This window comes from Spermophilus citellus, assembly GCF_964194105.1.
Source record: "Spermophilus citellus genome assembly, chromosome: 13".
Taxonomy (NCBI): domain Eukaryota; kingdom Metazoa; phylum Chordata; class Mammalia; order Rodentia; family Sciuridae; genus Spermophilus; species Spermophilus citellus.
The window spans coordinates 60,933,778-61,222,135 of NC_138193.1; the positions used below are offsets into that span (position 1 = coordinate 60,933,778).

Below are 288,358 nucleotides of genomic sequence, written 5' to 3' on the forward strand. Positions count from 1 at the left end.
GACCAAGACATTATGAATGAATAGGAACCTACTGCAGAGAAGCCCTTGTATTGCATAAGACATAGGCAACCAAATAGAAGTTACTGTGTGGCCTCATCATCAGAGAGAGCTGAATGTCTGGCAGAAAGATGGGCAGTAGCACTAGGATGAGCCACTTTGCTGGGGGTGGTGGGGTAGTGTGTGCAGATACAGGAGAAAGAAGTGTTCTGTTTTTTTCCATTTGCTTACTTGGAGGAGGTGTGTCCATCCTCTAGACAACTGGCTCACAACCTTCTTAGGAAAACATTCCTTCCTCCTGTCTTTGATGTTCCACCCTGACTGGGAACCTGGCTCTGCTCTCTGAGCTTTGCATTGTCCCAGGATGCCCAGGAGACCAGGACTGTTGAGTTGACTAAAGAGCCTGTAACCTCTGGCCAAGAGTCATTGCAAGTCAGAAGACACAAGTTTCAACTCAACAGAAGGGATGGAGGCCAATTTAAGACAACCCCAGGGGTACTAATCCCAAGGCTCTTGCTTCAGCCTGGATCCCTTTTCCTCTTCTCTATCTGGAAACTTCCCCCTCAGTTACCCAAACCCAATTCTCCCAGCCAAAGCTGACGGCACCTTTCCCCGTGACACCAGCTCTCTCCTCCCTGGGCGGGTCAGACTGCACCTTTCCAGGAAACAGGTCCTGTGTTCATCTTTGTGTTGTGCAAACACGAGTGTTGTTAACTGACAACAACGATGATGGAAACACACTCATATAGTATGTCCTACCTGTCAGCTGTCGTCCCAAGTGACTCACATATCTTCACCCATTATTCTTCACGACAATCCTACGGGGCAGGTTCTACTCTACCACTCAGTTTATAAATGACAAAACCGAGACCCGGAATTGTCCAATAGTCCTTTAAAGGTTAGACAACACAATCACTTGTCTTCTGAATGGAGACTGCAGGTGGGCACACTCAGAATTTCGACTCGGTTTTCTCGACTGCTAGAGCACATAGCAGGGAGTCAACAAACGATTTTTTTTTTATGAACCAATGAATGGATGAAGAGGTTGTGAAGGAATCTGAAACAGGTCCCACCAAAGAAGGTTTTCAATATTTTTTTTTAATCTGTAAATACAGACATTTTTCTTCGAACTCTTGGTCGCCAGATTTCTCTCTTGATTAATAAATTTCTTAATATGAATAATCTTAGAGAAACATAAAACTAAGTGCTGTTTAGTTATATGGAATGCATTAGCAAATATAAGTGGACATATATATGTGTATAGATATTTAAAATTTGAAACATAAGGCTTTAAAGAGTCTGGAATGAAGTAATTTAAATGTAAAATCATCTGGATCCACCCTATCCCCTCTAGAAGGCATTTGTTGACAAAAATCCTATAAACTTAGTTTGAGCTCCTCCAGGGAAATACACTATCTTTCAGAACAACCCAATATTCTTCAAGTGGATCCACTCTTGAGTGTCTTCTTTATAGTGAACTGCAGTGTAATGATAGATCTCAAGTGACTCTGTTAACTTCCTGAAGTGTCTATTCACAAATCTAGTAAGGAGGCAAAATTGTGAGGCTAGAAGATTTATTTGGCCCCCTTTCCTCTATAAACATCCATATTACATGTTAACTCCTTTGTCATAAAGGAACTCATCCTTAGATCTTATTCATTGTCTTCTTGTCTTATGGCTTGACATTGCTGCGTTTTTCTCAAGTTTGGGGGACCTAGGAAAGAAGAAGGTGAGATTGCTAAATAAAGAGCAAACACAACAATGGCATGCATAAGTCACTTAGAATGGTGCTTCTTAAAGTTTAAGTTGAATGCGTACACAAATCTGGGGATCTTGTGAAAATACACAGATTCTGACCCATTTGTTCTGATAGCATCTGAGATTCCAAATTCCTATCAGACTCTAGTTGGTGCTAGTAGAGCTAGTTCAGAGGCTAGACTTTGAATAGCAAAGAACTTCCAAAGGTGTGAGACTGTCCATTTGGGCAACAATTCTCTTGTTTTGGGCATGTTACATTAACTAGCATCCGTGATTGTTTAAAAACTATAGTTGTCCACTTACCTAACAGCAGGATTTCTCAAACTTTAGTGGGTATCAAGAATCATGTGGAAAATTGCTTAAAAATTCAGATGCTTGGTCCTTTTCTGGACGTGCTGATTTCATAGGTCTAAAGTGGAGTCCAAAGATGTGGATTTTTTTTAACAAGTGGGTCTCCACATATGATTTTGATGCAGATGGTCTTTAGTTCAGGCTTGAGAAATATTGCCTGGAATGAATAATTTAAGTGGAAGCACCGGTTTTCTACATAGCTCATCATTCTTAATAATCAGAGTGAAGGATGTCGACTAAATGGTGACCATATTTAGGAGTTGGTAATGAAGACCCAGAGTCCCATTTTTGGTCAGTCTACTCCCTAACAGCCAAAAGGACATGCTCTAAAAATGCCTTCCTGACTGGAGAACACAGCACATATGTTTCTGTTGCAGGAAGACTCCAATAAATAATAATATGCAGAGAGCAAATGATGTAGTGGACATATGGATACATTTATTATTGAATTAGCTGGGCCAGGGTACCATTTATTTGGGTTTTGCCTGGTAACAAATGGCATCTTTATAAAATGCAATGATGCTACAAGGCCCATGCCAAATAAGTAGCTCTCTTGTTTTAATCTGGATAGTTAGAAAAGTCATCCAATTCCCAAAGGGCCCCAGAAGAAATGTAGCCACATTTGAAAATACCCAAAGACTATGAACCTTCAACTTTTTTCTAATATGTTTTCTTCTCAGAGGATGTTAAAGGGAACAAGTAAGCAAGGTCAGTGTTCTTAACTAATCCCTGGAAATTTAGTGTCCAGGGGTTACTAATAAGGATCAGACAGAACTGGGAAGGAAGGCTAGAGAGAGATCTGCTCTCTACATGATGAAGCTGCGACCATGGAAACTTCCACGTTGATTTCTTGAGATGTTGGAAGGTGAGCAGAATTTCTGTCATAAATATTTGTTAGGAAGCCAAAAGTCCAATTTGGTTCCTGCTCATGGAGTAGGTAAAGGAGTGAATGAAATGTGAATTTTCTTATACTGTGTGTTTACCACCAGAACTGTTGGCTCATTTGCACAGACTCACATAATTATTCCTAAATGACCTTGTTGTGTTGAAAGCTTGTTAAGGTTTTGGTGAGATGATGAAATGAAATTTATGCTGCCGACGGGGGAAACAGACATTTTAAATGTGGACTCTGTGTGCATGCATTTTTCTGTTGACTGTGTGTTGGAACAACATGACTTTTGCTATTGGGACATCTGGCAATGTGTCAGTAATATCTGAAAACAAAATGGTTAGGAAAATGATGGCAAGATGGAGATGTACATGCAGGAATCTTGGATACACCCATTCACATAGTAGCAGAGTTTGTACCCTCTCCACTCTCAGGTCCTTACAGGCTGATTGGATGTGACCATAGATGATCAAAGGGGCTTTTGGGACAGCCATCCTCTGACCTTTTCCAAAGCAGACAAACATTCAGAGTTGCATAGAGACATAACAACATACAGTGACACAGAGATTCTTGTAACAAGACACAGATGTAAGCAACCAAGAAACGTGCCCAGCTCTGCCCCCCTTGATTAGTGGTTGTGGTTTCATTCCTTTTTTTGAATTAACAGTTATTCCTGGGTCTTATGAGAATTGATAGGCTTCTTCAGAAAGGATTTCCAAATCATTGACATTCTGGGACCACATAGTCCAACTCTTAAGATTAAGATTACTAAACACTGAGGTTAAGTCAGTTTGTTCAAAAATCACATGCAGTTAGCTGATTGCAGAACCAGAAAGTTGGGAATAAGACTCCAGTTTGACACCTTCTATATAAGCACTTGTTCTGTCTGTCATCTAAGTACAAGAATAGACAGGATTTGTGTCACCTTGGTTACTTAACCTTGACATATTTATTTGTATGATGGTATTTCTGAATCGTGTATCCTAGATTCCCAATTCCTAGCTTGGAAGAAAGTAAACTAGCAAAAAACATTCTTTACAATATTTACTAAGTGAATGAACAAAAGTATAAGTGAATCTTGTCTGTTGGTTATCTTTTCAAACCACCTCACTTTCTCAAATGTACATTTGACCAGGGTATTCTTTTTTACTATCAACTGATTTTTTTTTTAACAAATATAAACTGTCTTTTGAATTTCCTTTTTTTTTTTTTTGCACATATTTGCAGTCAGCAGTGGTCTTACCAATGTTACCATCATGATTCCTCCTCCTTAACACACACAGCCTATGGTCAAAACCATTCAAATTCAATTTTGCTTTTCAAGAGTCAGATTCTCAGGAGGGCCAATCACAAATGGTAAAAATTACCCCATGGAAAATATTTATATAGAGAGCTTAGAATCCATTTTCTTCAGTGATAGTCTTGCCAATTGGATTCCTATCTGTAGTTCTAACTCCAGCTAATATCAATAACCACAATTATATAAAATCTTCTGCCCCTTCAGTTGCCTTTCTAGTGTTCCTGGTTGTTATTTGCCAGTGCCAACTGTCTCATAAGCCAGGACCTACCTCATTTTCTACTAGTGAATGAGGAAAGGTAGACCAAAAACTCATTAATATAGTTCCTCTTCCTTTGAGCTCAGAGAAGTGACACTGGGATTGTGGCCCTGAAGTAAAAGTAGATGTCTTCATTCTTTCCAGGTTGATCCAGCTCGCTCTGAATTGAACTAGAAACTCTCTGGCTGCCCCTGCTATTTCTCTTCTGCCATCCTGTTGGCTCGGAGCATGTGCACCTTCAAATTTAACAAAATAGAACTGCATGGAAAGGCACCATTGAGATCAAGATTTCTGGCTCCCTTGTTCATCCATCAGCAGCATGTGCCTTGTGTGAGAGTGTGTTTGTTTGAGGGGTGCGGTTGGAAAGCAAAAAAGAAAAAAAAAGAGGTATACTTGAGCTTTTTTTCTGTTGACATTTAATAATCCTCTTTTGGCCAGATTTGCATGATTGTTCGAAAGTAATTTTGCCTCATGAAAGCCTCTTTCACAACAGGATGTTGCTATTTACCCAATCTGAGTCAGATGCTCTACGTGATGATGTCATATGAATCCTCTGTGATGCCGAACAGAAAATCCAACGACAACCACAAAGAGCCCCCAATCCCTATAGATTCCAATCCCTGTGGATACCAAGAAAAGTAACCTAACAGACAGATTTAAAATTCTAAAACTATTTTACATTAAACGATCTAGAATCTGTACCATACAAAATAATATTATATGCATACAAGTGGGTTTGCAGCTCTGAAAATACGTGCTCATTTCTCAGTGATGTCACCTCCGTTTTTATTGATCTGTCAACAATGGAAGGTTATCAATATCCCTGTGCAGTTTCTGATACAGAAGGCCTGGTGCAGAAAGTGGGAAAACGTGGCGAGGAGCCCAGGCAGGTCCACTGTGGGTCAGATCCCTATGCAGGGGAGCTGCGGCCTGATGAAATCTGAGAGCTCTTTCTACTCAGCCGCTTTGCAGCACTTCATCTGAGACATCTCACAGTCCCTGGGCCAAAAAGGAGGTGAACTTGACTCTCACCTACTTCTGCTTCAAATAAGTAAACCTAAGGGGTTCTTGGATGGCCCAAATTTGAGAGCCCGCCTCTTGGTTTTCTTCCTTTTCTTTGATGCCAAGCATGATAACAGAAATGGGCTCTTTGTTAGGTTCACCTGCTCAGGTTGGGACAAGCAGTGCGTGAAACCCTCACCCGCCCCTCTGAAGCACCATCTCCACCCTGAGCCGTGGCCTCAGGACTGCTTCAGGTGTGCGACTTCGGCTCATTTCATTTCTGGTCTCGACTCCTGCTTTGCCCGGGGAGTATAGATGAGGCAATCGTTTTCTACCTGCCATGATGAGCCAGTGCCCTGGGGAACATTTCCTAACCCAGCTCCACCTTCCCTGAGAATGAGTTTAACTCTAGATTCCTTAAAAGGTCCCCAAGGAGTGATGAACGATGCCCGCAAGAGTGGGTTCTAGCCTGCTGATGGTGGGCCGCACAGAAGGAACAGGATGTGACAGTGACATCCTACTCTCTGGAGGCACAACTTCAAGGAATGGAATGCTTTTTAAAAATGAACACACTCTCAATACCTCTTTGTGCAGGTATTTCTCCCTTTTTTTTATATCTTACCCCACTACAACGGACTCCATTACCACCACTTCCAGGCCTATGTAGCATAATCAAATAGATCCGAATTGAAATCCTCTTGTGCCATTGGAGCTTAGACATGATATTTAACTTTGCACACCTCAGTTCCTCAGATGAGAAGAACAAACACGTGCTGGGCGCGGTGGGGCATCCCTGTAACCCCAGCAGCTCAGGAGGCTGAGGCAGGAGGATAGCAAGTTTAAAGCCAGCCTCAGCAACGGCGAAGCACTAAGCAACTCAGTGAGACCCTGTCTCTAAATGAAATACAAAATAGGGCTGGGGATGTGTCTCAGCGGTTGAGTGCCCCTGAGTTTAATTCCTAGTTACCCCCACCCCCTCGAAAAAAAAAAATAAACATGAATATACCCCTCATAAGGAAGGTTGAGGGGATTAAGGGAAGAGATGGAGTTTTATCCACAGCCTGGTGTGGATCAGTAAATTCCAACCCTTTTCCCCTCGCCAACTTCCATCTCTCCTGAATCAGTCCTAGATGCCGTCTCATAGCTGCTCATTTTGAGGGGTCTTCTCGTAGCAAAGGGTCCTTTCCTCAGATCAGGATGGACTTTGCCTTCTGGTACTGTCATGGTTGCCCTATCCCCCTCCATTTTCTCTTCCTGCACCCACAGCCAGGTTCTTAGCATGTCCTCTTCCTCTTGCACCTCAGCCTCTCCTGCTTCACTGGAAAAGCATCCAGATGAAAATGGCATCAGCCAGGAGCCAGTGCTACAGCAAGACAGCTTTCCCTCTACATCTCTGGATCATCTCAACATAATCTTTACAGATTAAAATTGAGTGCTGCACAGCGGCCTCCAGCAACGCTCGGCTGCATCGGACTTTGGGGTCCAGGGTCTGTAGTCTCTGTATGAAGATTCCTTTGACTTCAACAAATTGGAATAACACCTATTTCAAATATATTATTTGATGAAAGCAGATGTCAGCAGATACTGCCTATGTAATTGATATTTGATTTATTCAAGATTTATGCATGCTGTGCCTTAGATTTATTAATGATAATCCCCGGCTCTTGTGTTTAATATAGTGGAACCAAAACATAATTTGCTGGGATCAGTCAGAAATGCATCAAAGTGATTAACTCTACATGCAAACCATTATCCAGTGACATCCCTACTGTGCACAGTGCAAAAGGAGGCAATAATACAGTAATTGGCTTCACTTATGCAAGTTAGATATTTGCCATGATTGCTAGTAAAATTTGATCCCTTTTATCTCTGATTCTGCATCTCCACAGCCCTTGTCATCCTTTGATGCTCCTTTTTTTTTTTTATCCTGGCAGAATTCTCCTGAAATTAGCAGGCGCACATGTGCGTGTATACATACACACACCATCCTGCCCCAATCATTATGTGCTAGGAAAGGTAGGAACTCTTAATAAACACACTAGAAGGGAACTATCCTTCTCAGGAGGCTCCCCGGTGAGTGGCACTGCCTCTGGTGTAAATGAGGGGCCACCTCTCTCTCCCAGTGGAGGAAGGCAGATCATGGCCAGCAAATGGAAATCATGCACCAGCATAGCTTTCTATCCATGTCTATCACTGATTTCAGGCTGCAAAACCACCACCATCTCGGAGAGGACAATTGGAGCTATGCACAACGCCATCACTGAGGCAGATATTGGGGGAATATGCCAGTTCTTTTATTTATTTTTATTTTTTCACACAGCATTCTTGGAAGCATCATTTATATACATGTTTTTAAAGTTCTTCACTGTATGCAATACAGGGTGAGCTTATTTAATTCTTGTTATTTTGCTTTAGTTAATTAAAATTTGATTGGATGGACAACCTCTTATAAACTATGTTCTTTCTACTATTTGAAAAAAATATCTATTTTTTTTCTATCATGAACTGTTGATAGTAGAAGAGAGCAGTTCTCTTTCAAAAACTGAAAGTAAAAAGATATACAAGTGGTGACAAAACATTCAAAGTTGACAAAAATATGTGACAGAAATATAGAAGTCTCCTTTCTCTACCCTGGCCTCTATCTCTCATCCCTCTCCACCAAGGTCATCATTCTAAGAGTTTCTGAAAAATGTGAACAGTATACCTTCATATATATGCACCAAGGTTTTTTTCATTTAATATCATATCTTAGAGATGTTTTCATGTTTGCCAATAAAGAGCAACTTATTCTTTTCCATTCTATGATCATTTTTTAAAAAATTGTTTTAGTTGTAGGTGTATTTTATTTATTTTTATGTGGTGCTGAGGATTGAACCCAGTGCCTCACGTGTGCTAGGCAAGCGCTCTACTATTGAGCCACAACCCCAGCCCCTTATGATCATTTTTAACTGTTAAAAATTAAGCCTGGGAAGGAACTGGTGGCACATGCCTGTAATCCTTGCTGTTTTGGAGGCTGAGGCAGGAGGACTGTAGGTTCAAAGTCAGCCTCAGCAATATTGAGATGCTAAGCAACTCAGTTAGACCCTGAGTTGCTTAGCACAAAAAAGGGCTGGGGATGTGGCTTAGTGGTTAAGTGCCCCTTCATTCAATCCCTGGTACCCACCCCCCCAAAAAATTAAACCTGGCCTAGCAATGCTATATAACTCTATACTTAAAAATTATTTTTAACAATTCTTGTTTCTAGGCCTGGGAATTAGGGACACAATTTAGATTACAGGAGCATCTTGTCAGGATTTACAGCAAGATGGAAACACAGACTCACAGCCCACATTTTACAGCACAGCCGTATAAATGGCCCTTGATTTCTCTGTTGTCTGGAATGTGCCATCTGTCTCCAGGGTATCTAGTAGAATGTGTCAGCCCGTCAGTATGGCATCTTGATAGGTGTGGGCATTTAGGTTCCCAAGCCTATTGCCGGGTTTATAACAGAGTTTTTAGCATATTCAGGATCACATTTGTAAACCCTGCTTACACTCTCTACCTCAGAGAGCTAACATGACTCACAACTAATTTAAAATGAAGTTCCAGGATTTCTTTTTTTTATTTTTATGGTTCCTTCATGGAACAGCACCAGTCATTCTTTATCAGATCTCTTTTACTCCTCAAGCAGTATAGGAGGTATTTTGAAAATATGTAGGAACAGCTCACAAGGGACATCCTCTTGCATTTTTAATGATATTACGGAATTGCCCCAAGAATCAAACAAATATCTTTTGCATTTTCTAGTTCATCTTTTTTCCCCCCAAGTCCCGTGAACAATGCCTGGTGTTCTGAAGGGTGTTCTGCATGGACGAGGCCTGTCCATAAACATCCTGGCCTCGGTCATTAAAAGCTCTCTCTACTCAGCAAACCCTTAGAGCTGAGCCGCGGACGCAGCAGTTCACTCTCTGGACTCGTTTCTCTCAGCTGCTACAGAAGCTATTCCTGCTTCAGCAATCCAAGTGATCTATTTTTCCTGTCCTAAAAGTTAATTGATTCCTGCTTCTGAGTGCCGTGGACTATGAAGAACTGGGTCTTCACTTAGAGCCGTCTATCAGCCGAGATCCAACTGCACTCACTTGGGAAGACTGCCACAGCTCAGCAGAGCCCAAGGACCCTGGGCCTCAAGTCTGAAAGAAATTAGGACAGAGCTCAAAGAAACCTGTCTGAGGGAGTAATCTCAAAATGTGACATATGGTCACCAGTCTTTACAGTGTTAATCTTCAGACTTTGGGAGAGATGGGGACTATTGCTGTGACAGAAGGGGAGGGACAGTGGACAGTTTAGAAACAGATAACCATTACGGAAAGCTGATCTTGAATGCCAGACTCACCTGGGTGAGTGTTTAAGTCTCAATTATAAACACTTCCAACTGAGGTGCTTCATGAAGAAATCATCTTATCCCTCTGACCCTCAGTTTCCTCTTCTGGAGGAGAAAAGTTGACATTAGGTGTTACAGAGAGAATTACAGAAATGTCATTAAGAAAAATGATGTATTATTCTTGTAGGGCACCTGGAACTGATATATAATATCAATAACAGTAATGCTGATTACTATGCAACAAGATCCTCACATCCAGGAAGAGTAATTTTCTCAGAGAATGACTGAGGATTTCAAACACTTCCCTATGGTTCTGCGGGACAACTGAAGTCTACCAGGGTACTTACTGCCTACTTGCCATCTACCACCATTGTCTTTAGGCTTGCTGCATGCACCCCTGCCCTGACTTTCTTATGCCTCCTGTGAGTCAGTGGTACTGACAATCCCAAAGGGATTATTTTGCTCCTGAGGAGAAGCGTAATAAGGAGAAAATGCATGCAGACCCTGAAGCAGCAAATGCTTAATTAACTTCAAAGTAACAGGGGAGAGGCTGGCTGAGACTACTTAAATCTTGAAAAACAGCAGCTCCCCTCCCGAATCTGAGTCATTTCCTTCCACAGAGCTCTGTTGGTGTTCAAGTTATTGCAATGACACATGATGTTGCATTTGGGTCACTCAGGCTCACAAAGCATCCTTTACCTTTGAGCTGCTCTTAAACTTGAGGATGGTTTCTGATTTTTTGGAGTGTCTATAGCATTTAATGGGGTCTGCAGGATACTAGTAATATCAAGATGGAAAGACACACAAGATTCCTTGTGGCCACCAAATCACAGGTGTTTGCAGGGTAGAGTCTAAAGGAAGCTTAGAAATTCTCAAATTTAGTGGCTTGATTTTCAAACTTATTTGGGATGGGCACAGAGCAAGTTTTATCAAATAAATTCCTGTGCAGGTCACCAGTAAGTGTAACTAATGAAAGTACAGTTATGCACATGGTGGAGAAGGGAGAAGAGAATTCCTAAGTTGCCTCTGGAAAGCTCTGGGATCTGAAACACCTTTGAAAATCACATCTGTCTAATCGAATTTTCACTGAACAGGAGAGGGCAATAAGGCAGTGCTGTCATCGTTTTTATAAAATTGATGCATAATGTCCATTACTTATGGGGTGTGGCACAATGATATGATACACATAGACAAGTAATGATCAAATCAAGGATTTGATCTTCATTTCACTCCTCAAACACTTACCATTTCTCTGTGTTGAGAGCCTTTGGTCTCTTCTGATATTTTACAAAATAACTAGAAAAGGCAGCACTTTCTTAAAGCATGGTCTCCTACACACAGTTTCAGCTTAGTCCAGAAGCTTGTTAGGAACTCAAATTCTTTGGCCCACTCCAGACCTACTGGGAGCAGAGTCCAGAATTCGTGCTTAATCAGTCCCATTGCATCAATGACTCTGATGCAAGCCCACTGAAGTTTGGGAATCCACCCTCCAAGGGCCTTTCAGTGGATATTGCAGGCTCTTGCAATTCAGCTTCAAAAGATGGCAAGGAAGACCCTTTATGAACACTACAGAGGTTCTAAGGTACACACCCTCTACTGGGAATAGTCCTCTCCCATTCCATACACTCTAGTAGCATTGCAAAAAACTCTAAATCTATCAAAAATTTGGAAATAATTCAAGCTAGCCACGATGACACACACCTGTGATCCCAGTGGCTCAGGAGGCTGAGGCAGGAGAATTGCAAGTTCAAAGCCAGCCTTAGTAACTTAGTAAGGCTCTAAGCAACATAGCAAGACCCACCTCAAAATAAAATGTAAAAAGGGCTAGGGATATTGCTCAAGGGTTAAACACCCCTGGATTCAATTCCAAGTTACCTCTCCTGACCAAAAAAGAAAAGAAAAAGAAGCATTTCAAATGGTGGTTCTTCTAGACAAATGATTTACAATCAATGAAGAGATTTTGAGCCAGGCACAGTGGCACATGCCTGTAATCCCAGCAGCTCTGGAGGCTGAGGCAGGAGGATCAAGTGTTCAAAGCAACCTCAGCAACTTAGCAAGGCCCTAAGCAACTCAGTGAGACCCTGTCTCTAAATAAAATACAAAAAAGGGTTGGGGATGTGGATTGGTGGTTGAGTGCCCCTGAATTTAATCCCCAGTACCAGAGAGGGGAGAGGGAGGGAGAGATTTTGATCCCCATAATAGATTATTTTAAGGGATTTGGAAAGTAACTCAAACTATTGCAATGGGGTCAGACTCAAATAGTATACTACTCCTATGAAATTTTCAGTCATTAAAATAGAACACACCTTGAAATTAAAGTGATACTTTCAAAACACATTTTCCAGGTATTATTTCATTTGATTAATACCCCCACCATCATCCTGGCACTCTGCCACCTTATCCTTCCCAATATAAGGCATGAAAAAAATGAAGACCAGGGAGGCAAGGTGAATTTTCCTAGGTTACATACCTACAGAATTGCAGAATAAATACTAGAATCCTGTTCTCTATTAAAGTGTATTGGGCAATTTCCTAAGATGCAAATTTGCCAGCAGATCAGTTTCCTCTGTGGATCTTCATTCTTTCCTCTCCTGTTGTTCATCACTGATCGTAATGAACTTCATAAAGGCCTAACATTGTCAAGTTCCCAGCTCCATGATTAGATAGGGAGTTCCTTGCCCCTTCCCAGTTACAGGTGAGATGTGAGGTGCTGTAACTAAGGCAACTGTTCCCTTCTGATCCTATTGGTGGGCATCTGTTTCTAGTTGTAACAGGCCAAACATCCCCATTGCAGGAAAACTAATAACATCTTAACATATGGTCTTGAATCTGGGCCGCCAAATGACCTTGCATGGAGATTAATTGAAGGTGTTAATGGCATAGTTCCCAGCCAGGAATGTCAAAATACTGGCTTGGCCTCCTATGTACATGTTTTAAGAGGATTTGCTATTGATACTGAGCTGGATTAACTTTAAATATAAAGAAACATACTATAACTTCGGCAACCACCTGTGAAGCAAGTTTCTGTAGCTAAGGAATCTGGATTAGTGCTCCAAGCAGGGTGCAGGATAATGAATTTGACATCCCATTTTGACTCCCTGGGAAAAATTCCCAGGATACAATCTTCTTAAGTGGGGGTAATATGGGCAGCAGAATTCTGTTGAGGGTGAAAAATCTTTTCTATGACCTTCTAAAAGACTCTGCATGGAAAATGCCATTAGAGATTAGAGTTGATTTACGAGTATTCTGTCCTATTACCTCTCTCCCGCCCACCTCACCCCAGCAGGAGAAATAGGTCAAAGACCAGCAAAAAGAACTATATTGTGAACTATATTTATTTTCTCAAGTACTTCCATAGAGATATACCTAATTTTCAGGAAGCTTTAAGCTTAGTTATCATAATTATCTATCTGATGCCTTGATACTGGCACAATTTCTCCTTCCATTAGTTTTTATTATTATTTCTATTTTATTACCCTGATGCTTGTGTGATTGTGTATGTGTGTATGCTTATTATAATTCACCTTAAAGGCTGTTTGCAGGACATAAATTCTGAAGACACAAAAGTAAATATAGAATAATCTTCTTTCATGCATATATTTGCAAACCCATAAACTTGAAAAAGGATGAATTTGATTTTAAAAAACATGGAGAATTACTTTGGGCCTTTCTTTACCCAGTTTACTCACTATTTTGATCAAAGAGGACAAGAACTAGGTTAAAACCTGATGAGCTGGTGGCTGTACAACCTACTGTGTGTTTTCTCTGTTCTCATTAGTCCAAACAACCTGTGTTTTGTTTATATTTTAATGGCCAACATTTCCTGAAATGACTGAGAGATAACAGATATGTTTTTTTAAAAAAAAGTTTTTTAGTTGTAGATGAACACAATACTATTTATTTAGTTGTTTATTTATTTATTTTTATGTAGTGCTGAAGATTGTCAAACCCAGTGCCTCACACATGCCAGACGAGTGCTCTACCACTGAGCCACAATCCCAACCCAATAGGTATGTTTTTTTTGATGAATAACTGTGTGAGATATACAAAGGTATCAGATACCCTCCCTCTTGCAATGAAATTAGAGTAGTGCTACATACAAAATGAAGTTGATCCATTGTATTACTGACCGCATTACACATTGGTTTCACAAAAAATCACTGAAGCCAGCCAGGTAGTTTTATTTGGACCACCCAATAGCATGCATTTGTGCTTGTTGAGAAACATTTTGTAGCACACAAAAAGAACCCTCTAAAATCTTAATTAATCATTCTTACAAACTTAGCACATTTTTTTTGCTTGTGTACTTGTGCCAACAAGATTTCACATGTGCATTTTAATTTCCCCCTAAATAAAATTTTCCAAATTCATTAAAAAAAGCTTAACCCATTATGTTCAGATGAAAGAAGTCGAAAATGAAGTGGACCAGCTTTATCTAATTTTCTAAATTGAATAAAATGCAAAACAAATAAATGGATGATGAAAAGCAATGTATGTCTGATTGACTTGGCTTTCCTGTGGGTCAAAGCACTCAGGTAATTCAGCGGGGACTCCTGGAATTCTTTGCACATTTGCCTTTCAAGATCAGGCAGAATGATGTGCAATCCACAGCAAAAAAGAAGAATCACACAAACCATAAAAGGAAGGAATGCTGAGCTGAACTATCATGGCAGTGTCAGGCTCCAGTATCTGTGAACTGTGAAACACAAATAGAATTATAAAGGAATTATGCAGCCCTGGATATTGCAAATACACTCTAGACTTCTTCCGCACTAAAATGAGGCGATGGATAGATACCTTGTCGGAAAAAAGCAATTAGTAGTAGGGAACGAAGTTCCTTACTTCCCTTTTTAAATTCTCTCCCTCCCAGTCCTTTCAAATCTCCCTGGGGTCCAATTTGGAAATTCTTACAAAGGCTAAAGTCCAGCAGCTTAACAGCTATTAAACACGGCTGTAAAGTGACGATGCAGCCTGTGAGTTGGGCTCTTGGCAGCGTCAGAAGCAAACGGTGCAACTCTTTTGCTGAAATGAAATAATGGAAGAGATGAAGGGAGAGGATGTGGATAAACCAGAGTGGGAGTTTCAGATGGCGACCCATGGAGCATACTAACCCACACTGGTATTGCTATTTAGTACCTGTGAAGTCTACCATTATGCATTATTAAATTCATGTATTATTGAATCATGAATCCTTGTTCCCTGATAAGAAATGGAGATGATTTCTTAGTTTAAATTAAAGCCCTGCCTCCTTATTTGAATAAAACTGCATTACTGGCTGCCTCGCATGCTAATCAGAAAACTGCATTAAGCAGGTAGGACTGTATGAATTAAAAAATAATGAAACAAGACTTTTCAGCCAGACATTGTTCCCTCGCCTGCTTTTCATGACAGCGGATTTCCTACTTGGAGTTGATAAGACAACGGCAAATGAAGATAACAACATGAGAGGGAAATCATTCACTCTAATGGGCTCCACCTGTGCAGACTTCAGCTCATTTACATGGCTGCAGAAAAATTAGAAATCATGCGGCAATTAGTCTGTTCTAGATTATGCAGTGTGTCAACTGATACCACTCAGGAGAGCACTAGTGCTAAAATGGTTTCAGAAGATAAATCTACTCTCCTGTACAAACAGTTTTAATTACCTGGAAAACGGCATTGCCTATTGAGAAATCTCCATTGTGAACCTGGGCTGCTCTCCTGCTATTGGAATCAGATGTTGGGAAATTCCAATGTTTATGTAATTGACTCATATAGTATTTGATGACTTGTTGAAACTGAAATTGGGCCTCTTGGTCGGGTCCCCAATTGTTCATCAAAGGCCTCTTTTAATGTCTCCTTCAGACTTGGTCCAGGGAAGCTGGAGGAGGGTTAGATTTTTTTTTTTTTTTTTGAATGCTTCTGTTTACTGGTACCCTTTGCTTCTTGAGCCTTAGCATTTGTGTGTCTATACAAATTTGATAATTTATTATAATTTCAAATGTAAAATTTGAGTTGACAGATCAAGTAACTATAAGTATCTCTTTAAAAATAAAATTCAAAGAGCCAGGCGCAGTGGCGCATGCCTGTAATAATCCCAGCAACCCAGGACACTGAAGTAGTAGGATCTCGAGTTCAAAGCCAGCCTCAGCAAAAGTGAGGAACTAAGCAACTCAATGAGACCCTGTCTCTAAATAAATACAAAATAGGGCTGGGAATGTGGCTCAGTGGTCCAATACCCCTGAGTTCAGTTCCCCAGTATCCCCCCACCAAAAGAATAAAAGTCAAAGACCATTAAGGTTTGAATTGTCACTTATGACATAGGGGCAAAATTCCATTTTTAAAGTGTTTTCATTTTGGCCTTAAAATATAGTTATCAACTTCTTGAAATCCAAGGAAGTATCTAGAGAAACAATATTCATGCGAATCTAGCTTTTGCATTTATAAGGCTTATTTACAGGTTTTGCTTTGATTTGCCCATGGAAGTGCTTATGTATTCAACCTACTCCACTTATTTTATCATTGTTATTATTGTTTTTGTAATTGTTTTATTGGATTTGGGATAATGCAATAAAGTCGGGATTACTGATTAGATTTACAGCAGGAGCCACAGCTGAAAGAAGCATTATGTGAGAGAAAGCTTTGGTCCTTGGGTAGGGATTACTTCTTGGGGTGTTCTAGAATGTGAGTCTTCTGCCTATACCCTTAAGAAAATGATAAAGAGCTCTTTCAGAAAATAGCAGGTGAGCCTTTAACTTGTCCAAACCTAAATAACAGAATCTAGTTGGAAGGGGGAATGGGGTGCGCCTTAAAAGACAGGTCATGTGCACCCTCATTGACAAAACAGGGCCAGTCTCACCTACAGGGAGAAAAGCAACCTTTTAGCTTAGTGGAATTTTAGCCAATGCAATCTCTACAATCAAGAGAATTTTCCAAACTTACTGAGATTTAGTTCAAGATTTCAATCCTAACTAAAAATCCAAGGATGGTTCACATGGAACTATAGTGTATTGGTTTTCATTCTTTGTCTTGGAGCATTAGTCTGGCAAAGTATCCTTTAATGAAAGAGTTTCACAGATTAAAAATTTAGCATGCATTGCTAAAGCCCTTTTGTGAATAGCAAAATGAATCTGGCATGCTAAAGGCCCCAAGACGTCTGGAGTAAAAAAAAAACTTGTCAAACTCTGCATTATCCATATTTATCTGCACATGAATACATTTCTTTTGGTCATGAAACATTCATTCATGTACAGGGTCCAAGAGAACTTTGGGCCACACATCTGTATTGTGGGAATGAACTGCCACAATGGACTTTTCCTATGGAGGAAACACCAGAAGAACATTAGGACCACAGCTCATTGTGCTAGAGAGCACAGAAGCAGATTTCACCATCTGGCTGCATTTGGTTTATATCAAAGGCAATTTCCTCCCATCTCAACACCTACAAAACACACATACACAAAGAGGTACTCACAGATACATACAGACATTGACAGATATATACACAACCCTAGCCATGCCTGATTTATCAAAGCATTATTCAATTTTGCAACTAGGGTTCTTTACGTGAACTACTGAACACAGAGAATGTTTTGAGTGACTGTTTTCTCATTCTCCCAAGGCTGGTACTTAATCAGTGCCATCCTAGATGCCTAGAAGAAAAGTTAATTCATTCCACACAGTGAATACCTTAAGGCATGAGGACATGATTCTCTCCTGGAACCAGAGCACAGAACCACAAAATATTGCCTCAGAAATATTTAGTTCCTTGACTTCATTTGACAGGTGAGGACAGTAAGACCCAGAGGATTGATACAAATTGCTGTGGGTGACACACTGAACCAGGGATGGAAGAGGATGGCAGATGTGTTCTTCAAACCCAAAGACTAGAGTTTATTCTGCCATATATCACTATGGGGGTATGGGGAGCTAGATTCAGGGTTCCATGCTCTGTCATTACCCAGAGCCCTTCAGAAGAGGAGGGGGCAGGCTCCATTCAGAAGATTTCTAGCTATGGACATGTGAATCCATTGCCTCAAAAAAAAAAAAAGTATGTTTCTCATAGTCCTGAAATTCAGAGAGACCCTAACATCACTAAGAAGAACAAACAAGCCAGAAAGTCCTTATTAGAGGAGGGGCCAGAGTTGTAGCTCAGTGGTAGAGCACTTGCCTAGCATATGTGAGGCCCTGGGTTTGATTCTCAGCACCGCATTTAAATAGATGAATAAAATAAAGATTCATCAACATCCAAAAAAATATATTAAAAAAAAAAAGAAAGTCCTTGGAGGAATTATGCCTGTCACAGGAGAGAAGAAGAAACTGGTTGGAAAGTGAGTCAATCATTATATTGAGGAGCAGCAGCCCCTTCAAGAGGAATGAGTGCTAGGCATAGTGGCTCATGCCTATAATCCCAGCAACTTGGGAGGCTGAGGAAGGAGGATTGCAAGTTCAAAGCCAGCCTAAGCAACTTAGCAAGACTATGTCTTAAAATAAAAATAAATAAATAAATAAAATGGGCTGGGGATATTCCTTAGTGGTTAATCCTGGGTTCAACACCTGGGTAAAATATTTTTAAAAAAAAATTAAAAAGGCTTTTGTGTATATAAACTTTGTCCCTGAAGCGAGACATGCCCTTCTTCAGTGCTAACATACTATCAGTCATTCTGTTTCTGGAAGGGTTTTGATCAACTGGGTTCCAGTGGTGAGGGTGAGAATGGATCGGGTAGAGGAGTCTGCATTTAAGTTGAGGACTTCGACCAATCCCTCATATCAGAAGGACCATCCCCACAGCCAAAGAGGAAGTCACTGTTAACAAGCAGGACACCAAAAACAAAAAGGAAACTTTTGATTAATGGAATACAAAGATTATACAATTGCTAAACATAATACTAATGCTTAAGACACTAGAAGTAATTTTTGAGAACTGTTTTTAAGCTACAGAACTATGGAAGAAATTTAAAAAGAAAGTATCCATGAATTTGATTATATAAAATGTAAAATATTGGCCCATTAGAAAACATAACAAAACGCAAATTGGTAGGCTAATTTATAATCAATCTAATAGGCACATGTTCTGCTACTGTAGGGTGGAGGGACAGGTTCCTTGTGTTTGGAATAGGTAGCACTAGCTGCATCCACTCTTCATTGTCCCTATGGGAATTTGTTCTTGGCCATGGCTGTTCTTTGCTTTTTAAATCTCCTGAGGTTAGGAATGTGTCCTCTCAAAGTATCTTTGAGCCACTGTTGATTACAGTTGTTGGACAATTCCCATAGGCTGCGGTAGTATTTATAGCACATTTCCTAATATCAAAGAGCTTCTACTTTCCCCCACTAACCTTTATCTTTATTTCCTTAGCCACTTCCACAAAGGCACTTGTGACCTCAAAATTTGCAATTAATGCCCCCAAGGACAACCCGCCTTTGTTTCTTTGCTGCAGGCCCAGTGCCAATACTTACACTCCTCTGACAGTCATTATACATCAAAAGGTATGCAGAATACAATAAATGGCAGAGAGGATACAGCAGATAAAGCTGCACTGCTGCAAATACCCTTGATTTAGTGAGAATTTAGAGCAGGAGTTGGCTAAGAGAGTTTTCAGTATGGTGTCCACAGTATATGGTATAACCCTTCAGGCTTGTTTCCATTGACTAAGAACATAAGTATGGAAGGCAGATCATGGGATGAAAGTAATATGGAAGCTGTGTACTGAAATGGACTATTAGCTGTAAGCCCAGAGAGGCTCAGTTCTTTATCTTCTTCTCTATTTCTGCTCATTCCCTTGGTGATCTCATGCTGAATTGTGGGTTTAAATACTTAGAAGTATATGTCTCTAGCCCAGACCTCTCCTCTGAAAACCAGACTCATCTCTATTTGGATGTCTTATGCACATCACTGACTTTCACCTTCCAAATGGAACTCCTGATCTTTCCCATCAGTATCTCTTCTCTATCTCAGAAGATGGCAATTCCATTCTCCTGTTGCCTAGTTGCCCAGTCCTATTTTTCTCTCATTTCCACTTCTGAATGGGCAGGAAATTCTGTTAGCTTTTGCCTTCAAAAATATACTCACCATCTGACCACTGGTTCCCACTAGCATTGCAACTTCCCTGGTTAAAGTCCCCATTACCTCTCCCCTCAAGGATCGCCAGTGATCTCTTTCCCCATCTCACAGTTACCTCTGCATTTCTCACCCTGCTCTAGCCACACTGGTCTCTTTGAATCTATTTCTTATATGCTAGGCACCCTTTGCCTTGTGTATAAATTTTTGTTGTTATTTCCATGTGTGGGTCATTCTTCCTGCAGATATCTACATGGCTAACTCATTCATCTTCCAAGTCTGTTTTAACATGATACCTTCTTAGTGGAGAGTTCACAGATCACACTATTTACAATTGCAGTCCTCTCTCACTGATATCCCTTGTTCTTTCTCCTGCTTTCTTTTTCTCCACACTATTTTAATATTTTATTTGTTCTAGTTAGTTCTACATGGTAGCAGAATGCATTTCAACTCATGGTACACAACTATTTTAGTTTTTATGAAGCCCAGTTGATCATTTTTTTGTCTTTTATGGTTTATGCCTAACTCAAGTTATAAAAAGAAGTTGCCCACATTTTCTTCCAGAAGTTTTACGCCTTTTGATGTTACATTTATTAGGAACATGATCCATTTTGAGTTACTTTTTGTGTATGGTGTGAAGTCATAAGGTCAAAGTTCAGTTTTTTTGCATATGGAAATCCAATTGTTCCATAGGATTTGTTGAAAAGACGATCCATTTCTCCATTAAATTACCTTAGCTACTTCCTTAAAAATCAGATGATCTTTTATGTATGTGTCCACTACTGGAATTTCTATTTTTGTTCTCTTGTGCAAATATCTATCCTTTGAAATTTATATACTATTTTTTACTTTATAGAACTTGAAATTGCATCTTTATTTTTCCTTTTTACAATTATTTTTGATCTTCTAAGTTCCCTGCATTTCCATAAGATGATTTCAGTGTAAATTTTTAAAGTTGCACAGAAAAAAAAAGTTGCACCTGCCATAATTTTGATCAGTATTGTCTTATATCTGTAGATCAAGTTACAGAGAATCAACATCCTTATAGTATTGTTTTTCCAACTGTGATCATGACATTTTCTTTAATATCTCTCAGCAATATTTTGTAGTTTTCAGTGTACAGACTTTGCAGATATTTTATTAAATGTATCCTTAAGCATTTTATAATTTTGCTCCTTATTACAATGGTTCTTTTTAAGTTTCAGTTTCTGATTGCGCATTGTTGGTATATACAAATAAAAATTGTGGGGGTTTTTTTTGTACATTGACTTTGTTTTTGGCTACCTTTGTACACTTACTTAGTTTTCTACTGCATTTTTGTAGATTCTTCAGGATTTACTCTATTGACTATTGTGTTGCTTACATATAAAGATAATCTCACCTTTTCCTTTCTACTCTGTGTTCCTTTTAGCTTTCTTTCTTAACATACAAGTTAGGATCTTTAGCATATTTGTCAATAAAGTTGTGACAAGGAAATTTGTGCCTTGTCCCAGGTCTTAGAGGGGAGCATTTAGCTTTTGTCATGAAGCATGAAGTTAGCTGGAGGTGGCTTATTATTGTTGGCTTGGTTTTGCTTGATGATTTTTGTTTTGGTAGATAATTCTTACCAAGATTAAGAAGTTCTCTTCTGTTTCTATTTTGCTGGGAGATTGTATCATGAGTAGATGTTGAGTTTCGACAAATGTTTTTTTCTGTATCTATTGTGTTGATGATATGTTTTGTTTTTTGCAGTACACTGGGGTACTCTACCACTGGGCTACATCCCCAGCCCTTTTTATTCTTTTGTTTTCAGACAGAGCTCATTAAGTTGCTCAGCCTGGGTAGAACTTGCGATCCTCCTGCCTCAGCCTCCCAAGCAGCTGGGATTGCAGGTATGTGCCACCAATTCAGTCATCATATGGCTTTTGTTCTTCAATGTGTTGATATGGTGGATTACATTGATTGATGGTTTTCCAATGTTAGTTCTCACACTCATGACAAACTAGTCATCATGTGTTATCTTCCTTTGTATATTGCTGTATTCAATTTACCAGTATTCTGTAAAGGATATTTCCTCTATGTTCATGAGGCATATTGGTCCATGGGTTTCTTTCCTTCATCTGATTTTACTACCAGAGTAATGATGTTCCCCTAAAGTGGGTTCTAAATCACCCCCATCGACTCCTATTTCTGGGAAACTTAGTATGTAAGTGGAGTATTTCTTCCACCAGTATTAGTAGAATTCACTGGTGAAGCCACCTGTACCTTTTCTTTCTTGGAAGACTTTTCCTCATGACTTCAGATCCTTCAACTGATAAAGGACTATTAAGAAATCTGTTTCTTCTTGGGTGAGTTTTGGGAATTTGCATATTTTTTTCAGGGACTTTCTTATGTTTCATCTAAGATATCAAGTTTATGGGCATTGATTTGCTCATAGTGTCCTTTCTTTATGTATTTTCTGTGTATGTATAATGATGTTCTTTCTTTCCTTGATGATATTGGCTGACTTATATCCTCCCTTTTTTCCCTCATATTCAGTCAGGTTCAAAATTGATCAATTTTATTGATGTTTTCAAAATTAAAATTTTTGTTTCATTGATTTTCATCTATTTGTTTTTATCTGTTTTCAAATTTCATTTGTTTTTCTTTGTCTTATTATTTTCTTCCTTCCACTTGCTTTGGGTTTAATTTACTTTTATTTTTCTAGATGCCTAAGCATAAGGTTTAGGTTTCTGATTTGAGGACAGTTTTCTTTTCTAATGTCAGCATTTTTCTGGTGACATCTGTGTTTTTACTTGTCCACTTGTTTTTTTTTTTTTTTTCAGTTACTGATAATGTTAAATTTCCCAGTGTAATTGTGGATTTACCTATTTCTCTTTTGAATTCTGCTTGGTTTTGCTGTATGTATTTTAAGGTGCTATCACATTAGGCTATTCAATATTTTGTCCTATTAGTCAATTCCTTTATCATTATGACATATCCCTCTTTAGGTAATATTACTCCATTTAAAGTCTATTGGCCTCATGTTAATTTAGCTGGGTTATCATTGTTTTGTTTTGTTTTCAAAAGATATCAGTTTTTCCATTAATTTATCTCAACCTGTAGCCTCTGTGTTTAAAGTTAGTTTTTGAAGCAATCTATAATTGATTCTTGGTTTTTCATCCAAATGGACAGTCACAACCTATTATTTGATGGATTTAGATCATTTATATTTAATGTAGATACTGGTACTTTCCACTAGAATCTATCATCTTATTAGTCTTTGTGTATTTGTCCCATTTACTCTTTGCTTTTTTATACTTTCTTCATCTTTTGGATTATTTGAGCTTTGTGATTATTTGAGCTTTGTAAGCATTTCATCTTACCCATAGTGTTGGATAATTATCCATTCTTTATGGGTTTGTTCTTATTGTTGTTTCATTGGTTGCTATAGGTGTTATGATATATACCTTTAACTTATTATATTGTAACTTCAAGTAATCCTATACTTCAAGTACAAAGTTAGACTCTTATACAACATCGTCTTTCTTCTGTCTTACTCTCACTAGTTTTCATATAATGAAATATAGGATTTTTCCTACACGTATGCTAAAATCCCTCAATTCATAGTTAATAATTTTGCTTCAAATAGTGTATTATCTTTTTAAGGAGTTTAAAGTTTTTGAAAAAATACCTTTTAGACTTACTGACATATTTACCATTGCTGGAGCTTTTATCTCTTTGTGTAGATCAAAAATTTCTGTCTGGTGTCATTTTCCTTTTTCCTGAAGAACTTCCTTTGATAATTCTTGTAGTGCAGGTCTGCTGGCAATGAATAGTATCTGACTTTATTTAAACTTTGTTTTCCTTTCAATCATGAGAGAGGTTTTTACAGGGTATAAGATTCTAGGTTGATGGTTTCTTTTCTTTCAGTACTTTTCAGTGACTTTCCATTGTTTCCTGATTTTTTTTCTCTTTTACAATCTACTATCATTTTTTTTCTTTGTTCTTCTCTGTTCACATGTGTCTCTTTTTTTCTGGCTGTTTTCCTCTTGTCATTGGTTATCAGAAATTTATTATGAGGTACATTTGCCTGATGTTCTTTCTGTTCATTCTGAATGGAATAAGAATAGTTCTTGAGTTTCTGCTACCTCCTTAAAGAGAGAGAGAGAGAGAGAGAGAGAGAGAGAAAATATATATATTTTCTATTTATAAAAAGCTGCTTATGATCTTTGCTAGTTCTATCATGTCCATTATTTCTGGATCTGTTTCTATGGATTGATATTCTTCTGGGTAAAGATTATGCTTGTGTGCTTTTTTATACCTAGTAATCATTAAAGGATACACTTTGATAAGATTTGCCCTTCTATACAGCAATGTATCCATCACCTCAATTGTGATATAGAGCTTCTTGCTTACCCTGAAAAGTTGTACCCTGAGGTGAGGTACAACCTCTTTGTATTCAATCCATTTCCATAACTCCTGGTCCCTGGAAACCTCTGATCTGATTTATATTGTTGTAGTTTTGCCTGTTTTAGAATTTCCTCTAAATGAAACTTCATGTATTCTTTTGTGTCTGGCTCCCTTTATTTATCACAATGATTTTGGAATTTGTTCTTTGTTGCTACATGGATCAATACTGCCTGCCTTTTTAATTGTTGAATTCTAGTCATTATATGGATGTGCTACCCTTCTGTTTATCCCACCACCATATTGGTGGATGTTTGGATTGTCTTTTCCACTTTGAGCTACTGTGGCTAAAGTACATTGAATATCTGAATGCATGCTTTTTTGTATGGGCATAAGTTTTCATTTCTCTTGGACAAATAACTCCCAGGTAAATTTTGGTTGGTTTCCAGACATTACTGTTGCTAAATTTTGTTGGTTCTTAAAAAGCATATTGTTTTTTGTTCTTGTGTACAGATAATTCAAATCTATTTAATTATTTTTGAGGTTTGCCTCAGAACTCTTGATGGAGAAGATATGGAAGACTCTTTAATATCAAGTTGATTTAATCCTTTGCTAGAGCAATACCCTATTGCGGATTCTACTGAATACCTTGTATATGATGTGGTCTTTCCATACTTCAGTTAGATATACAAACTCTTCCCAGCTCGGTCTGAGCTTTGGGGATTGTCCTGCCTGTATTTTTCTAGTGGCTCTGTCCACAGCCTCACTTTGTTTCCTCATATACACACATGGATCAAGAGTTAGACAACATTGTGAATGGAGTGTTTTTCCTCATTTCCATTTCAGAAGTTTTGTTGCTGATATACAGAAATGCCTTTGATTTATGCGTGTTGATTTTATATCCTGCCACTTTGCTGAATTCATTTATTAGTTCTAGTAGTTTCTTTGTAGACCCTTTTGGGTCTTCTAGGTATAGAATCATGTCATCTGCAAATAGTGATAATTTAAGTTCTTCTTTTCCAATTTTTATGCCTTTAATTTCTTTCGTCTGTCTAATTGCTCTGGCCAGTGTTTCGAGAACTATATTGAATAGAAGTGGAGATAGAGGGCATCCCTGTCTTGTTCCAGATTTTAGAGGGAATGCCTTCAACTTTTGTCCATTCAGAATGATGCTAGCCTGAGGCTTAGCATAGATAGCTTTTACAATGTCAAGGTAAGTTCCTGTTATCCCTAGTTTTTCTAATGTTTTGAACATAAAGGCATGTTGTACTTTGTCGAATGCTTTCTCTGCATCTATTGAGATGATCATATGGTTCTTATCTTTAAGTCTATTGATGTGGTGAATAACATTTATTGATTTCCGTATGTTGAACCATCCTTGCATCCCAGGGATGAATCCTACTTGATCATGGTGCACTATTTTTTTGATGTGTTTTTGTATTCGATTCGCCAGAATTTTATTGAGGATTTTTGCATCTAGGTTCATTAGAGATATTGGTCTGTAGTTTTCTTTCTTTGAGGTGTCTTTGTCTGGTTTCGGGATCAGGGTGATGTTGGCCTCATAGAATGAATTTGGAAGAGCTCCCTCTTTTTCTATTTCCTGAAATAACTTGAAAAGTATTGGTATTAATTCTTCTTTAAAGGTTTTGTAAAACTCCGCTGTATACCCATCCGGTCCTGGGCTTTTCTTGGTTGGTAGTCTTTTGATGGCTTCTTCAATTTCATCTATTGATATTGGTCTGTTCAGATTGTCTATATCCTGCTGACTCAGTCTAGGCAAATCATATGACTTAAGAAATTTATCGATGTCTTCACTATCCTCTATTTTATTGGAATATAGATTTTCAAAATAATTTCCACTTGGGAATCAACCTAACAAAAGAGGTGAAAGATTTATACAATGAAAACTACAGAACCCTAAAGAGAGAAGTAGAAGAAGATCTTAGAAGATGGAAAAATATACCCTGTTCATGGATAGGCAGAACAAACATCATCAAAATGGCGATATTACCAAAAGTTCTTTATAGATTTAATGCAATGCCAATCAAAATCCCAACGGCATTTCTTGTAGAAATAGATAAAGCAATCATGAAATTCATATGGAAAAATAAAAGACCCAGAATAGCAAAAGCAATTCTAAGCAGAAAGAGTGAATCAGGCGGTATAGCGATACCAGATTTCAAACTATATTACAGAGCAATAGTGACAAAAACAGCATGGTACTGGTACCAAAACAGGCGGGTGGACCAATGGTATAAAATAGAGGACACAGAGACTAACCCACAAAGTTACAACTATCTTATATTTGATAAAGGGGCTATAAGCATGCAATGGAGGAAAGATAGCATCTTCAACAAATGGTGTTGGGAAAACTGGAAATCCATATGCAACAAAATGAAACTGAATCCCTTTCTCTCGCCATGCACAAAAGTTAACTCAAAATGGATCAAGGAGCTTGATATCAAATCAGAAACTCTGCGTCTGATAGAAGATAAAGTTGGCTCAGATCTACAGATTGTGGGGTCGGGCTCCAAATTCCTTAATAGGACACCCATAGCACAAGAGTTAACAACTAGAATCAACAAATGGGACTTAATTAAACTTAAAAGTTTTTTTTCAGCAAAAGAAACAATAAGAGAGGTAAATAGGGAGCCTACATCCTGGGAACGAATTTTTACTCCTCACACTTCAGATAGAGCCCTAATATCCAGAGTATACAAAGAACTCAAAAAACTAGACAATAAGATAACAAATAACCCAATCAACAAATGGGCCAAGGACCTGAACAGACACTTCTCAGAGGAGGATATACAATCAATCAACAAGTACATGAAAAAATGCTCTCCATCTCTAGCAGTCAGAGAAATGCAAATCAAAACCACCCTAAGATACCATCTCACTCCAGTAAGATTGGCAGCCACTATGAATTCAAACAACAACAAGTGCTGGCGAGGATGTGGAGAAAAGGGTACACTTGTACATTGCTGGTGGGACTGCAAATTGGTGTGGCCAATTTGGAAAGCAGTTTGGAGATTCATGGGAAAGCTGGGAATGGAACCACCATTTGACCCTGCTATTGCCCTTCTCGGACTATTCCCTGAAGACCTTAAAAGAGCATGCTACAGGGACACTGCCACATCGATGTTCATAGCAGCACAATTCACAATAGCTAGACTGTGGAACCAACCCAGATGCCCTTCAATAGATGAATGGATAAAAAAAATGTGGCATCTATACACAATGGAGTACTATGCAGCAATAAAAAATGACAAAATCATAGAATTTTCAGGGAAATGGATGGCATTAGAGCAGATTATGCTTAGTGAAGCTAGCCAAACCCTAAAAAACAGATACCAAATGTCTTCTTTGATATAATGAGAGCAAGTATGAACAGAGCAGGGAGGAAGAGTAGGAAGAAAAGAGTAACATTAAACAGAGACTTGAGATGGGAGGGAAAGGGAGAGAAAAGGGAAATTGCATGGAAATGAAGGGAGACACTCATTGCTAAACAAAATTACATATAAGAGGTTGTGAGGGGAATGGGAAAATAAACAAAGAGAGAAATGAATTACAGTAGATGGGGTAGAGAGAGAAGATGGGAGGGGAGGGGAGGGGGGATAGTAGGGGATAGGAAAGGTAGCAGAATACAACAGTCACTAATATGGCATTATGTAAAATTGTGGATGTGTAACTGACGTGATTCTGCAATCTGCATTTGGGGTAAAATTGGGAGTTCATAACCCATGTCAATCTAATGTATGAAATATGTCAAGAGCTTTGTAATGTTGTGAACAACCAATAAAAAAAATGTAAAAAAAAAAAAAAAAAAAAAGAGTTAGACAACAGCTGACCTGAGGGGACCCTCTGCAGATCTCCCTCTCTTCAAACCTCTCCTTTCCAGTATTCTGTGTGAAAATTCTAGATGCTTCAGTCTCTGCAAACTATGATTTCTGCCTCCTCAATTACCGGGCTGTATTTGGGTTCCTCCTTCCTATGTTAAATGAGGGAACTTGCTTATTGGGAAATGCTGCCTATTTCCCTATGTCTGAAAACCACTGTTTCATATATTTTAATTGATTTTATTATTGTTTAAAGTGGGAAGGTAGTTTTAATCCTTTTTACTCAACAGTAGCTAAAAACAGAAGTCCCTCTCCTTTTATTGACTTTTGGAGAGTTTTTATTTAAAATAATCATAAATATGGGGTTGAACTTTAATAAATGCATTTTCTGCATCAGTTGAGATACTGATGCTATTTTCTCTTTTAATCAATTAATGTATTACATTACATTGATGGAATTTTTCCTACGCTAAACATTGTCCACTTCTGAGATGAACCTACTGGATCACAATGAACTGTTTTTAATACATATTTATATTAATTGGCTAATATGTTTCTGTAGTCTTCACATACAGAGCTGGGGGTGTTGAACACTTGCCTTTCATGCATTAGGTCCTAGGCTTGATCCCCAACACTGCAAAAGAAAACAAACAAAAAGATTTCCATACATAATTTTAAGAAATGCTTTTATAATTCTCTTGTGGAACTAATATTACATTAACATCTAAAATTAGTTGGGCAGTTTTCCTTTTCTCCTTATTTTGTGAAGTAAAATTTTAAAGAGTGACACTAAAACTACCCACAGCTCTCTTTTCCTCAGTTTTGGAGTCTTATTAATTATTGGGAAAATCATTTACATCCAAGTGGAACCACGAAGAGTTAAATTTTGATAAAATATTTGGTAAAATACAAATATAAAGACATTGGGTAGATTTAAAAAAACCCTAAGTTTTCACCAATTTTTTTTAATTCTAAATCCTAACTGAATAAATCAAGAAATCCCAAACCACATCCCTGAGAAAACAGGCAGACATTAGTACCCTTCATTTTTATCTAGATATCATGATTCAATTCTAATACTAATCCAACTGTTGTTTTTAAATCCTCTCTTTTTGAACATATTTTTACTAGTTCATTATAGATATACATAATATTAGAATTCATTTTGATATAATGATACAAGTATTAAATATAATTTGCTCCAGTTTAATCCCCACTAATTCCCCCTTTTTCTCCCTACCTCCCTCTCATGTTCCCTTTCCTCTACTCTACTGATCTTTGTTATTTTATGTACATTTTTTTTTAAAACTAGCACATTATGGATACACATAATGGAGAAATTCACAGTGATATATTCATATATGTACATAGGAAAGTTTGATCAGATTCATTCCACTATTCTTCCCTTTATCTGTCCTTCCTCCCTCTCCCTCAACTCCCTTCCTCTACTCCACTCATCCTTCTTCTATTTTCATGGGATTTTTGTACACGTTTTTTCTTTCTTTCTTTTTTTCCCCACCTATTTTGATCTAGTTTCTGCCTACGAGAAAACATTCAATCGTTGACTTTCTGCATCTGGCTTATTTCACTTAGCATTATGTTTTACAGTTCCATCAATCTACCAGCAAATGCTGTAATTTCATTCTTCTTTGTGGCTGAGAAACACCCATGGTGTATACATACCACATTGTCTTTATTCATTCGTCTGTGGACAGGCACGTAGGCTGATTCCATAGCTTGGCATGTGAATAGCCCTGCTATGAACATTGATGTGGCTGTATCCCTATAATGTGCTTATTTTAGATCTTTTGGATATACACCAAGGAGTAAGATAGCTGAGTCATATGATGGTTTCATTTCTAGTTTTTTGAGGAATCACCATACTGCTTTCCAGGGTGGTTGTACTAATTTGCAATCAACAGGACTTCTAAAGTATAAAAAATGAAACCAAGAACCAATAACTGATGCAACATCAAATTTTAAAACTTCTGCACAAGAACATGAAGAAAGAGCCTATAGAATGGGAAATAATCTTTTATACCTGCTCTCTAGATAGGGGATAAATATTCAGAATAATATAAGGAACTCAAAAAACTGAACACCAAAAAGTAAATGAATGGGTAAACGCACTTCTCAAAAAAAAAAAAAAAAAAGAAATACAAAAGGTACAAAATGAATATATGAAAAAAAAGTTCAACATTTCTAGCAATCAGGGAAATGCAAATCAAAACTACACTGAAATTTCCTCTCCAGTCAGAATGGAAGTCATCAAGAATACAAATAATAGATGGTGGAATGAGATGGACATCATTACCCTAGGTACATGTGTGACTGCACATGTGGTGCAATGCTACATCATGTACAACCAGAGAAATGAAAAGTTGTGCTGCAATTGTGTACAATGAATCAAAATGATTCTACTGTCATATATGCCTAATTACAATAAATAAATAAATAGAATACAAATAATAATAAATGCTGGTGAGGATGTGAGGAAAAAGTCCTACTGGGTTCTTCATGACATAAAAATATGAACTTTCTAATTAACCCCCACAGACAAGTGTGTTTTACTCTTCTAATGTGAGTGAAAAAATGGTACATGTAACAATAATCTCTCAGTGAAAAAATAAATTATTAAAAAGTAATGATCTTACAATACTTCCAGTAAATCCAGAACTCTGAGAAGATGCAAGATAATGTCTTGGGGACACACTACATGTATGTGTCCCTGAGCATATGTGCAAAATTGTTATGAAATTACAGGATGAAATATAAGTTCAACTTGACAATTAAAACCTATCATGACCTGGCTTCTATCTACCAAGCCAGCTTCACTCTGACCACTGTCTTTCTTATATCCCACATTGTAGACATATTGAGTGACTTGTTATTCTTTATATCATCTGTCCCATTTCATACCTCTGTACCTTTGCATGGTTTCCTTTCCCTGAATTGCCCCTAGCATCAGGTAAAATCATATTCACCTTTCAGGTCTCAATTCAAAGTATTCCTTCTTCTGAAAATATCCCTCATCACCTCAGACAGAAAATAGAGTTTGTTTTCTATCCTTATTGTTCTTTATATCAAATCAATTCTGTCAATTATCTCACTGTATTTCAATAATCATTATTCATAAAATGTATTTTTAGGGGGCTAGGGTACAACTCAGTTGGTAGAGTGCTTGCTTAGCACACACAAGGCCCTGGGTTCAATCCCCAGCACCATCATAAAGTGTATTTTTTTATCTTTATTACCTACCATACCATATTCTTATTAATGTATAGATATTTGCTGAATGAGGAATTTGGAGTCCAGTCATTTAAAAGACACAGGAAATATTGCCTACACTCTTCATTTCTAAGTTTGTACTGGTATTTCCTTAGAGGAGTGAGGTCTGGGATTATGGAACTTTACACAGAATAGATACAAAAATTCTCATTCCCATCCTGCAAAATGCCCCTGAAGCTTCCCAGTCTCTGTGACTGCGTGCCCTCCCTGACCTCTCTCTTCTCTGAACTGTGAACACATGAACCTCTAAAAGAGGCTTCAAAAGCCCAATTTCCCATTGAGGAAAAACCTGGAAGTCATGAGGTGAGAGAATAAATCCTTAAAAGCTGCAACTTTACCTATTATTAAAATAAAAGTCTCTTTTGTAGGTTGGGGGAAAATGGGGATAGATAGATAACTATCCGAAATGTTGCATAAATCCAACCATAATAGTTTTTGCTCATCTGCCAGATGGTATGTCTTTTGTGCTCTGTTGAAAAATATCAGAAGATGAAGGAAGAACAGTCTGCAGGACAGATATTTAAACCTGGGGAAAGCAATGAACATGCTGTAAACTGGAGACATTTAAGCATATATATGCAAGTGAGAGTATAAGTGTGTGTGTGTGTGTGTGTGTGTGTGTGTGTGTGTGAGAGAGAGAGAGAGTACGTATGTGTGTGTGTGTGTGTGTGAGAGAGAGAGAGAGAGAGAGAGAGAGAGAGAAAGAGAGAGAGAGAGAGAGTATGTATATGTGTGTGTGTGTGTGTGTGTGTGTGTTTAATTCTAGTGTAGTTTCTTTCTGTTTTCATATTTTTAGTGGCATTGTTTTTGGAATAAGCCAAACTTAGATTTGAACCATGACTTCAACATATATTTGCTGCATAAGCATGAGCAAGTTAAGGTTGGTTACTTAAGTCCTAATGTTCTCAACTCTAAAATGTCTTCCTATCTCATCTCTAATATACCTACAAAAGTATATATACACACATACTCACACACACACACACACGATACCATTGAAATTAAGTTATTTAGAAATATACACACATGTACACATATTTTTTTTATCATGAAAATATACATTGGTATAAATACTGTCTTAAAAAATGCATATGGTAAGCCTAAGAGAAATAATTGTGCACTCTTCAAAGAAACTTAGTAGAAATTTAGCACATGGTTTATGCACTATAGACTGCAATGGGGAATGAGGTTGGAACCCACCTTTTGATCTGTGTCTCCCCCTCAAGAGTCCCCTGAAGTATATGAATAGGATACTAGAAGCTCACTATGAAAAATACTGAGCTTATCTGAGGCACTTTATTTTAATTCAGTCAACAGACTCAGCCAAGTGTAATATGTTACCTAAGGTCACAGAGAACTGACTCGAATCTGAGACTTCTGATTTCCACAGCAATGTCAGTTCCACAGCAGACAAAACTTCTGACAGAATCTCCTGATGGGCTAGACACATCAGGTAAAATTGTATTTTCCCCCCACATCCAGTCTCCACCCGTTTCCATTCTGTATTGTCCTGGGGTGGGGGAAGTGGGCTCCATCAAAAGTCTCCTTTCACTTCTGGCTTCTAGTCAGGGATGAGCACCAGCAGGAGATCTGGGGGAAGAGGAGAAGGTCCTTTCCTGGCTACATCCTTAGAGGGAAGGTCATCTGAGTCCTGTCTGAGGATTCTGTCTTCAGGGCTCTTTCTCTGGGTGCGAATGACCACACCCACCCTTTCCTTTTCCAGACTAGGGGAGATAATAGCCCCCCATTGCTCCCACCCCCTGTGCACTGCACCGCCCCTCCCAGTTTCCCTTTATCCTGCTGGAAGGAAGAGTAGAGTCCTTTTATTAAATTTTCTTCAGATTACCCAATATAAATGTGCCATTATTTCCTATGGGGACCACAACTGACACACTGGGGAGTGTTTTAAGAAGTTCATATGCCTGGGGGCTTTTAGAAGCTACCAGGTGTTTCTAATTTACATTTGTGGTTGAATCCTACACATAGGCATGAGGATGATTTTTTGTTGTTGTTGTTGTGAAGTTACTAGTAAATATGAGTGAACTAACTCACTCTCTCTCTCCCCCCCACCCCTCTCTCCTCTCTCTCTCTCTCTCTCTCTCTCTCTCTCTCTCTCTCTCTCTCTCTCTTTCTCTCTCTCTCTCTCTCTCAATGGTAGAGCTTTCACAAAATATGAGGGAGTATCATGAGCTAAGCTACCTGGATTCCAGTGATCTATGTTTTTTGAAAACTACCAGACAGGTTGACATATAGATTGATAAACGTGCAAACACTTAGAATCCAGCAGCCTTGTAAACACATTCAAAAATATTTATTTTCATGCTGTTTCCTTCTTCTCCTAACACCTAAATGTCAATTTTAATGGAAGCCACATCTCTACGTATTGATTGTTTCACCTTGATTTTATTAAGGTTCAGTTTGGCTACCCAGGAAGCTTTCCTAGTGTTTGAAACATTTATAAAAAAAAAAAAAATGTCTGTTGGGGGTGGGGGGCAGGCGGGGAGAGAGACGAAAACGTTAGAGGCAAAGAAAAAAAATTACATCTTGTCTAAAGGAAAACACCGTTTGTTGCCAAGATTTCATTAATTCGATAAATAAAAATACAAGTAAGCTCCAACTTCAACAAGCTCAAGTTTCCCTGCTAGCTGTGAAACCACAGCACCCTGATGGCTTCTAAATATGTCAACACATGACCTTCCCATCCCAAACTCACCAGTGTGGAGGACATGATTTATGAGGTTGTCTGACCATCCTTGAAAGAGGTTTTTAAATATTTTACTTTTATAATAAGTGTAGTTCCTTCATTCAGTGGTAAATGATTGTGGGTTCTTAGAGAAAAGGGTGAATTTCAGGAAAGAAAAAAACAAAAATTCTAAGCGTGGAAGTGATCTGCAAACAGCTCTGGGCCACCTTCTGGTGTGTGAGCTAATTACTGGCCCTAAGTTGCCTAGTAAACGGTCTTTGTTTGGGAAGGTTAAGTTTCATCTCTGTTCCAAAAACTCAGAGCCAGACAGGGAAGGGAAAAAATGATGGTGTTTGTGGTGAGGTTGGCAGTCCTGCCCCGCCGGCTGGTTATTTGGAAAGGTCTTAGAAGATGTGTTATGAGGCATGGTAATGTGTGTCATTTTTCATGACTGAAGTCAAAGGATTTAGCAGGTTGAGTCTGTGGACTTGGATTGGATGGTGGAAAATACCAAATAATGTGTGAGCCTTGCATCCCACCGCTGCCTGGGCTCTCACGACACCAGAGACCAAGCAAGAGGACACTGCTGCCCCAATACAGCTGAGTTCAGAGATAGGAAATGTGGCTTGCCCAACTATAAAGTCACTTTTATGTAAGAGAAAAGTGAGTTCCTGTTGTTGAAGACATCTCTTCATTTAGAAGTTGTCAATGGGGAGCATGAATGTTCTTGGAAAAGAATATAATAAACAAAGATGACATTATCTCTTACTTTGAGAAGAAGAGGTGACCCTAAGAATTGGAATACACAATGCTTCCCTTCAGATCCTCTCTTTGCTCTGTTTCTTGAACATTTGTGTTGAGGCAGAACTGAGGGTGTGACTAAGGTTTACCCTCTTAGCTAAGGTTCCTTCGTTCTTATGAAAACTAGTGCAAGCCAAAAAGGTAATAGTTCTTATTAGGACACAGGGGTATCTAATGGAACTCTTCAGGCCAAGGTGAAGTGAATCTTGGGGAAAAATTAGAACCAGGAGCCAAAAAACTACGAAAACCCAAGGCACCTGCTCCATATTCCTATCTGCCTCTCTGGCCTCCTGCTTTATCTTCTCACTACATTCTGCACCTCTCATCTTGTCCTTGATGACAGGCTTCTTCATCTTATCCAAGTCCATGGTTGTACATGATCATTCCACAGTGACTGACATCTTCAATTCTTAAATCTACCGCCCTTTCACTCAAGTGACCAGCCAAGATCACAGATTAGTTAATTCTGAACACATACCACATTCCAGACTCTAAGCAATTTACATGTTCTATTATCTCATTTAATCCTAGCATCTAACCTATAAGGTCATCTCCACTTTGTAAATAACAAAATGGAGGCAGAGAAGTTAAGTGACTTGTTCAAATTCACATAGCAAAGGAGGAATAACATGAGTTTCAAACCCAGGCATCCTAACAATGGCTGTTTTGCTTGATGAATCCCCCATGCCATTCCCCAGAAGAAAGAATACAGTGATCCTCTCTTGGAGTGGGTAGACATCCCACTCTAATTGGCCTTCCCTTCAGTGGTGGTGGGCTGCAGTGAGGATTACAGAAAGGGAATTGGACAGACAGCCCAAAATCATCCACAGTAGTTAACAAAAATGCTCATATTCTCAAAGCCAAGCAAGTCATGGGATAGCACAGCAATAGAGTATCAAAGGTCATTAAAATTTGTGAAGCAGAGAGGATTTTCCTGTACATGATTATTTTCACAGAGGCAACTCCATATGTGAATGGGTGTTTTCCTTTTTCTAGAATTCTCTGGAGATGAAGATTTAAAATTTCCCACATGGCAATTTAGCCAGGTTCTTGGACTCTGGGAGCTTGAAACTGATTTCTTTGTCTTTCTTTCAGGGTAAACTGTGTACCACAACAAGGAACACGTGAGAATATTCTGAAGTAATTCTGCTCTTTGGCTGAGTGTCACACTGACTTAATTAGAAAATTTTATCAAAGGACTAATAACAAAGGCATAAAAATTCCTGAAATCATGTGTCTGGAAAGAGTTTCATTAATTTATGTTTATATCTATATAAATAAGTACATAAGTGAGGAAAGCAGTCCAAATCTGAAAAAAAAAAAAAAGTTGGCTTCATAAGAGAAATGATGAGGAAGACAAAACTGTGAACTAAGAAATCAGCCTTTTTGGGTCCACGTTTCTGACCCTCACCCCATGTATGCCCTAATGCATGAGGCATGGGGGGGGGCGAGGGGGGGGCAGAAATGGTGCTGCATTCGACACTTTCCTGAGACCAAATTCCATTGGATGTATATAATATCCAACCACAGCAAATGACTAAAGAAAAAAAAAAAAAGAAAGAAAAATCAAATAAGATATGCTCATTCTGTTCTAAATTATCCAAAGACATTTTCAGCTCACACTCTCCATCTGATTTGGCCAGATTTTGCTGCTGATAATTGTCTCACCTTTTGAAGGCCTCAAATCTTTAAAGCAGTTCTCTTCTCTCTTCTATTGCAGCCAAAACAAATTAGCCAGTGATTTATCCCAACTTCTATCCCTGCCCCGACCTTCAACCCCCAAACCCACACACTCCTGGTCTGCTCCTTCTTCACCTCGTAATCTTGTTTTGGGTCTCTTCTACTCCAGGCACAACTTGTAATTGTAACAAGAAGACTCTTGGGCATCCTTGGCCATTTTTTTTAACTCCCAGAAAACAGCAATGGCTGTCAGCTGCTAGAGGTAGCACTTGAATTTTGTCTTTTATTACGGTTTCTCATTATCTTATAGAACCAAGGAAAGTTACAGCTCAGTGGCCTTCAAGTTGTCCTAACTAGGAATCTCTACTTGATTTCACTCCTGTTCACCTGAGTGACTTGCTTTTCCTTCCAGTTGCTCTTGAGAATCCCATCTGACCTTGAAGCAATACTTACCAGACTCCGTTCAAATAGATGTGCTATGAATGAACCCTCTGTTCTACTCAAGGTAAGCTAAGTCTTCAACAGGGGTAAATCCACAGAGGGCTAAGTACTGGTTCCAGATCCAGTCTACTCCATACTTCCTAGGGTTAGAGCTTATTTCATTGGTACTAAACCCTTGGTCAAGTATCCTAGAGACCATTCAAGGCTTTAACCATGGAGAAGGCTGCATAAGTACACACCGTAACTATTTGATTCATTCATTCAACAAATATTTATTGAGCTCATGTGCCAGCCATTGGCCTAGCACTTGGGATTCTTTTTCTTTCTTCCAACTCTCTGGAGGAAATTGCTAAAGACATTGGCAGGAATTGGGGATTGGAGGATTTAAGGGGTATTAAACAAGAGGCTACAACTAACCTTTGGTAGAGCAGGCTCAGTGGTTCTGACCCTGTTCTCTGGCCCAAGAATGCTCCTAGTGTTGTCTGATGCTAGTGGTTTCTTTCGGATGCCTCTATCACTGATGCATTTAGCTCTAGCTTCTCTGTTATCCAATGCCTCTCCCCCAACCTATCTTTCTCCTGATCCTCACTAATGCAAATGGTTCTGCCTGACCTCAGTCTCTTCCATTCATAAGGAAAGTTCATTGGACCTATCAAACTGAAAGTTCTAACCTTCCAAGAAATTTTTCACAAAACACGATGTTTGAAGGAGACAATATTTCATGCATAAGAATAATTTGCTATTGATCAGTTTACTTTTGCTGAGGATAGAGAGTTTGAGCTATGAGGTAATCTCTGGTTGAAGGCTGCCTTCCGGAAGAGGAAACAATGAAGGCGGGTGACCACACTGGCCTTGACTTTCCTGGCAGCAGATGCCACGGTGCGGTATGAGTGGGGTTTGGCTGGACAGCTGGTTCCATTCCGTGTATGGGGCTGGTGGGTTTGTGACAGACACACTTTCTAGGAATGTAGGGGAGGACTTTACAGAGTAGAGGTCTCTCAGGCCAGCTGTATGGAGTGGTGAGTACAAAGCAGAGGATGGGAATCCGAAAGTGTGGGTTTCCGTCTCGCTCTGCTCTTTCTGGGGCTGACCTTGCCAAAGCATTTCCTTTTTCTGTGTCTCAGGTTGCTCCTCTGGGGTTGCAGTATCCCAAACTCTTAGGTTTTCCTGTAAGCTCCTAGATTCTGGGATTCCTTGGATTTTGCTCTTAATCCAGTCTTTATGACTCTGGTTTCACTAGAAACTCTTTGTGGGGAACGAGTCCCAGCTGTGGGATGCATCAGTGAGAAATACCAAGTCAGACCTAGGATATGGGACACAGGGTTGTACTGTGCCACCAGGGCTCATGATTTTCAAAACTTGAGAGACTTTGCAAGGAACACCTGATGTGTGACATTGATCAATCTAGGACAACAGGAAATGAGGCTCGTGTAAGCTGGAGAGGGCACACCCCACTTAAAGGCACTCAAATTGCTATCTGTTAAGCACAGTGCCTATCACACAAAAGGCATCTGTGAGCTGGGTTACACTCAAGAGCAACGAGTTTGAGATACAACACCATCTCCAGAAGGAGAGTAAACACCTTTTCTTAGGACAACCAACTTGACTGTCAGCAGGCCAAACACTATTCTTCTAGAAGCTTCCAGTCCATGGGTTCCCTTTCAATTGGATGTTTCCCATGGCATCCAAAAGCAGAGAGACAGACAGGGTGGAACAGGAAGGAAGGAGCCTAAAAGTTCGCAATCCACCTGAATCACAACTAGACCCCAAGCATTGACCCTGAGTTTGAATCTGCTGCTGACCCCAAGTTTGATTCCGCTTCTCTGCAGCTAAAACGATCCCCAACTGCCTTGTGAACTGTGCAGTCTCCAGGAGCTGGGGAGAGTCACACAGGACTGTGGCTTTTCAAATGAGAGAACAGCAGGCAAGAAATGGAGACTTCTTGCTAAGCCCCATTAACGTTTTAATAGAGCTGAAAGCAACGGTCCTCTTTGAAACTGCTTTATTCATAATTGACCAATTGTCAATAGATATAGTTACACTCCATGGCATCTTATTAGAAGGAGCTTTTGAACCCCCTCCCCAAGCATTCACAGTAAATTCCTAACAGATGATGTCATAACAGGCCGTTACAATCCACAACATGTAGATACCATTAAAGCAATGTGTGTTGCCTTTTTTGATACTGAAACATCTAACTTTATTATGAAGTTTGCTATAAAACCTGCTATGATGTGTTTAATAATATTAAAGCATTTATTTTTCAATATTGAAGTCACGCTGCCACTGTGAAGCCCATTACTTTTGCCACAAATGAGAATTGCCAAATCTATCATTTGACTTTTAAACACTTCCTTAAGAGAGATTTCTTTCTTCTTTCCTCTTCTTTATCACTCTCTCTCTCTCTTTTTTTTTTTTTTTGCTATGAAAAAGCAGATGTTCTAAAGCTATTAAGTAACTGAAAACCAGCAATATAGGCTCAAAGGCTGAAACCTAATATTTACAATAAGCTGATCCAATGAGAAATGTCTCCACGATGACCCTGGTCATGAAGCAGGAACCTGTGTGGCCATCAGCAGGAGCTGAGGACGTTTTACTCTGTGCATTATGATCCTCCATTAGGATCTTTCCTGATACAGCACCTCTTCACTTACTTGGTACAAAAGGCAAAATAAATATAAAAATCCATCCCTACTGCCTCACGTTCTAATGACTTTACATTTTTCATATAGGGTAATGATTCTGTGATTTATGAGGATTCTGTATTTGTGCAGGGAGATTTGGATTTGGGGGTGGTGGCCCTACTTTAGTTCTCTATCATGATAGCAAACATTAAATTTTCTTTTAAACCTTTCTGATGGGAATCATTGTCTGAAATATGTATTTCTATTTTTTTTTAATTCCAGAGATTCAACCTTGGGGGGGAACTTTACCACTGAGTCATATCACTAGCCTTGCTTTTTGCTTTGTTTCTATTTTGAGGCAAGGTCTCACCTAGTTACTCTGGGCCTCATTAATTTCCATGGCTAACCTTGAATTTGCAATCCTCCTGCCTCAGCCTCCTGAGTCACTGGGGTTACAGGTGTGCACCACCATGCCTTGCCCATATTTCTGATTTTTAAGAAGAGAGCTATAGGTATTTTTAAGCAGATCAATGGCAAAAATAAAAGGAAAACTGTTCTTCCCTGAAAGTCACAAAATTCAGATTATGGCACAGACATAAATAATGTGAGGTAACAAAGTGAAACCCTTTAATTTCTGGAGAATGAGTACATATTAGAAAGAAATGAGAGCTTCCTTGAAGACCTTTTGATACAAACAGGCTCTGCATATTCTGTCAGTTTAAAATGTTATATATATAAAATCCTCATTTAAAATTTGAACATTCCTTAGAAGGATTAAGCCTATGGAATATTTGATTTTTGGCATACCTTTTTTACTTTCATAATTTTTAGAAGGTTATCTTTAATTCGAGTACAAAATATTTTAATGAACACCTATTAGGAGTAAAATAGAGAACTGTGTCCATTTGGAGGTTATATGAACAAATGTTGTTCTGCCTCCCTTTGTAGCTTCTCAGGGTATAGGCTGCAGATTCCCTGCAAGAACTTTCTTCAAGTGCTTTTGGTAACAGGCTTTGTGCTGCTACCCCTTGCTCTCCAGAGTCCTCTAAATCTCCCTTACTGTTGCTGTGACATGTACCCATAGTGACATTGAATGTCCAGTTTCATTCCCAAGACTGTCTTCCCATCTGGAATCGCTCTGTCTCTTCTAGAACCCCACCGGGATCTAAACCTTTGGCTTCTGTTTGCAGGAGGGGATTTCAGTTGGCACAGACTGTACTTCAGTAGCTGCAGTTCCATGAGGGCTGTATGTTGTGGGAAGGAGCACTTACTTACTCATGTCCCACTCTAGTAAATCCACAGGGCAGCATTTCTCCTCACAGACCAACCCCTGAGGTTTTCCACCACCCCTCACTCAACTGACCACTCCTTAACCAACCTTGGACAAATGGTGGGTGAGCTAACCATGAGTTTGGAAAAAAAAATGGGTGTGTGTTTCTCAGGCCCTCCCTCTCTCCTTCATTTCACCCGCCTGCCCACAGAAAGATGTGTCTGTCCGTGGTATGTATAAGGGGCCTGTTCTTGGGGACAAGGCCTGTGGTCCAGTGGGGGAGGTCAGACTCAGTGCAGCAGAGCATTAGGAAGCCCATTTGGCCCCACCTCCAGGCCACATTCTTTAATACAGCTTTAATCAGGAAAAGCTTATAGTTGGATCTCTACTTGTCTGACTTCTGTGCCTACTTCTTCCCTGATTCTGAATTTAGACAAGAAAGAAGGCTGTCATTCATTAAGGTGCCTAAAAAAACAAGCACTCTGAAAATTCCCAATCTATATAGGTGGTACCCACTCCACCCTTCCAACCTGCGCTCCAGGTATTCTATAACATTTACTTTGAGGCACGTTACCTAAAAATGGGTATAGAATTGCTCCATTACTCTAAAAGTTCTGGAGCATATAATTGAGGGAAAATGTTTTCACCTGCACTGGAGATAGAAAGATTGAATTTTTAGGACCCAGGCAGGTAACACAATTGGTAAAGGTTTTTGAGTATTAGATAATCATTTGCTTAAGTGTAATAACTGGTATGATTGCCCGGGATATTAAGAAAAATGGTAATAAGAAAAACAGTAGAATGTATCAGATATGACTTTCATATGTTTATACATGAATACTCGAATAGTGAAACTCCACATCATGTACAATCACAAGAATGGGATCCTAATCAGAATAAATTATACTCCATGTATGTATAAAACATCCAAATACACAATATTGTCATGCATACCTAAAAAGAACAAATAAAACCAAAAAGATGTCATAAAGAGTAGAAGGGACTCAGGCAAACCTGGCATTGTGTCCACATAGCTTTGGCCATTTCAAAAGAAGAAGATAAGCTATGTACAAGAAACAGCCTCTACTCAATGCCAGAATATCATCATCATATAGGATAGGGACCAGTATTAATAAATGTTTTGCATTTTCAAGGAAAACAATTTAGATATATAGATTTTCATGCAAAAATGCACCTCCCCTTCAATGTCAGCAACTAACTCATTCAGAAAACAAGATCAAACAAGAACAAATCCATGTGGGCTATTACTTGCAGGAAGTATGGAGCTGTCCTCTGGCCCAGGCTAGCCAAATGGATGGCATTGTTTGCCCCTCTGATCATCACTGAATCTGATCTTCCCTCTGGCCCTTCCTATGCACTAGTTAAAATTGGGCTTTCTTAATTCTAAGTTTTGTAATCACCAGTGAAAACTTTCACAGAGATGATGAAGACTCATTTTCAATACCCTGAGCTCTCAGTTACCTGAGAAAGTCTTGTCTTTCAGCCAGAAATAGCTTCAGCAACCCCCTTTTCAGGCACAACTTAACCAGTGACTTCCAATGTCACTATTTTTAAAAGCTAAATTATATCAGAGGGGAAAATGATGGAATTTTTATAAAATTCAGGCTTTTTATTCTTTATTAGTTCTTTTTAATTCCACATCACATTAGGATTCATTCTGACTTCATTATGAAAGAAATTCAAGTTTTTTGAAAGCCCACAAGTTTCTACCATCAACTCTAACATCTTCAAAGCTTAAAACACCTAAAAGTCTCTAGGAGTCTGGATGTAAATTAGAGTCTCTGCCAGCCTCCCAGTGTCCACCCCTCAGCCTCCCTCAAGTATCCACCTTGAAAATTAACAACTTTATCTCCTGACAACTGTTCATTCCTCCAAGCTGAAATAGATTCAATAGCATGGTCCTCTCTTTAGAATGTTCATATTAACAATAATAAAAATTTTTTTTAAAGATAAATTCCTCCTCCATTGGGTACCTGACACCACGGCATTTGGCCCTCTGAGTTTCATCTGGAAAATCACAGGAAATGCAGTGTCTAAAAACTGTTGAGAATGGTCCACATGTATAGAGCTGAAAGCAGGTAAGCCTCTTTCTGGATCTCACCCGGGCCCTGGTGATGTTTGCACAAGAGGTGAGCCAGCCCCACAGTATGTGGGTGTGGGTGTGCGTGTGTGGTGGTTGGTGGGTCTCTACAGCAGAATATGTACTGGGGGCCAATTAAACAGAATCAGAGGACAATGATGACTTGACTTCCCACCACTTCCTCCTCCAACTCCATATCAGAAGGGAGAACTTTGTAGGATCCTCAAATACATCTAATTTATGGAGACAAAACAAGCAGTTGGGGGTTAAAAAATCAAATCAGTTGGAATCAGGGCCAGGAAAAGGGGTCAAATGCCTAAGCATTTATTGACTTTTCTTGCCCTTCAGAATCTAAGTTGTTTGGCCCAATGCAAACACATATTGCTGTTCAGCTGTTAATTAACACAATTCAGCTCTTGTGAAGAGCTGTCAATTTTTAAAATGTTCAATTTTTCAGATGCATCTGTTTATTTCAGAAATTAGTTTCCAGGTACAGATGCCATGACATTCTGATAAGCCAGCATTGATTCTTTCTGGATCGGTTCTTTGCAGCCTTCCACAAAGGAAGTTTGAGTCTACAACCAGAATATATATGGGTAGAAAAACATCTGAAAACCCACAAACATGAGACAGAACTTGGTGGGGTGGGGAGGGAGTTAAGAGATATTCAATTCTGCTTAACAAAGAATTATTCAGAGGTTCTTATCCCAAAGAAGTTGACAGCTCAGAAAACAGACATGAAGCAATGGATATTGAACTTGGTTGTTACTTAGAGCAAACAGGTAGCGCAGCTTGCCTGGAATATCTTGGTTTACTCTTCTTGTTCCAATGTACTCAGTGCTCAAAAAAGGTGTCCCTGTTTGAACAGTAAGTGATATGGTCACCAGACGTGAAGATAAAAAAGGAGAGAAGGATTTCCATTTTTCTTTGGCTATGATTGCTGTCCACCCCCCGCCACCAAGCAAGTGCAATGGGAATATTGTTGATGGCTCCAAGAAATATCTTCAATGCCCTTTAGAAGTGGTTTCAGTATTCCAGCTATGTCGGGTCCACCTACAGAATAGCACTGCTCCACACAGGTAAACATGCTCCCCCGGTTTCCCCTGCAGACATCAGAGTTGTATTGTAAGATTTTATAAATAAAAACACAGGATGCCCAATTAAATTTGAATATCAGATAAATAATAAATAGGGTTTTTGTTGTTGTTGTTGTTTCCTAGAATAAAAGATGCTATTCCCAGACCAGAGTGAACCTGTGTGTCAAGGGCTAAGCTTCACGGTCACCCTGTCCTACCCATGGGCTGCCCTCTGGCAGGCATTTCTTCACCAAACTTGCTGCTGAGCACCTGATTCAGAGGAGCTCTAGGGGTGACCCTGCCACCTCTCTTCTTCCCAGAGTTGAAATGTCCTAGGTGGAAGGTAAAGCGCTGCTGAGCCAGGCCTGCTCCTGTAGGCTGACCCAGGGGCAGATATTTTTCTGGGAGAAGAAGAAATGCAACCTGTTCAAGGAATGAGCAGCTTCTTGGAGGCTGCAGTTTTACTGGGCACTCTTGATGCTTTGACCTTGTAATTCTGCTCTCTAGCATTCAACAAGGGGAATGTGGAAGCCCTGGGAGGATGGACTGATGGACAAGAGCCACGTGTTCCTTTTCCAGAGGGGTTTAGAGAGCAGAGCAGTGGAAGCAGGTCCCACTCCTCATCTTCATATGCCCCCAGGCACTGTGGTCTGAGTCTGGGCATGTGGCTGTGTGCTGAAGCCTGCCAATGTCAACTTTAAATTGTGCCAGCTTCTACCAGAGGGAAGATTCCGGGGTCTAGAGGCTATCAGGTTGAAACACACATGGAAACAGACACACACACACACACACACACACACACACACACACACACTTACTCATAAAGCACATTCCATGCCTTAGGTAAAATTAGGAGGAGGACACATGAGAAAGGGATGGAGGGAGGAAGGGAGGAAGGAAAGAAGGGCAGATGAGACCCAAAATAGCTTCAATTGACCTCTTTCTCCATTCAAGCATCCTGTGATTTATTCATGTTTTTGATTCACTTAAGTTATCTTTCTCTGAAACCAGATTCTGAGTGGGCAAATTAGCTCTACTTTATTCTGAGAAGATGAATATTCAAAGCTTAAATAGTGAAACCAGGAAGGATGAGACTGTGACTTGTCTCAGGTTCCTGACCCCAGATGGACATGCAATTCTTAGTCTTCTCAAGCCTGGGAAAGTGGGACAGAGAAGGGACTGAGTATCACATGTGTCGACTGTAATATGCCACTGTTCTCAAATGAAGGTTCAACAAGGGGAATGTAGACCCAAGGAAGTTTGGGTGCCACCAGTTAGTGGAATTCTCATCTAGTTACACTACAAGGAGAAGAGACAAAGCATGGCTTTCTGGGGTTCAGAAACGAACCCATCCACCAGGAAAATTGAAGTTGGGGCTATATGGATGCAGGCACCTCCAGAAGCAGCGGGGTGAGACCAGGAGGGACTGTTCTGAATTTGGTCCACCTTCACCAACTCCAGAAAGTTCCACCTCTCAGCCTGTCCCAAGGAAAAACTCTATGTGAAATGGGTCTGGGAGACTGGAAAGAGTGGGCATTCAGGCATCCCCAGGCTGCAACCTAACAGAATGTGAATCCCACATATATGGACTCATGTGTTACATTCTCATGGACAAAGGTATGTCCCAGACGTGGTGGCACAGCCCTCCTACCCCATCACACATTTTTATTCTTTTCACCAAAGTGAATTGCTAAATGCGTCACTTGGTGAAATCGGGTTATTATTGCTTTATAAGATTTTGCCAATGGGAAAGTCCACCAATCAAAGAAAATGCTATCAGAGAGAATCCATGTGCTGAAATAACTGCTTTGCAAAGTTTCCTCACCAGATCCAGAAACTAGAAGTAGGACCTACCTCAGGCAAAATTATGACCTAAGTAAAATTTTCCTTCCAAGTCATCAGCTCGGCCTCTTCTTCCTCCTTCCCCCGTGGCACAGCTCCCCGCCATCCTGACCCCAAAGTTCCCACAACATCAGGCTCCTTGCACAGTATCCATAGGAGTCATGAGTCTCCTGCTTGGTGTTGAACTTGAAGGTTGGCTGTTAGGCCTTATTTCTAACAATGCAAGGAAACTTCTCTATGGAGAACAGTAGTAGAAAAAACACAGGGTGAGGAGATACGCATGATTATGAGAAGTCATGACCCAGGGTACGTATTCATTTTATCCCTGACTGGGAAGGTCCCAAGAACCCTTGCTGAAGGCAAATGAATTTGAACTGAGAACTGTTAACTGGAAATGGAGGGCAATTCTTTGTTCCGATTTTAGTGTTGGAGTGTTATGAGGAACCTCCCCTCAGCCCCCACCCCAGACTCTTAGTTTCTGACTGTGACTTGGTTGCCACTAAGAAGTGAAGAGGGTTATCTGTGAGAGGTGCTCATTCTGTTCTTTGCAACTCCAAGGCAGCTCCACGTGATACCAAGATGGAGGATGTAGCATGTGTCCAAAGTAACAGGTGAGTATCTTTTGACCACCCGTGTCTCCTGCTTACAACTCCATAATCTAAGGTGGTTTCAGGGAAAGTGACAGAAGAATGGAACTGTCCCCAGAATGAGGACATCAGAGAGGACTTAAGGTGCAAACACATCTGCACCAGCTTCTACTCATGTGCTTCCTCCACTGTGCCCCAGGCTGGCCACAGAGTTTGGCCAACATTCATTGACTGCAGGAAAGGCAGATCACCATCTCAGGAATCTGTGCATCCTCTGAGCATCCATCAGACACCTTTATCACTTCAAGCCAGTTTCAGGGTTATGGCCCTTCCCAGGGCGATGCTGCAGGCTGGCTCTCCAACAGGTTGAACTGCTTGGCCTGAAATCATTCTCCTTTTGGCACTGCTAGCTGGAGATGTATTCAAAGGAAGCCAGAGCAGATGGGAATGGGATTCCATTATTTCATAAATGCCAGAATGGCATTTCTTTTTAATGTGACTTGAGAATTTTAACAGGTTTAAAAATTTCCCTATCCTAATAATAAGCCCTGTTTTTATTCAAGGTGCACACACCTCCCTCGTAGCTGGGGAAGTTTTGGCTCCGAGGTTGGTGGCTGCATGAGAATTCCATCCTGGGCACTGTTTAGATCTGTTAGTAACCGGCTTAGCACTTGCCAGTTTCCCTCCGTGGGTAATGACAGAGATGCTAACACAATAGCAAAGCTGTTAATCCCAAACATGTTACTAATAAGGCAAGCTGCTTTGCTAGAGGTTGTGGGAAGGAAGAGAATGGTAATGTGCAAGCTTGTGCTGTCTCTCTCATGCCCACGGATTTGCAGTTAATGAGGAATGTACTGCTTTTCTCAAAATGTCACCACGCTTAATCAACTTGGAGCTCCCTCACTAATCGCAAGCTGTAGACTGATGTTTGGTATTTGAGAGATGGGGAAGGTGAACGGTAAATGTGGATGTGTTGGCTCTGTGGACAGCACTAGAAAGATTCTTGCTGGATTCTTGCTGGATTCAACTTCCTTTATCATGTTTGATATACTTCTCTGTGATTTATTGGCCTTTTGGACACATGGTGGACTCCACAGCTATTTAGCTGTGAAAAGAAAATCAATAAATATGTGACAGAAAGCAAATTCACCTCCATCTGGGCTACAGTCTCAGAAAAGATCAAAATCAGAGGCCGGATATTATGTGATGTGGGTCAACTGTAGTTTTGGAAGCACGGTGTGAAGAAGCTCAAGAACTCGGACGAAGTGGAAGAGGAAAGAAATCGGGGAAAATGAATTATGTCCTTTCCTCCCAGAATGGGTACAGGAAGCTGCGGAGAAACTATACAGACTCCAGCTTTGATTTGGAAATAAAAATTGAACTGTGGTAGAAGGGTGGCCACTGGCCAAACTAATGCATCTTGCCTGACATGTCAGGTAGTTCTGGAAAGCCATAAGTAATTCCTCAATTTGAGCATAAATCAGATCAACTCCAAGAGGCTTAAAATGCTAGGGTGTCCTCAGTTTCACCTCAATCAGTTTAGTGCAGACTCTCAAGAACTATAATTTTCAAAGCTTTCCAGGTGATTCCAGGGCTTCATGTTTGAGACGATGAATTTCTATGTTTGCCAACTTTGGTATTTCACAGATGAAGTAATTTTTTTTAATGGAGATTTCTTTTTATATTTTCCTTTGGCAGAGTACAGAAGAAGGAACTGTCACATACTGCCTTCATCTACTTGGGGGCTGTAAAAAGACCATAAACCAGTGCTATGGTTGAGATATGGTTTGAGTGTGTCCCCCAGTGGTTGCTGTGTTGAGTACTGGGTGCTCAGTGCAGCCATGTTAAGAGAGGGAACCTTGTGAGAGGCCTTGAGATCATCGGGGTGAGCCCTCAGAAGGGAATAAGATACTTCTTGCAGGATCCCTGAGTTAGTTCTCATGAAAAGGTTGTTACAGGAGCAAGCCTGGTCCCTCCCTACTCTTTGGCTTCCTATCTGGTGAAGTGTCCCCCTCCTTGTACATACATTTCTGCCATGATGCAAGCTGCCATAACGTGATACAGCCAAGAAAGGCTTTATCAGAACTGAACCAACGAAGGCACCACACCTTCAACCCCTTGAAACTGGGAGATAAATAAACTTCTCTTCTTAATGAAGTTATCCAGCCTCAGATATTCTGTTCTAGTAACAAAAAGCTGATAAATACAATTAGGTAGTTTGTAAACAGCAGAGCTTGACTGCCTGTGGTTTTGGAGCCTGAGAAGTCCAAGATCAAGAGGTTGGCAGATATGGTGTCTGATGAGGATCTGTTCCTCATAGATGCTGCCTTTCATCTGTGCCTTATATGGTGGAAGAAACAAACAATCTCTATGGGCCTCTTTTATGAGGGTTCTGCTTTCATGACCTATCACCTCCTAAATGTCCTACCTTTTAGTACTATTCCACTGGGGATTAGATTTTAACATATCAATTTGTAGGAGACACAAACATTGAGGATATAGCACTCCCTTATCAAAATCCTTTCCTAAAGCAAAGAGCTGATCAACACCAAGGTAAGAACTATAGAAAACATCTCTTTGAACACATTTGGCTTCATAAAAATTCACCATGCTGCCGTTCCATGTTCATAGAAGCATTATTCACAATACCCCAAAGGTGGAAGCAACACATTGCCAATGAAATAGGCAAACGAAGTGTGGTACATACATAAAATACAGTATTATCCAATACAACATTGCAAAACATAGACAAAGCTGAGTGAACCGAGCCACTCACAGAAGTCCAAGCAATGCAGGAGTCCACTTATTAGAGGTCACTAGAGTAAGCAGTTCACAAAGATGGAAAGAATGGTGGTTGCATCTCTAACAATCAGAGAATTGCAAATTAAAACTACATTGAGGTTCCATTTCACTCTAGTCAGAATGGCAATTATCAAGAATACAAGTAACAATAAATGTTGACAAGGGTGTGGGGGAAGATGTTCACTCATACATTGTTGGTACGACGGCAAATTGGTACAATCACTCTGGAAAACAGTATGGAGATTCCTTAGAAAACTTGGAATGGAACCACCATTTGATCCAGTTATTCTACTCTTCAGCATATACCCAAAGAACTTAAAATCAGCATACTACAGTGATACAGCCACATCAACGTTTATAGCAGCTCAATTCACAATAGCCAAGCTATGAAAGCAATTTAGATGCCTCTCAACAGAAGAATGGATAAAGAAAATGCAGTATATACACACAATGGGCTATTACTCGCCATAAAGGAGATTGGAATTATGGCATTTGCCAGTAAATGGATGGATCTGGAGACTATCATGCTAGTCCCCAAAAGCCAAAGGCTGAATGTTCTTACTGATATGTGGATACTAACCCACAATAAGGGAGGGTAGGGAGGGAAAGAATAGAAGTTCAGTGGATTAGATAAAGGGAAATGAAGGGGAAGGGAGGGAGGATGGGAATAGGAAAGATAGTAGAATGAATTAGACGTAACTTTCCTTTGCTTATATAGGAACACATGACCAGTGTAACTCCACATCATGTACAACAATAAGAATGAAATCTTAATTCGAATGGGTTGAACTCCATGTATGTATAATATGTCAAAATATATTCTACTATCATGTATAGATTAAAACAAAAAAGAATGAAGGCCACCAAGGCAAGAAAAGAATAGGGAGTTAGTATGTAATGGTGTAGAGTTTCAGCATGGGATGATGTAAAAGTTCTGGCAAAGCATAATAGTGATGGTCATAAAACAATGTGAATATAATTCACTGGTAATTACCAGTGAAATGTATACCTACAAATGGTAAAAGCAGCAAATTTCATGACATGTGTATTTTATCCCAATTTAAAAATTATGACATTGTTGCTTTTTTTTCTCATTATGTTAGCCTTTGAAAGCTTCTTAGGACAAAGTCATCTCCACTGGCTTAGAGAAGAGAGGGAGCCAGGTCTGGGGATGCAGTCCCAGTGGCCACACCCAGTTACCCAATGCTGCTCACCATCAGAAAGCCTCTAAGCTGACTCCAGAGAGGCTGCAAGAACTCAGTCTAGGTTTGGGGATGGAGATGCATTTCCAGACTATAAAAAACAAAACAAAACATTAACCATGCCCCTGGAGAAACCAGACCACTCACTCAAACCTAGAGTACCCAAGGCCAAGGATCAACTCGTACTTAAAAGTGCTTGATATTTTTTTGTGAACAGAGATATATGGGGGGATAACTCACCCAAGAAAGTTTTTTAAGAAGCCAGGGATTGGCCCTCAGATTTATAGGAGCAGGCAACAGCAGCGGTGGCACTTGTTTCTTTAACTTCACAGAGCCATAGAGCAAAGTAAAAAAGAACTGCACAGAGGTTAAAAGCAAAGCAATTTGGTACCGGCAGGAAGCCATTTACAGACAAGATGTTCTCTGGGGCAGAGTTACTCGGTGAAATTACAGGCTTCCACTAAGGCAATGCCATTCTTCAGTAGAGTAGTTGCTTCTTGTTAATAGACACGTATGTTATATACATGTGTGTGTTTACATAGGTTCACACGTATTAGATGGAGATTTATGATGATGAGTTAGTAAGTTTTTCAATTCAGAGTCATTTGTTCTTAGCCACACAGAGACTGATGTCCCACTAGGCAGGCCACATATCTGGAATTTATAATCATGGAATTTTTGTACCACATTAAGAATCTCTGTGGGTGATAACAGAGTACTAAAATAGCTAGCATTGCAGCGATGTTTCTCACCCTCTACATTTGTTTAATTCCTTTGCCAGAGACACATACTTAACTGTTCTTGGTAGATTTTTTTGTAATGTGTCTTTCAAATGGAAAAACTCTATTCAGGCATTCCAGTTTTATCAAGTAGCAAAAACACCCAGGCTGTTGGCCAGAATTCGCATGTTTGTTACTGCATTTCATACCCAGAGAGTGCAGGGCTGAAGAAGAACAACAATTTTCCAAACTGTTATTGGATCTATATCTCTGGCAGCAGGTTAATTCACTTAGCCACTTGCATGAGAGCAATAAGTATTGGCACATAATCTTAGGAATCATCATGCATAGTGGTAATCAATTCCAGTTTAGATGGACTTTTTAGTTCAACAAATGCTTGTTAAATACCTACTATGCGTAACAGTCTGTAATCTCTTATCTTTGTCCAGCCTTTCACAGTAATAAAAGTCATGGTCATGGTCTCATGCAATTCTGCCAGAACCTGGTAAGGAAGATAAGCATGTTAACAGAAAAGGAAACATGCATGGAGAGATTCGATGCCTTGCTCCAGATCTTGAAGACAGTAAATGATGGAGTCACATATAAAACCCAGGTTTTCTCAAGCCCCACCCCATTCTTCTCTGCACCATCCTATCCAACCATCCTCGTTGTCACCACTTATTGCTGATGTCTATCTTAAATTGCTCTGGATTAGTTCCCTGAATAATTTTCTGGCCAATATTTTTCTTTCATTTTGGAAGGCTTTATAATCTCATTAGACAACATGACTATGAATCAAAAGGTCTGCATATTCTCAGCAAAAGTGGCTACCAGTATTTGCCATTCAATTATTTAGTTTTGCTCACCACTGATGTTAGCTTTGCATGTCTCTTTCTTTCAGGGAAATGTAGTGTAGGCTGTGTAATATGCAGAAGAATCTAAGAAGCAGGAGACCTGAGTTCTCACCTTGGTTCTTCCATTGTCTAGATGTGAAATGTTGGACAAGTTGTTATACCATCATAGCTCTTAGTTTCCTATCAAACAGAACCTGCAATGCCTTTCTGACCTCAGAGGGTGATGCTAACAAAAACTATGTGAAAGGTTTGAAAATAACTAAATCCTAAACATTGGCAAGTCTTTTTAGAATTCCTGCTAACATTAAATGAATCTATATGGGGTGGGAGGATGAATAAAGAAACTTCCAAGATACTGACCTGGATCAAGCTGATTTGAATGATATCTCTACACATCTCCAAGAATATGCATTATAGTTCTCTATGCCTATGGCATAGAGAGTGTAGTTGGAAATGTGGAGGAGAAAGGCTATTGCCTTTTATTTCAGAGACCTGCTACCTTTATAACACATATCTACACCCAATTCTCTAAGGGCTACTATTTACCCAGTTTTGGGTACCAGAATCAAGCAGGGTTTCTCCATTTCTGGTATCTGCAGAAAAACAAAAATATCTTGATTGCTAGCTTAACATGAATCTCAGTAAAGTTTAAAGTATATAATAATCTACCTCAAAGCACATATCAGAAAGGGAAAAACATGTGACTACGACAATATCAAATGTTGACAAATGTGGAGCAACAAGAACTCTGAGTCGTGTGCTGGTGGGAATGCAAAATGGCACGGCCACTTTGGAAGACAGTTTTGACAGTTTCTTAAAAAAATGGGTAAACTGGGGCTGGGGTTGTGGCTATTGCCTTTTATTTCAGAGACCTGCTAACCTTATAACACATACGCAGTAGAGCGCTTATCTTGCATGGGTGGGGCCCTGGGTTCCATCTTCAGCACCATATAAAAATAAATAAATGAAATAGAGGTATTGTGTCCAACTATGACTAAAAAATAAATATTTAATTTTTTAAAAATGGATCTAATAATCTCACTCCTGGGTGATCACCCAAAGGAGTTGCAAGTGTCCATACAAAAAGCAGCACATAGATGTTAATATCTGCTTTATTTATGATTGCAGAAACTTGGGAAAAATCAAGATATCTCTCATCTTCAGGTTGATGAATAAATGGTGGTACATCTGGACAAGGAATTCACTGTTGAAAAATTCACTTTTCAAGCCATGAAAAGAGTAGAGGAGATTTCAATGCCTTTAACTAAGTTAAAGAAGCTGATCCAAAAGCTTACACATTATACGATTCCAACTAAATGGCATACTGAAAATAACAAAACTATAGAGAGAGTAAAATGATCAGTGGTTGCCAAGAATTGGAGATTAGGAGTGATATGAATAGGTGGAACTCAAAGGATTTTAGGGACAGTGGAAATATTCTGTATGACACAATAATGATAGATACATGTCATATTACATTTGCCTAAACCCAAAAATTGTACAATACCAAGAGTGAGCCCTAAGGTAAATTATGGACTTCTGGTGATTATGACATATCAATGCAGACTCATCAGTTGTAATAAACGTATCATTTTGGTGGGGGATATTGATAAATGGGAAGACTGTGCCTATGGGAAAGCAGGGGGCATATGGAAAGTCTATGTACCTTCCTATCAATTTTGCTGTGAACCTAAAAGTGCTTTTAAAAAAGTCTTCAAAAATAAAATAAAATCAGGTGAGAATAATTCAATAATACTCAGTGATGAGAAAATTACATAAATATTTATATAGAATGAGCTAAAAAGTATCCTGAATCTAATCTCGATTTCCTCCTCACTAAGGAACTGGTGATAACTTTTAATGATGATGACTTAAAGATTCACCTGTTAGCCTCTTCTCTATCCCCCAGATCTTCTTGTTTCAAGCCATCTAAAGCTATTCAGTTAGTCATTGAGGTGACTAATATTTTTACTACTGGTCTTTCCCTAATCACAGACAATAATGGTCTATCAGCACTTGCTACTTTTTAAGAACAAAACTTTACCAATTCACACGTTTGAAAAACTCAACTTCTTTCCAATATGCTCTGCAAATGATTAGTTACAGCTTGACTTCTTGTTAGTAAATATGGCGGCATGATACTTTGGCTCTGTGCCTCTCAAACCCCAGCTTTTACATCTGTTTGCTTTCTCCCTTAATCAGTGTCTTCTCTGCTATGCAATATTGGGAGAAATATTGCAAGTCTCTTAAGAAAAGAAGACTTTGCTTCTTGAAGGTCCAGCTGAAGATCTATCATTGCTTTGCACTATATCTCCTCCCATGTAACACTGTTAAACTCAGTCTTGGCACCTGTCCCTCAGAAGTAGTGCAGGGATATAACTATTTAATTACCTCATGTTCAATATCAGGAAGGTTCTGCTATTCATCTCAACATAATTCTGCACCCCAAGGAAAATGCTCTTTGATGGCCTGGCATTTTCTTGGATTAAGAATTATGCACAATAGTAGCCAAGATGTTTCCTCTCTGGTTCTCCCTTCTTTGCATAGCTCACTTTGGAAAATGTACTGCTTTTGCCTCAGGGCTGATGTGATTTCTCTCTAGTATTTGGATTATGAACAGGCTAATTATCTGCAACTTATTGCACTTGTCTTTGTGAATGTCCACTGGAAATACGAGCACTGCTTTTTGTTTGTTCATTGGACCCATGACAGAAGAGTTGTTCAATAACTCATCCTTTCTGGTCACTTCCAAACAAAGGATTCTCTCAAGAAGAAAAATTCCTAAACAATATCTACCTCAAAAAAAATCAAGATCTTCTTATTTGAACTCTGGGTCTAATGTTCAAAGTTGAGTGACTCTAGTAAAGGCAGCCATGAGCAGGTCTCTTCAAGAGCAGCATGGTCCACGATGTCATTGACAAGGCCTATATGCCATTGGCTGTGTCCTTCCTTAAGTTGACACATAAAATGTGGGAGTAATGGTCAAAATATAAAAAGTCTGATAATTTTCTAGGATATCCTTCTTTGGAATCCTTGTGTCCTTTGGAGGCGGATGCCCCCGGCTCAAGAAAATGGAAAACAACTTAGAATGAGCAACAATGGGATTGTGATAATCTAGTCCTTAGACGACCTATTGTATTGTCTATGTAGAAAGTTGATCACAATGACTTTATCCTCATTGTTCTGGAGCTGTGGGTCTTAAAGATTGTTAGGCCATGGATAGAACTGTGCCAGAGGAATTTGAAGATGGACCCAATATCTGATATAGATCAGGCCATTACTTGAAGTTTCAGAAATTCCCATCATATCAGATAGTCAAGTGATTTTAAGAATCCTCTGTCAGGTTGCACTTATTAGACACAGAATATAAATCAAACTCTTTTTGCAAAGAAGTTGTCATGGAAATTAAGTTCCTCTGGGAGGAAAAGAGGTTGGTGCTTCAGGATGCTAAAGAGAGAGTGACTACATGTTTTGCTTTTCCATGTATGCTTGAAGTTTGCACCTGTTGCAATGACTCAATAATGCTTCCCCTTTCATGTCCAAAAGTGCTCCAGTTTGAGAGAGGAATGATGTGGTCACCCCTGCTATATGATATTTGGATATTATACTCCAAACACACTGTGTTCACTGACCTAGCACATGGTCTTCCAGGCAAACCAGGTGCTCAGGTTAGGACAGCCTAGGGGAAGCCCTCTATTAGGCAACACAGGATACAAAATACAATTCTTACATAGCTAACTGGACTCCAAAACACGAAGCCCTCCCTAAGGGAATATGTGCCAAATGTTTCTGAAACAGAGTTTTCTCAATTCACATTTCTCTTCACTTTATAACATAAACATGGAGCCAGAGAATTCTGATCAAAGGGACAACAGAAAAGCCATTCATTACCTTGTCTGTAAATAAAGAGCAATATATAATGAAGAATATATTGGAAGGTTTGGGAATTTGGAGATGAATAAAACAAGAAATTCTGTTGTTTGAATAACCAGATCCATAATCATCATGCCCGTGCTATTTTAAACCAAATTAATGAATGCAATACCACTGTATGCCATGTGCAATCTCCTATTCCCACATCCCTCCCTCTAGAACTTTCACCAGTGCACAAAAAAATAAAGGTCTTATAACAGAACTCTTTTCTTCATCCAATTATGTTTATATCTGAAGATGATGGACATCAGCCAAGATTTTCTTATTCCAAAATATACTTTGAGTCAATGCATTATAAAATTTTAACACTGAGCTACAATTCTCCTTTTATTGGTTATTATACTGATATTATCAATAACAGTATTATTACATAAAAGAATATAACTTAACTTTTAAATATGAATTTTTTGTAAGACTGGCTCTAAAAAAATTTCAGGAAGAGGAGTAGTGAATGTCCTACAGCAAGAAATTAAAATTGGTACAATGATGTTTTAAAAAAAGTTTTATTAACTTTAGATTAAATAGACATCAGGTATTCAATTAAAATGATTTCTGAGGTTTTAAAACCATCATGTTCTGTGATTAATATAGTAAATGTATGTTTGATTGAAATATTAAGCAGAAGGGAAATAAATAACAGAGTTTTAAAAAATATATTCTCATTAGTAATTCAGGGATGAAGTAAAAAGTCCAGTAAAAATATGGCCTGCTTCTAGGAGATGAATAATATTATTTACGGAACTCTTTTGAACAAGTCAGGATGTTCTCATTTGCATGTGTAGCCTGATTGGTGAATTATGTCCCAGGATTCCAAATCATTGTTCTTTAAACTGGAGCCCAGAAATATTCCTTATGGCCCAACCTCCTTTCTCCTGCCTGTTTCTCTCACTCTCTTTGACATGATGTAATATAGACTTGGGGTAGGAGAGGAACAACTGGATGGAGCAGTCAGTGCATCTCTATCATGTTAAAGCAACTGAATGAAAAGAAAAAGAACTGGTCAAACTGAGAATTAGGTGTTATTTTTTAAAAAAGAAAGAAAGCACCTTGTTTAAATGGATTTAACCCATCAACCTACTTGAGGTTTTCCTTTGAAATCAAAGATGGCAACAATTTAAGTGAAAACAGAAATTAATATAGGTAAAGCATGAAGAGGAAAATCAAAAGCCCATTTCAAGATGGGAGTAGAGGGCAAGTGCAGTAACCAATTTTAGCTATAAACTTATTTTCGACTAGACCACAAAATCTTTAAAGAATATATAATATAATATTAACTATTATTATTGTAACTATGTATTATTATATTGTATTTTTATTAATTATATAATTTGTATATCATTATATTTTATTATATTGTTATTAATTGTATATTGTTATAATTATTAATAATATATAAATGCACTTGTGACTTTAAATATTCTTTTCTGACAATAAGCAGGAATTTGGCTTTGGACACATCCAAATGATCTCTTCAATCTTTGATGATTTTGATGATCCACAAAATAAGGGCATTCACTTACTGTTCACTCAACCAATATTTTCCAAGTACTCTCATATGTCAGGAAATGTAAGAGGCCCTAAGACTTCAATGGTAAGCAAAAAATTGACACAGCCCTGTCTTAATGGAGAACAGCCCTATCCTACAGAAGAAAATATGGATTGTTGTGAAATAACCACACAAACCAATGCAAAACTGGCAACCCATATAGGAGCTACTACACAGAAACAGATGCTGTGAGAGTCTATAATGAGGGAGTGACCCAGTCAGGGAGGTCAGGAAGAGGTGTGGAGGTGAGATCTGAAGGCTCTACTAGGTGTTGTGGAGATGGGGGAAGTAAATTGCAAAAGAGAAAACGGCACGTGCAAAGGCCCAGTGAGGCTCTCCAAAGAAGCCAGTGTGACTAAAGCTCAGAGAGTAAAGCTGAGTAGGATGGTGAAGAGGCTGAGAAGGTCAAGTAGGGGTCAGGCCATACAGTTTTGAGGATCACATGACAGTTTCAGTTTTCCTTAGAGATATTAGAAGGTTATTGAGAGGTTTTAAAGGAAAGGGTGTCATGATCAGAATTGAAAAGGTCCCTGTGTCAGATCTCAATTAAAAAATGAAATATGTATTACCCCAGCTACTGGGAATACTGCCAGAAGACAACCCTTCCTGTCAAATTCCTTTGGGAATTACCTGATCTGTAGAGCACCAAGCAATGTGGGGGCATTATGTCCTGACCTGCTATTCCCACCTTGGGACAACTCTGCAGGGTCACCCCAGCTTCAGAAGTCCCCCAGCACTGGCTGAGCCTTTGGTCAACTTGATGGAAGCTCAGCTTCTCCTATACCCAAAGCCTACTTCCATTCCTTCTCATAAAAACATTCCTAATAAACTTCTGGCATGCAAATCTCCATATTGAACCTGCTTCCTAGGAAACCCAACCTGTTACAACCTAGAAGTAAGGTGGAGAATGATCTGGAGAGGGGTCATGGTAGTTGGTAGAGGTGTCCCAGGTGAGTGGCTCCCTGGAGGTAAGCCAGGGGTAGTGGTAGTTAGGTCTAGGGTGACAGGGAGAGACTTCACTTCTTGGAAGACATTTAGGAAGTGAAAAATTATAGGATTTTGGTGATGAAATGGATATGGGAAAGAGTGATGATGAGTAAGGAGATATCAGGAATGATTACCCACTCTCTGGGATGCACAGCTGGGAACACTGGAAAGGGTCAGGTATGAGGGAAAGATCCAGTTCCCTCTCTGCACTTGTTGAATTTACACATCAAAGAAAGCATTGGCTATAGAATCTAGACCATGTTTCTAGGTCATCAAAAGAGCCATGTCTGTGGATGGAATCAATTAGGAGTTGAGAACAAACTGAGAAGAGAAAGGGGCCTAGGTTGGTCCCCAAAGGGACTCATCTTGATGCTCTTCCCAGTTCTGATCTTACATATTTCCATACCTTCATGAGCTCTAGAAGCAGAATTCACAACCTCTAAAAAATAATTATTCTTTAACAATAAGAGGGAAACTGGGGCATTTTTGTTCATATGTACAGCTGTGCATAATATCAGAGGCCTCTCACCTCTAAACTAATCCTTAGACACCTTAGTGATGCACAGTCTGCAGGTCATCAACTCCTCTACAGGGAGTCTCTGCTTTTGTGATCTTATTTTGTAGCTTTTACACATACACAATCTACTCACAGAAACTTCTGTGGGTCTAATACATACAAATCAATGCTTGCAGGGAGTTAGAAAAGGGAGCTTACGTTGCAATTAGGCACAATTTTGAATTCAATAGTAGACACTCTCATTCTTAAAACCCACTCTGACCATTTTCCAGGAGGAATTTTCATTAGTTCTTCATCTCACAAAGTGCTCAAGTTCCTACCCTATCCTCTTCCTTCTGCTGCTCTTCTCTACCATCGACTCTCTTCTTGCTTCTTCCTCTAAGGAACAAAACACAGGGAGAAAATGAAGAGGGAAAGTTTCTGGAGGTGTAGGATGTGGATTAGACAAATTCCATTGCAAGAAGATGAGGCAAGAGGGCTGTCAGGGAAACAGAGGTAGAGTACCTACAAAGGGATGGGAGACTAGGGGAAGAAAATATGTCTGTGCAGGACTGTGTTTTAGGTTTTGCAGGAGTATACTTGAGACCTCTCATAGAGCACACATTCAAAAAGACAGAGAATAATACACTTTGATGTGGCAATAACTATCAAGGAAATCTGTGACTCCCTCTTAATGAATGCATGTCACTCTCAGCTTCTCTGGGAGCCTGCTTTTGCTCTGCCCTGCCTGGGGATGGGGGACCAGATGATGAAGACTGGAATGTAATTGATTACTGAGGCCATAAACTGTGCAACTCTAATGACGCACCAATTAGGGTGCAGAGGGCTGGGAGAGAGGGTGGAGGCCATTTTTTGTTGTTTTCTGGAGCCTGTTTTGGAATTTTCCCATCCTCCTATATATATAACAATAGACATTAGCATTTTCATATGTCTTGAAAGTTAAAGCAAGATGTGGGAAATTCAATTGTTGAAGAGCAGAGTTCTCTAATTGCACTCTTCAGAGATTTCCAGTACTTTTGGAAAATGTGCATTGACAAAGAGCTTAATTTAATTATAGGGGGGTGTTTCATTTCCAGGGATGGCCTGATTTCCAATCCACACTCCCACCCCAATGAATCTGCTCTGCTACAAAAGCTTCCACTGATTTCAAAGGGCATAGAAAGTAGAGCAGAGATGCTGAACAGTGGAGTCGGATATGATTCTTGCTGACATCTTTTTATCATCTAATTTAAATCTGGTCATCACTGTAGAAAGCAAGTTGCTTTTGGGTAATTGGTACATCAAGAATTATTCAAAAGAGCTAGAGCTAGATCCAAAATGTTGAATGGAAGGGGTATTTCATAACTAAACATGGTGCCCAGTAAAATATCATCTATTTTCTGAGACGCTACTGACTCCCACTCACATGGGTGTTATTTCAGATTTGCAAGCCCTACTTGGCCACCTCTTCAACACCAAACGAAACACATGAGTTAGCAGTTTGGCTGAAACAAACAAACCAAAAAACCACATTCACTCTTACCACAATTATATGTCAAAATTCATATCTTCTCCATTATTATCAAGCATGATTTGGGAAAGCTTTTATTTTCTAAGCATTAAATGTCTTTGCTCTGACTCTGGTTTCCACATACAGCAATGCCTTTCAGCGTGGCCCAATATACCATGCTCTCTCATGGATCCCAGACTTAAGCAAAGTAGATGGAATGTAGGAAAATGCCCAGGGGTGGCCAGGCCTTTAATGATGAAACCATGCCAATAACTAAATGACCAGAAAACCAAAAGTTCACTTATTTTCATGAAGATTTTCTCAGACATTCAGCAGAGAATCTGTCATGAGAGTAGGGAATGAATTGAAGAAATAGGGACTATGATCCCCAGACTGGGGTCCCTATCTGAGGTCAGCCAGAGCTTATTGGCCTGATACATTCAAATTGACCATTAACTAAGATGTCAGGAGGGCTTCAATTTTATGGAGCAACTGGCATGATGCTAGATGAAAATCAATACATATAATCTAAATGTTGTATTTGGTGCGTTGTCAGTTGATGTTTGATTTCTGTTTCTCTTTCTTGGACTGATTTTCTTTCTGCAATCAGCATGATGAAAAAGAAAATAATGCTTATAAATGAAGTCAGCATATAGTACTGGCTGAGCTGGAGGAAGTTGGCAGCTGCAGAAATTCTGTTTTCACTTTACATTAAGTGGCATTAATTACACTGCTATGTAACTAAGTATAACCACACAGTCATGGAGCAATATTCTACTTTTATTTCAGGGGTGCTGGGATACAATTATTTGACTTTAGGCTGGGGGTCTAGGCCCTCTGGATCACCTCTCAGAAAGGACTGTATCATTTAGGCCAGGACCTCATTCTAAGCCAGAAATTATCAATTACCTTCTCTTGGCCAAGCCTAGCAACCTTGAGACAGCTGGTCTACCAGGTAAGCCAAAAATCTCTTCCCCTTTAGTCCAAAAAGTGAGATATATGAAATAGATCTAAGCAATAAACCTTTGACTGCAGGCCTTAGCGCTGGCTTTGAAAATGAAATCACTCCCAAATTCAGATTTTCAGATTTCCCATCAAAGCTTGGAGTATTATAGACCCAATGCAACCTTGAACAAGAATGGCCTATATCTGGTTCCACTTGTGAATAAGGTGATGCAGCCTTTAGTAACTTCCATCCAGATAACGGGAATTTCTCAATATATTCAAGGTTGATACTCTTTCCTACTAACCAAGGGATCATGACAGAGAAAAAAACAGTGCTCCAGCTTTCTGTCTTCCATTAACCAGATACAAGGTCTTGGAAGAGATAAACTATTAACATCCTGACCCGCTGTGGGTTATCTATAAAGTGGAGATAACAGCATAGCTCGCTAGGACTCTTAATTTCTTTGCAACTCAAAGCTCTAGGGTTCAAGGTATATTTTTCATGTTTCCTGGGGATAGAGATCTTGGTTTTATTTCAGTAAACTCAGTGCTTGTTACATGCTAGGGAGTCATTTCTACTGCTTTGAATTGATACTTAAATAAGTATAATAATTCCTCCTAAAAATATTTTCTTGCAAATAACCTACACTGCAGCAACCAATACCAGGTTTTTGTTTCCTTTTGCATTTTTGGCAAAGAATGAGATTCAGCCACATCATTCTGCATACCAAAGGAACCAGACAAGAGCAGAAGTTCCAGAAATAATGAGAAAAAGGACACATGGGGACACTCCTAACTTTCAAAGGGCTTGGGTGCCTGAAAACAGGAGCAGATAGTCAATTACTCCCCGGTAAGTAGGGCTGTCTTGTTTGTGCAGATTGGCAAAAACTTAAAGCTTTCACTTCCTAGGCTGTATTCCTTGGTATTAGGGTAAATTTCAGCCTGGTTTCCATTTGCCCAGTCATTTTTGCTGGGCATGTGGTTCCTAGTAAGGTACCTCTGCTAAGCTACTCATCCTTGGAACTGTACCTACCCAGAGAGAATTTTTCCCAAATTTATCAAGTCAGGGGGATTTTTGCTGATTCTCCACTTCCTCCTCCCCAGACCCATTCATTGTCTCTGCCCTGCTCTGTGCTCCAGAGGATGGCCTCTACATAATGAATGTGAGGATCCCTTTTCTTCTGGCTTCCAGTTGGGTTTGGCCAAGTAGAATCACCAGCAGGAGATGAGAAAGGTAAAGAAAAAACAAGCCAGGTTATTTATTTCCTCCATCACCTCTCTTCTTTCACCCAACTCCTGTGCCCTGGGTTCTCTCCTTTCCTCTCTACAATTCTGACAGTGACTGTAGTTCTGTTGCACTGCCCCTCCACAGCTCTAGCTGTCACTCAACTCCAGTTATACTGTTCCCTCTTCTCTTCTTTCAGACTTAGGGGTAAGTAATGGCTTTCACTATTGCTAGTCCCTATGTGCCTGCTCATCTTTGTGGGTTCCCTGTTTCCTGGCTACACTTCTGCAAATGGTCCTCAATAATTCTGTTAAATTAAGCCCTTTTGACTCTCATCTCTTTCTTGTTGGGTCACTAGCACATATAGAGAGTCTTTTTTCTAATCTGTCATGAAACTTTTTCTCATCTGTAGAGACCCCAGGTGCAGGTGACACTTTAAAACTTAGAACAAATATTTTCCATGTCACTGATGGATCTCTGAGATTTCAGGACTGGCTCACTAATAAAATCATGAATATTTACAAAGTCTGCATTGCAGTCATCTGCCTTCAGGGCTTTGGGGGGCCACGTCAGTGTTTCACCCCTTTTCTTGCTCTAATCTGTCTGCTCACTCCTCTTGTAATCATTTTTTGTGTGCTATTCCTCTACCTGATGGCACTTTCCCTCTTTCTGGAGATGCTACATGATAGAGAATCAGATCTTGTGCACTGAAGTCCAACAGATTTAGATTAGACACCAGCCCTGCCATTTATTACAAATGGGATTGACTTGATGATCCCAATACAGCATTCTCTTGCAACAGAAAGATACATCCAGACTGCTGCAGTCTGGCTGGGCACAAATCACGAGCCACTGAAGCAGGAACAAACTTCATTTCCGAACTTCACCAGCACACTCCACCCACGCTCTCTGGGAACTCTCCCGAATGCCACGCGGCTTCTCCAGGAACCACCAACCGGAAATCCCTCCTCCGGCACTTCCCCAACCAATGCGAACTCTTCAGGAATCCCCGCGAGAGCTCAACTGGAACTCAACTGGAATTCAAGGGGAACTCCGCAAGAACTCAAAAGTCATCATCTTAATGGCTCACTGGCGTCACCTCTCAACCACTACTTCTGGCAAAAATGCCATGCGTCATCCCGACTTGGCTGTGGCCCTCAACACCAGACCCTTGTTATGATCTTATGGTAGGTAACATAAACTTCCTCACTCCTTGACTGTGGAGTCAGTCATGTGTCTGATATTAGCATATGTGACAAGAACTATACTGAAATGTGCTTGCTTGCATGTTTTAACTTGTCCATTTGTGCTCTTATGATGCACCATTAGAAGAATGTGTGCTAGGGCTGGGGATATAGCTCAGCTGATACAGTGCTTGCCTTGCATGCACAAAGTCCTGGGTTCAATCCCCAACACCACGGGAAAAAAAAAGAATGTGTGCTAGTTAATTGTGGTCCCTTCAGCCTCAGTTCCAGGAGCCATACAGAATAAGCCATGTAGCCACTGGTACAAGGAGGATATGGCAGCTTTGCAGCTGAAGCTGAGAGGGCCCAGAACCTGGAGATTAGCCTAGGCCAGCTGAGTTACACCCAATCTGCAGACCCAGGAGCATAAAAATATATAATTTTTATTTAAGCCACTGAGTTTGGGTTTGGTTTGTTTTACAGCTTTATTGTGGCATTATGTAACCTCTATAAGTTTGAAATGATAATTTAACTTCCCAAAGCTCTCTTATTTAAGTCATAGAGCTCATCAAGATTAGCTGGTGCTTTATGAATGCTAGCACAGTATTGATCAAAATCCAGCAGTCCCCAGTGTCAGAGGATCTTCTCTGTAAAATAGTGGTAATTATAAAATAGTTACTTTATGGGTTTACTGTGAAGATTAAACAAGACGTGTAGTGGTCTCCATAGTACCTGGTACAAAATAAGTGTTCAATAATCAGGAGCTATTTTTCTTAGCTTGCCACCATTGGAATTTCCATGGAGGCTTTACGTTAATTTAGCTCTTCCTTCATGCAAGGAGTGTTTGAAGAGCACCACAATAAAGTGACTGCCTTTCTCTGAATTCCATCCTACTGATTGTTTGTATAATTGGGTTGGCTTTATATCTTTTCACCTACTGTTTTTGAATATTTACTATATGCAAGGTATACAATTCTAGGTATCTTTTCCTTCTATCAATGTAGGTATAGGGATGGTGAATGATAATTATTGAATATACATGGCTTGCTGAGTACTATTAGGCACTGTTCATGCCATTTAAATTTCTTAACAATTCTATGAACTAAATACTGTTATCTGACAAAATGCCCAAGTCCCTTGGCCAACAAATGCTAGGCTTGGCATTTAGACAGGTATTTTTGTTCTATAAAGCACCACTAACCCTTCAGCATATTAGAACTACGACACAAACCAAATAATTGTAAGCCAGCTATATGCCCTTACATTCAAGAAAACTGTGTTCTAGAGATGACAGGACTCCCTGCCAGGTGTTTATCCAATATCTTTAAAAGATAGTTGCTAGGCCCTGGGACATGAAGATGAACATAACCAAACCTTGTCTTTGGGGAGCTAGACTCTGAAAACTAAGTCATACCTAAGAAAAGTTCATTTTAACATATCTGGAAACTACTGAAACTATGAGCTTTAGATTTAACTAAAACTTCCGGGAGGGAAGATGTTTTGAGCTACATCTTGAAGGGTGATTCAAGTTAGTTGACTGAAGAAATAGGGGAATTCTTTCCAAGCCCAGAGAATAACATGAACTCACGTTCTATCTATATAGTTCCATAGGATTGGTCATCCATGCACAGATAATTGATGTGTTGTTATCATTCATAACCTGAGGACAAAAGCCATGTCTCCTTTCAACCCTGCCAATACACCCTACTCAACACAGTACTGAGGACATATGAGGAACTCAACAGATTTCTCTGTTGATTGAATGAATGCATCCTAGTCTCTGCTGAGAGAAACAAAAGGAATAAGGGATACCCTGTCTCCCTGATATCAAGGTCAATCCCAAGTTGCTGTCCAGTCAGCAGAGCCGAAGCATTGAGCCAAAAGCAGGTGACTTATTTAAGTCATAGAGTTCATCAAGATTGGCTGGTGCTTTATGAATGCTAGCACAGTATTGCTCAAAATCCAGTAGTCCCTGGTGTCAGAGGATCTCCCAATGCTGACTTCAACACGTTGAGGAGGCAATTTCAACACAACATATGAAGGACACAAAAGCACTCCCTTAACTTCAACAGGAGCAAACCAAAAACATGTGGAAAAACATCTTGTCCAGATAGCTGATTCATAAATCTTCTTTCCTCTCTGAACATATTCGAAGTCATCCTAGCCTTTGCTCGCTGGGGTATTAAATAAACCTCAGTTATCTACATAGCAGAAATTATCTGTAAATTGGACTTGAATTTTTCTGTGACATCATTTTATAATGTGCATTGTTCTTGTTGCTGATGCTTTAACTGCTGAAAACCACGCCTCAGAGATGAGTCAGTAAGTTACCCCCATAGCCAAGCAAAACTGAAGTCCAAATCAGCTGTGAGAAGATAATTCAATTTGCCTATAAATGACATCTCCAGAATGGCTTATATTATCTATCAAAACTATTTTTAAAATCTGAGCGAAGATACTTCGAGAACTCTTATGTGTAATGTGCATCTAATTTGCAGTTCTGCGAATTGAAGCTATTTTCTAATGTTGTTTATTCTTTAACTAAAGTACTAAGTGTCTCATTCAAGTGGCACTAGGTGGTTAATCCTCTGTAAAAGTTCTTGGATGTATTCCTTGTAAATGCTAATTATGAAGAAGAAAATGTTATAGGGCTTCTTAGGAAATCAATACTTTATTATGCAATAATTACATCTGCAAGTTTAATATTCTCCATGAGGCCCAGCAGAATGAGGGAGGTCACTGGGTGAGATGGTGCAAATGGTCCTTGCCTGACCTGGAAAAATCTTCTAGAATTTTAGGGCTAGTAAAGAGCCGAGATGTCATTAAAATATTTTCACAAGTACAACATTTATTATGGAAACCAAATTGCAAGAACATCTGTCTGGTTGACACTTTGGCCCAAAGTTGGATCTAAACCTGGTAACAGTTATAATTGAGACTGTGGCTTCATTTTTCTCCCAAGATCTTTGATTTTTTTTTTTTCCTCTGCCTCATGGAGCAATTTATTTCTCAAAGCTACAGCAGTTAACTTTTGTTTTCCTAAATCTTCCTTGGCGAAAATCCCAGCTCTTCCAGCTTTTTACCAAGGAATCATGGAGAGGAGGAAGGAAAGGAAGGAGCCCTTAAGGAGATAGAAGGGAGCTCAAAACTCACTCTTCCAAGAATTTCTGGGTCACTGTCTAATTGATATGCCTATTGGCAGGCCTTGGATTTAAGCCTCTTCTGAGTTCACAAGCAGTTCTTATTCTGCACCCAGCCAAGTGTGAAGACTTGAGGCATTGAACACGGAACCTCTCCCACCCACCCCCCCAAAATCCAGCCAGCTCTACTTAATGCACTCAGGCTGGGGAACTGTACCATAGCAAAATACCCCAAACAGTTGTTTTTCCATTATGATCCTCAGCTTGGCATTTATTATCATTTTTTATTGCACACTTTTAAACGCAATGGTCCATTTTACTTAGATCATTAATTTGCAAAAATCATGAGATATGAGCAGAGATGGTGTTTTTTATGGGCCATGCTGCACCTCTATAGGACCCCAAAGGAAATGAGGTGTGGGTCTCAGCACATTATAGCAAGAGGCCCTGGGACCATGAGCTCCATATTCTTCCATAAATAGAAAAGACCAAAGTACTTTCAAAGGAATAATACAGCTAAATCAATGGAAAGATGCATGAATAACTGATAGTGTGAATAACTGAATGGACAAAGAATGGAGTGAAATTCAGATCAGCAGTCGGGTACAGTAGAAAGACCCCTGGATGAGGCATTTGGAGATCTTGAGTCCACTTACGCCCTGTCACTAACTAACTGGACAACTGCTGCCACTGAACCTCTCTGAATGTATGCCATCTCTGTTTCTGTAAATCAGTAACAATGATACCTAGTTAATAAGATTGGTAGGCAGCAGAACCTGGGGAGCTGAATCAGAGGGTGCAGAACCACATTTGCCTAAGTTGAAATCTGAATCTTTCTCCCTTGTTCGTTGGGTGACCATAGGCATCTTATCATCCCTACATTTGCATTTACTTATCTATAAAATGAGGATAATGCTAACAAATTCCTAAGGATGGAGGTGTGGATTAGTTAAACCAATACATGTAGAGTGCTAGGAAGACTACCTGGTATATAGTAGGCTAGATACATTACAATAATATTACTATAATTGTGAATACGTAATAATATAAAATATGCTATAATGTTTGCTATTATTATTATTATTATTATTATTACTAAGATTGTATAAGTTATGTCTCTTAATTCGAATCAAGAGTCAAATCTGGATAACTTTATCAGAAATGGACATTAAAGGATACTAAGACGATCATAGGTTCTCCAGGACAATCAGAGTCCCAGGCCAGAAGCATCCAGGAATCGCAGACAAGCACACCCCAGGACTGTACAATGAAGTGCCACTGCCCTGCTCTTGGTATTGGCCACCCTGGAGACTAGACTATAAGAGTTTTGCCACTGCTGCCTCAGAAGTAGCTTCTTACCCTCAAAACACTCAATTTCTCTTTGCATATTTGCTTCCTCCTCTTCCTCCAAGTCACAAATGGGATGGTTCTGACAGGTAGAATCAAGCCTATTTGCCCAACTTTTACATCGACAAAATGATAATTATCTACCTGACGTGCTTTAAAAATTGTCTTAACATAGATGAGTTCAGAGAGTCATGGAATCACAGAATTTGTTTCCTGCTACTAATGCATCCACAAACTTCTGCATCTTAGTTCAACTTTCCAGACCTCTTTCAAAGTTCTCAAGTTCTATTATTCTGTACTTTGATGTAAGAATTCATGTACTTAAATATTTCTTATCAACAGAAAAAAAACTATTCTTTTTAAGTGTGACAATCATAAGTGTGGCCCCAAAGAAAACAGAAAATGAAGTGCCATACAATCATGGTTTTTCTAGATTAATGAAAAACACACCAATTATGATCAAGGCAAAAAAAAAAAAGGTAAGCTTGATCATCTTCACTACCAGTGAATTTATTTTGTCAGTAAATTAATTTCAGTCAGTGAAATTTATTTTGATCTTCCAGAAGTTTTTCACTTGCTTTTCTGCAATCAAGCCAGTGAACGGTGGCTACTTGAAACTGCAGACCCTTTGTCTCTTATTTCATGTTGAATAAGCTTAAATCATATCCCATGCACGTATCAAGAAAACTATCAGAGCAAATGAACCTTTCAAAAGTTCTTGTTTTCGAGAGAGTCACAAGACACAATGTATAACTTTATCTGTATGGCTAAATCTTTAGAGCATATTTAATTTTACAAATAAAAAGTAAACTGTAGCCAACTTCTTGGTTATCTCAAATGCTACAATAAGTATCCATGTGAAAGCCATAAAAGGAGATTAAATTGTTGGACAGAATAAAAAATTATCATCTTTTAAAATTTTTATAATTTTTCTGCCTATATAAACAGCAGGAGACTCTACTGAAAATGATTAAATAGAATTTAGTTGTAATTTCTTTTAAAACTGTAATCAAAATCAATGCTTTTACAAAATAAACAAATTTTATATATGTTAGCAATAATCATGGAGAGAAAAAAATGGGGAAAATGAGCACCCTCAAATAAGCACAAAATATAGGACACCTAAAAATAATCTTAAAAAGAAATATTTATGCCATGTATAAAGAAAAGTGAGGCTCTTGATCAAAACGAATGGAAGACTTGGGTGAGTGGTAAAGCAAACCATGTACTTTGTTAGAAAGTTTCAATATTGCAAAAATTAATTGGTAAACTTCTTACAATTCAACTTGAAAATCCCAACAGTATTTAAGGGAACCAAAAATCAAAATGCACCTGAAGGAAAAAACATGCCAAAGATAAAATATTTCTGCCCATTCGGACGAGAATACTATACAGACAAGTTGAGTCCTACTTCCAATACTTAGAGTTTGGAGGCCTAATGCAAAACACTTCTTTTTCCTTTATGGCTTCTTCATTCCACTTGTGAAAAGGAATCATCATCATTCTAATGATCATGAGCCTTGTATCCTACAGTATTCCCCAAAACTCTAAAGAGAAACAAGAGCTACTGTTATGGTTTAGATATTAGGTATCCCCCCGTCAAAGCTCATGTGTAAAACAATGCAAGAAAGTTTAGAGGTGAAATGCTTAGATTATAAGAATTGTAACCAGCGGCCCACCAGCGTGGTAGACACATAGCCCCGGTTGGGGGAGGGGCAGAGCCGCCGCCTGCGCCTGCAAGATAGGCAAACCTGCTACTGACCTGCAGAACAGGCCCAGTGGCCTGCCGGCATGGTAGGCACATTGCCCCAATTGGAGGAGGGGCAGAGCCGCCGCCCGAACCTGCGAGGGAGACTTTGCAACTATACAAGAACAATATAAATATATAGGGGGAAAATTCAATAACACAACAGTTTCACCAAGCAGAAAGAAACGCGAAGAGTATAAAAAGATAAGGAAAGAAAGGACCACAAGCAATGCAGGTCAACTCAAAGTTAGAAGAGGTAATATCTGCAGCAGATGGAATGTCAGATAAAGAATTCAGGATATACATGCTTCAGATGATCTGGAGTCTCAAGGAAGACATTAGACAGCAAAATCAGACAATGAAAGATCACTTCGACAATGAATTACATAAACAAATCCAAGAAGCAAAAGATCAACTATACAGGGAGATAGAGGTTATAAAAAACAAACAAACAAAAATCCTAGAAATGCAGGAAGCAATAAACCAACTTAAAAACTCAATTGAGAATACTACCAGCAGAGTAGAACACTTAGAAGATAGAACATCAGACAATGAAGACAAAGTATTTCAACTTGAAAAGAACATAGACAGCTCAGCAAGACTGTTAAGAAACCATGAGCAGAACATCCAAGAAATATGGGATAACATTAAAAGACCAAACTTAAGAGTCATTGGGATACAGGAAGGTATAGAGGTACAAACCAAAGGAATGAGAAATCTATTCAATGAAATAATACGAGAAAACTTCCCAGACTTGAAGAATGAGACAGAATCCCAAATCCTAGAAGCCTACAGGACGCCGAATGTGCAAAATCATAAGAGATCCACACCTAGACAATCGAAACAAAAGAAACAATTGAAAAAATTGACAGTAGAGGATAGGAAAAGTAGCAGAATACAACAATTACTAATAGGGCATTATGTAAAATTGTGGATGTGTAACCGAAGTGATTCTGCAATCTGCATTTGGGGTAAAATTGGGGGTTCATAACCCACTTCAATCTAATGTATGAAGTATGATATGTCAAGAGCTTTGTAAAGTTGTGAACAACCAATAAAAAAAAATAAATAAAAAAAGAAAAAAAGAAAAAATTGACAAAACTAAAAGTTGGTTCTTTGAATAAATAAATAAAATCGACAGACCCTTAGCCATGCTAACGAAGAGAAGAAGAGAGAGAACTCAAATTACTAGCATATGGGATGAAAAAGGCAATATCACAACAGACACTTCAGAAATACAGAAGATAATCAGAAATTATTTTGAATCCTTATACTCCAATAAAATAGAAGATAGTGAAGGCATCGAGAAATTTCTTAAGTCATATGATCTGTCCAGATTGAATCAGGAGGATATAGACAACCTAAACGACCAATATCAATTGAGGAAATAGAAGAAACCATCAAAAGACTACCAACTAAGAAAAGCCCAGGACCGGATGGGTATACAGCAGAGTTTTACAAAACCTTTTAAAGAGGAACTAATACTAATACTTTTCAAGCTATTTCAGGAAATAGAAAAAGAGGGAGAACTTCCAAATTCATTCTACGAGGCCAACATCACCCTGATTCCTAAACCAGATAAAGACACTTCAAAGAAAGAAAACTACAGACCTACATCTCTAATAAACCTAGATGCAAAAATCCTCAATAAAATTCTGGCGAATCGAATACAAAAACATATCAAAAAAATTGTGCACCATGATCAAGTAGGATTCATCCCTGGGATGCAAGGATAGTTCAATATACGGAAATCAATAAATGTTATTCACCACATCAATAGACTTAAAAATAAGAACCATATGATCATCTCGATAGATGCAGAAAAAGCATTCGACAAAGTACAGCATCCCTTTATGTACAAAACTCTAGAAAAACAAGGGATAACAGGATCATACCTCAATATTGTAAAAGCAATCTATGCTAAGCCTCAGGCTAGCATCATTCTGAATGGAGAAAAATTGAAGGCATTCCCTCTAAAATCTGGAACAAGACAGGGATGCCCTCTCTCACCACTTCTGTTCAACATAGTTCTCGAAACACTGGCCAGAGCAATTAGACAGACGAAAGAAATTAAAGGCATAAAAATAGGAAAAGAAGAACTTAAATTATCACTATTTGCAGATGACATGATTCTATACCTAACAGACCCAAAAGGGTGTACAAAGAAACTATTAGAGCTAATAAATGAATTCAGCAAAGTGGCAGGATATAAAATCAGCACGCATAAATCAAAGGAATTCCTGTATATCAGCGACAAATCCTCTGAAATGGAAATGAGGACAAGCACTCCATTCACAATATCCTCAAAAAATAAAATAAAATAAAATACTTGGGAATCAACCTAACAAAAGAGGTGAAAGACTTATACAATGAAAACTACAGAACCCTAAAGAGAGAAATAGAAGAAGATCTTAGAAGATGGAAAAATATACCTGTTCATGGATAGGCAGAACTAACATCATCAAAATGGCAATATTACCAAAAGTTCTCTATAGGTTTAATGCAATGCCAATCAAAATCCCAATGGCATTTCTTGTAGAAATAGATAAAGCAATCATGAAATTCATATGGAAAAATAAGAGACCCAGAATAGCAAAAACAATGCTAAGCAGGAAGTGTGAATCAGGCGGTATAGCGATACCAGACCTCAAACTATACTACAGAGCAATAGTAACAAAAACAGCATGGTACTGGTACCAAAACAGGCAGGTGGACCAATGGTACAGAACAGAGGACACAGAAACCAATCCACAAAACTACAACTATCTTATGTTTGATAAAGGGGCTAAAAGCATGCAATGGAGGAAGGATAGCATCTTCAACAAAGGGTGCTGGGAAAACTGGAAATCCATATGCAACAAAATGAAACTGAATCCCTTTCTCTCGCCATGCACAAAAGTTAACTCAAAATGGATCAAGGAGCTTGATATCAAATCAGAGACACGGCGTCTGATAGAAGAAAAAGTTGGCTACGATCTACATACTGTGGGGTTGGGCTCCAAATTCCTCAATAGGACACCCATAGCACAAGAGTTAATAACTAGAATCAACAAATGTGACTTACTCAAACTAAAAAGTTTTTTTCTCAGCAAGAGAAACAATAAGAGAGGTAAATAGGGAGCCTACATCCTGGGAACAAATTTTTACTCCTCACACTTCAGATAGAGCCCTAATATCCAGAGTATACAAAGAACTCAAAAAATTAGACAATAAGATAACAAATAACCCAATCAACAAATGGGCCAAGGACCTGAACAGACACTTCTCAGAGGAGGATATACAATCAATCAACAAGTACATGAAAAAATGCTCTCCATCTCTAGCAGTCAGAGAAATGCAAATCAAAACCACCCTAAGATACCATCTCACTCCAGTAAGATTGGCAGCCACTATGAAGTCAAACAACAACAAGTGCTGGCGAGGATGTAGAGAAAAGGGTACACTTGTACATTGCTGGTGGGACTGCAAATTGGTGCGGCCAATTTGGAAAGCAGTATGGAGATTCCTGGGAAAGCTGGGAATGGAACCACCATTTGACCCTGCTATTGCCCTTCTTGGACTATTCCCTGAAGACCTTAAAAGAGCATGCTACAGGGATACTGCCACATCTATGTTCATAGCAGCACAATTCACAATAGCAAGACTGTGGAACCAACCCAGATGCCCTTCAATAGATGAATGGATAAAAAAAAATGTGGCATCTATACACAATGGAGTACTATGCAGCAATAAAAAATGACAAAATCATAGAATTTGCAGGGAAATGGATGGCACTAGAGCAGATTATGCTTAGTGAAGCTAGACAATCCCTAAAAAACAAATACCGAATGACTTCTTTGATATAATGAGAGCAACTATGAACAGAGCAGGGAGGAAGAGCAGGAAGAAAAGATTAACATTAAACAGAGACATGAGATGGGAGGGAAAGGGAGAGAAAAGGGAAATTGCATGGAAATGAAGGGAGACCCTCATTGCTATACAAAATTACATATAAGAGGTTGTGAGGGGAATGGGAAAATAAACAAGGAGAGAAATGAATTACAGTAGATGGGGTAGAGAGAGAAGATGTGAGGGAAAGGGAGGGGGGATAGTAGGGGATAGGAAAGGTAGCAGAATACAACAATCACTAATAGGGCATTATGTAAAATTGTGGATGTGTAACAGACATGATTCTGCAATCTGCATTTGGGGTAAAATTGGGAGTTCATAACCCACTTAAATCTAATGTATGAAATATGATATGTCAAGAGCTTTGTAATGTTGTGAACAACCAATAAAAAAATTAAATTAAAAAAATTAAAAAATTTAAAAAATAAAAAAAATGGGCTGGGGATGTGGCTCTCTGGTGAAGAATCTCTGGGTTCAATCCCTAGTGGGGGCAGGGGAAGCATTCTAAGGGGCAGGAAACGGAAGGTGCCAGGCCAATGTTAGGCTATACATGAAACTGAAATTGTGTTAGTCTTCTGTTATTGTAAAGAAACACCTGAGATAATAAACTTAAAAGAACAGTTAAAAAAAAAAAAAAGAAAACGAATAACCCAATCAACAAATGGACCAAGGACCTGAACAGACACTTCTCAGAGGAGGACATACAATCAATCAATAAGTACATGAAAAAATGCTCACCATCTCTAGAAGTCAGAGAAATGCAAATCAAAACCACCCTAGGATACCATCTCACTCCAGTAAGATTGGCAGTCAAACAACAACAAGTGCTGGCGAGGATGTGGAGAAAAGGGTACACTTGTACATTGCTGGTGGGACTGCAAATTGGTGCAGCCAATTTGGAAAGCAGTATGGAGATTTCTTGGAAAGCTGGGAATGGAACCACCATTTGACCCAGCTATTCCCCTTCTAGGTCTAATCCCTAAAGACCTAAAAAGAGCATGCTACAGAGACACTGCTACATCGATGTTCATAGCAGCACAATTCACAATAGCAAGACTGTGGAACCAACCTAGATGCCCTTCAATAGACGAATGGATAAAAAAAAAATGTGGCATTTATACACAATGGAGTATTACTCTGCATTAAAAAATGACAAAATCATAGAATTTGCAGGGAAATGGATGGCATTAGAACAGATTATGCTAAGTGAAGCTAGCCAATCCCTAAAAAACAAATGCCAAATGTTTTCTTTGATATAAGGAGAGTAACTAAGAACGGAGTTGGGAGGAAGAGCATAAGAAGATTAACATTAAACAGGGGTGAGAGGTGGGAGGGAAAAGGAAAGAGAAGGGAAATTGCATGGAAATAGAAGGAGACCCTCATGGTTATACAAAATTACATACAAGAGGAAGTGAGGGGAAAGGGGAAAAAAAACAAGGGGGAGAAATGAATTACAGTAGATGGGGTAGAGAGAGAAGATGGGAGGGGAGGGGATGGGGAATAATAGAGGATAGGAAAGGCAGCAGAATACAACAGACACTAGTATAGCAATATGTAAAACAGTGGATGTGTAACCGATGTGATGCTGCAATCTGTATACGGGGCAAAAATGGGAGTTCATAACCCACTTGAATCAAAATGTGAAATATGATATGTCAAGAACTATGTAATGTTTTGAACAACCAACAATAAAAATTAAAGAAAAAAACCTTACCAAATAGACACTAAAAAAAAAGATATAATTCACAATAACATAAAGAGATACTATAGGTCTACTGATAATCTAAGGGATGAGTGTGAGAACTCTGTGGTTAAAACTATAACATATTACTGAGAGAAATTTAAAAGTACCTCATTTAAAATACCAAATTAACTATTGCCATAGTGTACCATCTGTATGGATTGGAATACTCAGTGTTGCAAAGAAATTCTTGCCAATTCAATCTATACACTTAATATATCCCAACTTTAAAATACAAAATAAACCCAGCATTTGTAGAAATTACAGCATGTTTTCAAAATTTATATCAATCCAAATATTCATCATGTTGAGTTAGACCCTGACTTCCTTATTAACAAGACTCCTGAAGCGCAAGAAGTAAAACCAAGAATTAATGAATGGGATGGGTTCAAACTAAAAAGATTCTTCTCAGCCAAAGAAACAGTCAACAAGGTGAAGAGAGAGCCTACATTTTAGAAGCAAATTCTTGCCACATGCACATAAGATAGAGCACTAATCTCCAGGATATATAAAGAACTCCAAAAACTTAACACCAAAAAACCAAACAATCCAATCAATACATGAGCTGAGGAGCTGAAAAGACACTTCTCAGAAGAAGATATATAATCAATTAACAAATACATGAAGTGCTTGCTTCGGCAGCACATATACTAAAATTGGAACGATACAGAGAAGATTACCATGGCCCCTGCGCAAGGATGACACGCAAATTCGTGAAGTGTTCCATATTTTTTAGTGTGAATCAGGCGGTATAGCGATACCAGATTTCAAACTATATTACAGAGCAATAGTGACAAAAACAGCATGGTACTGGTACCAAATCAGGCGGGTGGACCAATGGTATAAAATAGAGGACACAGAGACTAATCCACAAAGTTACAACTATCTTATATTTGATAAAGGGGCGATAAGCATGCAATGGAGGAAGGATAGCATCTTCAACAAATGGTGTTGGGAAAACTGGAAATCCATATGCAACAAAATGAAACTGAATCCCTTTCTCTCGCCATGCACAAAAGTTAACTCAAAATGGATCAAGGAGCTTGATATCAAATCAGAAACTCTGGCTCCGATCTATAGATTGTGGGGTCGGGCTCCAAATTCCTTAATAGGACACCCATAGCACAAGAGTTAACAACTAGAATCAACAAATGTGACTTACTCAAACTAAAAAGTTTTTTCTCAGCAAGAGAAACAATAAGAGAGGTAAATAGGGAGCCTACATCCTGGGAACAAATTTTTTACTCCTCACACTTCAGATAGAGCCCTAATATCCAGAGTATACAAAGAACTCAAAAAATTAGACAATAAGATAACAAATAACCCAATCAACAAATGGGCCAAGGACCTGAACAGACACTTCTCAGAGGAGGATATACAATCAATCAACAAGTACATGAAAAAATGCTCTCCATCTCTAGCAGTCAGAGAAATGCAAATCAAAACCACCCTAAGATACCATCTCACTCCAGTAAGATTGGCAGCCACTATGAAGTCAAACAACAACAAGTGCTGGCGAGGATGTAGAGAAAAGGGTACACTTGTACATTGCTGGTGGGACTGCAAATTGGTGCGGCCAATTTGGAAAGCAGTATGGAGATTCCTGGGAAAGCTGGGAATGGAACCACCATTTGACCCTGCTATTGCCCTTCTTGGACTATTCCCTGAAGACCTTAAAAGAGCATGCTACAGGGATACTGCCACATCTATGTTCATAGCAGCACAATTCACAATAGCTAGACTGTGGAACCAACCCAGATGCCCTTCAATAGATGAATGGATAAAAAAAAATGTGGCATCTATACACAATGGAGTACTATGCAGCAATAAAAAATGACAAAATCATAGAATTTGCAGGGAAATGGATGGCACTAGAGCAGATTATGCTTAGTGAAGCTAGACAATCCCTAAAAAACAAATACCGAATGACTTCTTTGATATAATGAGAGCAACTATGAACAGAGCAGGGAGGAAGAGCAGGAAGAAAAGATTAACATTAAACAGAGACATGAGATGGGAGGGAAAGGGAGAGAAAAGGGAAATTGCATGGAAATGAAGGGAGACCCTCATTGCTATACAAAATTACATATAAGAGGTTGTGAGGGGAATGGGAAAATAAACAAGGAGAGAAATGAATTACAGTAGATGGGGTAGAGAGAGAAGTTGGGTGGGGAGGGGAGGGGCGATAGTAGGGGATAGGAAAGGTAGCAGAATACAACAATTACTAATAGGGCATTATGTAAAATTGTGGATGTGTAATCGACGTGATTCTGCAATCTGCATTTGGGGTAAAATTGGGGGTTCATAACCCACTTCAATCTAATGTATGAAATATGATATGTCAAGAGCTTTGTAATGTTGTGAACAACCAATAAAAAAAAAAGAGCACAAAAAAACAAATACATGAAAAAAACTTCAACATCTCTAATAATTAGAGAAATGCAAATCAAAACTAAGATTTCATCTCACTCCAGTCAGAATGGCAGGTATCAAGAATACAAACAACAATAATTGTTGGTGAGGATGTGGGGTAAAAGGCACATTCACACATTGCTGGTGGGACTGCAAATTGGTGCAACCCCTATGGAAAGCAGTATGGAGATTCCTTGGAAAACGGGGGGGAATGGAACCACCATTTGACCCAGCTATCCCTCTCCTTGATCTATAGGCAAAGGACTTAAAAACAGCCTAGTACAGAGACATAGCCAAATGTTTAAAGCAGCTCAATTCACAATAGCTAAACTGTGAAAGCAACCTAGACGCCCTTCAATAGATGAATGGATAAAGAAACTATGGTATATATACACAATGGAATATTACTTAGCATTAAAAGAGAATAAAATTATGGCATTAGCAGGCAGATGGATAGAGCTGGAAAATGTCACGCTAAGCAAAGTAAGCCAATCCAAAAAAAAACAAAGGCTGAATGTTTTCTCTGATAAGTGGATGCTGATCCATAATGGAGGGAGACATTGGAAAAATGAAGGAACTTTGATTGGGCAAAGGGGAGAAAAGAAAGGGGAGGGGGGTATGGGGGCAAGAAAGATGGTGGAACGAGATAGACATTATTACCCTAAGTACATGTGTGACTGCACATATGGTGCAATGCTATATCATGTACAACCAAAGAAATGAAAAGTTGTGCTTCAGTTGTGTACAATGAATCAAAATGCATTCTGCTATCATAAATACCTAATTAAAATAAATAAATAAATAAATAAAAATTTAAAATATTTATAGTAAGTTCAAATGGACAAAAATAATTGAAAAAAAATTTAAGAAGAAAATAAATAAAGGATATATATGATTCAATATAAATTTTTTTTAAAAAAGAATTGTAACCTAGTCAGTGCATTAACCCCCTGATAAAGATTAACTGGGTGGTAATCGCAGGCAGAGGGTATAGCTGGAGGAAGTGGATCCTTGAAGGCATGGCTTTAGAGTATGTATTTTGTTCTTGGTGAGAGGAGAACTGCCTCTCTCTTATCTATCTATCTATCTGTCTATCTATCTATCTATCAATCTATCTATCTATCTACCTACTTATCTATCTATCTATCCATCCATCCATCCATCCCTTCCCTGGTGTGATGTCCTGTGATGCTTTCCTCTGCCACACCCTCCACCCTGATGTTCTGCTTACCTGGAGCCCTGAGAAATGGAACTGGCTGTCTATGGACAGAGACCTCTGAAACTCTGAGCTCCAAAATAAACTTTAAACTCCTCTAAAATTGTTCTTGTCAAGTCCTTGGGTCACAGATGCAAAAAAAAAAAAAAAAAAAAAAAAAACTTGACTAAAACATTCTTACCCAAAATTAGACTAACAAAACAAAGAATAAGACCCTGAGGTCAGAGGCTCTACAAACATGCGCAGGTGCTCAAAAGATCAGACACCATACAATCAAGCAAATAGAGAACCGGACTTGTTCATGGAAGCAAAGGGTTCTCAGGAATAATAAGAGGCTATCAAGGTGTGTCAATAAGCCATATTTGTTTTACAAATATAGCTTGAAATGAAGATAATAAAAATCATACCTTATTTTTATTTTTTAAACATTATTTTTTTGTTGTAGTTGGACACAACACTTTTATTTATTTATTTATTTATTTATTTATTTATTTTTGTGTGTGCTGCTAAGGATCAAACACAGGACCTTGAACATGCTAGGCAAGCACTCTACTGCTGAGCCACAACCCCAACCCCTTATTTTGTAAAAAATAAAATAAAATTATACTTTACTGAACACTCACTATGTACTAAACTTAGCAGAAGAACTATTTTATCTAATTCTCATGGTGACTATGAAATCACTGCCATTAGTTTTCTTTTAGAGGTGAGGATTTATAGGTAACATTGGAAGATTTAGAATGAAAAATCAGATTTCTCTTTCATTCCAAAACGTGTGATAAACTGCTTCCCAACTACCATCAGCTATTCCTAACTAGAACTTCAATCTTTGCAATGCACTTTCCTGTTTCCTTGTTTGAGGTAGTCATCAACCCTGGGTAGGTGGACCAGCTCTTAGGTTAATTTTCTAGGTGGTAAAACAACACATCAGGAGATGAGCCCAGAAGTCCCTAGAGCAGGTGGCATGATAGAATCCCCAGTGGAACTTTGTAAAGCTAGAGATCCCTAGGCCTTCCTCCAAAGCCTGTTCAACCAAAATATCTAGGAATGGGCCTTGTAATCTTCATTTTTCAATTTAGTTGATTCACACAGAACCCTAAATCAATGGTTCTCAAAGTGTGGGCTCTCCACAGGCAGCATGAGCTAACAAGTGGTGCTTATCAGAAATGCAGATTCTCAGTCCCCACACCAAACCTATTGAGTCAGAATGTCTGAGGGTAATCGAGGTTGCAACAAGCCCTCCAGAGACCCTGATGCAGGCTAAAGTTTTGTAAACCTCTGCTCTAGAGTAAATGAGGTGAGAGTGTGGTGAGTAGAACAGACACCTCTCAAGCCTGTGACCTACATGCAAATCCCACCAACTCTTCCATTTCCTTTCTGTGCAAATCCCAACTCTTCCATTTCTCACTATGCAACCTAAGTTAATTGCTAGTTTCTGTGGTCTTGGTTTATACTTGCAAAATGGTGGTGACTGTTTTCCCCCTGAAGGGTTATCAGAAGAAAACAAAATGACTTAGAATTAGTAGAGAACTAATAACAGTGGAGTAAGAGCTTAAATAGAAATTAAAGTTCTTGCCAAGGATTAAAATGAATGAAAGGAAAAAGAGTAAAGAAGACTCTCAGACATCAAAATCCTTGGGTTTGAAGCATCCAAAACCCCCAAATTGTTGTGGAGAATCAGCAATTCTCACTTCTTTTAAATGAACATTGGAGAAAATAAAAAGAACTACTCAAACAAGCAACCCACCAGGCATGCTTGTGAAACATACCCTCAATTTTAGGATTTCTGAGGAAAGTGCTGGATTGTGTTAACTGTGTGGCCTCAGGCAAGTCACTCAGCCCCTCTGGGCCTTAATTCTCTCATTCAAATAATTAAGATAATAATAATGACCTGACTTCCTCCACAGGATTGTTATGAGAATCAAGTGGAGCTATTAGCTGTCATTATAGTTTTAAAAGTGAAAAGACTTAAGCAGGTGTTCAGGATTATTACCTTATAATCCCCTCTCTAGTATAAGCATCTCTGGACTTTGCATTAACACGTTCCAGGCTGGAACACTAAGACAGTTCAGGGAATGGAGACAGAGACCCTGCCTTGCAGACTTTTGTACTGAAACGTCTGTTGCCTCCCAACCCCAGAACTGCTCAGTAAGCAGTGGGCCAGGTGAGGGGTATTTACCTGGACTAGCTGGTCATCCCAGGATGTGGATCAAAGTACGGTACACTCCAGATACAGTTCTAGAATCATCATAAGCTAGGTAAGTGGTCATTGTGGCTCCAAGGGAAGCCTCATCTGTGAATATCTAGAAACCTTTAACAATATCAGCCCAAGTCCTGAGAATGTATAAGAGCTTATATAGTCTTTTGACCCACAACTGGCTGTGTGACTTCTGGGAAGGAGCAGCAGTACAAGGCCCTGATAGAACAGTAGCTGCCACAAATCTGCAATCCTGGTAAAGAGGATGGATGGCCTGGGATGTCAGAGAGCTTCCTGGGCCTCTCCCCACTCTCAGAGGAGGCTGCCCCTGCCGTGCTTCCTTCTTGTCCTTAATCAGCCTCTCAAACTCACATGGGGGCAGATCCAAAATGGCTATAGTTAGACTCCCTCACCAAGGCTTCCAGCGGGCTATGTTACATGTAATGTTTTTAGTATGTAGCCAAGGCCACGAACTGTCCATGTTGTGGTTAGCATGTAGCCAAGGTCATGAACACTCCGATTCAGCATACATACTTGAGGTCACGAACACTGGCTTGTGAGCGTGTGCCTACTTATGTAACCTACTGGCAGTGTGCTGTCTTTGTTTGCATTTATAAAGGGTCTCTGCAAAAGACTGGAGGCTAAATGGAACTGACTGGGGCAAAATGGAACCAGCTGGGGGGTAACGCTGAAGCTGGGGGCTGGAGGCTGCTGCCACCTCTGAATAAAGTATGTCTACTATCCTAACTGCATCTTCTACCTTCTTCCACCTGTAGGGGTCCCAAATCTGTTTCCTGAGTCTGAGCCCCTACAAGACAGGCACCAGCATTTCTGTTTTGTTTTAACTCAACCATAGACTGATCTTTCTGCTCAGATGACTCCGTGCTCTGGAGAGCTTGATAATAGTTACTCATCACCAGAGACAGCTGGCTCCTTCCCAGGCCAACTCCAGGAGCTCAGGAGAGGGAAGCACCTGCTGCCACATGGCTCCTCCATTCCTTCAGGGCCTTGCCTGCTTGGCTTCTGGCCCAGGACTGGAACGTTTGTTTCCTCTTCACTGATCTGCAGGGCCTGTGCCCATTGGGCATCCACCAGTCAGTCCTCAGCTGGGCAAAGAGCATGGCACTCTGGGGAAGCAGGCCCTACTACAAGTTGACACTTGTATCAACACCCAACCTGCATCGGGTTTCAGCATCCTCCTCCAGTACTGTTTCCTAGTTTGTGTCTTTATCCAGGGACCAAGCAAAAGTCCCAGCTTCCAGAGGAAGCCAGGTCCTTCTGTCTGTTCCTCCACTCTAAGTCTCAAATATGTTGCCAGGCAAATTGTCCAGGAATGTAGTCTGATTGGATTGATTCACCCACTGAAAATCTCTTTCAAAGTCTGAAATGGTCATTAAATGTCTGGGATCATGGAAACCCATAAGTGGCTGATAGTAATGGCAGGCCTGCCCAGCTCCCACCCAAACCATAGGACTCCCCCCCTCTTTAAAGCCACTGACCCCACTCTCGTAGGCTCAGCTGCACAAAACCCAAAAGAAAATTCTGATCTTGGAAATATAGAATTTAAGCAATTCTAACTCAAGTCTCTGATTACCCACAAGTCACTTGATCCTATCTAGCGATTTTCCTGTTTTGTCAAGGTAGAGCATTTTTCTTGCTCCAGAAAAGTTGTTGTCTAAATCAGGTAACTGGGCCTCTGCCTTGATACTAATGCCCAAGCCTCACCTGAGACTCAAGTTGTTTCCCAGGCCTTTTAGGCCCTAGCCCCCACCCCCCATGGGTTTCTCTTCTTCCTCTCAGGGAAGATCCTGATCCTAAATCTGAGTCCACAGCTGAGGTGGTACTAGCAGACATCTCAGCCCTGTGGTGCCTCCTTCAGCTAACACCTTCCATAGTGGTCACAATCCTTTGTCACCTTGTTTTTCTGATGTCATGTTTTACCCACCAATCAGGGGATCCTAGCATTTGGCCCATCCTAATACACAGAATAAAGCTCAGTCCTGGCCTCTTGAACTCTTCCTTTATCTTGTTGCAATCACACATGGCCATGCCTTAGAGATGACAGTTGATCATGGGCTTGAATGGGTATCCCCTGAGCAATCTCATACAGAGCTTCATTTTGAAGACATTTTCTATAACAAAAAGCAGGCATTAAAGAAATATTGTTGGAATACATTAATAAATGGTGCTGGTCTTCCCATCAGAAGCTCCAGCAAAGGAAGAAAGCAAAAGGTATTTCTTCGTGTGCCAGAAGGACTCCTTCAACTTGAATTATACAGATGGGAATGGCCCAGATTAAAGGCAGGACTTGTGGCACTCAGAATCCATGATGGTCAATTCCTAGTCATGGTGTCAACTTGATGAGGACAAGGAAGGGAAAAATTATTCTATTTTTCCTTGAACTCATGCATACATCTTTTCCTGACTTCAGACATTAGAGCTCATAGTTGTTGGGCCTTAAGCCTTGGAGTAGGAGTTATGTTATTTGCTCTCCTGGTTCTTGGGCCTTTGAACTTGAAATGAATTATACCACCATCCCTGAGGCTCTCCAGTTGTTAGTGATGTATCAAAGAACTTCTTAGTTTCAATAATCAATTCCTATAATAAATCTCTTCTCTCTCTCTCTCTCTCTCTGTGTATTTATGTGTACACACACACACACACACACACACACACACACACACTTCCTACAGCTTATCTCTTACATCTCTCTCTATATATCCTATTGGTTCTGTTTCTCTGGAGAATCTGGACTAACACAGGGTCCTCAATCAACCTTGGAATCCCAGACATCCTTGGAGATGGCCCAACTAACAGGAAAAGACAAATTCATCCTGGAAATGGGCTCAGACGTGAAGACAAAGATGAACTCATAAGGAGATGGGGAAAAAAGACAAATACACACCAACCCAAAGACCTATTACATTGAGTTGGAAAAACAGATTCTTAAAAAAAACAATTCACTACAAGGCAGCCAGTGCCTTACCCCTGGTGTCAGCAAGTCTTTCCTCCAGCTCCTCTTGCTCTTCCTGTTCTTACACTGTTGGGCTTCAGAATCATGGGAATAGAGTAAGGCCCAAGAGCAAGCAGAGAAATTTCCATAAGTGTCTAGAGGACTCCACACCATGGGAGAGGGAGATCTAGAAGAATCTAATACTGCCAGACCGCTGGTAGTTAACCCTGATGATAAGCAAACTTATGAGGATTCCAAGAGCTGTTCTACTTTCAACTCTGGCCTGAGAAAAGGGTACATAGCAGAGGAAAGGGAAACTGGGTTCCTTCTTCTCTCTGGCCAGAGGAAACTCTGCTTAGGCATTCTGAGTGAGCCATGAGTTGAAAAATAAAATCAAGCCCAGTGTGATAGCAAATGAGGCAGTGTTTCCTCACTGTCTATACTCAGGTTCTGAGAGAGCGCCCAAAGCTTAGAGTTGCCAGATACATTATAATACACTTAGTTAAATTTGAACTTCAGGCAAACAATGCATAATTTCTACAGTGTAAGTCTATCCCATAAAATATTTGGGATAGACTTACACTTAAAATTCATGTTATTGACCCAGAATTTAAATTTCACTGGGCTCCCTGTATTTTAATGTGCTGAATTTGTCAAACTTACCCACAAACAGACAGTGCATACAGTCCTAGAGGCATCTGAAGATGTGACCAGCACAGAGAAGAACTATTCTGGCCTATGAAGGGGTACGAAATCGTGAACATTTCTTCTAAACTCACATATTAGAACATGCTAACCTCTCCTCTCCACTAACCTACTCCTCACCATCCCTCATTCCCCAGCTCATATCCTACCCTCTCTGATCACTCCTCCCACAGAAAGCTACCTACCCCATCTCCCTTGGGATTAGATGTTGACTTGTAATTTTCTCCAACGATACGTGTTCATATTTTGATTTTTCAGTTCTCAAAGACAGGGAGGAACTCTTCCTTCTCTTTCTACTCCCTTCTACACTCACCACGCTTACTCTCCACTCATGCATCTCATACCACAAAGTTTAGGCTCATAGTGAGGGGAAAATTATAAATCTGAGGGCATGCAAAAGTAATCTTGGAAATCACATCCCGTCTCACTCCCTGAGTCTGCTAATAGGGAGATGACAGAGATCCAGAGATCCAAAGGAACAAACCCAGGAAAAGAGCTTGTAAGAGAACAAGGCACATAATTCTGATTTCCTGGCTCCATTCCAGAATTCTCTATTATTATTATACCTGGTAAATACAGTTGTTCTCAGTAAATATTTGAGCAAATAAAGAAACTAATGAAATCAATGCCTTAAGACTCATCTTGCTGATTATATAGTGGCTCTGTACTGGGGAAGCTTTTTGGCCCTTGAAATGTCAAACGTTAGCAATGAACTCCAGCCATCTGGTTCCAGCATGCATGACACAGGGAGTGTGTGGCAGGAGTGCCATTTTCCCCCACAGGAGGAGTTTGGGGAAGTCTGACCTGAGTACTAATAAAAACAGGCTTAATACTGGCCCAAAAGCTACCCTAAATTGTGGCATGCATATGTATAGGAACTCAAAGAAAAAATATATATTTTAAAATATATAGCTGGCTATGTGATCTTTAACAAGGTAATGACTGTTCCACTCTTTGGATTTCTCATCTTTAAAAAAATACATTTAAAAATGGTTATCAGGGGAAAAAATATTATTTCATGGTGCCAGGCGTTTTTTCCTAATACAATGAATGTCTACTTGGTTCTTTTCTCAGAGTACCCAGTCTTCTTAGTCAATCGGTATTTTTTATTTTAAGAAAAAATTTAGTTGTACAAATGTATGAAGTACTGTTTCATAATTCAGTACACATATACAGAGTATAATGATCAAGTCAGAGTAGTTAACATCGTTATTTCCTTAGACAGTTTTTGCTAAAATTTTTGATTAGTGTAGTGATTGTGCGGATTGATGCAGTCCAGTGTGATATTTCAATGCACGTATACAATATATACTGATCAAATCAGAGTAATTAATGTTTCTATCTCTGTTATGGTTTCGATATGAGGAGTCCCCCAAAAAGCTCATAGGTGAGACAATGCAAGAACATTCAATGGCAAAATGATAGGGTTATGAAAGCCTAATCACTGGATTACTCCAATGATCTGAATTAACTGGGTGGTAACTACAGGTAGGTAGGGTGTGACCGGAAGAGGTGGGTCCCTGGGGGGGGGCATACCTTTGGGGTTTATATTTGGTCCCTGGTGATAGAAGCTCTCTCTGCTTCCTGGCCTTCATGTTCTGAGAGGCTTTCCTCCACCACACCCTTCTGCCATAATGTTCTGCCTCGCCTTTGACCCAGAGGTATGGAGTCAGCCAATTGTGAAACAAACTCTAAAACCATGAACCTCAAATAAATATTTCCTCTTCCAATTATTCTTGTTAGGTCTTTTGATCACAGCTATGCATAGCTGACGAAAACCATCTCCTTATCATTATATTTAAGTTTGGAGGCTTCAACCTCCTCTCTGTAGTTATTCATACAATATACAATAGATTAATCCCCTGCTCCCCACTGGGCTATAAACCACTACAATTTATTGCTTCTACTAACTGTGTTTTGGTAAACTATTCAACCCTCTCTATACCCCTCCCTCCCTTCTTAGCCTCTAGAAGTCTCTATTATATACTCCAACATTTTTCTTAAGATATGTAATCAACCTAGATGCCCATCAGCATATTGAATGGGTAAAGAAAAGATATTCACAATGGACTATTATTAAATCACAAAAAACAATGATATCCTATCATTTGCAGCAAAATGGATGGAATTGAAAGGCATTGTGTTAAGTGAAACAAATCAGACACAGAAAGACAAAGACTGTGTGTTCTCTCTAATATGCAGATATTAACCAGCAGATTTTTAAAAGAGGTAAGATTTTCTTTTACTAGGCTGTGGGTTCTGTGATGCAGCAGCATCACCTGGGAACTTGTTAGATATATAAACCCTTGGGCCACATCCTGGACCTGTTGAATGAGTGGTACTGGGGTATAGACCCAGTAATATGCTTTAAAAAACCAGATGTAGTCCTGATATAGCTTAGGTTTGAGAACCACTGCTAGGCTGAGGCTTCCAAAAATGTAGGCCATATACCACACACATCAAAACCACTCCGGTTCTTGTTAAAATTGTCAATTTCTGGGCTCTACCTCTGACTCACTAAGTCAAAACCTTTTTTGGTAGGGAGATGAAGATCTCATTTTGTAACATTCTACCTTGACATAGGAGCATTGGGATGGCAGCAGACCAGAATTTCCGCTTCCTTTTTTTTGTGACCCAAGAGACATGGCAGGGGTAAAGTTGCATAGGTACTGCCAGCTGACTCTAATGGAGTATCTTTAAATGGCTGTGTGGTCACCCTGTCACCTTGGGGGAAACATATTTGTTGGTGTTCCCCGGGAACATGTCACACTGCCTGATCTTCTATCTCAACCAGGCATGGATCAGACCCAGCCACCCTGTTTCTAGTGGCAAAATCCAACTTGGACTAACAGATGAGTGGCTTTTAAAAAACACTCACATACATCAAAACAGTATCCTAAAGACATTTCTCTTGTTTATATACATCCTCATGTTATCTGGTGAAAGATGGTCATGAGAAATCCATGTGTTAATTCAACTGAAATTACTCTTTTCTTGGAGCCTGGAACATTGGGTGGTAAGACAAAACATTTTTAACAGATTTCTGTCCTTTTGGGGAACTCATCATTAAACCATCTTTTCTTTTTTTTTTTCCTTTCCAATTGTACATCGTCTTGTGGCAGAGTATTAATTCAGGTAGGTTCCTATTTATAAATTATCTAATCCAATGACAGAATAACAAATTTAGCACAAGCAAGATGCTTTTCCAGGTTCAATATGATGCAAACAGAAGTTCTTTAAGGCATTTTTTTGTGAAATTCTTTAAACAATTAACAAAATTACTACCTAGGAGACTTTCAATATTGTATGAATATCGAAAGTAGATTCCTCACTCTGTCTTCAAAAATGTAGAGTCTACAAGATCAATCACAGTGCCAATTCCAACCAAGGACAAATGGGCCCATGGTGAAATCTATTTATGAGCAAGAAATTCCCCCAACCATCAATCCATGGTGGTAATACTCTAAATGGTAAGATTTCTCTTAACACAGAACATCCAAACCAAACAAAACACCTACTACAACAGTTCATTGAGGCAGCTATAAAATACTGAGTCTTGCAAGAACAAATAGGGTTTTGAATTAGGTTTTCATCACTGTGACCAAAACACCTGACAGGAACAACTTAGAGGAGAAAAAGTTTATTTTAGGCTCGTGGTTTCAGAGGTTTGGTGTATGGTTGGCCAGTTTCATTGCTCTGGGCCAAAGGTGAAGCAGGACATCATGGTGGAAAGGGGTGGTGGAGGAGAGCTGCTCCATTCATGGAGGCCAGGAAGCAGAGAGAGCAAGGGGAAGGGGCCACAGGAAGATGAACCTTTCCAGGACATGGCCCCAGTGACTCAGCTCCTCTAGCCACATCCTACCTGCCTATGTCACCACCCAGTCAGACCACTTAAACTAGGACGGGCTGATTGGGTTACATGCAGCTCTCACTATCCAATCATTTCAGCTCTGAACGTTCCTGTATTCATGCAAGAGCTTTTGGCAGACACCTCATACCCAAACCATAGTGAGTCTCTTCATTGCTTTTGCATGTCCCCTTCCATAGATGACATTCTGAGCAGTAGGAAGCACCCCTCTACTTTCATTTAAACACCACCTTCTACTGGGGGCCATGGTGGGTACTAACTTCTGAGTCTGTGCTAGCTCTTATAAAATAAAGTGATAGAATGAATGACTTAGGCTTTCCATAATCCCTAGCACAGACTCAGAAGTCAGGACCCACTTGATATCCTCCTGCTGTCAAGCACAGCACCTGGAACTCACTTGCATTTGTTTGGTTTGGTCTTGATCTTTGTTTTTTTAGCAGTCTGTGGAGGGGTTTCATTTGTTCGTGAAAATTCAAGGTGGAAACAAGGTCAACCAGAGAAAGAAGACCCTTGAAGCTCTTGCAGTTTTCTGAGCAAGTCCATCATGAATGGTACTTTGGGAATGAGGAATGACATCAACACCAACATCAGTAATAGCAACCACAGTACTAATTAGTCACTTGGAGCATTTGGTGACTAGTGTAGATGCCAAGGATAAATCACTGGTCATGATGCTTTACTTTTAGGACAATCCATAAATTAGGTATTATTACCACTCTGTAGGTGACGAGAAAAGTCTCAAGAAAGATAAGTAACCTCTCAAGTTAACGTAGGCACAGATGTGGGATTTGGGCCCCAATGCTATTGATACACCTTTGATTCACAATACTGCCACTCATATTTTTTTTTTGCGCTGGGTATTAAACTCAGGGGCACTTAACCACTGAGCCACATCCCCACCCCTTTTATTTTATTATTTTTTAAGACAGGATCTTGCTTTGTTTAGGATCTCACTAAGTAGTTGCTGAGGGTGGCCTCAAACTGTGATCCTCCTGACTCAGCCTCTCAAGTCATGGGCATTACAGGCGTGTGCCACTCCACATGGTCTTTTTATTTATTTTTTTTTTTTTGACTATCTAATGCTGTAACATGGTGAAGGATTTGCTAATCCCATTTTTCAGATCTATTCTCTGTTGATTCCAAGGTCAGGATATCCACTCACTCTCTGGACTCATTCATGTTGCCTAAGTACATTGGCTTAGGATGAGCCTAAAGTCGCTCTCATGATTCCACCTCCAAATCTATACAACTATTGCTGTGAATTGCTGGTTTGGGGGTTTTCAATTACATGTTGTATAACTGAGTAACTACATCAAAAAATTTCTTATTTACATATAAACACCCAGCACACAAATATAACTAGTTACTAGATCCTTAATTCTTTGCTGCTGGAGGAAAAAATATAAAAAATAAATAAACCAAACCAAACCAAAACAGCAATAAAACAAATTCCTTCTTGTTCAGAGTGGGGGAAAAGGATAAATACCCATGAAAATCAAGGGTCATCTAAGCTGAATTTGTCCAGTTATTCTTTCCTACATTCAACCCAATAAATTGTAACAGGATCTAAGTGTCTTTTTCTCTTTCGACAGACTCCTGAATGAAGTCATTGAAAAATAGGTTCATTTTAGTGGAAGTAAGAACATTATATCTTGAAAGTGTGAAAGGCATTTCATATTTTTAAATGGAAAACCAATTGCTAAACCCAAGCTAACCTCCATTTTTACAACTGGTCTCTGAATCACCAAGGGCAAAAACGTTCTGTTCCTGGTTTTCTACGTCTCACCTACTGTCCACCAAGAAACATCAGAGCGACCTTCCTCTGACTCACCATGGAACACCCACAAAACTTAGATCCAGCAAACCCCATTGAGTAGAGGAAGGAGTGAGACAACTTTTAAAAACATAGAGGAGCACAGGGACATGTTAAGAAAAATAAATAAACAAATAACAACTCCAGAGACCTGCTTTCCTTTCTTTCTAGAAAATTCCAAAACCGAAGTAAAAAAAAAAAAAATAGTCTTGTTGGATGCTAACGCCAAAGGAGAGGGAAGGATGCTTTCCCCTTTTCTTGTTGTGGTCAGTGTCTGTGGGCAAGGATTGTATGGCAACAGGAAATGGAGAAGTAGTCCACTTTTATCTCTCCTAATTGATTCACAGCAACATCTTTGCTCTTTTTTATGTTTATATCCTCCCACCAGGACTCTCAGATGGCTGGTGCTGAGGGTTGCCTGGGTGACATGGCTGCTCAATAGAAACAGAGGTGAGTAAGAGCCTCCTCCCTGAGGCTCAGCCCCCCACCCCCCACCCCAGTTTCGCAGCCAGGTCCCCACCTGCTGCTTCCTCCTCTCCCCGCTCTCTCCACACCCATAGTGAGTCACAAAGGGCTTGACCGGGGAAGAACATTTACAGATCTTGTCGTTTTAGTTTTAGTTTGAAAAAAAAAAAGTTCCCCAGGTGATTGTGATGACCTACTGTCCTAACATTCCCATGGAAGAGCCATGGGCATCATTTCTACTTACCACCCCCACCCCGACCCCCAGAACAGGAAAGCAAACTTGCCCAAGTTCACCCAGAATAGGTCCAGGGTGGCTGGAACCCAGGATCTCTGATTCCTAGTCCTGTGCTCTTTCTGCCACGATAGTCCTCCCTTTGCAAGACAAGGGCTCGTAAATAAGGCCAAATATGAAATCAAAGAGTAGAAAGAGATGGTTCCAAGAAAAGAAAACAAAGAAGATTAAAGATTAGATTCAGCTTTCCCTTGCCACTAGGACCACAGTAGTTCCCTATAAAGACTTGCAGATCGTAAGCGCTGGAACTATGGGAAGAGTGTGACCTAAGCATCCTCCTCTGGACAAAGAGATGAACAGAGCCCAAAGCTCTCAGAGAAGCAGCTGGGCTATCAGGAAGCAGGATCTGCTGGTCCTGAACCTCAGCCAATCCTCCCAAAGTCTTGACCCGCTTCCTGCTCCCTCCACACTGAGGGTCTACAATGTGGGCTTTCCCACTGGAAAGAAAAGTATCAAAATGTGAAGAAGCAGAACTAGAGATGTTCTTGCTGTTTTAAGATATAATACTTATATTTCCAGATTTTCTTCCATGAACAGATATTCCTTTTATCATCAGAAAAAAAAAAAATATTAAGAACTCTTCCAAAAAAGAAGGCAATGGCTCTTAGCCTGGTTCTTTATGAAAGGAAACACTCTCCAGCCCCCAACATTTCCCTGAGCTCTTCCTGCACTGGACAATGTGCTAAGTGAGCAAGTGATACCTTGTTGTACCTGAAGTGAAGGAGCAACAGGGCTGTGGACAGGTCTAAAGGGACAAAAAGACACGGACGGTCTACTCTTGCTAACCTGCTCTCTTTCTAGAAGATATTCTTGGATTATCTATCTGTCCATCCATCCTCTCCCTTCCTTCCCTGCTCTAACCTCTCTCTCTCCTCCTCCTTGGTGTTGAAACCCGTTGACCTGTTCAAAACTGCTAGGTTGACTTCTGGTTTTTGTTCTTTGTTGTTTTTTTTTTTTTAAATGTGGAGGGTAGAGTAGGTGTATACATTCACCTAAGGATTCAGATTGCCACAGCCGAAGACTGGCCCCTCCTTGCAACTCAGCCCTTGGAGCAATTTTAATCCTCCCTTTTGCAAAACTAAAAGCTGAAATGAAGAGACATAAACACCCAAGGAGGTGAAAGCTTAGTAGCTATTTTCAATCCAAGTTATTTGTTCCTTGAGATTCTGCAAGTCATTTATGCCATCTCTAAGCACATACAACTGCCACTTGGCCCCCCAGGAGCAGAGATGGATCTGATTACGTGGAGGGGGTAGCTTTTGCTGTGTGCGTGTTCCCTCCTGGAGCCCCACAGGATGCTCTTTCTCTGGGATGCCTGGCCCAGCCTGCGGCACAGTCAGACACGGGGAAACAGCAAGGACTCGGCAGTCCCCACCCAGATCTGCAGAAGAGCCTCTAAAGGGCTGCACCTGTGTCCCTTGTATGCTGAGAACAGCATCTGGCCCTGGAACAAGAAAAAGCAAGGAGGGTTCAGTGTGAAGTCACTTTGAACAGAGCCCACTTTGGCACTGGTCTCCATATGCCCTTATGTAAAGGGCCTAGCTATTTGTATGCCTTGCCTGATTCAGAAGAAGAGATAATGGGCTGGTAGCTTTTGATTTGATACTGCTTGGTGGGGGGGGGTAGAGTAAGGGTAGCAGTTCTAGGGTTTAGGAGAATAAATCAATCATGAAATAAATAGAAATAAGAATAAACTGTCATAAAGGCAGGAGGCTTGGGGCATAAATTCCTTTGTTTTGTCCTGACAGACCCAGCCTACATGTAGCAGAATATGTTCCCTCCTGGGGAATCTGCCCTAATTTAAATATCTGAATTGCCCGTCAATGAAATACCATGAGTTTTTTTTTTTTTTTAATTATATTCCCCAGGGACAGCCTCAGAACTAATGAGCACCAGTTTTCTAGCTGAGTCCACACAGTGTGCCAGGAATTCCTGTGATAGATGAGGTCATTATCTATTCTTTGGATACAGGCTTAGTCCCACTTTACAGATGGCAAAGCAGAGACCTCCGTCGGTAAAGGATCCTCACACAACTATTAGCTGCAGAGCTCCGGCTCTTTTAATTGATCTGGCCTGCCTCATTCTCACAGCCCTCCAATTGGCTGCTGGTTTCCATCAGAGCTTGTGGAAGGAATCCTGTTTTAACGATCACGGGTCCAGAGCCCCTGTGCAGGGCACTCATCATTTATCCCCAGCAAAACTTGACTACAGTTCCTGCTCTCCTGAACACCGTGCATTTCCAGAGCCGCCTCCTCCAACCATTCTCATCTGAACAAGCACATTGGAGTGGCCAGCTGAAGCCTGACAAGGAACCAGTAGAGAATGGACAGAAGCAAAGTGCCACTCTCTTGAATGGTTAAGTGGTTAATATAATGAGTATATTTGCTCAGAGAGGGCTTTACTATGTTTCTGAGATCTACCCTTCTACCCAGATTGTTTTTAAGTGTAAATTCTGATTAGTTTTGTGCTTTCTTCTCTCTCTTTCTCTCCCTCTGTTCCTTCTTTGTTTCCAAAAAAAAGAACAAGTTTTGCTGGGGATAAATGATGAGTGTCCTGCACAGGGGCTTTGGACCCCTGATCATTAAAACAGGATTCTTCTTTGCCCACCCACCCCTGCCATTTCTTCTCTTCATTAAAAGCACCATAGATAAAATTGCACTTCTCTCTCTCCATGTATCTTAATTTTTTTTTCACTATGTCTTCTGTTTAAAATGATTGGAAATGATGAAGGAGTCGGTGGACGGTACAGTCTCCAACTCCCTAAGCTGGGAAGACACATCACCACCTGTGTTCCAGGTTTGGCACGTGCTTGGCAGCAAATTTTGCAAGACCTGGAGGGTCATAATCAGGAAAACAGAAACACATTACATTTTAATAATCACCTACCTTCTCAATAGCTTTGAGCTTTTGAATGTCACCTCCAGTTACAGGGAACAAAAATCAACCTCCCAGCCCTCTCCCTTTCCACTCAGCAGAAAGAACAGCAGACAACTGGTGGCAATTGTCAGAAGGAAAGGACCAATAAATATGAGCTCCGCACTAGAAGCAATCCAGCAAAATCAAGCTCATCAACTTCCCAGCATGGATTTTATTTTATTCCAAATCAGATACTCATTAATGGGACCACTCTTTGAATTATCATTTTATTTACCCTAGATAAATGCAAGACACATTGCCTGGCGAGGGAATGGAGCCGCTCTCTGGCTGTAGGTATTTCCTCCTGCAACCTTCTGAATTTTCATGCTAATGGAAAACACCCAGGTCAGATGCTCACTAGTAACAAGTTGAAATGGCATTGGAAAGTGTACGATTTTCTTTGATTTTTAAGAACAAAATAAGAATAAGAAAAACTAACAGATGACAGGCAAAAAGTGAAAAAAAATCTTACCTGCCTTAACATCAGAATCAAGCCACACAGATTAGGCTACTTAAGGAGGGCCACTGAGCAGCTCCCTTTGGGGTTTCCTTCCGGCTGAGTCAAATCATCCCTGCCTTATTATCATCCTACTGGGAAATATACCCCTGGGGCTATATGAACATCTATTGAGCACCTAGTATGAGCGGATCTCCCATCACAGAGATCCGCACATACTAAGTGCTCAATAGATGTTCATGGTGTGAATAAACATTTGCATTCTGGAAGGTGCCCTTGTCTTTATTAAGTGTTAATAATGTTTGGACTCAGTTATAATTGATACCAGTTTTAGCCTGGGAGGAAAAACACCACCATCTAAAGCTCCCTCTATTCCTACTCTTATTTCTAATTTGGATACCAAGTCAAGTGATGTCTTTCCCATCTGTTAGCTATATTATTCATCTTCTCTAGTTTTTTCTGTGTAGAAACCTCAGCACTGCAGGTGCTAGCTATGTTTGGCTATTCACATTTAGGGAAAGTCTTTCCCATTTTCAAGGCCCAAGGGGATGCTCCTCCAAGGATGGTAGAAGGTTACACACTATGCAATAAATGCCAGATACATTGTTTGTTCTTAGCAAGTTTAATTTTTAAGATAATAGAAACACTTAGGATTGGTGCCTATCTATGTCAGTTTTCTGTTACTATAACAAATTACCTGAGATAATCAACCTGTAAAGTGTAAAGGTTTATCCCTGAGTTTTAGAGTTTTAGACCAGGTTATTTGGCCCTCTTGCTTTGGGCTATGATGCAATACAGTCCATCATGGCAGATGCACATGGTGGAGGAGGCGTGTTTCCCTCATGATCGCTAGAAAGCAAAGAGAGAAAAGGAAGAGGCTGAGGTCTCAATATCCCCTTCAGGGTCACAATCCCAATGTCCTAACTTCCTCCTACTGGGTCCCAACTCTTGAGAGAATGTGGTGTTTCAGGGTTTTGAATCACCTCTCTTAATCATAAGCTATATTTTACAGCATTTTCTATTTCATGCAATGTTAAAGAGTTATGTTACCCCAACATCAATTCATAAGGTAGGTATTATTAGCATCCTTCCAGATGAGGAAACTTATTTAAAACCATTTCCTTTCTCAATAATAAGTGACTTTTCCCACAGCATCATGGCGTTCTCAGAGATACCCTTGACCACTGATTAGAGGCTCCCTGGTCTCACGACTCCAGGGCTTCTCTCCCTTGTGCTTTCTCTTCTTAGACAAGACACCTTCTTGTTGGGTGGGCCCCTTTTTGTTTTTCTTGAGTGACACCTTGAGCTAATCATAGAAAATTCTGAATCTCTAGGAATAAGTGAATATCTGATGAAAAGGGGGTGGGGAGGAACAGAAGTGGAAGAGAAATATTTCGGAACTTGACAGTTTTGGAGAACAACCCATGTACAGATGGTGTTTAATGTTCTCTAAACACCAAATGCCGTTTTTCCTGCCTGGCTTCTTGTTGCTATTTCCTGGTCACTTTGAACTGACTTATCAAATTGAATAGATTCCTCACTACATATGTTGGTATTTTAAGTCCTGGTGGGAACAAGGCCTCCCATTTGTTTCAAGTTTTACTCTTAAGAAATGTTTACAAAAACCGGCCTTAGGAAAGGAATCTCAGTCGAAACCCACGACGACTCTGGTCTTCACCGATTTCAAGGATGGATGCCAACCACCAGGTTTCTTATTAAGAACGACTGCAGCTGGCTCCATTCTCCACAGGGAAGTCGGTTTAGATCCATGCAGGTGCTAGCAGACAGACTGCTTGTGATATACATTCTAGAAAGTAGGATATTGACACCTGGAATGTGAGGGCCTCTGAAAAATAATATTTCTCTTCCTCACAAAGCCCTGAACCAAGTGAGAAAAGAAAACCCTGTTAACATATTGAGCTGGAACCTACCATTCTTAACATTGTTAAAACCCAAGGGAAGACCCAGGTTAGGCTAAGAAGCAGGCACACTTGACAACTTCCTGCATGGTCCTTTCTCTCTGTGACCTAGACCTTGCCATGGTTGGCTCTATCCACACGACTGAACTGTATTGATCCAGGTACACAGAAAAGAAGCTCCATCCAGCCATGAAAAAGAACCAGTGCCTGTTGCCGACTCATCCTGAGCTCATCCTGTTGCCGACTCACCCACCTCTGTGTGGGAAAATCACTTGACCTTTATGGACCTCCGTGTCCTCAGCTTTAAACGGATGGATGAGGTTGGGCTGGGGGAACAGCTGGGATCCCACCTCGCTCTAAAATTCTACCGTTTGCCCAGTGGTGACCCTGAGGAGGCCCAAGCCAAGCTGTGTTTTCTCCCTGGAGGCATTAGTTCCTTTTGCTAAAGTTCATGGTCAAAGATCACACCCACGAGACTCACCAATCATCTCCAAATGATGGTGATGGTGAGGGTGACTCAGTGTATGTCTATCTGACCACCAGAGAAATCACTCCAAGTGCACAGGTCAGAAGAGGCATCTTAGACCACGAAGAGCACTTCATCATCAGCCCTGGTTCCTGGGCCCATCTGGACCTGCCTATCTCCTAATGTTTCCAAGATAATACTCAAGAACAGCTTTATGAGCTTCTGTGGCAGCCTGGTGGTAGAGAATAATGAAGAAAACAAGGGTTGGGGTCTGGGTGTTGGGCCCCGGCTTCTAACTCTGGCTTAGCACTAATAAGCCCTTGCAACTGTGACATCTCTGGGCCTCTGTGCTCATTTACAAGGTGATGACATCTGCTGTTTTCACACTTAGCTCCCCTCTTTGAAAACATAAAACCTTCCATGGAATCTCAATACATAATATGAATTAAAATACAACTGCTCTGACTCAAGTCTCAGACCCATCTTACCTACTTTTGTCCTCCCCTCTGGATATTGTCCCCACCCCTGTCCAAGACAGACCCTGGCATCTCCTGGATCACTTGCCTGGGAAGATTTTCTTCCATGCCAGGCTGAGTTTGGGGACAAGGTGGCATTCTGATGTCATGCTCATTTGCCAGCCCACCCAAATTTCTGAAGCTACATCCCTGATATTTCTGAGAAACTATTAGAGAAATCTAAACTGTGTGTCTGAAAGTGATGTGGGCCAATTATTATCAGAGTTAGAAGATTAAAAAAAAATCCCATAAAGTACACTTGAGTTTTTATTTCAAGACTTTTATCTCAAAGAGAGCAAGGGGGGGGGGGAGAGAAGCGTAGAGCATTTAAAAAAATAGCACTATTATAAAATTTCCTCAAAGGGGTATTTTTGTTGCTGCTCCGTGAAGCAGTCCAGACATGTGGTGTATGATTTTTACCATGAGTGGTATGAGAAGAGTGAGTTCCCCAACTGAGAGAAGGCCTCTCTCACAAGAAGTAGAAGCCTTTGGAAGGGTTGGCCCCACCCTCTGGTCACTCAACCCCCTGGTATATATCCTCGGCATGTGTTAATTCTTTTGAAGGAGATGGGAGTTCTTTGCATGGAAGATATATGCAGCTTCATGGCGGGAAGTGAGATCCTAATTATCTGTAGCTGACAACCTTTCAGGGCCCATTATAAAAGAAACGTCTGCACCAGGCCCTCAGAGCCCTATATCCCAGCTCCAGGGAGTTTGAGGGAGCAACAAGGAGTGATTCCGAGAGCCTGATTTATCAGGGAAGATTAGAAGAGTTACATCTATAGTCTGGTGAAACAATGACAGAGGGGGAGCAGGCTAATGGTTGACAAAGGGGCAGAAGAAAGAGAAGAGATTTATGTAGCCTGGTACGAGGGTGAGCAATCAGAGGCATGGAATGAAATGGAGACAGGAAAGAAAGTCCTGAGTAAATATCGGGGAAACTTTCTGCACTGATTTATTGGACAGATGAGCAAATCTTCTAAATGAAGCTTCATTCTCACTCCGAGAGAGAGAGTGAGCCTACATAAATGTGTCATGGTCATTTGTCTCTGTCACTATGGGACGGGTTGTGATACCCAGCTTGGCTTTCCATCTTTCTCCTGAAGAGTGTCCTTAAAAGTCAGAATCACCCTTTTCTGAAATCCCTATGGGATTCTGGGAGGCTTTAAAAGGTCATGTGGCTCATGTCTGCAATTTTAGGCATAGCTGCTTGCTAACCAGCAGCACCAAAGCTTATTATTTACTTCACAATTTTTGGAAGAGACAGAGTGCACTTGTCCATGGTACCCAGCCCAGAATCTCCCCGGAGATGGAGAGAGAGACTAGTGCTTGGGAGAAAAGTCAGGAGGACAATTCAGGATTCCACTGCTGTGCTGTCAGCAGAAGTACAGGGAAACATTCGGGTTGATCTTACCACCTGCTCAGTGTCTCTGATTTTCTGACCTGGAGAGGGAACTTCTTATGTGCTACTTCAGATTCCTTCAGACTCTCCTTGTTCCAGGAACCACAGTAGCAACCACTTCTGCAGGGACATCAGCTAACATTCCATAAGCTATACCTATCCAGCCTCCAGGCTGCCCTGACACTACAGAGAAGCAGGATGCTGACGAGCCACCAAGCACATGCCCATATGCAATTTGGAAATGATGAGGAGCTGTCACACAGTGGAGGAAACTTTTGACCCATGAGAGCTTAGAACAAATGGGTGAATTTTTCTCTCTTCTCCTCCAAGATGAACTGTCTACTTACACAATGTCTATGGTTTTCTGAGAGGGAGGGTCCTGCAAAGAATAAGCAAGGGGTCAGCCAAGCTTCATACTCGCTCTGCCTCCTTCCCTGCCTCACTCTCCTTTCCTCCTCCTTCTACCCGCTAAGATAGGACCTCTTCTCAGAAGAATAGCAAGAAAAGCTTTGCTATAAGTAAGTTCTGCTTACTAGGAGATCCCAGGTAAAGCATAATCAATGAAGTGAGGGAGAAGCATTATTAAAGGGTCTTGATAAAGGCATTAATGTCTTTGATCATTAGTCCTGGGCATCGGGGCCAGACATTCTTCCTAGCTGTTGTATTAACTTGTCTCCTTCCAACCTCAGCCCTCCAATGGGGGACCCTGACTGCCCTCAGGAATGTCTTGACATTATAAGGGCCTTTTCAGGGACCCCATCTTATATTTCAACGTCTCCACTGGCTTACTCTCCTGGAGAACTTGAGCCCAGCCAAGTCAGTGTTTACTACTCTGCCCCCCTTAGGGGCTGAGATGTAACACACAAGACAAGCCAGGCCCTGGGGAATTAGAATCAACCCTAGGAGGTAACTGGAGAGGTCATTGCCTGGTCTGTAACCCTTCCATCCAGGTGTGAGGTCTCCCTTTGATCCTATTCTTTGTATTACAGTCCTTGCCATTCCAGTCAAACCCAGCTAAATGCAGATCCTAAAAATGATCACTCTCTATTACCAATAAACCAATTTCTCTTCAACGCTCCAGAGAGAAACTCTGCAATTCTATATCATCAGCAAATACTAAGGGCTTTATTTTTCATTTTGTTTATTTTCTTGATTTGTTTTGTCCTAAGTGTGTTTTAAGTTCAACTGTTTTTTATGTCCACCCCCCCCCCCCGACACACACACATACAAAATTCTTCAGTAACCCATTACGGGTTAGTGAATTCCCAAACCGTTCAAAAATACTTTAAAGTTCTTTTGGGACATAGCCAGATACTTAATATTGTATTACATTTTATAGTTGTCACTTAATCAAGCTATTTAATATTATAGTACATTTTAAAACTGTCACTTAATCACATTTTCTTGACCCTTTTATGGGAATTAAAGATCACTGTAGATAAAAAATGGCATGCTTTAGTTTAAATAGATTCAGTATGTCCAGTTTGACAGTTACTTCTGAGACATTAAAAGAATTTTCTGTGATTAATGTGACCCACACACGTTAAATGGTGTAATGTTCCATTTCTTCAGCCATTAGCGGAAACAGCATCAGACAGAAGGAGGCAAAATGTAGCCAACTGTATGCAAAGCCGGGTGATGGGGGGGTGGAAAGGGGGAGTCTAAAGATAATATAGAGCCAGGCGGGCTGAGATAAGAGGGAGATTTCTACTGATTTAATATTTGCTTTCTCTGGGCATCTTGAGAGTGAAGTCGGAGAAACAGAAAGGTCAGGCCCTGGTAATGGAGTGGGTGCCAGCCCGGCAACATAAGCACTCTGCAGGGAGCACTCCTCGCAAGGGGGGATGCGTCTCGGGCAGGCAAGTGCAGTTATTCGGTGCTTATTATAAATGATTGATGAACATTGCTTCTAAATTTAGAAAAGCTCTCTAAATGGACATTTACTCACAAGGAAGAAAAAAAAAAAAACGGACTGAAAGGTCCGTCCCTAGAATGGTTTTGTTTATGGCATCGAGATAGTTCTGGGCAATTAATCCCAGAATCGCGTCACCCAAAGATTTTATTTTCTTAAGTGTTCACTCATGTAGTTAAAGTAAATTATGTCCTTTTCCAAACATGTTTCAAAGAATTGTACTGGGTTTTAAAAAATCCTGGTCCCTAAATCCTACTTGTTTGTTTAATTAATCTGAAAATAACTGCTCCTGCTTTGTTTCTTAATCACAGATCAGATTCACTGTATTTGTTAGCAGCTTCCAATGAAAGCGTGTCCCAGTGTGTTTTTCTTGATTGTTTAATAAGAGTTGAATAATACCCTATTTAATCCATCAAGTAGGACATTACAATAACATTGATCTTTTGTTTGACAGCAAATTTGTTTGATAACAGAATAGGATATAATGTAACCAAATGAGTGTCAGAAAATGCATTGCAGAGGGTCCAATTAAAAACACCAGCTCACATGCCAGACACCCAGCAGCAGGGCAAAGAAACCATGCACAGCAAGACATGCTGGAGAGGAGGGTAAGAAGGGAAAAACCTGGCCTTGCAAAACGCCCAGATCTTACCCAGAAAACACAAATCAAGTACTTCGTGTGTGGACTCTGTGCCCTAGGAATGCACCCATTTAGTTGATGAGGGTCAAGCTGCTCTCAGGTCAAAATAGACAGACCAGTGACCCCCAGATGGAGTCCCATTCTGTTCCTCCTTTGTTGGTTCAAATGCTGTGATTCTCGAGGTCATTTAGCTCCCTCCTTTCCCTCCTGCCACCATAGAGCAAGAGGATGCTATTGTTCACATCCCCCATAACCTTGTTCAATTTCCAAACCTGTATATAGAAGACCCTTTCTTTCTAGCATCCTTCATATCTAGGGAGGAATAGGATCATGCAAGACCCAATATTTAGGGACTTAATTGAAGAGGTCACATATCATCCCTGCAATTTATTCACACATTTATAGATTTTTTTTTCAGTTGCACCCTTACTTTGCCTTCAAAACCTAGCACAGAGGTATAACAAAATCTCTCTCTAGGTACCAAAGCCAGATAACGCTGCAAAGAGGAGGAAAAAAACATGAATAGCAACAAACAAACAAACAAATCCTCTAAGTGCTCTCTTTGGAGTCATGTCTTGTCCCCAAAGTTGAGTTGGCTGTGTTTCACATAAAACTGCCCATAACATGCACCCACGCACGCATGCATGCACACATCCCACATATATCTTAAAAAAAGAATTGCTGAGAACATCCAGTAGTGTACAGAGTAGGCAATTGCTTAAGCAAATTAAACCTTTTCTTTCTCCAAGATGCTTTATATGCAGACATTGACTAGATTCAGTGTGTTGTTCCTCTCATAGAAAATGTACAAGTACAGAAACTCCATAAATAGTGGGGGACATGCAAAGATTGATTCTCTTTATGTCATGTTGGTGAGTGTTGCATGTGAATATACCCCTAAGAAAACAGCCACTGGAAACAGTTGACTCTCTTTAGGAGCTTTTTTATCAATTTAATAGAGATGCTGCAGACGTCCCCTCTGTTGAAGGCAGGAGGAGAGATCACAAAGGTAGGTTCAATCCTTCTGTGGTGAATAGAAACTGAGCAAGCAGAAGAATAAGTATTATCAAATTTCCCAAATCAACTCAAATGCTTTGCTGATAGTGCTCTGCTATCCCAGATTGCTGGAGAAATTTAATTGTTACTTTTTTTTTTTTAACTTGCATCTGGAACCTGAATTTCCCGGCCGCTCTTGCTTGGTCTTTCTCCTCACAGAGTGGGAATATCCAGGTTGATCTCAGGATCTTAGAAGAGGAGCCTTTGTTTTAATTCCCCCTTAGTTTTTACCGCTACTCTCCCCAATCCTACATTATTATAATTCCTCTCTGGATTTCCATTTGCTGCCTTCTTCCTTATTCTTTTGTTCTCTGACTAATCTCCCCTTTTGTATTAATGAAGTCCTTTGTAGTTTCTCTTCAAATCTTCCAGTGGATTCCTTTGTGACTTCTGTTTTTTTTTTTTTTAACCTGATAGGGTTTTTTAAAAAACGGTGAAAATTATTAATACTTCCCTCCTTCTGGCACGGTACCACAGGCCTTAAAACGTTCTATTACATTTCTGATATGAAACGGCTTTCTCTTGACCCAGAAGCATTGGCAAATTACAGACCCCAAGCCAATCTTTTATGGAGAAGGTCTGAGAGCAAGTGGTAGCCTTTCAAGTGCTTAACCATAGAGTCATAATCTTTATGACAAATAGCCTCTTGCTTTGCAGTTACGGCTAGTTTACTATGCATATGGCTAAGCAAGGGCCCCTTAAAGTGGTCAGGGACTTTTTCCCAAGCCCCCTCCCAGGTGTCACATCACTCCTTTTTACTGGTCTTGTTAGAGGGGCAGCATTAGCCCCACAGATCACTCGAGCTTCCTGACCAGCTGCCAGGCTGTAAAACACGTGGAGCTGGGGTGGTCGATCCAAAGACATCAACTTGTCACTCTTGATGATCATTCATCTGCAACAGAAATAGCCCATGGTGCCTCAGAGATCGATGTGGAGACCACCGCTCTTCAACATTATTGCCACTAATTATTAAGATGAATGCGGTGATTAATGGGAGCGATGCTTTTTCACTTTATGCAAATGGCGAGCTCATGCATATACATGGTGGAGGGGGCTCACCAACCTGGTGCCCGGAACATTGCCGCTCAGCCCCCTTATTCAGCTGTCACTGTGACCCAGGTGCAACGACTTAGAGCGATTTAAAAAGAAATGCTAAAAATGAATTGTTGATCAGCAGCCTCAGGCAGCTTTTTGGAAATTCCCTTCTACGAGGGCTGTGCTTTGATTAGGGAAAGCTAAATCAAGGCAATAACCAGGGTTATTAAGGATGCTGTGTTAGCCTGTGGTCCTCTGAGTTAGTGTTGTCTGGAGGAGGGCGTGGGTGAGGAAGGAGAAAACGCAACTTGTGTTGTGATGATACGGTAAACTGAGGCCAGCCAACCTTTCTGTGTCTTAGAGGGGAGAGTTCCATTGAACACTATAAAACCCCTTTTAACCTTAAAAACCATAGGAGTCAGGGTAACTGAGATATGAGCACGTGGCCTTTTGTTTTCTATCCAAAAGGAACATTTTATGACATGAGGACTCCTAATATAACAGATCTTTCATTATTTTGTTATATTTCTCATGCATATACTTCATTCATTTAGCAAAGATTTCATGCATGATACAAAACTCTCTCCCCTTTTCGCACCATAAGTATTCTCACATATAATACTTAGCACAGTCTCCACTTACTTGCTTGTGTCTACGATGTAAGCTCTCCAATGACTGGCACTGAAATTCATTGTACTTTATAAGTGCAGTGTTTGACCTGCTAAGTATTGGGGGGAAATAATTACAGAAGAATTGAAGAAACAGGTCCTGCTCTGAAGTCCCTTCCAGTCTATGTAGAACCAAAACCTACACTCAGGAAAACAGCTAAGTAGCCAAGAAAATGTCCCAATGAATGAGGCACGCATGTGTAGCCACTGTGATTCCTAAACAACAATTATCATGTTGAGAAATGTGTAGGAAGAGGAAACTTTACTAAGAATTTCAGAACACAACAGGCAATTTCTTTTTTTTTTTTTAACTGTCTCAAAGGCTTTTATTATTTTTTATTTTTATTTTTACAATCCTTCCCCCACAGTTAGGTAATGTTATTAAATAATCCAATTCATTCCCAAAATGGCTCTCTGCATCTGCTCTGGTGTCTTCTGCCATATCATTGCATATTTATGCATGACTGAGATAAGAGTTCAATAACCTGAAGCTGTTCAGTTACCTTTGGGCTCTCATCCTCTCCTATTTATACAATGAAGCTCAAGGCAAATAGGATGAAGCTCAGTATCGGCTCCTCCCACCATAACTCTCACTTCCTCCAGGACCATAATTTCCTCTACCACGTAGTCGCCCCATGTTTCTGCTACCCAAGTTTCCACTCTTCATTAGACTATATTTAGAAGGCTGCTGGTTATAATTTCCAAAATCATTATAACTTCCACTTCCATAATTTCCTCCTCCATAGTTGTCATAACCACCTCCATAGCCCCCACCCCGGTTTCCATATCCACGTCCTCTACCACCATAGCCTCCTCTTCCTCCTCCATAACCAGGGCTACCTCTAAAATTGCCACGTCCAGCTCCTCTTCTATATCCATTAGAGCCATCCCCAAATCCACGTCCGCTTCCATATCCATCAGATCTTCCTCTAAAGTTGCCTCCTCTTCCACTCCTGGAACTTTGGACTTTCTGCATTTCTTGTCTAGACAAAGCCTTTCTCACTTCTGCATTATGACCATTGATGGTGTGGTATTTTTGCAATACAATCTTGTCCACAGGATCATGGTCGTCAAAAGTCACAAAACCAAAGCCTCTTTTCTTTCCAGACTGCCTATCCGTAATTATCTCAATGGTGTCAATTTTTCCATATCCTGCAAAGTAATCTCTAAGGTGGTGTTCCTCGGTATCTTCTTTAATCCCGCCAACAAACAGCTTCTTCACAGTCACACGGGCCCCTGGTTTTCCAGATTCCTCTCTTGCTACAGCTCGTTTTGGCTCAACCACTCTCCCATCAATGGAATGAGGTCTTGCAGCCATGGCAGCATCAACCTCAGCCATGGATGAGAAAGTTACAAAACCAAATCCTCTTGATCTTTTGCTTGCAGGATCCCTCATAACCACACAGTCTGTGAGTTTTCCCCATTGCCCGTAGTAGTTTCTTAAACTGTCCTCCGTGATTTCAAAACTTAAGCCACCAATAAAGAGTTTACGGAACTGTATCTTTTCTCTCTCCATCTTGGACTCAGTGGTTTCAGCCCGATTTCCCGCAGGCAAGTGAGATAAGAGAGATCTCCGAAGATAAACACAAACCGGACTCATCCTAGCGCCGTAGTGAGAACTGCCGCTGAAGAGCACCTCCACAAGGTCAGGCTGCTGCTGCTGCTGCTGCTGCTGCTGCTGCTGCTGCTGCTGCTGCTGCTGCTGCTTTTCTAGAACCTTCCTCTAGGACTAACTCCAATTTATTTCTCCCTGCTCCTCCCTAATCTCTCCCCTCCCTAATCTCAGGGAAATGGGATTACCTTTTTCCCCCATTTTAGGCAGATTTATCTGTCCTTGAGTTCACACCCACCATAGGAATGAAGTAATCCAGGCTTTGGGGAGGGTATCAGAAGATCACAGAAAGGACTCTTTCCCAAATTAACAAGTGAATTATAACTCCAGTCAGAAAACCAGTGGAATGTAGCCTTTTGAATCACCTCTTTAAAAGTCCCGTTCCTGCTGATGGGCAGAATCACAGCCTTTAGGACAGGTGTCCCCTGTGTTTCTCCTTTACTAGCAAAAGCAAAAACCACCTCTTTTTCCTTTTTTCTCAAAACCATGTCCTCATTATTGATTGGCATCAGGGACAAGGACCAAGCTTTTAGCAACAAAAGGAAGCTTGCCGCTGTGTTTTGGGCATGTCCCTGGCATGTTCTCAGCCCACAGGCAGAGTCAACTTTCCTTTGCTCAGCCAGTTTCATGGCAAATTGGTTGTGCAAAGGAGCTGAGTACAAAGTATCATGCTTCAGTTTGTGTCCACTTGGCCTGTTGTGTATATTTTCTAGAAAATGCTGGGGTGGTATGACTGTACATTTTGAAGAAGAGTAAGTGGGGGGCTAGGACAGTGGCCCACGCCTGTAATCCCATCGGCTCAGGAGGTTGAGATAGGAGAACTGTGAGTTCAAATCCAGCTTCAGCAGAAGTGAGACACTAAGGAACTCAGTGAGATGCTGTCTCTAGCCTGCACAAGGCCCAGGGTTCAATCCCTAGCACTCTTTTTTTCTGACTCCCTCTGCCATTTTCCCCTCCGTTCACGTGAATGTACACACTGGCCACAGCATCTGGAAAAATTGTGGTAATTCAGCAGTTTGGTAACAGAACAGCAGGATTTGGGCAAGGTATGATGAGTAAGTATACTTTCAACCCGGAATATCCTACATGGTTGGAAAAATTACTACCTCTGCACTGAGATTGCTCCAGACTGCAGAGGCACACAGCTGTAGGGACTCAGATGAACTAAGAACCCATTGTGGAAGCTCAGTTGTGTTTTGGCACACATAATCAGGAGTCTCTCTGTTTATCCAGGCAATTTCTTTTGATAAGACATTCTTGAACCAGAAGGGAACTTGAGTGCCTAATACCTAGCCTTCAGGCCCCAAACCAAACATGATACCCGTCTTAGTCCATTCACTGTTGCTGTATCTGAATTCCACAGAGTGGATGATTTATAAAGAACTGAGGTTTATTTAGTTCACTGTTCTGGAGGCTGAGAAGCCCAAGAGCATGGTGCTGGCATTCACTTAGCATTTGGTGAGGGCAAAGGGCATCAAATGGCAAGATAGAGCAGGCACATCAACAAGAGTTTGCTTCTGTAACAAAATCACTCTGTCGATAACCCATTAATCCATGAATTAATCCATTCATGAGGGTACACCCCAGAGTTTCCCAGAGTTTCAACCCTCAACTATCTTTACCATATGAATTTGGGGATTACAGTACCAACATATGAAATTTAGGGGACATATTCAGACCAGGACAGAATTTTATCCCTTCTTAAGGTGGGGAATCCACATGCTTTGCTGGCTATTTTTAATAGCCCTCAACCAACGAACTCTTCTGCCCATCCATATGAAGCCCCTTCTTCCACACTGACTGAATCTATGTGGGTTATGGCTACTGTTTCTCTGCTGTCTGAAGTTGTACATACTGAGAGCCCAGCATGCACAGTTGTTTGGGTTACCCACTTTAGAACTGATGGTACCACTCAGACTCATAACCTGGTCAGCACCACCCTTAAAAACAGGCTCCCTGGAGAACTGAATCACAATCACAAGTGACCAAGCAGCCATTTCATACCTGTCTCAGATACCCCATAGGGGAAATTTCTCGTCCTCCATTAGGACCCTGGGCTGGGGGAAGCTAGATCTTTTCCTCTGAAGGAATTCCAAACCCAGGATTGGATGACAGCATCCATCCACCGTTGGGTAAGTGCCCCCGTCAGGTCAAGTCTGCGTCCTAGGTCTGCCCCTTCCTGCCTATGTGAGAAGCCTTTGGTCTTCTCCCCTTCCAGATGGAGAATGACTGTGTATTCCTTATAGAGTTATTATGAAGAATGAGGGAGATAAAGCAGGGAAGGAGCCAGCACGTGGAAAGTATGAGATAAATGAAACCCAAGTACAATTTTCCCCTCTGTCTGCAATGGTTGGCTTAAGGAACGCAGGCAAATGCTTAAATCATCATTCTCATAGGGACCAGAAGATATCCAAGTTCTGCTTTGCCTTTTCAGCAGGCAGGATAGTCTCCTTATTGTGGTCACAATGACACATAATGACTGCCACAGTGGATCCAGCTCAGGGGTGTGTGTTTTCATTTTATCAACATTTTGTTCTAACTTCGACATTTCTGAATGGACAGGCTAATTTAGTAGGACATCAGCATAAACGCTACTGGAACATGTTGCGCAAAGACTTGCAATTCAGATGATACCATCCCAGCCTCTGCTGCCTCCCTTTGCTTAAACCTGCTTGCCTCCCCCTGCCTGGATCCCAGGGCGCTCTGGCCAACTCCTAATGCTGATGAGGAGGACCGGTGAGAAGGCTGGAAGCCACTATTAGTTGAATGTTTAAACAGTGTCGATTTGGCAAACCCTGAAAGAGGAATAGAGAATTATTCACTGTCAGAATGGCCGTGATGGACAAAGTGAGAAGCGGGCTGAATTTCAGTCAGCTTTGGTCTCTACAGACATCTTGCCTCCCAGTGGACAGAGACGCTCAGTTATTACTCTCCACACTGTACAACAGGAGGCCTATCCAAGCTCCATTGTCTACATACATTAACATGCATTTTCCATTATTTAAAGGTAGCTTTTAAGGAAGTATTTGTGGGGATGATGGATGCCTCTCAAAGGACCTCCTTCTGTATTCCTCCTGTAGGCAAACCCCCCTGCTGGCCACATCTGCATTTGTCATGAGAAAGCCTGCTTTCACCAGCTTCTCCAGCTCATTTCAATTCTTGATACAGTGGATGCTTCTCAAAAGACGGAGTCTCCCAGGACTCAGCTGGAGAACTGAGTTAAGTCCTCAATCCCTTGCTTGGCTTCACTTCTGGTAGCCTGACTTAACCATATTGCTAAACCTTGGCTGCTGTACGTGATGTTTGACAAGGGGCCTTCTCGCTAATGGTGTTCAGGGCAAGACACAGAAAAATAATCAGGATCCCCCACCCCAGCTTCTCTATAAAAATTTGGAGTGTGAAACGAAAACTTTAAATGTATTGCTGCTTCAAAGGGTCAATCAAAATTGTGGAGGAGACCATGAAGACCTCTAGCCCATCACCTCACTCCAGACCTGAGCACAGAGAGGCTCAGAGAGGGGGTCCTAGGATGGCCAATGGTGGAGCCGAGAGGAGTTAGATGACCCTCTCTATTTCCTATACTCCACACACAGTCTCAGAGTAGAGAGAGAGCAATCCATGGCCATTTCCTTCCATCCCTACTTTCTCTCTCTCTCTCTCTCTCTCTCTTTGAGGAGGAGGAGGAGGAAGAAGAAAGGAATCATGGATGGAGTATGTTATATATGTTATATAAAGGAGGAAACATCCAAAAGTTTTACACATTTGTATTGAAAGTGTGCTTGTTCAAGACAGAGGCTTTCTTTTCTTTTCTCTTTTGACTAAGGCATAGCACACTCTGGGCAGGACCATACAGTCACGTAGCACTGTGGTGTGTATGTGACCTTCTTGAGGGATCATGTCTAACTCTGAGCCTATGGAGTTGCAAAGCCAGTGGAATGACCATCCAGGTGATCATGAGTATATTGCATGTAAGAAAGAACCTCCAACTGCCTCCCTCCTGGCCCTCCTGGGATGGACTTTAACTCTACCACAGGGCTTTCCATTTTGAACAGAAGAAGAAGTTGAGGCATAAAAAGAAGGATTCAAAGAACAAAGGGAGTAGAAAACGAAAGAAGAGAGAGAAGTGGAAGGAACACAAGGGAAAAGAAATACCCAGTTGCCTGTTAATCTCAGTTCATTTAAAAAATTATTCCCAGAAAAAGCACCAACAAGGGATAGCAGGGCAAAGGGATTCTGGGTTGGAGAGGAATGCTGTGGAAATGCACAGCCCTCAAACATGTGTGAAGTAGAACTCAAGCCACTTGAATGAGTGTGTGGCCCTGCCAGCTTCAAGAGCGCCTAGTGAGTGCTGAAGAGAGGCTTCCCAATCAAAGCTTGAGATTTTCAAGTCTTTATTTTCACCCAGAGACAACCTCACTGCGCACACACTTCTTTATGAATAGGTCATATGGCTTATTATTATAATATGGTTGTAGATAATTGTTGGATTCAAAGTGAAATGAGCTGGTAAATGCATTAAGGAGTTCAGCATATTTTCCTTTTTAACAAAAGTTGCTTTCAAAAGACACAGGAACTCTAGCTCTACCAGATGAAATCACAGAAAAACTCAGAGGCTGAGTAAAGTCCTCCTTCTGATTAGAGTGGCAGCTTTACCTGTGCATCCTCCCACATTTAAGGAGGTTAATATTCAGTAGGATGGAGCAATGGTCAAGGAGGACAAGTGGGGCCACCAAAAGGGTCCTCATCCCTCAACAGGGTTATGAGGTACACAGGAGTACTGGCCAAGTGATCCAGCTTTGCTGCACAGAAACTGCAGGTCTGGAAAGGAATTTTTATGATTGGCAGGAAAGATGTGAAGCAAAGATCCCTTCAATGAACAGGAGCTAATGATAGATGAATGAGTATAAGTGAGCCTGGGTGCCCAATTAAGACATCCTGAAGAAAGGAGGAGAAACGCAAGAAGAATTTGAAATGGTTGCCACATTTGAAACCTTCAAAAAAGACAACAATATAAAAAACAATGTAGAAAAATTTTAGGGGCTACTTGTCTTGAGGTTGGAGGTTCTTTCTCACATGCAATATACTCATGATCACCTGGATCTGCCCTTTACTGCATGTGGGACTAAAGATTTAAACACACTATTCAACACAGAATTATGTAGTTGCAAATAGAGAATGTTTCCCTCAGTATATTTTGTGATCATATTCTTGACATTATATAGAAAACAAAAAGTATTTTCTGATAAAGCTAGAAAAGAGATTCTCCCTGTTCCCCCAAGGAAAAGAAATTGATATATATTGTCCCTTCTGAGTCCAAATTTGATCTCTTTAAAATGCCAGTGCTTGTCCTGATCCTCCATTATAAACAGAAGCTAGGGCAGGAGGAGTTTGTTAACAGCATAAATATTAAAACAGCACTGGGCTTCTGCATGTCAACAGCACACACAGTACAACCTAAGAATTAGGCAAAGCACATCTTGCAAGTCTACACAGATGTGCAAGGGTATGTAAACTACTTTCTCTATTTCTGGATTCTAAAGAAATCTCATTTGTAAAAACAGTTTATCCTTCCTCCCTTTTCCTTAGCACACCCTCTCCCAAACTTCAACTACACAGTTCCTAGGACCACAGATATAATACTTCTCCTTAATATTTCTTTCCTGCTGCAAAATGCCAAATTTATCTCACCTTCTTTGCACTTGATGAACAAGTTGTCTTCTTTTTAAAACTGAAGGTCCAGTTAAATAAGTAAGATATTTCTATTTTCCCTTGATATAGTTGTTAAACAATTCCCGCACATTGGCCACATTTTTGGGAAAACTGTCATTGGAATCACAAAAAGTAATTTGGGGAAAGACCTCTGGACAGTACTCAAGAAAACTGTCTCAATTTCGTGCCTGGAGAGGATATGCACAGTACAATAGACACCCCACTATGTACCTGCCTTCCATCAGAAGTTGAGCAAGTTCATGAACACTGAGTGGTTGAGTCTGATGACTAGTTGTGATTTATTGGGAGCTCCTGTTCTCCTTTACTTCTTAGCTGACCTTCCCCTTCCCATTTTTACCTCAGGTTCAAAAAGCATTTTTGAGAGACTACTGTAGATGGTAAGTACTGTTCAGGAACTTTCCTTTGGTCTCTTTCAAAAGTCTTCAGATTCTGAAAGTCGCGTCTCTTTCCATGATACACAGCTTTGGTCATAAAAACTGAAATTTAGGACTAAAATGAGGCTTTAGAATTAATTTGTATCTTCTGTTCAGCTATAATGGAGAAATAGAAGGAAGTTATATTTGTTCACTTAATAGATGGAAGGTTCTCTGCAGAGATAATTATCCATGACCAGTCATTTTTAAAAGATTTTTTTTTAAGCAGACATGCTTCTGAGAAGCCTTTTATAACTGCTACGCTCCACAAATTCATGATCATATATGGATGAAACCAACTCTAAAATATATGGGAAAGGAACTAAGAGACAATGTTGGAAAAAGTTTTAAAATAGCTTACAACTAAACTATAGCTTATTGGTTTCCATAAATTAAGAATAAACATGAAGTAGGAAAGGCAGTGGAATGATATGGACATCATTACTCTAAGTACATGTATGAAGTCGCAAATGGTGAGACTCTACGTTGTGTACAACCAGAGATATGAAAATTTGTGCTATATATGTGTACTATGAATTGAAATGCACTCTGTTGTCATATGTAACAAATTTGAATAACTTTTTTAAAAAGAATAAACAAGAAAATCTCAGAACTAGACATTTTCTAAGGTCCTTGGAAGCTCAGACCAATCATGATCCCATAAGATCAAGACTTATATTTGGCTTATACATATTGGTTAATAAAATGTTGAAATACTTCCATATTATTCCAGTTATTGGACAGTGGCTGTCTTGAGCCCACTGATCTCCCCACCACCCTGTCCTGACATGGTAGGAGACTCTCTGCTCCTGTGCTATGGCTGGTATCCAGATCCAATGTCTATTAAATGCTTTTAATTTCACCCTTATATAAGATATGGGTCACACATCTACCCTGATTCAAAATTTTGGAGTGCTTGACTATCCTTTCAATCATCAACATCATCAGTGTCATACTACAAACCTACAAAAATTTTAGTACTTTTCAGTGAAGGGACAGCCATTTATGCATTCGTAGTCCAAAATACAACTTATACATTTGAAAGACACTTCCTAAAGTGAGTTAATTGCTTTCCTGCAGACCCTTTTCAGTGTTTTAGCCATTGGGATAAAATTTGGAGATGGCTTCATAGCTGTGGCAGCAGAATTTTTAAAAATCTATCTAATGGCATGGAACTATGAATTAAGGAAGAGTTCATCCCATCCCACTGCATCACTTTCTTAAAGTTTCCCTGGGTACCAAGGTAGAAATTATAGTTTTTGATTGCTTGATGATTCAAGAGGTATAGATGTAGATTGTACAGCTAGACTTGTTTCCTTTTCTAAACTTACAATATAGTTATATGCATGTGCATGCACACACACATATACATATATACATATACATTTGCCCCTTAAAAAGCACAGGATGCACTTCCATGGTGGCCTTGCTATAGTTGGCTGGCTATTGCAACTATCGACATGGCCCTGGTTTCCAGGGAGGTATCTCAGCAGAAGACACAGGGATATTACCCAACCAGTCAGTAAATATTTACTTTTAGATTATCTGATTTGTGCCAAGTACTTTTCCAGAATAGGATCCCTGCCCTTAACCAGTTTACATTCTAGAAACTAAAATATAAATAAATCAATAAGCAAAATAATGTTAGGCCCTGGAAAGTTCTATGCAGAAGACATATTAGGCAAAGGTAAGACAAAGTAACTAAGATTGGTCAGGGAAGAATCTGAGGGTAGAACATGAGCTCAGACTGGTGATAAAGTGCAACTATGTGAAGAATTGGAGGAAAGAGTCTTTTAAGGAAAACAAATGACAGGTGAAAAGACTCTGAGATAGCTGTGAGGTTTTAATGTGTGTTAATTATAGAAAAAAAGGCCACTATGGCTGGAGAGGAGTGAAGAAGGTAAAACTAAGGGAAATTAGGTCATAGAGCTAGGTAGGGGGGTTTGCTTCCAGCAGCATGGCAGATAAGCTACTCTGAAAATCCGCCTGCTGCAGAACCCCTAGTGCAGAATCAATTACAGCATATTTTAATGCCCTACTGAAATTGCATGAAAATAAGGTAGATCCACATGGGTGAAGAGCTGCCTGGTGAACTGAACCAGAGTGGTGAGCTAATGGAGAATATGGGTCTGCCCTGGGGCAAATGCTATTAGGCATCTAGAACCCTGGGGATTAACGGTCACATGGGGGAATGGGAGACTAGATATGCAAGATGGGAAGGTGATCACTAGGCCCCCCAAGCTCAAGGAAACAACAGAAAAAACAGTCACAATGGAAACTCTTTCTAAGCAGCACTGTGAATTGGAAAAAGATATGTCCAGGGGTCCAGTGTATTCCATATTGGATAATAAGGAAACTTCACCTGAAAAATAAAATTAAATGGCCCTATGTGTGCCCCACTGCATGCCAGTAAAATGAAACACGAATTTCCTTATAGGGATACACCTTCTATCCAAGTCCCTCAGGATCCTACCTCAATAAAATAGGTGCTCGTAATTAAAAATTACCAAATTACAAGAGACACCAGAAAGAATAAACCAACCATCAGACTTCCAAGAACTTCAGGTGATGGAGTTTCCAGATATAGAAAAAACAATAAAATATTTAAAGAAGTTAAAAATGGAACAGAAAAAAAATAAACAAAGAACAGTATTTCAAAGAATCCATTTAAAAACCATAGAATTTGCTGGGCACAATGCCTATAATCACAGTGGCTTGGGAGGCTGTGGCAGGAGGATCACAAGTTCAAAGCCAACCTTAGCCAACTTAGCAAGGCCCTGTCTCAAAATAAAAAAAAAATTTTAAAAGGACTGGGAAATGTAGCTCAGTGGTTAAGCACCTGTGGGTTTAATTCCTGGTACCACCCCCCAAAAGAATTCTGGAAAAGTAACACAGTTCATATTAAAAACTCAATGGATGATTCCCATTGACAAGCAACCTGGAAAATTCAAAAAGGGTCAGTATTAGGGGAAAAAAAAAGTAGAAGGAGAGGGAATTATTTTAGATTTTTAAAAGTCTAGAAATGACATGATAACCCAATGCAATTTGTGAACCTTGATTGGATCATGGTTTTTAAAAAGTGTTACAAAAGACATTTTCTGGATAATTAAGGAAACAGGAATAAAGACTATAAATTACAATATTAAATTATTCTAAATGTTCTTATTAGAAAGTTGTAACCAGTAAGATGTTATAACCAACTGTATAATTCTGAACTGTGAATGTGCACGTGCGTTCGTGTGTGTGTGTGTGTGTGTGTGTGTGTGTGTGTGTGTGTGATTGTAAGTTTCAGGAACCCAGCAAGCAGGAGGAGATGAGATTTGCTTTTGGATAGAGACTTCATTCTTTTTTTCTTTTTTTTCTCACAATTTTTCATTGGTGCATTGTAGTTGTGCACAATGATGAGTCACATATTCACAATATAACAATATAATTTGACCAACATGGCTCCCCACACTTTTCCCCCTCACTCCCTACCTTCTACCTCTTGCTCCCCCTTCCTCTACTGATCTCCCTTTGATTTTCATGAGATGTGCCCCATATTTCTTTACCTTTCTCCTCTCTAGCTTCTCTATATGAGAGGAAAACATACAATCCTTGACCTTCTGAGTTTGACTTATTTCCCTTATCATAATCCATTTTGCTGCAAAAGACATAATTGCATCTTTCTTTATGGCTGAATAAAATCCCAAGGTATGTATGATCACATTTTCTTTACCCGTTATCTGTTAATGAACACCTAGGCTGGTTCCACAGTTTGTCTATTGTGAATTGTGCTGCTAAAAAGCGTGTCACTGTAGTAAGATGATTGTAATTCTTCAGGATAATTACCGAAGGAGGGTATAGCTGGGTCATAGGGTGGTGCTATGCCTACTCTTTTTTGTTCGTTTGTTTTTGTTGTTCTCTTTAGTTATATGTGACAGCAGAATGTATTTTGACACATCATATATACATGGAGTATAACTTCTCATTCTTGTGATTGGACATGTTGTGGAGTTACACTGGTTGTGCATTCATATATGAACATAGGAATGGTATGTACAACTCATTCTACTGTCTTTTCTATTCCCATCTCTCCTTCCTTCCTCCACTGTCTGTCCAGTCTGGGGAACCTCCACTCCTCCTCCCGACCCCGTGAGTCAACATCCACATATCAGAGAGAATATTCAGCCTTTGTTTTGGGGAATTGGTTTATTTCACTTAGCATGATAGAGATTTCATTCTCTACCTCCAACAGAGGTGATAGAGAGAAGACATCAGGAATTTAGCTGAGCTGTGCACCTTGTCAATTTTATGTATTTTTTCTACCAGGCAGGACTCTACATAAGATTTATTTGCAAAATGCATTCCACTTTAAAATAAACTCTAAAACCTCTTGACATCATAATCTCTGAGGTTTTAAAAAGCAATCATTATCAATTATTTATATTAATTTATAAGTATATCTTATAAGATAACCCCCTTTTTAAAGATTTTTTTAAGTGGTGGATGGACACATTACCTTTATTTTGTTTGTTTGTTTTTATGTGGTGCAGGGATCGAAGCCAGTGCCTCATGCATGCTAGGCAAGTGCTCTACCACTGAGCCACAACCCCAGCTCCCAGATAACCCCCTCTTAACTTGTTTCTTCATAGTTTTTTTAACCCCCTCTTAACTTAAGGCAAGTTTAACAGTCATATTCCAAATAAAGTGTTAAGAGATGTCAGGTGCCCATTACTCCAGATCTTGGAGAAAACCTAAAGGTTTTGGGAGACTGACTGCTGTCAGATTGGGATTGTTGAAGTCAGTGTCTTGCAAGTGTTTGCAAGCAAGCACTTTTCTCTCTAACTGCAACCATGCCCCTTCTCCACTCAATGTGACTCTTTTCTGTAACTCTGAGACCTCCCCCAAATCTTAGGATTCTGGGGAACACAGTTGGCAAAACACTTATTATTTAACAGTTTTTACCACAGAGACAGTTCTAGTGTCAGCTGGGGTGAACACTTTCTGTAGGGCCTATTTTTGGAAGTTGTATAGAACATATAAGTGGATGCCAGAACCCTAACTTCTACTTCTATAAAATGGGGTAGTGATCTCATGAGACTCCAGTGAGAGACCCTAACATAAAATCACTGACTTTGTCTGATAACACAATAAATGTCGAGGTTGTTGGGTTGTATTCCCTGTTGTTTTCACCTCCAATCTAAGATCCCAAGAATCTCCAGATGCCATTGATTTAAGTAAATGTTTTATCTCATTAGCTAATATTAATATATATTTATGATAACACAACACTTTCTAATTTAGTGTCACAATTTGAGTACAAACTTTCTTTGTACAAGGAATGAAAGACCCTCTCTTGGCCATATACAGCCATGCTTAGCATCGCAAAGATGGAGGATTTTATAACCAGGGTTCATGATGATGATCTCTGCATCTGGGATTTGACATGATTTGGAGGCATGCCAAATGAAACCAGAATTTCATCTGGGTTTTGGCCAGGGTAAATGCATCATTTTGATATCTCACAGAACATGAAATAGCATCTCAAGAATGTAGTTAGAATGCTTTCTATGGAGAGAGGATCGCCACCAGGCTGAGATCCCTGCTTATGCACAAATCAGCTAATTGGCCTCTCCAGACTTTGAGAAGTCTGTGATATCTTCTAAGACAACGTGGCGATTTCTTCTGATTTTGGCTGCCTGGAAATGTGCACAAGAATGAATTCATTTGGTATTCTGCAATTGTGGAGCTATTTCAACACAGGGTGGTTCTCAAAGTTTGCTGCATGGTAGGATCATCTGGGGAGAACAAGTGCATCAAAAGCCAAGGTGTGGGGCCCAGGCTCCTACATCATTTGGAGTCTAAATAAATTCCGTGTGGAGCCAACTGTTTTATGGAAATATTAGTGAACAAATATAAAATTTAGCCCCATGTGTTGCCACCAGTATAAATAACTGAAGTGAAAAATGGATGAACAAATGCTACACAGCCCACTCGTTTTACACGTCTTCAGACAACAACCCATATGTCACAATTTACCCTACCGTTTAGTAGCTATAAAATATTTTGATAGGATGGCCACATGCCCATTTCAGAAAAGCTAAAATGTGAAGAAACATGTAGATCAGAACTCTGAAGACACGGTATTATTATTATTATTATTGGTGACTAGAAGGTAAGTGTTCCTTTGCTGTTTCACCCACAAGTTCTCCATTTTTACTTAAAATTGGAATTCTGACCTCAAGGTCTCCACACTCTGAGGACCAGCAGCTTTGCGTCACCTGAGAGCTGTCAGAAACGCAGAGTAGCACATACCCCAGACTAGCTCACTCAGCATCTGTGCCTATAACAGCACCCCAGGTGACTCATATACACGTTTAAATTTAAGAGGCACGTTGTAAGACTCCACAGGGAGAAGAAAAGATGGGCAAACAAAACCAAGTGCTAAAATTTAACAACTCGAGGCTTAGCTATTTTATACACTCCCTAATCAGACCCTTTAAGCAGAGTGCTTGGATTACATGGAAAACTTTGAGGACAATCATGTCAAGCACCAAGTGGAAGCCAGGCTGATGTGCAGTGTCTTTACATTATACATTTTTTTCCCCTATAGATTCAGTTACCAAGAATGTTGACAAGGTTGAAGGTTCTTCGTCACAAGTTCACCAGCTCCTCTGATTGCTTACTCACCTGAAGTTACTGTGCTTGTCTTGTGACATCACGATTGTTGCCATAGCAATCAATTACAATTTCATAAACTGAGAATTGAGATCACAGATGAAGGATATGCAACAAGAGTTGATATGTCCCTAAGCAGCCAAGTTTCTGTGTTCACACAAATGTCTCTGTAAACAGGAAAACACAAACACTAAACAGTACATGCCTGTACACACTGGGAATGGTGGGTACCAGGAGAAAGAGTTTGAGATGGTCACTAGTTAACAGTTGTGTTTTTTTTTTTCTTCACACTGTAAATGTTCTTTAATGCTTCAAGACTTGCAAAATTTCTGAAACAATGGGGAAACCTGTCAACCTACTTTTGCACGTGACTGTAACAAACTCTACCTTTTGCCTTCTCTAGGTTTGGAGAACTACAGTATTTTGAGCCAAAGACATATAATTGTAGGGGCTTCCAAATGAAACAGGCTAACTTGCCAGAAGGACTGGTTTCTCTCAGTACTCTGGAACAGATGGAAAATACCAACCTCTTCACTGACCAAAAAACACACGCATGATTGTGCCTTTTTATAGGACATCTAAATATCAGCATGTTTTGTTCAATTCAATGTATATTCTGACACCTGCTATGTGAAAGGTCCTCTGCAGCACCCTTCAGGGAGTATCCAGATATGTCATAAACACACCCACTGATGTCTCACAGGGCACGTCATTTACATGGTACCTGACACATTCAGTACAATCCTTCTCACTTCAAAAGCAAACTGTGGCAAAGAAAGTAATGATAATGATAGTAGCAGGTAATATATATCAAAGGAATACCTTCCAAGTGTTTTTGAATTTGACCATATGACTTATTCTTAACCTCTGTTTTCATCTCCTAATTTTATAAGTTCCTTTTTAAAGATGAGGAAGCTGAAGTACATAGAGATTAAATGACTCTCCCAAGGAATCATCAAGAGAGAAATTGCCAGAATTGGGACTGTTATGGTTTAGATGTGAGGTGTCCCCCAAAAGCTCATGCATGAGACAATGCAAGAACGTTCAGAGGTGAAATGATTGGGTTATGAGTGCCTTAACACAATCAGTTAATCTCCTGATAGGCATTAACTGAATGGCAACTGAAGGCAGGTAGGATGTGGCTGGAGGAAATAGGTCACTGGGGGTGTGACTTTGGGGTTTATATTTTATCCCTGGTGAGCAGAGATCTCTCTGCTTCCTGACTCCCATATCCTGAGCTGCTTTCCTCTGCCATATCTTCTGCCACAGTGTTCTGCCTCACTTTGGGCCCAGAACTATGGAGTCAGTCATCTACGGACTGAGATCTCTGGAGCTATGAGCTAAATAAATGTTTCCTCTTCTAATTGTTCTTGTCAGACCTTTTGGTCACAGCAACAAGAACAAAAACTGACTAAAACAGGGATCCAGCTCCAATCCCCAATCCCCAAGTCTGTCAGCCTTAGATTTTATAATTCAGTGAATGACCATAAAGTCTAAAAACATTAATAATGTGATTTTTTCATCTATCAATCTAACATCAATAAACCATTTATAATTTATTTACCTGCCACCCTCCAGTGTGTATGTGGGGGGTGGGGGGTAGATAGCAGTGGTAGACTATTTTTTCAGGAGACCTTCTCCTGAGAGCAAGAAGCAAGGTAGAGTATAAAGAGCACCCACTCCTATATAATCTTCACAAAGTTGCTAGAACAGAATATCAGACAGGGAAACTTAAACAATGGAAATTTATTTTCTCACACTTCTGGAGGCTAGAAGTTTAAGATGAAGGCTGGCAGGTCGAGCAGATCTGTTTTTTTCCCAAGGCCTCTCTCCTTGGCCTGCATGGTCTTCTTTCTGTGCACTCGTACCCCTAGGGTGTCTTATAAACTCTCAGGGAGGTGGTTAGACAGGGCCAGGAACTCTGTTCAGCTCATCTTCTCCTGGGAACCCCACCAGACAGTAGGCACAAACCTGTAACCTTACATGGTTATAGGTTATTTGTGTGTGCGTGCGTGCATGCATGCACACACGTTTACAGGAACATACAAGCCCTGCATTAATTACTTAAAAGGGGGAGAATGCAAAGGAATAAGGAAAACACAAGTTAGGAAAGTAGTTTCATTAGCTAAAAGTGGAGGACACCCAGAGGACTTTTATTTCTTGGTCTTCACGGTAGAGATGCAGTTGTGAATTTCATCGATCTCTACGCTGCTCTGTTAGTCAACCTTCCATCGCTATAATTATCCCTAAGATAATTAACATATGCAGAGAAAAAGGTGGATTTTGGCTCAAAGTTTTGAAAGTTCCAGTCCAGGATGAGGTGGACTCGTTGCTTTGGGGCTCTGCGGGGGTGTGCCAGATGGCAACGATGGGGAGCCAGTGACAGAGCCAATTTCACTTTATAGCCAGGGTGAAGAGAGAAAGAAGGGGCTGGGACCCACAATCCCCTTTGGGAATATGTCCTCAGTGACCTAAGAACTTCCCACAAGGCCCCTCCTCAAGGCCCTCAGCACCTCCCAACAGCACCACCCTGAGGACCAAGTAACCAAGGATCAAATAACATGGCACAAAGAGACTAAGCCATGTATCTACACATCAGCTGCCCTCTTGCTAGATTGTGTACACAAAGTATTGGCAGCTTCTAATTTCAAGGGAAATCTCTTTTGTTTTCTGGAACCTGGTCTTCATACATGTGAAACAATTAACAACAATTCCTCTCATTACATTAATACCATTGGTTGGTCACTTACTGTGTGCCAGATGCATGCTAAGCAGTTTTCATGTATTATATCACTTGACCCTCTAACAGCTCTATGAAGTAAGCAATGTCATCAGCAGCATTGTTTTTGCCAATGAGGATCCTGAGGCTAAGGTAGGTAAATAATTTCTCCAAAAATCATATGGTTAGTAAACAGGAGATTTAGTCCTCAACCCTAAAACTGTTTTATGTCAAAATCTTTGTTCTTAAGGTTGATGAATCATCCCCTTGTAGGCACGGAACCTCAAATTCTTCTTGAGGCCAGGTAGGTATGCAAGGGGAGAGAGCCCACGAGGCAGCTGGGAGCAGCAAATACACTGGTGAGCTATCAACTCATGTCTGTCTCAGGGCATAAAAGTTCACATTTTTCTAAAACAGTAGGCCAGCCAAATAAAATATATCCTAGGGCCATATTTGGCTAGCAAGACCCAGGTTCAAAGTTGAAGCATCATATGTTAAATTAAATTAATGTCACAACCACAGGAATCTTTAATAATCTTGTGCAGTTTGGTTTTCATCCAAGATTCATAGTTAAAGTAGTGGTTTCTCATGATGGATGAGACAGTGAGAATAAAAAAATGACTAAGACTTCATTTTTATTTTCTGTTTTTTTTTTTTCTTCTTCTTTTTGCAGCATTGGGGATTGAACCGTGGGCCTTGGCCATGCTAGGCAAGCACTGAGCGCACTATAGCCCGGCTAAGACTTCATTATTTATTCACTCAACAAATACTAGTGAGAGCCTTCTTTTGCTATGATGTGGGGTTAAATAATGAACATAACAGACATGTCTCATGCCTTCTTGAAGCTAGTTAGCAAGTGTTGCATGGATACGTTTCAAGAGAGACATGTGCAATTTTTCTCAAACTTAATTCCAGTAGTTTGTAAGACCCAAGTATTCCAAGGAACCATTTGGGGAGTGGTATAAACCAGGAGATATAAGATAACAATGCATTAGCTGAACAGACATGCCTTGTTTAACTCTCACAGTGATTAATTAACTAGGGAGACAAACCCACAGGGAGTAAAATGTGGCCTCCAATCCACACCAATCTTGTACCCCAATCTTGAGGTACATTCAAAATGGGACTCCTTAAGAATAGAATTACCAGATAAAATATAAAATTTACAGTTAAATTTGGATTTCTAAGAAACAAGGAATGCTTTGTACCATAAGTATGTCTCAAATATTGTTTAGGATATACTTACACTAAGAAATTTTTCTTTACCTGAAATTCAAATTTGGGAATAGAATCAATGGTTTGGTACCTTGCCAGTCATTTAGTCCCCCTCCCTGAAGGAATCTTAGACAAATGGCCAAATTTAATTGGCTATTACAAATTTTAATTTACTAAATCTGGCAAACTTACTCTAGGGACAACTAGCCAGTGGCCTGGTAGCAACTTATAAGTTTTGTTCTTTTTTGTTTGTTTCTAATGCAGAGAAAAGGAATTGGTAGTCATCTCCCAACTTTTTAGATTCTCCATCAGCAGAATAGTGATGACAGTAAAGACTATGTGATTCCTCAACTATCAGAGATGAATGGAAGAGCCGGGAGCAGTGGCACATGCTTCTAAACCCAGTGGCTCAGGAGGCTGAGGCAGGGTTATGGAGGATTCAAAGCCAGCCTCAGCAAAAGCAAGGTGCTAAGCAATTCAGTGAGATCCTGGCTCTAAGTAAAATACAAAAATAGGTCTGAGGTGTGGCTCAGTGGTCGAGTGCTCCTTAGTTTCATCCCCAGTACCAAAAGAAGAAGAAAAAAAAGCATGGAGGCTGAAAAACTATTTGGGAATAGAATCAATGGTTTGGTACCTTGCAAGTCATTTATTCCCCCTTCTTGCAAGTCATTTATTCCCCCTTCCTGGTGGAATATTATACAAATGGCCAAAGAAGTGGCTTAATAGACACCAGATTGGAAAAAAAAAATGCTTCTCAGGGACTGGACATAGGTCCTTCAATATCTATCTTGCCTCTAGATAAAGCAGAATAATCTAGAGGCTTGCTCTACAGAACAGCCATCCAAATATTGGCCAAAAGTCAGAGAGAAAAGAAAAAAGAATGAAAACCATCAGGTCACTTTTTTATTGATTTTTTTTATTATTACTATTATTTTACCATAGCCAATATTTACTATGGTTTATAGGTGCTAGAAAAAAAGAAAAAAAGAAAAAGTTTTACTATGATTTTACCAAATATTTATGTATTTCCAAAGGCACAATCCTGGTGATTTCTCAGACTCAGGGTTTCTTCCTTGGAAAACCTAGGGATTGGAATGTGGACCACTGCTGCCCTTTAACACCTAGTTGGGCCTCTCTGACGAGACTCTCATTGTGGTGATCCATCCCCCTTCAGGACAATCACAAGCAGAAGGGGGTAGTATGTGCAAAGCTTTCTGACCTGCACATCTTGATATTTGAGCTGCAACATTAAAAAAAAAAATCAGTCTTTACCTTAGGAAATTCCAACAGGAAAGAGCAAAGTTGAGGAGAGTTTCCAGAGCCAATTTTTCAGTTTTTCTTAAATCCAGACAGAAAACGTTTGAGACATAGGGAGCTGTGCATCTCTGATTTCCTTTCTTCACTGACAGATCCTTTGTCCTGAGGCTCATTTGCCCTCTTACTTGGATGTGCTCATGGCACCTAGGGATGGATGTGTTTGCATGTGAGCACATGTGTGTGCACATGTGTGTGTCTGTATATACACAGATGTGTGATGAATGCATTTGGTTCTACCATCACCCATGATGTGGCAAATTCTTTCTTTGTACCTTGTTTTTTTATCTTTCAGGGAAATATATATATATATATATATATATATATATATATATATATATATATATATATATAACTTTATGCATCTACTTGGCTAGGCCACAGTACCCAAGTACCCAGATGTTTGCTCCAACACCAGTCTAGCTATTGCCATGAAGGCATTTTTTTTGGGGGGGGGGAGTGGAATTAACATTTAAATCAGTAGACTTTGAGTAAAGCAGATTACCCTCCATAATATGAGAGGGCCACATGCCATCAGCTGAAGGTCTTTCTTAAAAGAAAAAAGACTAGAGCTTCCCAAAGAAGACGGAATTCTGCTAGCATCTGCCTTCAGACTCGAGCTACAGCATGCACTCTTTCCTGAATCTCCAGGCTTCAATTTCAAACTTGCCAGCCTTGAAGATTGCGTGAGCCAATCCTTAAAAATAAATTAATACCCACCCCCTTCACACACACACACACACACACCCTCCCTCTTGGTTCTGTTTCCCTGGAAAACCCCAACTAATATAGGTCTTTTTACCAAAATTCAATCAAATAAGATAGTCAAATCCCTATTTTTCTACTTTTCATTATGTAACCAGGTCCTGAAATCCTCTTGGAATCCTCTCTTGAGTTCTCTATGGTTTTCTGGGCTCTCTGTCTTGAATTAGTTAGTGGAGGCCTGGGAAGCCTGCATCTACATGCAGCCTGAGCCAGAGAGCCCGAGGAGAGCCCCCTTCTTCTCTTCTGCCACTTCACTCCGGAAGGGCGACTCCACCTGTAAACATGCCTTCTTGCCTACCGCCTGGAGCTTGGGTTTCAGTATCAGAGACAGGACAGGGAGTTTATTTGAAAAACTAGCCAAGAGGCTGCTACTCTCACTGTATGTGTGAAATTTTTGCACAGCTGCAGGCTTCAAGTGTGACTCAGTGTGAGGAAGAGGAGCTGCAGGCCGGATCCCAAGCTCTTCAGAAACTTGGGAGACTGGAATCAAAATTCAGCTCTTCATGCTGAGTAGAAGAACCTCCAGGAGGATCTATGGACTCAGGCTATGGGATGAATAGGCGTCTGTGACAGGCGTTGGCGGATGATGTTGTTGTCAACCAGATGGCATAAAACAGGCTGGGCTTCAAGGGGTCGCTGAATCACATGTGCCCAGGGTGTGTTAAAATGCAGAAGTGAGGTTAGCCCGAATGCTCACGTTTGGCCTTCCTATGCATGCATGAGTTTCAAAGTGAGTTGCAGGCCCCTCAACACCATAATCCATTATCAAAAACTAAAAGCAGCTGGTTGGATTTTTAAACCTTCTACACAAAGAAACGCATCTGGTCCCAGTTTACTGCAAAGAAATCAGTTTTCCCTAAGCCAGCTACAAAAAGCACTGGGAACAGCCTGGCTCCCAAAATGAGGGCCCAGCATGCTGGTCTCAGGGCTTCATTCATGCTGAAGAATTTGCAGTCATCTTCACTCCTGCTGGTGCCACTCTACCTCCAGCTGGGGAGCTGCAGCTAAGCAGGGAGCCTGAAATCCCATCAGTTCGCCTGAGGCTGGGAATTAGCCAGGTAGTTCTGGCCCCTCATAGAAATCTCTGGGCAGATCATGTGTATGAAGGGGGAAAAAAAAAATCAGTTGTAATGGATTGTCTCAGAACCAATATTTTAGGATTATATAAAGTTGAAGTATCAACTAACTTTCCATTCATTTCAAAGGCAGAGTTGGGCCATAATTTATCTCTTTGATTCCACTGACCATCAGCAGTTGTGGCCATTTTCTGCCTGGCTGCGGAGAACAGTTAAATGATGATGTCCGTACCCCCCTGGACTTCCCTTCCAGCCTATTTCAGCAGTCTCACCAGGCACTTCCTGTCTCCCCAGCTCTACTGTCTGGCACTTATTTCAGACAAGTCAATATGTTTAAATTATATCTGAACTCAAGGTAATTAATCATAAAGCTTTATGCTTTGTAATGTGTTTTTTTTTTTTCCTTCTCTCCTGCTGTTTTTTTCCCCCTCCTAGTTGGCATTCCATTGCATCACAATTAAAAAGAAAAGGCTATCTGTGATGTCTTGTGAATATCACTGATACATTCAGACTGGGCGTCCTTCCTGGACAAGGCTGCACAAGGAGCACATTGAGAACCTCCGCCCTTTCGGGGATCCAAATAAGAGCGTCAAGATGGCATTTTGAGAAATGTTAAGCAGATCAAAGAAAAGACCCATATGATCTGGCAGGGTCCCCGGTATACAGAGACAATCGAACTTGAAAACATTTAAAAAATCAGGTGATGAGTTGTCTCTTGAATACATTTTGCAAACATAGCAGAGGCTTTGAAGCCCACTGCATAATTATGTCATGGGACCATACTGGATACATGTTTCTGAAGATTGATAGGTGCTTCCATTAAATGGATTGTGGTCTCCTCCAGGTTTAATGGCAGATTTATATCACATAACCTTAGTTTCATCATTCCTATGAAGTCCAAGGCTCAAACCCATAGGACATAATGATTCCTGCCTCTCTCAAAGGTAGATTGGTGTTCGGGTTCCCAGCTCAGTGAAAAATTCCACATCGAGGAAATAAGTCCTACCTATTATGGTCTGTTCCACCCTACCCACAGAACACTTCTGACACCAAATGCATGGGGGTTTTTACCCATACCAACCACTGTTCTGACATCAGCTGGAGTCCTGAAAGTTAATTCAATTTGATTCTGATACTATCTACCTGGAGTTAGTGTCAGATCCTACATGTTAAAGACTCAGTCCCACAGCCTGCCCCCATGTTAGACACAATTGCAAGACCCAGGACCCCAAGTTTCTAACCAACTGGCTATATATGGCAGAGCAGGAAAGGGTCTGCCACATATAGCCAGTGGATTTTGTTTTTTACAATGGCTCGAAGAATTCAGAAATAGTTTATATACATTTACTGACTTATTATAAAGGATACACACATCTTAAGAGCAGTCAATGGAAGAGATGTATAGGGCAAGATATGGGGAGTTTATGGTACTCCCAGGCCCTCTGTGGGCACACCACCTTTTCATACTTGGATTCGTTCATCAATCCAACTTTCTAAACCCCTTCATTTGGGACTTCTATGTAGGTTACATCATGTAGACATGATTGAATCATGATTAAATCATTGGTCATTGGTGATTTATTCCATCTCTAGCCCTTCTCCTCTCCTGGAGACCCAAGGATGGGGCTGAAATTTCCAACCATCTAATCACATGATAGGAGCAACCAGTCCTCATCCTGAAACTACCTAGGGGGTCACCAAGTATCACCTCATTAGCATAAACACAGGTGTTGGTGAAAGACATTACTGCGGATAACATAAGATACATAACTCGCCCCTATCATTCAGTAAATTCCAGGGGTTTGAGAAGAAACAGAGATGGAGACCAAATAAATATTTCTTGCTGAATCACCATGTCACACCAACCAAGACACTTCAGAAAGGATGGGGGAAGAGGCACACTTGGGGTTTATAAAAATGGAGTTTTAGGCTCATTTAGAGATTCAACCTTCTGAAAGAGATGACTAGTTTGGACACATTTCAGAATTTATAAAAATTGGCATCTACAATTTTACATAATGCCCTATTAGTAATGGATGTGTAACCGACGTGATTCTGCAATCTGCATTTGGGGTAAAATTGGGGGTTCATAACCCACTTCAATCTAATGTATGAAATATGATATGTCAAGAGCTTTGTAATGTTGTGAACAACCAATAAAAAAAAACAAAAAAAAATTGGCATCTGTCAGGATTCAGTGTAGGAAAAAGATATTCTAAGTATTTTAAGCAGATGATCAGGCACTTACATAATCATCAGAAAGGCTGAAGGAGCAGGTCTCTGGGGTGAGCCTTTGGAATGACCCCAAGAACCACATGCCACTGATGGGGAGTAATGAAGACACACAATAGTGCCCACCGTGGAGAAGTTACCCATCTATTTAGAGCAGCCTGAAGGAGGATTAGTCTTACTAGGCCAAGTGCAGATATTGTCGAGAAGTGAACAGTGCAAATTTATCTGAGCACACTCCAAAGGAGACAAATTTAAAATCGTTGGCATCTGCATTATAAGCACAGTGCTGTAGTGAGAGAGTATTAGCTAGACTATTTTTTTGCATTGTTGAACAAATTCTGAAACACGAGGGAGTCATTTTAACTATTCCAGGACAGGTGTAGGCCAACTACCACTCCACCTATTTGTGTCAATAAAATTTTCCTGGGACACAGTTATGTCTATTTGTCCACTTCTTGTTAATGGATTCTTTTGCATTCTTTTGACAGAATTAAATCATTGCAAAAGCCACTACAGCCCATAAAATCTAAATTATTTCTTATCAACCCCCTTTAGAGAAAAATTTCCAGTCTCTGTCTTAGGATAACTGGAACCACAAATAAGGTTTGTAGATGCCAGTCCCAAACATCACTACAGATTGGAATATGCTAGTTGTTACCATACCACTCAAATGTTGAGTAACAGTGGAGAATCATGTTTTCTGCAAGAAAAAGCTACTTGATACTGTCCTGACAATAAACTTTCATTTTTCCATTATCTCTTGGATGAAACAGAAAGGACAGTTGTTCAAAATACTGGCTAGCCATGTTGACGTATATAGCAGCACAATTCACAATAGCCACGTTATAGAAGCAGCCCAGGGGCCCATCAATAAATGAACGAATTGATAAAACGTGGTATACATATCACAAGGAGTTGTGCTTAGCCATGATGAAATTATGGCATTTACTGATAAATGGATGGAACTGGAGAACATCATGCTAAGTGAAGTAAGCCAGACTCACAAAGTCAAGGGTTAAATGTCTTCTCTCATATGTGGAAGCTAGGGCAAAATAAGGAAAAAAAATTGGAAGAGAGGGTTGGATATCATAAAGAAATAGGGAAGTTTAATGGAATAGAAGAAGGAAATTGAGAGGGAGGGAGGAGGGATGTGAAAGGGAAGGAAATGCAAGATGAATTTGACATAATTACCCTAGCTGTCTATATAAACATACCCCAGGGAACTGATTCCACCTTTATGTATATCTATAAAGCACTAATTAAAAATAAATAAGTAAATGAATGAAAGAAAGACCAGTACAGTAAAAGAAGGGGAACAAGGTGAGGGAAAAGAGGGGAAAAAAGCAAGAGGCACCACCAGGGACTGACTTGGGGTAAATCAAATTCTTTGCATGTATGATTTTCTTAAAATGAACCAAATTATTATGTGTAACTATAATGCACAGTAAAAAAAAAAAGAAAGAAAGAAAAGAAAAAAACAAAAGCAGGTGAAGTAAGTTAAATCTAGAGGGGCTTATTCCTACTGTTTTTTTTTTTTGTTTGTTTGTTTGTTTGTTTGTTTGTTTTAAAATTCTGGCTAGCAAAGGAAATCAGTTTCTCAAAAATTCTAGATGAAAAGAGCATAGGTGTTTTCTAGATTAGAGCTGTCCAATGATAGGAAGATTCTGTTTCTGTGTTGTCCAATTTTCTTGGACTGAATTTTAAATTTTGATTTTAATTAATTTAAATTTTAATAGTAACATCTTTCTAGAGGTCATCATATTGTATGGTACAATTCTAAATCACAACCTTAATTCCTAGGTTTTTCTAGTTACGGCAGTCACTAAAACCTTGTTTAAAGATTTCAATGTAAGTGATAGAGATATAGGCAGACTCAACAAATCAGTAAAGATTTACAAAAAAGCATTTGAATATATTTATATAAGAAATGGAAAAATGCCCTCTTATTAGCAGCACATAATATCTAAATTGTGAAGGCAGAAAAATGCAGTAGAATAAAGGGATGCTGTGAGACCTCAAATGTTGAAAACTCTTTCAACCTTTGGCATACCCTGGTATCTGTACCTGTGATTCTCTTTTTGCCTGAACTAGATTTGAAGCCTTTAAATTAACTCACAAAGAAATCTGTTAAATCAGTGATCAATTTTAAATATTCAGATTTACTGTCCTCGTTTCCCTTTCTGGCTCACTTTATATTTATTCATTAGGTTTTTGTTTTTCATATTAAACTGAAATACCATTTCTCATTTGGACAGTAAATGATTTTGGAAAAATCTACCTTTTTTGGGGGGGCCATCGATCCTCACCCCAATAGAAAACATCTAGGGTTTTTTTTATTAGAATAATAATCACAAACAAGCAAATACTTCATTTCTCCTTTTCTCTATTGTATCTTTCTGAGTGTGAAAGAAGCAGATTGGAAACTCCCAACGTACCCACTTACGATCAACTCGAAGGAACATGAGGAGCAAGGTTATTCAGCTGCCAGCTTTCCCTGTCGAGGACTCAGATGTCTTTCAGATTAACAGGATACGGGCCACATTTCTCCTGCTAGACATCTGGGCTTTGCAGCTGCTACAAGGACCCCATGTGGCTGGGAATGTCAGCTTAAATCTGAGACTGAGTCAAGGAGAGGAGAAATGGCAGGACTCTGTGTGGTACCTGTACCACCTATGTGACTCCTACAGTGTTCCTCTGCCAAATCTCAAAGGATGTATGACATACACTAGAGCTATAACTTCTTCATCACAAAATGCCAAAATCGTGTTGGAGGTTAAAAAAAAAAAATCAACAAGTTGCCCCTGTGGCACTGGGCAAGTTGGTTCTGTGGCTACATCCAAGTTTAAGGCCATTTGTTCACTGTTAAATTTTAAAATCTAAGAAGAGAAAAGTGACTTTAGGTCTGTTTGATTGTGCCTGGCACCCTTTCTTCCTCCATGGAGGGACCCTGACAGGATGGGCTAGACTGAACGTGGCAGAGCTCAATGATGCAGTCTCTCAAACTTCAGTTGAAAATTTTTATAGCATTTTCCTTCCAAGATGAAAAGGTCCTCTCAGGGAAAACTTTTGTATTTAATGGAAAAATCCAGAAAGCTCTAGAAAGGATCAGAAGAGTCCTTGACAGCAGCACTGTCTATCCCCCGTGGTAATATAAAGGAGGTTCATTTGTCCACCACTGCAGTTAGAAATCTCAAAGATGCCTACCAAGCTGGTCATTCAAAGACTAAGCCTCCAAAGGATGATTTCACTCCATAACAGGCTGAAACTCTGGACTTAGGTATAATGATAACTGCAGAAAGTTAAAACCACCAATTCATTCAGGTTCCAATAAAAAAAAAAAAAAGGATGTGTTATGGATACAATTTCTGACTGTGACTTTTCCTACATTCACCATGGCAGTGCAAATTTCCAGAATTATTGTGGCTGGAATTTTGGTCTAAACTGATCAGTCATGGTCTCCAAAGTCACTGTAATCAGAGTAACCAATACTCCTGTGTTTCTGCCAATTGTGCTACTGTGCAGACAAACCATGAATGATAAGATTGGCTTAGTCACAATTGGAATGGTCTCCAGCGGGCTAAACTGCCACATGCAAAAGGCCTTGTAGTATCTGTCAAAGGCAAGATGTCTGCTGAATCTCAGGGCTGCTGTATCTGAACACATTTCCTGGACTCACTGGGAAGTCCCTCTGTGAGGGCCAGATTGGTAGAATTCACACGTCTCTTTGTACCTCCATCTCTTTATTTGTAAAACAGGCTCCTGAAATGCTATTTTACATCTTGTTTTAGGAATAAAAAGAGATAACATAAATGTCCCTGTTAAATGGTGAGCAATTAAAGTGTTAACTGTAAAACTAAGAAGTGCCTTGATTTTATAACTGAATTGGAAATAGTTACATGATGCTAACAATGTTGACACTGAAACCAAATGTTTTCTACTTTGCTGCTTTCTGCAGGTATAATTTCCTAGAAGCAACTAAAATTTCTTAAGCCATACAAGCAATGCTTTTTGTGGCTGTGCCTGTTTAAAGGGTGTTTATAAAGTGAGTCTTCATACTCTGAATGCAGGGATGGAGTTTATTTCTAGGGCTTGCTAGAAACTTATTTTCCTGCTATCATTGCAGTAACTTCATTTTTCCCAAAGGGGTAATGATATAAAAGAAGTCACTATGTAGCAAAATCAGCCCACAGTGAACACAAAATCCCCAGATGAGCACTCAAATTTCAATCCATTATATCATCAATTTAGTCAGCATCGTACCCACTGCCCTGTGTCAGGGGTTGAGTTGCCCATTAAATTTACATGTAGGAGTCCTAACTCCTGATACCTAAGAATGTGAACTTACTTAGAGGTAAAATCTTTACAAAGATTATCAATTTAAAATAAAGTCAATAAGGTAGGGCCTAATCCATTACGGTTGTTGTCCTTATAAAAAAAAGGGAAATTTGGAGCCAGAGACACAGGGAGAATCCATGTGAAGAGGAAGGCAGAGATCAGGGTGACGTCTCTAGAAGTCAAGGAACAGCAAAGACTGTCAGCAAGCCACCAGAAGCTGGGGGAGAGGCCTAGAAAAGATTCTCCCTCTAAGCTCTCAAGAACCAACACTGCCAACACCTTGACCTTGGACTTCCAGCCTCCCTAACTGTAAGACAATAAATCTGACATTTAAGACACTCAGCTTGTGATTCTTTGTTATAGTAGCCCACACAAACTAATACACCCCAGAAGGTTTATCATCTAAAGAGAGCAATGTGTTCTACTATAGGAATGAGGGGGGAAACTAATATTTCTTAAATGCACACTTCATTTCAAGAGTTTTACATTGCTGTCATCTCATTCTCGTCAAAACTTACAAAGCCAAGTATCACCTCCACTTTGCAGATAAAGCAACTAAAGCTCAGAAATTTAAGTAACTTTTCCCCACATTTTGAAGATAGCAAATAGCAAATTAAGCTGTTTCCAGGTCTGGTTCTCAAGACCCACACTGTCCACACTTCTTCCCTGGGCCATCTGACCCTTAGAATGGGGTCTTAACATCATCTCTAGACATTCTGGAATTTCTTTTCTCTTGCATTGGTCTGATAGAAATTCAAGTTCTTGATCAACCTATCAACCCAACTATAACAAAAAAGTCAATATTTTAGATTTGGCATTATCTTTTAGTTTCATGATCACTTTCCAGTGATCTGAATTGCAAGGTTGAGTGCTTTCTAATTTTTCTCAGAGTGTGAGATGCAGCAGGAGAGATTGTTGGTGCAATGGTACAAAGGTTGAGCCATAGAAGAGAGCTGACATCAGATTCTAATTGGCTGGAGTGGCCCAATGAACCCTAGATATCATTTCTATTAACCCTTGTGTGTGTGAGAAATTACCCAGTCTCCACCCAGAACTTCAGCACGTTTTGTACTAACCATCCAAGCAACCCAGGTGATATGTTCCTGCTCTCATTCTTATGTCTTAACTTTTCTGGTGGGTGCCAGAGGGGAGACATTTATTAGTTCTGTTTCTCATATACATGATGTGAGTTCTATAGAGGCCTGTTGGGAGTCAATCCATGGTAAATGTATAGCATGACGACTCCTCTCTACCATTTGAAGTTTGTGAAATTTTGATTGCTTGGGCAACATCAGTTTTTATCAGTATAGAAAACATGGAGGAATACATTGGAAGCTACAGAGACAACTGTCCTCGACTCTTTCATTGGCTTTCCAAGTGGTGGAGCTGTTCTGGGGAGCTGCATAGAAAATGAGGTGGATGTTAAAGTGCTTAAGAACATGGGTTTTGGGATCAAACTGGTTCAAATCCAAGTTCTTTTTTGTCTGCAGGAAAAAAAAAAACACTTAACCTCACCAAATTTAATTGCCTAGATTTTTAAAAGAAAATCATGGGAGGATGGGAAGGGTTCTTAATTAGAACTCCACAGGACTGCCAAAAATAATAATTTGAATGACACCATCTGTGCAAATGACATGTCATAAGGTGCTCAAAAATGGTAGTTCTTATGACGAGATTAGAGTGTGTTCCTTGGCTTCCTCCCAGGTCTGAGCCAAGGTAGATAAGTCAAACTCTCTGCACCATGTATCCCGACTGGAAGATGCAGCCAACACTTTCCTTGTTTATTGTTGTTAGTCAGCTTTTCGTTGCTATGACCAAAATACCTGACATGAACAACTTAGAGGAAGAAAAGTTTATTTGGGGCTCATGGTTTCATTCAGTTCATGGTCAGTTGACTCCATCTCTTTGGGCCCAAGGTGAGTTAGAACATCGTGGCAAAAGGGCAGTCATGGAGGAAAGTACCTCATGGCAGCCAGGAAGCAGAGAAAACAAGGGAAAGAGATCACCAGAAAGATGAACCCTTAAGGGCATGGCCCCAGTGACCTACCTCCTCCAGCTCCACCCTGTCTGCCTACAGTTACCATCCAGTTAGTCTTTTCAAATGATTAACCCGTTTGATGGATTAATCCACCTATTAGGTTATAGCTTTCCTAATCTAAGCATTTCACTTTCGCCATTCACACAGGCAATTTTTGGGGGAACGCCTCATATCCAAACCATAACCCTTATTTAAACGATGTTCACTAAATATGCTACATTTTAGGAGGAATCCTAGGTACTTTTAGTCTTTGTAATCTCTTTTCTGTGCAAGTTACACACACTACACAATTATACTGCATTGGAACCTGGTTGGAAGCTGCATGAGTCAGCTTTCCATTGCTATAACAAACCCTGGAGATAAATCAACATAAAAGAAGGAATGCACAGATCCAGAGGCTTTAGTCCATGGTCTCCTAGCGCCCACTGCCTTTGGATTTGTGGCAAGGCAGTGAATCATGGAAGGAGCACGCGGCCAGGGACACTTCTCATCCATGGCAGCCAAGAAGCAAAGAATGAGGAGATGTGGAGGTCCCAATATCTCCTTCCAGGGAACACATTCAATAACTTCACTTCCTTCCATGAGGCCCAACTTCCTAAAGGTTGCACCACATCCTAATAGTGCCATAGACTAGTGACCAAGCCTTTACCACAAAAGTGTTTGGGGGCAACTTTCTAAACTACAGAGGATCCCTGCTAGCATCAACATAAGCTGGAGCTAGACCCCAGCCTTCATGACACTCAACCAGCTACTGTAGTCTGCCTTTCTCTCACCATGTGCAACTATTTAGAATGACCTCTTTCCTCCATGTCCTACCCTCTCCCAGGAGCACCATCTAGAAGTCCAGGAACATCATTAGCCTCCCAAGAGGGCAAACTCAGAAGGTCCAGAGTTCCAGGTTGTTGGCCCAGAACCATAAAGCAAGATGTTGAAAGAGTTGGAAAATGGAGCTCACATCAGTGCCTAAAACTTCCCAAAAGATCACCCTTCAGCATGCCTCCAGCCCTGAGCAGAATTCCCTAAGACTAACTGCACCAGACTCTTCCCAGGTTTCCTAAGGCTGTTAGTGTCTTCAAGGAGAATGGACTGGAGGCTGCCCCCGCTGAGCGCTGCCAAGGATGTGCCTGCATCTCCACAGCACAGAAGGAAGAAAATGTTCACCTGGTACATGGTGAATGGGATTCATTCACACAGCCAACAAAACAAAGAAAATAATAATGACAACTCAACTGGAATGGTATGGCTTGGTTTCTAAATTGAGATGATTTTTAAAAATTCCAATGACCCAGCATTCATTTATTCCATCAATATTTTTTTGTACTTCAACTATGCCAAGCCCTATGCTAGGCACTAGAAATATAAAGGTGAATAATAGAGTTACATCTTTGATCCCATAAAAACTGCAACCTGGGAGATAAGACAGACAAGTGCGACATTAGGAAAGGAGAAAGTTACATGTATTATTTATTTTGATTTCCCCAGTAGAAATTGCTTGGCAATGGGCACAGAGCAAGAACTCAATAAATAATGTATGAATTGATGGTTGGAAACTACTAACACTCATGGAGCGTATACTATGCACCAGGCACTATTACAAGCAAATAAATATATTAACTCATACGTGCAATATACTTAATGAATGGGTACATGATTAAATATATTTAATTCACTCACTTAGGAAATAATAGCAATGAGTGAACAAAAAGATGCCCACTCAGCCCCCAAAGCATTCATCCTGAACATGTTTTGAATCTGTACAAGAAAAGATAAGAAAAAAAAAACAATGCAGATGAACTTGGGCTTAAGCATCAAGAGATTTATATAAACATGGGAAGAAAATGATCTTTGCAGTTGCCAGAAGAGTAACCTGAATTCAAATGCTAACTTCACCTTACACCTGAGTGAGACTACACAAGTAGTTTCACCTCTCAGGCTCCTGATTCCTAATCTATAAAATGGATTTAATGGACCCACCTCACAAGGCTATTGTGAAACAGGCATCAGTTTCTATTTGAAAAAGTGCATCCTCAAAACAGTAGTTGCTATGACTTAGGTCCCATTAAGCAGCAGCAGAACCCAGTGGCAGTCGGGAGTCTCTGGCTCTAAATCTGGGTTCTATTAGCCAGTTGAAATATGTAAATAGAGGGATTAATTGAGATGATGTGAGTTAAGCTGCCTTAGTACAGCTACTGTTGTCTAATGGGAGGGGACAAAAGGCAAGCCCTCCTGCGGCAATGAGTCACCAGAAGCTTTCTAAGAGCCTCTCCATAATCTTTCTGAGTTAGTTTAAGTAAACCATAAGAATTGGGTGAACGCCCGGGGCCCTCCCCTCCTGGGAGCCGAGGACTATCCCAGGTGGGTGTGAGGATCCTGTGACTGAATTGGCTGCCCAAGGATGAGCAAGAGCCACCTGTGTCTGGATTCCTGGGGCTCAAAGAGGAATGACTGTAGACAAGGCAGAGGGCAAGGGGCAGAGGACAAGGGGCAGTGGCCCCATCTCATTCCCAAAACCATGGTGGTCCCAGGTCCAGGGTGCATATGGGGGAGTCCTATGAAAGAAACAACTGTCCATTTGCACAACGATTCTGAACTACTTGTGGGGGTGGAATTAACAAAATGTTCCAGCTGTAACATGTAGTATCTGCCTTGAATAAATCTGTAAGAGGCATGGTGTGGTGAATTGAAAGCTCATGAACTGCACTTTGTAGGCTTCCCAGTAAGTTCTTACTTTATTGCTTTGGCCCCACTGAACATGTCATACCTTTTATACATATTATTTCTAGTTTAAAAAGAAATGATCACTAGGCTAGGCATGGTGGCACACGCCTGTAATCCCAATGACTCAGAAGGTTGAGGCAGGAGGATGGCAAGTTCGAGAATAGCCTCAGCAATTTAACAGGGCCCTAAAGCAACTTAGCAAGACCCTGACTCAAAAAATAAATAAATAAATAAAGAAGTTAAGTCCCTAGTACCAAAAAAAAAAAAAAAAATTAAAGTCATCATTAAGCCCTCAAATGAACTAACTGCATGAGTTAATTAGGTATGTTTGACCTTACATCTGTGGTTGAGTTTTAAATTAATTCATTAAGACCCTGGTTGAAAAAAAGCTAATTGATGTCAAAGCAATCTCTTTAGACTCTAAGCTGCTTTTAAAAACAGATTTGATAGCACAAAAATTTCAAGTTAGGGTTTTAAACTCTAAGTCTGCTATCTTAACTGTGAACAAAAAATAAAATGCCATTTTGAAATATAAATCTGTACAAGCAGGCTGTGATTTTGATCCACACAGCTGAATTTATGACTCCTTGGGTTAAATGTTAGTGAAGTTATAACAAACTGGAAAATATGTGTAGCAAGTATTTGATTTACTGGGAAAATTGTAATGGGACCCACTTGCCTGATGTTTTAGAAAGCTGTTTCATTTTTTTATTTTTATAGTTTTGGTCTGTGAGCCCCAATCCTACTGTCCTGATCATATGAGAAGAGTCCTTAGAACCATGCTTATGCAATTAATGTAATGAATCACCTGAGGTTGACTTTCAGACTACGCACACTAAAATTCAATCCAAAGACACAACTGCAGAAGTTGCAAGACACCTCTGTCTGCCACACAGCCTTTCATCACTTATCCTGATGTTCTGTGCTACAAATTTTATCTAATCATCTGCCATATTAAGGAGTGGAGAATTCAACAAGCCTAACAATGTGGTGCCAATTTAGTTTCCCCCTCCCTTTCACACACAAAAAACGGTCTTCTATTTGGCCCCCACCCGGGTCAAGATATTTCCCTAATTTGCAAGTCATTAAAAAGATATTTTTATACCCAGCCTGTAATATTATACTCTTCAGTGATTATGATAGTTCCCAATAGAATTCCACACTTGAAAATGAAGGCTAGGAAGCCAAACTGCAATTATGATACTTTAAATAATTCCACAAAAGTAGAACCCCTATTAAATAATTTATGGTCTTTGATCTCGTCACAGATCTACTGAAATCTTCACATCACTCAAGTTAAATATTTTCAAACAGAGGTGAGAGTTACTCTTCTCCATCCCAGTCTGGAGATATAGAAGTAAAGTTTCCAGATGTTTGTCTTCTTAAGAGATCAGACCCCAGCAAGGACATTTCTGTTGGCCTGGGGTGACCTACCAGGAGAAAACACTGCGTGTGTGGCATTGGACTCTACTTCTTTGATTTGTGTATCTCTAAAAGTAGAATGAGAAAAGGGGAGAGGAGGAGTAACTTTTGATTACATTTATCGGAATTTTTGCATGAACCAGACCTAAGGCTTGCAGACTTCGTCAGGCATCTGCATCACCTGCAGGTTCTTCACAGTGCAAAAACCAGAACCCCTGGAGGTTTTGATCCAGGAGGTCTGGGATAGCCTGAGAATTTTCTTTCAAATAAGTTCCCAGGGGATGCTGATGCTGATGGTCCACCCACTGCATTTAGAGAACTCAATGTGTGACTTCTGTTTCCTTAGACATAGTTATATCGTGACCTGAAGGGCTTTGAGTACTTTGATATCATCTGAGCTCTCACGGGAAGTAAGCACGAAGGTCTCTTCAGGCCAAAGCTAGAGTTCATTTAAAGAAAGCAATCTCATTAGAGGAGACTCTTGCCTTGGCAGTGAGCTCCAATGCCCATGGTGAAGGACAGGATTAGTATTCAACTAGGAGAAGAAGAAACCAGGGAACTCAGAAGTTGACGTGCCTAAGAACTAAAAGTACCAAACTATTAAAGTTGCCAGATCTGTGGAGGAAAAAAAATTCTCATCTCATTAGAAGAAGAGGGGTGACAGGAGGGTATGAAAAGAGCTCAAGATGGTTCAATCTCTTTCTGTAACTACGTCTTTTATCCTGAAACAACTCCTTCATTGTCATATATCTCAGCCACTTAACTTTTACAAAGAGAATTTTAAAAATGGGATTTCCAGATTCAGTTTGGGTTGTCTTCCTTTACAAACAGAAGCCAGACCTTGCTTGGTAATTTACATGCCAGCAACGGGTGCATGGAAATTGTTAGTTAGATTTTCTTTCTTTACCAAAAAAAAAAAAAAAAAAATGTTTGGAGATGGAGATGGGGGCCAAAGAGATTATCGAAGCATTATTTAGCTTTAGAAACAAAGAGAGCTCAAACCCCATGGGATTTGGCAGGCCCTCTGCTGATGTGTTTGCAAAGTCTGCACCCAGGCATCCTAGAGAAGGGTTAGGTGATGAGGATACCACTGCTCCCCAATAATCCTTCATCAGTCATCATCCCCATTTTCGCCTCAGGGACCAGAGAACTTGGGCTTAAGGAAGTAGGTTGTTTTGCAATAACTTTTCAGATAACTGCAGCTGAAAGGAATCTGGACAGAATAAACAAAATCCTATTAGAACAGAAAACGTTGAAGGCTGTTTGAAGGACCTGAAAATTATTACAGTTGTTAACTTCTAAGCAATCTCTTCTAAGAAATTGACATCGGCATTATAGGTCTTTACAGTTCAGCCTCTGCCTAGAATGAACAAAAATGAATTATTTGGGGCCTGTTTTGATTCTGAAGGAAATGTTAAATTTTAGCATTTTCAAATTAAAGGAAACTACTGGGAGACTTCTGAAGACTGTGAAGCAGGCTGGTAATATCAAACATTTACTGAGCACATGCTTTGATCTTCACAGTAATCCCTCGAGGAAGCACAGGCCCAGAGAGATTGGGTGACAAGCCCAGATCTCATGGTAAGTAGGAGGGCCGGCTACCTATGTCTCTCCAAGGCTCTTCTAGGCAGAGAGCAGTTCAGAATTTGCAAAATAAAGAAATTGGTTTTCCATAAAGTGTTGCTGCTGTTTGGGAGGAAAACGGAAAGAATGCGTATAGAATATTCTTTCCTTCTACAGTTATGTGGACAGGTGGAAGCTACATAAGAGCCTCAGTCACCACGGAGAGATCAAGTGTCAGTGATCAGGAGCAGGGGAGCTATACCCACAGACTCAAATCTCAGAGCCCACTGCCCGCTCCTTTACTATTTGCTCTCATTATAGTGGTCATTGCCTATACTTCTTTCCTGGGTCACCCAATTTGCTGAAGGAACCAAGTACTCTGCAAACCATCTACTAAGCATTTCATCTTCCTTATGATCTTACCAAACCTCTTTCCCAGGCCTGGGTAACCCAAGGTACACCGCCTCAATTATCAAAACTCTAAACAAAATAAGGAAAAATTTTAAAAATCTAAAAAAAGGAAAACTCAGTAATTATTCATTTATTTATTTATTTGGGGGATGGGACCTGGGGGGCGCTTAACTACTTAGCCACATCCCCAGCCCATTGTTTTTTGTTTGTTTGTTTGTTTTGTTTTTTGTTTTTTTTAATTTCTTGAGACAGGGTCTTGCTAAATTGCTCACGGCCTTTCTAAATTGCTGAGACTGGCTTTGAACTTCCAATCCTCCTGCTTCAGCCTCCCAAGCCACTAGGATCACAGGTGTGCACCACTGCACCCAGGTTAGCTTAGTAATTTTGATCCTTCTTCTGAAAATATATTCAGCATATTATAAGTAGCCAAAGTTCCTAAATTCCCCTCCATACCTGCTCTTCCCTGCATGTCCCATCTCGGCATGTGGCACCTCTCAGCTTCTCAGGTCATAAACAAGAGCCATCCTGTCTCTTCCTTGGATCACTCCTCCTCTTCATCTAACCACCAGTCACTCCTAAAGGCTTCCTTCAGATTGTATCTCAATTCTTCTCCCTCTTCTCATCTCTACTGTGACCTCCCAAGTCCAGGGGACCTCACCTTTCACCTGAATAGGTCTAATCACCTTCTACAAGGTCTTCACACAGCATCCAGGACACTGTTCTCCACCCACCCTTCAAAACATTCTTTTTATCTTTAATTATACATGAGCATAAGCTGAAAATGCCCCCCACCCCAAATATTCATGTCTTAACTCCTGGGCCCGTAAACATGACTTAATGTGGTTTCATTTTGCAGGTATGATTAAGGATCTTATGTTGGGGAAAAGATCCTGGATAATCTAGGTGGGCCTAAAATGCCCATACTAGAGTCCTTGGGAGAGGGGGATATTACAGTTAGAGATATTACAGAGGAGATCAGAGTGATGCTGACACACGTCAAGGAAGGCCAGCAGCCACAAGAAGCTGGAAGAAGCAAGGGACCCATTCTCCCCAGGGACACACCTCTGCCAACACCTTCATTTCAACTCCAAGAAACTGATTTCAAGCTTCTCACCTCCAAAGCCATGAGAAACAAACATGTTGTCTTAATCCAACCAGGTGTGGTAATTTGTTACAGCAGCCACAGGAAGCTGATACATGCATCACCTATTGCCCATCCATCCTCCCTCCTCCTGATTCCATTCCCCTCCTCTGAGACACCCATTGTCCTAAGTTCTGAGTTTTTATCAGTTCAGTTATTTTTCTATGAATTCATATGCATGGATGTATTCAGGAAAGAGTACATTTATTTTAGTTTTAGGTTTTAATGAACCCAAATTACTTCCCCAGAATGGTTCGATGCTATCTGCTTTTGAACTTTACATAAATGGACTAAAGCTGTATCTTATTTATGTGGCAAGTCTTTCACTATGTATTATGTATCTGAGATTCATCCACATCATTATAAGTATAGGCTTATCATTCATTTTCTCTACTGTAGTGTATTCCACTTTATGAATATACTATCATTTGTGTATTTGCACCTAGATTGATTTTAGGAAAGGGTAAATTCCATCACAACATCCCCTGGCCAGGGCCCACCTCTGCTTCCTCTTGCAGTTAAAGTTAGACTCTTCCCTGTGGCTCACCCTTGCCCCTTCATCCTGCTTCATCCTACTCTCCCCAATTCCTGGCTTTCTTTTGGTTCCTAGAACACATCAAACTCACTCCCACCCTTGGACACTCACTGGTACCTCTCCCTGAACCACTGGATTCCCAGATATTTGCATACCTGGCTCTTTGTTTTTATTCAAATCTTCTTAAATCTCACCTCCCCTCTGCAGCCTTCCCTGATCACCCAACCCAAATTAGCCCCATGCTGTCAGTCTTTCCAACAACTCTTCCTATTTTCTCCAGCATCTGTGTTTGCCTCCTTGTATATTGTCTCCCTTTCTCAACCACAGGTCTGTGAGAACACGAACCCATCTTATCCACCACTCTATCCCTGGCAGCTGGAACAGCATCTGGCATGGAGTGGATGGTGAGCATATATTTATTGGATGGATAAATGAATGAATGGTGAATGAAACCATAAGGAAATAAATATCTCAAGATTAGATTAGAGCTAACCAAAATTCAATTGCTCATTCATTCCTCGAACAGATTTTATCAAGTGCTTATTTTATGAAAGACCCTGAATTGGTACAGGCGATAAGAAGATAGGGTTTGCTGGATACAATGATTTCTTGTTCAACAGATTTGGTGAGTGAGGGCTATCCCTTGGAATGTGGGGCGCTACTGTGGCATTTATGGAAACAGGGTTTAACTTTATCTCTAATTGCGTGCTTTTTTAGCAGGGTGGAGTGTGTGCTTCCAAGGGTGACTAAGCCACTAGACTATTAGTGAAACAGCAATGCTGGTTACCACACCAACCCCACCTCTCCTTAGCAGTAAGTTTCTACTCTAGCCTGTCTAGTGATCTGGGCAGAACCTGAACTAGCAGAGAGGCTGTCCCCAAACTAGATCTGCCTCCAAGAGAACAGAGCTTCACGGTGATACCAAAGACCAATCGGAGGCTCAGAAATAAAATAAGAAATAGTTTGCCCTTACCATTCACTTCCCAAACTTTCAGAGCCTCTTATTACACTCCAAAAGTGTGATTTCAAAATTTATCTAGTTCACTGTAGCACTGGTAATTTCTTCTGGACAATCCATTTTCTAAACTTTAATTATTCCTTCATTCTGTATAGCTAGAAAATACAATCACAGAAACGTGTGCCGGAGAAAATTATGGCCCATCGTTTAGCAGATCTCTCATGTTCTCCTCCTCAGCAGTGATTTCTCCCTTGCTTAAAAAAAATAAAATAAAAAATGTTCTCAACTATTAGCCTTCATCTCTTTCAATATTAACTTCAAAACCCCAAACCAAATTAATACGACAAAGAAGGGCAAAGAGGAACGGATGGTTATAAAATGTACTAACCTTGGGAGGCCTGGGGGAGAGGATGGCTTAGGAGGTTGGGCCTGGGTAGCAAAATCTCTCCTGTATAAACTGTGAGTTCAAGGCCAGATCTCAGTGAGCAGCAGACCCTAGGGTTGAGTGTACCAGGTAGGTGAAGAGCCTCCAAGTGGGACAGTCGCATTGGGGATAAAGAAAGGCCAGGCTCCAGTCTCTTCAGCAAAATCTCCACCATGCGGAACAAAAAGAGCAGTGACGAGTAGCAAAGTCACCTTTACCAAACAAGTCACCTGGGTCTTAGGGCAGCAAAGGCAAACACCCCTGGCACCAGAAGGAACTTCCATGAGTCAAGTAGGCCCTGTTAAACCATGCTGATTTGGAAACCTGATATTTGCCCAGAGAAAATGGGGCCACCAAGACCATCCCTGTTTTGCAGGGCTGTTAGAATTTCTAAAAATTACAGATTTTTTTCCAAAAAAAATCTCTAGTTGTAAACTTTGGCAAAACACTTAAACATTTATCAGAATATTCTGCACACCACCCCAAACTATGAGCTGGATTTGTCTTGGAGCTATCAGCAATCTCTCACCTGAAAGTGGCACTATTAATCTGGTCTTTCACATGCATAGTGTCCCCTTTTTTATAATCAATATTTAGAAACATATTCTTTTCCATCCTAAGATAAAGTTGACAGATAATATAACCTACCTATAGATCTAATTCAAAGGTTTAAATATAATGTCCTAGCTACAATGTCAAGGAGAAATAAGTTGGATGATTTATATTTAAAATATTTGTATTCCAGTGTCTCAGCTACCCCAGAAGACACAAGGAAGTCCTCAGATCCTGGGCCCTTTGAGAAAATTTCCAAGAATGGAAAAGCTACAAATGTAGGTGACGAAAGGATATCAGTTAGTGATGCAGATGTAATCACCAGCAAGGGTTTCCTGTACCCTGCACGAATGTCCGGGGGATATTTATAAGCCACAAAGTATGCAGGACAGTGTCCTGGAGCACAAGACTGTCCCACAGAACTTCACATTCCAGGCTATTTCCACCCACTGATCACTGTGACATCCAAAGGGTGTCCCTGCAAAATTCTAAATGTCCCTTGTAAGGTGGTGCCACCCATGTTAGGAACCATTGACACAGCCTGACTCAACAAGAGACCAGCACATTTTAGTTTTCAACTGGTTAGATGACCTTGGGTGATCTGCTTGATCTCCCTGAGTTTTCTACTCTGTAAAATGAGGAAATTGTAGTACTTACTTCAAGGCTATTTTTATGAATATTAGATACATTAATAATTGCATATGTTTGTTAATCAGGTGCACACAAATATTACCTTTGTGTATTATTATTGGGTTGATATGAAATGGTAGTTGCTCCAAGCCATTGTTTCTCCAACTGAAGCTCTTGGTAATTCAGAATATTATTTTCTACAGTTTGCTACAGAAGCATGGGCAAAGAGGCAAGTCCCATAGAGAGGCAAAGCCTCATTCACACTTCTCTATTGTGTCCAGGCTTTTTGTCCACTCTGTTCTACTTAGATGAAAGCCACAAAGACATTACCATCTCAATTTTTTTCCCAAGATGTTTCACTCAGGACTTTCTGTTTTAGCCATATAAGAAAATATGGCTGGACGCAGTGGCATGTACCTGTCATCCCAGCAACTCAGGAGGCTGAGGCAGGAAGATCACAAATTTGAGACCAGCCTGGGCAACTTAGTGAGACTCTGCCTGAAAATAAAAAATAAAAAGGGCTGCAGATGTAACTCAGTGGTAGAGTATTCTTAGGTTCAATCACCAGGACCACACAAAAAAAAAATTAAATAAAGTGGTATTTCTACCACATTACACGTGATCAATCAATTTTCTCAACATGGCTTGAGGTTTCTTCAGGAAAGAGTTTGATGTTATATGTTTTGGTATCACTGCATGATACTTAACATGGGACTGAGGATTCTGCACAAACCTGTGGCAGTCACATACTGGTGGAAGTGATCTGTCTCGATCTATATACACACACACACACACACACACACACACACACACACAGCTCAAGATTCTCGTCTTCCCAAAGATATCTGCACATTCCCTGGGATTTTCTTGAGCGTGCCTGACCTGAGTGCCTGCTCCTACAGGCAGATCATCCTCTGTCTCATATCAGCTTCAAATCTATAGCTGTCCCCTTTCCTACACTTTACATCGAATCCATATTTGATTGCCACAAAACTAAAACAAATACCCCACTCACAAAGAACTCATGTGTATTACAGATTTTACTGCAGATCTGTGGTGATGCAGCACAGCAATATAAATAATGTTCACTTTAATGTTAGACCCCTATTTCTGTTTCAATTTTTGACCACACTACCACATTGCTCGACTCTCCTCTCTCCTCCGGAATCTCTGATGTACAGCCTCCACCCATAAAATCCTTCCATTTCCCTTTGAGGATACTTCCCCTCTCTCCAGCCCCTGCTCTTCAGCTGGCCTCTGGCCCCTCTCAAAGCCTCTTGCAACAACGGCTCCAGGCCTCACCTTTTCTGTCTTCCCATTGTAGTTCAGATCCAAGATGTCCCCCCAAAGGCTCATATGTGGAAGGCTGGATCCCCAAGGCCACAAGGTTCAGAGGTGGGACCTTTGAGAATTGGATCATGAGGGGAAGTAATTGGATCATCTCTGATCTCATCAACAGATTCATCCATTGATGGATTCATAATCCAATGACATTATTGGGAGGTGACGGAAACTATAGAAGGTGGGGCATAGTTGGAATAAGTAGGTTACTGGAGACATGCCCTTGGAAAGGTATATCTTGCCACCCACCCCTTCCTCTCTGCGCCCCCCCCCCCCGCCATGAGATGATCAGCTTTCTCTAAATGCCCTTTTGCCATGATGTTCTGCCTCACTACAGGCCCCCCAAAATGGAGCCAGCTGACCACAAACTGAAACCATGAGCTGAAATAAATTCTTTACTCCTTTAATTTGTTTTTTCTCAACATTTCTCACAGTAACGGAAAGTTGACGAACACACCTCCTTTTAGGTTCATCTAGGGGACAAAGACAGCATCAACAATCCTGGCCCAACTGATAATAAATTATGCCACCTCTCTCAAAAGATGGATGAGGCTGCAGCCAGTTTTAGCTTTAAATAATAATTTTTCTTTCCATTTCAGAGGACATTTGTCCTTGGGGGCTCAATGACTTGAATTCAGATGGTGAGACTTTTCATGACTTCACTTAATATGGGATACTTCTCTAGAAGGTACTGGGGGCCCAACATAAGCAACTGTCTCTCAGCTATTTGCTCCAGATAAAACCTCCATGCTGGATATATGGACAGAATTTGTCCACTTGATGCTGTTGACGCCTGAGGAAGGTAGCCCAACCCAGTCAATCTGGGATTACAGACCATCCTCGGGTGAAATGCAGAGAAAGATGGAGAGGCACTAAGTGTGTTCAACCAGTATCGCCAAAAATAAAGTCATTTCTTTCAGGATATAGTAAACTAAAAGTGTTTTATAACTCCACATGCATATTTTCAACATTCCAGTTGTTTCTTATGAGGGTCTTAAATCTATCAAACTAAAGACATAAAATTAGGATAAAATGCAGCAAACACAAATATTACCATTTTCAGTGAAGTCATCAACTGAGATCTTTCCTCCCCTAAATTTAGGCCTTGTGCGATGCACTGGTTTAGTAGGAATTTGACTTATATATTTTTTCTCACATTATTGAGCCGGAAAAATCTGAAACAACAAAATGCTCTTTGAGCTACCCCTAAAACAAGTCAGTAGTTCATACAGTTCAACTCGCGGATTTTCATGTTAAGAACAACCACCACCAAAAACTAAGAAAGCCAAAAAACATCTTTCTGACATTAAAATATTTCTCCTCTTTAGAATAAAATAAATATCCACATTTTCCCCCCCTCCCTTAAATTCTGTCATCTAGTGATTAAAGAGCCAAAACAGAATAATTTCCCTATTCTACAAATGGTTGATGAATAATAACTCAAGTTTTTTTTTTTTTGCTTTTCCCTTCTCATCCCTCACCCCTGCAAAAAGGGGAAAGAAAGATAACAACTTTAAAAATAACTCAGATATAAGGTCTACAGATTTTTAAAAAAATAATTTAAGATGAAAAACACTCAAGATAAATGGACATAATTTTAAGATCTAGTTAGAATATAGCAAGAAATCTCTTCCAGCCCAGTGTTCATTTTTAGTAGCACAAGAGATACTTTATATTTTCTTGGCCATGTTGAAGCCATTCAAACACTACTGCTATAGCGTTTTCTTGGCACTTCATAACCTTTATTTCACAGTTTCAACTTTTTGAAGAACTTTATTCATCACCCCAGCTCAAAAAACTAGTAGCCACATTTTAAGTATGCTGCCACCAAGTGGCAGTCCTACTACAGTCCCCTGATCCAAATCTTAAAACCTTTGGCTTTGCCTGCCAGTCACAAGTAGATCTCTACTAATACCTTTTTTCTTTATAGACTTATTAGGCCTTTTTTACCAATTTATTTTCCCACTGTCGACACATCAAAAACAGTTATATGTGCAGTTACCTAATAATATATTTCCTTGTCCTCTAGTATAAATTCCTTCAGAATGAAAATTCTAAGTAGAAACAGAATTGCCTTCCATATGTGAGACACTTAGCCATGTTTAAATAGATAAACTCAAAGATGACATTCTAGATCAACTTTTAAGGAAATGAACGTTTAAGGTACGTACAACTAAGTACCTTTTTTAATTAATTCTAAGCTTTTCTTTAAATTGTCTTATCTCAATTACTAAGCTTGGCATCAAAATCCCTTCTCAGCAATTTCTCCAAAACTCCTGAGTTCCCTCCCATTCAAGTAACCCTCTGGGTTTCACGTTAACATCCATACATTATCATCCTGTCTCACTAACAGATATTCTAGGCACTTCATCTAGGAATGAATTCAGGGTTCAATGCTTGTTTCTTGTCCTTCATGTGACAGCATGAAGCCTTTTCTATTTCTCTACAAACTAGATGCTGCTTAATCTCTACTTTATTCATTTCTGTCCCAACTTCCCTAATCCCTAATCAGCTATTTCAAGCATCTGGCAGAACTGGTTAAAACACATTTCTATAGAGGATTTAATCAGTTACACCAAGCTCTCAACTACCTTATAAAATGCTCAGAACTCTCAGCCTTGGGAATTATCTCTGATACATTAAGAACACGAAAGCTTCAAAAATTGTAGCTTTGGAATCCGCTCCCTTATACAGAGCAAATATCTTCTATTGAAAGAAGTTATGTAACTTTTTTTTTATGGCTTACATTGTTTCATGACAGGGGAGTTTTCCATAATGCTTTTGGGGCATATTTTACAATCCATTCAAACTCAAAACAACTATACGTACAGCTTCTATAAGACAGGAGCATGGGATGGTTTAAAAAGTAATATTAATAAATCAGTCCCAGAGGTGCTCTTCCAACACAAAATGCCTAAACCCCTCTTTTCCTCTTCTTTTGAATTCTCTGCCCACTTCCTGCCCTTTCCTCCATGTCCCACCAGCCTCTCCTTCCTTCATCATTTTCTTGATGTCTGAGTTTGCTGCTGCTAAGTGGGCTCTCTGCCCAGCCTCCTGCCTGTCATACTCCCAGGAGGGATTCACATTCAGCACCTCTGTCTGTGTCAGCTTACCATTGCTGTAACAAAATACCTGAGAAAATCAACTTAAAGGAGGAAAGGCTTGTTTGGGCTCATAATTTCAGAGGTTTTAGTCCATGGTCACTTAGCTATGTTGCTTTGGGCCTGTGGCCACTGTACATCAAGGCAGAAGCATGTGTCAAAGGAGGCCTAGTCACATGAAATCCAGAAACAACGACAGAGAGAGAAAAAAGGAGAGAGGAAAGGTCTTGATTCTCCTTCAGGGAGACACCCCCAGTGCCCTAACTTCCTTCAACTAGGCCCCACCTCCTGAAAGTTTCACCAGCACCCTCCGCACCACCGCAGGCTGAGGACCAAGCCTTTTCCACATGTGCCTTTGGGGCACATTTCAGACCCAAACCATAACCATCTAAAACCTCTACCTGTGCGGAGCAATTCTAGCCACACCCATTGACAGTCTTGCTCCATGAGAAAAAAAAGGTAATCAAGGCACAAATGGGATTTTTCATTACAGAAGAATAGAGATTTGATTTATCCCCAAATGTTTAAAGTACTTATATATTTTCTCTCCCTCTTTCATTACCATGTCTATGGATCTAAAAGCCAGGAAGACTGACTCTGATGCAAACTCAACCGCTCAAGTTTTTTTGGCCTGTAAATTTAGGGAATTGGATTAGTCAAACCATAAGGCATCTTTCAGCTTACAATTAACGGATACCTCCCTAACAAAGCAAATTCAACTCATGTCTGATTAAAGAATAATAACACTTAACAGGGCACCATTTTTTAACTGTTTCCCATACACGAGACACTACATACACTGTATAATCACAGCCACAGAATCTCTTGTGTGCTTGCCACTTGGAGAGCACTTTGTGTACATTTTGTCACCTGTCCCCCCCTTGATGATATCACGAAATATGTGCTTTTTCAAATAGAAAATCAAGGCAATTGGAAAACTGGCACTCTGAATCAGTTCCCATGGAATACCATCAAGTTATCCAATAGGATCACGAACAGATTCTCTCGTGGTTGGTTCTTACAAATAGAGAGCACTGTGTCCATGTGCAAATTTATATCCAAATAGAAAAACGTTCAGAGAAATGGAATGGCTTTAAGCAAGCGTTCTATCAACAGAATGCTTTATATAAATTAGTCCCTTACAATAGAAATGACATAAAAACATGCTAATGTTGTAACATTAAATATAAAAATGGCTATTAGAATATTATTAATTTTTTTATTTCTAGAAATTCTTTTCCTCAATTTGCTTGCTCTTCACCCATATTTACACTGTGTTATAAAATATGTTATTCTGCATTCTGCATTCTATAGCCAGTTTTTTCCAAAATCTGAACTGAAGGTTTTAAAAAATCTTTTTACTGGTGCATAAAAACTATATTTAACATTGGGATTCACTGAGGCATATTTATGCATGCACATAAAATAATTTGATCAAATTCATTCCTCAGTACTTCCTTTTTCTCTCCCCTCCTCCTGGTCCCCTTCCTCTATCCTACTGGTCTCCCTTCTATTTTTATGAGATTCCTTTTACTCCCTTATTTCTCTCTAGCTTCCACATATGAGAGAGAACCTACAACCCTTGACTTTCAGAGTCTGAATTATTTCACTTACCATGATGTGCTCAAATTCTGTTCATTTTCTTGAAAATGACATGATTTAATTCTTCTTCGTGCTAGTATACAACTCTATTGTGTATATATACTATGTTTTCTTCATCAATTTATCTGTTGACAGACACCTAGGCTGGTTCCAGAATTCAGCTATTGTGAGTCATGCTGCTATCAACATAGGTATGCACATATCACTATAGTATGCTGATTTTAGTTCTTTGTGGTAGATATTGAGGAGTGGTATAACTGGATCCTACGCTGGTTCCATTCCTAGTCTGGTGAGGACCTCCACCGCACTTGTACTAATTGACAATCCCAACAATAGTATATAAATGTTCCTTTTTCCCACATTCTTTTCAGCATTTATTCATATTTGCATTTTTGATGATTGCCATTCTAACTGAAGGGAGCTGACATCTCAGTGTGTCTTCATTTGTAGTTCCCTATGGCAAAAGATGTTAGACAGCTTTTCATATAATTGCTGGCCATTCGTACTTTTTCTTTTGAGAAGTGTCTTTTTTACTTAATTTGCCCATTTATTGATTGGGTTACTTACTCATTTATTTATTTACTTATTTATTTGGCTTTAAGTTTTTTGAGTTCTTTATAAATTCTGGCTATTAATCCTCTGTCAGAAGAGTGGCTGACAAAGATTTTCTCCCATTGAAAGTCTCTCCCTTAACACTATTAATGATTTCCTTTGCTGCAAAGATGCTTTATAATTTGATGCCATCCTATTTATGGGTTCTTGGTATTATTTCCAGATCACTAGGAATCCTTTTGGGGAAGTCACTGCCTGTATATATATGTTGGAGTGTTTTCCCTGTATTTCCTTTTAGTAGTTGCAAAGTTTCTGGTCTAATTCCTAAGTCTTCGATTCCTTTTAGGTTGGCTTTTGTGCCAGGTGAGAGACAGGGATGTAGTTTCAATCTTCTACATACGAATATTCAGTTTCCTAGCACCATTTGTGGAAAAGGCTGTCTTTCCTCCAATGTGTGTGCTTGGTACTTTTGTCAAGGATCAGATGACTGTATCTGTGTGGGTTTGTCTCTGTCTCTTCTATTGTATTGCATTGGTCTATGTGTCTGTTTTTATGCCAGTACCATGCAGCTTTAGTTACTAGTATAATTTGAAATTAGGGATTGTGATGGCCTCCAGCATTGTTCTTTATGCTTAAAATCGTCTTGGCAAAATCTGGAGGTTTTTTAATGTCTTATTTTGTGATCTTTTTTTTTTTTTTTTAATGCAGGCTCTTGCTAATGGCACTTTTTTTTCTGTGCAAAAGCCTAATTGCTATTGACTTTTTTTTTTTTTACTGTAAAAAACTAATCTCAGAATTTTACTTGTAGAAAATCTTTGAGGCCTAAGGGAAGATGGATCTCACAAATAATGATTTTTGTTTGGTCTATCAGTGAATGGAAATATTATTGATATTAAATTTTTTTAAAATTCTATCAATTTGAGAGTCTTCAGTTCACCTAGATGGTATCAATTTGATCTACAAAGCTTCAAGACATGGCACATGGTCACTAGTTTTCAAGGAATATTTTTCCTCCTTATTTCTGAACAAGGGTTTGAGACAGTATTCCTCAAAGTCCCCAGAATGGACAGGTTTCTAGGTTTATTTGTAGTCTCTTCTATTAAATTTCCTACTCCAGGTGGGCCATGAGCTTTGTCTTCCAAACCTACAAGACCTCAACAACGAAAGCAATGTTTCATCCAGAAAATCCCCTCATGGTGGTAGCTGGACTCCACCTGTCTCCCACCTTCACTCACTTCTAGGCACAACTAGATTTTATGCCTTGAAAGCTCATTAACAAATTCTAAAAATTTTCCTAAAATATTTTTATGCATATTTGTTTTCAGTGGAGGGTCAGTCCAGGCACCTTGGTTACCATCTGGGCAAGTTATTTTATATTATGGATGAAACACAAGTTCCATATCTATGATGAATTCAATGTTAGCAACAATATTCAATCTATAGCTTGTTACTAAGAGTGAATGAGATCACTATGTGAAATGCACTTTGAACATTGGGTGTTACAGAAACATTAGCCATGCATTTACTTGTTTCTTTATTCATTCATGGATATTGTAAAAATGCCTACTGTGTACACATTCTAGGTACAAAGGATATGGTAACAATAGAGAAAAGGTGTGAGGAAAAGAGAGTGAAGGATAGGTCTGGTAGAAGGTTACAATGTATGTCAACCCATTACAGTTTCTGAGCCCTCATTACATGGGGGAAGCCAGAACTGCATATTCTGATTCAACTCCTTTGGCCTGCATTGGCCATATAGGACTTGGATTAGACAGTCTGAGACTGTCTGTGAGATCCTGGATGCTTTGTGAATTAGCAAGTATCACATCAAGGTCAAAGGAACTTCTATGGCAGAGACGGAGGGTGTAGGGTGAGAGAATGTTGCTTCTCATCACAGTTCTTATGAATGATCTGACTTATTACCATGTGTATATATTGCTTTATGAAATATAATAACAAGAAAAAATCTTAGAATTATGCCATTGGCTAATGAATTCTAATGCATAACACGCACATAGGCAGGAAGGCCTGGGGCCTCTACTAAACAACACCTCCTAAACCGAGATAAACCTAGAAGACCACCTATATTTGCAAGTGAGTGAGATGAGTGACTAGATGAATGAATGGAATGGGAAGTCATATTTTAAAAAGCAGCACAGGTAGCATTAAGACTAGAACACGGAGGGTCCACAGATCCCCTGCATGAGAATTCCAGAAATCCTGGGGCATACATACCCCTACCAGGGTAGAGACTTGGTGAACTGGGCTTGGGGTGAATTTTAGCTCCCACAAGCCTCTTGGCTGGGCCTCTTTATGAAGCAAAAAGCCTGTACCACTGGGTAAGAATTCCCTGAGCGAAGAGCACAGGCTTGGACCCAGAACCTGAGTTCTAATCTTCCCTCCTCTTCTTACTAACAATCTGGCCAGGTATTAAACTTCCAGGTTTCTCATAAGTAAAGTGGAAATAAAGTACCTGTCCAAACATGTTGTGAAGCTCTGGTGAGTGAAGGCAGATAACACTGACACTGAGAATATAGCTTTTACACAGTACCTCTCAGTCAATGTTTGCTGTCTTCCACATCCTTGCCTTGCTCACTGTGGGCACATTTGCAAAAAAGTATTTCCTTTTTTACAATAACTGAACTATAGTATCTGCATAGATTTCATCTTCCAGGAGACACAGCACTGAATGGTGGACAGTGAAACCCCTTTCCAAGTGACACCTCTGACACATGTCAACTCGAAAATAAGGAACCCAGAGCAGTTCACTTCACCTTGAGTGTCAAGTTTCTTTGGCTCTATATTGAAACATTAATACTGTATAACCCTGACCTAGTGTTTAAATGAGATAGTATACACGGGAGTGTTTTATTTGGAAAGCACTCACCAATCAGAACATGCCAAAGTAACTGAAGATCATAAAGCACAAGGCCATTTCTGTTCTTTTCTTGAATCTATAAACAAAGAAGCATTCGCTAAATACTTTTGAATTAATATATAAACAAATTTGTCAGCAAAGGAGAGTTTAACAGTGTTTTCAAAATAAATGAGACATTATCAAACTAAAAACCTTCTTCATAGCAAAGGAAACCATCAAGAGCATGAAAAGAGAGCCTACAGAATGGGAGAAAATCTTTGCCACCTGCACCTCAGATAGAGCATTAATCTCCAGGATGTACAAAGAACTCAAAAAACTTACCACCAACACAACAAATAACCCAATCAATAAATGAGCAAAGGAACTAAACAGGCACTTCACAGGAGAAGAAATACAAATGGTCAAAAAAAATGAAAAAAATGTTCAGCATCTCTAGCAGTCAGAGAAATACAAATTAAAACTACACAGAGATTTCCATCTCACTCCAGTGAGAAGGGCAATTATGAAAAATGCAAGCAACAATAAATGTTGGTAACGATGTGGGAGAAGAGATACACTCATACATTGCTGGTGGGACAGAAAATTGGTGCAGCCACTCTGGAAAGCAGTATGGAGATTCCTCAGAAAACAAGGAATGGAACCACCAATTGACCTGGATATACCACTCCACAGTATATATCCAAAGGAGTTAAAATCAGTATACTATAGTGACACATTCACATCAATGTTTATAGGAGCTCAACTCATAATAGCTAAGCTATGGTGTCAACCTAGGTGCCCCTCAAACGAATAAAGAAACCATGGTATATATACACAATGGAATATTACTCAGCCATAAAAAAAGAATGACTTTATGACTTTTGTTGGTAAATGCAAGGATCTGGAGACAATCATGCTAAGTGAAATAAGTCAATCCCTCAAAATCAAAGGTCAAATGTTCTCTCTGATATGCAGATGCTAATGCACCTCAAGATTGGGGAAGGGGAAGAATAGAAGTTCTGTGGATTACACAAAGGGGAATGAAGGAGAGGGAGAGGGAATAGGAAAGATAGTGGCATGAATCAGACATAACTTTCCTATGTTCATATATGAATGCCTGATCAGTTAAAATCCACATCATGTACAACCACAAGAATGGGATTCTAATTAGAATAAGTTATACCCCACGTTTGTATAATATGTCAAAATACTCTCTACTATCATGTTCTAAAAAGAACAAATTTAAAAAAAATAATAATCAGAGAAAGCAGGTCTTCACCTCCACTGCACACTGCTCAAACTGAGGAGCTTTAAAAATACTGCTACCTGTGTCCCACCCCTACACCACTAGAGTAGAATTTGTCTAGGGTGTGGCCCATATTCCTAGATTTGTAAAGCTCCCGTAATAGATTCCAGTACGCAGCCATGGTTGAGAACTCTGCTTCATTTCATGAGCCTGAGCAGTAACACAGATGCTAATACCTGGCCTTTCTGACCCCCCTCCCCCTTGCCATGACCTTCCATGAAGGATGGAAGGAGAAATGACTCATTTTCTCAACCTCCATTAAATTTAGGGATGACGGTGCCCAGGGCTGGACTAAGGGACAGCCTGATGGGCAGGAAGAAGTGACTTCCTTAATGCTTTCACCATTCTGATGAGAAGAGAAAAATGCACCTTGTGCATCTCCTCGCCCTTGACCTTCCCACCTTGAACACCATGTGTGGCTGGACCTGCCATGGACCATCAGAGAAAGGCCAACCAAGGGGAGCTCAGAGGCATCATCCTTGAACTGCAGAGCCTCTGCATCAACCTTCGCAATCACCCATCTCCAACCTTCTAGTTACATAAGAAAAACAAACTCCCAATTTGTTTAAGCCCCTGAAACCCAGCTTTCGGTTACATGCAGCTGAACACAATCCTAACTGACAGGAGAAGATCCCGTCTGGTTTCTTTTTCCCAATCTCCAAGAACGACGCCTATAGATGAAACACGTTTATGTAAAAGTGAATACAGGTTTATTTACAGAGTGATAAGTTTGCTTTAGAAGAAATGAGAAGAGCAGCTTATTTTAAGGTGTGGCCTCCTATAATTAAAAGAAAAAAAATGCTCCAAAATTGTTCTGGCTCTAGAAACTCCCATGGGGAAAGCATGAGAAGGGGCTTTCACTGATTATGTCCTGGAAATTTTTCTTCCTTGATTGTTTCTTTACAAAAGTGCATGACTTATTAAAGACCTGCATGAGAGGAAAAAGTATCCTGCATTCCCAGCCCACTCACTGTTCCCTCCCAAACATGGGTGACTGCTTAAGGAGCAATAGATAGGATCACCCCTGGATGACTCTGGGGGCTCTTTCTGCATTGCCTGGCAATGAGCTCACTAATCTGGTGACTTTCCCAACAGTTTTGCCTTTCCAGTGACTCTCCTGGTGCTATTCGCACTGGTAGATGATTATTAGCACACCTTGGAGCAACTAGCTTTGCTGGCAAGATGAGTGTCCTCTCTAGCAGGGCAACCTCACGAGATCAAAGGACTCCATTCTCACACTATTGGTAAGAGGCCCTCCACTTTCAAAATCCCTGTAAACAGGAGAGAAGCAAGACAGGAGAGGTCATCTTCTGGAGATCGACCCAAGGAGCGTACAACCATGTCCAGCTCCCTGTAGGTCATGGAAGAGTTGAAGAAACAGCTGTGCTTATCCACGGCCGATCCCTGCCTATCAGCTCCAGCCTGCACCTTGCAGTTGAACTCTTCATTACACACTAAAGCAGAAGGTTTCCTGCACTGATGTGAGCTCATCCAAGTCTCTTTCTCCTATTTCCCACTCCTCATTTGGGGTCTCCACCAGATAAGCTAGATAGTCAAAAGCTAGAAATTCCTGTTGCAAAATAACATATTATCTTGGCTTTACTCTGCCAAAAATAAAAAGCAAGCATAAAGACACTCTTCTGCTCCCACAGTTCAATACCTATGAATTGGCATGGAAGGTCCGCCATATTGTAAGCCCCAACAACTAGTCTGGTGGCATTGTTGTGGTCCCCATCGCACCCAAGTGAAGCCTTGGCACCATACTGCTTTACTTTCTGCTCCCCAAATGCAATTTCATGATTCAAAAAGCCCAACAAGAATTACCTAGCTAGTTATTTAAAATAAAGTTCCCCAGAATTTGCTTCAAGAAAACATGATCCTTTAGCTCTGGGACAGGACTTGATTTCACAAATATAAAATGTGATTTTTAATGACTCAACAAGTTTGAGAAAAAATGATGAATAGTAAAGAGGGATAAACACCATTGTCATATTTTGATTTTGTTTAAAACATGCCAGTCCCTCAAAGCCTCACTCAAATCTCTCATCTCTCAGGCTCTGGGACCATTCCAATCCCTGGTTCCCTCACCTTCACTTGGCACCAGGCAGTCTGTCCTATGGCCCATGTTACATTTAACCCATGGGCCCTAAACAGAGGTGTGCATCAGAATTACTTGGGGTTGGTGCTCTTAAAGTACACAAGTCAAGGTGCCTTTCCTTCTGTTGACTTCTTTATCCAGAAGAAACGGGGTGAGTCTGAGGTTGATATATTTTGAAAACAACTCTCCGAATGCCCATCCTCTTTTACCCCTACCTCACACCACATTTTTTTGGACATTCCTACACTGATGATACTATTAAATATTCAAGGACAAAAACTGTCTGACACTTGTTTCTAGTTTCCACATGGTTTATTGCATCATCATGAGTTTGACAGGATGAATGTTCCATCAAGATATGTGAATAGCTTGTAAGATTTATCAATAATTGATTGGAAACTACAAAACAATGGCCTCTATAGCGATCAATAATTAATTTTAATCCAGCTTTCATTCCTCACCCATACATTCCCACTATGCCTGTTTGTTTCAAATTCTAAAATATCTGAGGAATCTATTTCCCATGTGGTAATGCTGCTCTACTGATACTCAAAGCTAGTAATAGGTGCCATGTGCATTAGGAGCGCTGCCTCAGTCAGCAAGGTCTTTAGAGTGGATATGTTCAAAATCTGCCTGGAGGGCTGGAAATCAGCACAATCCCAGCCCTAGTTCATGTTTTAACAAAACCCAGAATTCTCTGTGAATTCTGACTTCCATGTCAAAGCAGAATCCTTTGTGTTCTACTATATTTATGTGGTCATATTGGGCCTTTCCCAAAGGGAGACAGAGTAAGCTAAGAATTCTGCAATTGTAGAAACTTAAGAGCCTCTGAGGGCAATATCTAGATTTTTCCAGAAAAAATTTCCTTGGTAATGAGAAAGGAGTGAGTTTTTTAAAAAATTATTTTCTTTGCTAATCTCTATATTTAATTTCTACAACTGTGCTTTTAATTATTAATTCATTTTATAAATTTATGGGGTTCCATGTGACAATTTGATACAAATGTACAGTGTTTAATAATTAAGTCAGTGTAGTTAACATTTCTATCTCCTTAAACATTTGAAAAGTTTTGTTAACATGTAATAATTATACACATTTATGGGTTATTACCTGTGATAGCTCAATGTATGTACATAATGCTGCACTAACCAACCAGAGATACACTGATTTGTCTGTGGAATATTTTCTTTTTGACTAAACTTTAGAGAAAACTGTGATAGCCATAGAGAGGCCATGTGAGACTTCCTTCTGGAATCCTAGAAAAAAGATGACCCTGATAACTTTTTCAAGGTGAAATTAGACACAACTAGACCCAACTGACAGAGTACAAGTTGGAACTCACCTCAAGGCTATTTATCCTAAAGGCCACTGTTCTGTTCTTCCAGAGCTCATCCTTAATGGAAGGAATGGAAGCCCACCTTAGAAATCACCCCAGCGTCCTTTGCAGTGAGAACCTCCTGTGCTTCAGGCTCCTAGAAAATAAGACTTTAGGGTCAGGCCAGCACAAAGAAAGCTAGATACTCTAAGCTTCATCCAAAGGGCAAAGCCTAAATAGGACATTTCCATGGTGACCCTCATGTCCACCTTATGCTAGTGGACAACCCCTTGCCCTCAATCAGTAGCAGTTAAAAAATGTACATACCCACCATTTGACCTGCATTTGCTCAACCCCAGAGCAGGAGATTCTGTAGAACTGGTCTGGTGAAGTTGTCAAGTAGGGAAGTTCATTCCATCAACACTAAATGGTTCATGAAAACCACTCAGGACTAGCAGGGGTGGGCGGCAAAGGCACACAGTAAAAGAACGTGATTTGGACTGAACTTCAAGGACGGGAACAGATGCCATATTTCTCAATGATGAGAAAGGGATGAAGTTGGAATCTCACTGGGTGGGGAAGTATAAAGTGGGGAAAACAGAGCACAAGGCCAAGAGTTCTAGGAAAGCTGGTATAAGGACGTCCACCTTAAAAGTGACTTTTCTTACCTGAAGTGCAGATCTAAACCAGCTAGAGTTCAGAGCCTGACTGCAGAGTCTCTCTATGGGAGTGTACAAAGGGGAGATAAGTCAGAAGTGACAATTTTGGAAGAGTTCAAGAAAACGACAGTCAGTATCTCTTAATATGTATTATTGCTATGTTTTAATCTCTCTGACCATATTAAAAATTAAAATTAAGAATTTTTAACTTAGAGCAGATTTATAAGCTAATTGGCTAAATCTCTGCCTCCCTGTGTGCAGTTTCAACCTCATTTACCCATGAAAAATTAAGACCCTGTATAAGCTAAAGATGCATGGTCACACCTACAGTTAACAATGAGTAGCAGAGGGATGAAAGGTACTAGGGGTTTATGTCTCATAAGGGCACCTAAGTCCTAAAGATGACTTGGAATCATGCTGTTAATCACCCTAAAGGAATTAGTGTCAGCTTAGTTCTTCTGGGAGATAGCCTGGATCAGTGCTTCTCAAACTTGAGTGTGCATGAGAGTCTCCCGGGGAACCTGTAAAAACATAAATGGCTCAGCTCCAATCCCAGAAATTCTGACTCAGATCTGGAGAGGGCTCAAGAATGCCTTTCTAACAAGTTCCTGGGTGATTCTGATGCTGCAGATCTGGGACTGGTCCATATCATTTCTGGGGGTCTGAATTTTGTGACTGGTAATCTGGTCCCATCCAAATTATTCTACCCTACATCCCACATGTTGAGGAATGTGGTTTCCATCTGTGGCTAGTAGAATGATGAAGTGATGCAGTAAGAAATTCAATTCAAATATGAGAGCAAAAGCTGGGAAAGTGATGCATACATTTATCTGTTTCTCAGAACTCCAAAAATATACAAAGAAGCTTTGCCTCAACCCATGTTGAACTCAAGATTTGAGGCCTAGGGGAAATACTATTCATATCTTTGAAATAATACATCATTTCTACAAATACCTGTTCCTTCCTTCCTTTATTCCTTCTTTCTTTCCTTCCTTCCATCTTTCTATTTTTCCTTCCTCCCTTTCTTCCCTTCCTAGTTTTCTACCATCTTTCCTTCTAGAATCACTGAATCAAAAAATGTTAAACAAACTAAATAAAATTGACCAAGTACAAGCTGGCACTGGCCTCCAGGCTATGTAGCTGAAGGCCGCCATTTTGTTTTTCTGGAGCTCCTCCCTAGCGGGAGGGATGAACGCCACCCACCTTGGAAATCTCCCCACCATCCTTTGCAGTGGTGAGTTCCTGTGGCTCAGGTTCCTACTCCATCATCAGAAGTAAGACTTTAGAATCTGGCCAGTACAAAGACATGGATGGCCATCAAAGTCATCCATCTCACTGTCAATGGCATGCATCACTCTGATGCTTCAAGCCCTATAGACACACATCATTTTGTGTGATTTATGGTCCTAATTAGATCCCAGTGGCAGTATTCCATCAGCTAACAATGCATATCCTAATCACCTTTTCTTCATACAAATGATTTCCTTAACTTTGCATGCATAACTTAACAGCCTTTATTTTAAAAACTCATGTTAACAGCTTTCCTGTGGTAACCAGTAGGGGTGCTATGATAAGAATCTAATTTGCTGTAAAAATGACTCATTTGTCAAATAAGCATTAAAATAATTGTTCCCCTTTTGACTGTTACCCTGCTGTTTCCAGTCATTTTCCAAAACTAAATTATTTACTCATTTGAAAGTTCAGCTGTGCATATTTTAATTGATATTCCCTCATAGGACTCATATTGTTAATGACAATAATTAACCCGAAAAGGCTGCTAAATAATTATGCTGGAAAGATATGAAGTATTTGCACAGAAAGTAAAATCAGCATTTGAAAAACTATCAAAATGTAAAACTTTCATATTTTATGGCAAACCATGGTAATAGTTCATAATCAAATTAAAGAGAGAAAGGGAGAATGTAGATCATATGATTTGATGCAGAATACTTTATGTTTTCAATATAGAAAAGTAGTCTAGCTAACAAGATTACTCTGTCATCTCAGTAAGCTCCCAATATTACTATTCTAGCTGGCAATATAAATTGTTCTCTGGCACTTTACATGGCTTGGAACTGGAGCCAACTAGCTCTTAATAATAATATTTAACCCATATTCACTTCCTCTCTGCTACATAAATCTCTCCTGTGATGGGCTTAACAAGCTCCACACACATCTAACAGAGAACCAACAACAGACAGATTGTACCCTTTTCCCAAGAAAGGCAGCCATCTCTCAACTTGTTGATAAGAAATGACATTCTGTGGGGCCCAATAAGAGCAGAACTCAGAAGGAGCTCTTGTCTCTGAAATTTGTCAAATTAGAAAGACAAAGAAAGGATCACAGAGGGTCTTAGACTCACTGAGGTATGTTCTTCCCTGGACAGTTTACCAGGATTCTATTACCTAAAATCCACAAGTTTATATACCCACGTATATGGCTGAAGACCATTTATCAAGTGGACTTATAGGATTGCTACATTCACAGGCATCTTCAAGTGGGTAGCAGAACCTTGCTGTGAGTTCCATGAATGCTTTTGAGTTAAGTCAAGAAGCAATCTTTAAAAGCACAGAAGTACTAGAATATTGGTTAAGGTCTACATTGGTATATTGATCCATGTCTCCCCTCAAGAACAGTCAATTGGACATCAAATAATCTCTGTCATTGCTTCGGTTTCTTCTATTTTTATCTTACAGGTGATACCACTGGTGGCATAATAATGTTGTAATAAAAGTGATGATAATACTTTGTATTTATATCATCTATTTTTTGCTCACAGGTGCAAAGACTAAATGCTAATGGGGAGCAGAAGAATAACTTATGAATATGTGACCATGCCTTACTTCCACAAATACCTCCTGAAAGCACTAAATCCATGAAATAACTGATACCTAGAGTAAATGGTGAGTATGATCCTAATTACACTTGTCATCAAATAAAATTGCACCATGCATAAATAAGATTTAATTTTAATATATATTTAGATTGCTCATTATTATCTGTATTATTTCTTCAAAAGTTACTCTGTGCTTAGCACTGGCAAAATAGAGACAAACAGGATAGACTCGGTTCTAAAAAACTCAAATAATTCAGTAACTCAATGTTGTAATAGAAGTGATGATAACACTTTGTATTTATATCATCTATTTTTTTCACAGCAAGTTTCTGCTACCCACTTCAATTCAGTAAAAATTCAAATAATTCAGTCTGAGTTCCTAACATTCTGGCAATTAAGCCAGGGAGTATATAAGTAATCTTATTTCTAGTTAAGATGGTACAGAGTGAGGACACTTTGCTGCAATCCCTCTCTCCAAATCTTCAGAAATAATACAAAGACATAATTGGTCTTGATAGTAAAGTTTCTTGGATCAGAAATACAAAGTGGTGAGGTTGGCTGGAGCCACTGGTCAACTGGGCTCCAGCATTGAAAGCAAGCACTGGAGCTAATAATCAGTTCCACATAAAACGAGAGTTTGAAGTTGGAAACTAAGCAAAACTGATAAAAAATTGAAAATAGATGTCTACGTATCAACAAAGGAAAAATTAACTTACTAAATATATCAACTCCTCAACCACTGGCAAGGCAAACATCTACATCTGTGTCTTCTTTAAAGACTTCAAGTAAAATTTCATAATAATTTTTGGAAAGTTTTTTCTGTGCATTATTATAATCTTTTTACAATTATATTTTAAAATTATATTTTGCTTTTTTTTACTAAAAAAATAGACTTTGGAACACTAGAAAGTTACTGAATTATGTGAGTTTTTTAGATTTTTTTTTCAGTAGGTTATCTCAGAAATATTCTATGTAAGAAAATAAAGTTTCTGTGATTAAGGGGAAAAAATTGAGAGTAGAGATTGGAAACTACGGCCATATTTTGTTTGACACTACTGCTGTCAACCTATTACACAAGGTAAAGAGGTGATGAGCTTTATAAAGAACTGAGTTAAGCCATTCATTGACTCAGTGCCTGAATCTCTCACATTCCTACTATTATCTTGAAGAAGAATTAAGAATACTATTATTATGAGATCTGAGCCACACTCAGGGTAGAAGGAGGAAAGGATAAGGTAGCGGTAACCACAAAACAAAAGACAAGACAAGGTGCTCACTGAGGGATAGAAATAAGAGTGGAGCGTTCAAAATTTCACAAAATTATGAAACACATGGGATGATCTAATGCTGAGAGAAATAGCTGAAAATTAAGACTAGAAATATGAATTCATGCCATGGATAATTAATTTTTAGAACAAAATATGACCAAGTCGGTATATAAGTGTATTTAAGGTAATTGATTAAAATTGAAATCGCAGTCTTTGTTTAAATGAGACAAGAAATTTTGAAACAAGAACAGGTAGAAATAATATAAGATCATGAATGCCTGAAAAAAAATCAATTAGGAATCTTAAATATAAAAATATGGTCATTGAAATTATGAAAGGAACTTAATAGATAAGTTAAAATTGAGACTGGATAAGATCAAGAGCAGCAATTGGATTTGTTTGCCTCTGGAAAACAAATGTGAGGATAATTAAAAGATACAGGTTCTAGACAGAGATGCTCTAACGCAGGGGCAGTAAGCTAAGCCCAGCCATGGCCCATATCCAGTCTTCTGCCTGTTTTTATACAGACTATGAACCAAGAGTGGTATTTACAGCTATTAAGAGTTGAGAAAAAAATATATATCAATAATATTTTGTGACATATGAAAATCCAATTTTCAGTATCCATACATAAAGCTCTATAAGAACACAGGCACATTGGTTGGCTTATGTTTTATAACTACTCTCAGCCATGGTGGAATTGAGCAAGGAGAACTGAGTGCCCCCACTCCCCAGGCTGCTATAGTCACAATCTGGCTCTTTACAGAAGTTTCCAGACTCCCACCCTAACATCCCAGTTACAGTAAAAACACAGGAAATGGCATAGAAACTATATGTGAGAAGACAATAACTAAGAATTTTCCAGAATTAAGAAAAAAACCCACTAGTGACAGTGATTTTTAATACTTTGCTTCTTAAGTGTTCTTTATTTTGTGAATATTGATGGGGGCTTTGTCAGGCCATCATTGAGGTTTGCAATCCAAGGTCCATGGTCACTTATATAGTTACAATGAATTGACCAATTAAGTAGATAACTCATCAATCCAGTCAACCATCTGTTGTTGGCTCATTGAAATGTTTGTTTATTTCTACTCAATAGCGTTTAGAAACTTAAATCCTACCCATCTCAAAAGTTCTTAAGGCTTCTCCATCTATCCACCTCACCAAATCCCTGCCTTCTCCTGAGGCCTTGTCCGATGAACTATCTAGCTCACTCAATTCCTTCAGCCAGATGTGCCTTTTGCATCTTTCCTGACACTATCTTTTAAGTTTCAATTTTTCAAGATTTAGTGACTACATTTTCTTATTCCTTTAGTTTTAATTCTGCAAATATGTATTGCCTTCCAAGTGTTCCTTGAACATTTGAAAGCATAAAGGAGACCAAAGTGAACAAGAAACTTCTCCTGCCTTCAAGGATCTTACTGTACCTACAGAGAAGCAGGCAATTAAAATGCATAATAATAAGTGCCCAAATCAAGGGAACATCTGAAGACACATGATAGTTGGGACCAGAGTGTAGTCAGGGGAGGTTTCTTGGGAAAGGAAGATCTTAATTGAAACACCAATGTGAGTAGGAGTAGCTGGGAAAGGGTGGTGAGGAAGATAACAGAATTCTAGTTAGAAAGATCAGCAGGTAAGAGTGTGCATAGAATTTCAGAAAGTGTGCACCTTGGAAAGTAGAGGCTGAGGTACAGGCAGTGGGTGAGTCATAAATGAAACTGGAAAGGCAAACAGGAGACAGATCATGAAAAACCACTTGAATGCTTACCAAGAAAATTGGAAATTTCTCACAGGCAGAAGGGAAGGTTTTAAATAGCACTGGGCAGAGGGCAATACAATCACATTTGAACTTTGCAAAGATAGAAAGTTATCTCAGCAGGGAATATTGTATGGTGAGGGAAGGTGAGCAGAGATACAAGCAGAGAAAGGTGATCTGGTTGCAGGAAGCGGAAGAAGTTCTCTGTTATGCCTTCTATCTTTTCTGTGAAGCGAGACACAATGTCATCTCATAAGGGATATGAAAAGATGTAGGACACGTAAAGAGAGGAGATGTTTGACTCATGATGTCACAGCTGTCATAAAAAATAGGATAAAGAGACAAAGAGTTGATTAGCAGAATAAAAAGGACTGCCAAGAACATCTAGATGGAGACCTTGGATTTTCAGCAGCCCCATCCACTCAGCAGCCTGGCACAGAGAAGACAGAGAGAGGAGCAAGAACCCACAACTGGGAGTTTGACTTGGCATGTGTGACAGAAAAATAAGGAGCCTGAGGAGCTGAAGAGCCTTTTAAAAGAGTGATTTAAAATGAACCATGGGACCAGGATGAGTAGGGAAGAAGATACAAGAAACCAGAGATCTGTAGGACTGGAAAATGTTAAGTGACCTGAATATCAATGATGCTGAGACCCCAGAGGGACAGGAAGACAAGGTGGGATTGTAAAATAGCAGTGACTTCATCAGCAAAGCAGTGACTGGTGACACCATCGTCTGGAGGATAGCCATGGGAGCAAAGAGATGGAGGCTAAAATTAGGAACTGGAGTGAAGAAGAAGCTGGGTGGTCAGTGTGTCAGCAGATCATCACATGGATGATGTTTTAACCCTGGGTGATGGATGATCTTGGCTTGAGGACAGAGAGACGGACTGAGGAAGTCTCCATTGGAAAAGAAGATATCATGCAGAAAGTGAACAATTACAAGAGGCAGAGGACAGTATCATCGAATAATATGAAGGGCTGGGGATGTCGCTTAGTGGTAAATGCTTTGCATGAGGCCCTACCACTGTAAACAATTTAGAGAATAAATATAGATAAATAACTGAATGGTAGGTCTCAAAGGAGAAAAGGCAACTATACATAAATGATGAGGAGGGCAGCGTTATTATCATCCAGGTAACTCCCAGGCCAGAATCTTGTAATATGAAGGTGATGGAAACCAGTACAGAAGAAATCATGTCCCTAGGACAAAGCCAGACTAGAAAATGGACGACATATTAGGGAAGAGATTAAAAATACATGTGAAGATGTGAAATTGGTGTCAACATACCTTATATATAATCAGAGATATGATAAATTGTGGTATAAACGTGTATTAAGAATTGTAATGCAAAAATAAATAAATTTTTAAAAAACCATGTGAAATAAATGATCCTCAAAGGCAGGCTCTAGGAGGCAAAGTGGAAGGACTTGGAACAGAAGGAGCTCCAGAGACGTTGGGTCAGTTCAAGTTATATCCTCCATCCATCCATTCAACAAATGGTTATTACAAGTGCCTTCCCAGGATCACGCCATGGGCCCAGTCCTGAGGAAGTACAGATGGAGACGAGTCCTCTTTCCCCAAGGCACTCTTCATCCATTCATTACAAGTTACACAGAAACTCCTGATCAGTCTCTCCATGACATCATGGTGAAAGCAAAGACTGGTGGGAGATTTTGTAGAGGATATTATAATGTGTTTTCCAAGAAGATATGACACAGTCAAAACACTGACCTCCTACAGTAGTTCTGATGCAAACTGAGAAGTAGGCAGCACAGGCCACTTCCAGCTCTGTGCAAAACACACAAGGAGGGGAACCCAACCAGGTTCCCTGGGTTCTAGTTCGCCAAACCAGTCTTCAAGTGCCAGCATGGAAAATGAATGAGAATAACACACAGACTTTACCATCACTGTGTGACTGTCCCTTTAGCAGACTTAAAGCTCTCAGAAATAGGAGTCCTCCCTTGATTTTTAATATATTTTTAAAATTTTTTCGAAATTTATTTATTTATTATTTTGTAACACTGTTCATAGCACAGTGTCTGGCACACAGTGGATGTGCGATAACATTTGTGGCGCTGAACTGAACTGAACCAAATAACTGACATTTGTATGATATTTAACAGTTGACCAAATAGCTTCACATCAATTATCCACGGGTTATAAAAACTGTGCAAGGTAATCATTTGCATCGGTCCATTCTCTGGAATGCTCTCCACCAGGTAGAATCAGCATAATTATTCCCCTCACTTTACCTATGAGAAAAGTGAGATTCAAAAGTTATGTGACTTGCCCCCGACTGTATAAAATCAGTCACTGGTGGAGACAGGATCAGAACCCATCAAATCCTAGACAGTTCCTACCCCAAAAGGCCACAGCCAGAAGGAAGTTAATTTCTTGGTGGTCAGTGAGTGTGAGAAAGAAGAAAAATTATGATAGTGATATTATATAGTTGAATAGCATTCGTAGTGCAGTAACGATATTAATAATAGCAATCACTTACTGTCCCTCTGTTCTGTGCTAGGCTTTACCTACCCAAACAGAAAAGCCTGTAGGATACCTGACATTGTTCTATTTTATAAATGAAGAAACTAAGAATCAGAGAAGTTAGCTAATTTGCTTGAGGTTACAGAGCAAGCGACATATTGCCTCTCCAACCCCATGTTCCTACCATCCTGTTCTCCCTCATAAATCAGCCCCTGGTTGCTCTCTTGCATAAATCTTTAACCCGAAGTGTTGTGAAATTCATGGCCAGAAAGAATTTGGGCTGTCTTATGATGTGATTGTTTTGTGATGTGAGTTCTGAGACTCAACCACACCTCCTGGCCATTATTCTCTAATATTGAGGGGAGAAGGGTAGGGAACACGGAAGTGAACAAAAAAGAACAGCAAATTAAGAAAGAGAGAGAGAGAGAAAAAAAACATACATTCATTCATTCAATATTTAGTGAGTCTCACTATGCTCTGGCCTTGACCTTGACTGGGAATGAAGAAAAGTGTGAAGCAGACAAAATCTACAGAACTCCAGCTCGAGGTCCCTAATCTTGTTCCAGGCACGGCTACCCCCACCCCCACCCTCCAGCTATTCCCACCTCCACAAACGACACTAAAGTTCTGTCCCCAAGTGCTGAGTGCAGACAGGTTGCCTTGTAATCAGAACATACACACAGATATCCAGGAACTCAATTTTTTGGAAAACTGTCCCCTTACGGCCATTTGCGAGAACTCCCAGCCATCATTAGCATTAGTCAGAGGTTACACGCAGCGAGGAGAAGAAAGCAGATGGAGCGAGCTTCGAGACACCAGCGCTGAACGACGCATGCGCAGAAGGTGAGTTGCTCCACCCACCTCCGCTGAGCCCACCACGTGCTGAAGCTAAAGGGCTGCGGGGAAGGGTTACCTTTCCACTTGGGCCTTCAGACATGGTTGTTTCCTTTTAAAGGGCTTTTGCAATGCTGCCCGCCCCTCCTCCCACAGGGCAGAGCTCCTGCTCCTGGTTGCCAAGCCTATTTTTATGGTCTGTCTCCAAAACAAGTGCAAAATAGTGTTGGCCTCAGAGCGTCCTCCCTCTCTCTGGCCACTGGAACACCATCTGCGAGTTGAGTGGGAACAGTAAACACCGCAGGTTAAGTAATTCATTACTAATATTTTCCTTGAGCTCTGAAACTTTTTAAACAAACAACAACAACAATTGTATCATAATAACCTTCCAGAGGTTAACAGCCAGCAGGTGGCCGGGCTCAGTGGAAATGCAAACCAGACAGCTGTTTGATTATAAACTGTTGATTCTTAGGGCGATCTGGGGGAAACTTCTTGCCGAAAAAGGGTCTTCTCTTAAAACTCCCTAATGAAACAACACATAAATGTCAAAATGACAAAAATAAGGAAGTGTGTCATAGACTAAGCATTTTAATGTCCTTTCTGGCTTCCTCCTGAGTGTACTCTGGACCTAGCCACATTTAATGGCACCGATTCTTAAAGAGGCGGTGCACAGCATGAATTTTTATGACCCAAATAAAACTTGAAGAGAGTCACTTTCTCTGCCATAGTCAGTGTCCTCAGCAGATGTGTGGGAGGTTCAGGTTTCACACCAGTCACCAGAGCCAGCATTTTACCTGGAGCCAGAGGCTGAGCAGAGTGTGTAGATGAGAGGAAGGAAAGAAACCCTGAGAGGGGTCCTGTTATCCTGTCTGTGTCTAAGCCATGAAGACATGGTGGAGATTCCCTCCGGAAGCCTCAGCAAAGTGCGAGAAAATTCCGAGGGCTGATAAAATGTTGGAGGAGGATGGTGGATGAAAAGCTTCTAATCAAAACCTTACGTTGACACCACGCGGCCCCACGGATGGATGGCTATGACTGTTTTCGTCCCCGGATGATGAAATGAGACAAAAGAAAATCACTCCCAAAATCAGTATTTAATTACTGGTCTATTATGTTACAATCAAAAACATTTCAGAAAGTTCATAAAAGAAAAAAAAAGTTTAAGCTTTTTTACATGGAAATAGGCGGCAAGTGGTAAAATATAAAAATCTTGGGGCTTCAAGGGAAAAAAAAAAGCTATGCAATGGCAGTCGCCTATTTTTTTTTTTTTTAAATAAAGGAGAAATAAAGAACAAAAATGAAAAGTGTAAAATGGAGAACTTCACAGATCCTAGCTTCATTGTAATAAATTAGTAGGAAGGTGAGATTCCAGAGTGTGAGAAAAGGTATTTTTTTGGTTTGACACTTGTTCAGTGGGGTTTTCTGACCTAACCCTATAAGCAAGAGGTGGCAATGAGGCACAGCTTCAGAGATAAGATGGGCAGGAAAAGAAGGAAGCACCCATCATGTTTAGGAGCCCCCAAGGCTTTCTGCTAGTGTCACAGAAGAACCAAGACTGGGGAGTAAAGTGATAAAAACAGATTTTTATTTTTTAAAAAGTATGGCAATAGGGAAAAAAGAGACTTCAGTATAGAACTAGGCTTCATTCCAAAAACAGGGAGGAAAAGTGGGAATTTAGAGCCCAGAAGTGGGAGGAAGGGAGGAGCTCATGGATGGGAAATGTCTAAGAGCAAAGATCAGGGTGAGGGGAGACTCTGGCTGATGGGGCTCTTGCTGAATTCAGGCCAAAGTGCTCACATCCACAGGGAGTGGAGGACGAGGAACCCGATCAGACACCAGGGTGCTCAGACATTAAGTTGAGGGGATTCTGGCTAAATGAACTGGGCAGGATCTGTGCTAAAACTGGACAAGACAGAGATGAATATGGAAAGCCAAAAGTCAAGGCCTAGCTGGGAAAAAGATTCAGAGGAGTCTGACTAAAGTTTAGTCAAAGAGAAAATCTTTGTCAGTAGTTTAAAGAAAGAGAGGTATGAGGGTGGCAGTGCCTCATCCTGATGACATAAAATCTAGCACTTTTGAGGGCATTTTAAATCACACCAAAACCAGGTCGTGGCTGCTTTTTAATTCCTAAAGTCTCTGGAAGTGCAATAAAATGTAATTTAACAAATACATATTCATGGTCAACATACAATATGCACTCTGCTAGGCAGTATAGAGCTACAAACATCAAGACAGCTCAAGACCTCCAAGAGTTTTCAATCTCCAAAAAGGGGAAAATGCATGAAAAATAACTAAAAGATAAAACATAAAACTGTGAAGACTTTCTCTGTGCTTCACACTCAGATTTTTTTTTTTTTTTTGGAGTTATTATTCAGGGACCTTCCAGGAATGCTCTATGGGGGGTGGGAGACTGAGCTAGAACTGAAATTTGGGAAAGATTTCCATCATGATAAATGGATAAAGAAAATGTGACACACACACACACCATATATATATATATATATATATATATATATATATATATATATATATATATAATTTTTTTTTTATGTAGTTGTTGAGGGCCACAACCAAGTTAAGATGGCGACTGGCACCTTGCCAGGAGGAGTGGTTTGTGAAGTAACGCCTGCGAGCCATTAAGATGGTGAGGATTCCTTAATGACTGACTGCTGTATCTAGATGATGTTAATTAAGTTAAGCTGTGTGTAATTATTTGGGTATATATACCTCTACTGTCCCATAATAAAGCGGCTTCCACTGTTTCAACCTTCACAAGTTGCTTGTCACCCCCTGGTTATTTTGCCCAGCGAGACTGCGGCATGCAGTGACATATATATATATGTAGTGATACACACACACACACATGGAATATTATTCAGCCATAAAGAAAAATGAAATTATGGCATTTGCCAGTAAATGGATGGAACTGGAGAATATCATGCTAAATGACATAAGCCAATCCCAAAAAACCAAAGGCCAAATGTTTTTTCTCTAATATGCAGATGCTAACTCACAATGGTGGTGGGGAGGTAGAGAAAAGCAGAAGTACTTTGAATTAGACAAAGGGGAACGAAGGGAAGGAAGGTAGAATGGGAATAGGAAAGACAGTAGAATGAATCAGACATTACTTTTATATGTGTATGTATGAATACACGACCAATGCAACTCTACATCATGTACAACCAGAAGAAGTTATACTCCATGTATGTATAATATGTCAACATACATTCTACTATCATATAACTAATAAGAACAAATAAAAATAATAATTAAAAAATATTTCCATCATGAAGCTTGGTTTTTTTGTTTTGTTTTGTTTTTTTCCATCCTGAAGTTTAAGTCCAGAGGCAGGGAAGACTAAGACACATGAGGTAAGTGCAGACAGTGAAAACTGATCCCAAATTCCCCTCATCAGTACATACTTCTTCCTAGATGGTGCCTGTTCCTTTTAAAACTCTAAATATATAATAACAAAAGCCTTGTGTATTTCTTATTTTAGACACTTTTTAAACAAATTTTTAAACATAGTTATGCAGCTTTCTCTCTGAGGTAGTTGTCCACCTGGTAGTAAGTTACTGCAGTCATGTTAGCTAGCTGCAGTCACTGACGGTGTAGCCACCGCCCCATGTCCACAGGTTATGCCAGCAAGTCCCATCCTATACATTGGTGTGCAGAGGTGATATTCACATTGGTGGCATTGCCTGTCAATAATTGGTCCATGGAGTCTGGTGAGCACCAGGGCACCACCATACTACCCTGCTCCTCTGCTTTTGCTTTTGCCCTTTCTTTCCCATCCTGACTGCCTTCTAGATCCTCCCACACTTCTTGTTGAGAATCATAATTATTGTGTTGTTGTTGTTCTTCTTCTTTAAATTATACATGATAGTAGAGTCTGTTTTGACATATGTGTAAAAACATGCAGTTTATCTTATTCAATGATTAAGATCCCAGTCTTGTGGATGTACTTGATGATGAGCTTCACTGTGGTATATTCTTGAGGCCCATAAGGCTTTGAGGAAAGTACTACTCCTGGTTTCACTTGTGTTAGTTTGCCAGGTCTGCCATAACAAAGTACAGCAGACTGGGTGGCTTCAACCACAGAAATTTACTTTCTCACAATTCTAGATTCCAGAAGTCCATGATCAAGGTGCTGATGGGGTTGGTTGGCTATGAGAGCTCCCTCTGTGACTTGTACATAGTTGTCTTTTCTCTCTATCTTCGCATGGCTTTCTCTCTGTATATCCATATCCAAATCTTCTCTTCTTATGAGTGTATAATTCATATTTTGGTTATCTCTTTAAAGGCCTATCTCCAAATACAGTCATATTCTGAGATACCAGATGTTACAACTGAAGCTATGAATTTAAGAAAACATAATTCAACCCATTATGATACCTACATCACCAAAATTCTTTGATTATCTGTTTCTCTCTGGAAAAAAAAAAAAAGCTTTGGAGAAGGTCCTAGGTACTTTCTAGTTCTCTAAAACCAAGAATTGACAGTGGCTTGTTCCCTACCCCTTCTATGAGAATCCCCAGTTGCTCTCAGAGTCTTAGGTCATTATCAAGTGGAAAACAACAAAGGAGTTGAGATTCAGAATAGCTTAGTGATTTGATAATACTCTTCTCAGTTAGTTGAAAGAGGAGGGTTTTTACAGGGAATTATCTTGTATAAACTTAGGTGAAAATAAGTTAATATGTCATTCCTAGGGTTTTGAAAATCAATTTTAACATTAGTATTCTAGATATAGATAATACCAAAAGAATAACCCTCAGTGTGATAATTTTAACAGAAGTGCTGGTATTACTGAGTGGGCATTTATCTTCATGGTATTTTCAAGATGGTCAGGAAGGCTCTACTGCTCAAATCCTTAACTCTCTTCCTGCTGTAAGATGGATGGGATTTCACCCTTAGAACACATTAAGCTTTAATCTAGTGCTCTGTTTCGTTTAGTTTTATTACTTTTGATTATGGAAATTCTCAAACAAATACATCAGGAAAGAGCGTGTATCATGAAGCACCATGCACCCATCATCCAAGTTCAACAATTACCAATATGAGGTCAATCTTGTTTCATCTTTATGGAACCAATGCCTTCTTTGGATAATTTTGAAGCAACTCTCTGTATATCCATATCCAAATCTTCTCTTCTTATGAGTGTATCAATTATTTGGTTATGTGAGGCACAGAACATGTTGTGTATAAGTGTGTGTGTGTGTGTGTGTGTGTGTGTGTGTGTGTGTGTTTTAAAATTCAGGCACTGATGATTGTTATCTATATTAGGGGTCTGCAAACTACCACCTCTGGGTAGCATCCAGCTATTGAATCCTGTTATTGTGAATAAAGTTTTTGTTTGTTTGTTTTTTAGGGGGAAACTAGGGTTGAACTCAGGGGCACTCGACCACTGAGCCACATCTCCAGCCCTATTTTGTATTTTATTAGAGTCAGGGTCTCACTGAGTTGCTTAGCACCTTGCTTTTGCTGAGGCTGGCTTTGACCTCACAATCCTCCTGCCTCCACCTTCCGAGCCACTGGGATTACAGGTGTGCGCCACCGCACCTGGCTGGGTGAATAAAGTTTTGTTGTAACATAATCATGTTCATGTGCTTCCCTGAGAGAGTGCCATAGCTGCTCTCACATTTCACAGTCAGACTTGAGTAGTTGTGAGAGAGATTGTATATCTCATAAAGCCCAAGATATTTATTGTCTGATCCTTTACAGAAAAAGTCTCTCGTCTTCAGATCAATCAAAATAGGATCTTTTTCATTTTATTCTTTTTTATTACCAAAATATTCCTCTAAAGAAAACTTCTCAATTATTTGGTTATGTGAGGTACAGAACATGTTGGAAAATCAGGAAACGTGCTAGGTAGTTACCCACTTCTTACCAGTTTTTTACATAAGGTCAATTCCTGATATTATCCAAAAGTGACCAATAAGGTATTGTGATTTTTTTTTTTTTGGTTTTACCATTTTTGTTCATCTTGTTTTAAAGTATTATTATAAATATGTTCAAAGTCATTGCCTTCCATTTTCATTAACACTCAGTCTCTCCTTTTTCTAGGTAGAAACTTATTTATCTTCTAAATCCTTCTGAAATAATCCCATATAATTGGGAACTTTATTACAAGATGTTCTAAAGCTATCTTGTACATTTCTTTCCCCACACACAAAATTACCCATTTTTCCAAGGAGCTGTGGACCATTGCTGGAAAGTGATATTTAGTAAACAAAGTACAGAAAACCAAGTACACATTAATATAGGAGTGGTCATCTTAAAGTTTTTTGGAGAGCAGAATCAAAATAAATTTATTTTGATTCTTCCAATGCAAATTCAGGACTATAGAATTTTTATTTTTCTTATTGATATTTCATTATTACTTCTTTAAACCTGTGTAAAAAACCTTAATTCTGAGCAAACCAAAATAATCCTCACTTGAAATATCATTTATACACACAACTGTAGCACAACAATATTAGTACTATCACCAATAATTTGACACAAAGATACTGACTTCAAATACTGAAAATAGTCTCCTCCTTCCTTCTCTTTCTCCTCTTCTTTCTTTTTCTTCCTAGTCAGTCCTTTTGCTATTTGAGTATTTCCCACTGGGGATATCTAGTCAAATCAGTCTATTATAAAGTTAAGTAATGTTTTTGATGATGAGACATTCTGACATGATCATTTCAAAACAAATCAAATTGTTGAAGCATTATATTTATTACCAAGGAATTATTTGCAACAGAAACCACAATCCCCACCCAATCTCTGAACCACACCCTAGATGAGGTGAGGCTCAGAAATGAGGTGTGTCCCTTGTATACATTAAAAATAATATTTCTAAGGAGGAAATATCATGTTCTGACATTTTATTTTCTTTCTAAATTGAAAATTCCCCTTGGAGGAATAACAATTAAAGCTATTACTGGTAATTTTACCCTTTAGTATTAATGAGCTCTTATAGGAATAAGGAAAGGAGTTTGAAGCCATTTACCAGCCAACAGAAAGGGAGTCGAAGAACATGAAACAGAAAGAGCAGAGCTAAAGATCCTCAGACTGCAACTTCAAATTTGCCCTTCATCCTACTTTTCCTAAGAGTAATCTCTTATTAGGCTAGGATAGAGGAGTGGGAGAGATTTCATAGTCAACCTCTTTAAGTCTCCTTTAAATCACCAAAAATTGCTTTTGAGAGGCATGACTTTGCATAGATATTTTTGTTTCCTCTGTTTTTTTCCAAATCCCTTTGTTGCCCTCTCTTCCCTATGCCCTGTGTCAGGGTTTGGGAAGTCACAGCCACACCCAACTGCCCCCATTTTTTTGTGAGTAAAGTTTCACTGGAACACAGCCAGGGACAATCATTTGTGTATTATCTAGGGTAGCTTTTGCACGTCAGTGGTGGAGTTGAGTAGTTAGGAAAAAGACTGTAGGAACCACAAAGCCTAAAGTATTTATTATTTGGCTCTTTACACAAAACGTTTGCCAACATCTGCTCTAAGCTATGGGTTGATCCTAATATCTGCTTCCCAAGGTATGGCTTGGTCTTTCTGAACTTGGATGATTGCTGAACCTTAACTGAAGCTTGCCAAGGCAAGTATGCTCACTATCTAAATAGGACAGAACATGGGTTCTAGACATTGTACTAACCTCAAGCTCAAGATCAGTGTCTGCAAAGAATGATCTGAAGTCCAAAGGTTTAGCTTGCGATTTTTTTGAGAATTCTGAAATGAGCTTAAAATTCTCACTTAGGCAGAATCCAACCACTAATATCAAAATGTTTCAACTGGGTATAATAATGATCACTATTACTGCATACTTCTTTGTGGGCTAGGCACTGTATTGTATGCTTCACAAATAATTATTATCTTCTTTAATTCTTATATCAATTCTAGGTGATGGGTAATGATCACTATGATCATTCACATTTTAGAGCTGAGGAAAGAGATTGGAAATAATAAGAAATTACCTAAGGTCACAATGTTGAGTAGCCACGTGGCTGGAACACACACCCAAGCCCTCTCAAATAAAGTCCATGCTTTAAATCCATTAGCTAATGATGTTTCAAGCCAGGACACTGGTGTTTACCATAACCCCGAGAATAGCATCTGAAGGGCTCCTGGGAAAGGTCTGACTCTTCTTGTTCAGAGTTCAGTCTTCTCAGAATGAGGAGAACTATTGCAAACAATGTGAGAAGGAGAGGAGTCTGTCACCCAAACTGGGAGGTAACTTCTTTGATTACAGAAACTTCTAGTTAAATATGGCAGCCTAACTACAGGTATTGATCCTTTCTCCAGGTAGGCCCACTAAACTGATAATAAAGGAATTAAAAAAAAAGATAGAAGAAATAAAGAACGAGGACAGGAAGCTTCAGCAGATAAGAAATTTAATACACCTATAAAAAGAAAAAAGATCAAGAAGGACTAGTGGAGACCAATCTAATTGTTCAGGGAAAGTTTGAAGCAAAAGTCCCTGAAGAGGAAGACACCAATAGGAAGAGAGGTTGACCTCCGAGGCTTGGGAACTGAAAGTGCTGGCTATTGCCAAGGCAGGGGTCATCCTCAAGTCTAAAACAGGGTTGGGGGAGGGGTGATAAAGTCTGCATATAAAGTCTGCATCCCTAAATCTCTTCCCTCATATAACATGGTTCCCCTGCAAAGAGCTATAGGGATGTCCCTTCCAAAAAGAATAAACTGGAAAGTCTGGTCCAAGCACATCAATGAAAAGGGAACATACCAAGAGGTCAAAACTGGAAGATTAAGGAGGCTTGGTGGGCCTGCCTGCCAGCCTGGTTGTCCTTTCCCCAGAACTCCTACACCCTTAGGGTTTCCATTCTCAAATCTGGAGACATGGAACAGACTGAGTCTATTCTATGTGACTTGTGGGACATTGTTGCAATGGAGATGCCACTCTCCTATGCCCGGTGATGTTACAGTGAAGTGCTGAGAGCCATAGCCAAGTAGGAATGACGCATGGCAATTTCCTTGTCAGCCTACCCAATGTTGCTTAGAGGGAGGACTCTCCATTGTGGAAATGGGCTTGCCTTGGACCCAGGTCATTTGCAGTGACATTGCATGTAAGGTGACCTTGCTCAGGGATTAGGGCAGATCCGGGTTTAGGGCAGATCTGGGTTTAGGGCGGATCTGGGTTTAGGGCGGTTCCAGGTTTAAGGTGGATCCTACTGGGAATAGGGCATATCCTGCTGCCTCAGGCGCCCGCTCCTTGAGTTCCCGTTGAGTTCTCCTGGGATTCAGAGAGTATTTTGGGATGCAGAGCCCAGTGGAGGTAGTGTATTTTCCCCAGAATGTGTGTGTAAAGTGCCGATGAGAGTTCGGGAATAAAGAATTGCTGTTTGAATCTACAAGGCTGTGACTGGCTCGTGATTTTGTGCCCAGCCAGACTGTGGCAGTGAAGCCCATCAGTTAGCATACCCACAAAGTTTTCAAAAATCTCAGTCTCAAATAAGGACAGATCTTCAAAGATTACTAGACTTGAGGAAAGCCTCCAGAATCAAAGAGAAGAAAATAAAGCAATAAAGGGGTTCCATATGAAATAGAGATAATTAGGAATTACAAAAGATTTTGCAAAAATATAATTAACATTCTCAGAGAGATAAAAGGATAACATCCATAAAAGAAGAATTGAATGCCATTGAGGAAAAACCATCCGAAAAAAAAAAGAGTCCTTGAAAACTAAATTTATGATACGTAAAACATTCTATCATAAAAAAAAATCAGTAGATTTGGAAGACAAAAGTACATAAGCCTCCTAAAATAAATCAGAAGATAGATAAATAAGAAATAGTAAAGAAACAGACATAGAAGATCAAACTAGACATTCCAGCATTTAATTTATGAAAGTTCCATAAAATAAAAATAAAAATTTTAAATGGTGAGATGGAAATTATCAAACATAAAACACCAAAAATATTTTTCTAAGCTAAAATTATGAATCTTCTGATGCTCCCACAGCTTTACAATTCCAATGAATGCTGAATTTTCCACACACACACAAAAAGGATGTATACTAAGTTACATGATTGTGAAATTTCAGAATAACTTTAGCATGATTTCACTGAGAAGATACAGGTCATATGCAAAAATGTAACAATCAGAGTGGCAAAAGACTTCTCAGTAACAGTAACTTGCTGGATGGCAATAGAATAATGCCTTCAGAATTCTTGGCGAGCAGTGATTTCCAACACAGGATTCTTTACCCAGCCAAACTGAAAATTAGATGGGCATAAGGGAAAGGGACTGCTATGAACTCAGATATGGCTTCCTTGAATCTTATACCTCTCTATACTCATTCTTAGGAAGCTACTGTAATGGTACCACATGGATGGAAAGTAATACACTAAGAAGGAAAAAAAATTAAAGATCTGGGAAGCAAGGGATCCAACCCCAAAACCATGGCAAAGAGAATCCTTCTTTTTTTTTTCCTTTAATTTTTATTGTTGGTTGTTCAAAACATTACATAGTTCTTGACATATCATATTTCACACTTTGGGTTATGAACTCCCATTTTTACTCCATATACAGATTGCAGCATTGCATCAGTTACACATCCACTGTATTACATATTGCTATACTAGTGTCTGTTGTATTCTGCTGCCTTTCCTATCCTCTACTATCCCCCATCCCCTCCCCTCCCATCTTCTCTCTCTACCCCATCTACTGTAATTTATTTCTCCCCCTTGTTTTTTTCCCCTTTCCCCTCACTTCCTCTTGTATGTAATTTTATATAACCATGAGGGTCTTCTTCCATTTCCATGCAATTTCCCTTCTCTTTCCTTTTCCCTCCCACCTCTCACCCCTGTTTAAAGTTAATCTTCTTCTCATGCTCTTCCTCCCAACTCTGTTCTTAGTTATTCTCCGTATATCAAAGAAAACATTTGGCATTTGTTTTTTAGGGATTGGCTAGCTTCACTTAGCATAATCTGTTCTAATGCCATCCATTGCCCTGCAAATTCTATGATTTTGTCATTTTTTAATGCAGAGTAGTACTCCATTGTGTATAAATGCCACATTTTTTTATCCATTCGTCTATTGAAGGGCATCTGGGTTGGTTCCACAGTCTTGCTATTGTGAATTGTGCTGCTATGAACATCGATGTAGCAGTGTCCCTGTAGCATGCTCTTTTTAGGTCTTTAGGGAATAGACCGAGAAGGGGAATAGCTGGGTCAAATGGTGGTTCCATTCCCAGCTTTCCAAGAAATCTCCATACTGCTTTCCAAATTGGTTGCACCAATTTGCAGTCCCACCAACAATGAACAAGTGTACCCTTTTCCTCACATCCTCGCCAGCACTTGTTGTTGTTTGACTTCATAATGGCTGCCAATCTTACTGGAGTGAGATGGTATCTTAGGGTGGTTTTGATTTGCATTTCTCTGACTGCTAGAGATGGTGAGCATTTTTTCATGTACTTGTTGATTGATTGTATGTCCTCCTCTGAGAAGTGTCTGTTCAGGTCCTTGGCCCATTTGTTGATTGGGTTATTCATTTTCTTATTGTTTAATTTTTTGAGTTCTTTGTATACTCTGGATATTAGGGCTATATCTGAAGTGTGAGGAGTAAAGATTTGTTCCCAGGATGTAGGCTCCCTATTTACCTCTCTTATTGTTTCTTTTGCTGAGAAAAAACTTTTTAGTTTGAGTAAGTCCCATTTGTTGATTCTAGTTATTAACTCTTTTGCTATGGGCATCCTATTGAGGAATTTGGAGCCTGACCCCACAGTATGTAGATCGTAGCCAACTTTTTCTTCTATCAGACGCCGTGTCTCTGATTTGATATCAAGCTCCTTGATCCATTTTGAGTTTCTTGTTTCTTTTGTTTCGATTTCATTAATTTCAGATCTGATTTTAATTATTTCTTGCCTTCTACTTCTTTTGCTGTTGTTTTGCTCTTCTTTTTCTAGGATTTTGAGATGAAGTATGAGATCATTTATTTGTTGGTTTTTTCTTTTTTTAAGGAATGAACTCCAAGCAATGAATTTTCCTCTTAGAACTGCTTTCAATGTGTCCCATAGATTCTGATATGTTGTGTCTGTGTTTTCATTTATCTCTAAGAATTTTTTAATTTCCTCCTTGATGTCTTCTATAACCCATTGATCATTCAGTAACCTATTGTTCATTCTCCAAGTGATGCATGATTTTTCCTTCCTTCTTTTATCGTTGATTTTCAGTTTCATTCCATTATGATCAGATAAGATGCATGGTATTATCTCTACTCCTTTATATTGTCTAAGAGTTGCCCTGTGACATAATATATGATCTATTTTTGAGAAGGATCCAGGTGCTGCTGAGAAAAAAGTGTAACTGCTTGATGTTGGGTGGTATATTTTATATATGTCAAATAAGTCTAGGTTATTAATTGTGCTATTGAGTTCTATAGTTTCCTTATTCAACTTTTGTTTGGAAGATCTGTCCAGTGGTGAGAGAGGTGTGTTGAAGTCTCCCATGATTATTGTATGGTGGTCTATTAGACTCTTGAACTTGAGAAGAGTTTGCTTGATGAACATAGCTGCACCATTGTTTGGGGCATATATATTTATGATTGTTATGTCTTGTTGGTGTATGGTTCCCTTGAGCAGTATGTAGTGTCCCTCTTTATCCCTTTTGATTAACTTTGGCTTGAAATCTATTTTATTTGATATGAGTATGGACACTCCTGCTTGTTTCCGAAGTCCATATGAGTGATATGATTTTTCCCAACCTTTCACCTTCAGTCTATGTATGTCTTTTCCTATCAAATGCGTCTCCTGTAGGCAGCATATTGTTGGGTCTTGTTTTGTGATCCATTCTACTAGCCTGTGTCTCTTAATTGGTGAGGTTAAGCCATTAACATTTAGGGTTATTATTGAGATATGGGTTGTTCTTCCAGCCATATTTGTTTATTTATGTTACTAAACATGGTTTGTTTTCCTCTTGATTATTTCCCCGCCTTTACTGTACTACCTCCCACTGTTGGTTTTCATTGTTATTTTCCATTTCCTCTTCCTGTAATGTTTTGCTGAGGATTTTTTGAAGACATGGTTTTCTAGCTGCAAATTCTTTTAACTTTTGTTTATCGTGGAAGGTTTTAATTTCATCTTCCATCCTGAAGCTTTATTTCGCTGGATACACGATTCTTGGTTGGAACCCACTTTCTTTCAGTGTTTGAAATATGTTATTCCAGGATCTTCTAGCTTTCAAAGTCTGTGTTGAGAGATCAGCTGTTATCCTGATTGGTTTACCCCTAAATGTAATCTGCTTCCTTTCTCTTGTAGCTTTTAAAGTTCTCTCCTTATTCTTTATGTTGGGCATCTTCATTATAATGTGTCTAGGTGTGGATCTCTTATGATTTTGCACATTCGGCTTCCTGTAGGCTTCTAGGATTTGGGATTCTGTCTCATTCTTCAAGTCTGGGAAGTTTTCTCGTACTATTTCATTGAATAGATTGCTCATTCCTTTGGTTTGGACCTCTATACCTTCCTGTATCCCAATGACTCTTAAGTTTGGTCTCTTTATGTTATCCCATATTTCTTGGATGTTCTGCTCATGGTTTCTTAACAGTCTTGCTGAGCTGTCTATGTTCTTTTCAAGTTGAAATACTTTGTCTTCATTGTCTGATGTTCTATCTTCTAAGTGTTCTATTCTGCTGGTAGTATTCTCAATTGAGTTTTTAAGTTGGTTTATTGCTTCCTGCATTTCTAGGATTTCTGTTTGTTTGTTTTTTATAACCTCTATCTCCCTGTATAGTTGATCTTTTGCTTCTTGGATTTGTTTATGTAATTCATTGTCGAAGTGATCTTTCATTGTCTGATTTTGCTGTCTAATGTCTTCCTTGAGACTCCAGATCATCTGAAGCATGTATATCCTGAATTCTTTATCTGACATTCCATCTGCTGCAGATATTACCTCTTCTAACGTTGAGTTGAACTGCATTGCTTGTAGTCCTTTCTTTCCTTGTCTTTTCATACTCTTCGCGTTTCTTTCTGCTTGGTGAAACTGTTGTGTTATTGAATTTTCCCCCTATATATTTATATTGCTCTTGTATAGTTGCAAAGTCTCCCTCGCAGGTGCGGGTGGCGGATCTGCCCCTCCTCCAATTGGGGCAATGTGCCTACCACACCAGCAGGCTGCTGGGCCTGTTCTGCCGGTCGGTAGCAGGTCCGCCTACCTTGCAGGCGCGGGCAGCGGCTCTGCCCCTCAGCAGGCCGCTGGGCCTGTTCTGCCGGTGGGTCGCAGTTCCGCCTACCTTGCAGGTGCAGGCCGCTGGGCATGTTCTGTCTGTCGGTTGCAGGTCTGTCTACCTTGTAGGCGCGGGCGGCGGCTCTGCCCCTTCCCCAATCGGGAAGATGTGTCTACCATGCTGGCGGGCCGCTGGGCCTGTTCTGCTGGTGGGTTACAGGTCTGCCTACCTTGCAGGCGCGGGGGGCAGCTCTGCCCCTCTGCGGGCCGCTGGGCCTGTTCTGCCCAAGAGAATCCTTCTTTACGGCAATTGTACAGGAGGTAGACAGAAGACTTCCAGGATATTTTTTTTTTCTGTTTGTTCTCAATGGCATTGATTAAATGATAAACTCAAACATTTGGTGGAAAACAGAGAACTAAGAGATATATAATAGATCTGATAGGTGAATTAGGAAAGATTAAGAGAAGGTTCAATAGTTCTCTTAAATACTCTCCACCAAATTTTTTACTCTTGCATTTCGTGGTAGAATTGTTCTTTGTGGACACCTCATGGATGGTGGAGCCATTTAACCAGTTCTAATCAAGAACTTGTAAACAAAAGTGTGTCCATCACTTTTGGGTCAGAGCTTTAAATGCTGGTTTGTTGCCTTCTAGAACATCTTCCTTTCTAGCATGGAGCCCAACCAGGTTCAAGATCACGGCTACTCTAAGTACTACAGTAGACATGCACTCCCTCTACCTGTGTCAACCCACCTTGGGTATGTACTGTGAGCAAGACACAATCCTCTGTAGTTTTGAGCCACTAAGATGTTGAAGCTGTTTTTTAACAAAACTTAGTCCAATTTGACAAGTACCTAGGAATCCATGAATAAATAGGACAATACTTGCTGATTTTATACTGATAATATTTATGTTATCATCATGGTGGAAATTCTGATGATTAATTAAAATTTTTGATATGACTATATTGAGAGGTTGAGCGGGGAATGTCAGGATGGTGGTAATTTAAAAGAGCTTAGTCATTATTACAGAAAGGAATCAACAGATAATATCTAAAATTAATAAATCATAAAATAGTAGTTGCTATTTTAACCATATGGAGACAAACACTGGAAGAAACAGTTCTGAGTACTGAAAGAGATTGCTTCTGAGTCATAGAACTTGGTAGTGATGAGAACAGGAGCCAGGAACCACTCTCTTTAGCTATGTTATCTAGTCCCACTTTATTTTAACCATGTACATGTATCATTTAGCTCAAAGGAATCTCAATAGTGATTCTAAATACCTAATTTTATTTGATAATTCTATCTTAAAAGAGTTGTATTTTTCTCCCCATATCATTGAATCCATGCCCTTGAAGGCAAAGCTATATTGGTTCTCACCGAACCTATGCCTTGAAGCTTCGCCTTGGCTACCTTGTTATTCCCAAAGCCCAGGAGGCTGCATGTCAGGACTGGGCAAAGACATTCAGATTCCCCTGAGAGCTCTCCAATGTCACCAGGTCTGACTCATCTGAAACATAAAACCTTGGCATAGCCCAGCCAGGAGAGCTACTGGGGAGAAGGTGGAAGAAGCCATACACTTTTCTGGATAAATTATTTTTCTGACAACTTATCTGAAATTAACTCCTGGACTGAGAGTTCCATCTTTGTTTATAAATAAAAAGCCAGTCAAGCCAGGGCTCCAAAAAGACCCATCCTTTCAGTGCCCTGCATCTCCAGTGAGGTAAAGCCCCAAGATCCAAACAGTTGGATGTAGTTGCAAGATGCCAAGACCTTCCCACAAACCAAGCTGCCTCCTGGGCTAAAGTGAGTTGTTCTAGGAGAAGAAAAGCAGGTAGAAATGGCAAGGCTCAACAAGCCATACAAATAAATGGCTGGAAACACTCCAAGGATTATAGATGGTTAGAATGAATATTATTTTTTTTTCAGTAATAACTGAAATAGAAAAACAGCCTTGCTATGTGTACTAGGTACTGTTCTAAGTGCTTTGTGTATCACCTCATGGATCAGTATTGTCATGATCTCCATTTTACTAATAAAAAACTGAGGCACTGAGAGGTGAAAAATCATACCCAGGTTTCAGTTTGAATCCAGCTATCTGGCTGGTCCCAGAGATGTCAGTCAATTGGTCTCAGGGTTTGGAATAAGTATCATTTTCTCAAAATCAGCATCAAAGTTCTGCGCCAGATAGAGGGGGGCTACTTCTCAAAGATGCCCTTGCTACTAACAAATGCACAAAGCATGGATGTATGTGAAACAATCATTCCCTGACTGCATAGGTCTACTATTTATATGAAGCTATTTAACTTAATTACAAATAATTTAGGCTACAGATGGGAGCAAAGCAACATTAAGGATCTTGATTTTGAAACCGTTCTAAAATAGCTTTTAAAATCTAGGAGGCAAATTGTCTTTCCAAATGGAAATGAACACGTGACGCCATGAAGTCTTAAAGTTATTAGCATCTTTTGCTGATCCCTCGTCTATTGCCTTTGTCATTTATGCGATGTACAGTCTTTAATTTCAGCTCCATGATCAAAGGGATGAAACTCGAGAAGCTCCCTGTTAAAATCAATGGCTGTGTTTGGCGTGAGGAATGGCAGCCACGTGATGACGGCTTCTCACCTAAGAGAGCCTGGGGACAGGGTTCCAGGCAGTAAGGGAGGAATCTGAAGTCACACACACACACACACACACACACACACACACACACTTGAAGAGGGGCAGACGCACCCATCCCCATTCTACCGTACCTGCGAGGCACTATTGCTGAAGGCAGTGCCAGGAAACATGTTTTTAGGAATTCAAAGTATCGCGTTTCATAATTTGATTTAAATCAATTATCCCATCCCTCCCTGGAACAGGCACAAGCTCCAAAAATACAAAATGTAAATGGAACCAGCTGCAGCAAAGGCCTTCTGCCAGGACGGATTTCAGTCAACGTAATCAGCCTCCTTTCGAAGTACATTATTATTGAGACCCAGAGATTGTGTGAAACACTTCCAGTGCCCTTGGAGGGTCCAGGAAGGTAACCAATTATGGAAGAGGAGAAAGAGAAGGAGTTAATCTTCTCTGTCCTGGCTTGCCTTTGCCCCGAACTCTTAAAAGAATTAATTCACTCCTCTGGGGGATACTGGGAAACTGAGGTCGTTATTGGCAGCCTTCAAACACTGCCCTTAATTTATGGATATTTACTAAACCACATAATCACCCTGAGTTATCCCATTACAGGGCTCAACAGAGCTGAGGTCTGCAGTCCTGGGTGTGAAGATCAATTGTGAGAGGTTTTGTGTGTGAGTATTTATTAAAGAGGGCATGAGTGTACCCAGCAGTCACACGTATCATTTGGGCTCCCAACACTCTGCCCAACAAATGGATCCCATGCATAGGATTTGGCATCCTTCCATTGAAATCCTTTCCTTTAATTGATTTAAAATGATAATTCAATTAAAATAATTATTCTAATAAAACTTCATATCTTTTTGGCAGGTTCCACAGGGGCCTCTGCCCTCAATGTTATTTTAGTATTTTCTTTATTTGTTTTCTCACCAAGTTGACTTTGGCTCTCTGAATCTTTTGGAAAAGTTTATGTCATTGGGCAATCACTGCACCCTTCTGGAGCTTTCCACTTCTGAAACAGGGAACAAGGAAAATAAAATATCCTAGAGAGATGTTATACTTTGAACTTTGACCAGTGAGAGCCAAGAAATAACTGAGAATGCTGTATGGTCAGAGTCACCCATCCGTTCACCCATAATGGGGACCTTCAGCTAGGCCGTGTTAAAGCTGTAAACTGAGGATGAATGATAGTCTTCTTCTGCTTATTCCTGTCTTTTACAAATTTTTGCTCACTCTTCTTTTAAAGGGTTGTTGTACTCATTTTCTTCCCACATTTTCCACTGGTGCATTATAGCTGTACATACTGATGGGATCTGTTGTTGCATATTCATACATGCATACAATATGACAATATAATTTGACCAATACCACTCTTCAGCACTTCTCTCCTCCCTCCCAGAATGGCTGTTAGACTCTTGAAATCTGTAACATTTATGTCAGATCTCAGGAATTCTCATATAATTCTTCCAATTTTTGAAATATCATCACGACAGTTATCTTATTTCTTCAATGCAACAGTGTTGTACGCTTGGAGTAGATCTTCTCAGCCTCTTCTGAAAGAGGAAGACCAAACAACATGGAGAGGGTAGGTAGCTGTACCAGTACTGCACAGCTAATATTGAGGGGCTCACAGACTCTTGCCAATTAGAGTATCATAGAGAAATGTGAAGAAGTGAAAAACAAACTGCATTTACGTTGTAATTTTTAGAATGTGTCGAAAAGACATTGGGCCAGTATGACTTGTATAATGGCCAATATTTGCTTTAAAAAAGTGTTTCTGTCTGTCCTGGGGGTGGGGAAGCAAAGACACAGGTGCATTGCTGTCCCAGGGATGTCATCCTCTCAACCTGAATCATGGATGCCTGGGAACCCAGATGTGGTCTCTTCCACCCCTCACCACTCATGAGCATACTAAAAAGATCTGCCACAGAAAAGATGAGCCCCTTTCTGGTGCTATTCTGAGGCGAACACTGGACCAGAAGCCTGGAGACTCAGTGCACCAGCTGTGCCATGGTTGGCTGAATGGCTTTAGAAAATCTTTTTTATCTTCTATGGCTTCAGTTGTACCCATTAGACCAGATGATCTATAAAATTAAATTCAGATTCTAGTATCTGCTTTTAGCCACAAGAATCTCAATGTTTGAGACTGCAATATTAATCCCATTTGAAAAATATCTGTAAGAGAAAAAATTGGGCTTGAACAGGCAACAAGCCAGGCTTGATTATACCTTCCTGGCAGAAATTCAAACTTCTATTTATCAGTGTATTGTAAGTACAGGTATAAAAAAGATGAACTTGTAGTATCACTGAAGATGCTTTGGTAGAATGTAAATACAATCATTTTACAGTTGGTAAAATACATACCTGAAGAGATATCATGAGCAAGTCCTCAGGCACCTGAACACAAAGCAGAGTCTGCAAATCAGGTAGAGGAAGGAATGTGGCCTATAGAACCAGAGTGGGAAAGACAAGAAGGAACCCATTGCAAAGATTCATTTCTTTGGACACTTCTTATGGTGCCTCTCTATAAATTCTATTCTGGACAGGGCAGCTCTTAGGATTTACATTAAAATCCTTATGGGAGCCGGGCACAGGGGTACACTCCTATAATCCCAGTGGCTCAGAAGGTTGAGGTAGGAGGATCTAAAGTTCAAAGCCAGCCTCAGCAATTTAGCAAGGCCCTAAGCATCTTAGTGAGATCCTATCTCTAAATAAAACACACACCAAAAAAAAAAAAAAAGGCTGGGAATGTGAATCAGTGCTGAAGTATCCCTGGGTTGAATACCCGGTGCCAAAAAAAAAAAAAAAAAAAAAAAATCCATATGGCAAACCTCAAGGGCTATGAGAAAGAAAGATTATTGAAGCATCATTAAAAAGGAAATCAGTACAGATGGATAGTTTCTTCCAACCTTGTTCTTTTCCAAATCACTTCTATGCAGCACTTCCCATTTTAGGTGAGCTAGCTACCAAAGGGAATCCTTTACATATATATATTATCTACTGCAATTGTATCAGGCTAAAAGTTGAAAACAATTGTGATGTATAGAAAAACTATATATATAGTTACATATATACATATGTATATACATAAATTGTTATATATACTATATATAAATTGTTTTCATTCATATATATATATATATATATATATATATATATATATATATATGGATCAGGCCAAATTGCAAGTGCAAGAAGATTGATATTTTTTAAAAAATGCATTATTCCTTTATTTTATTCCTTTTAAATGTCATTTTAAATGTCCAGAAAGATGAGAAGTAACAAAGGAAAAGAAAGGCCTTATAAGAAAGTAACCAAAGGGATGGAATTCAATTATTTTCTAAGACCTTTTGGAATGTAAAAAGTTCATTTGATGAACTATTGCTACTATAGGAAAACATTTGACCAGCTGGTGCACCAGATTCAAGGGTGTAAGTATTAGCTGAGGAATGCATACAGAGTCCTGGGCTGTCCCACGGGTATTCTGATTTATTCCTTCTGAGGATAAGACCAGGAATATGTATTTTAAATAAAATGCCACTTCTGGTGGCATGTGGCCTCCCCGACTAGATTCCCAGAATCACTACCTTAATATATCAGTAATTCATATGTTTATTTGTAATTTCTGTTGGTTACCATTATTTTTTGGTGAAGACTCTAATAGAATCACAGAGGAAAAGCACTGGGCTAAGAGCCAGGAAGACTGGACTATACTCTCAGATCATCCACTAAAAACCTAGATGACCTCATCCCTCCCACAGTAAAGTGGGTTAATAAGTGCAATTATTATTAGGGAGGTGATGAACATCAGAGCAACAAAGTCCAGATTTCTTTTCTCTAAGCCAAGATCAGCAGCAGGTATTTCAATAATCCTGGCTTGATGCTTTGGTGCTTTCTGACACTACTTTGGTTCACCTATTACATATTGGGAGGAAATATTCAACTCAGTTGAATGCAAATGGTACCTGTCAAATACCCATTCTGGGTCAAACCAGAACCCAAGCAATGAATGTAAGAAATAAGATATTTCAGTCAGCTTTTTCACTGCTGTGACTAAAAGAACAATTTTAGGAGAGGAAAAATTTATTTGGGTGTCAGTCCATAGACAGCAGGCTCCATTCCTTGGGGCTTGAGGTGAGATGTAATATCATGGTAGAAGAGTGTGGCAGAGAGAATTGGCTCACGTTGATGATCAAGAAGAGAGAGAGAGACTCCACTTGCCAGATACAAAACACATAGCCCAAAGGCATGACCTTGAAGTCCTACCTACTCTAGCCACACCCTACTAGCCACTGTCAGTTACTACTCAATTAATCCCATCAGGAGATTAATTCCCTGATTGAATTAAGGCTCTCACAACCCAATCATTTCACCTCTAGACCTTCTTGTATTGTTTCACACCTGGGCATTGGGGGAGACCTCACAATCAAACCCTGACATAAGACATGACACCCTCCCCTCTCCTGGAGAGTTCCTGTGTAACTCACCGAATTTCTTCTTTCTTAGGATTCATTAGAATTAACATCATTCCATGTTGAAATTACATGAAGCGCATGCAGAAGGGCTGAGAGAAAGCAAAGAAGGAGATGCTTCTTGGAAGGAGGAAGATTGGGAGACCTTGGTGGAGAAACTGGAGGGGTGGGTAAGGCTTACCAAGTCATGAGCTTTGAGTTCTTTGGAAGGACGAGGGTCCTGAATCCTGACTGTCACTGCACTGAGAGCATCTGGGACCATGGGACATAGCAATATGTCCCTCCTTAACTGGAGGAGTTTTTCTTCTTTTCCAGTTTAAGGTTCAAAACTAGACTGATGCCAGGTATAAACATGCACACGTACAAAAGTACAGCCATCATTCATTCTCTCAGTCTCTCATTCTTCATATCGAGAAGGGCTGTGCTTTTCATGGGATGCAAATAGGTGGAAACCATGGTCCTGCTCTCAGAAGCTAGAGGAGAACCACTTGGTCCATCACAGAGAACTGCTAATCATCGTCCTGGTGAGCTGGAACCCATGAAGCTCCCCTCTCCTTTACACTTCTCTTTTGGAGGATTAGTTCTTTCTGCCCAGTGGAATAGTAATCAGAGAGACAATACCACATTTTGATTCAGGGCATGGATTCTGGATGCTGTCTGGTGTGGATACTGGCTCTAAGTAAATTATAAGTCTTTTCCAGTCGAGTGACCCAGACAAATTAAAGAACATCTCCAGGTCTCCATTCCTCATCTGTAAAATGGGTACTGTTAAGGCTTGGATCTTAAATGTTCCCCAAAGGCCTATGTGTTGAAAGTTTGGTCCCCAGCTGATGCCACGGTTGGGAGATGGTGACCTAGTGGAAGGAAGTTAAGTCATTGGGGGTATGACTTGAAGAGGATGTTGGCACCCTGGCCCTTGCCTCTCTGGCTACCATGAGGTGAGCAGCCTCCTCTACCACATGCTTCCATCCTGATATGCTGCCTCAACCCTGGCCTGAAGTGATGGGGACAACCAACCACAGACTGACATTTCTAAAACTGTGAGGCCTAAATTATATTCCCTCCTTTAAAGTTGATTATCTCAGGTATTTTTCACAGCAACGGTAAACTAACTAGCACAGCTACAATAAGGTAACATCAAGCATGGAACAGTTCCCTACAAACTCCACATGGGCCTTCTGCAGGCATCCACTACTAAGAAGGTGCCTCCCACACACCAGTTGTCAGCTGTTTGGAATCAGGGAATTTTTAGCACTCACTCTCCATCACAGATTGGTATTCCTCACACAAGATCGTCTAGAATATGCCAGACACTTGGTATCTGTATGTCACATTGCCTGGGAGCTCTTATTTAAGCAAACCTGCATTCCTTCTGGCCTGGTCAGAGATGGCTCCTGAGCACCTTTTCCACCACAATGTCCCTAGCACCTGATGAGTCTCTTAGGTGATCCATCAGCTCCTCTTAATCCATTCTTCACATTGCTACATACAGAACACCCACATATACACCAAGCCTTTAATCATCTTCCTTCATTCATTTCTCTGTGTTGTCCAGGGGAGCTCCAGATAGGACAAGCACCTGCCAGTCTCCAAATCACTTTCCCCAGTGTTCAGTTCTGACAAATGTGTCGTGCATGTAGACAGATACTTCTAAAAGCTAGATTCCATATACTTTCTTACTATTTTCTTTGCCTTGACCTAATGGATCCAGAGGTCTCCAGTAGAAAAGAGCTGAATGTGCTCCAAACTGAGAAAAGATGTCAGCTGATAAATTTCCCTAATCATGGGGTCCTACCTCAGAGCTGAAAAATAGGCTTCTTTCCTATGTCACCTCCAGTCCAGCCCAGCAAGAGTTCTGTGAAGGAGGATTCTAACCTCAAAAAGAAAATTCACTTTGATCAAATATTAGTGTGTGCCATGGGCTCAGAGGCTGAAAACAGTTTGAGGTATTTGCTAGACCAATCTAGATCCTTCTGTCAGTCTGTAAACCAACCTGTTCAAAGCTTTAAAACAGGGTGCTATGGTAGCAGCCTATAATCAAAGGTGGTAAGGCCTTCAGGTAAAATATTTTCTCAACTATTTCCTTTTGCCACTAATCAATTTTAGGACTAAAGAGCTTCAACAAAAATCTCAATGATCCTTAAAATGTGTTTCTTGGGAAGAATGACCTAATCTAATACTAGGTCTCTATGGGAAGGAGTACCAGGACAGGTAAGTTTCAAATTGAGGAGATAAAAAAGAAAGGAGTTTGTAGAACTTTTCCCCAAACACACACACACACACACACACACACACACACACACACACACACACACATTGGATTCCGTAGTATAGCCTGGACAGTCACTAGAGGGTGACTGTCCACACAGTGTTGGGGAGCAGAATAACTGGGCTGCATTGGATTCAGCAAGATGGAGATGTCTGAAAAGCATACACCATCTGCTGAACACATTTGCTCATTCTGGGATTAAGAGACAAGTCTAACTTTCCAAAGTACATAGGAGACTTAGAGAAGGCAGAGGCACGTCTAATCACCAACCAGATGAGGTATGGCCATTAAGACAATCCCAAGGAAGGGCTAGGCTTGCCACTTATTGTTTTTGGATGAAGAGCAGGTTGTCCCCCTGTCTTTTTATAATTCGAAGATGCATTTTACTGTGCTTGACCTTTTCTAAGTCTCTTAACCTACTAACATATCTAAACTCAGAAAGAACCTTACAATCAGTGGCATATTATAGTTTAACAGGAACATTTCCCCCTTCCTTAGAGGAACATATAATAATGGGATATAATACATCAGAAACACCTTAGGTGTGATTAAACATGGCTTATGAGGAGTGGGTTATACAAGGTCATAGGATGATCCTTTGTTATCTCTTCTTTGGGGCTCAGCACCATTAGCACAGTGCTCCGAGTCCCTGTCTTGAGTCCGTCAAGGATGGAGTCCTCAAGACTCTCGGGCACAATCATTGAGCCTGTGTGGCTACATGAAAAATCTTGTCAGGAGGGGGATAAGGCCAGGTGGCCCTAGTTATTTTAATTGGCCTTCAGATATTTTAAAGGGTTTTCTCTTCTTTCAATGTTGGGGGTCTTTCTACGAGTTTGGAAGAGTGCCCCCCTCCTTCAATTCCCCAAACGCACCAGATAGACTTGAAAGCTGAAGAGTTTTCTCTACAGTCCTCTGGTTCTGTTAGATCAGGGAGCAGCCGCAGAGGAAGAAGGGAATGCTTTCAGAGTGTCACTTACACCCCAGAGGCTCTGTACCACCCACGGTCTTCCCTCCCTGCCTCTCAAATGAATCAGAACAACATTAAATATCAAAACGCACCCCGACACTCCCAGATTCTCCAGGCCTTCAGTCCAGCCTTTGCCACCTGGTAAGGAACACAGCAGAGCCGAGCTCTGGGAATAGGAAATGAGTTGCTATTGGTGCCTTGTCAATCAACATCCAATCCCACGCAAAGGCAGAACATGCAACCATGTGCCGGCCACATGTAAAACGTTACTCAGCAACCTCAGAGAGAGGGAACCAGTCCCCCCAAGGAACCTCTTACAGCCTAGACGTTTGACTCAGGGATCCAAGTGGGAAAAAAGAGCAGAGAAGGATGAGGAATGAATTCACTATAGGCCTTAACCTCCCAATCTAGACCATCCAGCTCTGCAGGGAGAAGAGGTAAGAAGACAGAGAATGAAAACATGGAAAGGAGAAAAGATGTTCTCTAAAAACATGGCAAGGAGATAAAAGAGAGAGCATCCTCTAAAAGGGGTAAATTTTGAAGAAAAAAAAAAATATATATATATATATTCTTAAGGTAAAATGTGCACATTACAATTGTTAAAAAATAAATGGTGAAAAGGCAGAAGACTACAAAGTGAACATAAGGAGAAGCTAGGAGGCATCTGTGTGAGAAAACCTGGAAGGCAAGAGTAGGTTTTTCTCTTCATAAATAATGCCACGTGGCAGTCACCACGCCGCTAAGGAGAAACTGGCTCAGTAAGGAGCCAAGAGATGGAGATAAGAGGAACCCACACTAAGAGCCATCCAGACTTTCCAGTTCAGCCTCGGGGAGTTTATGCTCTGCTACAGAGAAAAATCCTGTTAACTGATTAACTATGTTAACTGTCTAATGGCAAAAATACACATGTGGTATGTGCTTGCCTTCCACTGAATCTAATCCAGATCTTTCTCTGCCTTCCTTCCTTCCTCTCTCCCTCCCCCACCACACCGCCTCTCTCTGTTGACCTGAATCATTGTCAGCTAGGAAACCCCAAAGAAGGATGACACCTTCCCCAACTCCTGCCTTCCCATGTTATTTCCCTTCGAATCACATTTGCTCTTGTCTAGGGTATTAAGACCGTCATTGATTTATCAAAGGCACTCACAGCAATGAAACAATCCTCAAACTGAGACTTTAACAGAATTGACAGATCCAGTAGGTCCCCATAGACCTGGCTAAGACACACGGAGGAACCTGAATATCACTGTCCTAAATTATCCGAAATAAATTGCCCGAATTTCCACATTTGTAGCACACAAACACGTTTCTTTCTCTGGGGATCATGTGGGAGGCAAGCACACCTTTATTTGTCTGAGCTGCTCCTTTGAGATTTTAAGTGGGGGAGAAAAAGGTATTCTCATCAAAAGGAGTATTTTTTTTTTCTCTAACATATGCTTAGACTTGCACAGTGTCCCAAGTACTCTCAGATCTGTAGTCACATTTGATAAAGCCCATCAATCCATCAATGTGTTTATAGTCATCTTAACACTACCAAGCTGACTCTATTTCTCTAAATGTTATACACCAGTTGCTTATAGCCTTGAATGATCTTTCTCTTCCTCCAGAGCCTCACTCCTTCCTCTTCCCTAAAAGCTTCATTCCTCTCCAGTTCAATTTTGCCTCTCTCACAACTTTTATTACTGCCGTCGTTACTATAGCTACAGGTGTTTGCATTTCCATCACCTCTGAGAATCTTTATTCATAAAGTGAGGTATCTCGACTATTTTCCCTTTTAAATTTCTTTCTGTTTATTCTCTTTTTGTACTCCAGTAACCCTGATCAAATTATGCCCACATATTTCACAAGATATTTTGCTTTGTCATCTCTTTACAATCCCCTTTTCTTGGCTATACTCTTTAGTACCTGCATTGAATTTCCTTGTGATTTGTGTATGGAGCATCTCCCAGGCCCTCCTTGCCCTGATTCTATTTATGTGGCTCCAAAGATAAGTTGATGTTAGTCTTCAAGACCATCAACTTCAAAATGAAATTACTTATTTAGGTGAAGAATCCTTCCAAAATTTTTCTTCTCACAAACTCAACCTTTATTTTTCACCCCCAGGACAGGACCACAAAGTTAAAAGAAACCTATAAAATCTAATCCAACCAGCTCAGTTAAAGATGAGTAAACAGGGATCCAAACCTAGGTCTCAGGTATTTGGTCTTTGCAATATATTTTGATATTTAACTGGTCACATCTCCTGACTTTCATATTTATAAATTACTTGGTGCTGTCACCTGGTGACCCAGAAGTATTTAGAACTTATTCAGTTTTCATAACTGAATTCCTCACCTTCACCAACTTCTTCTCTCACCACAAAACCTGCTGGTTCTGCCTGGCGAATATACCACCATACACCTTGATCTGAGGTCATTCTGATTCCTCTCCTTTCTCACCCTCACACCCTGTTCATCTCTTGATCTGTCTCCTTCCCTTGAACTTCACTATCACTATCACCACCAACTCTTCCTTGAATTTCCACAATAGCTTTCAAAGTGCTCTGTTTCTCCTGTTGTTCACCTCCAATTGCAATCATCTCTCCATTCAGCTCTAAAATTAAAAAATTTGATCATTTTAACTAGCCTACTGAAAACTCTCAATGAGTCCTCATTGTCCTTAGAATGGAGTCTGAGCAGGACTTACAAGGCTGTCCACGTGTCGGCCCCTTCTTATCTTCAGGCTCCTCTTTGACTGCTTTGACATCATATTCCAAACCGAATTATTTCAGTTGCTCAGATAAATCATGCTCTATCCTATCATTGACGCTTTGCACAAAACATTCCCTCTGTCCCCAAGATTTTCCTCTTCTATTTTATTTGTCTGAACAGCAAATTTTATTCCCACTCAAGTATCTGGTTTAGATATTGCTGCCCCTAGTTCTTTGCACAGCCTGGGCCTCAATTCCTCCAGTTCTTTGCTCAAATGTCATCTTTTCAGAGGTCCTGCTAGCAGCAGCATTCCTTGCACACTCACTCCTCACCCCTGGTCTCCATCTTTCTTCTCTGATTCACTCTTGTTCATGGCACAGGGCACAACTGTACAGATTATATACTCATTTGCTGATCATTGTCTCTGCCCCCCCCACCCCCTCACCATCACATGAAACTTTAAGGGCCACGAGAACAGAACCTATTGCTTGTCTTTGTCACTGATGAATCTTTAGGGCCTAGTAATATTTGTTAAATGAATGAGTATGCCCAGTGTTTAGTGTAATGCTTTGTTTATAGTAGTCATTTGATAAATATTTGATAGTGGAAGGAAGGAAGGGAAGGACAAATGCTGAAACTTGGGAGTTGAGAATAGCTTCCACCTTTCTTTAAAGGTTGTTACAGCTTCTTTTATTGTGTTTGTTGCTTTGTCTTTCTCCCATGACCCATCAAAAATAATTGCCAAAATTGCTGGTAAATGGATGGACTCAGAGGCTATCATGCTAAGTGAAATAAGACAATCCCCAAACACCAAAGACTGAATATCCTCTCTGATATGTGGATGCTAACACACAATAAGGTGGGGAGACAATAAAGTTCATTGGATCAGACAAGAGAATGAACAGAAGAGAGGATGGGTGGGAATAAGAAAGACAGCAGAATGAATCGGACATCTCTTTCCTGTGTTCATATGTGAATACATGACCAGTGTCACTCCACAGTATGTACAACCACAAGAATGGGATCCTAATTAGAATAAGTTATGTTCCATGTATGTAGAATATGTCAAAATACACTCTACTGTCATGTATATCTAAAAAGAATGATGTAAAAAAAATTTATTTAGAATCCCTTGACCCTCCAGGTAGCCTATCCAAAACATCTCCCACATCCTACATCCTGGCCAAAATGCCCCCTTGGCCCTCATCTTGAGTAAGGGAGACCCCTGGCTTTAATAAAATACAGAGGCACAGAGTCTTTAAAAAAGAAGAAGAAGAACTGCTAAGAAATGGATCAGACAATCATCAGCCTCAACAGAGTCCTGCGGATCACAAGGCCCTCAGTCATGGGGGCACTTCTGGACTTCTCCAACTCATTCTTACCCTTAGACTCCTGATTCACTTCAGCCATTTCTGCATCTTCCCTGAAAACAACTACATCTGGAACTGCTTCTTTATTCCACTTCTCTCATCACCATCCCCTAGGTTACCTCCAGGTGTGTGTGGGTGGCACTGTAGCACTTCCTTGGTCTTCTCTCATGCTTTGTCACCTGCACAACATCAACAAGTGACTCTCATTTGCTTTCTGACATGCACTATCCCTACCCCTTCATTCACCTTTATTTGCTTCCTATTCTGGGCTTCCTCAGAACCTCTCCTGTAATAATTGACTTGAGAATCTTGCTCACCAGACTTCAGCATAAAGGCCTCACCTTTCTTTCCTTTTTGCAACAGGGAACTGTGCCTGCCCATCTCCCATCCGCTGGCCCCCCTCACATCTCCTCCACTGTTGGACCAGGGTCACTGGCAGACCTGCCTTCTCAGAAATGTGTCTGCTCCAGCCAGCAATTAGAATTCATCCCAAACAGGGAGGTCCCTGGGTCTGTTCATTTGCACTGGGCCACAGTTCCTTCCTACTCATGAAACATGATTTCTTCTTCCCTTTGCAGCCCCAGCATCGTTCCCTTTGGCAGAAAAGGTGACTGAAAACCAGCAGCATTGACAAGAGTTTGCACTGCACCCATCGTTCATCAACAGTGCCACCAAGCACACAGCCAAAGGGTTGCTTTTCTTCTAATTCCATGCTTAGTTTTAAATTTTTTTCCCCCATAGTAAGCATTTTGGAACCCGTGGTTCACTTTAGACTTTAGCTTTCTGATCTTAAACTTTTACCTTTTATTATCTTTTTTTAAAAAATGCTAGACATTCCCTTTCTGACATCTCTGAATTAGAGCTTATTCTCCGAAATATTGGTACATCTTTAAAAATCCAAGTTCATTCAAGAGGGAGCTGAGAGGCCAACCCTATTTTATGATTTCTTTTCTTTTTTTTTTCCTCAGTTAAGTTCATCCCTCTAAAGTCATGAGAATAGCTTGAGAGTGAAATTGGAATTAACCTTGCATAAAACTTTTTCATTTACTTTCGTGTTTTCATTGCAACTTGATTCATAGCACATTGCAACAAATACAGAATATCGAAAAGAAAAACACTGAATTTATCCAAAATCTGGCCAAAGAGAAATAATCATGATCAATATTTGGGAGTGTAAACTTACATGGTTTTATTTTTTCTCCTCTGCACTTGCAAAAATATGGGATAATTTGTGCACTGCATTTTATTGCTTACTAAGTTCCCTGAACATTCTACTATGCACATATTTCTGTTACTAAATATTGTTCTACAACATCATTTAAAAAGCATATGTAGTATTTCATATGGTAGATGATAAGCTATTATTTAAACAACAAGTGCCGATTGTCAGACTTAGGTTGTTTCCAATATTTTGTGTCAAAAAAATAATTGCACAGTGGACATCATTATAGGAAAATCTTTGAGTATATCAATGATTGTTTATTTAGGACTCATTCCTAGAAATGAAACTGCTTGATCAAAGGATATGAATGGAATTTTGGAATATAGATCACATATTCACTTTCCATATGAGCTTCACACTCTCTAAATTTATCAGTTTAGATTCTCTGGATTGAGCATGTGTACATTCAAAAGTCAGGACCATTGTAGGCATTACAATAAAAAAAATCCAATTTGATAAGTGATAAATGTTATCATTTGTTACTTTTAATAATCTCATTTAATTACTAGTAGGTAATAATATTTTCCAAATATTTATTGACTTTCGTTTCTGCTTTTGTGAATTATCTGCTCAAATATTTTATAGACTTTATTTCTTTGGTGATTGTCTTTTTTTTTAATCATAGGAGTCTTTTATACCTTAATAATGGTAGTAGACGTGTTCTTACAAATAACTTACTTCTAGTTCCTCACTGGCTTTAAATTCCCATTATGTTTATTAATGAACAGTCTTTTATTTATAATACTATTTTATTTAATTATACTATTCTTTTCTTGTGTACAATCTGGCTTGGCTATGCCTTAAATGTCTTCTCCAATAAATGATGATTTTTTTAGACAAGCATCTGTATTTTCTTCTAGTATTTTTATTGATTCTTTTTTATATTTAAACAGTGAGTTCACAGGGAACTTAATTTGGTAAATGTTGTGAACTAGAAAATCTCATTTTTGCTCCAAATGGCTAGCCATTTGTTTCAAAACCACCCATTAAATATTCCTTCTTTTCCTCAGTGCTTTTAACTACCATACTTTGTCTTATTAAACATCTTATATATAGTTGAGTCCTTCTTGGGATATTCTATCCTGTTAATTTGAAAAGAATTGACATTTTTACTATTAAGTCTTCCTACTCAGACATGAAGTAACAACTTCATTTATATATTGATGTTTCTTCTTTCAATAAGTTATTAATGTTTCTTAATAAAGACTTGTTGTTTCCCAAATAAGTTCTTAGTTTCTAATTAAATTCAGTTAACATGAACACATTTTATATTTCCAGCTGGTATCATTAATGGATTGTCTTCCCCATTATATTGATTACTGGGGTATTTCAATATGCACTGTGAAATGCACCTCAGACCCTCACTGTGGGCTTAGGCAGGCATTTCCTCAGCTGCTGGGTATTAATGGACAACAGAGTTGAGTCTCTCTCTGCCCTTAGCAGAGGACAGCTACCTTACCCAAAGGTTCACTTCTCCCCACATACCTCATACCCAGTGACTAGTAAGTTGCAGGTGTCAAGATCCAAACCCCTTGCTTCAAGGCCAGGAAATGCTAAGGAACCCACCCAGCTCCGGGACTCCCACTTCCAGGAAGTAGACAAGGTTCTTACAATAGCTACATCACCCTTCACCCCTCCCTCTACTCCCCCAAAGCTACTGATCCTAAGAACACCTATCAATCCATGTCCTGCATGAAATTCTCCATCTTAGAGTCTATTTTCCTGAGAACCAGTCTTAAGGCAATTGTTGCTGAGGGTGATGGGAGGAAAAAGACTGAACTGAAGAGCAATTTTGAAACTGGATCACCAGCCACCGAGCTGGCAATGAGAACCCCATCCCCCATGGCAGGTGGGTCACTGAAAACTCTAGGCAGGCAGTAGCAGAACTTTTTATCAGTGACATCCCGGGACAGGATGCTCTTGGAAGAAAATGCACTGGCAGGCACTGCAGCGTAAGTGTTAGGTTCTGAGACAGCACTAATTACAAGAACAATGAAATCCAGTGGTTGCTGAGTGGTATTGACACTGTGGGGAAAGACGAGAAAAGGCTAAGGGTAATTAATCACTAATTGAGAGCTAAGTGTGAAAACCAGAGGACCTCCTTGGCAACATACAGAGGTTCTGATCTTCTCAACTCCTCGGGGAGGAGGGGGTCTAAGGATCAAGCCCAAGACTTAATTACGAGAGTAGCAAAACTCCAGAGAAAGCTGAGCTCTCAGCCTCAATAAGTCTGTTCTTCCAGGGTCAGGACCCCAATTGGGAAGGAGTGGCCTGAGACTTGAGACAGATTTTTGGGTAAATGCACTCAAACATCTTTACTCTCCAGATCCACCTGAGCTTTGGGGGGGCCTACAGCAGTGTCTGACTGCTTCATGTTAGTCACTACTCCCTTGCTTAAAGGTGATGAAGAGGCCTCTGTTCTATAAGGCAACAGCTTTTCCACCCCTACCCCTGCTGGTCAAGAAAACAAGAAGGAGGATCAAGTTACAATGTAATTTGGCTGATCATGTACTGCGTTTGCAAAGAGATTAGATAAACTATAGTCCCCCTATTAAAATAAAGTTCAGGGTCTGGGGTTTTGGCTCAGCAGTAGAGTGCTCATCTGGAATGTGCAAGGCACTGGGTTCGATCCTCAGCACCACATACAAATAAATAAATAAATATTCAATTACAACTAAAAAGATATATATGCCACTAGTCAAAATGGAGTTGCTGATCACTGTGGCAGTGATACTTAATTGTCAGAGGCAAGAAAGCCACTCTCTTTGTCATGGCTATTATTAAAAAGATGCTATAAAGTGGGTGATGCTATAAACTGGGTGATTTAAGCAACAAACATTTATTTCTCGTGTTATAGAGGTAGAGAGACCAAGATCAAGATGTCAAAATATTCTGTGTCTGGAGAGGGCCCATTTCCTAGTTCATACACAACTGTCTTACTTCTGTATCCTCACATGGTAGAAAGAGGCAAAGGAACTCTCTGAGATCCCTTTTATAAGGGCACCAATTTAATTCATGAGGCATCCACCTTCATGACCTAATTAATTATCACTTACAGACCATCACATTAGGGGTTAGGATTTCAACACCTATGTTTTGAGGGGACACAACACTCAGTCCATTGCAGGCCCAATGACCCTAATGAACTACAAGTCAAAAGTGGCATTCAGGAGTACCTGAAGGAGTACCTGACTCAGGAAGAGCTGCGTAGATGGTTAACGGAACATGGCAAGCTAGAGGCAAAACAGATAGGCAGCCAATGAGGGCAGTGCTCAATCTAAACAATTAAAGAAATCACAGGTAGATGATTGGGGAAGCCAAGGGGGAAATTCTAATAAAACAGTGTAATCCCTTGTATAGTTTCTGAACCTGAGCCAGTTTTGTTTGTTGGGTTAGGTCACAACCCACCAAATGAAGGAGAAGCTTGGTGCTGGTAAGAAAGGACATTGCAACACCAAAGCAAGTATGCACAAGAATAATTTTGCCAATCTGTTTCCAGAGGCACCTCACACCACTTACTGTGGTAATAGTACACTGGGGTAAATGGAATACATCAATCTTTCATTGAGAATTGAACACAGGGGCTGAGTAATCAGTGGAGACCCGGACATAACCTTGCTCACAATAGGCCCACTAGATCCATAGAAACATGCAATGAAAATTTCCTTGGACCCCAAATGTACAATTGAAGTGGACATATCTGCTAGTTGGCAAAATTCTTACTTGGGCCCCTTCCTCTTTGTAGTTAAGAGTAACTATTTGGGGAGAGGTCAAAGGGAAGCCTCTGAACCCATGCCTTCCCAAATAAGAAATATAAATAAAGGGTTTGGGGTATAGATCTGTGGTAGAGTTTGTGCTTAGCATGAATGAGGTTCTGGGTTCAATCCCTAGCAACACCAAAAAATGTAAATAAAATATACTGTCATATCCTGAGGATAATAATAAAGATTATTTCTACCTCTAAAAACCCATCATAAACTAGGTTGCAGGGGTGGTGGATCCCATTATATTCCTATTTAATTCATTAATCTGGCCTCTACAAAAACCTGATAGATCCTGGAGGACGTCAACAGATAACACCAAACTTAGCTCTAATTGCAGTTTCTATGTCATATGTGTTACCTTTTCTAGAGTAGAGCAGCGTGACCTTAAGTACATGGTATGTGGCAACTGAGCTGGTGAGTGTGGTATCTCCCATCCATATCAGAAAGTAAGATTGAAAACAAGCAGGTGGATCTCAGTGTGGATCCTACCAAGTAAGTTACCTAGACCAAAAGAGTTGTTAGACAAGGGTAAAGGGGATCTAGAATACATGACAGAAGAGAAAGATAATGAGTATCGGTTTCAATCTTGAGACCAGCTGAAATAAATAATAATAATCCATTCCACTTCCTCTTCCCTCCTTTTTCATTAAAATATTTTCTATTTATTGGTTTCTCTATTATGCTTTTTATTTTTTGAAATAAATGCTTGACTTGTTTATTTTAGTCTTCCTTCTGTATTAATTAAAACATTTATGCTTATAAATTTTTCTTTTATTATGGCTTTTAGCCATATCTCTGTGTGTGGTGTACTCATTTCATACATGACAACTATACACTATAGAGTTTCAAATTTTATATTTTATTTGAACTAAGATTCAAGTGTGCTTAATTTCATTTTTTTAAATTGAAAAAAAAAATCTCTTTTAACAAAGTTTGGTTTGTTTGGTATTTTTTATAGAGTCTCTTTCCCAAATGTTTACATAAATCCAGTAATCCAACCTCCTTGCTTTCCACAACCAAAACATTTGACTTAATGACACATTACGAAGCACAAATGATTTCTTGCATCTCATTTTTACCTTTTAGATCATCCTCATTCCAACACCCTTCTCTACCCTACTCTAAATTAAGAAGGGGGGGAAAAAAAGAAGCAGTTCTTAGCAGGTAGTAGAAACCATCCTCCAACTCGCCACAGCCCAACTCCCCACTTATATTGCCAAGTTCAAACCTCAAACCACGCTGCTTTACTGGAACTGTGACCACAAGTAAATCCCTCCTAAACAAAGTCACAGTGTTTTCTATACTTGCCCTTTCATTCATGAGTAGAATGAACAGAGCCCCAGAACCTGAGCTGCCCTATTAAAGCCCAACATGTTCGTCCAGCGTTCTTTCTCTTCTTATACAACCTCCACACCATATCCAATGCTTCTGTGGCATTGAACTCCAAGCCTGAAGAAATGCAGCATGCTATAAATAGCACCCTTTCACTGAATCCATCACCAGGTTTCCACCACTGAATTGTCTCTTTCTGAATAGTTGATCTTTGCCTCAAAAGGGAGACCCAAGAGTCAGGTCCACTGTGTGTCCCAAAGGTTTATGATTCTTTTGCTTTTTCCCTCCCCAGAAACTACACAAATTCTCTTATGCTCTGAAAATTCAGAAAAACCAGGATTACCTTCATGTTTTACTTTCTTCTTCTGTCCTTCCCAGTTTGCACCATGATACCATCTTAGAACATTTGTCTTCAAAGACCCAATATGTATGGCTACCAGAACTCCCTTAATGTTATAACAACAAATAAACAAAACAAAAAAAGAAACAGATGATGCTTTTAAAATCCCAGATTAGAAGAACAAGTTGAGAAGTTAAATCCAGTTCAGGCCCCGGTCAGGAGATAGCTGCCACAAATATAATATAAGGCACCCCACCATGGTAAGCCTGGAGAAGACCCCTGGAAGGAACCTTTGGAACCACACTGAGAGCCTTGTGAAAATGTCCAGGCCAGAGCACAGAAGCGGAGCCAGTGGCCACATAAACTGGATTAGAATAGGGGCAAATGGAGCAAGACTATCCACCAATGACACTGGATACTCCTGCTTCCCTTGGTGATAAGTGAAAGTATGGCACGTGTAGATGGTGAGTTGACTTCAGTATTATTGATGCAAACATCTACAATCTTCTGATAGCAGTTATCCATTTTTATGCCATCTTCTGCATATCTTATTCCTACATGCTGCTTCTCCAGTCACTTCCATTTCTTATACCTTCAATACCTACCACTGAGGCAGCTCCTCATTTTTCACTCACACACTTAGAAGTTCCCTTGGCTAGCTTCATCTCAATGTGCATCACTCCTTCATAAGTGAAGCTTATTTTTATCCTTACAAGTGCCTATCTTATAGATGGGGAAACTGAGGCAATAAAAGATTAAGTGTTATCTATTAAGTAAATCAATGGCAAAGCAGCATCTGGGCTAGAATTGGGAGCTTCTAAATTCTGTTCCAATTGCAGTTTGGACTTATGCTGAAGGGTGTAGGTAGGACTGTATTCACCCCCAATGGGTAACTTCAGAAAGAAAGCAGTACATAGTGAGAAGATGGCACAGGAACAAACTCAAAACAAACTCTCAAAATTAGTCACGTGTATTCTGTGGCAATGCATCCTCAAGTCACCAATGCATACCCTTATGACTCTGAGTAAGTGTCCTTACTTTTATGCTGTTTTCCTTTCAACCAACTGTATACCCCAGTCCTATAACCTGTGCCTGATTTCATTCTCAGTAAATTTTCTAGTCTAAATATTTAATGTATAAAGTTCTATAAATCTTTGAGATGAGAAACAGTTACTAGATCCCCTAGGAATAGCAGTCTTCTTCTCTTCTCTATGTTCAACCATGCAGGTCCCTAATCACCCCCAATATTAACTTGGTGAGCTCCATGGTCCTGTGTAATAGGAAGCAACTCCATTCAGAAAGGGGAGAAGTTGTTTCTAAAGCCAAAGATTTAAGGAGGAGGAGAAAAATCAAGCTTTCAGGTTGATTCCTCTTGTGCTTCAGTAACGTTTTTTTTTTTCTTTTTCTTTTTTTTCCAGTATCATTTTATAACTCTGCCTACACACAGCCCAAAAGCCTTAGCAGGACTACCCTGTAAATGTCAAGTGCTATATCTTTCTGCATGCAGTAGAAGTCTCTGAAGCAGACATTTCTTGGTATGTCAGACCATTTAGATTCATTCTGCCATGGCACTGTTTCTGGCCTTGGGAATACATGGATGCCTTATAAATAACACTTATGACTTTTGTTTATATCTTCTGACACACATCTACTTACTTTCTGGCAATTCTTCTGGAGAATTCAAGCATCAAAGTGGGTACCAGCTTTGAAAGCTTCTTGGGAGAATCCATTCCAGACAGTCCACCTGAACCATTGATCCTAGGTTCACCTGCTAAGCTTCCATGAAGAGGAAGTAATACAAGAATTCTTTCATTCAAAAAAATGTCCACCCTCCAGGAATTTATGAATAACACAGCAAATCAGGATGGAGACATGTGAATACTATGCATTGCAAGACAGCTTGAAGAAAACATGTTTTCGCATGTACTCACAAACACATACATATGTATGTGTACAGGGAGGCTCCCTTCTCCAAAAAATCTATATACAATTATATATCCAAGACACTTCTCAATCTCATATCTTCATACAGTAAGTTACAGCAAACCCTTCTGCCTAGAGAACAGAAGTGGCAAATTCCTGGCCAGAGGGCTGCAGTGTTGTATTCTCCTCCCAAGTCCTATCATTTGAATTCTTACCTTAGTAAAAGTCCAACCTTAGTCCAACACTCCTAAAAGTCAGTGCTGCAGACAACCACAACTATTAGATCTTAATTGGCAAGGGAGTAGATATGGGCTCGCCCTACCTAGTTCAAATTAAATGCTCATATTTTGCTTTCATTCACCCCTGAGGCTTTGTTCTTTATTTACCATTAATATATTAATTGATTCATGCATTAATTCCACATTTGTAGAGCTCCCTATTATATACCAAGCACTAGGCTTCATACTGAGAATAAAGAGATAAGCAGATGTCACTCTCAACATGTCTAGCTTATCTAGCTCCACGAGCAAGAACCAAATAAAGACATTTAAGAAGACTTCCTTGCTTGCCCCCATTTCTCTTGGACTGCTACTACAGCGTGACCCCCTAGAATCTTTCTTACAGCTTCTTGCATATGATTTCTCATTTCAGGTATCATGCTCTCAATTTCCTGCCTGTTTATCTTGTTTCTCTAACTCTATTACAAGCAGTGGCTGCACCTTCTACTTTCTTTTACCTTCTTATTGCCTTGGACAGCGATGTGTACAGAATAAGAACTATGTCCTTGACAAAATGACTTATGAATCCACCGCCTACCAACAAGTTAAGAAATTACACTTGCATTCTCAAATCAACAGCTTATTTATTTAATTATCCTCATTCGGCATCTTTAACATTTGAAAATCATGGTGTTAAAACAAATAAGCAGGCAAAGAATCAGATAAAGACAGGCAACCATTATTCATTTCTAAAACAGATCTCATCAGTTTGCTGACTCTTAATGAATATGATCCTGCTGATGAATTAAGTACATGACAGTGTACATTATTATGAGATAAAAATTAGAATATCCATTAGAATTAAGTAATTCTCTGAAAAGAATTGAGTTAGCTGAGTATTTTTTTTTGTCTAAAATGTACCTACTATGTCCCAGACATTATGGCTAAGTGCCAACTATGCTATTAATTAAGGAGACATAGTAGTTCACAATTTAATTGGAAATACAGAAATGCAAACATGCCTTACTTTGGAGTAAACAGTATTTCTAAAATAGAAGTACTGTATGATACAGTAATGATACAAAAAGAGAGAGAAAGCAACTCTACCTGAAAAGAGAATTGAACAGGTTGGCAGAGGGAGGAAATACCACAGGATGTTTGAAAAACTGCAAATAGTTTTATATAACTGAAGAGCAGAATGTGAGAAGGTACGTGACTAGAGATTAACTGAGAAAATCCAGTTCTTGAATATCTTGTATGACTGGCTAAAGCACTGGATTTTGTCTCAAGACCATAGGAGCCATTAAAGGGTTACATGAGGAAGATAGCATGAACTTTATATGGATCAAGTTTGTTTCCCTCATCACTGTATAATTTGGTGACTTGAATATAGCAGGTGCCCAATAGTAAGAATGGAACAAATAATTTACCTATTGTGTGCTGGAGGGTGACCAATTGGTACAGAGTGAATAATGGGTATGGGGGGAACAAAAGGGAAGCCAAGGAGCCAAGGTAGGAGGCCATTCCAGGTGAAGTTGGAAGGGAGGGATGGGTTCAGTTGGAGAGTGAGGCACAGGTGGATCATCAGGACAATAATGAGTACCAGGTTGTGCATATGTTGTTAGAAATTTTTTCATGATGAGAATCAGAAGAGATACCTATTGGGTGTTTAGATAACAAGGAGAAAGATGTGGGCTCAATCTTTGGATTTGGGAGTCATAAGAGAAATTGTGTGAACTAAGAAGACTGCTAAGATCAGACCAGACTATGAGGGTGGAGGACCATCAGGCGAGGAGGGCACGGAGGAAGTCACAGAGAAGTAGATGAAGAACTCAAATATCCTGGGCTCAGGGCCCCTAAAGGAGCAGAGGTTTCTCTTTTTAGAAGATATGAAACAAAACATTTTTATTCCAATTTATAAATTCTCTGGATAAAATAATCCAAAATATTTATTTCAGGTGTACCTGGAAGGAATAACAAATTTTATAAGAGTCTGTCCTGACGACCATAGAGAGGCATGCATGTCAATGGATATGAGATGCAAGCGTCTTATTTCTCACCAACAGTGAGTAATGACCATGAGTTTATTGCAAACAAATCATCTGAATTAATGGTAGAAATGAACAAAACACTGGCTATGGATTTGCATAGATATTAATCCCTTTAGCCTTTAAATATGTGTGTGGTTCTAACCCTTTAGCAGGATGTGAAGTCAAAAGGGGTGTTACCTCCTTGAAAGCATGCACTGAGGTTTGAGTTTCCAGACTGTGGTCAGGACCAAGTGGAGTATTTACCCAAGGCAGCCGAATGCAATATAACTGGAAGGACAGTCTCATTTGTGGTCAAAGAGGGTGCAAAGAGCCAGCTAGAGCAGCAGCACCCAGCAATTAGGCCAGAAGAAGGAAACCTAATCATGAGTTCAGAAACCAGAATAAAGGCAAACAGGTGGGAATGCAGCATGTACAGTGGGCCAGAGTGAGGGTTCAGAAAGGAAGCAGGAAGGTCAGAGATGGCTGAGTTTGGAGGCAGGTTCATGGTTCAGGAATATGCCCTGCAGCCCAAAGGATTGGCAGGCTCACATCAAAGGACTGAAACACAGCAGCCCCTACAAAGTCTCCACCAAAGGAGACTGGCAGCAGCCCTTCCTGCTGAGTGGCAGCATTCCGTTTCCTCCTTTGGCTTGTCACACTGACCTGTGATTGCTACCAGTTGTGGCCAGGGTGGCCTTGTTTTCCTTTGTCTCCTGAGCTGTAATCACTGTCAAAAATTGGGTGTTGATGATATATTTGTATATGTCTAACAGAATGTCCGAGGATAGGCATTTCTCAATGTAATTAGGTAAATGAATGAAATAAGCCAACATTTAAAATGGCAGCTGAAAATCGAGGTCATTTGGAAATGTTTCTTATTAAAAGCAAGGGTATAGAAGAGTCTCCATGGTCTTTCCCTTCTTTTCTTTTCATTTACCTTTAATTTTTTTTTCCTCTCAGGTTAAAGCTGACTCCACATCCTAAGGGACCAACACAAGCCATCAAGTTAAATGATATCCCTGATAGCTCTGTGGATCAATAGTTATATAGGCCTATTCCTCATCTGAGCTCTGTCAGGGCCCAAATTATACACTGTACATGAAAACCACCTCCTGGATTTACTGCCCTTGCACCCCCCAGCCATGGCAGGTGGCTTATTGCTCTGCTTTTATTTCTTTTAAGCTTTAACTAAGCCTTTGCTACTGATTTTTTCAACATTTCTAAAGTGGCAGAGCGGCAATTAGCCAAGTTCTCTTCCCTTCCACAAAACAGTAATGATTTCCTTGGCTTCCAAAGAAACCCTTTAACCTCCTGTTTCTCTCACTGAAAAAAAAAATATATTCATGTGAAAATATACACAACTGGCAAAGAGATTAAAAAAATAATGTGAAGAAACAGATAAGTCCTGGACCACTGATGGGTCTTGATGACTCCAGGAAAATTCACAAGAATCTGGACCATCATCATTTATGGAAGAGTGACTGGTGAACTGAAAATTCTAGTTCTTCTGATAACTGGGTGCTGGGTGAATCAATTCACCTCTCTGTGCCTTGGCTCATCTCTCTCATCAGTGGGAATTATTCCACTTCCCTGCATTAGTTAATGGAGAGGATATCAACCTAAATCAAAAAGAGTCTACGGGAAAACATTTCATACTCTTAGGAGTGAAGATACCCTATAAATTCTAGGTTCTATTATTATTTCATATTTCTATACCTCAGATTGATCTGGCCTCATGAATCACTTTAGAACAAAGTGAACATGAGCTATATGGAACTGTTTTTGAGTTTCCCAATCTCTCAATTGTGTCAGATGTCTAGAATTATAGCCCTCTGAATTACTCTGTGAAACATAGCTATAGGTATAGAAACAGACTCTTAACCATAGTTAAGAGACAACATCACATAGTTCTCTAATCAGTGCCGAGGCCCATGGGGGTCAGGTGGGTGACCATATTGATGGGCTGCCTTACTTCCATGAACTTCGATCTTCAAGTTTGACCCACCTTTCTTCTTCTGCATGTTCTTGATGTTTCTGCTTACTAACTAACCATAATAACTCCTATTTTATCATTTAAAAAATGAATAAAGAGACCTTGTGTTCTGTTGATCCAAACATGTAAGTATGGTTTCAACATGCAGTCTGTCCATGACTTGTGTTATCAAAAAGTATTGTTTCATAGTCCAGTGCCCTATTACCCTCTTACCCAGTTAAACTCTCTTGGGAACAGCTTTCGCTGTATGCAATAAGAAAAAGTAATGTGCCCCTCAAACTCAAGAATAATCCCCACTAGCTTCTGCATGCCTGCGCCCAAATATATTAACCCAACATTTTTCACACTATGCCGGGCTGAGCTCTTACAACTTTGTTGTGAGCTATCATGTTTAGTTCACCTTAACCAACAATCATTTAGCTAATTGAAAGCATTTGAGCACCTGCTCTAAACTATAAAATTGTGGGGAAATGGTCAGTGTTACTTTTGTATTTATAGTTACAGACTCTTAGAGTCATGTGTACAGGTCAATTTCTAAGAGTTTGAATTTAATCACAATTTTGCAATCTATGCAGAAAACAAATTGCAGACTTTTTTTTTTTCAGAGAACAGAGGTTCCTTTCCACTGTTACTCACAGAGAGTCAGCTCAGGTCATTTTCTCAGAACTCACTGGAACTGTCTGGGGACCCCAAGGTCTGAACCATTTGGCCTCTTCTGTACTCCCCAGTGAGTATCAGAACACAGGATGGCCTACATTTTGTGGCTTACTTATGTTGAAAATATCTCCTTCTTTCATCTACCTCTCTGAACTGTTTTGAAATAGTAGAATAATAACTAACATACAGAACTTTAGAGAACGTAAGGCGTATATCATGTAAAAGAACTTTGATGTTTTTTTTTTAAGAGAGAGGAGGGGGGGAGAGAGAGAGAGAATTTATTTATTTACTTTAGTTTTTTCCGGCGGACACAACATCTCTGTACGTGGTGCTGAGGATCGAACCCGGGCCGCACACATGCAAGGCGAGCGCGCTACCGCTTAAGCCACATTCCCAGCCCGAACTTTGATGTTTTAATTTTGTTGTTCATAATGATAACAATAAAGGAATATTTTATTCAGTTATTTCTGAGGGGTCAGTTCTTCTAAAACATTGGTATCCCAGATGTTGAGTTCCCCATTTTCCCTCTGAACTCAAAAGATTTCAATTTCCTTGCCATGACCCACAGCCGTCAGGATGGAGTTTCATTTGGTCGTTTGAACTGACTTGCATTCATTGATAACCCACTCAGTTGTAGATCATCTCTATGTTTCTTATTCTGCTTAATAGCTATATGATTGTGCTTTGCAGTTGGCAGAAAGCTCAAAGTTACTCATGCACACCAAATAGCTTATGAAGTGATATTGGTCCTGATGCCTGATCTTAAACCCAAAGTCAGTGCTATTTAGTTTTGCTTCTTATGGATTCATCCACTTGCAGCATTAGAATAGAACAAGAAATTATCCCTGAAACAGTCACTGTTTTAGGAGTACAGCCTTTAATTTCAAGGTACTTTCCCCAGATGAAAGCTGTAATAATGGTTCATTCCAATTTGGCAACAAAACAAAGAAGTGGAGGATTTATAAACTGACAGATCCTCTAATAAGTGTAAGAGATCAAATTTGCATTCTTTATATGACTGGGTGACACATCTCATCACCTATTCTGACTTCAGGGCCTTATTAACAGCCAATTTGCACACAAGAAATTGGCATGATGACCCAAATCAATCATAACCATGATGAAAAATGTTCCACAGAACAATGACAAAACCCATTGACACCCAGTTGTACAGACAGGGCGAGGTGTGAAGATAACCTAACCTGGACAGGCTACTTCCAAACTTCTGAAAGTTGATCAGAAGCTAACTGTTCCCTCCATTGCCTTACAAATATCTCTCCCTTAGCAGCCTGGTCAATGAAGGGAATCATTTTCCTTAATAGAGAAACTAGATCAAAAGGAAAAAAAATTCAGGGATGTTTCTGGATAGCTTAAAAGTACTCATGGAAGTGCCAGGCTGTTAAAGCAATTTCCAAAAGGAATATGCATCAAGCCAGCTAGATCATGTGTGGTTGGTAGACATGGACTTCAATCCTTGTGCTGACATGCAGGGAGATGTCCCCTAGAGTAATACTCTTAGTCTTGTGGGCCACCCCTTACTCACAAAGAGTCTGCAGATGGAAGGTGAAAAGGATCAGTCACACTTCTGAGTTATGAAAGAACTGTGAATGCAGTTCTCCCCTTTTCCTTAGATCAGAATAACACTGCAAACCTACACCAGTGTATTTGCTTTAAAAATGCCCATTGCAGGATCCAGACTGGACCTAGGAATCAAAGCACATTAACAAACCCATTAGCCCTTTAGCTGCGTGTCTAAGAGTTAAAGTCAATTATTTGGTTTTCATTTGGCCCCAGTGATGATCTTTCAAATGGCTCAGAATTCAGGATTCAAACAAGGAAGAATGGGGTATTACTTATTGAGCTTCCTCAAATCCAAACATCTTTTTTAGGCAGCCATGTAACCTAAAGTAACATTAGCTGATGTGACAAATTCCCAAGTTGCATTGGCTTGGAACAATAAACTCATATAACAGATTTATTAAACATTCCTGGCTGGGTAGCTATCCTCCAAGGAGTGGATCCAGGCTCCTTCCATGTTCAGTGTCAGTTATTTTCAATATGTGGCTTCCAAAGTCAGCATGAAACTCAATGTTATCCTAGAAAGCTAAAAGGAGAAGGGAACTTGGAAGATACAGGTAGGAGAATTTAATGGATCAGGCCTGGAGGTAGTATACACCACTTCTTCCCATATTCTTCTTTCTCAAAAACTGTTAGTTACATGGCTACAACAGAAACTCTGGAAAATGTATTTCCATAAGAAGAGTAAATAGGTTTGGTGAGCACCTTGCGATCTCTGCTACAGTGGCAGTCTAGGAAAAACAATTAATTAAATTAAAATGGAGACAACTCCAGACTGAAGAGCATAAGCATCCTCCAAATCATCTCCTCTATATAGTAAATGCTGTTATTAGGCAGCCCATTGAATGGTATAAAGTCTCACTAAAAGAAAACTTGGGGACTTGCATCATCTACCATAATCATGAACTCCAAGCCAGCCAATTGCATGCCACCATCACTGAACATGCACATGATCTTAGCACCTCGGCCTTCTTTCTGGACTCTCCTTCCTTGTACTCCATGCTCACAACCTCTTACTTCACCTCCTGTCCATGTGGTTACCCCTAGGTCTCCCTTTGACCCTGACCCTGATACTTTTCTTTCTGTCCATCACCTCACCCTAATGACTGTACTCACTCCTCAGACTAAGACTCTGGCTACTGTGGATAACAATTCAGTTAATTTCTGCTCTGAATCACTGATTCTAGCTTCAACACCAGCCCACCCATCTGCACAGATTTTCCCTCTCTTGACAGAAAAATCATGCACGCAAACTTTAGGAAAATGTATTGTACAATGATCTACAAAATTCTCCATCCAGTCAGATTTTGAATTGTAGCTATCAAAAAAAAATTCTACATACATTTTTCTTCTTTTTTTCATGTTTTATTCTAATCCAATCTAAATTCATAATAACCCAAAGATGTTAGCACCATTGTCGCTCCCATCTCAACCAAGTTTCTAGGTGATATCTATGGGGTTGTTCTTGTCCCAGACTGTATGTGTTTTTCCCAAAAGAGATAGCCATTCAAGAGTAGTGTTATAGGTGAATCCATAACATGGACATGGGATCCCATCATATTTAAAGAACCTCAATCACACTGCCAAATGGTTTTGATTGGCTTCCCTGGCAGTGACCCATTTGGGGATCTGATTGCTACCTCCTTTTCCAAATTATAACATCTTTCCTGTTTATTACTCATGACTTGATTTTTTCTGACAATATGAGGAAATCTCGGCCCCAAATGTCTGACAATGATTTGTGGATGGCAGGTAAGCCTATTAGCAGGTTATATTTAACACAATTTGAAATTTCATTGTTTTTTTAGTGAAAGGCAGCTGTTTCCAGATGTCACAAATCAACCTTTATGTCTGGCTGCTGTGGTGTTTGCAGGAAACATCTTGCAGTACTGCCATGTGCTAGTGGGAGCTTCTTAGACTAGATTACTTGCAAGTCAGAACCTACAGCTTTCTGGTGAATTATTATTTGGATTGCTTCAGTAACCTCCTCTTCAGAAATGACAATGAATCGACAATTCCTTGGTTCATCTGGCCCATTTGGTTCTCTTGCAACCACAATGCTGCAGCCATTAGGTAGTAGGAAATTTGTAAACATTTGCCAACAATTCAATCGCACATCATATTTGAGGAATACTTTCAGTGAGAGCTAATTGGTGCTATTGTCAAATCCAAGAACATTTCATTTGGTTTTCCTGGAATTACTTATCTTAATTCTCCAAATCCTAAATTTCCTTCTATTTCTGTAGTGTTTTAAATACTGACTTAATTTTTGTGTGCATCTGTCAATTATTCCCATCAACTTATCTTCACATAACTCACTCAATGTAAGATATTAATTAGCTGAGCAATTTTATTGTTTAGTCTGTAAGATTTGTGGTTATTTTTATACCACATAAGCCTTCCCAGGCATTTGGCGGCTTTGCCAAATTTCTGTCCCTTTGTTTTACTACATTTCACCCTATTCACCCATTTATTGCTCTAATGTGTGTTAACTGAAGTCATTTTTCCTACTGCTGTAACAATCCAATAGTAAATGCTTTATGCATATTATTTTAGACTTGACATGTTGATTGGCTATTGAGGTAATGCAGATTATTATAATAGCATAATTATTGTAGAATAGGAAATTTGGAGAGTATGATGTCTTTTATTAGGTCAGAGAATGAAACCACAATGAGAATAATTCTTGCAAACATTTGTTGAGTACCTGATTTTCAAAAGCAATCAGTTCTGTTAATATTTTTTTTTAAATCTTTCCTTCCATTTTGCAAGCTCTCCACCCTTCTCCAAGTTTCCATTCATTGCTCCTAGATGTGAGGTCTCACATCTGGTGGCCTATCTTTTTCCAATTCAATAGCTAGGCTTCTCTTTACCATGACCAGCTTCAGAGTCACCACATTTTATTCACTTAGCCTGGCTGTCAGTTCAAGATATTTGGTAATAAAAAGTGGCCACCTTGCAGGTCTGCGCATTGTCACCTCAATTCCCAGTAGAGAGGTCTCCACATAACTGTGCATTTACTGGGTCTTCCTTTCATGCCCTCTTAGCAATCCAGCTCCAATGGATGACTGACTCTGTCAACCAGAACACGTCGGACAGTCACAGCTCACTGGGCTTGGGTGCTTCTTAAATCTCTGGTTCCAGACCATCAGGTCTAAACAGCCACTTGCAACTCTTCTCGGAGTATAAGGCCATTCTTGAGTGAAAGGACCATCAGTCTCCTCACGGACTCACCTCTAATTCTCCTTTTCCCCTGACAGAGTGACTACTGGCCCAGGGAGAAGCTTCTAAGGCCTTTATTGGTTAGCAAAGCCCTAAGAAGCGACTGTGACACAGATTGCCTCTCATGCACAAGGACACTGAGCTGGGTTTTGAGATGCTTGTAATTAGTATAATTACTTTATTTTGATTGCTGAGGTTAACAACATGGGCAATGCCCAAGTATATTATCATCATCAATTGACGAGTTAGAGTTTTAAAAAATCTGATTACATGACATGTGTTCACCCTCTGCATTGCTGTTGGGGAATAACTAATGCTTTATTCCTTAAAAAGCTTCAATAATTTTGCCCATGATACTTTTCCAGGTGTAAGTAAATTGAAAGATATAAACTTCTCAAATACTTTGCTCTTTGAGTTTATTTCTATTTGCATGAGTACCTATTTTAAAATGGTACCCAAGAGAGCAGGAAGGAAGTACATCATTCAGATGATAATGAATATGTCAGCAAAGTTCAAAATATCTTTGGAATACAAGCCACCCCTCACTAGGTCAATACCCAGATATGAGTATATATATGATAAATATAGATATATATACTTTATGTATCTATATTTATCATATATATATTTATTTATCACATATATATTTATCATATATATCACTATATACATAGGAAAGAATGGTCTGTCTCCTGAACATAAACAAAGGGTTCTCAACTGGGGTTCTTTGTCAACATCAAAATGTGGCAAAATTTTGATAAATATGTTTGATTTCCTAATTTGTGGGTGGGGAAATGTATACAACTGGCATCTAATGGGTAAAGATCAGGGATGCTGCTAAACATCATATAGTGCTTAGCATATCCCCCCCATCCCGCCATGAAGAATTTGTCTCAACATAACAATAGTGGCAAAGTTAAGAAACCTTGAACTTAACCAAAAAATAAGACTTAATAAGACTTAACAGATGTGCAGAGGATTATGCACAAAATATCAAAGCTCAAACATCCTGCCCCTTTGAAAATAGTCAAGGATTACAAAAACTTCAAAATAGCAAGCCTCATTTGTTGGAGCATCTTAAAAATTGAAAGATTTACCTTGGCTTTTCAAAGTTCAACCTTTTCGCCATGTTGACTGAAAATTGCCTGAAATTAGGATTTAAGCTCAAAATGAATGCTCTATCTTTATTCTCATACCTTTCCTCATAAGGAAAGATAGATGATAAAATTGCACACTGGCCATTTCACACATACCAGAATTCCCTCATGAAACCATACTATGTACAAGAGATAATAGGTATATCTTCATCTAAAGATACCCATTTTTTTTTACAGTTAAAGAACACAGTCCCTACCCCGGGAGGTCAGATACAGAGGGGCAAACTTATATTGCACATAGACATTGCACCTGCATTATGCTTTAAGTTCTGTCAAATTGATTTTGTGGCCTAAATTCTGACTCTTCCCAAAATTACTCCTTTGCTTATGGACTTATATTTCTTAAACCATTTAAAATCTAAACACTACTTGGAGGGGTGGACATCCAATCACTCAGATCTTAGAATGAAGTAGTTATCAAAGTTTGTTGGTTTTCTTTCATCTATTTCAGATGAGTGTGAAGAAGACAAAAAAAAAAAGCTATAGATGAATAAATTAAGAGATTTATTTTTGTCAAGGAGGCCTAGGAACCCCAGAATCCTGATTCCAGCTAGCTGTTTTCACCTTGTGAGTGGTCCAGAAATCTATGCATACAAAAGACAATGATAAGAACATTTGTCCTTTACTAGCAACTCAGATTTCCCCCCAAACTCCAAGGCCTAACAGGAGTCCTCTAGAGCTCTGCTGTCCACCAGAATCCTCTTGGATGGACAAGGAAAGGTACTTTTTTGAAGCCACTCTCCTTTTCCTGTACCTTACTCTAATTTTCACTTAGCTTTTCAAGGGAGTAGGAAAGAGTCACCTCTTCCACGGTGGAGAGGGATACCTCTTACTTTTGACCTCCTGAAGGGCAGAGCACCTGAAGACAGAATGGGCGATACAGGGAGACAGAAAAGGAGACAGATTTACCAAGCCTTCTTCCAGCATAGCCAAGCATAGCCAAGTCTCCACACAGCCCTGCCTTACCTCTCTAGGCCCTTGGAAGGAGAAGTATTCAGAAATACAAGCAAGTGGTTGCTATGAAATGGGCTCACCCATCCTCATTCTAGATACGGCTCTTTGTCTCAGAAAATAAGACTCAATTAACTCTGTCAAGCCTGAGCAATCCATGCATATCCAAACTCCTCCTCCCTGGAGGTGGGATCAAAGTAGGGTTGGGGGTATTGGGAACTTCCATGGGACACAATCAACTGAAATTATCCACCAAGGCTTCAATGGAAGTATGGAGGAAGTAGGAATCAAGTAATTCTAGACTTGTCGGCTATAAGAACAAATTGGCCAAATGGAAACATAGCATAACCAGGAGGCAACACAAAAGCTCAGGACATCAGGAGAACAAGATCAAGGAGCCACAAAGAAGCACGGAAAGTGGCCATGAGAGAGTCGAAGACTCACTGCAAACTCTTGCTTAGACTAGCCTGATGTATGAAAGTCTTTCCACATTGATTGCTCTGTCTTCATGGCTGATACCCTTCTTTCTAGGAACAACCCTCTACCCAACCAGCTTTCTTCCAAAGATGTCCACGCACACCCAGAGACTTTACACCAAGTACTAACAGTCCAAGTTGCTGCTCAGGCCAATGGAAATGATGGCTTTTGAATATCTTCGCTCTAAGCTACACATATCAGAGATTGCTGAGAAGATCTGAAGTCAACTCAGAAGACAACTGTGGATTTTGACCCAAGCTTCAGGTAGTAAGACTGGTAGTTTGAACAGGTCGACAGCTTCTGAAAAAAATCAGAACTATTATTTAAGATCAATGGTAGAATATATCATCTAGGCTAAAGGTGGTGGGGCATCCACATTAACTTAATATTCCCCACATTGTCATGCTAGGTTAGATGGTATAAGAAGGACTCTGTAGATCAAGCTCAGCTTTTTTATCCACCAAAAATTTATTCCTAGCTATTCTTGTTTGGTCCCAAAGTTGTGAAAGATCCCAGTTTGGGATTGATTTGAGAGTCGTGAGCCAGAGCAATTATCAGGAATATGAAAAACAGGAGCTTAGAAAAATCCCCACTAGAGTATATGTGGCAAACACTACATCTCTGTTTTTATTCTTGAAGATTTTTGCCTCAAATTAGCTTAATTGGGCCAATGGACCTTTCTTGAATGCCGTTGGAGGAAGACAGTCATAGAGAACAGGTTAGCCGAAAGTAAACCAGAAAGACCAAAAGTACTGCATCCAGGCTATAAACAGTTCATTCAAAATACTTTAGGTTAAAGAGTCACACACCTGAAATCCCAGCCACTTGAGAAGCTGAGGCAGGAGGATCACAAGTTTGAGGCCAGCCTCAGCAACTTATTGAGATCCTGTCTAGAAACAAAATAAGGGCTGGGAGTGTGGCTCAGTGGTAGAGAGCCTCTGGGTTCAATCCCTAGTACTAGGGAGAAAATGTTTGATTTAAGAACAGTAGTTCAGGAAGAAGTTTCCAGAGTAAATTTGCCCTTGGCGTGCGGATACAAAAGGCTGACAGGGAAATAGCTTCAGATTTCCTCACCATTTCTTCAAATGGAGGTCGATGCTTGGGATGTGTCCACTGGTCCAAAGATAAACAGTAGTGACTCCAACTGAATGGGACAGTCTGCTGGCAAAGCAACTTTCCATCTAGCAGAGCTTGTTTCTGGATTTCAGAACCTGCCTATATCCTCTGGCCCTCTTGCCCATCCTGATTCTGTATCATCGTAGTTCCTTTTCCTCTTCCTCTTTTTTTTTTTTTTTTTTTCTGTGATCAGGGCCCTTCCCTGTGGGGTGGATCTGACAAGAGCAGCCAAGCTTCAGCTCCCTCATTTGTTTCCCTTGGAATTTTCCATTTGAAAGCTTTCAGAGTTTGGTCTCACATTACAGTTCTGATTAAGTGGCTCCTGCTTGGCCTCCTTCTAGGCTTATTATAAGGACAGAAGATTGTTGGGTTCCTCGTGTCTGTAATGGGCCCAGAACTCCCCAGAGAGAAGTTTTATATTTAAGACAACAAAAATAACTCTCATTACAATTAATAAAAGAAAAATGAGGCTCCCTGTGTAGAATCTAAATAAGTCTCCAGTATATTAAACATTCAGGAAAAGGATTTGCTGGAGAGTCAGTTTGTCATGACCCAGGAGGGGCACCATTGTTCACAGGGACAGGAGGCAGGTGACACTGGGTGATGCTCAGGGATGCCAGTTGCCACAGCAACTTGTAATATCTCCAGGAAGGTTTCTTATGCCTGTGCTAAAGAACCACCTTCTCAAAGCAGAAGGGGAGCCTCTGACGACCCTTCTGTGATACACCATCCCTCCCTGCATGTGAAGTTTGGGAAGGCATTTATAATACTTGCTGAATCCTAAGCGAGCTCCAATACAGGTGTTTTCTCCAAACAAGAACGTATCTTTGAAACAAGATGGACCTTGGTTTGAATTCAGAGTCTGCTGTTTTATTTTAGTGATTCTAGCCCAACTACTTGACTTCTTTGAACCTCAGATTCCACACTTGGAAGTTAGGATTGTGTGTTTATTTTTTGCTGCATAACAAATAATCTCAGTTTCTTAAAAAATAAATTAATCTCTTGTTTGCAGGTTGGCCAGTAGTTGTAGGTCCATGGAGATCAGCCGGGGTTAGCAGGGTTTGGTTCCAAGCTGTGGTTTGGTTCATGTTTCCTTATTCTCTTTGGACCAGTGGCAACCCAGTGAAAGTTCTCCTTATGGTGAGCCACAGAGACACAAAGGAGCAAACCAAACTATGAATGTCTATCTAAAGACCATGAGATGCCATCAGATACTTAATCACAAAACCAAATCTAAAGTCAAGGGGGCAGGAAGTGCATTCTTTTACCATGAAGCCTTTGTAAGCCCCTGTAAAGAACTGAGATCCAATCTACCACCATCAAAATAACTATTTTACAAGAATGTTGTAAAGATTAAATGAGACCAAAATATGTATAACCCAGGACTGAGTAGGAGCTAAATAAGTGATAGCTATCACTATGAGTTAACAAATAATTTTCCCTGATGTCTATGCCTAGCTCCACAAAAGTTTTAAGATGAGACAGTTAGGCACAACTTTATTACCCCTTAATGAATTTTATTAACTGTAATTACTAAATCATAGCCTCAGGCTTCTTTGCCTCTTGCCTCTTTGCAAATCTGATGATGCAAGGAAGCCCAGGAAAGCTACCAGGACATTCTACACATGCTCATAAGCTGAAGAGGTTCATCCTTGAACCCCAGGGTCTCTGTTCTGAGCAGCTCCCTCTAAGGGCTCTGGTCTTCTTTAACACAGCAAAAATCTCCTAGCAGACCTAAGTCTGTGCCTTAATTAGCAATTATCAGGACCTCTGGAAAATTGATGCCCCCTTCTCTTTTCCACATAGGGCCAATGAGAGAGCAAGTACAATGATACGGTGATTAGTTGTTTAGTTTCTTCTCACATAACCCTTTTTTCTTGCATTTCCAGTATGGAAGGACCTTTCTGTGTGCAGGGTTGTGGGGGTGTTTTTGCTTTTCATGATGACTTCATGGACCCTTCTCCTAGGTCCACAGACCCACTTTTCTTCCTTAGTTTACATATACCCTTCCCATCCATCCTTCATATCACCTAAAACAACAGTGAATCACAGACCATTCAAGTATTGGGGGTCATGAGGGGTTTCAGAACATCTTAAATACCCTAGGAGAGCTGAGGTTTTGAACCTGAAAAGACATTCTTGGGTGAAATATCCACTCCCTTGCCTTTTAGCAAGACCCAGAGTATATTATTTTAACTCTTTAGGGCACCTTTTTGGCAAGCATAAAATGAAAAAATTAAAAACTCCCTCTTTGAAATATTGCTGATAGGATCAAATGAGCTCATTTACTGCAGAGAAAATATTTATGGGTGCTTGCGTGTGCCAGGTCCTGAGGAGAGAAGACAAGGCTACTGCCCTTCAGGGTTTACAGGGTGGTCTCAGGCACAGAATGAGAGCTCAGTAAGCCATCACTATTATTTCATTTGTATTGATCTGGTGGTAATGTGTGTGATATTTAACAAGTGGCACAGTCCAAGAACCCATCTACAGGAGCAAACAGCTGTTTTAGAGTGGTAATAGAAAGCTAGAAGTCACCTACCAAACCAGGATCACGGGGACATCCTGGGGTCCTGGGGGTAATGAATAGGGAGGTCACAGTAGCATTGCAAACACAGGAAAACACAAGGCAGCTGCTTCATCACCCAGCAGAGAAGTGTTTCAACGTTCTAACAACTGGTTTGGCATTCCTCGTGATGTAAGTGTGCTTTAAATGATAAATCTGCACTTATCATTTAAAGGCATGTCCTGCATTGTGGTAATTTGTTATTTCTCTTTTCTACCTAAATGCTATAATGAAAGAAGAACACTGTCCCACATATGTTGCTTCTACTGGCCAATGGTGCAAGGACATTATTCTGAGTGAAATGGATTTTCTGTTCTGGCTTTGAATTGCACTCAGTATAGCCAAGGAGAAGCCATTCTGCTGTGCATCAAAGATCCCTTTCCAACCACCATATGAACAGAATCGAATGACTCCAAGATCAAAGTTGAAGGAAGCATTACTATGGTAGCTGTGAGGAATTGCGGGTGAGTCAGATTGGGTGTTTTGCCCACCCAGGAGCTTCTTGGAGGGCCCTCTAAGAGGACTCCCTTCCTAGAGCTGTCTGGAGTTTCCCTGAAGTCCTCCAGTTAATACACAACAGAAAGGCAAGAGGGGCCTGCTCTAGGAGGGAAATAACAAGTACAAGAGATCTATCAAAGAACGAGAAGAAGCCTCATGATTCCAATCCCCCCAAAATAAAGCAATGGCTGGAGCCTTCTGCCAAGAGCCCTCTCCCCAACACCGAAGTAAACAAAGTAACACTTTGGCAAATGAGGAATACAAATGAAGAATATTCTAGTCGATGAAAGAGGGAAGAAGCAGAAAGTTCCCATGCATGATGGAGAACATTCTTACAAGAATCACATCAAGTAATGACACATTCTTATCTAATTCTGGGTTAGGGTTGTGTCAGAGTTTATAGAAATCATCTGGTTCATTTTACCTGGAAAACTAAAAGCCAGTAAGGTAGCGTGTCCTGTTCCACGTGGAGGACTCCTGATCCTCAACCCAGAGGCTGGTTTACATCGTGCTAACATTTCTCTCTCTCAGCTGTGGAAAAGAAGCACACGCACATAAAAAGGAAGACACGGAGGACTAATCAATGCATCATGAGACAGGCATTCTTGGAAAAGACTTGTGATAAAATATTCTCCAAAGAATATACAAACACAGACATTTAGACTATTTTTCTAGTTGCCAAGACAACAAAAGAACAAAATCAAAGAAAAGAACCAAGAAATCAGCCCCGGAGTCCTATACCCAAAGCACACTGATACTAGGGGTCAGAGCCCTCTCACCTGGGGATTATCAGCCCAAGGAACGTACCTGGAACCAAAACATATGTCTCTGATCACAGAAACCCTGGCTGCTCACACCCATGGAAGTGCTACAGAGCAGAAGTATTCAACAACAGTGTGCTGCAGGCCAGCGTGATCTGAGAACTAATTCCATTCACATGTGCCTAGAAGATTCGTTTAGGGAGAAGCAATCCAAAGGCCAACTGCAGAGTTCATTTTAATAGCACTGAGGTTGTGTGCATGTCTAATCATGAGATCAGTAAATTACATGCCTAGTACACGGACCATATGACCTTTGTGGGATTGTGGAACAATTGAGTGCATTTGGGAGAAACACCAAGAATGGAAAATTCACCGAGCAGGAGGCCAAGTTGCAAAGCTCTTGCCCAGGGCAGATGAGCAGCAGGGATGAGCTTTGTGTTATTGAGCATCTCCTAAGCCTAGGGCACTGAACTAGGCACTGGGGGAGAATTAATTCCCCCCCCCAAAGTCACTATAGAGGAAAGTGCAGTAACTCCTTTAATGAATGGGCAGCCCTCAAAGGAGACTGCAAATGCTGTCATCACCAGGCAGCCAGAGATTGCAGAGGGAAGCAGATCAGAAAAGAATCTTCTTTCACCCCCTATCTGCGTGGTTGTGCTACCTCCAGACTCTCAGAACTCATGGAATAAAAGAAGAATAAAAACAACAACAACAACAACAAAAAACAACAACCTGGAGGACCTTAGATGTTTAAAGGCACTAGTAATAAACTAATACCAATGATTTAAACAGGCAAAGCATGAGCAGGGTCACTGATGGCAAGTTAAGAAAGGAAGAGCTAAGTTACCCATCTTCCCACCCTCTCTTTGATCTTGCTCTGGTTTCCACACCTGTCTCCCTACACTCGTCATCTCCACACGTGAATATTGTGTACAAATACACACACAAACACACACACACACACACACAATTACCAATCTGCGGTAGCAAAAAGTCTTGGGCAAGACTAAGTTCTACAATGGGCTCAGCTGAGAGATGTTGGAGGTGTCAGGAAGTTAAGAAGACTGTTTTCTGTCTGCATAAGCCATCACCTGAATCATAGAAATGTTAGCAAATCCTTTTTCCCAAGAGAATCCTCTAGAACTTTAAACCTCCAACATGTAGGAATCTCTCCTCCTCTTAGTGCTTCTCAAGGATACAATTTTTGCTAAGGACTAATTGCAGAGCATGTAAGAAGCAGGTTTTATGAGTTTGCTAAGATTCTGAGTCCCTCAAAGGTACAGGTGACATTTCTGTCTTTGTACATCTGCAGCCAGCACATACTAGTTCTTGCTAGATGCCTACTGTTGTCGAATTGCTTGCCCACTCCACATGCCCACTTGACAAAGAGCTACTCAGTCCCCCAGTGCATACTTCTGCCCTGAAGTATGAGATTAAATAAGCTCAGTAAACCATCACTATGCTCCTCTACATTGATCCAGTGGCAATGAGATACTTAACAAGTGTCACAGCACAAGGACCCACTTACAGGAATGACCAGTGGCCTTAGAGCTATTGCAGGGTGCCAAAGTCCATCTACTATATACCGGTATCATTCATCCATCCACTCAACAAATATTTATTGGACAGTTACATATATAAGGCACAGTTCCTGGTACTAGGAATGCAACCCATCCCTGGTCTTCTTGGAACTGTCTCCAGCCAGTCCCACTTTTGGGCAATTAATGAATAAGCATTGATCCAAAGGTCACCCACCATGTGCTAGAGTATGTCCTAAGCACTTCAATGAATGTGAAGTAATAAATGCTGACTATGCCCTCAAGAACCTAACAGCCTAGTGGAGTAGTGGCAATTACCTACAGAAAAGGAGAACTGGGCAAACCTGGCAGGATGCAGCGACCCTCAGTGAGAGGAGCAGTCATCAAAAGTCTTAGTTTGCAGAGGAGGAAAGCTACTACTCCTCCACTGGTGTGGCCTGTCAGACCTGGGCCAAGTCAGAGTTGGTTCTCTGGAGACAGAGAGATTTAGAACATCAGTAATTTAGTCAGCTTTTTCATTGCTGTGACTAAAAAGTCTGACCAGAACAATTTTAGGGGAAGAAAAATTTATTTGAGGGTTCACAGTTTCGGAGGTCTTAGTCTATAGAAGGCCAGCTCCATTCCTTGGGGCTCCAGGTGAGGCAGAACATCATGGCAGAAGAGTGGGGCAGATGGAAGTGGCTCACATGGTGATCAGAAAGCAGAGAGAGACTTCTCTCATCAGATACAAAATATATACCCCATAGCCACACCCCCAGTGAACCTCTTCCTCCAGCCACACCCCACCAGCCTCTAGCTACTGCTCACTTAATCCCATCAGAGATTAATTCACTGATTAGGTTGAAGCTATCACCCAATCATTTCTTCTCCAAACCTTCTTGCATTATCTCACATCTTTTGAGGGATACCACATTTAACCCATAACAATCAGTAAGGTAAAAAATGTGAAGAAGGGAAAGGGAAACTAGCATCAATTGACATGGTGAGGAATCTTGATAGCCATCACTTCATGCAACTCACTGGCCAGATCTTTCGTCATGGAATTTCGTCATGTTAGGCTGCTCAATATCCGAGCCTTCTTCCCTTATGGGCAAGTCTCCATCAACTGGTCCAATGAGGTGTGTAACCTCAAAGCAGGCTTTGAATGGAGGACAAGTAACAGCAAGGAATGGACTGGTGGGCCAAGAAGTATCTATCAGTTAGGCTGTTGTACAGAGATGTATCCAGAAATGGCAATGTTCTGACTGGACTGTCCCTTTGGCCCAACTTTAACTAAGGTTCTGAATACTGCGCTTCCCTTGGTTTCTGCCTTCTCTTCAGTTCTGTGACTTATTTGACATCTTTCCAATGAATTACCTTTCTGCTTAAGTTAATTAGAGTTATTCTAGCCAGAATGCTAATATTCTACAATATGGACACCATTCATTGCCTGTTCCAGATATGGAAATCAGAGCTCACAGCTGAGGAGTGAGAGGGGGAAGGGAGTAAGTTCACATCTTCTGACCTCGAAACCAAAGACATTTTCCCTCAGAGTTCCATTCATTATGTCACCTCTGGTTGCAAACGACAGAAAAAAAAATAGCTGAAACCGAGTTAAGTAAAAAGAAATGTACCATTGAAGGGTTGAGATGGAGAAAACTCTGTTCCCCCCAAATGGCAAGTCCATTCATCCACTCAGTCCCATGCCTGCTCTCACATATGTGGACTTCACTCCCAGGAATACCTTCCATGATGGTGGCCTGTTTCAGATTTACTCTCAGGACCACAGGTGAGTAGAAAAGGGGGAATTATTTTTCACAAAAAGTTTAAATGAAGTTTGAGTCAAGTCTTGGGCTTGACTCTTCCTGAACCATCTCAGTGGCCAGGGATAGCATGTGTTACAGGCCAAGCCTGACTTACATGTGCCCCCCAAAATCTGCAATGGAGTTGACACCACTCAAACTTTATAGACCCAAGTTGGAGGAGCAATAGTTGCTAAAGGGGGAATCAGATTACCTTTACCAGAGGAAAGGGAAGTGGATAACAGACACCTGTTCACTAGCTTCTTCTGTCTCTACTCTGGGTAGTGCTCATCTTTCCAGCCCTCTACTATGTTGCAGTAGAGCCTTTCTCTAAAACTGAATCCAATCTCCTACCCACCAGACACATGTCTTCTTTTCTTCCTCTCAACCCAAAGTTTCTTTCAGATTCTTTTGTACACCCATACATAATAGAACAATTACCCCATCCATGGGCCTTTGCATTTTTAACTCAAACCAACAAATAATCCTGGGGCCATGTGACCATTGTAGGTTAAAGGGGGAAATATGGAGATAGAAAGCACGGATGGTCTCATGGTGGCTTCTCCCTGGAATCGTATCACAGTGACCAGCCACTCCAGGTCTAAGTCACGGTGATGCTTTGTGACAGACCTGTGATGCCAAAGCAGAGGATAAAACACTGAAATATGTCCAAGGGATGAGAACCTACAAATCATGGCCACACCATTTACAACAAAAGAACGCTCTGAAGTGGGTTTACAGATCTGGAACTTGCAGGCCAGAGGCCACAGGTGTTTAGGGAAGATGAAACCAAGGAAGATTGAGAGCGACAGAGACCAGGCTGAGATGACAGGAGGGCTCAGCAGAAATGCGAGTGTGCCCTGTGTCATGCAGTGAGGTGGACTGGCTTGGCATCAGGGACCAGAATGAACAAAAATTTGACCTCCATAGAAGGCCAGCTCCAGAGCCTTGTCCACCTGGCTCTTTGGCTCTAGATTGGTCCTCCCTTCCCTGACCCTAAACTTTTTCCTATAACTAAGCCTGTCCCCCACAAATTGATATTTATAAAACTTCAATATTTACCAAACACTAAGAGGTTGCTAAGCCCCTGAACTAGGTGTTGTGTGTTACAGAGAAGAAAAAGGTGAGATTTTCATCCTGGCAAAATTTAGTGAGAGTAGGAGAAGCAGCTGAGTTAAAAACAAACCAAAAAAAAAAAATGATGATAATAAAATATGAGTTCCATAATGAGATTTATACAAGGTTACCATAGGAACTCATAAGAAGAGCCATTAACCTAAGTGCCCCTTAAGGTTGTGAGAGGGAATAGTGGGTAATGAAGATGGAAGGGAAAGTTGGACCTGATTCTCCATGAACTGGCACAGGTTGAAAGAGGAGAACCAATAGGAATTAAGTGTTGGATCCAAATGCAGTCCACACAGGATCTTAAGTTCTTCCTAGAGCGCATACCCTTGACTTGGAATGTCCAGTATTGGCACAAGACTTTCTACCTGGGGGAAGAGAGGTCAGTAGGTGTTTGTGAATTAAACAAATGAGCCCTGATTGCCTTTAGAACAGAAGGCAGACCTGCAAGTCCACGGGACATCACTTCCTAAAATATTATCACAGCCTTTAATTTCTCATTATGACTCTCTGGGCAGTTTAATTAATAATTGCTGTGGGAAAAGAAGAGCAAAGTGATAACTAATAACTATTGGCCAGAGCTTTTGTTGAATTAAGAATCCAATTATGGAACAAATAAGCAACACCCAGAAAAGGAGCATGAATTTCAGTTGCAAGGAAAAACCAGGGGTACCGAGGACATGGGGCACAGGGGGATTCCTAATCTAAGCAGCTATTGGGGAAGGTTGGCTCCAAACAGAAAGATGGAGACATGATGAATTTGAGCATGGTCAGGAAATGACTCTGTCACCATAATCTGCACTTCCTAGAAGGGCAAACATTGACACTGGGCTCATTTTCCTCCAAACGAGCAAAACAGTAAAATTGGAACAAGAGAAACAAAGACTAGAGCCAGCTAATCAGGGTACCATATGCTTGGGGTACATCCCACAGCCCCAGGGCCTCCCAGCACTTCTGAGGTTAACAAATCCCCATAACTTAATGATTCTTTGAGTTTTCCTACAAAAGGAAGTGTTTTCATAAAGATAGAGACTACATAAAGTCTCCAAAACACCTGTTGAAGTTCTGAGTGATTGGCAATTCCATTGATCCCAGAGTTTACCTGTGTATGTGTTCCTCTTGTCTCCACCAGGGACCCTCCTGAGCTGTTACTCCTTGCACACTCACTTTCCCATACCAGCTGGCTCTTTTCCACAATCCATCTCTTCCCCACAACTTAAGACTTCAATTTTCAGTCTCTGAAAATTCATTACACCTAAACCATTGATGCAGCTGATGCTTATACTTTCTTTTCTGAAAGAACTTTCTATGGAACAGGATCCTCAGAATTAAGTACTTAAGAACTTCTAAACTTGAATGAATTGGGCTGTAGGTTAAATAGAATTTAAATACAAAAGTTCAGAGGCCTTTAAGTGGAGATGTATAATTCATAAAGCTTTGTACTAAAGGAGAAATTAAGAAAAGCTGGCACACAATCCCTTGAAGAACCACAAATAATAGTATCTGGTGAAAGTGGCAGAAGGAAGGGAATTTTCTAAATGCCAATGGCTGGTATAGCTTGGGAACTGCTTTGCTGCATCACAGGTTTGGATAATTCGGCTCTTTTGAAGGAGCTCCTTTAAGAAAATGCCTCCTATTCTCCTCCTAGGAAATTCTTTCATGCTGAGAAGTGGGTGGTGTAAAGGTGACATTCTGTGGCTGAGCCAGGAATTGCAATGGTTCAATCCAACCACCCTGCGCTCCCTACCTACCTTTCCCATTTAAAGCTTTGCTAACTTGTAAAGTGGAAAGTCAAGGTTAACCTAACAAGCTGTTCGTGAACTTCAACAGGTATTTGAGTGGGAGCCTCTTTGATTCCTTTGCAGGTTAAACTCCTTGCATCTATAGTTTCAATCAGTAATCTCTCCCTCACCGGAGACAGTGAATATAGCAGAAAGAGAGAGAGGGTTGACCTCAGAAGACTGAGGTTCAAGTCCCTCCTCTATCTTCCTATCTGTTCTCATACACTCTCTGGGGCTCTCTTTGCTCATGTGTGGCCATACCACCAGCTCCAGCCCATGGAAAGGGGTGTTATGTGTTGGGTGAGGAAAGCATGACCTGTAATGGAAACTGCTTTACCAAGATGGAATGTTCTCCACTTCTGAATGGAAAAACAGCCTCTCTGAGGTGCAGAACTTAATTCATTTGAGGTCAGCATATCTGCCAGGTTGACAGACGACAAAGCACCTTCTCCTTGTGCCCTGTAACAGGACTCTCCAATTCTATTGCCTCCATTACAGACCTGAGTTACTAGACGAATCATAATAATAGTATCTTCCATTAGAAGTACGATGCAAATTGACTGTCCAGTCCATCTCCGGAGGCACTGGTTTTCAGGATCAACATGTGAACACATCAGTGGATGTCAGACCAAGAGCATGGAACTCAAATCCAGATTCCTGAATGCAAGAGACTGATTTCCCACAAATTCATATTCCAAGCTGTATCCTCAATATCTGATCCTTTTTCTTTTCCAAGGCCAGGAATGATCAAAGGTCCTCTTGGCTAAGCATTTTCCAGACTGTAGAGGATTGCCTACTTCTCCAGCTGGTTTGTCATGACAGGCAGAAATTTCATTTTGCAGATGCTCTGTGGGAACTTAGGATTTTTTCTTTTGCTTCTCTGAAGCAAACCCTAAAACCATCAATGGATTGAAACTCTACATAGATGAACTCCCAACAGTTAACCTACATCAAATTCATCTTTGTATTGCCATCAGTGTCCTTGTCCCTATTCTACTTTTTGCTTTATTTGAATTTCTACCTTCCTACCTACAAGGGAAGGGTTAGAAAAGAACAAAATAAAGTAGAACAAAAGTGGATAAATCAAAATTAATACAGCTTTACTATTTATCAGCTGTGAGCAGAAATACAGTGAAAAAGAGAACTTATTTAAAATAGCAAACAAAACTATACTTAGGAACAGACTTTTAAAAAATAATTATGACACTTTAAAATGAGAGATGCTATGTTCCTAGTTGGGACAACTGAAAATTGTAATAAAAGTTCTTTAAAATTTAATCTTTTGAAATTCCAAAAGACTGATATATATGTCTACATAAAAAAATGTAAAACTTGTATGTTCCATGGAAGCCACTATAGACTGTAGAGAAAATTATAAGTCTCCTCTGTAATGATTAAAGTATTTAAGATAAAAGATGCTCCTATTAATCCATTAGCAAACTGTAACTCAGTGAGAAACAGAAAAAATATATAAATAAATATAAAACAAAAAATATTGTCTTGCTGGGCATGGTGATGGTACACCTGTCATCCCAGAAGTGCTGGAAGCCGAGGCTGGAGGATGGAGAGTTCTGGGCCAGCCTAAGCAACTTGGTGAGCCACTAAGCAACTGTCTCAAAATGAAACAAAAGGGACTGGGGATGTGGCTTGGTGGTTGGGTATTCCTGCGTTCAATCCCTGGTACAAATATATATATATAGTCTCTAGTGAATGTAAATTAAAATACTTTCAAATTGTATAACTTAAACAAGAAATTTATAGAGAGTATTTGTAAAGGGTGAATCATGTGCAGAAAATGGCCACTATCTTCAAAGGCATGTTAATTAGAGGGCCTTTTTGAAAGGGTAGTTGGCATCAAAATTTAAAATGTACATATTCAATTAATCCAGAGCTTAAAAGAATACTAATGTATACTCAGATATACCATATGTGGAAGTTTCTGTATTAAAAAACAATAAGTAGTAGAATATTGTGATTTTAAAATGCAAATAAGTGGTGTTATGTTCCAGGTATTTCTGCATCTTCTTATATATTGCTTCAGAAACTTGTCTATATTGTTGCATGAACAGCTGTTTTTCACTTTTACATTTCATCCTATGAAGAATAAACTAATCCATATTTCTGTTGATGGATAAGAGAGGAGTTAGGCTGGCCATAGGAAGACAGTGAACATAGGTAACACTCTTTGCATAACACTCTTTGCTGACATGAAAGGCAGCTCATCATGAAAAGGTAAAGATGACACAGAAGACACTGTACTGGATGGTGAAGCACCTGGGGAGGGTTACTTTCAGTGTCTAGAATGCATGCTGGCATGACATCAGAGTGCACTTACTGATGACATTTTTGACAAGAAGGGGACCTGCCATATCCATAGTCACAGTGGCTAGAGCTTTGGCTTGCAGTCTTTTCTAGAGTGTGGTATGGCATGTGCCTTCAAACCATAGTTTCATAGATTAACTCATTTTAATTTCCAGGCATTAACTTTCTTTGAGCATTCTAGAAGCTCAGGTTCAGAAGCAACTTTCAAAATAGTGGAGGGGTTCTTTTGTGGTGAAATAAGACAAATCCCTTAAATTAAAGGTAAGGTAATTTTCTGGAGGAGTGCTGGAAGAGACATCCCTGTGTACAACCATGTATACACATGAGCACCAGAGGCTACCAGATCTGAGCTGCACTTTTATTTTCAATGCAATGAAAATATACCTGTGGTCATGAGGGCTTTACAATTTGACTATAAAATGTAGATAATCGCAATTATATAAATCCTATTTTGAATGATACATTTTACTTTCAAAGCAAGCTCATTACTATCATCTTATCTGATTTGCATGGTAAGTGTGGGGAGTAGGTAGGGCCTACCTGCTTATATTAAAGGGAAATCCTACACAGAGAAGGCAAATGATTTGTCTGAGATCTCACAGATTCATCCTGGGTCCTCAGTCCTACACCAATAGATTCTCTCTTATTTCTTGCAAAGTACAGAAAATTGATTCATCTCATTGTCAAGATCACACCTCATCTCCATATCAATTTCTTACTGCTTTATGTAGCCTTTTGAAATATTTATTAAGTGCTGACCTTGTAATTTGCCACCTAAGGACCTGTTTTCCTTTCCAATCTGTATATGAATGGGAGTCTGAACTGGTTCTACCAGCTCTAAAATACCTCAATTGGGTCCCCATGACAATTATGCGCTGTCACATATACAAAGAAACAAGGTGAATTGTTCACTCTTCAGTTCCCAAACCCACCCCCCACCCCCCACTAGATGAACTCTCCTTACTTTGGGGCCGGGAGCAGGGAAGGTAGTGTCATATCTCAGTGCAGCATCTCAGTGGAGAAATACAAAGGGGACAGAGAAACCCCAGCAGGTAATAAGAATAGACAAGCCAGGTTTTGAGGTTCACGCCACACCTCAGAGAACAGCTGAGCCCATCCATGACGACTTCCTAGAAAACATAACTGGCTTGGGAGCAGCCCCCCTGTTCCTGGGCCTCCTCACCCAGAGCCTGCCTAACTAGCTGAGGCCCTGCTCTGCACATTCTTATCCACTGCCTTTTGTTTTCATGTTGGTCCAACCAGCCCAATAAAGCCAGCTTTTTGCATACTAAAACTTAATTTGTTTAAGGACAAACAGTTGGAGGCCTGCTTCTCAGGAGCCAGAGTGACAGATCGCAGGAGGGGCACATCAGCCTTGGGGGCTGCCGAATTGGCAGGTCCCCCGTCTCTCCTGTGAGACAAGCGCATGAGCTGCTCACTGTCAGGATTCCAAAAGGCATTACCCTGAGCTCCAAGGTGGAGCTGTTTACCAATACCATGATCTCTCCCCAGATGCAGTTGCTACTGCAGCTAATTAAGAGAACAATTAAGACTAAGGCAATCAGTCAAGTACACAGACCTCAGTCATCTTCCCAGCTCTCAGATGCAGCACGGCTCCCAGAGGGCTGAGCCATATTCAGTCATTCAGAAAATGACAGGAAGAAGCTATTAAATATCTGAAAACCATAAAAACACAATCATACTGTTCTTCAGCTGAGCCGTCCACCAGAGATCAATGCCCAGCAACTTTAGAAACTTAGCAGTCCTCTTGAATTCACATACTCACAAACAAGATTAATCAAAAGCAGCTCAAATCAAAATTTAATTATAAGGTGGGGAAGGAAGAGGCTGTACTGGCCATTCTCCTCTTTTTTTTTTTTTTTTTTGTTTATGACTGATCAATATCCCTTGTATCACCAAATGCATGACAAAGTCCACAGGGTGTCTTTGGAAAGGAAGTAACAGATTAAATGTTGAACTAAACAATTTAATCTTCTTCAGGAAGGATTTTCAAATATTCGTAAAGGTAAATCCTATTGGGGGGATCAGTCTCCACATGCTGATTATATAGCCTTGCTAGGAGGAGTTCATAAACACAGGTACACAAGCCACTAAAACAAAACTCCTCTAAATAGCATAGCAGATCAAGGAAGGAAAACAAATTGCCCTTATAAAGAAAATCAAATATATGCATGTGTTAATCACTCTACATTTAGTTTAGTAAATGTAGTGCAGAGTGCTCCAGGATTTCTCCTATTGAGCATTGGCTTTACCTCTGCGTAGGCAGCTATACTCTTTGAATCTGTGCACAAGAGAAATAGAATTTTCTCATGACCTAGAGCTAAGAAGTGAGGCTGAACATCTCAGGAAAAAACACCATAAACAATGTTACTAAATATTTTTATTAAACACTTACTGTATGATTTCCAAGAGATACAGAAGGAATAGATAAAAAGTGTTGAAACTTAGGAGTCAGTCTTGAGTTCAAATTCCAACTCCCCCTATACTATCTTTATGACATAAGGCAAGTGGCCCAACTGCTATTTGTATTTCCTTGTCTGTTAAATGGAGCTAATGCTCTTCTAATCTCAGGGAGTTGTTCCAGGTTTAAATGAGATTAAGTTTATAAAGTGCTTAAAATCGGATCAACACACAGTCAGTATTCAAGAAAGCCATGATGATGGTGATAATGATTTCTAATAGATGCCACTTATCGAAGGCTGGACCAGCTGTGACTTCTCTGTGCAATCTTACTGAATACTTACTGCAACTTTATGCAGTGAGCAATCCTATTATTATTAAAGCCATTTTACAAATGAAGAATCAGAAATTATAAGGCAAGGCTTCTCATAGCATTGGCTAGAAGCACCAGTTTGATCCAGGCTCAAATTAAAATTTTATTTTATTTATTTATTTGTACTGAGGATTTAACCCAGGGACATTTTACCACAGAGCTACATCCCCAGTCCTTCTTATTTTTTTTTTTTTAATTTTGAAACAGGGTCTTACTAGGTTGCTGAGGCTGCCCTCAAACTTGCAATCCTCCCACCTTAGCCTTCTGAGTTGCTGGGATTACATTCGTGTGCCGATACCCTCAGTGCTGAATTGAAATTTTAGGTTTTTGTTTTTATCTCCAAACGAACTGATGCCATCAAAGAAAGAAACCAAGGCTTGAAAGTAAACAACATGACCTTTTTGTCTTATTAAAGTCTAAGAGCACACATCTTTTAGTGTACTCTGAATTAATATTTTTTCTAAACTTTAAAATTATCTGTGAAGTGGCTGAGGCTATGGCTCAGCAGTAGAACATTGCCTGGCATGCATGAGGCACTGTGTATAAATAAACAAAATAAATATATAACAAAACTAAATAAATATTTTTTAAAAGTAAATTCATTAAAAAATTATCTGTGAAGAGCACAATCATGGTACATTGTATTATGTGTTTAAAAATGAGCATTTGTATACAGTCAGGCATACCTATAATCCCAGATACTCAAAAGACTGAGGCATGAGGATTTCAAGTTCAAGGTCAACCTGAGCAACTGAGAAAACACCTGTCTCAAAGTAAAAACTAAAAGGAGCTGGAAATGTAGCTCAGTTGTAGAGCACCCCTGATTTAATCTTCAGGAACCCCTCATACACACACACTCAAACACACAGTGTGTGTGTGTGTGTGTGTGTGTGTGTAATCACACATAAGATATACAATGCATATTAAATATATATTCATTATTAATAAATATATTCCCTCTAAATAAATATTTGAAATATATATCGTGATTTTTAAACCTATTGTGGCCTTTCATCTTTTTGTTAATATATCAGAAGTTTCTAAAAAAAGGAGATGTCCTGGGTCTCTGTTTACTTGAAGTCGGGTTACCAAATAGTCACAGTACTGGGAAGAGATGCACAATACACAACATCTTACGGTTCTCTCACATACAGACACAATAACTGCAAGGAATTGCAAAAGCATGGACTGTCATAAAATGTGGTGAATTAATTAGGAAGGGATGAGCTTAGAGGGCTTATTACCTTTTTAATACAATTTATTTAATTAGAAGTTTATCTGAGTTAAGTTTTTAATAATGTCTGTGTTGAACAACTATCTTGCAAAAAATCTAACAGTAGGCTCCGGTGATCCAATCGGGCTAGCCCCAACACATCATCGATTCCATAGACAAGGCTTCATGTGTGAAAACATGAACCTTTCAGCAAGTGTGTATATGGATACAGTGACACACCCAGAAAGGCACTTCCAAACAGTTACACATGCTCAGAAGCAGACGACCAGGTGGATTTAATTAAATATCTAAGTCTAGGTACCTTACACCCAATCATGGTGATTTCTCTGTAGACATTGCCCTCTCAACTTCTCCAACAGACAGTCCATGGGCACAAACTCTGCTGCTGTCTACTGAAAGTCTTTGTTGGGAATGGCCGTCAATGCATATGTAGCTGTGGGAATAGCAGGGCTTCAGTCTATTAGCTCTTGCCAAACCCAATCCAATGTCAGGGATGAGTTGGTGACCTCCAGGTGGCTATTGCTGAGCTACCTCCTTTTCATTTGGTGGCAGAGATCCAAATGCTCCCCCAGTCTTATTTAATAAGATATATTCTGAAATCAAATGACCACCATTCACTCAGATCAGGGGTTTTCATTTGTTTTACGTGACTACACATTCACTCACAGGCACATACATGCTCACACATACACACATTTGCTCTCAAGAAAGCTCACGTTTGAGGCTAAACATGGTACTACTTTTCTGAAATGTATAAAACCTGTAGCACAATAAGGTGTAGTGGTTTCCTAATGTAGAATGAAAGCCCCAAATACATTCTTTTATGAACTAAATTCTGTGCCTAGCTACATTTCTGCTATAAAACTTTAGTGCACCCATGTTTACCATTAAAATTTTTTAAACTACCACCTCGAATATCCTTACAGCCAAACTACTACTATTTCAAAAGGAATTTGCCCAATTATTATTGCCTTTCTTTTCCTTAGAGATAGAAAAACAACCAATCCAAAAAAATCAATTGCTCAGATCTCCACTGTGGCCAGGGGAAGCAAGTTCAAAACCTTTTCATTAATACTGCAAATTTGAAAAATGTCCACAGTGGACAAAACTATAGAAATTCAGGGGAGGGAAATAGAAGGCAATGGTTTTCAAACTCTGCATTTTCCCTGAGTAATCCAAAATGATTTTATAATGAATTTTTCCAGGCCATTAGCCCAAAATGTTGTCTGATACTTGTGACTCTTTTGAAAAGGTAAAATAAATTAAGCAGGAAACAGCTACTGAATTTAGAAAGATACTTTTGCCTTTATATTGCAGCCTTTTCATCTCTGCCCACATTGTAAATAGATTTTTTTTTTAATATCAGAAGAACCACTGGTCCCTACTTTTAAGGTACAATCTTCCTGGATGGGATTTTTACACACACACACACAAAAAAAAAAATCAATCAATCTCTTGACTCAAATATAATCAACTCACCACCAAGATTCTTCGGGAATCATCTCTACCTACCATTCAAAGAAATGTCGAATAAAAAGGGCAAAAGAATATCTTCTACAACAAAAGAAAGCATTTTATAATGGACAACAATGTACCTTCCTCTCCAGGGTGACAGACTCATTCACTTATATTTTTAAATGGGTTCTTTAGAAAGTGGACAGAAATGTCAAGTGAAGCCAAAGTAGTGAGCTTCCATGAAGACCAAAATATTCCAACAATACTTGAATAGCAGAGAGAAGAAAAGAAAATTTCCCATACTTCTTCACTATTCTCCATTTTGCCAAAATACAGACTCTGATTTCTAGTCTTCATATCTCTCTCTCTCTCTCACACACACACACACACACACACACACACACACACACATGCACGCACACACACACATACACCAATTCAAAAGGGAAACTTGTGAATCCAGACTACATTTAGGCAAACTTATTGTCTCTTTTACTAAGCAATTACAAACGACTGGAGTCATCCAGTTGTTTTCAAAATAGTTGTTCAATTGAAATGCAATTTTTCATACTTTTTTTCAACATTTAGAAATCCAAAGAATTTTGAATTTTGGGGCATAATTTTTTGCAAAACAACAATTCACTTTGGAGAGTACTACCTAGTGTTATGGTTTAAACATGAGGAGGAGTCCCCCAAAAGCTCATGGATGAAACCATGCAAGAAAGTTTAGAGGTGAAACAATGAGGTTATGAGAGTATTAGCCCATCGTGCATTAATCTCCTGAGAGGGATTAACTGGATGGAAAAATGGGGGAGGGAGGGTATGGGTGGAAGAGGTGGGTCCCTGGGGGTGCACCTTTAGAGTATACATTTTGTCCTTGTGAAGGAGATGGCTCTCTGCTTCCTGGTGCTATGTTCCTAGCTGCTTTCCTCTGCCATGATAGTGTACCTCTTCTCACACCTCTGAAACTGTGAACCCCAATAAATTTTTCTTCTTCCAATTGTTCTTTGTCAGGTCTTTTTGTCACAGGAGCGAAAAAGCTGACTAAAACACCTGAATATTGATGGAAAAAGAAATGTTTTGATATGTAGTTTGTAGTATCAGTTTTAACTGACCTCAAAGATGAATCCAAGGAAGTTCCAAATGAAAGAGACAGAAATTTCTGAGAAGAATTCGTCATAAAAACCTCTGGTTTCAGAGTCTAATAAGTTGTAAGCAAATACTAGTTATCAAAAAGCCAATGTGTGAGGCTGGGGTTGTGGCTCAGTGGTAGAGCACTTGCCTAGCACGTGTGAGGCACTGGGTTCCATCCTCAACACCACATAAAAATAAATAAAGGTATTGTATCTATCTACAACTTAAAAAAATTATTAAAACAAAAAAGGTCAATGTGTAGGAAAGACAGTAGAATGAATCAGACATACCTTTACTGTGTTCATATATGAATACAGGACCAGTGAAACTCCACATCATGTACAACTGCAAGAATGGAATTTCAATTAGAAAAAGTTTTATTCTATATATGTATAGTGTCAAAACACACTCTACTCTCATGTACACCTAAAAAGTGTAAATAATTTTTTTAAAAAAGCCAATGTGTATTTTTCATCAATATTTATTAGCTAATCCATCACATATTCTCTCAAAATAACAAAATGCAGAGTGGTAAAGATTATGTGCTCAGCCATAGGCATGTTATATGACTCTCATTCTATTTCACAAGTCAAAACTCCCAGGTTTCAGGCTCCCATGGTGTTTATGTAGGGGGAAAAATCAAAGAGAAATTGAGAGTTCATAATTGGCCCAGGGGTTCAAAGATGTTTCCCACCTAAATTATGATCAAGACAAACTGAGAGACTTTATCAAGATCATTGTATTTGCTGAGAAATGGTTCTCTGTTCCACTTTCACAAATGAGAAACTTTGAAGTCTTCCCCAAAACTCCCCTCTCTGCTGCCCTGGCTCCTGTTCCACATCTTAGCATTACCAGTTCCAGTCCTTCCTCAAGTGCAATATCTGCGTAAGCACACCTGAGCCACTAAGACAACTTACATCAGTTTTCCTTTGGCACCAGGCTCTACCACACCAATCCAGCAGGCACACCATGTTTATACCAAATCCTAAAACCTGGCTGTTCTCAAATCATTTGGTTGGCAGAATCAATAAAGATCTCAATTCCCCTGTCCTACTTCCATGTTCTTCCAGCCTCTCCAGCTGTGGGAGATCTGAGAAGATATTTCCCAAGGTTCATTGTCTTCTTCCTTTGACAATAGAACCCCCAATGATAGCTGGGTGCATTGCTACCTGAATAAACAAAAATCTTTCCAGATTCCTTTGCAATGAATTGTGCCCCTGAAATTAAGTCCTGGACAATATGATTTGAACAGAACATGTGTGACCTCTAGGATGTACTCTCAAAAGGAAAGAATATGGGTATTCCTCCTCTGCTATTCAGATTAACTAGGACTAGATGTGAGATGTGAGAGATGGACCAGGAGTAGCCACTTTAGGCACAGAAATGGACATCACACATAAAGGATAGTAAATATATTCTATCAGGCCTGCTAGCTCTCTGCTTTCAGATGATCAAAGAGAAAGAAGTAAATGGACCTCTTGGTTCATCCATTGTAGAGTTGTGTTTCTGGGACAATAACCAAACCCATACCCTATTACTACACCAGAATATATTATATCCTCAGTTGTTTTATGAAATTCAGCAGTTTTCATTTCACATATATCTAATTTTAGGTATAGAAAATCATGAAACTCCACATCATGTGCAACTACAAAATGGGATCCTAATCAGAATAACTTATACACTGTGTATATATAATATGTCAAAATACACTCTATTGTCATCTATATCTAAAAAGAACAAATTTCAAAAAAGAAAGAAAAATCATAGCAAATGGGAAAATGACCTGAATTTTTCACTCAGGATCACATTCATTTCTGCCACACAACTTAACCTACACTGGCAACATGGCAATATGCGAATAGCTCCACACCATTTTGTGTGTGTGTGTGTGTGTGTGTGTGTGTTAAATCTGCAGTTAAGATACAAACATTTTATTTCACATATTTCATTTCAGATATTTCATTTGTTATGAAGAGTTCCTAATGCAATGATGATCTGTCCCCTCCAGTGGATGAGGGGTGTGTGGCTGACCCTGGGCAGAAACTGAGTTGCCCATCAGAGTTCTACCTGCACATATTAGCTCCGAGTCCCAGTAATCGGGTTCACTCCCTTTTCACTGTCCCCACGAACCATGAACTCAAGGTGGAAATATAAAGATGGCAGCCAGCTAAGACACTCTCAGAAAAGCCATAAAATGTACTTAGCATCCTAACATCTTATTTGCTAATGTATACATGCTCCATTCTTACAGCCTTAAGGGTCCAGACATTTCTTTTGTCAACAGCCACCACAGAAAACCTGTATGTGCTTGCCTGGACTATGATAACCATCTCCTGATGGTTAACCATCTCTCAGTCTTAACCCTAGGCTCTGTTCTCACTATGACCAGACCCCGCCACACCTGCAAAGTATTATTTAAAGCAGTATTCACTTCAGAAGTTCTAAGCTCTGAAAAGGGTTGTCCTAAAACCCTTTTCCAAGACAGCTGGCATCCTTCATTCCCTGGTTACTTCCACCTTCTCAAGAACCCTTTCCCTTCCTGCCCTTGCAGAACAAGCTGCAGGGATCACCCGTTATTCGTGGCCCATCTCCCCTTTCCGTTTAGCAGAAACCAATCCTTAGTCATCTTGATAAGCTAAGAAACTGACATGGTGTCTGATTTATTGTCAGGGCTCTATAAGGGCTTGATACAGTGAATGAGCATAGCTGAAGACATCCTTCCACCGAAGAGCTGGAGTATTCAAAATTGAGACTGCCATATTTGTTCTCAAGTCTCTGGTGACAGTGAGATGCACCAGTTCCCAGGTTAGAGTCCTCGGGTAGAGAAGCATTCATGTCTTGACGTCCAGAGCCTTAACTTTGGTGCCCCAATCACAATCACCTAAGCACCAGGTGACTGGAACCCTGACATTTCATTTAACAACGTGGGTGAGAAGGATGAGCCTAAGTGAACAGCCACCTCGATTGAGAATCCATTCAGATGCTGATATAAAAATGATTGGACAGCAAAGCCTGGTTTTAGCACTTTCTCTACAGTGATACACAAGAGGCATTTGTGGGCCCACAACAATTTCAGAAGCATAGTTCTAGGGAATAGTGCTATGCAATCATAAAATTACACTGGAGATAAGATTTAATTATCATTTTCACCTTTCTAACACCTTCCACAAAGTAATGCTTAAAAGCTTTGTGAGAAAGAATATCACCCTTAAAGCAATAACGTGCAACACAGAGAGCTCAAGAAAGACCAACCAGCAGGCTAGGCTTGTAGGGGAGCTTAGGTTCAGAGGTGTTATTCAAAAATTATTACAGGTGACCGCCATCTCAGGGGGATTATAGATTGACTTCAGAAGGAAAGCCATTGGGAAAATAAATGGACCCTGTTTCCTAAAAGAGATCTTTTCATTTCTCCTTACAGGGTGCTGATGGAAGCTGTTAAATACCATGGTAAGCAGACACTGATCACAAAATTCTCAGTATCATTCTGTTTCCACCATAAATCACAACATGTTCAGCATTATCACTAATAAACATGTGCAAGGTAGAGAGAGGAAAGAAGGAAAGTCCCTGACTTGTCCTCAAAGGATGGGACCCAGAGGATGACAAGAGCTACTTGAAAATAAACTTTATGTACCCTGGCAGAATAGAAGTTTATATAGTGTCCTAATTGCATACGTTAACTCTCAGCTAATTTTAAAATTTGGGGGCATATGCCATGGTCATGAAAAATAAGAAAAATCTGAGAAACTGTCAGATTAGAAGAGACTATGGAGGTATGTTCAGGCCTGGACAGTCAACATACCTCCATAGTCCTCCTCCCACTGCCCGCACTAAATCCATGTGTTGGAACCTGATACCCATTGTGATAGTTTTAAAAGATAGGGCCTTCAGGAAGTGATTAAATCTTAATAAGGTTCTACTCTCATGAATGGGATTAGTGTTCTTATAAAAGATGCTCTAGGGAATTCCTTTGCTCCTTCCACCAAGTGATGATACAACAAAAAGGCTCCATCTTTGAAGCAGAGACCAAAGACTCATTAGACAATAAATCTACTAGTTGCCTTCATCTTGGAATTCCCAGTCTCCAGAACTGTAAAGAAGGTCTGTAGTTTATAAATTACTTAGTCTCGGGTATTTTGTTATAGCAGATCAAACGATTAAAAAAATGACCAAATACAACCTGGTATCCTATATCCACAATAGATATTAGTGGGAAATTAATGAGATCCAAATAAAGTCTAGAGTTCAGTTAATAGTGATATGCTCATTTTAATTTCTTAGTCTTAAAACTGTTGTGGTTATATAAGATGTTAATGCTAGAGGAAACTGGTTAAAAGATATGTGGGAACCCTCTGTATACTGTTTTGTACTTTTTTCCCCTATAAATATAAAATCATCCAAAAATAAAAAGTTTATTTTTAAGACAAGGAATAAGTGAAGTCTACTGGGTATCCCAATAGCCAAATACTTATTTCTACTTTTCTACTTTCCAAAGTGGAAGATGTGGGTCCATCTATAACATGAAATAAGGAATGAATAGGGCGGTCATTGATTCATAGAGTGGCCCTTAAGGTTGAAAGGAGAATCTGACACTATTGTTAAGTGTTGAGGGATGCAGTTAAGCTGCTGAGACTCCCTGACACATTTAGCTCACCCTGAAAGGACTCCTGATGGACCTCCTATTTTTGCTGATCGATTCAAACCACATCTATCAGGGATTCATTTTGAGATGAGACCAACACGTTTCTTAACTCATTTGCATTTGTGTATATGCACAATTTAATGTAGATAATTTGTACTACAAGTTTGTATGCTCACCTTTCTTTCTTAGAATGCCAGGAAGCAAACTGTTCAGGAGGCATGCCCCAAGGTTTGATATAGGAAAGGATGCATTCTGGCTTTAGGCTTAGAGGGGAAGATTGCATTCAGGTCCTTGCCAGAAACATTTGATATTGTTGATTTTGTGAGTTTAATAAAAGGATTGCTTTCAAACGTATGGATGAGATTTTTTTAAAAAACCAGGAAGGCATAGCCAGCATCCTGGGGTCAGCAGTTGTGATTAATTGTTCCTACCTTTATACCTAAGGAACAAAAGAGGGAAACTGGAGACTGGGTGGACCTATGGAGCTACTTGGAGAATATCCCACCAGAGCAAGCCAAGACCTCACTCTACCTCTGAATCCCTATGGGGGATTCCCATTATCTGACCCACTTTTTTCTTTCTAGATCATTTTTCCCTTAGCTGTATTTCCAAATTCCATTCCTGGGCTCCATTCCTTTGGCCTTGCTGACCAAAACCAACTAAAAGCAGAGCACAGGTGCTCACTGCTACCCCTACACGGTACAGCCTTCAGAAGGCTCAGATCAGGATGGAGAGAGGGATAGAAAGTGAATCTTGAGTCACAGTGGTAGCAGCCTCTTCACTCTGTGGCCGCCTTCGTCCTGAAATCTCATTGCTTTTTTGGCACCTGTTCAATAACAATGCTAATCTCTTCATTGCTCAGTAGCAGAATTTTTTTCTGAATCCAATATGGCCAAGCAATTTTGCATTTTGTAAACTCTTTGATGGGGGTCAAGCCACACTCTGACAAGATGCCCTCCCTTCTGAAAGAAAGGACATTATTTGCCAAACAGCTGAGGCTGGCCAAAGGCAGTAGCTGCTGTGTGTTTTCAGAGACAGGGTGGAACCAGAAAGGACAGTCTCCAAATGTCCTGAGAGCCTCACCTGGCTTTAAATAACAGCCTTCTTTCCTCTTTCAAGTCTGTGCTTTATATCCTCTTCATCTGTGAAACCCTTTAAAGAAGCCAGCAGCAAAGACTTCTCTCTAGAGACAAAGAGGAGCGATGGGGCAGAGGAGTTCTGAAAAATATGGCCAGGGCACAAAAGAAAGAAGTGCCAGTGACTGCAGACTTCTGGCACTTAGAGATTCACCAGGGTTTGAATTATTTATCTTTCTTTCATCCTATTTGGATCTTTAGTCATGCCTAACAAAAACCCCCAAATTTTAGAAGTAGAAGAGGGACAGCTAAGGGAAATATGGTCTAGGAAGAAAAAAGTGGGTCAGATCAAGGGAGAGAAGATTGGGATGGGGGCGGGTACAATCATGTGCTGGAGATGGGGCGATCAGAGCTCACCTATGGGGCCATGAGGCACAAGAAGAGGTTGCCGATGAGCTGGCCCAGCAGTTCGGCTGGGGTTTCCAGTGTGTACATGGAAAAGCCATGCAATGAGTATGCCCCACTTCAACAGCTTTGATAACAAAGGCACATGGCTTTTCTGTCTAATCACAATGGCTCTGAGGCTCTACCCACTCAAATTAGCAGTGCTTAGAGATAACACAAATCAGACTGCTCCATCCATAGTGTTCATCTTTTTTGTTTTTAATTTCACAACAGAATCTGTATCCATATCACTCCCTCCTTCAGTAAGCCAATAAATATTTATTAAGTAACTTTTTATACATCGGTTACTACTGTAAATATTGTGGACACGGCAGAGAAAAGGGAAACAAGGGGTCTCGTTCTCAGGGTCCTTATGTTCTAGTGGGGTGAGGTAGACAAGCAGCAAATGAAATGAACATGATAAGCTCACAGAGGTATTAAACCATTCGAGAAATAAAGTAAGATGGACTTTTAAAGAGGGCCCACTAGCAAAAATGAGGTTGGAATGAGTGTTGTGAAAGATTCCCCTCCCAAGCAGGAGGCATTTGGCCCAACTCCTAGATGACAGAAAGGAATCAGCATTGTGAGTGTGAATATTTGAGGTTTATTCCTGAAAAAAAAAAAAAAAACAAGTGCAAAGTCACTTTGAAAGAATGAATTTGGCTACTAATCTTACAAGGTGTCAAGGTCAGGAAAGGTTCAAACCTTGGCTGCAGAGTTAGCCCTTCCTAAAGACAACCTGGGTCCTGATGTAATAAATCTGCATCAGGATCCATATTTTTGCAGATGTCCTCACCCCCAAAAGTCTCTGACCTATTCCCATTAGGACACGAATTTGAATTGACACATGAGGGTCACTTAAGAGCAAAATATCACAGAATTCTTGCAAAGAAAATGTTCCATCTTCTCCTAGAAGCAGCAGGGTTGGAGAGATTCCACTTTGGGGTAAAGAATTTTATTTTGAAGTCTTTTTTTTTTTTTTAAGAAACAATGGGTTGTGGGGTTTTTTTTTTTTTTTGGTATGAAGTTTTTTGAGTTCTTTATATATCCTGAAACTAGTGCTCTATCTGACATACGTGTGGCAAAAATTTGTTCCCCAAAATGTAGGCTATCTCTTCACCTCATTGATTATTTCTTTTGCTGAGAAGAAGCGTTTTAGTTTGCATCCATCACATTTATTGATTCTTGATTTTATTTCTTGATTTATTTAGGATTCTTGTTAAGGAAATCGGGGCCTAATCCAACATGATGAAAATTTGGGCCTACTTTTTCCTCTATTAACCCAATCAATACATGGGCTAAGGAGCTCAACAGACACTTCTCAGAAGAAGATATACAACCAACCAATAAATATATGAAAAAATGTTCAAAATCTCTACTAATTAGAGAAATGTAAATCAAAAGCACTCTAAAATTTCATCTCACACCAGTCAGAATGTCAGTAATCAAGAATACAAACAACAATAAGTGTTGGCAAGGATGTGGGGGAAAAGGCACAATCACACATTGCTAGAGGGACTGCAAATTAGTGCAACCAATCTGGAAAGCAATATGGAGATTCCCTAGAAAACTTGGAAGGGAAGCACCATTTGACCCAGTATTCCACTCCTCAGTCTATACCCAAAGGACTTAAAAACAACATACTATAGTAACATAGTCACATCAATGTTTATAGCAGCTCAATTCACAATAGCTAAACTGTGGAACCAACCTAGATGCCCTTCTATAGAGGAATGGATAAAGAAACTGTGGTATTTATATACAATGGAATATTACTCAGCACTAAAAGAGAATAAAATTTTGGTCTTTGCCAGTAAATGGATGGAGTTGGTGATTGGGCTGAGGGGAGGGGGGGCATGAGGGCAGGAAAGATGGTGGAATGAGATGGACATCATTGCCCTAGGTACATGTATGACTACACTTTCAGTATGAAGCTACATCGTGTACAACCATAGAAATGAAAAGTTGTGCTGCAATTGTGTGCAATGAATCAAATTGCATGCTGCTGTCATATATACCTAATTAGAATACAGAAACAAACAAACAATAAGAGCTGATTACAAAGTTAATTGACATGCTCCGTCACTAAAAACCAAATCTCATGTTAGCCAAAATAGATTTGCCTGTCAGGAGAGCCTGGTGTCCGGTTCAGGCAAGGAAGAGCAAAACATGTAAAAATTAACTACAGTTCTTGAATGGAAGCATTACATCCAGCAGAAGTGACAAGACTTTGCAGTACAAATAAGAAATATACATTCCAAAGTAAAGCAAGTCATCAACAGCAATGGGATATTTTTTAAGTTGTCCACAAATTCTTTGACAATCCTAACTTCAAACACAGGAGACTAACTTCTGTTTTCCTGAAGAGAAGTTGTACTAGTGATCAGATGAATAGAATGTGGTATAAGTAGGACAGTGTGTCCTTCAGTATAAGGGTGTAAAGGCTTCCTCCTTGCATCCTCTTCGATTACTCACTCTGGAAGAATCCAGCTGCCAAGTCATGGGGACACTCAAGTAGCCATGTGGAGACACGTGGGACAAGAAACAAAGGCCTCCTGCCAACAGCCCTGTGAGTCAGTCATTTTAGAAGATGATCCTCTTCCCCCAGTCAAGTTCTCAGATGACTGTTCCCCACTTAACATCTGAATTACAATCTCATAAGATACCCAGAGTCAGTCAGCCAGCTGCGCCACTCCCAAATTCCTAACACAAAAACTGCATTTTCTGGGATAAAAAGTGATGTTTTTACCCACGACATTCAGGCAATTTGTTATACAGAAGCACAAGAAGTGAGGCCAGGAAGTGTGTATGTGGGACTCTACAGGAAAGCACCAGGCTTTGGAATCATTGATATGCTAGTTTATGGTACTCAGTTTCTGACTTCAGGCTAGACATAGCTATTGGCCCCGGGACGCAGCTATTTTGTAGAAAAGCAAGGCAAAACCTATTTAGAGTTATCAAGTCTATCTCAAATAAAGAAATACCACTTGCTCCTGTTGGGAATTATTAATAATCATACTGTTCTTAAATTGCTATCATGTTTTATATTTTCACATAGTGCTAAGAAAATGACTTCATAGACTTCTGATAGGTACAAGAAAATATTCTGCCTCAAGACTGGAAGCAGGTGAATGTAAGAAATTGAACCCAGAGTAAAAGGTATCAACCCAGTGGCAGAGTTTCAGTACCTGCAATTCAGGTTCATTAGATGGGTGGCAGGTAGAACCCTGCCATCTTTAATCATCCAATTTACTAAGCCCTACATTGAGAGTATCCCCCCCTGTGCCAATATCGCTCCGCAGGTTAAGAAGTTAAAAGGATGCAAACAAGCAATATTATTTTGGAACCAAGAGATGTTGTTCTCAAGCTTAAACTTCTTCACCCTCATCACATCTGCTTCCCAAAATATCAAAAATATTGAAAATCAGGAACTGTCAAAGGCAAATCAACTCAGATGGTGCCTATTCTGAGACTAGCATGTCAATAGTGTTTATACCCCTTCTTACACCACATAGTCTAATTACCTCTGATTATATATTTAAGGAAACTTTCATGCACTGTAAACACTGCAAAAATATATCCCTTCAGGTTCCTATTTTCTCCATCTGGCAGAGACTAGGAGTCCCCAGTCAGTTAAAGTCCTTGACTAGGACACTTCACCTATGGTTTAAGGGATAGGGAATAAATGACAGCAACTATCACTCATGAGCAGTGACATATTTCTCTTTTACTGCCCATCTCACCATCCTCTATAAACCTCAAGTGGAGGAGAAGGTGTTTATATGGCAAATTGAAAACCCAGATGGCATCTACACTACCAAACATGACCTCCACACAAACTGATTTGGGGCCAAAGGTAACACAATTCTTTGCTAGGTTGAGGAACAGCTACCCAAAGTAAAAAAAAAAAAAAAAACCTATAGGCAAAAATAAATAAGTGAGCAGAGCCTGACCCCAATATGGCTTTTTGTAAAGAATTGTTCATTTATTGTTGTTGTTGTTGTTGTTTCCTCTCCCCATCCTCTCTTAGGTAGCTTTCCAGCGAGACCTGGGAAATTCTCACAATTCAGATCCTCATCTATTTTCCCCTGGGCTCCTGTCACCATAGTCTTAGAGTCAAGTAGTTTAAATTCCCACTGGCAAACTCAAAGCATTTCAGTTTGGATTTCTATTCCCAGAATACACAAGGCTTCAAAATCACCCAGCAAACAAAGGCAGTGTTCTTGGAGGGCTTCTCCCACGGGAGAATTCCTGATTCAAACTGAAGCCTTTGGGGAGAGCCTGGGGTCTCAGAAGTGCAAGGAAGAGGCAAAATATCTTCAGAAGCTTGTTATATAGTTTTACACAGAGACAGACATACCTCTCCAACAGAGCAGAGAAAAAAATGATTGTCATTTTTCTAATTTTTAAATGATGACTATGATAAGCCCGGCAGTGAATTTAGTATTTCAAGAGCACAATAAAAAGCAGATAACTGACACTGGTTCCCAAGATGTTTTAAAATTTCACTCTGTAAGAATGAATTATCAAGTCGTATACCCAGGTGTCTGTACCTTTATTCACTTATTAAACATGTTTTTACATACAAGGCACCATGCTAGGTGTTGAGAGAGCATTGTGGAGCAAAGACAAACACATAATTCTTGAATCCGTGAAGTTTTTAGTATAGAGATAAAACAAAAGAAACTAACCCATTAAGTTCCAAGTTTTCAATTCTGTGAATATTTCAATGAAATTGACAGAGGGGCATTAAAATAATTTGGAAATCATCATCTGAAGCCTATATATCCTTTATATGTATTTTCATGTACATATGTGTATATTTTTTTAAAGAGAGAGAGAGAGAGAGAGAGAGAGAAAGAGATAATTTTTTAATATTTATTTTTTAGTTTTTGGCAGACACAACATCTTTGTATGTGGTGCTGAGGATCGAACCCGGGCCGCATGCATGCCAGGCGAACGCACTACCACTTGAGCCACATCCTCAGCCCATATGTGTATATTTTCAAAGGCTCTAATCATTCACCCTTTACTTTTCTCAGAAGAATAAAACTCTAAAAATACAATATTTATTTCAAAAGTTACCATAAGTGATGTATTTGTTGCTCAATTTCAGTTTTTACATGTGTCCCACATCTGTGATGATGGGACTTAAAGGGTTAGATGTGTGTATCTGTTATGTGGTGTGTGTGTGTGTGTGTGTGTGTGTGTGTGTGTGTGTGTTACGTTAGGGGAGAAACACACAGAACTGAATTAGTGTTATGGCTTATATGTTACATGGCCCCAGAAGTTCATGTGTGAGATAATACAAGAAAGTTTAGAGGTGAAATGTTTAGGCTATGACAGTCTTAACCTAATCGGTACATTAATCCCCTGATAAGGATTAACTGGGTGGTAATTGTAGATAGGTAGGTGTGGCTGGAAGAGGTGGTCACTGGGATGCACCTTTGGGTTATCTTTTTTTGTCACTGGAAAGTGAAGTTGACTCTCTGCTTTCTGGTTGCCATTTTTCTGAACCACTTTCCTCCACTGCTGTCTTCTGCCATGATGTTCTGTCACACCTGAGCACAGAGTAATGGAGTCTCTGCCATCTAAGGACTAAGACCTCTGAAACAAACCATAAGTGCCAAACAAACTTTTCCTCCTCTAAGATTGTTCTTGTTGGATCTTTTGGTCAAACAATGAAATAGCTGACTGAAACAGAAATTGGTATCAAGAAGTGGAGTTGTTGCTGTGACCGACCTTACCATGGGATTCAGAAGCTTTGGGAGCTTTCTGGAATTTGTCTGAGGAATTTTGAAAAGTCTAGAGATGCAAGCTGGAAAAGTTTTGGAATACTATAAGCATAGGTTAATGAGTGATTCTGGTGGGTGATCAAAAGACCAGAATGTTTATAGGACTGTAGACAGTGAAGACTGGGCTCATAAGGTTTTGGAGAATAAGGAGCACTCTATTGGAAATTGGACTAGAGATCAACTAGACTGGGAAGTTATCTACATTTTTCTTGTGATCTGAGACTTTCTGTGACACTGAACTTAAAGGTGATAGTCTTCTTAATCTGATGGAAGAAATCTCTAGGCAGCATAATATTCAGGCAGTGGTATGAATATTGCTGGTAGCTGGTAGCCACATTTATTATGATAATCAGGAGCAGAAAGCAAAGCAGGAAGATTTAAAAAAAAAATCTGCCAGAATATTTTGAGTAAAACCCAGGCTAAGGAAAGTGCAGTTCTTAAAGAGATTATAGCCACTAAAGACACTGCTGAGTGCTTTATCCAGAAACAGTCGAAAAGATGGCTTGAGGGCATCACAGGAATTGGCAAGACGACACCCATTTCATCCTTAAAGGTGTAAAAGTAAATATTCCTTTGAGAAGAGATCATGGGGCACCCTGCTTGCACAGGGGGCCTAGGAAGTTCTTTCACCATGCCTAGTCACCAAGGCACTCAGAGACTACTGCAGTCATTGTCCCTTGGAGGCTCGGCTACTGTTGGAGGTGGAGGCAGACCTTGGCATCAATCATGTGGTGTTTGCTCTGCAGGACTGCAGGATGCTAAAGCTAAGGAGTCATGGAGGCTTCCACCAAGATTTCAAAAGAAGGCCTGGGAGGCCAGACAATGTGCACAAGGGCATCCCTGGGAGTCCCTGAAGGCAGCTCCTGAGAGGTTGACATGTAGAAGTGTGAGATGGAAAGCAAGGCTACAGAGGAAATCCCCCAAGATTAAGAAATGCCTATAATGTAGGATGTCTGCCAAGGAAAGCTGTAGGAATTGAGCAGAAACAAGTCAAAGAGGAGGCCATGTGGGTTGCAACCAGCAAATCCATAAGGGCAGAGCTACACATGCACTTTGGAGAGAATATCATGATGCCACATGTCCCAGATGCTGAACATGGAGCTACAGAGCTCATTTGCCCAGGTGGATTTCAGTCTTGCTTTGGTCCCATCCCTTATTTCTATGCCCCTATTTCTCCCTTGTGGAATGAAAATATTTTTTCTGTGCCTTTATATGTTATATATATGTAACTTTCTTTTCATTCTTACAGAAGCTTACACTGAGATTTTGCCTTAAGTTTTGGTAGAGACTTTGAACTGGTACTTTTGGGAAATCCTGGGGCTATGAACACCATGGGGACTCTTGAAAATGGACAAAATGTACTTGGCATTGTGAAATGGGCATGAGTTTTTGAAGGCCAGGAGAAGAATGTTATGATTTAGATACCAAGTGTCCCCAAAAGCTCATCTGCAAGATAATAAGAAAGATGATATTTGAAATGACTGAGTTATAAGAGCCTTAACTAATCAGTGCATTAATCCCATATCAGGGATTAAGTGGGTGGTAACTGTAGGCAGGTAGGGTGTGGCTGGAGGAGGTGGGTCACTGGGGGCATGCCTTTGAGATATATTCCTAGAGAGTGGAGTTGACATTCTTTGCCATGTCCTGAGCCACTTTCCTCTATCATGCTCTTCTGTCATGGTATTCTGCTACATCTGGAGCACAGAATAATGGAGTGAGCCCTCTATGGACTGAGACCTCTGAAGCTGTGAATGCCAAATATACATTTCCTCCTTCCTGTCAGGTATTTTAGTCACAGTAACAAAATAGCTGACTAAAACAATTGGTTAATAACTAGAGATGTTTATACTAAAATGGTGAAAATGACCCATTCAAGGAGGCCGAGAAAGCTTCTATAAGGGAAGTTTATTGAACTGAATTCTGAATAAAAAAATGTCTGTGTTATCATACAAAGAGAGGAATATTTCCAAAGAACATTTACAAAGAAGAAAAGAAGAATAGCACACTCGAGAAACAGAAAGATTATTATAGCTGCACTGCAAAGATAAAAAAGAAGTCTAGTGTCAGAAGAAGCTATCAAGGTGAATAGGGCCAGGACAAACAGGGCCTCCTAGTCCATGTATGCAAAAGAGTGGGTTTTACCTAATGTCAGTGGGAAACTTTGTGGAGGTTTTAGCTAAGTGACACAATTTAGATTTTTTTCTAAAGGGAACTTTCTAACTATATTATGGAGTACAGAAGGAAGACCAGAAGGGATTTAAAGAGACCAGTTGGGGCTACTACAGTCGTTTATGTGAGAGATGTATGCCTGTTTCAAAGTGATTCTGTGGGCCCAGATACCTACTGTTGCCCTGTTGCCTCTCTGACACACACCCATCTCTATACATTCTGCTTTATTCTACTGGGCTGGGAGTCTGTGAACTATATTTCCCAGTTTGCTCTGTCTACTATCTTTCTGTTAGGCTCTTCCAACATGAGGCACTGGCAGAAGTGCAGAGAGTAAAAAAAAAAAAAAAAAGAAGAAGAAGAAGAAAAAAGAAAATATCCCCACTTCTATCTCTGGTAGTTGCCCTCAGTTGTAGGTGGTTGCTGTTGAAGCAGCCCAAGTAGGACAACTCTGAACTGCAGCAGTCTGGGCAGGTTCAGGCATGGCTCATGCAGTTCCTCTTCTTCACATCTGGGTTGTATTGCAAAATGCTTCCAACCAAGCTACAGAAAATACAGCTCTATGGACTTTGCAATAGAACACTAGCAGCTTCTTAAATCTGTGGGTTATGCCTTCTTCTTCCTTTAATCTCTTTCAGACCTCTTCTGTCTCCCGTGTGTTCTTCCAGCCATTCTTACAAATTTACAACCAATTCCCTGAATTTAATTCCTTTTTTGGAATACCTTGAGAGTTTTCCTTTTCCCTGACTAATTTTTAGACTAAAACAGCCCAGGAATTTAAAATTGGAACAAATGCACTAAATCCAGCCTCGTATCATTAAATCATTCTTTATAACAAAACGTACCTATTTGAGACTGGAAAAAAACAGGGATAGAAAAACACATTACTCAGTAGCCCACTGATGGTAATCTCCACTACTAAAGCCTTCCTAAGAATAACTCAAATTCTGCCCATCCACTCATACAGCAAAAACAGAGAGAATTAACAGAAAGTCTATGGTTATCACACCTACAAGGGTCTTAAACTATGACACTCTAGGATGTGGGCAAACCAATGCTATGCCCCTAAAAAAGCCCATGCATAAGAGTGAAAGAGAAATCCATCCCAAAAGATGGATAAAACCCAACCCAGAAATACAAGAACTATGAAAAAATGAGGTAACACAATATCTCCTAAAATTCATGACTCACCAGCAACTGACTCCAAAGATTTTGAATAGGTCAAAATATCAGATAAAGAACTCAAAATAATGACTACAAAAATGATCAATGAATTCTAAAAGAACACAGAAAAACGACTGAATGAATTAAGGAAGTCAATACAGGATATGAATTAAAAAATTCAATATGTAGATTGAGATATTTTAAAAGAAACAAACAGAGACCTTGGAAATGAAAGACACAATAAATCAAATAAAATTTTCATTTAAAAGTCTTTCTACTAGAGTAAACCATGCTAAGCACAGAATCTCAGAGCTGGAAGACAAAGAGGCCAGCCTAGAACATTCAAACAGCATTAAAGAAAAGAAAAGCATGATCATGACTAAAATATTCAAGTACGCTGAGACATTAAGAGACCAAATTTAAGAATCATTGGAACTGAATAGAATAATATCATGGATAATCTCTTTGGGGGAAATAATATCAGAAAAATTTCCAGACTTTTACAATGAGATAAACACCCAGATACACAAAATATTCAAAACTCCAAACAGACAGGATCAAAAAAAGAACCTCTCCATGACACATTATAATTAAAATGCCTAATATACATAACAAGGATAGAGTTTTTAAAGTCTCAAGAAAAAAACATCACATCACACTTACAGGCAAGCCAATGAGAATAATTTCTGATTTCTCAGCACATATCCAAGAAGGCCTAGAATAATGTGTCCCAAAATCTAAAAGAAAATGTCAACCAAAACTGGGAAATCCAGCAAAGCTATCCTTTATAATTAAAGAAAAAGTGAAAACCTTTCAAGAAAAGCAGAAACTAAAAGAACTAATGACTACTAAGCTGGTATGACACGAAATGCTCTAAAAAATGCTTCACATGGAATAAATCCAAAGCCACAGAGTCACAAATAAACAAATCTCATTTGAAGGGAAATTAAGCAAATGAGATACAGGACCAAATTAAACATCATAAATAAATCAAAATGGCAAAAATTAATAGATATCTATGATAACTTTAAATATATATGGTCTCAAGTCTTCCAATTAAAAGGCATAGGCTAACAAAATTACAACTATCTTATATTTGATAAAGGGGCTAAAAGCATGCAATGGAGGAAGGATAGCATCTTCAACAAATGGTGTTGGGAAAACTGGAAATCCATATGCAACAAAATGAAACTGAATCCCTTTCTCTCGCCATGCACAAAAGTTAACTCAAAATGGATCAAGGAGCTTGATATCAAATCAGAAACTCTGCATCTGATAGAAGAAAAAGTTGGCTCCGATCTACAGATTGTGGGGTCGGGCTCCAAATTCCTTAATAGGACACCCATAGCACAAGAGTTAATAACAAGAATCAACAAATGGGACTTAATTAAACTTAAAAGTTTTTTCTCAGCAAAAGAAACAATAAGAGAGGTAAATAGGGAGCCTACATCCTGGGAACAAATTTTTACTCCCCACACTTCAGATAGAGCCCTAATATCCAGAGTATACAAAGAACTCAAAAAATTAAACAATAAGATAACAAATAACCCAATCAACAAATGGGCCAAGGACCTGAACAGACACTTCTCAGAGGAGGATATACAATCAATCAAAAAGTACATGAAAAAATGCTCTCCATCTCTAGCAGTCAGAGAAATGCAAATCAAAACCACCCTAAGATACCATCTCACTCCAGTAAGATTGGCAGCCACTATGAAGTCAAACAACAACAAGTGCTGGCGAGGATGTGGAGAAAAGGGTACACTTGTACATTGCTGGTGGGACTGCAAATTGGTGCGGCCAATTTGGAAAGCAGTTTGGAGATTCCTGGGAAAGCTGGGAATGGAACCACCATTTGACCCTGCTATTGCCCTTCTCAGACTATTCCCTGAAGACCTTAAAAGAGCATGCTACAGGGATACTGCCACATCGATGTTCATAGCAGCACAATTCACAATAGCTAGACTGTGGAACCAACCCAGATGCCCTTCAATAGATGAATGGATAAAAAAATGTGGCATCTATACACAATAGAGTACTATGCAGCAATAAAAGATGACAAAATCATAGAATTTGCAGGGAAATGGATGGCACTAGAGCAGATTATGCTTAGTGAAGCTAGCCAATCCCTAAAAAACAAATACCAAATGTCTTCTTTGATATAATGAGAGTAACTATGAACAGAGCAGGGAGGAAGAGTAGGAAGAAAAGATTAACATTAAACAGAGTCATGAGATGGGAGGGAAAGGGAGAGAAAAGGGAAATTGCATGGAAATGAAGGGAGACCCTCATTGCTATACAAAATTACATATAAGAGGTTGTGAGGGGAATGGGAAAATAAACAAGGAGAGAAATGAATTACAGTACATGGGGTAGAGAGAGAAGTTGGGAGGGGAGGGGAGGGGGGATAGTAGGGGATAGGAAAGGTAGCAGAATACAACAATTACTAATAGGGCATTATGTAAAATTGTGGATGTGTAACCGACGTGATTCTGCAATCTGCATTTGGGGTAAAATTGGGGGTTCATAACCCACTTCAATCTAATGTATGAAATATGATATGTCAAGAGCTTTGTAATGTTATGAACAACCAATAAAAATAAATAAATAAAATAAATAAAAGGCATAGGCTAACAGAATGGATTAAAACTCAGGACTCAACTATATGTTGTTTGCAAAAGACTCACATCATAGGCAAATACAGCCACAGATTGAATGTGAAAGATGGAAATTGATATACCATACAAATGGAGCCTGAAAAGAAGCAGGAGTGGCTACTCTCAAATCCAACAAAGCATACTTCAAGCCAAAATTAATCAGAAGAGACATAGTCACTTTATACTGGCAAAGAGGGCAAACAATCCAACCAGAAGATATAACAATAGTAAATATTTATGATCCAAACATTAGTGCACAGACACTACTCAAATGAAAAACTCAGCTAGACTACAGTACAACAATACTGCATAATTTCAACACACTGCTCTCACACATAGATAGGTCATTCAGACATAATACTCAGTAAAGACTGTTTGGACCTACAAGTATGATGTATCAAATGGACTTCACAAATATCTATAGAATATTTCATCCAACAACAGCCAAATATATTTTCTTTCCAACTGTCCATGGAATCTTCTCCAAAATAGACCTCACATTAGACCACAAAGAAACTCTTACAAAATACAAAAAAAAATCTATAATTCCTTGCATCATATCTGATCATAATTAAATTAAATTAGAAATCAACAACAAAAGGACTGAAAATTGGTGCAACCATTATGGGAGCAGTATGGAGATTTCTCAGAAAACTTGAAATGAAACCACCATTTAACCCTGTTATCCAACTCCTTGCTATATACATGTAGGACTCAAAATCAGCATACTACAGTGACACAGCCACACCAAAGTTTATAGCAGCTCAATACATGATAACTAAGCTATGGAACCAACCTGTGTGCCCTTCAACAGATGAGTGGAAAAAGAAAATATGGTACATAAAAACAGATTATTACTCAGCCATAAGAAGAATGACCTTATGACTTTTGCTGGTAAATGGATAAATCTGGAGACTACCATGCTAAATTAAATAAGACAACCCCAAAACAACAAAGTCTGAATATTCTCTCTGATATGTGGATGCTAGAACACAATAAGGGGGTGTAGTGCAGAGAAGAGAAGTTTATTGAATTAGACAAAGGGAAATGAAGGGAAGGGCAGAGGATGGGAATAGGAAAGACAGTAGAATGAATCAGTCATAACTTTCCTATGTTTATTATAAATACAGAACCAGTGATCTCCACATCATGTACAACCACAAGAATGGGATCCTAATTAGAATAAGTTATACTCCATGTATGAATAATATGTCAAAATGTACTCTACTGTCATATGTAGCTAAAGAAAACAATTTTTTAAAGTGAAAAAGGAGAGAAGTCAACACCAAAAAACTTTACATAAACTATATAAGCACATGGAGATTGAATAATACACATTTGAATGATGAATAGTGATGAAAGAAATTATAGGAAAAATTTAAAAATTTTTAGAATAAAATGAGAATATCGATATAACATACCAGAATCTCTGAGACACTAGAAAGGCAGTTCTTGGGAGAAAGTTTATAGCTATGAGTACCTACATAAGAAGATCAGGGGGCTAGGGTTGTTGCTCAGTGGCAGAGTGCTTGCCTAGCATGTGTGAGGCACTGGGTTTGATCCTTGGCACCACATATAAATAAATAAAAAATAAAGGTACATCAACAACTAAAAAAATATTTTAAAAAGAAAGAAAATCAGAAAGATCACAAATAAACAACCCAATGATACACTACAAGGCCCTTGAAAAAGAAAAACAAACCAATTCCAAAACTAGTAGATGGAAGGAAATATTGAAGATCAGAGCCACAATCAATGAAATTGAAAATTTTAAAAAAACAATGAAACAACATCTCAGTGCTTTAAAAATATAAACAAAACTGATAAGCCCTTAGCCAAACTAATGAAAAGAAAACAGAGAGAAGACCCCAATTAATAAAATTTGGAGTACAAAAGGATAAATCACCAGACGTCACAGAAATCCAGGGGATCATTAGGGACTGGTTTAAAAACATACTTCAATAAATTTGAAAACCTAGAAGAAATGGATACATTTCTAAACACATATTACCTGCTAAAACTGAATCAAGAAGACATAGGAACTCTAAACAGATAAATAATTAGCAATGAGATAGAAATAGAAATAAAACACCTTCCACCAAAGAAAAACAGGAGAAGAGATAGTTGCTCAGCTGATTTTTATCAGACTTTTAAAGAACTAATTCCAATGCTCCTCACATTATTCCATGAAATATAAAAGGATGAAACATCTCCAAATTCATTCTATGAAGCCAGTATCACACTCAAACCAAAACTAGATAAGGACACACCAAGGAAAGAAAAACAATTTCCTAATGAACCACATTTTCTTTTTCCATTCATCTGTTGAAGAGCACCTAGGTTGGTTCCATAGCTTAGCTATTGTGCATTGAGCTAACATTGATGTGGCCATATCACTATAGTATGCTGAATTTAAGTCCTAGGGTATATACCAAGGAGTGAGATAACAGGGTCAAATGGAGGTTTCATTCCATGTTTTCTTTCACCTTCAATCTGTGAATGTCTTTTCCTATGAGATGAGTCTCTTGAAGGCAACATATTGTTGGATCTTTTTTTTTAATCCAGTCTATGTCTTTTAATTGATAAGTTTAGGCCACAAATATTCAGAGTTATTATTGAGACATGGTTTGTATTCCCAGACATTTTGGTTTATTTTTTTGTTTTTAACTTGAGTTGGTTTCTCCTTTGATTGGATTTTCCCTATTCTATTAGTCTTCATGTCTGTTTTGGTGCCAATAAGGTCTGGTATTGAGATGCTTCCTGCTTTCTTCTTGCTAAGGATTGCTTTGGCTATTTGGGGGCTCTTATTTTTCCAAATGAATTCCATGACTGCTTTTTCTATTTTTATGAAGAACATCATTGGAATTTTGATGGGAATTGCATTAAATCTGTATAGTGCTCTTGGTAGTATGGCCATTTTGGCAATATTTATTCTGCCAATCCAAGAACATGGGAGATCTTTCCACATTATAAGATCTTCTTCAATTTATTTCTTTAATGTTTTGTAGTTTTCATTGTAGAGATCTTTCACCTCTTTAGTAAGATTGATTCCCAAGTATTTATTTTTGTGAGGGCTGCTATAAATGGGATATTTTTCCTGATTTCTCTTTCAGCTAATTCATCATTGGTGTCTAGGAGCACAATTGACTTATGGGTGTTAATTTTGTATCCTGCTGAATTCATTTATGAGTTCTAGAAGTTTTCTGGTGGAGTTTTTTTTTTTTTTTTTTTTGGTGGGGGGAAGATATATGCTATATTGATAGTATTCTAGTCAACTAAACCAATATAGAAACAATAGTAAAAGTAATGGAAACTTTGAGTTGTTACAAAAGAGGCTAATATTTCCAATGAAAGGCACTCACAAGATCTCCTTGAGAATTTAGATTTGGTCAGCAAGGTGGGTTATTGAATGACTGCGCATCTATCAAGCCTTGGATAAGCTAAATTATTTGGAAATCTTTATTTTATAATGAAAGATGAAAATATATTTATCTGCCAAAGTTTGCTTGTATTCACACTTTGTGTGAAGTGGCTGCTGCTTTCACACAAAGGGAACTTTGAAAGAAAGTATGCTACCAGCAAAGACACCCCCACCCTCAGTGGAGAAGCTGCCAAAGCAAGCAGTAGAATTTTCTGTACATCACGGTCCTTGGTGTCTCCTCATGGGGCTTCAGTTGGTACAACAGCAATGTTCTGGGGGGAAAAGACTGTGTTGCCAGCCTCTTTGTTAAGCATGATTGATCACAGACAGAATCAGCAACTTTCCTTTGTGACAGCCTGCTTTCTTCTACCCTATTTCCTTTCACCCTTTCTTTGCTTTTCTCTTCTCTCCAAGATCCTTGCTTCTGGCCTCCCTAACAAATACCTTTTCCTAGACAAGGCAACGCCACTCAAACAGAACTCCTTAATATCTCCTGGCCTGCCAGGTGTCAAGCTGATGACTCTGTTTGCTAGCAAAAGCATCCTCTGAGCTAGAACTCAGGTTAAAAATAAATACAAAATAAAATTCTATTGAAAATTAATCCCCTAGTCCCCTTTCAATCTCATAGAAGATTCTCATTCTCATTCTCACAGCCTGAATTCCATGCTTGACTTTCAAACCACTTGCCCACCTTCAGTCTCATTTCTTTAGCATCATATCCTGTTTTCCAAGTCCAATCTGAAAAACACCATCCTAAGACCAATGCAAGAATTTATCTTCTCTGTGCCCATATATAGCACAGCTAGGAATATGAAAGGCACTACAAATTCTCATCCCAGTTACAAAGGGGCCAAAGTGCCAACATCCAGTTCTTCTCCTTGTCCTGGGTCATCCCCCTTCCACTTGGTCAACTTCTGGCCCCATTCATCTCAGTGCCTGTGCCAAAACTAGTTCTCCCTCTGCTGTCTCTCTACTATCCTTCACCACCAACGTGACACCTTCTACACACCCTGAGTTCTAAAGCAGACTGGATTTTCTTCAGCATGGAAATCAGATCAGCAAACATAACTTCCTGAGCCTGTAACCCCCAACATCTACAATTTTACTAATCTCTTCTTTGCTCATTGTGGGTCAACCACAATGACTTTTCTGTTCCTTGAACAAGAAAAGCCCAAACCCAACTTGGGGACTTTGTTCTGACTATTCCCTCTGCTTGAAATGTTATTCTAAATTTCATTTTCTGACTCCTTCTTGATATTCAGATATTTGTTTAAATGTCTTCATAGCAAGGTTTTCCCAAAGCAATCCATATGAAGAAGTCAGCCAAGCCCTCTGTCAATTCACCCAAATCCCCTGTGCAACTCTTAGTATTAGACGATACTTACTTGTGTATCAACTGTTCCCTACTCTATCTCCTGGGTCTATCACTGTTTCAGACATAAATGGATCCTGATTGAATCCCAGTTACATGAATCTGAGGCATGGTCTTGTGTTGTTCTCCCACTTTCTCTGTTGTTGGGTGTAAGTACCAAGCAGACAGATGGTCATAAGCATGGTAGGCTTTTCTCCAGATTAATATTATAGAATTAAGATGCCAGGAATTCAAGATCTTTGCAAGAGAGTGCTTTAAATGTTGGATCATGGAATCTGTGCTGGAAAAGAAGTAGTTAGGACAATGGTGGGGGGCGGAGATGGTGAAAAGTGATAGGAACAAATAGATTGTAATGAAGAGCTGAAAGGTTGAGAGGTGTTGCCCTCAGAATGGGGGCATTTGAAGTATAGCTTTCAGGAAAGCTGCAATTCTTATATAAAAAGAGAGAAAAGAGCCAGGCCATGTTCCAGCCAGATAGTAGAGTATCCTCAAGCCATTCAAGCTCTTTACCTGGCCACCACGGACCACCCCTCAGCACACTCCTATGCATTTTTATGCCCAAGGAACATTTGGCCTTATGTTATAACACCAAAGTTTCCTTCCATCTGTCTAATTTTTGGAACATGTCAGGTCTCACCTAAGGAACAAGGAGATAGGAAGAAAAAGAAGCCATATCCTATCTGATATCCATTAAGATGTAGTTATTTGTCACCTTCTCAAGGAAGCTTCCCCCAGCCCCCTGCTCCTCTCACTTAAGAGGATTAGAAGACTCCCCTTCTCCATCGGAAAGCTCCAGACATTTCTCCACAGTGCTTTGCTGCACAGTTTCAAAGCATGTCCACCTGGGACTGTTTTCCAGACTAAACTTAGAAAGACAAATGAAAATGGGAAAATATTTTACTCATCTTTATTTCTAAGCACCAAAGTTTCAGCACAGAGTAGGTAGTCATTAACATTTTTGGAACAATTTGAATGAATGCACTAGGGCATAAAATATGGCATGGAACAGCAGACTGGTACCACATACCAGGAAGGCTCCCAGGTCATTAGTCACCTGTAGGGACACACAGTCACAATGACTTCTACTTCACCCTTGCCCCAAAGCACCCACCCTACACACCACTCAGAGTGTCAGAGATGTTCTGAACAAATCCCACTAACTCAGTTTTTACATCGAACATGGACACAGAGGCCATCTCAGAATACTTTGGATCCTTTCATATAAACCATCTTTTTATTACAGGTTTTATTGATGAACTGATATTTGCCCAGTTCATAAAGGTCCTGGGGGAAAATAAACTCTGGGAAAATTCAAAGCACAATTATCTCAATAGGAGCCAGCCCTATTTGTTTCTGTAGAAGTAGGTCTCCTGCTCGACTTGAAGTTTGACTTATAATTGCCAAATCATTACTTCCAGTTATGAGCATTTATTGTTAAAACTAATGAGGTGCTTCCAAAAAAATATTTTTACAACTTGCTTTTGAACATTCTGAAAAGTTCTTTCTTGGAAGCTACAAATGGGGTCTTTGTAAGAGAAGTCACCTCCTGCCCTGGACCAGGTGGGCCGGTCCAGCTCCAGGCTGTCAGGAACGTTGTCCACTCTGACAAAGGGGGTTTGGGGACAGGCTGGCTGCCTTCCACCAAGGGATTCCTGCTTCTTTCCAGGCCTGAAATGAGTCACCCAAAGGGCAAAGCTCAAAAGCAACCCCTTGACTTAGAGACAGGAGAACTGCCTCACTGCTCTCAGGAAATTCAGCCACTTTCAATGATTCCCAGGATGAGGACCAGTGGCCCTGCCACCTGGCCAGGCTGTAGTTTTATAGCATTTCACCAACTGATAATGGTTCTAGGCATGCTCAGGATGCCTTTTGTGAAGGCATGTGAAAGCCTGATCCAAAATGAAATGGAAATGGGGGCCTGGAGTTGTGGCTCAGCAGGGGAGCACTTGCCTAGCATGTGTGGAGCCTTCAGTTCGATCCTCGGCACTGCATAAAAATAAATAAAATACAGGTATGGTGTCCATCTACAACTAAAACCTAAAACAACTAAAAAACCCAGCAGAAAGAAAGAAAGTGGAAATGAGTATCATACCTACTGTTTCTCAACCTGGAGATAGAAATATTAGCAAAGCTAGATTTCCTCGACAGCCCCTTCCCCCAGGTTCCAACACACCCTCTTTTCACGCTGAAACCTGTGAATGTTCGGTTATGTTTCTGCTATATTTGTCCTGCTGATACTAAGAGTCAAATAAGGGCATTTTCAATTATGTTAAAGTTCCCAGTGTACCAGGAAACTGTCACCAGGACAGTCTCTAACTTAACTACTCTATTAAGAAGTTAGAGATGACAAGAAGGTCAGATCCATGAGTCAGCTGTGGTGGTTGGCAGTGGCTGCCATGAATTGAGAAAGATTCTGGGGACCATGTCCAAATACGACAAGGAAAAAAAAATGCCAGGACTGATTAGGACTGATTACTGACTTGTGCCACAGGTTAGAGCGTGGATAGAGATGGTGCACGTGCCACCTACAGTGTTTGCCTGAACAGCCAAGATCCTGTGCAAAGCCAGAAACTAGGCTCAGACTCCAGGCTCTCTGCATGCCAAGTAAAATCCTTTCCATAAAACCAGAAACCAGTTCTGGTTGTACATTTGCATTTATTTAAGGATGCAGTGGGCAGGGCTGGGATGAAATTAAAAGAGGAAGTTGGGCCACGTGTTTCCTAGAAACAGAGCCCAAAATACAAAGCAGAAAATATCCTTCCAGAGACCAAAGGAAAAAAAGGAGGCTTCCTAGAAGAAACACAGCTAGGATGCACGGGAGAATGCTAGCAAAATGATGCCTGCCAGTTCACAGTATTTTCTTTGCATTGCTCAAGGGTAAAGTGAAAGATAACACTGTTTTGAACATGTTTAGATGTTTTGTTACCAGAGGGAGCTCCGGAAAGCCTGAATTCTCCAACTGAAATGGAAAAGAAAGAACAAAAAGGCACGTGTGTGCGTTTTGCTTACTGTCTGTTACTTTTAAGCTTTTCTTAAACACCTGAGGCATGATGTGGTGGGGAGCAGTGAGTGGATTTTATTTTCAATGAAGGCAGTTTTTAGTTTAGTTTTTTTTTAATGCCTTTGTATAAAGGTGATTCGGGACGTCCCAAGGTCAATGATACACATTGGTCCTCCAAGGCTTCAGCTCATCTTCTGAGGTGACTGGATTGAAAGGAACTATGAGTACACTCACATTTACTGAGGTGGGCACTTCTGAGGACCCGTTCTGTCCATCTCCCTGCTTAGCACTCTGCTCTGTAAGTTTATCCCCCTCTGGCATCTCTCTTGGGTCTGATCTGTGGCAGTGGGGAAAGATAGTTGTACTAAGGTGAGCTAACTAGAGACCCAGCTCTGCACATACTACCTAATCATTGAGCTGTCTCTGTCTCAAGTTCATCATCTGAAAACAAGAATAGCATCTCTTTCACAGGGTTTGCAGGAGGCCTGAATGCCATGTTCATGCACTTTGTGTCTTACAAAGCAAATGCAAAGTGTCCAGTGCTGAACAGCTTTCTATTGACTATGACCTCAGCTCAGATGTCACCTCCTTAGAAGAGGGCTTCCCTGTCCATGCTTTGAAAGTTATCACTCCTCACCCTCTTCATTGCTTTTCTCCGATTATTTTCACACAAGTTATGTGTCCTTGACATTATGTTTTATCTACTCACTTGGTTATCTGTTTATTACCTGTTTCTCCTACCAGAAATCTATGGACATGGACTTCTCTGTCAATTCTAGGGCTTAGAACTGTGTCTGAGCAGCAGGAAGTACTCAGTAAGTATTTGTGAGTTAACTAATGGATCTTTCCATACTCTTCCACCTAGTTAAAAGGACAAAGGCAAATATCTCTTCTTGATGGATCAAGAGAAAAAATAGACAAAGACAGGGACAATGTCTCCATTCAACACCAATGTGTCTGGGACATTTTCACATCACAAAGAGACACGATCAAATATTCCACTAAACAATTCCTAAAATGCATTTTATAGCATAGAATTGATTTTAGTGTGCCGAGAAGTTCTACGTTCAACAACTATAAAAATCAAAGGAATTTCTCCCTAGAAAGAAAGAGGGAAACTTTTTACAAGATTTTTTTTTTTTTTTGCAAAAGGAAAAATTTACTAAAAACAAAAGAAGCCTAACTCAGACCCAGCTCAATTTGAAGACTAGTTGAACTCTTTTCTATAATGTATGATTGAAGTTGGCTTCAATTGGTCCTCATAGAAGTGAGCCTCATAGAAAAAGTACTCCAGAAACTAGAAATCATGACATCAAGGAGCTGCTAATCACTCACTGATGTCGACGGCTTCTCATTCATGCCTAGGAAATAACCCCGCTTATAACAGCAAGGCCACAAAAAGTCTTCCTAAATGCCCTATCAGCCATTTTAAGAGTTTGTAATTAAATTTTAAAAACTTGGCATGGAAAGCAAATGGATTTTAGTTAGGTTCTCTAGAAGGCAAAATAGTATAAATAACAAGGAAGGGCAGTCATCTTTAGGAATCCTATGTTGAAAGTTACCTTCTAACTGGGCTGCCAGACATGAAAAGAAAAACAAAGCATTCGATCAATTTTTCTACAAAACTCCCAAACTGTTTCCTGTATTGCAAAGAGAAAGAACTATGGCTTCACATTTCTTATTTTAAATAAGTGATTCAGGATTTGAAAGAATCTCTTTGAATTGCTCCTGAAATATTTACCAAGCTTGAACACAATTCTTAAAGAAGGGCCCATCCTTGAGTATTGATCCTGGCAAGTATAAGAACAGAAATTTTGGAGAGGATGAGCACAAGTGTCCTATTTGTACTGGTTGGGAGGGAATGAGGAAGCTGAAAGCCCCTCTTGGGGTTAGCTGTTCGTCCTATCATGCTGATTGCCCTTTAATTGGATCTTAATTTACCCTGATGTCTCCTTGAATCCACCCCTTCCCACACCTCACTATCACCATGTGAGAAGCCCACGTGCCACAGCTCTGCATTTCCATTTCCAGACCTCTCTCACCACGTACTCACTTACCAACACATTTCCTCATGAAGTCCACCCCTCCTATTTATACCAAACTAGCTTTGTTCTGGTGTCATTGCCTACTGACTCCCAGGGCATCCTGCTTGGATGCTGTCAACTTTTGACTTGTGGTTGTTCTTACAAAACTGCACAAGCTTTGGTGAGACCTGTGTTCGTAGCCTGACTCTACATGTCCTATCTGGAAAACCTTGGGCCACCTTGCAAAGCTTCCGATTCTTCATCTCTAAACAGGATGCAATATTACCTATCAATAGAGTTATTGTGAGGATCAAATGATATACAAGATGTGGGGGAATAAAATTGGCACACTGCCCAGCATACAGCAGGCTCTTGATAAATAGAAGTTTCTTTCTTTTGTGCCCCTGCCTTTAATGGGTGAGTTCAGAATCCACATTAGGGATCCCTTTTAGCACTAACATACCACCTCCAGATGCATGGAATTCCAAAACCCCCATTTCCATTCTGTTTTAATACCTCCTGAGCCAGACCCAGGATATCACAAATTACCTCAGCTAAAAAGTCCAAAGCCATGAAATTCCCATCTCTGAATAGTCCTTCCTTCCCCACAGGCTCACTTCCTCTCAACATATCATATGCCCTTATTGCAACTGTCCACCATTCCCCCACTTGCTTGGATCTTAATTCCTCTTAGATTACCTTTCCAGGTCCATGCATCCCCCCACCCAGGCAAGTCGCAGGCCAAGCCTTTTAGCCTCTTCCCTTGTGACCCCCCATGGTATCCTTCAACTCCTTCATTTACTGAAACTACCTTGCCGCTCTCCTGTTCCTGGAGACACTATCTACTTTAATCTAACAAAATTTTATTAAGAAATTTTCTTGAACTATGCTGATTTGAATTAATTCACTCTTAATGCTGTTTTCCTCACTGGCGGACTCTTCTGAGCTTCCACTTGAAGCCATATTCTCTTCTGTCACCCCTCTAAGCCCCAACGGTGGCACTGCCTCCCAGCTGTGGAGACATTCCGGTTAATATGCCAGGAGCCATCACAGGATCTCTCTATGTGGACCCACTCACTCACTTAAATGTCTCTAGTGACTTCTAATAGCCACACCCGCAACCACTTCCCAGCACTTGATCTGAGTGCTCACCACTTTCTTCTGGAAACTTGCTCTTTGTATGTCATTCATTACACTGTACTTAATTCTGGTTTTTTTTTTTTTTTGTGTGGGGGGCGGGGTGGGGTGGGACTGGGGATTGAACTCAGGGGCACTCAACCACTGAGCCACATCCCCAGCCCTATTTTGTATTTTCTTTAGAGACAGAGTCTCACTGAGTTGCTTAAAGCCTCACTTTTGCTGAGACTAGATTTGAACTCGCAATCTTCCTGCCTCAGCCTCCTGAGCCACTGGGACTACAAGCAGGCACCACCTTGCCCAGCTACACTGTACTTAATCCTTTAGTCTCTCTCCTCATTGGTTCACCTTCCTCTCTAAGCCCTGAAAGTGTAAATTCCCACAATTCTGGACCACAGCCTTTGATCCTCGACTATCTATACTCTCCCAGGAAATTTCATCCATCCCCATCATTTTTACCATGTGTCCAAAGAAGTTGCTTCCAATTCCTCGCTTCCAATTCTACCCAACACTCCAATGGATTCCATTAGGATATTCCACAGACAACTCAAACAGAACACTTTTAAACTTTATCTTGCTCTCTTGCCTCACTCTATTTCTGTTTCTGTGACACCACTACCAATCTACCATTTGGTCAATCATTCTCGACTTCCCTTCTTCCATACTCAGCAATCCAGTCATGCCAGATCATAGGAATTCTAACTCTCAAATCCATTGCTGCCTCCTGTTCCCATTTGTGCATCCCTGATTCAGGCCTTCAGAACCCTCATTTGAAATATAATAAGAGCTTTATATCTGCTTTTCCTTCATCCTATGTCCCAGGGTCCCCACCACCAAATTAAGCAGCTAACAAATTAAATCTAAATCACAGTTTAGCTTGGAAGTCCACACCCTCCTTGATGGGGCCACAACCTGACCTTCCATCTCACTCATTCTCTACTCTCCTCAATGAGCCTGATGCCAGTCTATAGCCATTTAATAGTTCACTGTTGCTCAAACCTGTGCTACATTTCCTGTCTACACACTTCTGTTCTCATCATTCATCTCATTCCATTTTGCTCTCATTACATCATTTCCCCCAATTTTTTGTTGGACAAAATTCTTGTGCACTCTTATAGGCTCACCTAAATGTCACACATACCTGAAGTCATTTCTTAGCCACCATCACACACCATCTCACCTCTTTCTGAGCAGACACAGCACTTTACCTTTTACCTTTGTAGGATTTAAAGCATTCAGTATGACTTCCTAATGTCTCTTGCTTACAAAATTGTCTGTTCCCCACAATGGGCTCCCCCTTTCCCTTCCTGCCAAGCTCTCCTGCCCTCTTGAATTATCCCCTCTAAACTACTGACCTGAACGATACCCTGCTCCTTCCTCTTCCTCCCTTTGCTTTGCTATTTCTCTGCAGCCAAAGACTCCAGCCTCCAGTGTCACCATCTGTTCCCTGTAATCAGAAGTGAAGTCCCTTCTGACCCATGCAGGCCTAGCACCCCCAAATTCTATCCATACTGACCCTGAAATATGCCTGAAAGTCAAAAGCATGCAGGCTAAACCATGAACTTGCATGGCAGTTCTGTTTTCAGAAAGCTAAAAATAATCTTAGAAAATTCCTCACTAGATTTTGGCCTTTTGTGGATTTTCTAACAATCTATTTCTATCATATCGTGTGTCTTATCGTTTTCTTCTCTTCCTCCACAAGTGAACACACTCATGTGCCTGACTTAACAGGCTGAAAGAGGCCAGAATCTTCATTTACCATGTACCAAAATTAAGTCAGCCTGTCTTATTTATGTTCACTTGACCAAACACATACTTTGAATCACCACTTTGATATTTTCATCCTCTTGTCTTTTGACTCTTTTGAATGATCAGGGAGATAAATCAAAATATCCTATTGGCTATTGTAAGAAAGCCCACATTTGGTGCTTTAAGCAGATAATTAAGCAAAAGTGAAGGGTGTGTGAAAGTTGGGACCTACTGATATTCTTAGCCCAACATTCAGGATCATGTCTGACACCTTGGTAGTGCCACTTCAGATTGAAGTGGGCAAAGGAAATGCTCAGAATCCCACACGTGGTAGTTATGGGTTTGAACAGAACTGGGAAATAATGCTGAAAATGCTTTCCAATTGTATTGTTCCAACTACATAAGGAGTTAACAGGGCTTTTGTTGTCTTGCCTAGGATTATGATAGTATTTTGTAAATGATAAAGTGTTATATAATTGCAATGTGTTAGAACCTTGTTTATGCAGAAAAAAAAATTCCAAATTCCAATGTCTTTAAAATACATTTTAAAGTGTGTTTCATTGGAAGTTCCTAGAAGGCAGGGCTCATTTCTTATTTATCTTTGTATCCCATCTCTTATAATATTTTTGATATAAATGCTCAGAAGTTCATATCATAAGCAAGACAAAATGAATTGATATAAAGGAAGGAAAGCTGAATTCACCAAAAAAGAAGCCCCGCAAAATGCAATCACTTGGCATTGCAGAAACCCCCCTAAGTTACTTCAAATGGGACTATTTAAATCAGCCGCTTTCCAAATAAGAAACAGAAAGCCTACAGATAAGAAGACAATTGTGTACATTTACATCTTCATCAGATTATATTTCCTCTCATGCAAATCAGCAGCATCAACTTGCATGGAATTTGACAGCAAGTCTTCCCCGCACAGGCAAAGGAAAATCATTCAGCTTCCCTGGCTCCAAAGCAAACTTGAGCTGGGGGGAGAATGGAGAGGAAATAAAAGACAAGAGAAGCAGCTACAGAATGCTGGGTCCTTCTCATTCAGGCTTTTCATTCACTCCCTCACGCTGGCCAGTATGAGGGCAGGAAAATATTTAACTTCTGCCTTAAATGGAGTTGCCTGGTGCTTGCTATTCAGGAAATCACCTAGTTCCAGGCTCTGAATCCTCACTGCATGGAGGTTATTCACACACACACACACACACACACACACACACACACCATTTAAACCACCACTGCTTCCTCTGAATCCAGAGCTGGCTCCTCTACTGAGAATCTCTTTCCTGGGACAGACATCAATGGAGCAAGGAAATTGTCTCTACCTCTGGGCCTGTTACCAGGGCTCCCTCTTTTCAAGGCTTGCCACAGCCATGCTCTGAGAAACATTTATCTATGCTCCTTTCATTGTCCCACTGCACCAGAAAACAAGGAAAGGCAAAAGAACAGTCATTATTTGTATTTGGCAAGAAAGGCAGCAATAAAAACCGAGAGGCAGTGAGTATGTAAATGTCAGGGTGAGGATGTGAATGAGGCAGGGCCCAGGGAAGCACTAAGGAGCAGGCTCGGTGGAGAGAAGCCTCAGTTACAGAGACAGGAATTGATGGAGAGGGGAGGAAAGAAACAGAGTATTGGGAGCAGGGAATCCACTCCACCTAAGAGCGAACTAGCTCAGGTTCCAATGCCACTTCCACTTTCTGGGGTATGGCACCATAGAAACTGAGGACACTACAGATTTTGCAACACAGGGTCCACTGAAATCCTGGCTCGGCCGCTTGCTATTGATATGATTTATCTAGATTCACTTTTTAAGGCTTTTGTGCCTCAGTTTGCTCATCTGTACCGTAGCAATGATGACGATAACTGTAATAGGACTGTCGTGAGGATCAAAGGAACTTATATTTAGAATGGTTAATGAGAGAACAGTGTGGGGCGCATGGTGTGTGAGCTTCTATTTTTATGATGATGATCTGGTGAGAGTCAGTGTGACACTCCTGACTTACTTTCCTTATTTAGAAAAAGAAAAACAGCTTACCCACTCACTTCCATCGCTATCATTCCACCCAGCAAATATGTATTATTTGCCACGTGCTTTAGGAAAACAGCTGTCTGAGCGCAGAGGTGAGAGGACCCTGATTCCAGCAGGCTGGGGCCCCTCGATGTGAACACAAACCACACAACCCTCTCTCTGTAGCCAGCATAGCCCTCACACAGCAGCTGTTATTTCAGAGGTCTCCACTGGAAGTAGACTTGGGCTGTAGAAACAGCATCCCCAAAATAGTGCTTGTCTTCAGAAAGAGAAAACACTATCACAAGAAATAAAATTGGTATTAGGTATTTCACTTTTCCTTTGAATTTGGCTTCAAGAGGAGTTGTTAATCAAATCAAGTAGGTGAGCTCTGTCTCTGTTGACCTTTGGTATCTTTTGGTACCCCACCCCAAGCCCATGCTGGGTAGCGCTACGGTTAGAGCAGCCAGGGGGGGTGGGACATTCCACTAGTAACAAAATGTTGCCAGAAATGTCATGAAGTACCTAAAAATGGACTCTCCAAAATACAAAATAGAAGGTTTCTGTCCTAAATCCAAGGTTGATCGTGCAGAGAAACATAGTGTTAAGTGCTTCAGAGAGCTTGCACCTGCTCAGGAGGCCATCCCTGGCCCTCTGCTGCATAAGGTGAGCATGCCCAATGGTGCCCGAGCAGAACTTTCAGTAAGAGAGAAGATGGGGCTGCCCCAGGAACTTTCTACCAGGCTTCAAGCCCTCGTCGGTTCTCCCTGGATCCTTGCCTAGAATACAGGGCGCCAGGTTCTGTTGGTGGGATGGAGGGACACAATTTGACCAGAGTGTCATTACCATCTACCAAATTGCATCATATTTAATTCTGACAGCAACTGCTAGATAAGAGAGTCACTTTAACAGTGTCTCTAAGGAGAAGATGCAGAGACCAGAAATCTTGGAACCATATCCTGCCCACTGCTATAGAACATAATCACTGCTAAGCCTGAAAACTATAGGCAGCTCCTTAGAGACGCTGCTTCTTAGCATCACTCACCCCTCAACCAAAGTCCCATGTGCATGTGTCTGGTGAACAAATCAGGGTCCCATGTGTGTGCCCTACACAAAGAATGGAGTATAGACCAATTCTCCATTAGAAGCCAAATTCCTCAATCACAAAAGGAAGGCACAGATGTCCAGTGGCTAAGAGGAAAGACAAGTATGTAGATGTAGGAGATTGTTAAAAGGAGACATCCTCTTCAAGGACCTTAATGGCAAACCTCCACTAAGTTAACTAAGGTGACCACATGTCCTGTTTGCCAGGGACAATGTTATTTATGCCCGTTGTCCTGGCTTTCTTGTTAATAGCATTCTTATCACTATCAGAAGTGCTTCAGGGACTTGAGTGTGTATAGGTGTATATACATGTGTTTGCATGCACAGACATTGATGCACTTGTACCCAGACTCCCATGAACCATTGTTCAAAGACCAGGCTCCTGATAAAATGGCACTACCTCCGCTTCCAGGAACGCTCAGTACAATTTGAGTCCCCGACTTAGGAATGATTCAGAGGAACCACTTCCCTAATAACAGAATTGCCTTCGCTTGGTAAATGATTTGTTGCCTTGCAGTTGGAAAACCGGGAAGAGACGGTTCCTGGAAAAGATTCTTTCCACTGTGTCTGTTCTGTTAAGTGCATTTCTCAGACTCCGTTATTTTATCTCACTTCCCTCAGGACTCTGCCCTTAGCTGACTTCCAAGTAGCAATATAATTCACCTTTTTTGCTTTAACTTTAAAATGCCAGCATATTTTTAGTACTGAAGCCCTTTGGGGTTGAGTGGCCAGGGAGAAATAAGAAAAGGAGAAACCTAAAAAGGAATGTTAAAGAATAAAGTCGAGAAAAGATGGGGGATAGTGAAGTAAAACAGAAGAGAAAGGAGGTAAAAAGGAAAAAGAAAATAAATGGCAGAAAAGAAAGACAAGAGAAGCATCTTACCGGATACATAATTCACATGTTTATTTCTCTTGGCCTGGAACATGCGTCGGTAAGACCTAGCAAGCCAGCAAGCTTGGTGGTCTCCCCCAATGGGTTTCTCTGGCTAAACTTGCTCCCAGGGTCAGAAGTAGTCAGAGCTTCTGCCACATGTCCCAGGACCACAGAATCTTCGGGAGGAGCAAGAACCCATTCAGCAGATGGTGCTGGAGAGTGGGAGGGATGCACATCAGGGTTTATTATCCACGTGAATGCAGCCCCCTGTTTCTGTACTCCCTCAGGGGAAGCATGCCCAAGGGTTAGCTAGCAATCCCCAGGAATGTTTTTAAACAATGGTGGTCAAAGACACATTCCTCAACCAATAGATGGGAAATCACACTTTACCAGTTAACGCAATGCCACTCCGCAAAATAAAACATGCTCTGTAACCCTGCTACACTACTGAGGAGCACAGCAAGCATTTCTCCCCTATTTACAGGTAATTAGGACCCTCTAGCATGTTATGATCACTAAATATTGAAAGATTTTTAAAAGCTTCTGTTTTAACCTACAACCTCATGCTGATTTGTGCATGTCTACAAGGACAGAGATGGGGGAAAATATCACTTCTTCCGAATGATCCAACCTCACAATTAATAATTGAGAATCTCTTTCTCCCTTTCTCCCTCGCCTTTTTTCTCTCCGAACTAGAGTGCACTCTTCAGCTTGTTAAGCTCAGCTCACTCCCACTGATAATTCACCAGAGATCATAATTTATGGACAATTGAAGCTGCAGAAACATCTCTTAGAAGGAATAGAGCAGATCCATAGCAACAATTCTTCAGGGGAATATTAATCCCCGGCTTTATGTAGTGCTAAGTGTACAATAGTAATCAGAACTTGAGTAGAAGCTGCTAATCATTGAGGGAAAAGGCTGTATAAAGAATTCATAATGGAATTAGCCTGCGGCAAACAAAGAAAGACAAAATTAAATCAGCCATCAAATTGCACCAAGGAATTTTAATTTACAGGTTAATGTAGGATTATGTAACTAATCACAGCTAACATTTTCAATGAACAACCAATAAAATTCTGCTCTTTTTTCCTTTCTAATCTTACTAATGGTATTCCGATAACATGCCTTTTATTGCCCTATATTATGCCAGAAATAATTCTCAAAAATTCTAAAAGTCTTCCCAATTGTCAGGACCTAGGTAGAAACAGAGTTTTGAAAGAATCCATCAAAAAGTGGTGGGTCAAGGAAGATCCACTCCTCGGTTCAGTTCAAACGCAATAATATCTGGGTAAGTTTGCATAAAAATAGATTTGCATAACCATATAGCTTTAAAGTATATGCATGTTTTTCATGCAGTGCAGGGAGCTAAAATGGGACAAAAGAGACTAAATTAAATATGTGAAACTAATTTGGAGCGCAAAGTGTATCAGCTAATTCTAAATAAAACCACTGCCATAGATTTATATGTCAATATTGCAGACATATCCAATGACATACACACCAAGGACTCCACTAACGGAGTTTTCATGGTTTATAAATGTGAACATCATAAAAAGAAATAAGGTTTCTAGGATAAAAAGTTGATTAGCATTCCCCATGGGAGGGGGTCGGAATCTTGTATCCTCCCCAGTTATATTTTGCTATCAACCAATGCATGACAAAGACAGGGGGGGAAAAAAACCTCTATACAATTTGAAAAAAATCATATGAAACTCACTGCTTCATAAATATAAATATATAAAAAGACAGCATAACTCTTTGCACATTGGCAAGGAGAAACTCCAAAATTATACTGTACGCTTAAAAAGACATCAGTTTAATCAAAAAGATCTTTTTCCAACATATGGCAGAAGGAAAATTATTATAAATGGAGTAAAAAGTATGTTCATAAGCTTTACTTCACGGGGGAAGAATGCTGGGAAGAAAGGCGACAGCATTCTTCTTGCATATGTTTTTCTTGTCGAGAACAATGTGGGAAAGTCTCATTTTCCTTTAATCTAAATGTTCATTTTATGGAAGCAGCAACATTCAGCCCAGTTATTAGCAAAGGAGTTTTGTTGCTTTATAAAGTCTAATTTTAAGATGCTCACTTCCAAAAAAACATTATGGTGTCAATTGCACTACCCTTCAGCAATCCTGTAATAACTTTATTCAACCATTTCTAATTATAATTATATTTTCAATTCCTTTTAGCTATAGAAACTCTTTATCAATCAGAGCACAAGACAGAAAATTACTTTATTACAGCTACAGCTCGTTAGGCTGAGTGCTCTTAATGAAGCAGCCTCATAATCAGATGAAAATCATGCTGGAGAAAACTTGCATCATTAGTCTGGGCCTTAATTACCAAGAAATATAGTCACTAACAATGATATTCCATTTCATGATATGGTGCATGCACCTTCTACACTAGTTGCAATTAATAATTCCACCGACTGCTACAGAATCTTTTCTATTTATTCATAACAATGGAGGGGGGAAATTCTAAATTTAATTGAGCGCTTCAGATTGTGCTCTTTCTCTCTCTCTCTCTTTCTCTCTCTCTCTCTCTCTCTCTCGTGCGTTCAGATTAAAATGTCACAAGGCTAATATTCTATCTTACAATAATTCATCATTTTAATTACATATTTTATGTATGTGAAATGTCTTTTTCCCCCTTTATAGTGGAGGTTGACATTTTTGGGGACACATCTAGGAAAATGGGTGGCTTCTCACAAAAGTGGCTCCTTCCACCCAGGACCACATCAAAAAAAAAAAAAAAAAAAAGAAAGAAAGAAAAAAAAATGCCTGCCATCAGCCTATCAACTTTATCCATGTTGGAAAAAGCTGGCCACAAGAACAGGGACATTCATTGAATTAATGCCGGCATCTTCTGATAAGCTTGGGATAGTAGAATGGCGATGTTCTGGGGTGACAAGGCTGTGTCACTGGCCTCTTTGTTAAGCATGATTGATCACAGACAGAATCAGCAACTTTCCTTTGTGAAAGCCTGCTTTCTTCTGCCCCATTTCCTTTCACCCTTTCCTTGCCTCTCTTTCTCATCCAGAGAAATACCTTTCAGGCCACCCACCTGCCCAGGAAGGAGATCTGGCCCCTTGCCCTCCTGCTGGCTCCACACACAGATGCCTACCTGAAGCCCTGGTAAGTTCTGCGGGCTGGCTTAAGACTGAAACACAAGGTACTGTTGCCGCTGCTACTCTTTTCAAACACAAATTATGTTCCTGGGCGCTGGCAAAGAGCACTTGGAGAGGGCAGAGGGCAGTGGGGTTTGGCAGAGATAAATGAGATCCCTATTTGACCTCCAAACTCAAGTATGCCTAGCACTGAACTTCCTGCCTGCCACGGGAACACTGGCCAAACAGCTGATTTGATTAATCTGGGCCATACTTTCCTCAATCATCTGCCTTAGGAGCACCAAGCAATTTGATAAATGAAATTGACAGAAGAGAATGACTTGGAAAAATCCACAGGCCCCAAGAGAAAGGATTGGCTCAGATATAAAAGAGTGCTAATTTTTTAAGACCTTAGCACCCAACTTGCATACCATGAATGTAAAGATGGTCTACTTATAGATCACTGGTCTTAAACTGATTTGTGTTGAGCAAGCAGTGGCCCAGTTCTGGGAGCAGCCATAAAGAGGAAGACTTTCCTCCACCCCTGCCTAAGTTCAACCCCCAAAAGACAAACAAATGCCTGAATAAATTAGTCAATGAAAACCCTCTACCAAAAACCCCAGATACGGATTTGCTTAAAGGTGGTAAAGAACAGACTGAGTCTCTAGCCAACCTTTGCTCCTCTTGGCATGACACAGGTTTGGAGGAAAGCAGTGGCATGTGTTTTCAAATAGGCCTCAAAGGCAAAGTAGACCCAGGGAAGGGATCTAGAAGATGAGAACTAGCAGGACCCAGCAAGACATCAGGCAGAACAGGAAAATGGGGGCCCACCAAAAAAGAGTGGTAGGTGGACAAGAAGAGGCAGAAACACGGACCAAGGAAGAAAGCTGTGGGAAGCAGCAGGAAATGAAAAGCAGTCCCGAAAGACAGCAGAGAAGAGGATATTAATCAGAACCACACAAGGCACATTTCCATAGGAAAAATGCTTGGCATTTTGGACGGCCCAATGGCTTTCAAAACAACTTGAGATGTACAGTGATCCCTGAGGACAACTGGTTTGCAAGACCCAGCCTGATACCCTTAGAAGCAGCCACAGGAGAGCCAAGAAGAGTTAAAGGGAACCAGCTGAGTCTCCACATTCTCCTGCTAAGGCGCTGGCAGGAAGAGCCCTCGTCGTTCTTGTCCTGGGCTTCTGCCTCTCCTTGATGTTTCCTCCTAGCAGAGCCCTATGAAAGCTCAGAAGTCATCGCAGGTCTTTTCATCTGGCCATGGCGACCCACACAGACACGACAGAGACCCCTATAAAACTCTAGACTTCTATCTGAGGCTACGGCCTGCATTCTGATGTCCCCAGTCTCTCTGTGTCTAGCAGTGTCCACATCCAGTTCCTCAAGGGAAAAGAGATAATAGAAGTACAGTCATATCTGAGCGGATGAGGGCAACCCCACCTCGGAGGGTCTATCAACCTAGTCACCTTTCATCAGTACAGGACCACAGCATGGGATCTTCCTGGGCCTGACCATGGACCAGCTGGATGACCTTAGGGGGATGACTTAACTCCTGTGTGCATCAGGTTCCTCATACATGGGATCAGGACAACATAACAAGGGCTCCATATGGTTATGGGAAAGGTGATCTGAGACAAGGCATGAAAAAGTGCTCAGAAGAAGAACTGGAACTTAGGTGGTTTCAAAACACATTAGGTCTCATCGACATCATCATGGTCACTGTTAGTACCACCACAGACAGGAGGCAGCATGGCTTGCTCTGAAAGTAGATTCAAAGATTCCAAACCGTGTTTTTTTTTCAAACGCTGCTGGATATTGAAATTGCCTGCCCCAAATTCACCCATTCTCAAATCAATTTGATCAGAATGTCTCCGGTGGTATTTTTCGAAGCTCTCTGCCTGTTTCCAGCGTGCTAGCAGGGTTCAGACCCATTGATGCTGAATCTTCAGGCCTATGCACAACATTTCAAACATGGGTATGCCAGCCTAAAGTCTTGTGTGTTGTCAAGGGGCAAAGTCCTCATCAGGGTTGCCTGGAGAGCAATGGGAATCTTGCACCTCCACTTGGAGATGTGAGGATTTGGAGTTTTTATGACCCATGAATGAACCACCACAGCCTGGCTGATGGAATGTGCCTGTTGGTTATTCCAGCTGACAAAGTGGTCCATTTCCAATAGGCAGAGCATACTGCAGGCAGCCAAAGGTTCCCACAGGATGGACACCTGTGACTCGCAAACACATCTGTTTGGGTCCAGGACACGCACATGCCACAAGGCAAAAGGTCATCCGTGAGCACCAGGGCCAGGACTGCCTTCCCCTGTGGCTTAGTCAGGGCAGCCCATGCAAAACCTGCCCAGAGAGAAAATAGGAAGGCCACAGACAGAAGAAATGCCTTCCATCTAGGTCTCTGAGAGTGAAAATTAACCTGTCAGAATGCACAAAGTTAGATGCAGCCCAGCTCTCAATGAATGGAGCAAAGAGAACGGGTTAATGTCCTTAGCTTTTCCCCCCACCCTTAGCTATCTTGATGACTCTGGCAGCTGTTGGACCCTTGCATTTGCAGGATCTTGGAAAACTAAAAATCTCAACTATTTAGATTCCTCAAACTCAAAAGACAATCCTCTATTTATTTATTTACTTTTAATGTGTAAGATACTTGCGCCACAGAAAGCCCTTTGGGACCACATATGAAATGACAGAAAACCACAATTAAAAAAAAAAATACATACAATAGAAGAAGAAATTAAGAACCCTAAGCAACACCTAAACACATCATTCATTTCAACTCATATTTCTCTTCCGACAGGAAGGGATTAATTTAGACTGTAGTGGTTACTGGAGACCTGAAAGGGGCGGCTTTGTTCCAGAGTACAGGTTAGCACAGCCTTCCTGTCTGTCCTCCTAGGGATTGGGAAAGCAGAGGAGGGGGTCTGTCTTCTGCCAGTCAGAGACATCAAGCTTCCTTCTTTGACAGTCTCCAGCTGCTTTTTCACCCTACAAATGGCTCACAGGAAGGAGACAAGCCTAACAAAGAAGAGAAAATCCTCGAAGTTGGGTGAGAAATATCCAAAGACACCCTACATCATAGGGTTTGGCATGGAACCTTCAAAGAACAACATCCACCAAAAAACTTAAAATCAAACACAGAAAGACACAAATAAGGAGCAAGCCTGCTCATATATGCGATTTCTAGAGCAATCAAGTTCATGGAGACAGAAAGTAGATCATGTTGTCAGGGACCGGGAACAGGAGCATGGGGAGTCATTGGATGGGAAGGAACAGTTTCCACTGGGGATTATTAAAAAGTTCTGGAGATGAATAGTGGCAATAGTTGCACAACAATGTGAATGTTCTTAATGATACCAAACTGAACAGATAAACATTGTTAAAATAGCAAATTTTATGTTGTGTATATTTTACCATAATAAAAAAAAAACAGACACAAAAGAACACTTATCTCGAGGCTAAAAGGAAATTATTTAATATTTAATAATGTTTTGCTTCAGTGATTTTTTTAAAGCAATGCAAAAAAATGCAAAATCTAGAGTTTAATGTTCTTCCTTGAAATACTGGCAACAGATCAGAAATAGAAGATTTGAGGCATGAGAGATATATTTAGTCAGGAGTTCTGGATTTAAGACTTCTCTATGACCCTAATGAGTTGAGTGATCTTGGACAAGGCACTGCACCTCTCAGAGTTTCGTTTCCTTATCATTAAATCCAGTACAATGAAGGTGGACACAAGACCCATGTCAACTCTCAGGTTCCCCATTATATATTCTTTCCTTGGCACCATTTTTCAATCCTACCTTCATATCTATGTATTTCTATAGGAAAACCACACCAGATACTTCCTATCTATAGTATCCTTTTTTGACTAAAAAGAGGAAAAATTGGGGGATAATTAGATAAAAATAACTTTTATCTGTCAAACTTGCAGGCAGGGAATCCACAAAAATATGCAAACCCTAACATGAATGCTATTTTGTAATGCTTGTTCTTTTATCAGAAGATTTTTATTTTTTTATTTATATATGACAGCAGAATGCATTACAATTCTTATTACACATATAGAGCACAATTTTTCATAACTCTGGTTGTATACTTAGTATATTCACACCAATTCATGTCTTCATACCTGTACTTTGGATAATAATGATCATCACATTCCACCATCATTAATTATCCCATGCTCCCTCCCTTCCCCTGCGACCCCTCTGCCTATCTAGATTTTATCTATTTCTCCCATGCTCCCTCTCCCTATCCCATTATGAATCAGCCTCATTATATCAAAGAAAATATTCTGCATTTGTTTTTTGGGGGGATTGGCTAACTTCATTTAGCATTATCTTCTCCTGTGGCACAAGAATTAAAATCAAGAATCAATAAGTGGGATGGACTCAAACTAAAAAGTTTCTTCTCAGCAAAAGAAACAATCTGTGAGGTGAACAGAGAGCCTACATCTTGGGAGCAAATCTTCACCCCTTCACATCAGATAAAGCAATAATCACTAGGGTATATAAAGAAATCAAAAAGCTAAACACCAAAAAAATCCAAATAACCCAATCAATAAATGGGCCAAGGACCTGAAGAGATACTTCTCAGAAGATGATGTACAATCAATCAACAAATACATGAAAAAAATGTTCATCATCACTAGAAATTAGAGAAATGCAAATCAAAACCACTCTAAGATTTCATCTCACTCCAGTCAGAATGGCAGCTATTATGAAGACAACAATAAGTGTTGGCGAGGATGTGGGGAAAAAGGCACACTCATACACTGCTGGTGGGACTGCAAATTGGTGCAGCCAATATGGAAAGCAGTATGGAGATTCCTTGGAAAATTGAGGATGGAACCACCATTTGACCCAGCTATCCCACTCCTCTGTCTATACCCAAAGGACTTATACTACAGGGACACAGCCACATCAATGTTTATAGCAGCACAATTCACAATAGCTAAACTGTGGAACCAACCTAGATGTCCTTCAATAGATGAATGGATAAAAAAATGTAATATATATATATATATATATATATATATATATATATATATCATAAGATTTTTTTTCATGAAAGTGGTCTGTTTTTTCACAAATATTTGTTATCTGGTTAGAGAAGTCACTGGTCTATGCCTACCCTTAAGTGAGCAACAAGCTTGTCCCGTAGAACAGGAGCCACCTGTGTTTAGGGTCCATGAACAGCCCATTATTATAAGAGAACAGATTTCCAGGTGCCCTCACCCCATCCTTCTCCATACTGGGCTCTGCTTTTATTTCCAGATTCCTTGAAGTATCTCTCCCATGATTGGGCTATTTCTAAACTTTTTATTCTTCCCTCTACCCAGTAATCTTACAATCAAGGCAATGATTTCAAGAGACCAATATCCCAAACATAATTTGCATCATTGAATGTCTTTTTATTTGACTTTGTCCCTTTTCCACCTGAGCTCTAAAATGCCTGCAAAGCAGGTCCCTGCTTCGCATCTCCTTGCGGAGCCAGTGGCATCTGGGGGAACACAAGCAGCTTGGAGACCGCTCTCCATTCCTCAGGCCAGTGATTCTCCACAGGGCATAACTTGCCAGCTCTTTGCCTGTGTTGGCTTACATTTTTAGTTGTCACAACTAAGGATGGGGACGCTATTTGCACCTAAGGGGAAGAGGCCAGGGATGCTGCTACACATGCTATAATGCACAGAATGACCCAGAACAACAAAGAAGCACTTGATCCAAAATGTCAACAACGCTGAGCAACCTGCATTTAAAATTTCACAGAAATTATGAAGTAGATTTTCTCCTCCTCATTTTGTTGATAAAGCTCAGAGGGTGAGTGATTTCTTCAAAGTCACCCAGCATGGAAGTGGAAATGCCAGGAAAAAAAAAATTCAGTCTTCTGGACCCAAAGCGCCATTGCCTTTCCCTGAATGAATGAATGAACAGAGAATGAATAAAGGAAGCTGGATGCTCTGTGCTAGAAAGCCCTGCGAAGGGCAGACGGCACTAGAGGCAGACCTGTCAGTGCCTTTGGGTATCATTCTGGAAGCCCCAGGCCAAATGTTTAGGCAACAGAAGCTCAATGCCCTCCCATAGTTCCTCTTCCAAACACCCACCCCTTATGGAAGGGAGGCAGTGAGTCAAGGACTCGGTGTTACAGAACCTCATGTGTCTGCAACACTGTCCAGTCTCTGGGGTAATCTGGGGAGGACATCGCTAGCAGTCCCCTGAGTGGCTCCTTAGCAAGGCAACCACTAAGGCTGCAGAGCTTACATGCAGAAACTGCAGGCCAAGACTGGCTGCCGGGAGGAGGAGCCTCCACCAACAGAGTGGACCTCTTAGATCCTTTACTTCAGAAAACAGAAGTGAATGAGGGAAATGGGGAGGACAGGGACCTGAACACTTCCTGAACTTCCCCCTCTCTACCTGCTGCTTACCTGTGTCCCTTTGAAAGAGCCATACACAAGACAATCTGGGTTTAAAACCAGCAATGTCCCCCTTTCCTCACCCCCGCAAAATGCTACTTCATGATACTTAGGTCTCCAAAGATCTATGGCAAATGCCAGTCTTCATGATGAAGTAGAACGGAAAAGGTCTGGTTTGCGGGGCCCAAGTGGGGATACTCTCTCCTACCAGTGCCTCCTGGCCCCTTGCATCTCCACCAGCCCCCTTCAGAAACAAGGGCTCACTGTCTGCAGCACAGCAGACTAAAGCTGGATGAGGCAATTAAGGGCTGCATCTGTCAACCATTTCTGCTAAAAAGTCTTAAGGATATTTAGCTCCCTCAGGCCTCATGCATTAATTAAATCCCTTTTACCTGCACTCTCAGACTGTTCTGGAACCAGAAGACTACTAGGGGAGAGGAAAGAAGCCCTGTGGCAAGTCACACTATAGACATTGAAATCCAACCCTCTGGGGTTTGGAAAGCACGTCTCCCACCCATGAGAGCCACTCTCCTGGGGGTCAGACCCTGGCAACTGAGATGGATCAGAGCTGCTGCATTTTGCAGGGACACCACGAGTTTACTGTGGTTCTAGGGTCCCCTCCTAGGCACCCGTGATGGGTGCACTTTTTTTCCCTATGTTTTAGCACAAGAAACAGAATCTATTAAATAATACCTGATTCATTCGTCTTTATTTTATTTTTCTATCATTAACTAAGCTTCAGACTTTGGCTCTTCTCAGTTTTTATTGGTGTCATTCTTCTGTCCCAGGGTCCTCTCCAGGCTCACTCACTGCACTCGGTCATCTCCTTAGTGTCCATGAATCTGAGTTTTCCCTGGCTTTTCAAGACCTTAATACTTTTGAGAACTGGTCCAATATTTTGCAGAATGGCCCTCAATTTACATTGGCCTGATGTTCTTCTCATGAGTAGGCTGGGGTTACAGATCTGGGAGGGGGGAGAACCGCAGAGGCAAATGCCCTCTCACCCCATCTGCTCAAGAGGTGGACAATATCTATCCACAGGACATCACTGTAGAGGGTCACCCTGACTGAGTGGTTAAGGAAATATATTCCTGATTGCTCTCTTTCCCTATTCTTTCAAAGCATGTTACTAAGTTCAGGAAACACTCAGGAGGAGTGGAAAAATTTTTTATCACGTTGTGCCTTAGGATTGACTCCTTAATATGAGATAGAAATCCACTGAGAAAGTGAAGTATGGAAGTCAGGCCTTTGGGCTCCATCTGAGCTGTGTGGTCTGGGTCATCACTCAGTTGCTGAGATTGGTTGCTGCAGTCTTTCTTCTGTAGGATGCTCAAGGTGGCCCTGCTTTTCCTAGACAGTTAGTGGCATCTAAGGGGTGACACATATGAAAGGACTTTTAGCTGCCAGGTGCCACCCCATTATGCCAAAAGTTGAATAGCTGCTTTTCCTGTGGAGCCCAATGTTCCTGAGAGCAGCCAGTATTTTCCCACTTCTGACGTTTGTTGCTGCCCTTCTTCTCTCTCCTGCATTGCAGAACTTTCTCCCTCATTCCACATGAGTATCTGTTCCAATGTCATATCCACAGGAAGGTCTTCCTTGGCCCTCCTACATTCTTGCATAGACTTGACCTCTTCACCCTTCTGTGGTGTGTGTGTGTGTGTGTGTGTGTGTGTGTGTGTGTGTGGCTTTCAGCACTACTTGACATTATACTTTATATTATCATTTCAGTCCTTTGTCCCCTACACTAACTTTGCATCATGAAGGACAGGTGTTATGGTTTTGATACCAAGTTTGATACAATGCAAGAAAGTTTAGAGATGAAATTTTGGGGTCATAACAGCCTTAATCTAATCAGCACATTAACCTGCCGATAGGGATTAACTGGGTGGTGACTGTAGGCAGGTAGGGTGTGACTAGAAGAGGTGGGTCATTGGGACATGCCTTTAGGGCATATATTTTGTTGGTGGTGAGAGAAAATGGCTCTCTCTCTGCTTCTTGGTGGCCATGTTTCTAAGTCACTGTCCTCTGCCACTCTCCTTGGCCATGATGTTCTGCCTCGACTCAGGTGCAGAGCAATGGAGTCAACCATCTGTGAACTGAGACCTCTGAAACTGAGAGTCCCTAATAAACTTTTCCTCCTCTAAAATTGTTCCTGTCAGGTCTTTTGGTCTCAGCAGCAAAAAAGCTAACTAAAACAGGTAGGCAGAGATTTGTTATGTTTTACTCCCCCACTGGATGCCCAGTGCCTACGACAGAGTTTGACATATAATAGTCTGAGCCTCAAGAGATATTTATTGAATGAGAAAATACATGGGAAGCTTTTTTTGTCCTCCTCATGTCTGTACAATGCTTGTCTGGTGTCTTTGTAGATTCAGGAATCCTTACAATAATTCTATATCATGCAATCTCCCACCAAACTCACAGTGGCTGCTTTTACTTGTTAGTGACTAAGGTTAGAACTTTGGATAGATGGGAGATACTTCAGGTAGGAGAAACGCTATACTACAAAGATGGCAAAGAGATTTTATCTTCCATGAATTCTGTGGTCCAGGGGCAATGGCTTCCTGGAAATTCTTGAGAAGGATTCTGAGAGCAGATCTCAATTCAGTAGAAGTGCTGTGATTGTTTGGTAATGTCTGCCACAGGCAAGAGAATGGGAATCAATGACACACATGGGGTGTCTGGGGGTGTGGATGTGTTGTTTTATTCCTGATCCTTAGTTCATTCCACTCTGAGTAGGTCTGATTTCTTAAATAATACAAAATGATTACCACTTAGCCAAACTCCCACAAGATCACTACCTACATTAGAGGTTGGCAAATTTTCTGTGTAAAGGGTCAAATAGTAAATATTTGAGGCCTCTTGGACACTACGGTGGCCTCAGTGGCAACTACTTAATTCTGCCTTTGGAATGAAAAGGTTGTCATAGGAAGCAGACAACCAAAAAGGCCAACTGGACATAGCTCTGTTTAAAAAAAAAAAAATTATTTCTACAAAGAGTCTTTGGGCTGGGTTTGGTGGGCCTTATTTTGCCAACCTCTGACCTCGTTCATGGAGGTCCCTGCCTCTGCATATCCTCCACCACCCCACTCTTCTCCTCCCCCTCAAAAGCAACAAGATCTTCAGGAAATGTAAAACTTATTATTCAACCTTCTCTCCATCATCTGACTCCTTGCTCAATAGTCCACAGAGATTATTTACTTATCAACATTTTCTGGCACTTTAAGAGTTATCAAAAATGTCACCAGTCACCAAATGTTTCATTAATTATTGCAAACATCTTTAGAAAGAATGCCACAGTGGGCTTCTTTCACCGAGTGATTTATTTCAGATATAAATTCAGTTTAATTAATAGGGGATTTTGTTGTGACCCGGAGGGTATAAGAACCAACAGTCTGTGGTTTGGTTAGGAGAGCGACAGCGACCTGCCTGCCTGTGCCTGTAGAAGGAAAATTTAACAGAAAAAGAAAAAAAAAAGTGAGCTGGCATTAAGGGCACAGGGGAGCATCTTTTTAAAAAAGCAAATTAAAAGGTGAGTGGTGGGGCGCTCACAAGTACAAATTGAGGTGGGGGAGGCAGAGGGATTTGGCTTATTTACGATGCCATGTCTGAAAATGATTCCATTTCTTAGCTGGGCTGTGCTCTGTATCTCTGCCATAGTGCGTACAAAATCCTAAACCAGCAAAAGCAACAAATCAACAATACCATTTATTAGGCGATACCTGGCACTCTACAGCAAAAGTCAAAGACACGGTCTCTGCACTTGAGGAGCCAAGTCCTCCTTAAAGTGGCTTCTTTTGAGCTTCTGGCATTCTGAAAGCATTTAATCACTTATCTAAGCAATAAAGCTTATTTTCTTTTTGAGGGGTACATTTGGAGGGAAGATGGTTGTTGTTTTCAATTATCAATAAGCAAAATGCCTCATCCACATTTCCCAAAACACCAGGTTACATTAGTTTCAGTTTTAATATCCTGCCAAAAAAGAAAAAAAAAGGTCCCCAAATATGAAACAAATACATCTGTCTAATATTGCTGCTCAAAATGCCACCGCATTAAATAAAATTCCATGCTGTAAAATTTTGCAAGGTGATAAAACAAAAATGATATAATAAATATAAAACATCTGCTTTTTTTTAACAAGACATTTGGAAACCAATTTCATTTATATTTAAACTTGTTTTGAAGTGTTCTAGTTTTGAAAAACATCCTAGTTACAGTATATTAGATTTTTCCCCCCAGGCAAAAGATTAAAGAGCTGATGCCTAAATGGAGGAGGACCAGAGAGGAGAAACCACCATTGTGAGTTCTAGAAGGGACCTCAGATTGAATCTCTAGCTGGATTTTGATCATAAAACAGGGATACATGTCCTCCTCCATCAGCAGTCCAGAAGATAGACTGTCACACACACCCAAAAAAGTGTTAAAACAACATTAAGTTTCTGGTAACAGCTTAAGCACATAGATCCCAAGAAGTAGAGAGTTTAGCAGCATCTCTGGCTCCATGTGCCAAGGCAAGGCAGTTCCCAACACATGGAAAGGACAGCAAGACTCTCCTGTGGTGTAGAGGAATAGAACTCAAGTGTGGGAAGCTCTCAGCCACCATCAGACTGGGAATCCCCACATCTGAGCATCTGGGCATCAGACCTCACAAGAGCTCCAAAAGGTCTCCAGTTTTTCTCTGGAATACTAAAGCAATAAAAGCAAATGATATTTGAGGGGCAGCAAGGAGAGCAAAATATGTGCATCTCTTTGCTGCAAATTCAAGCAATTCCTCATTCTCCACTACTAAAGAGAAAAGTCTGGATGCCCAGATTCATGCATCTCCTACCTACCCCAAACACCTTTTAACACCTATCTTTTGGCCAAAATTCCAGCAGACTGGATAAATTGTACTTAGAACAATTAAGAGAAGAGAATCTTAAGTTGATGACTATCTATTCATAAGTGAGTTTTTGACATTATTATTAGCTATCTTTTCTTGAACACCTTCAGGTCAGGCATTTCACAAACACTACCACTTTTCATTGCTATTCCACAACTACTATTGTAGGTAAATGTTATTGTCACCTTCCAAATGAAGATGAGCTTCAGCAAGGCCAAATAAACCCCCTTGGGTCACACAGCTAGCAAGAGGCAAAGCAGGAAACCAAACCAGAGTGTCAATCACTCAAAATCTTTACATAGTTATTCCTTAGCATCTGGAACAAAGAAATGAGCTGGTTTTAAGTAGAAAGTTTACTGATTTCAACCACTAAGGAGAGGACTCCAGAATGGACAAAAATTCTGCATAACAGAATATTTGGAGAGAAATGCAATTTTTAAATATTGTCCTGGTAAGGCTATATCTGGAACTAGGTTAACCACGTGTTGCTAGTACAAGCAGAAGACAGTGCCTGAATACAGATAATGCTGGCTTGTGTACACTCCATGTCACGCATAAATGCATCTTTAAGTCCTTTTGCAAAGAATGT

The 288,358-nt window shown here is 40.1% G+C and overlaps 1 protein-coding gene and 1 long non-coding RNA gene across 9 annotated transcripts; both read right to left on the reverse strand.

The window, feature by feature from the left end:
• Nucleotides 1-1,560: 1,560 nt before the first annotated feature.
• Nucleotides 1,561-169,315, reverse strand: LOC308632264. Of its 8 annotated transcripts, XR_014018464.1 has the most exons (7): nucleotides 169,085-169,223; nucleotides 160,026-160,078; nucleotides 159,385-159,514; nucleotides 28,755-28,790; nucleotides 23,627-24,061; nucleotides 9,926-10,018; nucleotides 1,561-1,711 (listed from the first exon to the last, which is right to left on the reverse strand). It is a non-coding gene; the product is annotated as an uncharacterized lncRNA (long non-coding RNA). The 8 variants fall into 8 exon arrangements; XR_014018462.1 differs by lacking the exons at nucleotides 23,627-24,061; nucleotides 28,755-28,790; nucleotides 169,085-169,223 and adding an exon at nucleotides 169,275-169,315 and having other exon boundaries at nucleotides 160,045-160,078; XR_014018463.1 differs by lacking the exons at nucleotides 23,627-24,061; nucleotides 28,755-28,790; nucleotides 169,085-169,223 and adding an exon at nucleotides 169,275-169,306.
• On the reverse strand, nucleotides 105,213-106,238 carry LOC308632262 (heterogeneous nuclear ribonucleoproteins A2/B1-like; the record flags this gene model as incomplete). Its single annotated transcript, XM_081264197.1, has 1 exon — nucleotides 105,213-106,238. The coding sequence occupies one exon, from the start codon at nucleotides 106,236-106,238 to the stop codon at nucleotides 105,285-105,287; it is 954 nt and encodes a 317-aa protein (XP_081120323.1). The 3' UTR covers nucleotides 105,213-105,284.
• Nucleotides 169,316-288,358: the final 119,043 nt, after the last annotated feature.